This window comes from Carcharhinus amblyrhynchos, chromosome 22 (assembly GCF_965287045.1).
Source record: "Carcharhinus amblyrhynchos chromosome 22, sCarAmb.v2.hapA, whole genome shotgun sequence".
Classification (NCBI taxonomy): domain Eukaryota; kingdom Metazoa; phylum Chordata; class Chondrichthyes; order Carcharhiniformes; family Carcharhinidae; genus Carcharhinus; species Carcharhinus amblyrhynchos.
The window spans coordinates 3,470,626-3,680,669 of record NC_137345.1 but is presented as its reverse complement, the minus strand read 5'-3'; the positions used below and the strand labels follow the sequence as shown (position 1 = coordinate 3,680,669).

The following is a 210,044-nucleotide window of genomic DNA, read 5'->3' as shown; positions in this document are numbered from 1 at the left end:
ATGTATTTATTAGTCACAAGTAAGGCTTACATTAACACTGCAGTGAAGTTACTGCGAAATTCCCCAAGTCAACACAGTCCGCCGCCTGTTTGGGTCAAGGCACCCAACCAGCACGTCTTTCAGATTGTGGGAGGAAACCGGAGCACCCAGAGGAAACCCACGCAGACACGGGGAGAATGTGCAGTCTCCACATAGACAGTGACCCAAGCTGGGAATTGAACCCAGGTCCCTGGCGCTGTGAAGCAGCAGTGCTAACCACTGTGCCACCGCGCCGCCCTAACTCATCAGGATTTTCTTGGAGTTTTTAAGAATTGATGATTAATCCTCAGGATTTTGCTGCAAGCACAAACCCAGGGGGAAACCACAAAAGATTTCAGCATCATTTGAGTGCTTAATATTTATTATCTTGGTTCACTTAGCAAACAGTTTTAGAATTTCTCGTTCAGCATCATCACGGGAGGATATGTGAGGAAGAGCAGTGAAGGTTTGCCAGGCTGATTCCCGGGATGGCAGGTCTGTCATATGAGGAGAGGCTAAACTGGTTAGGATTATATTCACTGGAGTTTAGAAGAGAGGGGATCTCATAGAAACTATACAATTCTGACAGGCTTAGACAGAGGTAGATTCAGAAAGAATGTTCCCGATGGTGGGGGAGTTCACAACTAGGGGTCAGAGTCTGAAGATAAGGGAGAAACCTTTTAGAACTGAGGTGAGGAGAAATTTCTTCACCCAGTGGGTGGTGAATGTGTGGAATTCACTGCCACAGAAAGTAATTGAGGCCAAAACGTAGTGTGATTTCAAGAAGAAATTGGATATAGCTCTTGGGGCTAAAGGGATTGAGGGAGATGCGGGGGGAACGGGGAATCAGGGTATTGAATTTTGATGACCAGCCATGATCAAACTAAATGAGGGAGAAAGCTCGAAGGGCTGAATGGCCTCCTCCTGCTCCTATTTTCTGTGTGTGTTTCTATGTCTAGTGGATTGGATAATCTCCTCTCATTATCAAATACCAGGGATTGAATTGGGATTGAAATCTTCTCACTCTGTCTCACTCTGCCACAAGGATCTCTCCTCCGTGCCGAGAGTTCACCTCAGTCTCAATTAGTGTTAACAAACCTCCGGAATTCGTCCTGGAGCCTCCAGGGGTTATCCTGTAAACAACCATGGAGGAATATCAGGCAGACACTGAAAAAATATTGTGTATCTTTGAAGAAAATGCCGTGAAGAGTTATTGATGAGGTTGGGGCTTGGGGTTGGTGGGGGCGGGGGGGGGGGGGGAGGGGGGGGATGTGGTGGGGACATTGGTGCGGGGGTTGTGTGGAGTGGAAAGATGTTGGACTGCCACTCAAGCTTCATCCAATTGAATAGTCTGGTAGCTCTTCATCTGACGCTGGGATAGGCCTGGTGGGTGACCAATGATGGGGGTGCTGTGTTGGGAGGTCAGTGATCACCTCTACAGCAATGTGCCCAATGGAGCATGCATTCTCCATCCATCAAAACACTGCTCTAAAACTGGCCACAGCACATGGACTCAGAACTCACAATTGATGGGGAATGATTTGATTGAATCTGATTTATTATTGTCACATGGGATACAGTGAAAACTATTGTTTCTTGTGAGCTATTCAGACAAAGCATACCATTCATGGAGTACACAGTGGAGAAGGAAAGGAGAGGGTGCAGAATGTAGTGTTACAGTCATAGCTAGTGTGTAGAGAAAGATCAACTTAATGCAAGGTAGGTCCATTCAAAAATCTGATGGCAGCAGGGAAGGAGCTATTCTTGAGTCGGTCGGTACGTGAGCTCAGACTTTTGTATCTTTTTCCTGATGGAAGAAGGTGGAAGAGAGAATGTCCGGGGTGTTTGGGGTCCTTAATTACGCTGGCTGCTTTTCAGAGTCAGCGGGAAGTGTAGACAGACTCAGTGGATTGGAAATGAAAGCAAAACACTGCAGATGCTGGAATTTGAAGCAAAAACAGAAAATGCTAGAAAATCTCAGCAGGTCTGACAGTGTCTGTGGGGAGAGAAAAGAGTCAACGTTTTGAGTCCAGACGATCCTTCATCAGAGCCATCAATGGATGGGAGGCTATCTGAGTGATGGACTGGGCTATGTTCATGACCCTTTGTAGTTTCTTGCAGTCTTGGACAGAGCAGGAGCCCATACCAAGCTGTGATACAACCAGGAAGGTGGTGCACCTGTAAAAATTGGTGAAAATCGCAGCAGGGAGAAAGATACAAAAGTCTGAGATCACGTACCAACCGATTCAAGAACAGCTTTTTCTCTGCTGCCAATTCTCTATGAACGGTATGCTTTGTCTGAACAGTGCGCAAGAAACAATACTTTTCATTGTATACTAATACATGTGACAATGATCAAACAAATCAAGTCAATGACATGCCAAATTTCCTTAGCCTCCTGAGAAAGTAGAGGTGCTGGTGGGGCTTTCTTAACTATAGCGTCAGCATGGAGAGACCAGGACAGGTTGTTATTGATCCGGACACCTAAAAACCTGAAGCTTTTGACCATTTCTACTTCATCACCCTTTGATATAGACAGGAGCATATCCTCCACCACACTTTCTGAAGTCGATGACAATCTCCTTTTTACTGACATTGAGGGAGAGATTGTTGTCACCGCACCAGTTCACCAGGTTCTCTATCTGTTTCCTGTACTCTGTCTCATCATTATTTGAGATCTGACCCATCAAGGTGGTGTCATTGGCAAACTTGAAAATGAAGTTAGAGGGGAATTTGGCCACACAGTCGTAGGAGTGTAGTAGGGGGCTGAGGACACAGCCTTGTGGGGCACTGGTGTTGAGGATAATCATGGAGGAGCTGTCATTGACTATTCTTACTGATTCCGTGGATTAGGAGATCATGGATTCAGTCACAGAGGGAAGGCCTTAGGAGATGAGTTTTGTAGGAATAATGGTGTTGAAGGCTGAGCTGTAGTCAATAAATAGGAGTCTGACACAGGTGTCTTGGTAATCCAGGTGTACTAGGGTTGAGTGCAAGGCCTGAGAGATGGTGTCTGCTGTGGATCTGTTGTGACGATAGGCGAACTGTAATGGATCCAGCCAGTCTGGGAGATCAGAGTTGATCTGCGCTATGTCTAACCTTTTGAAGCACTTCGTGATGATGGGAATGGGAATGGCTGGAGCTGCAAGAATGGAGTTAGGAACTGTGAGATTATTGACAAAAAATAGCTTGCAGCTGCTTAGCAGATGATCCTATTGCCAGTTGGGGATGGAGAAGAATTCCTTTAGTCGTTGCGTTTCAGTGTGCTGTGTAATCTGGAATAAAGATTATCCCTCTGTAAAAACATACTAAAGGCGCCATCGTATAGCCAGCAGCTTGGGTCTACATTAATTGGAGTCCTGGTGGATGCGACTGAACAAGTGGCCTCTGTAATCTGACGATGGTGGATGGAGCCAACCAGACCAGACGCAGTCCCCAGACGGCCCCCTGGCTTCAGACACCGCCCAGCAGATGCTTCTCCCGTCTGTGCACTTTGCCGCATCGCATCATCGGGAAAGCCAACCAATCCAAACCCTTCTCTGCGCCTTGACCTCGAGGGCGCCGAGGGAGCTGGGGGATGGTGGTGGGGGGGGGGGGGGGGGGGGGGGGGAGGGGTGAAGGGGGGGGGTTGGTTACAGATGGTTGCAAAGCGAAATAATTTTCCATTTCCGCCCCCTTCTTCCCCAACCCCCTCTGTCTCTACCATCACTGACACTCCTCACTCCAATCAGCACAGACAAGACAGCGAGGGGAAAGAAATTCCACTGGGAGATTATTGCAGGGAATGGAACTAAAAATTCCAAAGAAGCAACCATAAAATTCTCAGCAAATATTTATACTGCGCGAAGACATCGCATTCGATCCTTAAAAATCTGGATCAAACGATTGTGTGTGAAAGGACCTCGTTTAGTGCGGCGCACTTAGTGACTCGTGAAATCAAATATAATCTACTGAACCACACTAAGCGCTCAGACAAAGACAGTAACCGCGCAAGAGCAGAAAATCTTCCCTTACAATCAAATTCCTGCAACAAATTGAAACACATCGTAAATTTTCCACTACATATTTCAGATCAATGGGGAGCGAAGCAGCGCAGATAGCAAATGATTCACTGAAATATCTTGCTGCCGGCTTCTGGAATGAGTTACCTTTGGGCTAACTGCAATTAGCCGACCCAATTCTGGAACAGCGACAGGGCAAGGAATGCAGTTTTCAAATAACACAGGAACTGGCAGGTTCCGCCAATCACTGCCTGGTGAGTTTGTGTTGAATATTCGAACAATAGACCCCCACCCCACCCCCCCGTACCTCGTCAACAACAAGACCCAACAACTACTTGCGTTCATATAGCGCCTTAGGTGTCGTTAAAACCACCCCAAGGTGAAACGTGGTACAGGTACAGCCACAGTGCTGTTAAGGAGGGAGTTCCAGCAACATTACCAAACAAATTTAACACCCAATCCACGTAAGGAGGCATTAGGACAGGTGACCAATGGGGTCAGTTTTAAGGAGCATCTTAAAAGAACACAGAGAGAGAGAGAGAGAGAGAGAGGCGGAATGGGTTAGGAAGTGAATTCCAGAGCTTAATGTCCAGACAGACAAATCAAACACCAGGAAATGCTGCAGCTGCTGACTGGCCAAATTTATGGGGATGTGTAAGCTTCGGAGATTTCAGTGTGATGTTTAACACGGCGAGGGGGGAGGTGTCTGCTACAGCACATCGATCAAATAAACAGAATGGCCCTGTTGGGCCCAATGGTCTTTCTCCAGTCCCTAACTATTCTCATGCAAAGTACACTGGCAGGGTCTTCGATAGGAACTGTGCCCCCAGGAGGAGGCTACAGCTTGTTAATTGATGTGGAAACCTCCTCTCCTCGCCCTCCTCATCCCCCACAGCCTCAAGAAAAGCCTCCGTCCACAGCAACAGGACAGTAAATTCAACTTTCGATGAGTCTCGCGGAACAGATAGCGAGAACCTCCCGACAACTTCACATTGCAAAAAAGTTACGTTTGTGACAAACAGCCACTCTTTGGGACTCAGAAGAATCTCATTTATTTTATAAACTAGAAAGCTTTTCAACAACTGAGAAATTTTTACATCAGGAAGTGCCCTTTAATATTTTCACTCATGGGATGGGAGCATCGTTGGCAAGACCAGCATTTATTGCCCATCTCTAATTGCCCCTTGAGAAGGTGGCAGTGAACTGCCTTCTTGAAGCCTCTGCAGTCTCCGTGGTGTAGGGAACAGCCACAGTGCTGTTAAGGCCGGAGTCCCAGGATTTTGACCCAGCGACAGTGAAGGAACAGCGGTATATTTCCAAGTCAGAATGGTGGGTGGCTTAGAGAGGAACTTCCAGGTTGCAGTGTTCCCATTCCCCGCTGCCCTTGTCCTTCTAGGTGAGAGCGGTAGGAGATTTGGAAGGTGGTATCCTCTATTGGTTGTATTCAATGCATTGTCTTTTCGGGATTGTGAGGGGGTGCTGATTTTACAAGGTGTCTATTTCCTGCTTTCTCTCCAGAACCGCTCCCCCCTCCCCCACCTTTTTGATAATAATCCAGGAGGCCTGTTTCAATCCTGTATTTAAAAAATCTCGATTGCTATTGCCTTGTGTGGCAGTATCCATGTGCTAATTTCAAAAAGGGTCCAGCAACTCAGAGAAAAATGTTTTTTAAGAAGTTTTTTTTATCAGTCACAAGTAAGGCTTACATTAACAGTGCAATGAAGTTACTGTGAAATTCTCCTAGTCGCCACACTCCATTGCCTGTTCAGGTCAATGCACCTAACCAGCACATCTTTCAGACTGTCGGAGGAAACCGGAGCACCTGGAGGAAACCCAAGCAGACACGGGGAGAATGTGCAAACTCCACACAGTGACCCAAGCCGGGAATTGAACCCAGGTCTCTGGCGCTGTGCCACCATGCTGCCCTTCTGTGCTACCGTGTTGCCGAAACTGGGCATCCCTGAGGTGCTGTGGGCCATCTGCAACAGTAGGATTGTATTTGACCACAATCTGTACCTCATGGCCAGTTATATCCCTCACTCTGCCATTACTGACAAACCAAGCGACCCACCCTGGTTGAATGGAGGGTGCAGGATTGCAAACCAGGAACAGCACCAGGTCTCCTTAAAGGTGAGGTGTCAACCTGGTGAAGCTACAACGCAGAAAACTGTTTGTGTACCAAAGAGCAGAAACAATAGAACTAAACAATCCCGTCACTACTGAGGTTAGATCCCACCCACAAATGGTGATAGAAAATTAAACTTCTACCCAACGGGAGAAGCAACATGAACATCTCCATGCACAATGATCAGGGAGCCCAGCACATCAGTGCAAAGGACAAGGTTGAAGAATTTGCAACCGTCTTCTTTCAGAAATGCTGAGAGGATAATTTATCTCGGCCTCCTCCTGTGGTCCCCAGCATTTCAGATGCCAGTCTTCAGCCAATTCGATTCACTCCACGTGGTACCAAGAAGGCAGTGGATTGTGTAAAGGAGATGGGCTCTGGTAACATTCCAGCAATTGCACTAAACACCTGTATTCCAGAACTAGCTGTTCCCCTGGCCAAGCTCTTCCAGTACAGTTACAGCACTGGAATGTCCAGCACACAAAAAGCAGGACAAATCTAACCCTGCCAATTACTCCCCAGTCAGTCTACTCTCGATCATCAGTAAAGTGATGGAAGGAGTTATCGACAGTGCGATCCAGCAGCACCTGCTCAGCAATAACCTGCTCAGTGACACCCAGTTTGGGTTTTGCCAGGGTCACTCAGCTCCTGACCTCATTACAGCCTCGGTTCAAACATGGACAAAGGAGCTGAATCCCAGAGGTGAGGTGAGAGTGACAGCCTTCGACATCAAGGCCGCATTCGACCAAGTGTGGCATCAAGGAACCGCAGCAAAACTGGAGTCAGTGGATATCGGGGGGCAAACTCACCGCTGATTGAAGTCTTCTCCAGCAGGAAGAGAGCTGTAGCTGTTGGAGATCAATTATCTCAGTCCCAGGACCCTCTGCAGGAGTTCCTCGGGGTAGGGTCCTCAGCCCAACTATCTTCAACTGCTTCATCACTTCTTCCCTCCATCAGAAGTGGCGATGTTCGCTGAGGATTGCACATGTTTCAATAACAGATACTGAAGCAGTCTTTGTCCATATGCAGCAAGTCCTGGACAACATTCAGCCTTGGCCTGGTAAGTGGCAAGTAATAGTAACACCACACAGATACCAGGCAAAGACCATCTCCAACAAAAGAGAATCTAATCATTGTCCCTTGACATTCAATGGTGTAACCATCCCTGAATTACCTACCATCAACATCTTGGGGGTTACCATTGACCAGAAACTGAACTGGAGTAACATGTTACGAGAGCTGGTCAGAGGTTGGGAATCCTGATGAGAATAACCCATCTCCTGAATCCCACAATCTACAAAACACAAGTCACGGGTGCGCTAGAATACTCCCCACTTCCCTGGATTAGTGCAGCTCCCTCCAGGACAAGGCTGCCTTGCTTTATTAGCAGTCCTTCCACTATTGGTGCACAGTGGCAGTGGAGGGTACCGTACACAAGATTCACTGCAGCAACTCACTAAGGCCCCTTTGTCAATAACTTCTACTGTTCAAGTGAATATAAAGCATACATTGGCATTATTTAAAGATGAGTAGGGGAGTTCTCCCTGGTCAGAAACTTATTTCTAAAGCAATGTCACTAAACAAAACAGATAAGCTGGTCCTGATCACAATACTGTTTGTGGGGATTTGCTATTCACAAACTGACTGCCACATTCCCTACGCTACAACATTGCTTTAAAAATATTCCATCAGCTACAAAGTGTTTGGCATCTGCTGAAGTAGGGAAAGGCACTATGTAAATGCAAGTCTTATTTATTTGTTCCTTGGCTCTGATGCTGATTAAATGCGTTGGGGTCATTCTCCATTAAAAGCTCCATACAAATGCACCCTCCTTTCCATCTAATGAGCTCATTAAAATAAAGGAATGGTATGTGGGATACAAACTTTGAGGTTGGCAAACAGATGTCAGGATGATAGAGGGGGGTGGCATTGTGATATCAAAAATAATTCAGCAGCTTATCTCTCCACACTTGACCTAACCTATTACTGGCAGTGTCAGTACATGGACTCCTGGCATTAACTGAAATAGCTCCTCGTGTTACTATTCTTGTGCTTTTTGAGCTCATCAAATGATTGACTAAGAAGGTCATGTACAATACTTTTCCCACACTGCCCATCCATCTCCCAATAATCCTCTTCCCCTCCCCAGCCCAATGGTCCGTGACATTATTTTTTCATTCATTCACTGTATGTGGGAGCCGCTGGTTGTTGAGTTTTCATGTTTGTTCTTAGTTGGAACAAGGTCACATTAAGAGTCAGGTCATTTGACATCATCAGCTGTTTGTGTGGGCAAACGGGGCGTCTATCCTAACAGCCGGTAGAGTAAACACCTTTCTTATAAAGGCTCTTGTTTATTTGTAACCTTGTGTTCTGCAAGCCAAATTAAAAATACCACAAAGAAAACTGGTGATGAGGTGATTGGAACCACACTGGCAGAGTCCCTGGAGAAAATGTCAAAAAATCCTCAATCCGTAATCCAGACACCTAAAGGATTAAGAAGATAAAAACATCACCAAATTTGGCAATGGTGGCATATAATGGCAGCAGCCAATGAAGGAACCAAAATTTAAATGAAGCTTGCTTTGCTTAATCCACACATTAGTCTGTCTCTATTGATGTCGTTCAAGACATCTCCAAATTCAAAGTGTTCAGCTAATTTCTTTATAGTATCTATGAACTGTGTGATTGATTCACCTTCTTGCTGGTTATACTTATGGAACCTGAGCCTTTTGGTGATGACCAAAGGTTTGAGCTGAGAAGTGACCCTGCAATATCTCCACAATCTCATCATAGGTTTTTGAGCCAGGCTTTTTGTGGCAAAACCAAACTTTACAGGAGGCTGAATGTTTCCCTCCCCACCACCCCACAATGCTCAGGAAAGTTGGGATTACTATGCTGCAATTTTGTTCGCTTGGACCAAGTATTCAAATCTTTCAGTACATGAGTTGCACCACTCAGTATTCTCATTATATGATCCCATGGTGTCAAAAACTCTTGTCATTCGTACTCTGGGAAGAAAATAACATTGAAAAGAAGCTTGCATGTCCTTTGCCTGAAGGGATCTGGAACGGTACAGGGAGAATTGAGAGCAAAAACAATACCCTACGACAATAAATTATTGCTGTGGCACTGAAAAACTTGGAAGGAAACAGGGTTATCTTGTTTGAAAGAAAGAGAAGTGAGGCAGGGCTAAAATCTTTGTGGTACATTGTGTTTACATAAACCCTTCCCAGAGTAGCAATGATGGGAGTTTCTGGTGCTGTCGTACCATGTAATGAGAACACTAAGCGGTGGAGCTCATACGCTGAAAGATTTGAATATTTCATCCAAATGAACAAAATTGCAGAGACATAGTAATCCCAACTTTCCTGAGCGCTGTGGGGCAGTCTATCCTAACAGCCGGTAGAGTAGACACCTTTCTTATAAAGCTCTTGTCTATTTGTAACCTCGTGTTCTGCAAGCCAAACTAAAAATACCACAAAGAAAACTGGTGACAAGGAGATTGGAACCACACTGGCATTCACATTGACATTCAACCTCCTGCAAAGTCTAGTGCAGGGCCACTTCTCAGCTTAAACCTTTGGTCATCACCAAGAGGTTCCATAACCATAATCAACAAGAAGGTAAATCAAACAGTTCACACATACTAAGAAGGATATCTCGGATTGCATCGGGATCTTGATCTACTGGGCCAGTGCGCTGACGAATGGCAGATAGAGTTTAATTTAGATAAATGCGAGGTGATGCATTTTGGTCGATAGAATCAGGGCAGGACTTATTCAGTTAATGATAGAGTGTTGGGGAGAGTTACAGAACAAAGAGATCTAGGGGTATGGGTTCTTTGAAAGTGGAATCACAGGTGGACAGAGTGGTGAAGAAGGCATTCAGCATGCTTGGTTTCATTGGTCAGAACATTGAACACAGGAGTTGGGACGTCTTGTTGAAGTTGTACAAGACATTGGTAAGGCCACACTTGGAATACTGTGTACAGTTCTGGTTGCCCTATTATAGAAGGTATATTGTTAAACTAGAAAGAGTACAGAAAAGATTTACTAGGATGCTACCGGGATTTGATGGTTTGAGTTATAAGGAGAAGCTGGATAGACTGGGACTTTTTTTTTCTGGATTGTAGAAGGCGGAGACGTGATCTTTCAGAGGTCTATAAAATAATGAGGGTTACAGATCAGCTAGATAGTCAATGTCTTTTCCCAAAGGTAAGGGAGTCTACAACTAGAGGGCATAGGTTTAAGGTGAGAGGGGAGAGATACAAAGGGATCCAGAGGGGCATTTTTTTCACACAGAGAGTGTTGAGTGTCAGGAACAAGGTGCAAGAGGCAGTAGTAGAGGCTAGTACAATTTTGTCTTTTGAAAAGCAATTTAGACAGATGGGGAAGGTGGGTATAGAGGGATATGGGCCAAATACGGGCAATTGGGATTAGCTTAGGGGTTAAACAAAAAGGCTGGCATGGGCAAGTTGGGCCAAAGGGCCTATTTCCATGCCGTACACCTCTATGACTCTATAAAGAAATTAGTTGAACACTACAAATTTGGAGATGTCTTGAACGAGACCAATAGAGACAGGTGAGTATGTGGGTTAAGCAAAGCTATCCGGAAAATGCTATTACCAGAAAGCAACTTAAACCTAAAGAAAGCTTCTGAAGTTGCAATCTTGGTGGAATCAGCAGCTCAGGGAGCCCAACAATTAATAATTCGGCTCCCGCAGTAAAATCCGTAAGATATCTGCTGAGGCCCGAACACAGACACAGGTTTGAAATTACCACCCATTTCCATAAACTGGGCAAATCACTGCAAGAGGTAAAGATGTAAAGCACAGAAATTGTGGCAGAAAGAGGCACATGACATGTATTTGTTGGAGAAAGAAACGACAAGTTCCAAATAAGAATTATGAAGAGCTAGAACCTGACCCTTCGTCAGGTGAGTGGAGAGTTCTGATCACAAACAGGGGATGTAAAGACACACACTCCACTCACCTGACGAAGGGTCAGAGGCCCGAAAGCTAGTGGACTTTGTTACCAAATAAACCTGTTGGACTTTAACCTGGTGTTGTGAGACTTCTTACTGTGTTTACCCCAGTCCAACACCGGCATCTCCACATCATAAAATGGACAGAGCAGAGCGGAGTACAGAGCGGTCAGTGCAAGGCGACAGTGCAGGGTGGGCAATACAGAGCGGGCAGTGCAGGCAACAGTGCAGGGTGGGCAGTGCAGGGTGGGCAGTGCAGGGTGGGCAGTGCAGGGTGGGCAGTGCAGGGTGGGCAGTGCAGGTGACAGTGCAGGATGGGCAGTGTGGAGTAGGAGTGTAGGGTGGGTGGGCAGTGCAGGATGGGCAGTGTGGAGTAGGAGTGTAGGGTGGGTGGGCAGTGCAGGATGGGCAGTGTGGAGTAGGAGTGTAGGGTGGGTGGGCAGTGCAGGATGGGCAGTGCAGGGTGGATAGTGCAGGGTGATGTGGATGTGCCGGCGTTGGACTGGGGTAAACACAGTAAAAAGTCTGACAACACCAGGTTTAAGTCCAACCGATTTAATTGATAGTAAACTCACTAGCTTTCGGGTTTGTCCCTTTGTCAGGTGAATGGAGAGTTCTGGCCTCAGACAGAGCATATAAAGCACAGACAGTTTACAGATTACTGATTAGAATGCGAATCTTTACAATCTTTACATTCGCATTCTAATCAGTAATCTGTAAACTGTCTGTGCTTTATATGCTCTGTCTGAGGCCAGAACTCTCCATTCACCTGACAAAGGGACAAACCCGAAAGCTAGTGAGTTTACTATCAATTAAATCGGTTGGACTTAAACCTGGTGTTGTCAGACTTTTTATAGTGCAGGGTGGGCAGTGTGGAGTAGGAGTGTAGGGTGGGTGGGCAGTGCAGGGTGGGCAGTGCAGAGTGGGCAGTGTGGAGTAAGAGTGTAGGGTGGGTGGGCAGTGCAGGGTGGGCAGTGCAGGACAGCAGTGCAGAGTGGGTTCCCAGCGAATTCTCAATTCCATTCGGACAGTGTGCAGAATGAGAGGCCGATCAGTTATCAAGTCTTTCCATCCAAAACTGTGGATTTATTAATGAAAACATGGGATTAATTAACATGACGAATGTAAAAGCTGTTTTCCATTGGCTCTCCAGACTGGAGGGAGGGGGGCGGTTGAGGGGGAACAGGGGTGGGGGCGACAGGGGGGAAACTAAACAAGGAGCCTCGTCTATTTCACCATCAGAGGAAAACAAGCAAAAAGAACCGCTGCAAAATTACAACATCCGAGAACAATTTGGAAAGTTCACAGCGGCAACTCAATTAACAAATCCTGGAATGGTCAGAGAGCAGCTGGAGAGAACAGGCGAGCGGATCACAGAAAGACCCCTCAAGCAAAACAGCAAAGTGGGGAAAAAGCCCCACACATCCCATAAAACACAGGATGCCTGAGGTGTTGGTAATGGGCTTGTTACCTGTCCCTCTCACTCCTTTACTCCATTTGGGGGAAAGGACACATTGCACTCTGGCCTCTCATCACCTCTGAAAACTAATCGATAAATTGTTCCTTTTCCAAACCTACAATCTTCACAAGTTCTCAGGTGTGGAGTGAGCTGCTTTGTGTTTCCAGCCGTCTCAGATGTTCTAATGGTCAATGGCATAAACCTGGACCTTTTTAAGAAGCAAGTCCAGGTAAACATGATCCAATCAATAGTTCATTTTACAATAAATTATTTTAAAAATCCCCAACAGGTCCATCCTGAACTGTTCACATACTTCATGCTGTAAACATATAATCCGTGTGGAATACGGCTGGATCAGAACATCTGGGAAAAACAAGGAATGATAACTTTTTACTTTTGGTAATAACAGCGTCATGTTTCTCCTGTACTGGAGAACAGGCTGGTGGGAGGACAACTGATGTAACTGGATTAAGAGGCAGAGAGACTGCAAGGATCTAAACATCAGTAAGATTGTGCAAAGTAAATGGGTTTGATATGTTAATGAACAGAGGGAGACAAGAGGAACAGGCATTTGCATAAGGCAGTGAAGGAAGTGGTTGGACAGAGAGAGGACATGTCCCTTTTTCTTCACCTCTGCCACTTTTTATTCGGCTCACATCCAACTCTTGTCGCCCCCGGCGATGCTTTGCCTTATATTTTGGCTGGTTGTCTTGTTTTGAAGTGGGTTGTTTTAGTTCAAGGGGAACATATATAAATTGTAGAATTATAAGTAAGCAAGTCGAAGATAGGGTAAGTTTATTTTGTCTAAATCTCAGAGTTATGAAGTAACAAAAAGGGGCTTGATCAGTTCAAACTGGGAAATGGAAGCTTCTGCTGTATGAAATGATAGAGGGTAAAGAAATGTCTTTTCAAAGGGATTAGCTACTCAGATCTCCCAAATAGTGAGATTGTCTGCACTTTACAGCATGCATCTCTTCATTGGATTTGGTTTGATTTAATTTGATTTGATTTATTTTCGTATGTATTAGTGTACGGTATTGTTTCTTGCTATACAGACAAAGCATACCATTCATAGAGAAGGAAAGGAGAGAGTGCAGAATGTAGTGTTACAGTCATAGCTAGGGTGTAGAGAAAGATCAACTTAATGCGAGGCAGGTCCATTCAAAAGTCTGACAGCAGCAGGGAAGAAGCTGCTCTTGAGGTGGTGGGTACGTGACCTCAGACTTTTGTATCTTTTTCCTGATGGAAGAGAGAATGTCCGGGGTGCGTGGGACCCTTAATTATACTGGCTGCTTTGCCAAGGCAGCAGGAAGTGTAGACAGAGTCAATGGATGGGAGGCTGGTTTGCGTGATGGATTGGGCTACATTGACAACCTTCTGTAGTTTCTTGCAGTCTTGGGCAGAGCAGGAGCCCATTCCAAGCTGTAATACAACCAGAAAGAATGCTTTCTATGGGGCATCTGCAGAAGCTGGTGAGAGTTGTAGCGGACATGCCAAATTTCTTTTGTCGTCTGAGAAAGTAGAGGCGTTAGTGGGCTTTCTGAACTATAGTGTTAACATGGGTGGACCAGGACAGATTGTTGGTCATCTGGACACCTAAAAACTTGAAGCTCTCAACTGGTTTCACAAGAGGATCACAGATTGAGATAGCACTGAAAGAGGCCATTTGGGCCATCATAGCTATGCCAGTATTTTGACAGTACTATCCAATATCCCACCCTGTTTCTTCTGTTTGTGGTTTCTTCTGCAATGCCATTAGGTTTCATATATTGTTGCAATTCCATTCAGGTAGCTGTTAAGATGAGTTTAATGAGCTACAATACCCCCATTGGAATCCTCTTCCCAATTTCTGTAGGTTAACCAGGCAACATTGCAACCGATGGAAGCCTTTTTCTTTATTCTTGGAACATGGGCAGGCCAGTATTTATTGCCTATCCATAATTGTCTTTAAGAAGGTGGTGGTGGATGCGACTGGTTTGCTTGGCCATTTCAGAGGGCAGTTGAGAGTCAACCATGTTGCTGTGGCTCTGGAGTCACATGTAGGCCAGACCAGGTCAGGACAGCAGATTTCCTTCCCTAAAGGACATTAGTGAACCAGGCCGGTTTTTCCAACAATCGGCAATGGTTTCATGGTCATCAGTAGATTCTTAATTCCAGTTATTTTTTATTGAATTCAAATTCCACCATCTGCCGTGGTGGGATTCGAACCTGGGTCCCCAGAACATGGCAAAGACCTAATGTTTTGAGTCCAGATGACCCTTTGACCTTTTATCAAAGGGTCATCTGGACTGAAAACATTAGCTCTTTTCTCTCCCTACAGATGCTGCCAGACCTGCTGAGATTTTCCAGCATTTTTTCTTTTGGTTTCAGATTCCAGCATCTGCAGTAATTTGCTTTTATCCACTTGATTTGCTTTTGTCTATTTGATTTGATTTGATTTATTATTGTCATGTGTATTAACATACAGTGAAAAGTATTGTTTCTTGCGCGCTATATAGACAAAGCGTACTGTTCATAGAGAAGGACAGAGTGCAGAATGTGGTGTTACAGTTATAGCTACGGTGTAGAGAAAGATCAACTTAGTGCGAGGCAGGTCCATTCGAAAATCTGACAGCAGCAGGGAAGATGCTGTTCTTGAGTCGGTTGGTACATGACCTCAGACTTTTGTAACTTTTTCCCGATGGAAGAAGGTGGAAGAGAGAATGTCTGGGGTGTGTGGAGTCCTTGGTTATACTGGCTGCTTTGCCGAGGCAGCAGGAAATGTAGACAGAGTCAATGGATGGGAGGCTGGTTTGAGTGATTGAGCTTTGTTCACAACCCTTTGTAGTTCCTTGCGGTCTTGGGCAGAGCAGGAGCCATACCAAGCTGTGATACAACCAGAAAGAATGCTTTCTATGGTGCATCTGTAAAAGTTGGTGTAAGTTGTCACGGACATGCCAAATTTCCTTAGTCTCCTGAAAAAGTGGAGGCTTTGGTGGGCTTTCTTAATTATAGCATCCACATGGAGGGACCACAACAGGTTGTTGGTGATCTGGACACCCTAAAAACTTGAAGGTCACGGCCGTTTCTACTTCGTCCCCATTGATGTAGTCAGGGGCATACCCTCCACTAAGTTTCATGAAGTCGATGACTATCTCCTTCGTTTTGACATTGAGGGAGAGATTATTGTCGCCACACCAGTTCACCAGATTCTCTATCTCATTCCTGTACTCTGTCTCATCATTGTTTGAGATCTGACTCACTGCGGTTGTAGTGTCAACAAACTTGAAAATCGGGCTGGGGGGGAATTTGGCCACACAGTCAGAAGTGTATAAGGAGTATAGTAGGAGGCTGAGGACACAGCCTTGCAGAGCACCGGTGTTGAGGATGATGGCGGCGGGGATGTTGTTGCCTATCCTTACTGATTGTGGTCTGTGGGTTAGGAAGTCTAGGATCCAGTTGTAGATGGAGGAGCTGAGACCCAGGCCATGGAGATGAGTCTCGTAGGAATAATGGTGTTAAAAGCTGAACTGTAGTCTATGAATAGGAGCTTGACAGAGGTGTCTGCTATCTAGGTGTTCCAAGGTTGAGAAATAATAACATCTCTAAACAATAAGTCAAGCAAGCAGGAAAATTGAAGGCATGAAGGTGTAATGATACCTGGAAGGTTACTTGTTGAATGTTTATCACTGTGTCTCAATTTACAATACTTTGGGCTTGTTGACTACTTGACAGGGAGGGGTGGATTGTAGTGGATGGGTGCGTGTGTGTTAACACTAGAAATAGATCAGCAAACTCCCACAAGACACAGAGTCACTCACAGCCATACGTGTGTGCTTTTCATTCATCCAAAGAACTCTGGCAATGGGGTGTCCTGCTGAAAGTGATCCGCTAAGTTGCAGCATCTCTGTCATAGCAGACAAGTGAAGTGTCCTAGCGAACTGGACCATTCGTGGTCGAGGCTTTCCATTAATAACCCTGCAGAACACTCCTGGAACTCACTCACTATACACAAGCATTCAAGCTGCATATTATGGGGCTTTGTGAAAAACTAAATGTGCACAACAGGCCAATTAATCACACCAACACTTTGACAAACAGACATCTGTCAAACCCAACACTGGGAAAAGATATAAAGCAGTCAATGGCTTCTAAGTACAGAGGAGCGCAGTTCCATGAGCTCTCACTGGCCCAAAGGCGCAAGCAAACCTTCAAAACATGATGAACTAGCATCTATATAACCCACATCCTCAATGCATCCCAACGGTTATCCAGCCAATGCATTGCTGGTATACAGTAACGGCTCTTTGCAAATTTGTGTGCAGGAAGCTCTCACAAGCAATGAGCTAAGCGACCAATGGGCCCACTTAAGCCACGCTGGTTATGGTACGAATACTGGCCAGGACACTGGGACATGAACCTTCTCTTCAAATCACGGCACAGGATTGTGTGTGTGCAACAGGGAGATCGGGTTTTAGTTTAACTTTACAGTGTAGGTTCCCTACACCTGTAGGGAATTGGGATGTTTGCCACATCCTAGAGACAGAGCCCCTGACAATGCAGCACTCCCTGTGCGCTACACTGGAGTAACAGCCTAGATTACCTGATCCAGTAACACTCCTGGTTTTCACAATCACTGTTACCGTGTTGACAGGAGGATGCTAACATTAAAACACAGCCCTGCTAGATTAGTGACCAAATCCATTACTTGAGCCATACATAACAGAAACTTGTTCCTGGTTAGCTGATCTTCACCAAACAGCTCCAAAGTGCTTCTTGTTTGGGGAGCAGAAAACCTTAGACCGTACCTGGAATATCGTGTTCAATTCTGATCACCACACTACCAGAAGGATGTGGAGGCTTTGGGGAGGGTGCAGAAAAGATTTACCAGGATGTTGCCTGGCACAGAGGGCATTAGCTATGAGGAGAGGTTGGAGAAGCTTGGTTTGTTCTCACTGGGTCGACGGAGGTTGAGGGAGACCTGATAGAAGATTATGAGAGGCATGGATAGTCAGAAGCTTTTCCCCAAGGTGGAAGAGTCAATTGCTAGGGGGAATAGGCTTAAGGTGCGAGGGGCGAGGCTTAAAGGAGATGTATGAGGCAGGCTCTTTACACAGAGGGTGGTCATGGGTGCCTGGAACACGCTGCCGGGGGAGATAGTGGAAGCAGATACAATACTGACTTTTAAGGGGCATTTTGGCAAATGCATGAATAGGATTGGAATAAAAGGACACGGTCCCTAGAAGGGTAAGGGGTTTTAGTTGAGTCGGGCAGCCTGGTCAGTATAGGTTTGGAGGGCTGAAGGGCCTGTTCCTGTGCTGTAAATTTCTTCGTTCTTTGGCCTAAAATTCGTGTGTGACCTCAGAACAGTTGGTAAAGCTATTGTTTCTGAGTTAGAAGGTTATTGCCGGAATGGTATCAACTCGCCCACCTGAGGCTCGTAAGATTGCACCCAAGGCCAATGCAGGATACATAAGAACATAAGAAATAGGAGCAGGAGTAGGCCATCTAGTCCCTCGAGCCTGCCCCGCCATTCAATAAGATCATGGCTGATCTGATAGTGGTTCAGTTCCACTTACCCACCTGCTCCCCATAACCCTTAATTCCCTTATTGGTCAAAAATCTATCTGTGACTTAAACACATTTAACGAGGTAGCCTCCGTTCTGTTCTGTGAGCCTCGACCGCCCCAATTCTGGGGTAGGCAAGGCGGTAAAATTGCAACCAATGTGTTCATGCTGCAACACAGAGTGAGTGCAGAATTATCAGAGGTGTTCACATTTTTTGAATGCGAGGTCAAATCAAAAACCTCTCTCAGTAATCGGGTGAATATTATAGATCACGGAGTTAGCGGAAAGAAAAGCAGGACTTTCCTTCTGAAACGTGATGAACAGCGAGGAGGATGGTAGCAGACTTCTGGAGAATGTCGACAGGATTGTGAAATATGCAGATACGTAACAGATTAAATTTAAAACAGAGAGAAGTGTGAAGTAAGGAAGAATGAGGAGAGGCAAATGGTACAATTCTAAAGTTGCAGCAGGAACAGAGACACCTGGGGTGTATCTACATAAATCTATGAAGGTGAGAAGTTCTGCTAAAAAACATATGCGATCCTTTGCTTTATTAATAAGGGAATATAATTATGCTAACCCTGTCTAAAGCCCATGTTAAGCCTCAGCTGGTGTATCATGCTCAATTCTCAACATCAGACCATATTAAGGATGTTGAGGTATTAGAAATAGTGCAGATCTGCTCCTAAAGTTTGGGAGCAGCGGTGACCCACAAGCAGGAGGAGGCCATTCAGCCCCTCTCGATCCTGCTCCACCATTTAATAAGATCATGGCTGATGTGACGATCCCTTCAAACCTGCATCCCGCCTGGCCCCAATAATCTATCACCCCCTTTCTTACCTATCTCTGCTTAAAAATATTCAAAGATTCTGCTTCCAGCACCTTTTCAGGAAGAGAATTCCAAAGACTCATAACCCTCTGGGTGAAAAAGCTTGGTCTCATCTCCATTTCAAATCGACAGTCTCATACTTTTAAACAGTGACTCCTGGTTCTATATTCTCCAACAAGAGGAAACATCCTCTCCACTTCCACCCTGTCAATATCCCTCGGGATCTTTTATGTTTCAATGAAGTTGCCTTACTCTTCTAGACTCAAGAGAATAAATGCCCAGCCTGTCTCACCTTTTCTCATAGGACCAACCAGCCATCCCTGGTATTGGTCTGGAAAAAAGCAAATTACTGCGGATGCTGGAATCTGAAACCAAAAGAGAAAATGCTGGAAAATCTCAGCAGGTCTGGCAGCCTCTGTAAGAAGAGAAAAGAGCTGACGTTTCGAGTCCAGAGACCCTTTGTTAAAGCTAAAAGGTATAGAAAGTGGGAGGTATTCATACTGCAGGGTGAGGGAATGAAAGATGAGTCATAGCCTCAATAAGAAGGGGAAAGGCTGCTAATGGTCTTTAATTTTCTTCTTCTCCCACCCTTTCCCCCCTAGTTTATCTCTCTTTCCTTACCTTTTCTCCCCTCTTGCTTCCCCTTCCCCCTTTTTCTCAATTTTACCTCTCTCCCACCCATCTCCCCCCACACCTTTATCTGTCACCGCTCACTCTCTGGTTTCAGCTTCTCTGCCGTTTGGCCATTCACACCTTTTATGCTATCTACGGGTTGCCATTAGCAGCCTTTCCCCTTGGTTTCTGTGGCTATGACTCATCTTTCACTCCCTCACCCTGCTGTATAAATATCTCCCACTTTCTACATCTTTTAGTTTTGACAAAGAGTCAACTGGACTCAAAACATCAGCTCTTTTTTCTCCTGACAGATGCAATGATGTGTCCACTTACCTGATGAAGGAGCAGCACTCTGAAAGCTCATGATTCCAAATAAACCTGTTGGACTTTAACCTGGTGTTGTGAGAATACTTACTGTGCTTACAGATGCTGCCAGACCTGCTGAGATTTTCCAGCATTTTCTCTATTAGTCTGGTAAATCTATAAAGTGTTGTTAACGCATTTACATCTTTCCTTTAGTAAAGTAACCAATACTGTACACAACACTCCACGTGTGCTTTCAGCAATGCCCTGTACAACTCAAGCATTGCCTCCATACTTTTGTATTCAGTTCCTCTGGCACTTAAAGTGTAAAGCTTATGTATTAGTGTCACAAGTAGGCTTACATTAACACTGCAATGAAGTTACTGTGAAAATCCCCTAGTCGCCACACTCCAGCGCCTGTTTGGGTACACGGAGGGGAAAATTAGTACGGCCAATCCACCTAACCAGCACATCTTTCCGACTGCGGGAGGAAACCAGAGCACCCGGAGGAAACCCACGCAGACACAGGGAGAACGTGCATACTCCACACAAACAGTGACCCAAGTCGGAACTGAACTCGGATCCCTGGCGCTATGAGACAGCAGTGCTAACCACAGTGCTACCGTGCTTTAATTTCTTTAATAATACCTTCTAACATTTTCCTTACAACAGATGTTAAGTTTCCTGCTTTCTGTCTCCCTCCTTTTCTGAATAATGGAGTTGCAAGGTGATGTGGAGATGCGTTTGGACTTGGGTAGACATAGTAAGAAGTCTCAGAACACCAGGTTAAAGATCAACAGGTTTATTTGGTAGCACAAGCCTTCAGAGCACTGCTCCTTCATCAGATGATCTGATCCAATGAGACCTTTCCCAAATATAGGGAGTTTCTGAAAATTAAAACCAATGCACCACCTCTTTTAAGAGTCTAGGATGAAGTCCATTAGGACCTGTTGCATCAGTACCAAAAATGAGGGACTTGAGTATCTTGGGTCACAGAAAGATATAGACAAGATGGTCAAATGGGCAAATAATTGGCAGATGGAATTCAACCCTGAAAAGTGTGAGGAGATGCACTTTGGAAGGAGTAATTTGACAAGGAAGTACACTATGAAAGGTTTGACACTGGGAAGTTCCAATGAACAAAGGGATTTTGACATGTTTGTTCATAGATCTCTGAAGGCAGAAAGGCAGGTTAATAGAAGGTGAAAAAAAGCAAATGGCATACTCGCCTTTATCAATCGGGTATAGATTACAAAAGCAGAGAGGTCATGATGGAATTGTATAGAACTTTGGTGAGGCCACAGCTGGAGGACTGTGTGTAGTTGTGGTCACCACATTATTTAAGGATGTGATTGCACTGGAGGGGATGCAGGGGAGATTTACCAGGATGCTGCCTGGGATGGAACAGTTAAGTTATAAAGAGAGGTTGGATAGGATTGGGTTGTTTTGTCTGGAGCAGAGAAGACTGAGGGGCCACCTGATTGAGATGTTCGACTATGAGGGGCATGGACAGGGTCACTTACAAGGTGACACAAGTTAAAAGTGAGGGGTGGGAGGTTTGGAAGGGGATTTGAGGAAAAACGTTTTTTACCCATGTGCTGCCTGGGAGGGTGGTGGAGGCAGAATTCCTCCCATCCTTTAAAAGGCATCTGGATGAGTACTTGGCACGCCATAACATTCAAGGTTATGGGATTAGGTGGGCAGGTCGGTGCCTTTCATGTATCGGTGCAGACTCGATGAGCTGAAGGGTCTCTTCTGCACTGTAGTAATCTGTGACTCTGAGGTAGCTTTGCTGGAGTGTCTTAAAGGCAAACAGCAAGGAAGGGAGATGGGGAGATGTAGGGAGAATGTACCAGACTCCAGGGTCTTGATAACTGAAGACAGGACATTAGCAGCAGAGCAATTGGAGTTGTATGGATGCTTTGGACAGTTGTGAGGTTGGGAGAGATTTCAGACATTGGGAGGGTAAGACCATAGAGAGACTTGAAAACAAGGGTGAGAATTTTAACTTATAAAGAGCCAGAGATGAGATGAAATGTTTTTCAAAAGAGTGTTATTGGGATTGGGAATGCAGTTTGAAACAACAGTGGAAACAGAATCGATAGCAACTGTCAAGGAAGTCTGACGACTACTTGAAAAGGAAAAATTTCCAGAGCTGAGGAAAAAGAACAGTGGGACTAATTTGATAGCTTTTTCAAAGAGCCAGCACTGATTCAATGGATCAAATGGCCACCTCTGTACACATGCTCTATGATGGCTAAAAGAAAACATTGATTTAACCTAATCCCCTGGCTGACGTCCATCCCTTGACTGGATCAATACAGAGTAATGAATCATTTATCTCACTACTGAGGTTAAAACAGTCTCCACATTTGTCTACCTGGAAGCAGTGACTACCTTTCAAATTTAATTCAACATCCGAGAAGCCCTCAGGGTGTCCCACTGACAGGCAGTCTACAAATCAAAACTCTTTCTTTAACTCAAAAGTAAGAAGTCTCACAACACCAGGTTAAAGTCCAACAAATTTATTTGGAATCACGAGCTTTCAAAGCGCTGCCCCTTCGTCAGGTGAGTGGAGAGGCCGGTTTCACAAACATGGCACCACAGTCCAACGCCGGCATCACCACATCTTAACTTGGAAGTGGATTGGCAGGTGGTGGAAAGAAGGATGATACCTCTGCTTTTAACTTAGCAACATTCACAATTCCTTCCACCACATGTGTACAGTGGCAGCAGTGGGCACCACATACAAGATGTGAGGCAGCAAGTCACCAAGGCTCCTTCAACATCTTTTCCCAAACCTGCATCTCCATCTCTTAGAAGGAGAAGGGCAGAAGCCAAATAAGAATTCTGTCATCTTTAAGTTCCTCTTCAAGCCACACACCAGGACTTGGATCTATACCACCATACCTTCACTAATACTGGGTCAAATTTCTAGAACACATTCCCTAAAATAACAGTGTGTGTGTGTACTTTCACCGCTCGGATTGCAGCAGTTCAAGAAGGCAGCTGAACACATCTTTTCAAAGGGCAATTAGGGATGGACAATAAATGCTGGTCTTGTCAGCAAACGCCCACATCCTGAAAATGAATTTTAAAGACCGTAGCAAATCACCCTTGGCCACAGAGTAGATAACCTGGCAAAGAACACGCAATGCAAAAGAAGGTTTCAATTCTCTCCTGCCTCTCTTGAAAGCACTTAATATTTAGTGAACATTTAAATAAATTATTCCACTCCCTGATGTGTAAGCTGAAGGAGAATTTTTTCTTTTTAGCCTGTCGTGCTTTTGAGGTAAGCATGTGGTTTGGAGCAGATTCGATCAGCGGCTGTAACTGAACGTACATTATGAAGACCCAAAGGATATAATTTATCTCCCACAAGTGAACTGACCGGATAACTCATGATCACTGAAGTTGTGAGAGAGTTACAGTTGGAGCCACAAGGAATATAAATCACATCCCAGGGGCCTTCATAATGCATTCTATTTTACCATATTAATTTTTTAACATCTGTTATATAGATGGTTATGTTTACTGGAACTCTCTACTGCTCAGCAAACTGGATCCAGTGCCGTTAGAAGTGGGAACTGACCAGTCTGATTTTCCTGCAGTGACAGTATTGATTGGTTATTGATTCCCTTGTACCGGGAGTATTGATTGGTCTGTGATTCAGTCCCTTGGAGTGGGAGAACAGATCAGTCTGTAACTAGGTAGATAAATGTAAATAGTCCGAAGCAAAATAAACAGCACTATAGCAATTGCACAATGAGGAGCTCGGCAAACTGACGGGTTCAGTATGAATGATCTGCTACTTCACTGAACTGCAAGGTATCCAGCAGGGCGGCACAGTGGTTAGCACTGCTGCCTCACAGCGCCAGGGACCCAGGTTCGATTCCCAGCCTTGGGTCACTGTCTGTATGGAGTTTGCACGTTCGCCTCGTGTCTGGGTGGGTTTCTTCCGGGTGCTCCAGATACCCCACCACAGTCCAAAAATGCGCGGGTTAGGTGGATTGGCCATGCTAAATTGCCCCTTAGTGTCAGTGGGACTTGCTAGGGTAAATGCATGAGTTATGAAGATAGGGGCTGTAGTCAATGCAGACTTGATGGGCTGAAGGGCCTCCTTCTGCACTATAGGATTCTATGATTCTACGAATATATCGACAAGACTTGCAGATAATAATTTCTAGATTACTCCCAGTGCCGAGCACAGGATGAAGGAAATGGAGTGGGACAAAGACGTTGTGAAATGGAAGGTTTCAGTTCTTCAGCCAAGACAGACCAAATAAATCTGATCCACTAGTGAAGGAAGTAAACAAAGCATTTCAGGAAAGGGCAACAGCAGAAATGGTAGGAAGAAAAAATATTAGAGATTAAAAACATACTGAAGCTAGAGATTATGATACAGAAAAGAGGCAACTAACACAGCAAGTAAATTGCCATAGACAAGGATCTGATCACATAAGTTCACATTGCCAAAACAACTACAATGTTAAGCAATGCAGTTGACTCTCAACTGCCCCTGGGTAACTAAGGGTGGACAATAAATGCTGGCTAGCCGGCGATGCCCATGTCCCATGAATGAATAAAAAAGGAAATGGAGTCCTCCAAGCTGTACATTTCAATCTTCAGAATCTTCAGAATAAAATGGAAAATCAAAGAGGCCTCCCCTAGACATATGATGATATAAGCATCGGAAAACCAGCTCAATAACCATTTGGGTAAACTTAGTGTTACAGAAAAACAGATTACATCAAAACTTGATAGAGACAGACAGGGATGAGGACATGATTATGAGAGAGATGGTTCAGGTTTAAATAGACTTTGGATGGGGATAAGACACTTGACAGGAAGGAAGCTGAACATCTGTTATAAGGCATCAGGTCAGGAAAAAGGATTGGACCAAGAACATTAATAGATGCAGATGTTATAGAGGAGTTCAACTTAATAGTAGATTGGACAATCTACACGCCACAATAAGCATAAAAACACGATCCTGGACACACTATTGATTTGTTACATGGAGCAACTGGTCAACAGATTTGGTTAAAATGGCAGATGTTAGATTTCTGAATCTCAATCATCAATGCAAACTAAAAAGGATTAATTGTTGGAGCATCTCACTGTTTTGTATCTTTCACTTAAATTTCTTATCCATTCTTGCCTGAGTGAAACATGTAATGGTTAGGCACAGACACACAAGTTCCCTTTCCAAATGCAAAGAAGAGTAGGTTCAAAGATGAAACAAAAATGCATGCCAGGCGATTTAAGAGAATCCGTCAGCTAACGGGGCTTCAGCCTAGATTAAATTCCAAATAATTTGTACTAGTGACGTTGGTTGAAGGATATATATTAGCCAAGACACTGAAAAGGTCTCCACTATTCCCTTTCAGATCGTACCGCTGAATCTATCTCCTTAAGATAAAGAAAATGGGTTCCATGAGACTGAGTTAAAGCAACGTGGCAGGGGAGGGAAGAAAGGCAAGCAGAGATTGCTAAGACAAGAAATAGCTTTCCAGGTAAGTGAGGTAGAAAAGTATAAAAACAGAACCAAATGTTAAAAGAAAACGTTAAAACACTCACAAACCAAGCTGGATGCATGTTAATTTAATTACAGAAGGAAATGGATTTTCAGCTTAGATCTTGTGCGGTCAAGTCTCTGGAGTAGGGATTTGAACCAACAACCTCTGACTCAGATGCAAGAACACTTCAAACCAAGCCACAGCTGAAAGCACGAGGGTGAGTTTCTGGCAGTCATTATTGCAATACTAACGGGTGCCTTTAGAAAGGAGACAAATGCTGAATGGGAGAGCCTGAATATGTTAATGGTGTGAGCATTAACACCATTGCCAGGCAGAGTTGGAGCCACAGCACAACCTGGGGCATGGCTCACCGTCTATTTTATACAGTACAGCGCAAATTTAAAGAGTCTCTACAAACTGCAACAACTTAGTCTGTTAAAAGCAGGGTTACTGCTCCAGCAAAATTGGAGTTGTATAAGACAAATTGTAAATGCAAAGTTACAGCGTAATTTTGAGTAAATATTACTGAAAAGAGACACCGCTGTTGAAGCTTTCCATTGCACATTCATCAGGACAAATGCAAAAATACCAAATTTCAAACAATCACATCAAATTAAACTGGAGGAAAGGATGCTGATTGGTTGGCAAGTTGAATCTGATTGGCCTAGGCACTGCTATGGAGAAAGCAACAGGGAACTACAGGCTCCCCAAACTCCTGAGAAGTTTAAAAAAGCTAGAACATATCCTCTTTGTTTGCAGAGAATAAGTCGCCGCATATGAATGTGTCACTTCTAGTTAGTGTAAATGGCCCACATTACGAATTCCATGTAAATTGGTTGTTAGTGTTGCAATTAGCACACTCACAGAATTGTTCCTCAAGTGCTGTCCACTCATGGAATTACATCAAGCAATAGGGTGTTTTGTTTTAAATATCTCTAGTAAAACTCTCCTCTATCATCTCAGGCCAACAATCACAGCTTCGCTAGTCGCTTCAGGTAACTAAAGATCCTTATCACTGGTATCATGGTCTGCAACAAACACTTGGGCACCAGGAAGGCAATTTTACTTACCCACCCTCAGGTGAGTCACTGGAATCTGTTGAGGAAAGGGTACATTTCAATTTTTAACTCAAGTTTTATTTTGAATACTTGTAGCTGAAAGTGATGAGATGGATCCATGAGTCAAGTGTCTTTATTACTGTGCGTGTAGGGGAGGATTACCATAAAGTTTGAAGCCCAATAATGTTCAGTCCCTCTCTACCATGTCCCATTCTCCTGATCCCCATGTTGGACTTGGCTGCCGTTTATATACTGGCTGCCTTCCAGACCAGTGGACAGCCAACCATCCAACCTGCAAGTCGACCATGAAATCTGTTAACAACATTTCAAACAAGTCCTTAATTCCACAAAACCTCGATCTTTACCCGAGTTATTTTTCAAGCCCTGGGAATCTTAAAAGATGTGAAGGCATGAGCCTGTTAAACCGATGAAGGTTGGGTCAGTATTAGAAAGAGCAGTCCAGGTTATTGCCAATGTTTTGTGGGAGTGTTTGAGTGCTGCAGCATACAACCCGAAGGATGCCTTTGTTCCAAATCACAGCCAGACAGTAACTGTCACGGGGATCAACGTTCATCATGAACAACTGCATATCAGCAAAAAAAGGGTCAGGCTGATCCTTGTAAAATCTGGAAAGGCTTGGGTTCTGCAGAGGTGGTGTTTGTAAAGTGGTATTATCATAGAATCCAATAGCACAGGACGACATGCGGCCATCTAAATTAGTCTCCCCCCAACCCTCCGTCTCCTGAACACTGGAATTTTTTTCCCTGTCAAGTATTTCTCCAATCGCCCTTTGGAAGTTACAACTGGATGAGTTTCCATTGTCCTTGTTACCGAGGTACGTAATACGGTTAAAGGTGTAGAGAACAGCAAGTAAACAAGGGAAGGGTAACGTTACGACTGAGGTGTCAGGAAATTCTTCTTTACACAATCAACAACTAAAATACAGAATAAGTTTCCAGATAGAGCAGCAAAGGTGACGATATTGAAATCATTTAAGAAACAACGTGAGCACCAGTATCGAGGGGCAGTTGGAATTCTCCAGATAAACGAGTTGAGCGGCCCGTCCACATTCTGTGATCCTCCGGGCGAGTGCAGCACAAGTTAGTGAACAGAAATAAATTGGGGTTCGTTTACACAAAGAATGCACAAAATTTAACTTTATTTTTTTTCCCTTTTGATTTTTTTTCCATCTGTTTCTCCGCTTGGCCAGGAGAAACTGAAGTAAACTCTCCTCTCAGTTCTTTGTTACAAGGTTAAAGCACCCAGATTTGGCAGAAGTGACAGTGTCTCCCACTTGCAGCAGTAGTGTTCTCCTTGGCCCTCCCCTCCCTCGTCTCGATAGTCTGGGCAGTGTTTTGCCGTACACTGACAGATCCAGGAAAGGGATGGTGGGGGGAACGGTGCGGGGAGGGTGGTAGGGAAGGAGAGAGAGTGTTGGGGTCTGTTTTCTGTGAACCATTTGTGTCAGATTCGGGTCAGCAGGTGCCAGAAGCTGGAGGGTAAGACACTCTCAATCTTCTCCATCACAAAGTTGAAGGGTGCAAAGAGTGTACTGAAGAACTGCAAGACAATAAGCAGTAAGGAGATGAGAGTCAGAGACATGTCTTGATTGAGTAACATACAGGATCAGTATTACAAGTCCAAAGGCACACCCACCAAACCTTCAAGGGAAATGCATTGCTGTATTTTAAAAAAACTATTTGACTCCTGTTTTACCAACTGACACTGTCTGTGCTGCACTGGAATTAACTGGAGAAAATTAGAATGCTGTACAAAAAAACTGCAACCTAGAAGCAATTGTTCATGATACCGGTGGCTGAATGTTAACAAAGCATCATTGTTCTGTTTACTTGCATAATAGTAAACCAAAGAATTTAAAATATTACCCTGTTTTATCCCCCAGATTATGAAAATAATGTTGTTCAAGAATTGATAGCCAGTCTGCTCAATATCCCCTCCTTTCTTTGAACAAAGACATCCACAACAGGAGGTTTGAATGACTCCAAGGTTGTTTAAGGCAGTTGGATTCTACGATAGGAGAAGGTGCAACTGTACATTTCTAAATGAATGTATTTATTTTGCGAACTACAGGTGAAATAACGAGGGGCATAGATCAGCTAGATAGTTAATATCTTTTCCCAAAGGTAGGGGAGTCTAAAATTAGAGGGCATTGGTTTAAGGTGAGAGGGGAGAGAAACAAAAGGGTTCAGAGGGACAATTTTTTCACACAGAGGGTGGTGAGCGTCAGGAATGAGCAGCCAGACGTAGTAGTAGAGGCAGGTATAATTTTGTCTTTTAAAAAACATTTGGACAGTTACATGGATAAGATGGGTATAGAGGGATATGGGCCAAATGTGGGCAATTGGGGCTATCTTAGGGGTTTTAAAAAAAGGGTGGTATGGACAAATTGGACCTCTATGACTCTATGAAAATGAAGTCAGCCAGCCTGTCACACAGCTTGCACCTTATAGTAGATGCTGCATGCATGTTGGACTGGGCAGGCGGTCTATTTAGAACACAGCTATTTTGATACAAGGGAATTTTTCTTTGATGTACTTAACATATTGCCTAGTTTACAGAATCATGCAAAAATACCCAACATTAACAGATAATCCAAGGTCAGCTATTGCCCATGGTGCCAGCAGTGGCTCAGTTGGTAGCACTTTCATCTGAGTCATGGATTCTGTTCTTGCCCCAAAGACCTCACATAATCGAGGCTGATGGTCCCTTTGTAGTACTGAGGGAGTGCTAGGAGTACTGAACATTTACCTGGGAAAATAAATGTCCCCAAAAGGAACAGTTCCAACCAGCGGTGGGCACCCGGGGGCGATGCAGGGGCCACGTGGCCCCGTCAGGGCTCTGACATGTTGTTGACGGCTGCCTGTGCGCAGGGTTTCCAGATGCCACTGGTTTCTATCTCCGAGGTTTTGTTCCTACTGGGATTACTAAAATGACACCCACATGAAGCAAGGTGTGTGCTGACTGCTCATAACACTGACTGAGAGAGCTGTGTGCTCCCCATATGTCCAATCTAAGCATAGATATTTCTTTTGTGTTTACCGTTTGAAGTTTATGACAGTTTAATAAATATACGAATGATTGAGCATTTTCTATAACTTATGAAATATGCAGCATGTATTAATCATAGCATCTTACAGTGCAGGAGGAGGCCATTTGGCTCATCAGATCTGTACCAACCACAATCCCACCCAGGCCCTATCCCCATAACCCCATGCATTTATCCCAGCTAACCCCCCTGACACTAAGGGGTAATTTAGCACGGCCAATCTACCTAACCTGCACATCTTCGGATGTGGGAGGAAACCCACGCAGATGCAGGGAGAACGCGCCAACTCCATTCAGACAGGGGGAAAATAGCATGGCCAATCCACCTAACCTGCACATCCTTGGATTTTTATTAAATGTATTTAATGTTATTCATGGGGTCGTGGGTTGATTCCAATATTGCGGCGCACTGTGAGGGAGGAGGGCCCCTCATGTGGTCCACTCACTAGTCTAGATTGCCCATCACTGGTTCAGACTATTCCACTGATCAAGTCCATCAGCTGACACTAACAATAGCCACTCCTCCAGTTTCATATACAGGATTGGTAACTAACCCATGTGTCTCAGTTATTTCTAATTCCCACGTGTTAACAGCTTTGAGTATCAACATTTAATGAGGATTTCTACATTCTTTGTTACTTCAATCTGACACTCATAACCTAGACTTAAAATTCTAGAGCAGGTTGAATGCATGCACTGTCTAGCAGAAAAACAAGCCATTCGACCCAACTCATATGCGGTGGTGTTAATACATTTGTGCAGTTTCCTCCATTCCGTCAGGCTCATTTCAGCCTTTTAGCATAGCTTTCTATTCCCTTTTCTCTCATGTACTCATCTAGTTTCCTGCTGAAAGCATCCAAGCTATTTCCTCCAACCATTTCCTGTGATAGCGTGTTCTACGTTCTAATCATTCTCTGGGTAAAGGTATTTCTCCCCATTTCCCTACTGGATTTATTAGCAAATGGCTTGTATTTATAGAACATATCATTTGTAAATGTTGGCTGCAAATGGACTCCATTGAAAGTGGTCCAGGATCAGAATGTAAAACTAGAGAGTTGAACAAAGTGGTTTCACCAACAAATGCTACAATCATTTTCCAAAGCAGAGCAGACCGCCAATGTACACACTCATTGAAATTCACCAAACCTCAGCTGAAAGACTTGGTAACCTGAAACAGGTTCAAGTAAATAATAGCAGTTTTTCTTAAAAACAAACATATCTGAGCTCAAATGGAGAGGTAACTCCAGACCGGAATATCTAAATGATCTGGACTTTGGCATAGGGAACACAATCTTGAAATTGGTTCTGTTAAACAGCAAGCAGACTGTTAAAAGATTTCAGGAGGGGACATGGCAGATTAGCTGTCTGGGTGGACAGGCGATAGGTACAATTTCATGTAAATACACAAGCAATAGGAGCAGCAGTTGGCTTCTGCTGATCCTACTCCACCATTCAGCCTGATCTTGGCTAATCCTGGGCGCCCAATTTCATTTTACTGACCACTTTCCATATCCTTTCATTCCGAGACCCCAAAAATCTTGTCCACCCCAGCCTTAAATGTACACAATGATGGAGTACGCAGAACCATCTCGGGCAGCGAATTTCAAAGCCTCGTCACTCTGAAGTGATTTCCCCTCACCTCGGTCCTAAATGATCAGACCATTATTCTGAGACTGTGCCTCTGTGTTGTAGATTCCCCGACCAGCAGAAACAACCTCAGTCTCCACTCCACCAAACCCCTTCAAAATTGTGTAGGAGTCAGAGATTGTTATATTGCTCATTCTTTAAAACTCCAGATAATACAAGCCCAATTTACTCAGCTTCTCATCATAGGCCAACCCTCTCATCCTGGGGATCAATTTAGTGAATAAATACGAGGTTGTACATTGTAGGAGGAAACTCACTGAGTGGGAACGCGCTGAAAGGATGGACTGTAGATGATCAAGGGTCTCAAATACATGGTGAAATAAAACAGTAAGCACAATTAGAGGAAGCCAATAAGAATGTGGGCTTTATGAATTAGGCATGGAGTTAGCATAAAGCAGCACTGATGTAACTGACAAAACAGTGGCTAATTAGAAGTCAACGTGCATGGCATAAATTGGGCTGTTAAATGTTGGGAACGCGTTTCACATTGCCAGCACAGAGTAATATCACCGCCTCAATGTCAGGAGGGTTCTTTTTAAACACAGGGAATTTAATGCATGGAATGCTTTGCTATGGGGAGCGGCTGGAGGAAAGGTCAAAGCATCTTCTAAAGAAAACGTGGATAAATAATTCAAGCAGCGAGGGAGCACTGGGGCTGGTGCGGTTAATTCTGGATGACACTATTTTGTTTCTACTAAAATATTTAAGTCGAAACAATGACAATTTCATTCACACAGCTGAAACATGAGTAACAGTTTTATTTGAGGCGGTTTATTTTCTGACCCTGATGCATTGTGAATCACATAGTGATGTGCAAGCGTTAGCTTACGTTAAACTACTTGCCTTGCCCTGGTATTCACTCCTCGCCTGTCCCTGACAACTTTACAGCTGAACATCAACGCCGAATAAATTCTGGTCACACACCCACATAATCGAACTTCAGGCACATCATAAAACAGTGGAAGTGAAAAGGTCACGTCAAAGTTAATAGAATCGTACAGCATAGGAGACCTTTTGGCCCACTGCGTCTGTACTGTTCTTTGAAAGAACTGTCCCAATTAGTCCCTTCTCTTTGCTCTTTCCCCATAGCTTTGTAACTTATTTTTCTCTGTTCTAAGTAACTGTCTAATTCCCTTTTGAAAGTTTTTACTGAATCTGCTTCAGGCAGTCAATTCCACACCATAACATGGTGAGTTATAAATTCTCAGCCTCGCACCCCAGCCCTGGATTTTCTGTAATCATCTTAATTTTGTGCCCCCTTGGTTTCAGACACTATTCCACTATCAAAAATGTCTGAACATATTAAATCTCCCCTTAAGCGCCTCTGTTCCGAGGGGATCGACCCCAGCTTCCCCAGTCTCTTCACATAACTGAAGTTCCTCATCCCTGGCATCATTCTGGCAAATCTCCTCCGCACCCTCTCCATGCCCTTGACATGCTTCCTAAGGTGTGGTCCCCAAAATTAGGCACACTATCCCAACTGGGGGCTGACTGATTTAGAAAAGGTTCAGCATTTCTCCCTTTGCAGTCAGTCATTCATTCAAAAACCACAACCTACATGCAAAATCAACAGAGATATTTAAAATCCTGAAGATTTCGACTGCCGAATGGTGTCTGCTGCTGGAGTTCTAAAAATAGCATTAGGATTTTAATCAGGGTGAAACCTCAGTGCGCTGTGTCTCTGAAATTAAATACTCCGCTTTGTATTATCAAAAACCAGGTATTATAAAAAGATTTAATAAGTGTAGAAAAGATATTTCCATTTGTGACAAGCCCATAACTAGAGGCTACAAGTACAAGATGGTTATCAATAAATCTAAAAGCGAATTCAGGAGAAATGTCTTTACCCAGAGAGTAATCAGATAGTGGATCTTGTTACCACAAAGTGCAGTTCAGGTGCACAGTTTAGATGCATTTAAGGGGAAGCTAAACACAAGGTAGAAACGAATAGATGGATGGGTTGTGAAAACGGAAGGGTGGGAGGAGATTATGTGGGTTGTTGGGTCTGTTCTTATGTAAAAATTCAAAACGTACTCCCACATTCTGCTCCGTTACCAAGAACGCTTTCTTCTACATCTGTAACATTTGCAGCTGACACTCTTATCTCTTCTGCCACCGGCCAACAAAACTCCAGTCGACACTGAGGCTCAATGTCCCCTACACAATTCTAGTCTCAACTAAGTTTAACTTAAGCCATTGGTCAAGTCCTCATCTGCACAAGTCCAGTACTGCCATCTCTGGTCCCCTCGAGCTCCAGCTGTATCACCTATGCCATAGTGAATTCTCAGCTTCACTCTCAGTCCCTCCTTACCTCTGTGGCTTTCTCCTGTTTTGGTCCCAAATTCATTCACTGTTTCTCAGTCCTGCCACTGGTACCTGCTTGTCTACTTCTGACCTCTGAACGTCCCTTCCTACACTCCTCTGCTCCTGCCATTTCTCCCTCTGTCTTCAACCCCTCCCGACTATAAACGTTGAGTGATTTCGATCCTCACCTTAACTTTCGATGTATCATAGAATCCCTACAGTGTACAATGAAGCCATTTGGCCTATCAAGTCTGCACCAACTCTCTGACAGCAATCTTATTTAGGCCCACCCACTACCCTATCCCCATAACCCCACATTTTTATCTCACGAATCCCCCTAACTCACACATCCTGTGACACTAAGGGGCAATTTACCTTGGCCAATCGACTTAAACAGCACATCTTGGGACTGTGGGACGAAACAAGAGCATCCGGAGGAAACCCAGGCAGACACAGGGAGAACATGCAAACACAGCACTGTCACTCACAGCCAGAATCCTCATGCCTGCACCCACTCCGCATTAACGAGAACACCTCTATTATCCAAATTGTCTTTCCAATTGAGGAGGTAAAGCAGCAACGCACTTGTTCATGTTGGTGAATGTTGAAAGAGTGAGATTCTCTGCTCATCACCCTTTGACTACCAATGAACACTTCTGCTCTCGTCCCAACATCAGAATAACTCTGTGCTTTCACAATACTGCGCTGAGCTTTTGTTAGACGTGGTTTCAACCAGCCGTTGCCCAGACACCTGTCCTGAGCTGACTCTTTGAGGGTCCATTGCCACAGTCCACAAGATCAATGATACAGCACAGGGTGAGGCCATTCAGCTCCACTGTGCCTGTGCTAGCTCTCCAAATTGTTCCTTATGGCACTGTCTTCTGAAATTAATACTTCAAACTGAGATTTATAACTCTTGAAGACTAGAAATAAAACTCATGATTGCCAGGTGGAACATTACGCTCTTAAACTAAAAGACAACAAATAGACTTGGGCCTATTATAAGTGGAACAATATTACTACCTATCATTGTAATTTTCCCAAAGGGATGGAATTTATATTTATAAAAAACAGATGGCCTTATTCAAACCAGTTCCCCTTGTTCATCTGCTGACCCGCCAGTCCTGACTATCTTTTGATGCAGAGTATTGTTTCCACTGATTCTCTCATGACTCTCTCATTTTTAGCAAAATCTAATCTCTAATGGTGCAGTACAAAAAAGGCCCCTGTGTTTTCCCATTAATCAGACAAGACCTCAACCCAAACTGTGCAGAGACACAGAAGCAGCAATGCTCTTTTTTTTCCCCCACACAACAGACTGGTGCACAGATCTGGTTCCTGCTCCCAAGGCTGCTCTGGTTAGTTTCACACTGGAGTCAGCACATTCAAGGGAGTTCGATTCCTCCTCCCCCCCCCAACCCGCTTTCCTTGGATTGTGGGACTCGGCCATTAACTACCACTACCCGCCCCAACCAATCCCCCTTGTGAACAGAAGATTTATGACAGAGTTAGCAGCAGCAACACATGCACTATCCCTCTGTTTTATTTCACCATCCGATGGCACATTACAATCATGTGCTGAGCACTGCCAAAAACTGATTGCTATCACCCGCGCTATCAGCAAACTGACTGGTGTCTTTCTGCTGCCTGACGCTCCAAGACGCTTGCTTTCACTTAGGTGTGACAAGATTGGTTTTAATTTACAAAGCAAAACTTCAACTACTATTTCCTTTGCCAATTTCACCACCAACCCCCCCACCCCGCCCAGCACCCTTCTTTCTCGATAATCATCCATTCTCATCTTAACCGAGCCTTCATGACTAAGCTTCAAAAACAGTAGGTCTGAGAGACTGTGCCAAGCAACTGTGCCCAGCATTACAATCCTGACCCACTGCATGGGCATTTATGAAGAGTTATAAGAACATAAGAACATAAGAAATAGGAGCAGGAGTAGGCCATCCAGCCCTTCGAGCCTGCCCCGCCATTCAATAAGATCATGGCTGATCTGTCGTGGCTCAGTTAGTGTGGGTTCCTTGCCTGGGTCTGTCACTGTTACCAAAGGAAATGAAAGGACCAGCCTATCCAATGCTCAGATCCAACAGCAGGAGAGGGGGCTCTGGTGGATCACAGCAGGAACTGGGGCTGAATTTCATTCCTTTCTCTATCCCAGAGAAGGCATCTCCAAGTGCTGCATCTGCAACTTATGCCCATCTTGCTGGAGTACTGTGTGCAGTTTTGGGCGCCGTACTTACGCAAGGATATTTTGGCCTTGGAGGGAGTGCAGAGGAGGTTTACTAGGCTGATACCGGAGTTGAGAGGGTTGAGCTATGAGGAGAGGCTGAATAAACTAGGCTTGTACTCATTAGAGTTTAGAAGAATGAGGGGAGATCTCATTGAGACGTATAAGATGATGAATGGGATGGATAGGATAGAGGTGGAGAGACTCTTCCCGCTCAGAAAGGATAGTAGGACTAGGGGGCACAGCCTCAAGATAAAGGGGGTGCGGTTTAGAACGGAGTTGAGGAGGAACTTCTTCACTCAAAGGGTGGTGAATCTCTGGAATTCTCTGCCCGTTGAAGTGGTGGAGGCTACCTCGCTAAATATTTTTAAGACGCGGGTTGATGGGTTTTTGATAAAAGAGGGGATTAAGGGTTATGGGGAGAGGGCGGGAATGTGGAACTGAGCCACGACAGATCAGCCATGATCTTATTGAATGGCGGGGCAGGCTCGAAGGGCTAGATGGCCTACTCCTGCTCCTATTTCTTATGTTCTTATACCAGCCTCTCAGTGCCAGGGACCCAGGTTCGATTCCTGGTTTGGGTCACTGTCTGTGTGAAGTTTGCACATTCTCCCCGTGTCTGTATGGTTTTCCTCCAGGTGCTCCAGTTTCCTCCCACGTCCAAAGGTGTACGGGTTAAGTAGATTGGCCATGCTAAATTGCCTCTTAGTGTCAGGGGATCAGCTAGAGTAAATGTGTGGGGTTATGGCGGTAGGGCCTGAGTGGGATCGTGGTCAGTGCAAACTCGATGGGCCGAATGGGCTCCTTTTGCACTGTAGGACTCTATGACTCAAGACGATATGCTGCTTTATAGAATCGTTATACTTAGACTCTGGAAGGGTTGGGTTAGATGGGATGAGTGGCCTTTTCTCGTGGATTTTATCACTATCTTCATGGAAAGCTGCATTCCAAGGGAGAATGGGACAAAAGACCTCCCCATTTGTAGGACTCAATTTTCACGCGGAAACACTAGTGACTTCTAAGTGGATGAAATTCCTGTTGTGTTTTGCAGATCACTAGCAGAGTACCATGCAGTATTTCACCAATTCCCTTAATTACTTCTAACAAAACAACAGTAGAATTCCACCCAGAAGAGGTTTTCTCTGTTCCCGGCCACTCTTTTCCTCTTGCAGGGAAACATGGACGAAGTGCAGTGTCCAGGTGCAGCACTTAACTGAGATCAAACACTCAAGAGTGGGGAGGAGAGGAGCATATGAGAGTCATTTTGTCGCTTCTTTGAAAATAACGCCATGTGACCTTTCACATCCACTTTAGAGAGCAAACGGTGCCGGTTTAATCTTAATCCAATATTTTCTTCAACAGTGCAGCGCTTCCTCGGTAACTGCACCGGAACATCCACCTACATCACGTGCTGAAGTCTCTGGAGTGGGACCTTCTGATTCAGGAGTGAGAATGCTACCCAATGAACCACAATGATTATACTTGGGAAGTAAAGGAAACATACCATCAAAGCACTAAATAGAATATATGGCACAGAAACAGGCCATTCAGTATAAGAAGTATAATGGGCATTTCTGCTCCACTTGAGCCTCCTCCCATCATTCTTCAAGGACTGGTTACGCATTCATACAACCTGATGTGTGAAGAAATTATTTTCTCAATTTGCTTTTAATTGCCTTTACTCTAGAACTGAAGGTACAGTTCCCCATGTTCTGGATTTTTCTACTGTAGAACAGTTACTCCATGTCGACTCTCTTTATCTTCGTTATTTTTAGTGTGGGAGCTTGCACCCTCCTAAATTGTAGCACTGTTGCATCATCCTGCTGCATTGTCCCAATGCACTGCTGTTTCATTATTACAAGACGGTCGTTTTACTGATGAATTCGGGTAACACAAGTCCATGTTAGCTGGAGCAGCACGGTGGCACTGCTACTTCACAGCGTCAGGGACCCAGGTTCAATTCCAGCCTCAGGTCACTGTCTGTGTGGAGTTTGCAAGTACTCCCCGTGTCTGTGTGGGTTTCCTCCAGGTGCTTCAGTTTCCTCCTACAGTCCAAAGATGTGCAGGTTAGGTTGACTGGCCACGCTAAATTGACCTTAGTGTACGAGGGTAAATGCGTGGGATTATGGCTTGGGCCTGGGTGGGATTGTGCTCAGTAAAGATTCCAAATGGCCTCCTTTGGGCAGCATGGTAGCACAGTGGTTAGCATTGTTGCTTCACAGCTCTAGAGACCTGGGTTCAATTCCTGGCTTGGGTCGCTGTCTGTGTGGAGTTTGCACATCCTCCCCATGTCTGCATGGGTTTTCTCTAGGCGCTCCGGTTTCCTCCCACAGTCCAATGATGTGCAGGTTAGATTTGATTGGCCAAGCTAAATTGACCCTTAGTGTCCGGGGATGAGCAGGTCAGGGGGATATGCAGGGATACAGGGATAGGACTTGGGTGGGATTGTTGTTGGTGCAGACTCGATGAGCTGAATGACCTCTTTCTGCACTGTAGGGTTTCTATGATTCTATGTTAACCCACAAGGACTACTGGCTTCATGACTGCTAATTGTGTGGGCAATGCTGGTCTTTTTCAAAATTTCTTGAGGGAATTTTATAAACAGTAAACCCTAAAACGCAGACTTTGCAAAATAATTTTGTGCACATAAAGTGCAACGGAGTTCCCCTAGTGTCTCAGCCAATGCTTAACCCTTAAACAACGTGGCTAAAAACCCAAAATGCCGCTTGTGGGATCTTGCTGTGTGCATACCGGCTTCCGTGTTCTTACAGGTAAACTGTAACCAAATTCCAAAGATATTTCATTCACTTTGTGGCTGCTTGGGGTTGTGAAAGTCTCTATATAAGTGCAAGTTCTTCTTCTTTACTGCATCACACCAATAGATAACAACTGAGTTATTACTGCAAATACTATTGTAGCTAAGTGCAGTGTCCTTAATTCAGTCACAAGCCATAAGCAGTTTAAATATATCTAACTGTAATTGGAACTGTGTCCCAGGATTAACTTAACATAAATGCTACAAGGTCCATCAATTGCCTGCCAGCTTGTGAGAGAAGTTGAGCTGACGTCGAATAAACACAGACTGCATGATTTGTGCAATCATGGATATGACAAGAGAGTTATTTTCTATTGTGGCCAACAGTTTTCAAACCCAGGAAGTTACATTCCTGGGGATAGTTATGCAGCTATCACTGTTAGAATTGGTCCAGGAGTTTCCAAGACATACACTTCGGATCAGATTTATATAGCCACCCTAATAGTTAAACATTGAAGAAAAGTTGTGTACATAAACATTATCTATAAAAGGACAGCTTAAACATTTAGAATTTAACCTTTTGTTTCTCTTTCAAGGAGCTATTTAGAAAGGTTTCCACTATAATTATAAATGCCCATCAAATACATGACTGTTCCCGATTCACTTTTGGTTAAAGATTTAAAGGTTTAATATTACGAAGCTCTATCAGGTATACCAACATAAGGAATAAATGCAGGAGTCAGCTATTCAGCCCCTCAAATCACTCTGCCATTTAATAGGTTCATGGCTGATTTTCTCCATCAAGTCCACTTATCCCTTCATTCCCTTAGAATCCCTACAGTGCAGAAGGAGGCCATTTGGTCCATTGAGCCTGCACCAATAACAATCCCATTCAGGCCCTATCCCTGTAACCCCGTATATTTACCCTGCTAGTCCCCCTGACACTAATGGACAATTTATCATGGCCAATCCACCTAACTCACACATCTCTGGACTGTGGAAGAAAACCGGAGCATCCGGAGGAAATCCATGCAAACATGGGGAGAACGTGCAAACTCCACACAGGCAGTGACCCAGGAGAGGCTGAATAAACTAGGCTTGTACTCGTTAGAGTTTAGAAGAATGAGGGGAGATCTCATTGAGACGTATATGATGATGAATGGGATGGATAGGATAGAGGTGGAGAGACTCTTCCCGCTCAAAAAAGACAGTAGGACTAGGGGGCACAGCCTCAAGATAAAGGGGGGGCGTTTTAGAACGGAGTTGAGGAGGAACTTCTTCACTCAAAGGGTGGTGAATCTCTGGAATTCTCTACCCGTTGAAGTGGTGGAGGCTGCCTCGCTAAATATTTTCAAGGAGCGGGTTGATGGGTTTTTGATAAGAGAGGGGATTAAGGGTTATGGGGAGAGGGCCAGAAAGTGGAACTGAGCCACGACAGATCAGCCATGATCTTATTGAATGGCGGGGCAGGCTCGAAGGGCCAGATGGCCTACTCCTGCTCCTGTTTCTTATGTTCTTAAGCCAGGAATTGAACCCAGGTCCCTGGCACTGTGAGGCAGTTAGTTCAGGGAAAAATACCCACTGATCCCAGCCTTAAACTTATTCAATGACTGAGCATTCCCAGCCCTCTAGGTTAGAGCATTCCCAAGATTCAGAATCCTTCAAGTGAAGAAATTTCTCCTCATCGAGTTCTAGATGGCTGACCCCTTATCCTGAAACTATGATTCCCAAGTATTCGAGTCTCCAGCCAGGGAAACAACCTCTCTGCACAAGTCTGAAGCAAAACAGGAACTTGATAGAAGCACAATTCAGATAGAACATAAGAACATAAGAAATAGGAGCAGGAGTAGGCCATCTAGCCCTTCAAGCCTGCCCCGCCATTCAATAAGATCATGGCTGATCTGTTGTGGCTCAGTTCCACTTTCCCGCCCTCTCCCCATAACCCTTAATCCCCTCTCTTATCAAAAACCCATCAACCCGCATCTTAAAAATATTTAGCGAGGCAGCCTCCACCACTTCAACGGGCAGAGAATTCCAGAGATTCACCACCCTTTGAGTGAAGAAGTTCCTCCTCAACTCCGTTCTAAACCGCACCCCCTTTATCTTGAGGCTGTGCCCCCTAGTCCTACTGTCTTTTTTGAGCGGGAAGAGTCTCTCCACCTCTATCCTATCCATCCCATTCATCATCTTATACGTCTCAATGAGATCTCCCCTCATTCTTCTAAACTCTAACGAGTACAAGCCTAGTTTATTCAGCCTCTCCTCATAGCTCAACCCCCTCAACTCAGGTATCAGCCTAGTAAACCTCCTCTGCACTCCCTCCAAGGCCAAAATATCTTTGCACAGGTGCGGCGCCCAAAACTGCACACAGTACACCAGCTGCGGCCTCACCAATGCCCTATACAGCTGCAGCAAGACCTCCCTACTTTTATATTGCTAGATGCTAGAGAAAATGATGGCAATTATTCTTTTTATTATCCTCGGGAGTGTGACTGATATATTGAAACAATCGTGAAGATACACAATAAGATACGGGGAGCTGGAACTACTCCGAGTTGCGGGAGCTGAAAAACCTGCAGCAGTGGTGGGAACAGATTTTAGGTCAGAGATGAATAGATTTTTGCTAGACAAGGCAGATGGATGGAGTTAAGATTCCGATCAGCCATGATCTCATCGAAAGGTGGGAACAGATAAATTTTTGAACAGTAAAGGAATTAAGGGTTATGGTGAGTGGGCGGGTAAGTGGAGCTGAGTCCACGAAAAGATCAGCCATGATCTTATTGAATGGCGGAGCAGGCTCGAAGGGCCAGATGGCCTACTCCTGCTCCTAGTTCTTATGTTCTTATGAATAGGTTCGATGGGTTGAGTGATCATCTCCTGATTCTATACTCCTATGACCCAAAAACCTGAAAGGCTCCAGCTAGAATGTTAACCCCCTCTCTTCCCTTTCAGGTTGGAGCAGTTGTGTGTTTTTTGATGCAGGTTCGCAGCATTCTGAGTTTTAATTGAATTCTTTGCCTTTTAGCAGCTTAAAAGTTCCAAGTTTTACTCACGCTGGTTACAGAACAGAGTGTGTTCACGTGCAAGCTGTAAAACACAAGTGCTTGGAAATTTCACTGACAATACTTACAGCCTTAGCAAAGACGCCCATGAGTTCCGGAAACTGGTGTGTGAGGAGTGCCAGCATTGCGGTGAATGAACATAGTCCAGCTGTGAACAGAATGAAGAACGGGAGCTCCTTCTTAGGATAAACTGAAACTTCATGGAAAGCTAGAAGGGCAAATAACATAGGATAGATCTTCGTGTTAAAAATGCATTAAAACATAATGAATAATAGAGTTCTCCCGCGTTTTTAATTTAAGAAGCATTATTCACCGGGCATGAGCAAAAATAGCATGGATGTGCTAACTGTCAGTTCCCACTTGCACTGGTGAAGCCGGGGGGCGGGGGGCGGGGGTGTGTGTGTGTGTGTGTGTGTGTGACTGAGCTTGTTGGTCCCTCAGGGAATCAAAGCCTGATGGAAATGGGGTGAGAAAATGCAGTTGACGCCCAAGATCAGCCATGGTTATATTGAATGGCAGAGCAGGCTCGATGGGCTTTACAGTCTACTCCTGCTCCATGTTATTATGTTCTTGTGCTGATGTTCAGTAACAACATTAAGGCAAACGCCAGTGTTTGACCTACAGGAACCAGAATAGAAATTGGGCTCCTCAAACCTGTTCCACCACTTTTCAATGAAATCTTGGCTGGTCTGTCTCCTAATTTCCTAACTCCAGAAGCCCCCCTTGGTTGGATATCCGTTTACATTCTTTATCTAGGAAAAATCTCTCAATCTCAGATTTATTATTAACTGAGTTAGCATTTACTGCTTTTTGTAGAACAAGAGGTCTGCATTTTTGCCACCATTTATACAAATGCTTCCCTTCTAACTGCCTGGTTCTGATTTTAAAGTTAAGTCCCATTGTTCTACTGGGAAAAAAAATCCTATTTACCGTATTAGTTTCTTTAAAAATCCCAGAAACCTCAATCAAAATCACTCCTTGATTTCTATATTCCCAGGAATATAACATGCCATCGCTCCACTTGGAATACTGTGTACAGTTCTGGTCACCCTATAGGAAAGATATTATTAAACTAGAAAAGTACAGAAAAGATTTACTAGGATGCTACTGGGACTTGATGGTTTGAGTTATAAGGAGAGGCTGGATAGACTGGGGCTATTTTCTCTGAAACGCACAAGGCTGAGGGTGATCTTATAGAGGTCTATAGAATAATGAGGGGCACAGATCAGCTAGATAGTCAATATCTTTTCCCACGGTACGGGAGTCTAAAAGTAGAGGGCATAGGTTTAAGATGAGAGGAGAGAGATACAAAAGAGTCCAGAGGGGCAATTTTTTCAGAGGGTGATGAGTGTCTGGAACAAGCTGCCAGAGGTAGTAGTAGAGACGGGTATAATTTTGTCTTTTAAAAAGCATTTAAACAGTTACATGGGTAAGATGGGTACAGAGGGATATGGCTCAAATGTGGGCAATTGGAACTAGCTTGGGGGTTTAAAAAAAAGGGCAGCATGGACAAGTTGGGCCGAAGTGCCTGTTTCCATAAACCTCTATTACTCTATATAATCTAACACTTAAGAGCACTGGTGACATTCTTGTGAATTCGCACTATGCTTCAATGCCCAGAACTGTATGCAGCGCTTTAGATGTGAGGGTGGCACGGTAGCACGGTAGCACAGTAGTTAACACTTCTGTTTCACAGCTCTAGAGGCCTGGGTTCAATTCCCGCCTTGGGTCACGGTCTGTGTAGAGTTTGCACATTCTCCTAGTGATTGTGTGGGTTTCCTCCGGGTGCTCCGGTTTCTTCCCACAGTCCAAAGATGTGCAGGTTAGGTTGATTGGCCATGCTAAAATTGACCTTAGTGTCCTGAGATGCGTAGGTTAGAGAGATTAGTGGGTAAATATGAAGGGATACGGGGATAGGGCCTGGGTGGGATAGTGGTCGGTGCAGATTTGATGGGCCTAATGGCCTCTTTCTGTACTACAGGGATTCTATGATTAAATGAGGGCTCTGTAAAGCTGTGGCCAAACCTTCTCCTCTTTATACTCTAGCACCCCAAAAATAAAGGTTAGCAATTCCACTGAGCTTTTTGATTATTTTCTGTAGTGGTTTATTAGTAAGTATACGTGACCTTCCCTGAGCCCTGTGTCTTTTGATCAAGAGTTGGTTAGTTTAATGGCTAACCATTTGCAAAACTCTGTTTAAGCAGGGTACCTGGAGGCACAGTCCCAGCCCAGTGATGTACTCTTACTCACTTTCTGTTTCTTGAAGAGGGGACTGAAGAGGAATCCTATTATAGAAACAAATAAGTACGATCTGATAACCATTACAGAGACATGGCTGCAGGATGACATAGATTGAGATCTGAATACTGATGGATACAAGACATTTAGGAAGGACAGGATGCTAAAAAAAGATGGAAGAGTGCCACTGCTGATTAAAGGTGGTGTTACTGCAGTAGAGAGAGATTAACTTAAATTCAGCAAACCAGTGTGGGCTGACATGATAAAGCCAAGAAGTTACTTGTGGGAATGTTGTACAGGCCCCCTAATTGTAACTACACAGTAGGACAGAGTAGAAAGGAAGAGATCATGGGAGCTTGTCAGAAAGGTACAGCGATAATCATGGGAGATTTTAATCTACAAATAGATTGGGTAAATCAGCTGGGCAAAAGTAGCTTAGATGAGAAGTTCAGAGAATGTTTTCAGAATTTTTTTTTAAGAACATACTGGAACCAACCAGACAGCAGCCTATACTAGACTTGGTATGTTGCAATGAGATAGGATTATTCAATAATCTCATAGCGAAGGTACCTCTAGGTAGCAGCAATCATTGAATTTTACATTCAGTTTGAGGGAGAGAAGGATGGGTCCAAGACTAGTATTTTAAACATAAACAAGAGCAATTACAAGGGCATGAAAGCCAATCTAGCTAAAGTGAACTGCCAAATGAGGTCAAGGGATAGGTTAATAGAGATGAAGCGGCAGATATTTAAAAAGAATATTTCATTATACACAGAATAGATACACTCCAATGAAAAAAAAAAGTCCAAGGGGAGGATCCACCATCTGTGGTTAACTAAAAAAGTTATAGACAGTATCAAACTTAAAAGAAAAAACATATCATTGTACAAACACAGGTAGATGGCAGATCAGAAAATTGATCAGAATATAAACAACAGCAAAAAATGGCTAAAATATTAAAGAAAGGGGGAAATTAGAGGACAAGAAAAAGCAAGCTAGAAATATAAATATAGATAGTAGGAGTTTGTAGAGATAGTAAACAAGAGTTAACAGAGTGCTGGCCCAAAGGAAAAGTGAGTCTAGGGAATTAAAAGTGGAAAATAGCACTGATCTTTATTGGAAAGGACACAAGGAATATCCTAGAAATAGCTGTAAACCAGAAATTGGAAGGGAGAATGGGGCAGAGGAAAGTTACAATCACTACGGGAAAATGGTGCTTAGCAAATTGTTGGTGCTACAGGATGACAAATTCCTGGGTACTGATGGACTTCACCCAAATCATTCAAAAGAAGTGGGCAGTGAGATAGTTGGTGTATTGGTTTTAATTTTCCATGTTCCCTAAGTTCAGGGAAGATTCTATTAGATTGGAAAATAACAAATGTAACTCCTTTATTCAAAAAGGGACTGAGACAGAAAGCAGGAAACCTCGGACCAGTGAGATTAACACCTGCCATTAGGAAAACGTTGAAAGTTATTCATGTTGGAAGTTATTATTAAAATGTTGTGACACTTAGAAAAATTCAAGGTAATAAGGCAGAGTCAACATGGTTTTGTGAAAGGGAAATCATGTTTAACCGATTTATTGGAGTCCTTTGAAGAAGTTACATCTGCTATGGATAAAGGGGAACTGGGTGATGCACTGCACCAGGATTTCCAGTAGGCATTTGATATGGTGCCACATCTAAGGTTATTGCAGAAAATAAAAAGCTCATGGTATAGGGGTCATGAATTGGCTAGCTGACAGAAAACAGAGGGTAAGCGCAGATAGGGCTTTTTCTGGTTGTGCTCCAGGGATCAGTGCTGGTGCATCAACTTTTTACAAGTTATATCAAGGCTTTTGATGAAGGGATTGAAGGTACAGCTGCTACATTTGCTAATGACACAAAGATAGGTAGGAAAGTAACTTGTCAAGAGGACAAAAGAAGGTTATAAGAGGATAAGTTAAGCGAGTGTGCAAATATCTGGCAATGATGTATGATGTGGGAAAATGTGAAACTGGCAATTTTGGCAAAAAGAATTAGAAAATAGCTTATTGTCCAAATGGTGAGAGATTGCAGATCCCTTCTGAGTTGCAGAGGCATCTAGGTCTCCTAGTGCAGGAATCACAGAAGGCTAGTATGCAGGTACAGCAAATAATTAGGAAAGCTAATAGAATGTTATCGTTCAGTGCGAGGGGAATTGAGTATAAAGATAGGGAGGTTATGCTTCAGTTATACAGGGCATTTGTGAGACCACACACGTAATGCTGTGTACGGTATTGGTTCCCTTTTTTAAGGAAGGATGTAAATGCCTTGGAAGCAGTTCAAAGAAGGTTTACTAGACTAACACCAGGAATGGACTCTGCCTTAGGAGGAAATGGACAGCAAGGCTTGTATCTGCTGATGTTTAGAAGAGTAACGGGTGACCAGATTGAAACCTTTAAGTTCTGGATAGGTCTTGATAGAGTGGATGTAAAGGATATTTACTCGTGTGGAAGAATCTAGAACAGAGGTCAATGTTTAAAAATAAGGGGTCACTCATTTAAGACAGACGGAGGAGAAATGTTTTCTCTCAGAGCGTCATAAATATTTTGAGCTTCTCTCCTTAAAAGATGGTGGAAATGGAGACTTTGAATGTTTTTAAGATATACGTGGATGGACTAATGGTAAACAAGGAGGTGAAAGGTTATCAGGGGGTAGGTGAGAGGTTTCAGTCAGATCAACAATGAACTTATTGAATGGCCTAGTAGGTTTGAGGGGCTAAATGGCTCAGACTTGTCCTAACTCATATGGCTCCCAACTGTCCATAACAGCACAAAACAAACGAGTCAAGAATTTGAACCAACATCATTCTGCTTCGTGTTGTTCATTACAAACGTGCACTGGTTGTTACAACACAAGCTGTCCTGATCTAAAGTGCAACAGTCCTTATTCAAAATTGTTGCTATTCTTGTAAAAGCAAAATAGGGAAAAAACAGATCAAGTATACGGAATTCAGGACAAAAAAAAAAATCGCTTCATTTAGGTGATGGTTTATCCAATCTTGCACACACAATGCTGCCCCTATGACCATTTCAGAAGATAGGTCAAACCAAGATGAGGAGGAGTGGATTTCCACTTCAATAGCTGCTGTGGCTCACGAGTAAAATCAGAGTCTAAATCGAGGCTCTGCTTGACTGCAACCATAGCATCAAAATTCCTGGGAGTTAAGTTTTTTTTCCCCAGACACCATAATTGGTCAAAGCAAGTGAATGCAAAATGATTCCTGGTGTGGCTGCAGCTACATTCTGGTCTGGAGTGCTACCATATCACAATTAGAATCTCACTGTAGAGAACACTCAATCAGTAACAAATGTTTTTTATTTCTTTACCTTACTAATAAATGGTTTATACACCTGAAACCTTAACCTGTACATTTTCTTTCAGACACCGACGAACAGATTAATTACTTCCAGCTCTGGCTCTCATTTCTCTTCCCTGCTCACAAATATTTCTCAATAATTTTGCATAAAATTGCAAATTACTCTTAAATTGCTTTTCTTTCCCATTTTTCTTTTCTGACTTAATGGCCCCAATGTTTATAGGGAAACTACAAAACATTGAGTTTAACTGCAGGATCCAGCTTACATTATAGTCACAGAGTTTTACAGCACGGAAAGAGGCCCTTCAGCCCATTGTGTTCATGCCAGCCATCAGGCACCTACCTATTCTAATCCTACTTTACAGCATTTGGCCCATGGCCTTGTACGCTATGGCATTTAAAGCGCTCATCTAAATACTTCTTAAATGTTGTGAGGGTGCCCACCTCTGTCACCCGTTCAGGCAGAGAGTTCCAGATTCCCAAGGTGAAAAAGTGTTATCTCACATCTCCTTCTGCCCCTATTCTCCGACTCCATTAACTGACTGGCTGCAGATCAGTAAGAGACGGATGGATTACCAGTGGTCACAGACCAGAAGAAGTGGTGGTAGTGGTGGTGGGGGGAAGAGGGGAATTAAATGAGAGTACGTAGGTAGCTAAAGAGGTTCTGACAATGGGGATGGTGCTTCGGGTACAAGGGGATATGGGCGGTGTCAGGTGGATGCGGCCTTTGGATCCAGGTATTCTTGCCCCCACCACGACACGACACCTCCCTCCCCCCCGCCTCACCTGACCCTGGAAACCACGTGCAGTCAGTGAATTTAAAACAAAGCTGCAATTTGAGACACATAGCTTCATTAAAATATTTAAATTGGAGTCTGCCCCTGGAAGGCAGGTTAATCACGTGCTGCTAACACCGACAAAAACCAAAGGGTGGGCAAATTTGGGTTCCCGTTTATGAAGTTTTAACCCACCACACCCCTCCTGGGGGTTCACGTCCCACTTCAATTATTTCTCGTTTATTTAGACCATAAGACAAGGGAGTAGAATTAGGCCATTCAGCCCATCAAGTCTGTTCTGCCATTCAATCATGGCTGTTAAGTTTCTCAACCCCATTTCTTTCTCTGCGTCTCATTATTTCTCTTTCCTCCATTTTCCATTCTGTTTAATACATTCCCAACTACAGCACTGAGAATTGCAACAAATTGGCTGTCAAGACTCTAAGCAAAAATAGTTTGACTGTGCGCACTTTCTCAAAGAACCTAGAAACTGTAAGCACCCCCCACCACCTCCCGTCCCTCCCCAAGCTACAGGCTTTCACATACTCTTAAGGATTTCTAGTCAATCTATGCAAAAGTGATCACTTGCCAGGGTTTGTGGTAGATTACATAAATTTACATTAAAAAACTGCTAGCTGTTTCTAATGCGCAAGAAACAATACCGTTCACTGTATACTTACACATGTGACAATAATAAAGAAATCAAATCAAACATTCCAACAGTGACTATGTTTCAAAAGGACTTTGATTGCAAAGCGCTTTGGGGTGTCCTGAGGCAGTAGAAATACAAATTTTATTTTTCTAAGATTTCAAAATCTGCTGTTTGATTTGATTTATTATTGTCACATGTATTAGTATACAGTGAAAAGTATTGTTTCTTGCACACTGCACAAGCAAAGCATACCGTTCATAGAAAAAGGGCAGAGTGCAGAATGTAGTGTTACAGTCATAGCAGGGGTGCAGAGAAAGATCAACTTAGTGCAAAGGTAGGTCCATTCAAAAGTCTGATGGCAGCAGGGAAGAAGCTATTCCTGTGTAATGACAGGTCTCAGAGCTCAATGCTGTACTGAGACACAGAAATGTGGAACCCGCACCCCCCCCCACCCCACCAACACTATTCATTCCGTATCGACACATTTATCAATTTCAAATCGGCACAAGCAGGTTATAAGTTTGGCAAGATAGGTGTTACAGTTTTGGGGGAGGAATAAGAAAAAAAAACATACTGATGGTAAAACTCTGGTGACTGGTGGGGTTGTGATACACAAATTTTTAAAAATGACGTGAGGTGATGAGGCTATTTTTTAAAAAAAACACAAAGCATGCCTGAAATAATGGCAAAATACTGTGGATGCTGTAAATCTCAAATATAAAGCACTGGAAAAAACTCAGCAACTCTAGCAGCATGTGTGGTGAAAGAAACAGAATTTACATTTTATTTGACATTCAAAACTCGAAATTTGACATTAAACTCGAAATGATAACTCGTTTCCCTCCCCGCAGACGCTGCCAGACTTGCTAGGCTTTTCCAACATTTATTTTCATAAAGTAAGCCTGCTTATGAAAGTAAAGATGAAAGAGTTCCAGTATGAGGAAGGACTAGATAGATGGGATAACTATTCATTGCAGCAGGAAAAATTAGAAGGCAATCTTTTACAGGTGTTCAGAAATTGAGGGTTTTGATAAGGTAAATTGGGAACATTTTCACTTGTCTGTTAGTCAGTGCTGCATCACGTAAATTGAGGTGATCAGCAAAAGGTGGTATTTTCAGTTTTATCCCATTAATTTCTCGCTCATGTACTATGAAGCATCCCATTAAATGCATTGATCAGCCTCAATTATTCCGTGTGCCAGTTCTACATTCTCATTATTCTCTGGTTCAAAACATTTCTCCTGGATTCCTTACTGAATTTTATACTATCTTACACTCTAGTTATGATTTCCTCTCAAGTGAAAATGTCTTCTCTCTGCCAACCCTATCAAACACCTTTCCAATTTCAGGTCACCTCCAAGACTTCACTTTTCTCATGAGAGGAGCCTATTCAGTCGTTGGGCTTTTTTCCATTTGGTAAAAATGGAATGGGATTGCAGGGGCAGCCCAATGAGCAGGCCATGGTCTCATGCTGCAATGTAATATTCTATCATACCAAGGAATTTGAGGATTATGCAAAGAAGGGATGGGGGCGGGGGCAGGGGACTATGGAGAGAAGGGATTGGGGGGTCTATGGAGAGAAGGGACTGGGGGTCTATGGAGAGAAGGGACTGGGGGGTCTATGGAGAGAAGGGACTGGGGGGTCTATGGAGAGAAGGGACTGGGGGGTGGACTATGGAGAGAAGGGATTGGGGGGTCTATGGAGAGAAGGGACTGGGGGTCTATGGAGAGAAGGGACTGGGGGTCTATGGAGAGAAGGGACTGGGGGGTCTATGGAGAGAAGGGACTGGGGGGTGGACTATGGAGAGAAGGGATTGGGGGGGCTATGGAGAGAAGAGGTTGGGGAATATGGTGTTCAGATCGATGAAGAATGGATGGAGTGTTTCACCTAATGCCCTTTTCACCTCCATTCTAATGAAGGGTTACACAATTGAAATACTGACTCGTGTTTTCCATTTTAGCTCTGATAAATGCTGTTCTTAAAATGAAAATAATAGACGAAGCGATTAACATTATAATTACAAGTTGCAAACGAGCTTGTGGCTGTGTTTTTCCACTGGTGTTCTGGAATACCAGGGACAGTGGTACAGCTTCCAGGATTGTGTTCTTTTTAAAAGCAGGTGGCTGGCTGCTTTAACCATTGCTGTCATATTTCCGACTTTCTTCACTCAAGAGTAGTCAAGGCATGAAACCCACTACAATATCGAATAGTCAAAGTGAGTCACTTAGATGGGTTCAAGGGGAAGCTGGGCAAATACAGGAGGGAAAAAGGGTGGAACATTATGCTGGCAGGGTGAGATGATGTGGAATTGCTGGCGTTGGATTGGGGTAAACACAATAAGAAGTCTCGCAACACCAGGTTAAAGTCCAACCAGTTTATTTGATGGTAAACCCACAAGCTTTCGGAAACGCTGTTCCTTCGTCAGGTGTGTGACGAAGGAACCTTCACCAGACGAGAGAACAGTGTTTCCAAAAGCTTGTGGATTTACTATCAAATAAACTGGTTGGACTTTAACCTGGTGTTGAGACTTCTTACGGTGAGATGAAGCAGGGTGGGCAAAGACTCCTGTGAAGCATAAACACTGGCACAAACCAGTTGAGCTGACTGGCCTTTTTATGTGCTGTAAATCATATGCAGTTCTACGTAACCTGACAAAGGTGTTCTTAGCGGAATTGACAGAAGTTGAGAAGCACTGTTCCTTTACGGTGCTAATTAAACTATAAAGAGCAGGAACTGTTCTTTTTCCATTTAAATGCAGAAATTAGCCCCTGGGGATATGCCTTCTGAGCAATGAGATCATCTTAATTGAGTGACCATTTGACCCAATGTCTCAGGTAGGAATTTACATCCTCCCAAAGCAGCAGCCACTTGGAAATGAAAAACCACAACTCCATTATCCACTTCTGTAGATGCCCATGAAGGTCACTCTTAGACACTCCAAACTCCTTCGACATAGACACCCTTCCAATCACAACGTACGAACAGCAAGAGCTACAGAACTGCTCGTCTTCTACCAGGATCACAGCACACAACAAATAAAACCAAATAGAAAGCTTGTACACTGAGCTGGAGACTTCCGCAAATTCAGCGCACTGTGAATACCAAGAGAGCCCTGGTTTCTGTTGGAATCTGTATCTGTGCCCTGAAGCAATTCCTTTCCAAATTGAAGCAGAGTACTAAGTTCCTGCACTGATCAGGCAGATTCGAAGCTTCATACTAATATATTAAGCCATTAAAGTAACACAATATTATGAAAGGCACCTGAATCCTACCTTAGTCGTTGAGGGATTAAAATTATCACTTAGCTTAACTGAGTGTAATTTTTAATTTATTTACTCAACGGTAAAACTGTGAACTCTTTTACTCTGCAGTATGCCAGGAATTTTCAACGGGAATTGTCTGCACATTTTTGACCTAATTATAGGAGAAAAGCTCAAAGCTAAACCGGCAAACTGCTGTTCTTAGTATTTTTCGTCATTTTCTTCAGAACTTCATTAACTTAGTAATACTAATTTTAATTAAAATATATTTCACGTTTCTATAATGGTTCGCATGTATGGCATCACAAAGTTGCAGAGTGCGGGGAGGGTGGAGAGAAAGTAGAAAGGTTGGGGTGAAACCCCAAAAGCACAGCAGGAGAAGACTTTTAAAAACAGGGAAGGGGATTGCAAGATGGAGCGTGTTAAGGATAAAATTCCTGACAATAAGGATGTAATAATTATAAGAGGGACTGCCAGAGTTGTGGAAAAGGAGGCCAGGGACTGGTCTACACAGACCAGGGAGAGTTCCTGGAAGAGTCTGGGGTGGAACTCTTGGAGAGAAAGAACCTTCAAATATATAGTACTGTTCACATCTGTAGATGTTCTAATGCGCTTTATAGTCAAGTAATTACTACTGAAGTGCAGTCATCAATGTTAATTAAGCAAATGCAGTAAGGTTGCACAAATAACAATCAGATGAATGACAATCTATGTTTAATTTTTAGTGCTAGTTGAGGTTTAAATGTTGTACAGTTCAATGGGAAACTACACTGCTATTTTTTCAATAGTACACCGGCTCATTTTTCATTCACTTTGAAAGACAGACACTCAGTTGTGTCTCATTCAGAAGTTGGCACCTCTAACAGTGCAGCAATCCCTCTATATCACATTGGGGGTGTCAGCCTGGATTACATGTACGTTCTGCAGGGATGGGCAGTGGGGGAAAAGAGTGGTATTGCATACATGAGAAGAGATGGCAGCATTTGGATGAGTTGCAGCTTGCAGAGAATGGGATGTGGTTGGGAAAGATTTGATAGGTTAACCTTGCGATCATAAAAGCATGGATCAGGTTACAGCAGCACTGAGGTCGAGGTGGGGGCAGGTGGAGCAGGAATATAATGCATTCTACTAATTTATTAAAACATGACAGTTACTTCTTTTAAACTTCATTTAAGGTCTCATTTAATGGTAGAGAAAAGCCACATTTTTTAATCAAGGAATAAAAGGTTGGATCATGGAACGTACATGGCAGTAACTCTCGGTCTGCTGTTTCAGTGCAGCTGGGATATGGATAGAAAAGATGACCTTTCTCCAAGGGATATGGGATCATTCGAAAAGCTGAAAGTAGAACAGTAACACAGATAAGATACACAACATTCACTGTAATAAACCACAGATGTTCCAGCAATGCAGCAGTCTCTAGAGTGAATGATTCTCTCCTTGTGAGATCTGGGTATTAGCAATTATAGCAAAATAAATGGTTCTGGCTTTAAATGACTGACCCTCAGACAAGGTAAGCTTGATATGTGCCACGTGTGTCGAAGAATAGCTAAACTTCAAGAGTCTACATAACCTGGTGAAATATGGAGCTAATCACATCAGCAAAATCAGCTAGTGTGCATGTTAATTCTCTCATCATTTCTCAAATCGTGTTGCACTGTTGTGCAGCTCCTATGTTTTAACTTAACCCAATTTCCTGTGCTCCATATCGAGGGTGCCCAAACCTCTGCCTGCGTTCCTGACTTCCATGTTTTCTAACAGCCCACCAAATAGCTGATTCAAGAGAAACCCCATTAGCAGAAAACATGCATCTGAGAGCACAGAACGAAAGGTAACAAATCAGACAGCATGTGATGCTGGTTCTTGCAGCAAGGGAACAATGGGCCCACGTGCATCTCTCCCTCCTGTCGCAGCCAGCCTCAGGCATTTATGGGACTTCAAGTCCCAGAAGAACAGGAGACAGAGAGAGAGTGAGAGAGGGAGGAGGGAAAACTGGAGAAAAGCAACCAGATTTGAAGAACAGAGAGAGAGTGTTCAAAGCATAGGCATGCAAAGACACAAACATACTTTACAGACGAAAAAACTGAATGAGAAAGAAATGTGATATCCAATTCCCCAATTTCATGATAATTGATCAATCACAGCCCATTCAGGCACGAAGATCTGATTCACTTCTTCAAAACTTTGCATGCAGATCTAAATATCCAAACTCCACCTGCATCTCCACATTGTGAATACTGGGAGAACTCGTAGCTGCAGCCCAACACTGGCTTTTACACCCCAAGCATCACATAGTGGAGGCACCAACACACTTTACACTGTAGCAAGATGAGGGTTCACTTTAGCATTTCCCCCTTAGCCCTGGGAAACTGCTAGACTTCATCCGGAACTTAAATGCACATTCAGATGCAGCAAAGCAAGGAGCATTATGAGTCAGTGCTCATAATTACATACAGGGAGTCAGCTATTTCAGACAGGTCGAGATGGATAAGTAGGCAAGGGGAAGCCAGCGTGATCGCAGTACCTACTACAAATGCTCTTAAAATCACATTTCCATACCTCTCACAAACATTTCAAAGTAATTCACATACAAAGAACTACAATGTCCACATAACAATCACTGTACTTAGAAATCATAGAATCCCTACAAGTGCAGCAGGAGGCCATTTGGCCCATCGAGCCTGCACCGACAACAATCCCACCCAAACCCTATCCCCATCCCCATAACCCGTATTCACTCTGCTAATGTCCCTAACACTAAGGGTCAATTTAATACAGAGAATCCACCTGCACATCTTTGCACTGTGGGAGAAAACCAGGGGACCCGAAGGAATCTCACGCAGACATGAGGAGAACGCACAAACTCCACACAGTCACCCGAGGCCGGAATTGAACCTGGCAGCAGTGAGGCGGCAGTGCTAACCACTGTGCCACCATGCTGCCCTAATGGACTTCACAGTCCATTACTTTTGCACACAGCATGATTTCACAATCTTTTTTTGGGTGGCACTGGCTGAGGAAAGGATTATAGCAAGAACAGGATAACTACTGCTCTCCTTCTTAAATTATGGTCTGGTTTCTTCAACATCCACCTAAATGTACATTCTTTATACCTAAAGAATGAAAGCACCAACCAAACTGAATCCCATCAGGTTGAGTTGTTCTTGCCTGATGATGCTTGAGGCAATATAAATAGGGAAACCATGCCATTCCCTAACACTAATACCCTAATTTACTAAATGAGTTCACCAATTAATGGACATAAACTGTGCAAAATCTACATAAACTTCCCTTCTTCTTGCCTGATGTGTTAACTCTAGTTCTACATCTAGATGCAGCTAACAACAACTTTCAAACCTATCCCTCCATCAACTAGGACAAGGGCAAAAGATGCTTAGGAACACCTCCATTGCAAGACTCCCTCCAGTCTTGGCTGGAACTTTCTTGCTGCACCAAAATCCTGAAACACTCTTCCTAAACCACTCTGGGTAAACCTGTGGATAGAATCTTGAGGCACTAGGATAAAGGGAGCCAGTGTTGTACACAAATCAAAATCAGCCAACATATTTCCTTTCTCTTTCAGCTACTGACTGGCCTGTACTTTCCATGATCAGTCTTTTCACTGTACATTTACCCTTTAGAGTCTGGTTTACAACTGGCATTGACTGGACACAAGAAGCTCAACGTGGGAATCAACTGAAGTATTTCCAGATATACTGTAGTTGTAAGGTAAATGGAGGAGTGGCTTGATTTTCCAAGTCTAGATGCCCCAAGTTAAACCCAGCCAATGCACTGACTGGTACAATACAATGACCGAGACTTATGGAAACATATTTAATCTAAGCGAGTATTTAGTAGTTACTCATGATAAAAGGGAAACTTGGACTTAAAATTGTCCTGTCATAGAGCAGAGCGTAAAATACAACCCTCTAATTTTTCCACTGAGCATAAATATATTTCAATCAATTTGTGCGTATATACTGAAACAGCAGCTAATGCATGTCCAACAGAATGCATCTGTTAGCACATACTAAACAGCTCCTAATAAACCTAATCCATTGCAAAGAAAACCCTCAAGCTTTTACAGCCCCTCATTACCAGTCATTAAGATTGAGAAGAAACGGCAATGAAATTTGCATTCTAAAAAAACTCACTACCCAAGACACAATTACCCACCCTCCCATCACCCTGCCAGCTGAAAATACCTGTAATCAAATTTCTGAGGCCCGTGTTTATAGTGCCCTTGGGCTTTGTGTACAGGAAGGAAACAGAAGGGTGTTTATATGAAGAAGAGTGGTAGAAGAATGTTTAGGTGCTGATGGGACCCAACAGCAACAGGGGTTTGTGATGATTTATTTACCAAAAAAAAGAGGAGGGTTGAGTGATTGGTGAGAGATTGTGAACAGCAGTTTTTGGGTATTTTTATCATCACAGCTCTCCCCCACCCTACAGTGCCATTACATTATTGGTTAAAATAGGATTCATTCAATATTGCATCTAGTAGGACTTTGTTCTAATTGACTCTCTTCCGATGACTGAATAAGTCACGGTCTGAGAAAATGTGCATAATGGGGTCTGCTTTCACCCCAGTATAACCAGTTATTCAAAGTAAAGCTGTGGTGTTCTCTCTGGAGTCTGACCAGTATTTATGCTTCAATTAACATCATTAAACAGCTCATCTCCTCATTACTGTTAGCAGGACCTTGCGATGTGCAAATTAGCAAACACATTTCACCACATTGTCACAGTGCAAAATGACTTAATTTGCTATAAAGCGTGTTGGGACCTCCTCATGGTCATTGAAGACTTTTTATGAAAACAAGTTCTTTCTTTTCAAATTCTGGGTTCTATACATGTATCTGAAAAAGGATCCCATGGCATTATCAATAATAGTCATGATGTGGAGATGCCGGCTTCGGACTGGGGTAAACACAGTAAGAAGTCTCACAACACCAGGTTAAAGTCCAACAGGTTTATTTGGTAGTAAACGCCACGAGCTTTCGGAGCGTTGCTCTTCCGTCAGGTGCGTGGGAAATAATGACTCAATGGGCCTAATGGCCTCCTTCTGCACTTTAAAGGATTCTGTGTCTAAAGTAACAATGTCTTTCATTTAATTAATGAGAAAGCCTTTGGTTAAGTAGAATAGTCTCTCTCGCTGAGGTTATGCAGTCTGGAGAAAACCTGGGGGATCTTCTCCAACTAGTTATTTTTCACTGATTCAGGTCCTTTCCAAGTCTGGCATTTATACATACTGCTCCGAAAGCTAGTGGTGTTTACTACCAAATAAACCTTTTGGACTTTAACCTGGTGTTGTGACACTTCTTACTGTGTTTATCAATAATAGGGCAGAAAGTTATCCCAGTGTCCTGGCCAATATCATTCTCTCAAGCACCAACACCACTTGCTTTCATGCCATTTGTAGGATTTTACTCGCATTAAATAACTGTTAAGTTTACCTACATAATAATGACCAATGGGCTTCAAAGCAATTAATGGTATGTGATACACTTTGAGACATTTGAGAGATGTATTAAGTTACTATATGAATACATATCTTTATGCTACAACAGGTAGGAAGATCGAGAGTGGTACGGTGGCATACTGGTTAACGTTGCTGCCTCTCAGCACCAGGGACCTGCGTTCAATTTCAATCCTGGGTGACTGTCTGTCTGGAATTGGCATGTTCTCCCCACCTCTGCATGGGTTTCCTCCCACAGCCCAAAGATGTCCAGCTTAGGTGGATTGGCCATGCTGAATTGCCCCTCAGTGTCCCAAGACGTGTAGGTTAGAGCATTAATGGGGTAAATGCATGGGGATACTACGATAGGGAGTGGAGGGAGGGGGGGTGGCCTGGGCGGGATGCCCTTTCGAACAGTTGGTGCACACTCGATGGGCCTAACGGCCTCCTTCTGCACCTTAAGGGTTCTGTGTCTAAGGTAACAATTTCCTTCATTTAGTTACTGAGAAAGCCTTTGGTTCAGTAGAATGGTCTCTCTCGCTGAGGTTATGCAGTCTGGAGAAAACCTGGGGGATCTTCTTCAACTAGTTATTTTTCACTGATTCAGGTCCTTTCCAAGTCTGGCATTTATACCTGGTGGCTCTTCTTAAATACTAACGCATTCCAGATGGTTAAGAGTCAACCAGATTGCTGTGGGACTGGAACCATGTATAGTCAAGATTGGGTAACAAAGACAGATTTCTTTTCCTGTATGACATTACTGAAACCAGATGGGTTTTTATAACAATCACTGTCACTTTTCCATATACCATTATTTCCAGATTTTGATAACAGAATTAAAATTCTCTTGAGCACCATGTTGAGATTTGAACTCATGATTTATGGATGGCACGGTGGTTAGCATTGCTGCCTCACAGTGCCAGGGACCCGGGTTTGATTCCCAGCTTGGGTCCCTGTCTGTGTGGAGTTTGCACATTCTCCCCGTGTCTGCATGGGTTTCTTCTGGGTGCTCCGATTTCCTCCCACAGTCTGAAAGGTATGCTGGTTAGGTGCATTGACCCAAACAGGCACTGGAGTGTGAGCGACTAAGGGAATTTCACAGTAACTTCATTGCAGCGTTAATATAAGCCTTACTTGTGACTAATACATAAACTTTAACTTTTGATTATTCGTACAATCACTAATGCAGTAACATAACTACAACCCATACTTTCACCCTCATTACCAATAAGATATATTATCAATAAAGTGTGAGGGGCATTGGATAGGAGGATATTCCTCATTCAGCCATCCTCTCCTTCCCTGCAATGCCAAGCAAAGCCTTATCCGGAAGTTGTGTGTACTTCTCCAGGGGTTCAAATGGCAGGCTGGGATCATCAAGTATCTTATTATATACATGATGTGCAGAGATTGTGAATAGAACATGGAAAGCAGGACTAATGTTGATAAAGTTCGACTTGGAGCTATTACTGGCCTCGGTACAATGGGTTAAACATTCCTGTAATACAGAAACTTTGAAGAGTCTACGTTGGTCGTATCTACATTTTCAGTTCCTAGTTCAAAGATAACATATACAATTCCACAGATAAATTGCAACCTCATAAATATTGTCATTAAAGTGCAAACAATCAACAAGGCTGGCATGAAAAGTAAGTTCGCTTTTTTTAAAACGAAATAAAGGTCTCAAAAGCCTTGATCAAGATCATTCCCCTCAACAAATCTCCCAATAAAGAATCACATGCTGGAAAATAATCACATCAGACAGAAGTTTAGAACTCAGGGAAACCCTTCACATTCCAGTTAATCTTCATTACAAAAACAGCATGAGTCTTGGAGTGTTCAGACCATCCAATTAAATAAGATCACTTGAAAATCGCTTTGAATTAGGTTAGTGAGCTTTGACACGAACAGCAAAAGGATACTTACTGCCTTCCCACGTACAGTGCAATAGGTTAAGGGCCCCCTCTACTCTCTTCCAGTGTTGAAGGTGAAAGAAAGCATATGCTATTGCTTCACTGTCTCCCCGCTTCAGAATGTGCTCTGGAGGCAAAATTAAACTTTTCATTTCTAGTAAATACTGTGAGGAAAAAATGGGAAGAGATAAAAAAAAAGGATTAGTTGTTTAAAAAAAAATCAGAGCAGTAAACACCAAAGTTTATCCATTTTTAAATATATAGGGACAGGAGAGATTTTTGTTTAGAAATGGCTGGTGTTAAGAAGCATAGCTTCAGAACGCAGGGAGCAAAGTTTAGGATTAAAATTTATTTTTGCTCATTTCTCAGACCATATCCCATCCCCACACATATTGTAAAATTATAGTGTAGCTTTGATATGATCTGAACTTTCCTTCAGTAAGAAATTAATGTATTCAGCTATGAAACCTTCCTATCCCCTCTCCCATTTATGAATCTCTCACTCTACCTCATCATCTTCCTCCTCCTCTTCCATTCTTTCCCAGTTTCCTAGTAAGAAGTCTCACAACACCAAGTTAAAGTCTAACAGGTTTATTTGGAATCACGAGCTTTCGGAGCGCTGCTCCTTCATCAGGCCACTCACCTGATGAAGGAGCAGTGCTCCAAAAGCTCATGATTCCAAATAAACCTGTTGGGCTTTAACCTGGTGTTGTGAGACTTCTTACTGTGCCTACTCCAGTCCAACAGGGCAACATGGACCCACTTTTTTGTTCTACTAGCTCACATTTTACCCTCTAGAGAGGCTAGGGTTTGCCAGCAAGAGCCACATTTTGCAGAGGATAATTCCTAACTCCATCCTCATGGGACAACACAACATCAGTGACATGGATAGTTGCACAATTCTGTAAATTTGATACCAAAAGAGAAAACGCTGGAAAATCTCAGCAGGTCTGGCAGCATCTGTAAAGAGAGAAAGGAGCTGATGTTTCGAGTTCAGATGACCCTTTGTCAAAGCTGCTCCGCAGTAATTTGCTTTTATCTGTAAATTTGATTCTTGCTGCACACACACCCAGCAATAAGTTTGATATTCACAGACTCTGTTGGCTGCATTTACAATTGTAAGTTATGGTATTTACATTAGAAAGTTAAACCTAAATTTGACAAATTTTATAACTTTTGGAGACAAGTCAAGAATCCTTTACCAACATATAGACAATGATTCCAGTTCCCATCAGCTAGTTGGACAGATTCATAGAAACAACCCAGGAAATCCAAGAGATTGTAAACGTGCGTCCAATTTCTAAAGCAAAAACTTCAAGGCTCATGAGTTTTACAAATTATGTCTACATAGGAATGTAAAGTTTAAGTCATGCAGGGTGTAACTTACAGTATGCTATGGCACAGTAGCACAGTGGTTAGCACTGTTGCTTCACAGCTCCAGGGACCTCGGTTCGATTCCCAGCTTGGGTCACTGTCTGTGTGGAGTTTGCACATTCTCCTCGTGTCTACGTGGGTTTCTTCTGGGTGCTCCGGTTTCCTCCCAAAGTCCAAAGATGTGCTAGGTTGATTGGCCATGCTGAAATTGCCCCTTAGTGTCCTGAGATGCGTAGGTTAGAGGGATTAGCGGGTAAAATATGTAGGGATATGGGGGTAGGGCCTGGGTGGGATTGTGGTTGGAGCAGACTCGATGGGCTGAATGGCCTCTTTCTGCACAGTTCTATGATTCTACAATGTTTAACAAAATGCTTGTACTTATATAGCACTTCTTCAACCACCAGACACCTCAGTGCTTTCCAGTCAATGGTCCACTTCTAAAGTGTAGCCATTGCTGTATTATTGAAAACACAGCATGCAACTTGCACACAACAAGCTCTCAGAAACAGATTTGTAATAATGGCCAAATAATCTGTTTTTGTGACATTAACTGTGGGATAAATATTGGCCATGTCAGCAGGGAAGGACTCCCCTTCTCTTTGAAATAGTACCATGGGATATTTTTTTTTACATCCAATGGGATCTCAGTTTAAAGTTTTAGCTGAAAGAGAGTGTAGCACTCTCTCAGTTCTCTACAGGTATCAGCCCTGATTTTTATGTGCTGAAGTCTTGAAGTGAGACCTTATGACTCAAGAAGCGAGAGTGCTACCAACTAAGCCACAGCTGACACTATTTGTATACATACAAGATCAGTGCTTTAAGTTACAATAATACACTTCTAATGATTTAATTTTTGGACTTCCATAGAAACCTCACAGTGCAGAAGGCGCCCATTCAGCCCATCGAGTCTGCACTGCCCACAATCCCACCCAGGCCCTGCTAATCCCCTGACACTATGGCCAATTTAGCATGGTCAATCTCTTTGGACAGTGGGAGGAAACCGGAGCACCCAGAGGAAACCCACACAGACATGGGGAGAACGCAGAAGCTCCTCACAGTGACCCAAAGCCGGAGTTGAACCCGGGTCCTTGGCGCTGTGAGGCAGCAGTACCAACCACTGTGCCACCTTGGAGTTAAAAGCTCTGATTTAACCCATGCCTCAACCAAGTTTTCATTTGAACAACAAGCTGCTTTTCTCTCTTGCAATAGGCTGTCTCCAGCATGTCATATGTCAAAGTTCCATATTTCAATAGTGACAGTCTAAAAGGGAACAATAAAACCAAGTGTGCTGCAAACATGCAATGTGAACAGAAAATATTGTCAATCAGCCACCTTCTATAAAGATGAAAGGATAATAACTTGGGTGTAAAAATGTATTTACAGAGTATTATGCACACCTTTGAAATATTCCAAAGCACTAAGGTTGCTAATTAGCCAATTAACAACTTTTCAACTTCAGTATCTGTTGTAATATAGGACACACAAAAGCTAATCTTCTCACAGAAAAGCTTCGCTAAAAGCAATGAAATCAAATAAGAAAATAATTGGCCTCAATTAAGTTGCATAAATGTTGACCAGGACATTGAGAACTCCTCTATGTTGCCTCAAACAGTACTTCTTTTTATTCATTCGTGAGACATAGGCATTGCTGGTTGGCCAGCATTAATTGCCCAACCCTACCTGCCCTTTGGAGGGCAGTTAAGAGTCAACGACATTGTCCTGGCTCTGGAGTCACATGTAGGCCAGACTGGTAAGGACTGCAGATTTCCTTCCTTAAAGAACATCAGTGAACCAGATGGATTTTTCTGATAATCAACAATGGAATAGTTCAGGTTAGAGAGTCATTAGATTGGTTCCACTGGTCGGCGCAACATCGAGGGCCGAAGGGCCTGTACTGCGCTGTAATGTTCTATGTTCTAATGGTTTCATGGTTATCGGTAGATTCTTAATTCCAGATATTTTTTATTGAATTCAAATTCCACCATCTGCCGTGGCAGGATTCAAACCTGGGTGCCCAGAATGTTAGCTGAGTTTCTGGATTCACAAGCTAGCGATAATACCACCAGGCCAATGCCACCCCTTATGGGAAAATCCAAAAGACAGCACCTCTGAGTGTAGCATTCCCTCTTTTCTGCATTGAAAAATCAGTCTGGATCATAACCTCAAATCTCTGTGGCTGGAATCCACAACCTTCTGACAACTGAGTAAAGTTGGACAATATTTTGCTATTATGTTAGGTGCCATTCATTAGAATGTAACAAAGGATGCCTGCCTATAGGAAAGATGACCATCACATCAATTCCACTATAGAGGTTGTTGAAGGCACAAAGATTTAGTGGTATGCTAGAATCACCATGTACAGCAGAGGCTTAATATTATGCTTCAGCAACTATGGTTCATTAAAAGGTGTCCAACTTCTGTGCAGAAGGAAGAGAGACTCAAAGATGCTTTGACACCCTTTATTGGAGGCCAAAACTGAAGTTATAAGACATATGCAGCACTATCTGGTACAATACTGGCTTCAAAACCAGAGGACCAGGGTAGGAGGGCATTATTGGCAGAGATTATTTTGCTGTCTGCATACAATTCATTATTAGATTATAAGTACAGAAAGTACAGCACAGAAACAGGCCCTTCAACCTAACTGGGTTATATTGGTGTTAATGCCCATATGAGCCTCCACCCACTTTGCCCCGTATCCTCCGAAAATGCATCAAGCATCCTCTAAATTGCATCAACATCAAAATTATAGTGGCACAGTGGTTAGTGCTGCTGCCTCACTGTGCCAGGGACCTGGATTCAATTCCCGGCTTGCGTCACTGTGCAAACTCCACATGGACATTTTCCCTGTGTCTGTGTGGATTTCCTTTGAGTGCTTCAGTTCCCTCTCAGACTCCAACGATGTGCGGGTTAGGTTGATTGGCCATTCTAAGTTGCCCCTTAGTGTCAGGGAGTTAGTAGGGTAAATAAGTAGGGTTATGAGACAGTGCCTGGGTTAGATTGTGGTTGGTGCAGACTCAATGGGCTGAATGGCCTCCTTTTGCACTGTAGTGCTTCTATGGATTCTATCTGTTTCAACCACTCCAACTGGCAATGAATCCCATACTCTCACCACTCACCCCTGAATGATTTGATCTATTCTGACTGATCTATTAGCAATTCATTTTTATTTACGCACCCTCCCCTTTTTGCATTCAACCACAGATGAAAACAGTTTCTCCACCCAAACAAGTTCTTGCGTAATTTTCAAGACACCTTTCAAGTCTTCTCTTACATTGTCACTAGGCTCACAACCTCACTACTCTCTCAGTCACCTCTGACCTGCCTTGACTCATGTGGATTTCACAGAGGCGTTACTCTCAGTAATGATGCACAGGTTCAGTCCTCAGTAACTTCACACAAGTCCCACTCAAAAGGGGCACAGGCAAGAGGTCTCAGTGCATATGCTGACCACCCTCTCACTCAGAGCGGAAACTAGCAAAGGAGATTCAACTGAATTCTTCCACCACACAAAGGACCCTTTTATCTTTAAAGAACATCAATTACACACAAGTTTTGACAGAAATGGGCATGTTAGAAACATGAATGAGGGAAACTTCTTCACTACCCACACGTTCCAAATCAATGAGCAGAGGTCAACAACAAGCTTTTTCCCCATTCATTCTCAGGCTGTGTGCAACATTGACAACACTGGCATTTATTACCTATTAAGAAGTCTCACAACACCAAGTTAAAGTCCAGCAGGTTTATTTGGTAGCAAATGCCACTAGCTTTCAGGGCTCTGCTCCTTCGTCAGGTGAGTGGGGAGTACTGATCACAAATAGGGCATATAAAGGCATACGCAGTTTGCAGAATACTGATTAGAATGCAAGTCTTTACAGCTAATCAAGTCTTAAAGGTGCAGACAGCGTGAGTGGAGGTGGCAGTAAGCATAGGTTAAAGAGATGTGTATTGTCTCCAGACAGGACAGCAAGTGAGATGCTGCAAGCCCAGGTAAGTCATAGGGGTTACAGATAATGTGACATGAACCCAAGATCCCGGTTGAGGTTGTCCTCATGTGAGTGGAACTTGGCTATCAGTCTCTGCTCAGTGACTCTGCATTGTCATGTGTTGTGAAGGCCGCCTTGGAGAACACTTACCTGAAGATCAAAGGCCAAATGCCCATGACTGCTGAAGTGTTCGCCAACAGGAAGAGAACAGTCTTGTTTGGTGATTGTCGAGCGGTGTTCATTCATCCGTTGTTGTAGCATCTGCAATGTACCATGCCTCAGGACATCCTTTCCCATAACATTTCAGGTAGACAATGTTGGCCGAGTTGCAAGAGTATGTAACCATGTACCTGGTGGATGGTGTTCTCACGTGAGATGATGGCATCCGTGTCGATGACCCGCATGTCTTGCAGAGGTTGCAGAGGTGGTGTCATGGTCACTGTTCTCCTGAAGCTGGGTAGTTTGCTGCGGACATTGGTCTGTTTGAGGTTGTGTGGTTGTTTGAAGGCAAGAAGTGGGGGTCTGGGGATGGCCTTGGCGAGACGTTCATCTTCATCAATGGCATGTTGAAGATTCCAAAGAAGATGTCGTAGCTTCTCCGCTCCGGGGAAGTACTGGACGACGACGGGTACTCTGTCCACCGTGTCCCTTGTTTGTCTTCTGAGGAGGTTGGTGCAGTTTTTCACTGCGATGCATCGGAACTGTCGATGAGCTGAGCACCATATCCTGTTCTTATGAGGGCATCTTTCAGCGTCTGGAGGTGTCTGTTGCGATCCTCCTCATCTGAGCAATCCTGTGCATACGTAGGGCTTGTCCGTAGGAAATGGCTTCTTTAATGTGTTTAGGGTGGAAGCTAGACAAGTGGAACATCATGAGGTTATCTGTGGGCTTGTGGTACAGAGAGTTGCTGAGGTGACCGTCCTTAATGGAGATGCATGTGTCCAAGAATGCAACCGATTCCGGAAAGGAGTCCATGGTGAGCCTGATGGTGAGATGGAACTTGTTGATATCATCATATAGTTGTTTCAGTGATTGTTCACCACGAATCCAAAGGAAGAAAATGTCATCAATGTATCCAGTGTATAGCATCGGTTGAAGGTCCTGTGTGGTGAAGAAGTCTTGTTTGAGCCTGTGCGTGAAGATGTTGGCGTACTGAGGTGCGAATTTTGTCCCCATGGCTGTTTACCAACGTTGTTCCAAAAAAGTCTTCCCTGGGCCTTTTTTTAATTCATTCATGGGACATGGGCGTTTCTGGCTGGCCAGCATTTATTGCCATCCCTTGTTGCCCGAGGCCACGTTGCTGTGGCTGTGGAGTCACATGTAGGCCAGATCGGGTAAGGACGGCAGATTTCCTTCCCCAAAGGGCACTAGTGAACCAGATGGCTTTTTCCAACAATGGTTTCGTGGAAGATTCTTAATTCCAGATTTTTTTTTATTGAATTCCAATTTCACCATTTGCCGTGGTGGGAATCGAACCCGGGTCCCCAGGACATCAGCCGAGTTTCTGGATTAATAGTCTAGTGACAATACCACCAGGCCATCGCCTCCCATGCTCCTTGAATTATGTCATCTTACGAATCTTCACAGCAGTTTTAATACTGGAGTCAGCTACCATTCAGACGATAGGGTAGGAACGGTAGGTTTCCTTTCTGTTAATGAACCAATTGGGCTTTTGCAGCTATCCAACAGCTCTGAGGCCATTTATGTTGAGCCCAGCTTTTTGCATCTAGATTTATTTGGTTATTTTTCTCAGAACTAGCGTTCTCTGGACTATTGAAGTCATCATTGTTTCATCACGTTTTGATGAAGCTTCATGGGACGTTTATCTAAGTTAAAGCTGCAATTTTAACTCCATTAAAAAGGTCCTATGTAAGGCTTGTCAATGCTAAAGTGGAATTCAATCATGATCTTGAGTGACAATGCAGGGTCAATAGGCTTTTAGCCTACACCTGCTTCTCTTCCATACTTTCTACATTGGAGATATTGGGACAAGTTGTTAAAGAAATAGGTTTTAAAGGAGGAGATGTGAGGGCGGGAATTCAACAGCTCATCATCATAGAATCCCCACAGTGCTGAAGGAGGCCATTCAGCCCATCGTATCGGCACTGACTCTCCGACGGAAGATCTTACCCAGGCCCATCCCCACTGCCCTATCCCCATATTCCCACATATTTAGCCAATTAATCCCCTAACCTACACATCTTGAGACAGCAATTTAGCATGGCCGATCCAACCAAACATGCACATCTTTGGACTGTGGGAGAAAACCGGAGCATCAGGAAAAGAACTCACACAGACATGGCGAGAACATGCAAACTCCACACAGTCACCTGGGTCCCTGGCACTGTGAGGCAACAGCGCTAACCACCATGCTCCCTATCACAGAGGAAACCTCAGTCTATAGCACACATGGCATCCAAGGAACCACAGTGCTTAAGTCATTGTTGCAATCTCCACAAAAGGATAGTAGCCACACAAGATGGCCAAAGAGGGATTTCAAGACCAATTATTCTGAACTATTATAATATACATCTATGTAAAGCTGTTTCAATTTGCAACATTTTTTGACACCAGCTCTGAATATCTAGAAACTGGGTTGAATTAGAGGGATGTCACCTGAACACATTTTTGTCAAATAATCGCTCTGGGGAAAGGAGGAAGGCAGAGGGAACAGACAGAGCAGCTCCGAGCAATATGTCTTGTTTTGGGAAATGTCACAAACGATAGGATTATTTACTAATCCGTTTTTCACACTGAGAAGTTTTCAGATTCATTTTCTGAAGGAATGCACTCAAGGTTTCTTAGACCCCCTTTAGATAAAGTAGATTTACTGCCTCAGTAGGTTCCCTTGGAGCATTAAGACCTACACTCTGGTGGCTAATACTGACGCTAATCCTGGCTAATCCCCCTTCAGTCTGTTTTACAGAGCAAGGATCACTGGCGGACATTAAGTTGTTGTGGGAAAGCTCGCCTGAATGCCTGACCTCTGGTCTGACTCCTCACCTGCTCTCCAGTGCTTGTGGCTTTGACTGTATTATGCCATTTTCTTGAGAACAGAAGCCAAAGAAAACTCATACATTTGGTTAATTAGGTGCAATTGTGCAAAAAGAAAATAAAGCACCCGGGTGAGATGATTCTGGGACTTTTTTTTCAAATATTAGTTCTCGCTCAAGAGTTCTTTCATAGGAAAAAATGTACTTCAATCCCTGAATTATTAACGCTACAAGAATGTCAATTTTACAGTGACTGATTTAATCAGAAGCAAAAACAAATTCGCCGAGATCACATGACAAATGGATTTCCAACTGGAAACACTTAAAAAATGTTGTGCGTTTATATATATGCAAGAACTATTTTCTTCATATAAAAAGTTTAAACTCCTCTCTCATATAAGCTCTTTTAACCCTAAAGGTGAAGGGAGGTGGGACACTCTGTCTGAGCCTGCCTTTGGCTAAAGATGTGCAGTGCTTGATCAATCATGCACACTGTGATTTCGCTCTGCAATTAGCTTCCTCTGCTTACAATGTAATTGAGAGAGACGAGCGCACACAGTACAACACTGGGATAAACACAGACCCCTCAAGGTTACAGTCATTCATATCTACTTAATGAAACAGCTGTATTTGCTAAAGATTAGAGACACTCAAATCCACACTCCAACTCTCAAGGCTGATGCTTCCATTATTTTATACCTTATTACCACAGATGGCTAAAGCCACTAAATGGGGCTCCAGAAGGCCACTTCTCTTGACCTCCTACATACAGTGTTATTTTCACATCCTTGAAAAGTCAGTGATAAACAGACAAATAGTTTAGGAGGGACAAAAAAAAGGAAAAACAACTCTGAGGGAAAACTGGGTGAGATATTCTGTCAACGAGTTAGGTTCTTCCATTGATGTGAGAAGTAGTGTTTCCTATTCCTTGTCCCCTCACTGTACCCCTTTTAATGTGCAATGGATAAAAGATCTGTCATGAAACTGGTATTTAACAGTAGCACGAAACAAACTCTTGCCCTAATCAGTAGCGTCCAATTTTCCTATCCACTGAAATACCGGCTTGGATCAATTTTATCAGTCACAGAGTACAAGCACCCATTACCGCAAACTTGGAAGGATTCACTAGCACAGATTCATTACACGGAATTGTGATAAGGAGTAAGACACCAATAGCCAGCTGAGGCACTCTATTATATAAAGGATGTGCAAGAAGATGGAAACAAAAAAGATTCACAAGGATGACACCAACAATACACCCATAAGGAAACAGTAATCAGGCTGGTGCTCTCTTCTCTGCAAAGAGAAGGTTGAGGGGTGACTTGACAGAGAACTTCAAGATTATCAAAAGTTTTGCTGTAAAGAAATGTTTCCACTTGTGGGAAAGACTAAAACTGGAGTTCATAAACAGATAATAGTCACTAATCAATCCAACGGAGAATTCAATGGTGGAAAGTACTAGCATGACAGATAATAGTGACAAATAGCACAGATGCATCGAAGGGGAAGCTAGCTAAGCACAAGGAAGGAAAGAATGGAGAAATGTACTGATATGGTTTGGGTGAAGAGTGATGGGCTCATGTGAAGCATAAATACAGGCATAGACCAGATAGGCTGAACGGCCAGCTTCTGTGCAGTAGATTCTTTATAATCAAAGGACTAAAGTTTATTTATTAATCACAAGTAAGGCTCACATTAGCACTGTAATGAAGTTACGATGAAAGCCCCCTAGTTGCCACACTTGGGTGCTTGTTCAGATCAATGCACCTAAGCAGCACATCCTTCAGATGTGGGAGGAAACCCATGCAGACACGGGCAAAATGTGCAAATTCCACATAGACAGTGACCCAAGCCAGGAGTCAAACCCAGTTCCCTGGAGCTGTAAGGCAGCAGTGCTAACCACCGTGCCACTCTCGTTGGTGCCCAGAAAATCCCCAACAGGCAAGAAGAGGAAAAGGCTAGAAAAAAAAACATGGGAAAAGAGGGAAAAACAACAGAAGGCTTTGGAACAAAGTTCTAATGGATGTTAATTTTTCAAAAACTGCTATTGTATTGCATCCACATGAATAGAAAGTGCACATTACAGTATAAAAGGAAAGCTTGCATAAGACACTAATAATGGAATGCATTTTCCTCAACTAGTAAATATTTCATAAAGTCAGTGAAGGCCCTGATCATTGCTTTCAAGTTACAGCAGCTCACTTTAGCTACAAGCCTCATGGGGAACAGAAAAAACTCTGTATAGCCTCTTTCTGTGTTTTAATTTCTATAATTCTTCAAGACAAAACAAGGCAGCTTAATAAGGAGAATAATACATTCATGAATTATTTCAGAAGGGAGTACGGATGCAGTAAATCTGAAATAAAAACATGAAATGCTGTAAACCAGCCTCAGATCAGTTGATTAGGGTCCAAAAAAAAGGCAGAACTATTCAAGAGAGTTTGAGTAATACAGACAATCCATCAGCTATTCCCAGCACTCTCCATGTTAATGCTTCTCTCCAAACACTCCTGAATATGTCAAATCCCCTCAGCCAGTAAAACAAACTCTGCAAGGATTATCCTAACAGTACAGACTGATGGGTCCACTGTGAGGGTTTCTTGAACAGTAGATACTGACAGGTACACTCTGCGAGGATCCACTAATGCACAGAGGGTTGCACATTGCAAGTGTCCGTGTAACAACGAGAGTGGTCTTTATCCTCTGCAAAAGGTTCCTTTTCCCTATCAAAAGTCAGCAGAAAATGATCTTGAACCTCAGGAGCTCTGAAGAAACTGTTAAAAGTTCAAGACTCCCCCCCAAAAAAGCAGTGGCTCAGCAGGGAACTGCAGCTTAAGGTGTGTTTCTGAGAGATAAAGAAACAGGTAGGTTTGGAGTTTAATTCGCAGCTAAGCTCAGTCTGAAAAACAATTGGGATGCTGAAAATGACCACTACACCTCTGGGTTTGGGAAACAGGAGGTGAATAACCAGCCAAAACAACCATCCCTTGATTACTACCTCATGACCATCTGGGCGGTCACTGACGACATAGTGTTGTGGTTACGTGACTGGACTAGTAATCCAGAGAAAATGATCCTATCACGGCAGTCTAAGAATTTGTTATTATTAGCTTAAATTGGGCAGCATGGTAGCACAGTGGTGACCACTTCTGCTTCACAGCTCCAGGATCCTGGGTTCAATTCTCGGCTCGGGTCACTGTCTGTGTGGAGTTTGCACATTCTCCTCGTGTCTGTGTGGGTTTCCTCCCACAGTCCAAAGATGTGCGGGTTAGGTTGATTGGCCATGCTAAGAAATTGCCTCTCAGTGTCCAGGGTTGTGTAGGTTAGAGGGATTAGTGGGTATAATACGTAGGGATATGGGGGTAGGACCTGGGTGGGACTGTGTTCAGTGCAGACTTGATGGGCCAAAGGGCCTCTTTTGCAACTGTTTCACTGCCTTCCCTTACCGAAGGAGCTCTACCATCCTTACCCAATCTGACCTATGTACGACTCCAGTCCCACACTTTTAACTCCTCTCTGAACTGACACCAAAGTAATGCCACTAGCATCAGGCAGCCACTGCCCACATTCCAAAAAATGGATAGGAAAATGGTTGGGCTGTACTGGCTTCTCTCTCAGTTGATCAGGGCTCACCCCTGCTTCCATAAGAGATGGTCACTTTCACAGACCCAAGCAGAAACCCAACTGTCCAGATAAAGAAAGGCGTGAGAACACTGGAAAATAAATATCCTTTTTACTTTCTCCCAAAGCTGCAGAAAAATAAAGTAGGAACACTTGAAACTCCTCACATTTAGCACCTCCTACGCGACCTTCTGATTACAATGTATTCAAATTTTATGCAATTGTTGAGGTTTTTGAAAGCCAGATCAAAGATCAAAGCACCCTCAACAATCAACTATAAAGCAATCAATACTTGTGCAATGCCCAGCAGCAAATTGACAGCCTAAAGAGAATTATTTGATCTTTATCCATCTAGTCACTAATAGCTTCCAGCTTTGGTTCGCCACAGAGACAAGGGCCTATGATCCATCAGCTTTGAAGGTCCACTGTACAAAAGTCAGCAAACATATTCTCAATACACAGATCAAAACTACTCCAGTTCGTGCACAATTCTACACTCACACATGTTCTCCCAAAGTGTAAAAAACTGTCTAAAAAATTAATATCCAAAGAAATTGGGCAAGGATTGAGTTTTATAAGTGTGGATTTTGTGCTTTCTACTTGGCTTGATATTCTTACGAAGCCACGGGAGCTTCTGGGAAAAGGGACCCTTTAAATCTCTCCAAGTGAATTAGAATCAGGTGTGGTTTTAATGCAGAAATTACAGCCATGACTCAAAAATTGGACTGTAGTTTGTGCAATCTGTTGGCTTGCTGTTTGAAATCAACGATGGTCAAAATCTGTGTGAACTCTACAATGCAGATTTCGAACCAAATGTTTCTTTTTTTAAAAAGATCAACCCATAACAAGATGTCACAGAATAAGCAGAAAAGTTAGGTTTAACTACTGCAAACTTTCCTTTCCCTCTCCTTGCAATAAGGCAGGCTTCCATTTCTCCCCCACCCCTGGATCCCCCTAGTCGTAAGCTCCAGCTCGTGACACCTTCCTGCAGCCACATTAAAGCCCCCAGCTAGACTGCTCTTAATCCAGCTGCTGACAGAGGAACAATAGTAACCCTGGAGAATTTTTCCCTCCTTGGGCACAGTTAAGCAGCATTCTTGTTTTTCCGTTTTTACTTGTTGCCAGCGTGGACAACACAAACAGAATGCGTCATCCCTCAATCTGTAACCCCCTAAGAATGAGGCTCAAATCACAGAAATTTACAGCTCACTAGGAGTCCATTCTGCCTATCATGTAGGTACTGGTTCACAACAAACTATTCCAGCCCATTCTTTAATATAGCCCTGTAAATTTTCTCCCTTTCAAGTAGTTATCCATTTCTCCTTTAAAAGTTAGTACTGAATTTGTATCCACCACATTTTTGGGCAGTGTGGTCCTGATCAAAAGAACAAAGAAAATTACAGCACAGGAACAGGCCCTTTGGCCCTCCAAGCCTGCACCGACCATGCTGCCTGACTGAACTAAAACCCCCTACCCTTCTAGGTACCATATCCGTCTATTCCCATCCTATTCACACATTTGTCAAGGTGCCCCTCATTGAACCTGGGTTCAATTACCGGCTTGGGTCACTATCCATGCAGAGTTTGCACATTCTCCCCATGTCTGCGTGGGTTTCCTCCGGGTGCTCCGGTTTCCTCCCACAGTCCAAAAAACATACTAGTTAGGTGTATTGGCCAGTGTACCCAGAGTGTGGCGACTAGGGGATTTTCACAGCAACTTCATTGCAGTGTTATCGTAAGCCTGCTTGTGACAATAATGAATAAACTTTATAAGATAAACTGTTGTAGAAAATGTTCGGTTCATATTTTGAGCTGCAAACAATGCTTTAATGGCCTGCAAATAATTCTACTTTGTTTTACTGTGGGACATCTTACTTGCAAAACCAGAGAGTCAAACAGAGATCCAAAGGCTTGTAAAATTAAATCTTTCGTGATGTGTTCAGGCAGTGCCCATGTTTTACCTAATACTTGCACTGCACAAAAGTAACTAAACGGAATATTACACGAGGCAGAATTGTTTAATGAAAATCCTGAAGATTAATCATGCTGGCTTTTTGCGTGGTGTAACTTTAAGGCTGATGGATGGTTAGGAGTTTGCCTGTGTAGCACACACTAAAGCTGGAAGCTATTAACGGCTGGATGGATAAAGATCAAATAATTCTCTTCAGACTATCAATTTGCTGTTGGTCAGTGCACTAGGTGAGGAGGGGCAGAGCCCAGCTTAATCTGAGGCACAGGTGCTGGCAACCCTATTGATGTTGAGCCCTAGCTCCTGCTGTGACCACCACGCAGCGGATTACTCCACCCACTCCAGAAATAAGGCACATCGTGCAGGGGATTTGTGACTCACAACGAATACAAGAAAAAAAACTTGCTGAAATGAATGCTTGCCTCCAAGCAGTATCATGAAAGCAGCACTGCTTTTCCCAAACAGTTTCACAGCTGGATTAACTAAGCACCTTGTAACCACGTGGAGAATAAAATCCTTTTCATCCAAAACAGTTGCAGCAATGGGTATTTTGCTGCTAAGTTACTGAGCAACTCTCTGGAAATGTCGAGCTGCATTCATTCTTTTCTTTTCCACAGAAGTTATTCCCAAAAACTGATTGGCAAGATCGCCAGAGGAACAGTTCGAGTGCACAGCAGTAACTGCAAATTTATCTCACATAAGGAAGCTGCTGAAGAAACTCTCAAAACTAAGGGTTAAATAATTATGCTAATGCTATAAATAATGTTTAATCACAACAGAACTTTACAAGTGATGGAAATTTACATTACAGCACAGTAGGCCATTCAGTCCATTCCACCTGGACTGGCTCTTAAAAGAGAAACCCACTTTGCTCCTGCCTCTTCTCTTCCCACCATTACCATATAAATTTTTCACTCTTAAATATTTGTCCAATTCACTTTCAAAAGCTAATGGGATTTTGTTCTAGTGTCTGTGAGCAGTTTTGGTCTTCATATTTAAGGAATAATATAGTTGTATTGGAGATGGTATACCAAGGTTCATTAAATTGGTCCCCGGCCTGAGGAATTGTCCTATGGTTAGAGGTTGACTAAATTGGGTCTATATTTTCTGAAGTTTGGAAAAACGAGACACAATCTCATTGACACATACAACATTCTGAAGGGACTTCATAGGGTTGACGCTGACTGGCCGTTTTCGCTGGTCGAGAATCTAAAACATTGGGTCACAGTGTCAGGACAAGGGGGTGGTTATTAGAGTTAGAGGTTTACAGCATGGAAACACATCCTTCAGTCCAACATGTCCACGCTGCCCTTTCCTTAATCACTAAGCTAGTCCCAATTGCCCGTGCTTGACCCATATCGCTCTATACCTATCATATCCATGTAACCGTTCAAAATATTTTTTTAAAAGACAAAATTGTACTCACCTCTACTACTGCCTCTGGCAGCTTGTTCCAGACACTCATCACCCTCTGCGTAAAAAAAATTGCCCCTCTGGACACTTTTGTATCTCTCCCCTCTCACCTTAAACCTACGTTTTAGACTCCCCTACCTTTGGGAAAAGATGTTGACTATCTAACTGGTCTATGCCCCTCATTCCTTTACAGACCTCTATAATATCACCCCTAAGCCTCCTACGCTCCAGAGAAAAAAGTCCCAGTCTATCTAGCCTCTCATAACTCAAACCATCAAGTCCCAGTAGCATCCTAGTAAAACTTTACTGCACTCAATAATATCCTTTCTATAATAGGGTGACGAGAATTGTAACAGTAAGAGGATGAAAAATTACTTCACTCAAAGGGTTGTGAATTTTTGTAATTCTCCACCTTGTGGATGCTTCATCGTTGAATACATTTCAGGTTGGGATAGCCAGATTTTTGGTGTCTCAGGGAATAAAGAAATATTGGGAATGGGCATGAGAGTGGAGTTGAAACCCAAGATTAGCCACGATTTTACTGAATAACAGAGTAGACTTGACAGGTCAGGTGGTCTACTTCTGCTCTTGCTTCTTGTGCTGTTGTATATATCCTATTAACTCACAGTAAGTAGATTTTTCTCACCTCTCCCTTTATTTGGTATTTCCCAGAGACCAGTTTTCTCCAATTTGTCTCATCAAAAGCCCTCGTAATTTTAAATATCTCAGAAATAATCTCATCTCAGCTTCCACTGTTCTAATTAAAAGTGAACCAGTTTCCCCGATAACTAAAGTCTCTAACCTTAGTATTACCTCAGTAAACATCTCCTGCAACTATCTCCCCTGCTCTGACATACTGTCCAAAGACAGGTACCCACAATTGGACATATTTTAATTGCTGCCTAGGATTATACATGCTTTTATTTTAAAAAAAACCTCATTAACGTGCCTTGAAACTTTTAAAGATCTGCATGTCTGAGCCCTAAGTATCAACGAATCAGAGTTTTACAGTACAGAAAGAGGCCCTTCAGCCCATTGTGTCCGCACTAGCCATCAAGCATCTATCTATTCTAATCCCATTACCCAGAACAGGGTCCATAGCCTTGTATGGTATGGTGTTTACCAGGTTCCCAGTTTCACTCTTCAAAATTCCCTTGCTAGCTCCTCCTCATCTCATCCTCTGCCTTTAAGACTTTCCTTAAGGCCTAACTTCTCCCTCCTACTGTCTTTTTTGCTTTGACATCTACTTTCCTTACACTTCTATAAAGCATCATGGCACATTTTAACATTAAATGTAACTGATGTAAATGCATGTTACCATTGGTTTTAACCCATGATGGAGGGGAGTTTGTATAGTCAACAGAACATGGGAGACAAAAACAGAAAATGCTGAAAAATCTGAGCAGGTCTGACAGGGTCTGTGGAGAGAGGACAGAACTTATATTTCAAGTCTTTGGGAAAATGGTTATAAGTTGCAAAAGCAACTCACATGTATTCATTACTGCTCAGTGCAAAGTACTTTCTCGCACTACAACACTACATAAAAATACAAACATCAGACAGATCAAATATATTGACAAGTTGGTTTTAACCCTTTGTCAACCCCTTCAATCAGTAAGCCAGCCTTCAAATGGCAAGACCAACATACAAGCAAAAAGAACCCAAGGGATAAGGAGACAAACTTACTTAGACCCAAACCTCAGTCATCTCTGATATCACTGACTCTTAATGCAGTTATTTCAAACATCTCAACCTGACAAAATTACACAAGAGGGAGGGAAATAGAGTGAAGAACTGTTTGCCTGATACTTGCTTCACACAAACACAGTTTGGTCATACAGTACGTCTATATAATGCCGATAGCATAGTCAAGTGTCCCCTTGTGTTTCACAGAAACATTTAAAACAAAATCTGACATGGTCACATGAAGAGATGTCAGGTCAGATAGCCAAAAGCCTGTCAAAGAGGCAGCTTTTGGGTAATATCTTAAAGAAGGGACTAAGAGAGGCACAGAGATTTAGGAAGGGGGATTCCAGAGCTTAGGTCCCAAGCAATGGAAGGCACGGCTATCAAGGGGGGAGTGATTAAAATTGGGGATGATCATGAGGCCAGAGTCAAATGAATGCAAATATCTTGAAGGGTTAGAACAAAGAACAGGCCCTTCAGCCCTCCAAGCCTGTGCTGATCATGTTTATCTATCTAGATCAACTGCTTATGTCCCTCGATTCCCCCAAATGTACATATGCCTATCAAGAAAAGCCTTAAACATGACTAATGTAAGTGCCTCAACCACCTCACTTGGCAGTGCATTTCAGGCCCCCCGCCTCCCTCTGTGTAAAAAACTTCCCCCCCGCACATCTCCACTAAACTTTTCCCCTCATCTTAAACTTGTGCCCCGCTGTGATTGTCACTTCTGCCCTGGGAAAAAGCTTTCAACAATTCACTCTATTCATACCTCTCAATTTCTATCAGGTTGCCCCTCAGCCTCTGTCTTTCCAGGAAGAACAATCCCAGTTTATTCAATGTGAAGCTGAGGAGATTATATGGATAGGAAAAGGCGAGATCTTGCAGGAATCTGAGAACAAGATTGAGAATTTTAAAGCCAAGACATTGTTAGATTGGGAGCCAATGTAGGCCACCAGGCACAGACAGTGGTGAGAGATGAAAGGGATTCGGTGCACCTTAAGATGCATGGAGTATTGAAGGACCTCAAGTTTACAGCGGGTAGAATCTAGGAGACATCCAGGAGTGTATTGGGAATCAAATGTAATATTTCCAAGTTTGCTGACAACACAAAACCTGATGGAAATGTCAGTGATGAGGAGAATGCTAAAAGAGGCTTTGAGGTGATTTAGACAAGTTGAGTAAATGGGCAAATACATGGCAGATGCAGTATAATGCGGATAACTGTAAAGTAGATAACTGTTGGAGAAACGGAACGGCAGAGGATTATTTAAAAGGTGATGGATTGGGAAATGTTGGCGTACAAAGGGACCTGTCACTGAAAGCAAGCATGCAATTAGGAAGGCAAGTGATACGTTGGCCTTCACTGCAAAAGACCTTGTGTACAGGAGCAAGGCTGCCTTGCTGCAGCTGTACAGGGCCTTGGTGAGACCACACCGGGTGTATTGTGTGCAGTTTTGATCTCCTTACCCAAGGAAGGGTATACTCGCCATAGAAGGAGTGTGGTGAAGGTTTACCAGACAGATTCCTGGTATGGCAGGATTGTCATATGAGGAGAAATTGGGTCGACTAGGCCTATATTCACTGGAGTTTAGAAGAGTGAGAAGGAAGCTAATTGAAACATATAAAATTCTGACAGGATTGCACAGACTGGATGCAGGGATGTTGGTTCCTCTGGCTGGGGTTTCTAGAACAAGGGGTCACAGTCTCAGGGTATGGGATAGGCCACTTAGGGCTGAGATTTCCTTCTATCATTCAGGGCTATGAAGCCAAGCGCTGGCTGATGGGATTAGGTGGAAATTCAGGCTTTTTTAATGTGTCGATGCGGACTTGATGGACTGAAGGATCTCTTCTGCACAGTATGATTCTATGAGATGAGCAGACACTTCTTCAGTCAGAGAGTGGTGAACCTGTGGAATTCTCAACCACAGAGCACTGTGGAGGCCAAGTTACTGAGTATATTTAAGGAGGAAATAAATATAAGCCTCGATTTTAAAGGTGTCAAGGGTTATGGGGAGAGCACAGGATTATAGTGCTGAGTTAGATGTGATCTTTCTCTACACCCTAGCTATGACTGTAACACTACATTCTGCACTCTCTCATTTCCTTTTCTTTGAATGGTATGCTTTGTCTGTGTAGCACACAAGAAACAATACTTTTCACTGTCTGTTAATACATGTGACAATAATAAATCAAATCAAATCAACCATGAATGACCGAGCAGGCTCAAAGTGCCAAATGGCCTGGTCCTGCTCCTATTTCAATATTTCTATGAAGAGCAACGTCAAGATGTAACAAAGGCACGAATGAGGTTTTCCAGCAGCAGATACACGGATGCAGAGGGACATGACGGAGATGGAAATAGGCAGTCCTACTGTGGCATGAACAGAAGGTCAGAGGCTCATCTAGGAGTCAAGTCTGACCCCTAGATAACTGTTGCCAGGGCGAGAGATGGAGCCAGTAACTAGGGAATGGGATTCAGCCTTTCCAATATTTAACTGGAGAAATCTCTGTTCATCCAATACTAGATGCCAGATAAGCAGTCTGGTAATTTAGCACAGTGGAGAAGCCAAGAGAAACCCGAATGTGAAGTATTAATCTGAGTTTACATTACCCATCCAGTTTAATATTTTATGCACTATATCAGTGATTGCTAAAATGATTGACCAAACTACCAGTAACCATTGGATCCCTATCATCTGACAGTTACCAGGGCAAGTTTAGAAGGCAAACGAATAAAGATAAGTTGGACAGCATAGTTTGCTTTCTGTCAAATTCTAGGTACGTAAACAGATTTACACGGATTACACATCTTCTGTGTTCACTGTTTCAGCTGTGACCCAGTGGGTAGTATTCACGGCTCAGAGTTAGAATGGACAGGATTAAGACCCATTCTATAGTCCAGAGCAAAAGATCCAGCCCAATCCTTGTGTGGTGGGGGAGTGCAATACTACCAGAGGTGCCATTACTCCAAAGTCGCATCCTGCCCTCTCAGTTGGATGTCACATTATTCCAAAGAGCAGGAGAAGTTTTCCTGATGCACCTAATTTTTATTCCCCCAAACCACATCATTAAACAGCTGATCGTTAGATTGTGGGATTTCACTGTGCACAAACTCTCGCATTTTTTACTTGGTAACTGTGGGTTTAAGCTCCGTAGATTGGGCTCAAAACATTAACTCTGTTTCTCTCTCCACAAATGCTGCCTGTCCTGCTGAATTTTTCCAGCATTTTTCATTTTTATGCCTGTTTGAGCAGCATGGTGCCACAGTGGTTAGCACTGCTGCCTCACCGCGCCAGTTACCCAGGTTCGATTCCCGGCTTGGGTCACTGTCTGCATAGAGTCTGCATGTTCTCCCAGTGTCTGCGTGGGTTTCCTCCCACAATCCAAAGATGTGCAGGTTTGGCGGATTGGCCATGCTAAATTGCCCCTTAGCGTTATGGGCACTAACTAGCGTAAATGCATGGGGTTATGGGGATAGGGCCTGGGTGGGACTGTGGACGGTGCCACACGGCCTCCTTCTGCACTGTAGGATTCTATGCTAACATGCAGGTCTCCTGCCTCTTGGTATGTACGACTGAAAATGATCGTGCAAATGACCAGAACACAAAGCCTTCTGCCTGTGAAATGATGCTGACTTGTAGAACATTCAAACCCCTCATTCATCACCAGGTTAAATTGTCTAAAATTAATATCCAGAACATCCTGTGCAGGGTGGCACAGTGGTTAGCACTGCTGCCGCACAGCTCCAGAGACCCGGGTTCAATTCCAGCCTTGGGGTCACTGTCTGTGCGGAGTTTGCACATTCTCCCCGTGTTTATGTGGGTTCCCCCCCCGGGTTCTCCAGTTTCCTCCCACAGTTCAGACTAGATGGATTGGCCGTGTGAAATTGCTCCGTAGCATGCCAAGTTTAGATGGATTAGCCATGGTAAATGTATGGGATTATGGGGATAGGGTGGCGGAGAGGGCCAGGGTATGTTATTCTATCAGATAGAGTTGGTGCAGACGCGATGAGCTGAAGGGTGCCTTTTCCTCCAATAAGATGTGCACATTGTACATCTGTGACTGCTGGGTAGAGAAAGGTTAAATTGATGGAGAACATCAGACAGCAGAAATAATTTCCAAACATTGAAACCATGGACGTTTTCTGTAGAGAGGAAGGCCATTCAGTTCGATTGGTCCCATGTCAGCACTTGGCTGGAAGCAATTCAAAACCAACCCCTTGCTCATAGGCCAGGAACCTGTATCTTTCTATACTTCAAATACTTAGCAGTGTGTCTCTCAGAGTAGGACAACGTACTGCAGAATCTCCCTCATAATTGGAAAAAACTTCAGTTCCTTAATTACATGAACTTCATAGAATCCCTTCAGTAAACAGGCTATTCAGCCCATCAAGTCTGCATCGACTCTCTGACAGAGTTCCTTATCTAGCCCTTTCCCCCACCCTATCCCCATAACCCCACACATCTTGAAATATTAAGGAGCAATGTTCTATTCCCCTAACCTGCACATCTTTGGACAATAAGGGGCAATATAAATGTTGAATCAACCTAATCTGCACATCTTTGAACAGTAAGGGGCAATTAAATATGTCCAATTCCCCCTAACCTGTACATCTTTGGACACCAAAGGGCAATTTACCATGGTCAATACACCTCAGCTATACATCTTTGGTCTGTGGGAGGAAACTGGAGTACCCTGAGGAAACCCGCACAGACAAAGGGAAAATGTACAAACTCCACACAGACAGTCACCCAAGCTGGGAATTGAGTCTGGGTCCCTGAAGTAATGAGCTAATGCTAACCATTGTGCCACTGTGCCACATTACTTCAGCAATACTGAAAACAAAAAAGCATACAAGCTCTGAAAGCTTCTTGTCTCGCACTCCTCAGGAGAGCTTGCAGAAATTACCAACCATAACGAGGGAACAACAATTTCAATCTAGCTGGCTTTCCACTGGGACGCATGGAATCACACGCAAGATGGAATAGTGACAGTTTCTGAATTATCCGGCTTGGTTGCAGCTAAACGCCTTGTGTGTTTTAAAATAACAGCGGCGTTTCGTCTGAAATCAAACATCAGCAAGGTGTTATATGCGGTCAAGATTCTGGCAAAGTGGTGCATCCGCGCTACAGAGAAAGACAGCCCGCACTACACCAGTATAGCCTTCTACTGCCCAGAACTTCCTTCACTGCAGCCTAAGTGAAGACTGTTTCCTGAACCAGTGCCAACAGTCAGGCTGCGAGGCCATTCCGTGCACTGACAGCTGGCGTCCACTCCAATCAGCCACTGTCGCCAAGAAAAAAGAATGTAAAATTAAAACAACACATAATTAAACAACAAAAGCTGTGACAGTGCAACTTCAGGCCAATAGTCCAGGGGAAGGGATCAAGTGGCCATTGACGACAAGATCGGAATGGCTTGATTAGATTACGCAACAGTAATCGTTCCCATGTACCCCGCTATTGTATACTTAATTTCCCGAAGGAATGCGTATCTTGAGCACTTTATACACAACGCCAATAATACTGCTATGAATAATTATTATTTCTATAAATTCCATTTTAGGAATGGATTCCTAACACGCAGATGCAATTTTATGGAAAACAGGTTGAAGTTGTAATGGGAAGTTCACGGAGAGTTCACATTCCCCTCCCTTTATACATCGAGGATGCCCCAAATTCAGAGTAGGTACAACGGTAAGGGAAAATCCCGACCTACTGATCTGATCCTGAATTCTGAGTTATGAGTCCTGTGTGGGTCTGTGCTCAGACACTCTGCAAATAAGAAATTCCTGCCGGACGTGTCTGCGTTAAGGCATTTTTAATAACTCCCAGTGTGCGCTCTTTCGTATCTCGATTCGCCCTCGAGTGAAGATGCGCAGGTTTCGTGGATTGGCCTCGTTCAGCCAGCTCAAACCTGCCTCGAGAACCTCTCAGTACTGAGGAGCAACTACCCTTCCCGTGTGCCTCCATAGTATGTCCTGTAAAACGCAGCATAACCAGGAAAACATGGAATCTTTACTGAATTTGATAACAATCTTTACATGAAAAAAGATATAGTACAAGCTTGACTCCATGGCCTCTTATTTGCTCCGAAACTGGCCCCTGCAGAGTTCTGTCTAAAGAGACCTTTTTTTTTGCAAAACAATCCCACATTTACCGACAGTTTATACAGATTTTTCTTAAAAAAAAGGAAAAATTTCCAGAATGTGTCACCATGGCTAAAAGCTTTCATAAATCTTGACCTGACTTTCCCCACTGACAATGTAAAGGTGCAAGCAAGTACGACATGAGATGTCAGTCTAGTTAATGACACAGCTTTAGCCCACTTGAATAGCTCAAGACTGACATCTGCTGGATTGCAAACAAACTTTCACCCATGCTGCCAATGAGAGATATTGAGGAGACATTCCAATAGTAACTTCATCGATGCCTCCTAACTGCACACTTATTCAGGCACTGTAAATACCTTTTATTTAGAAAAATGAGATTTTGCGAGCAAGTTAACACCAATAGAACTAAAAAATGAGGACAGGTTGCACAGACTAGGCTTTCACTGCCTTGGTGGGGGGGTGAAGATCAAGGGCTGATCTCATTCCGTTGTCCAAGATGATTAGAGCGCTGGTTAGAGAGAGAGAAATTAATGGTGTAGAGTCAGAGCAAGGGGGCACAACCTTAAAATTAAAGTGAGGCCAACAAGGGTGGCCTCAGGATGTATTTCTTTGAAGGCTGGTGAAAACTGGAATAGTATCGCTTAAAAAAATCTACTGTAGCCGAGTGTCAGAAGTATTCAAAACTGAGATGATGGATTTTTGTTAGGCAAGGGTTACGTAGCCAAGGTAGGTGGATGATGTTGAGATACAGGTCAGCTGTGACCTTAACCAAATAGTGAAACAGGCTCAAAGAAGCTGAATGGCCTGCAGTTCCTAAGCAATGGCGCACACAAGTATCATTTTCCTGTATTTGTTGCAAAAGACAGTGAAACCCACCTAGTTAAAAGAGATGATTAAACTTACATCAGTCTTGCCCATTGGCAGTGCTCATCAGCCTCACTCCCCACAGGATTTCAAAGGATGCACAAGCACAATTTCCCACAAACCCCCCCAAAGTTGACATAAAGAAGAACAAACAGCTTCCAATATGCTGCAGGATCAGCACCCCTGATAACTAAGTCACTAAGGGAGCTACAGGGATCAGAAAGATCCCAGATTCAGTTCTCAAGCTATGCTGAATAAACTGATCTCAGCCAGGTCCATTGTGAGGATACTACAACTGGCATCAAGACCCTTGGGTTAGGAAGAGTGGAGGAACATAAAGAGGCAAAACGGCAAATTCAAAGAAAGGTTTTAAGGGTGGGGTAAATGTAGAAATGGAAGGTTTTTAGAGAGAAAGTTCCTGCCAGCAGGGTTTTAATGGCTGAAAGATCAGCCATCAATGGTATATTGTGGGAACAAGAGGACAGGACAGTAATCCAGAGCTGGAGGAGAAGTAGGTGTGGACTGAATTATACACCTGGAGAAGACAGAGATAGATAGGTTCTTGTTCAATAAGGGGATCAAGGATTATGGGGAGAAGGCAGGACATGGGGATGAGAATCATAACAACCATGATTGAACGGTGGAGCAGACTCGATGGCCTAATTCTGCTCCTATATCTTACGGAGAAGGTGGACATGAATCCATGGAATGATTTGAAAGCAGATCCGTGAACCCTAAATCAATGCAGCAGGGAATAGTTTTTCACTTCACTCACTTTAATATTATATAATAATATGGCCAGCTTGACAAATAAAAAATGTGGTTAAATACTTTATCAAGTTAATTCTCAAATTATGCTTCACTGAAGTTTTGCACTGCGAAAAATCTAATTCCCACAGTGTACCAACATGGATCAGTGCCATAAACCTTGCACCCTCAGGCAATAGTTAGCAATAGTTTCAGGGTTACAAATCAAAACTGTGATGTTCCTCAGTAAGGAACACAGTTTCCTTGGGGTTAAATAAGTCTGACTTTAAACACTGCCCATTTGTTCTGCTGACAGAATTTGATTAAATCCATACTTGAACTAATTTTGCAAACCAAGGTCTTTGAATCGGTCTAGCTTTGAAATGCTGAACAAGTATGCAATGCAACTCCAATCTCCCCAGCTCCACGTGGGATAAACTGGAAAGGTGAAGCTTTCTTTCGCTAACAGCACCGTGGATGTACCTACGTCAGATGATGGTATCAGTTCAAGGCCACAGCTCACCAACGCTTTCTCAATGGCAGTTCACCCCTACTTTCTCAAAGACGTGGTGGGATAACCAACAAACGTTGGCCTTCCTACGATACCCACATTCCTTGAAAGAATAAAAAAAAGCTTCTTCCTGTGAGAACCTTCCATCAGAAATAACAAGGGAATTATAAAATCAAATCAAAGTAAGTCTTAGCCCAGGTACCAACAGATAGCCTCAGTGTCTCTGGGTTGTAGAGGGAAAATCGTCCTGGGACAGCAGCTCATGGCTACCCAGAAAACCTGTAGGAAAGAGCCAATGTGTGGATATCAGAGGGGTAACTCTTGGCAGCATTTACTTAGTTGACTCACACTGACATACAACAAATACAAAGGCCAAATTAACAAATATCAGCTTTCATGTAACATGGGAAAATAACCCAAAATGCCTCACACTCAGGCAAAGCTTAGCACTAGGCCAAAGAAGACAATGGTCGGGAAGGGTGAGAGAAGCTCATATCTGTAAAAATGAGGATGAAGTTGTCAGACTATCGACCAGGTTCCCCAAGAAAGAAACCGTGCTGTCCTGACCTCATCACGGCCCAACTGACTCAGCGCCACGGTTAAGTGATTGAACCTTAATTGTTATTTAAAATGGCCCAGCTTGGCCATCAGATCAGGCTGTTATAATCACACAGGCTGCAGCACTTAATCAGCGCATCGGTACCCAAAAAACTATTAATTCAAATCCTCAATAAGTCACATAGAAACAGAGAATAGGAGCAGGAGGAGGCCATTTGGCCCTTCGAGCCTGCTGTGTCATTCATGGCTGATCGTCCAACTCAACAGCCTAATCCTGCTTTCTCCCATAACCTTTGATACCATTCATCCCGAGTGCTATATCCAGCCACCTCTGAATACATTCAATGTTTTGGCATCAACTACTTCCTGTGATAATGAATTCCACAGGCTCACCACTCTTTGGTGAAGAAATATCCGAAATCCTGAATCCCCAGACTGCGACCCCTGCTTCTGGACTCCCCCACCATCAGGAACAGCCACCCTGCATCTATCCCGTCTACTTCTGTTAGAATTTTATAAGTCTCAATAGATCCCCCCTCATTCGTTGAACGCCAGTGAAAACAATCCTAACCTAGTCAATCTCTCCTCATACATCAGCCCTGCCATCTCCGGAATCAGCCTGGTAAACCTTCACCGCACTCCCTCGGGAGCAAGAGCATCCGTCCTCAGGAAAGGAGACCAAAATTGCACACAATATTCTAGGTGTGGCATCCCCAAGGCCCTGTATAACTGCAACAACACATCCCTGCTCCTGTACTCAAAACCCCTCTCAATGAAGGCCATCATACCATTTGCCTTCTTTACTGCCTGCTGCACCTGCATTCTTACCTTCAGTGACAGGTGCACAAGGATATCCAGGTCCCACTGCACACTCCCCTCTACCAATTTACAGCCATTCCGGTAGTAATCTGCCTCCTTCTTTTTGCTTCCAAAGTGAAGAACTTCACATTTATCCAAATTATACTGCCTCTCCCACTGATTAGCCCATTCACCGAAACTGTCCAGATTGTGCTGAAGGATCTCTGCATCCAACTTCTTATCCTCTGCAAACTTTGCAATGTTACATTTTGTTCCCTCATCCAAATCATTAATATATATATATTATGAATAGTTGGGTTTCCAACACCGATCCCTGTGGCACCCCACTGCCTGCCAATTTGAAAAGGACCCTTTAATTCCTACTCTTTGTTTCCTCTTTGCCAACCAATTTTCTATCTGTCCCATAAACTTCCCCCAATCCCTTCAACTTTGCTCTTGTAAACCATAATGACTGTCAAAGACCAGAGTCTCAAAGTTTGCAAATAAAATATCTACAAATGAAAAAATGGTGTACATACGTAAACAAAGCTACAAACACAAGTATTATTTACTCTTTTACAGGATCTGGGCCAGGCCCAACCCTAATCGCCCTCGAGAAAATGGTGATGAGCCTTCTTGAACGGCTGCAGCCCATGTGGTGTAAGTAAATCCATTGTGCTGTTAGGAAAGGAACAACGAGACCTAGGTAAAGACCATCCATCCAGGTTATCCCACACAAATGTAATACCTTGTGTATCTTGAGAGAAGCAAAAGCATTGTCAGGACTCAACAAGTAAATGCATCATCTGGTGTGATTTTGAGTTTCAGTGTTTGGACTTTACAGTGAGGTCGCACTGTCAAGGTAAAGGGCAAACGCTCCAACCTCCACATTCTGATACCACCACACCCAATTTGCCATCAGCAGCCCACAGAAGAAAGCAGGAGACAAAATGACACCTTGGAGGACAAATCGACTGTATAATCAGTAACACACAAACTTTGCTGCAATAATGAGCTACAGAATCTGATACCTCCAAATACCACAAAGCTCCACTGCAGCCAGATTCCAAGTAAATAATGTTTTGCCTCTGATTATGAAGTCCTACATCAGGAGATGGGCAACCTAGGCTAGTGAGTGTACCGCATGAGTGGCCCTCCTCCATCTCAGTGAAATCGGGCTTGTTCACTATGATTCTGGAGTAACATTGAATACTTCTAACAAATGCTGAACATCTCAAAATAAGTTACTGGAAATAAAAGCAAATTACTGCGGATGCTGGAATCTGAAACCAAAAGAGAAAATGCTGGGAAATCTCAGCAGTTCTGCAGTATCCGTAAGGAAAGAAAAGGTCTGATGTTTCGAGTCCAGACAACGATTTGTCAAAGCTCATCTCCTGACTCTCCAAAGACTGTCCATCATCTACAAGGCACAAATCAGCAGCATTATTTTCCCCCTTCTCTGGATGAGTGTAGCTCCAACACCACTGAAGAAGCTTGACATCAAATAGCAAAACGCTGCCTGCCTGATTGACACCCCTTCCCCAAACATTCATTCCCTCCAGCACCAACAGTGCGCACCATACATCAAGACGAAATACAGCAATTCGCCAAGTTTCCTTCGACAGAACGTGCCAAACTCCCAACCTCTATCATTTAGAAGGACAAGGGCAACAGATACATGGGAACACCACCACCCACATGTTTCCCTCAGTGTTGCTCACCATCCTGGCTGGGGAATATACCGGCCTTTCTTCATTGTCACTGGGTCAACATCCTAGAACGCCTTCTCTAACAGCAGTGTGGGTGTACCTACACCACCGTGATTCAAAAAGACAGCTGACCACCATCTTCTCAAGGGCAACTGGAGTGGGCAATAAATGTTGGCCGAGCAGCGATGCCCACAACCCGTAACTGAATTTTTAAAAGTATCAACCCACAACTGCGAGACACAGTCTCAGATGTTGCCTATCCTCCTCAATAGCAAGTTGAGCAAGCAATTTGCGCCTGATGTTGCCTAAGAATTTCTAACAGTCAGATGAAGACAACCCCAGACTTTTGTAGATGTGGGGAAATAAGAAATTCAAATAAGACACTGCCAATAATGGGACTGGATTGAGGCATTCAAGAGGGCATTAAATGATTACTCGATTAGAAACAACATGCAGAGAGATGGAGAAATGGCAGGGGAATGACACTGAGTCACGGTGAGGTCTTGTGGTGCAATGAGTGAGTGTTCCTGCCTCTGAGCCAGGAGCTCCAGGTTCGAGTCTCACACCAGGACCTGAGGGCCAAGGAAGGTGCATTCAAACAGGATGAAGACAACCTGCAAATCCTTCCAAACATGCCAACAGCTGGCGTTGAGTGAGAGAGACCTCTGGTCAGCTACCACTAATGTGCCCCTCAAGCTATAAGCCCCTGATGAGATGAGTGACCTGTTCCAGAAATTACTAGCTATAGAAATAGACTATTAATTCAAAAGCTCGATTAATGTTCTAGGGACCTGGGTTCGAATCCCGCCACAGCAGATGGTGGAATTTGAATTCAATGAAAAATGAATTAAGAATCTACCGCTGACCATTGTTGACTGTCAGAAAAACCTATCTGATTCACTAATGTCCTTTAGAGAAGGAAATCTGCCGTCCTTACCTGGCCTGGCCTACATGCGACTCGAGAGCCCACAGCACTGTGGTTGGCTCTCAGCTGCGCTTGAGCATCTAGGGATGGGCAATAAATGCCAGCCAGTGATGCCTATGTCCCACGTATGAATAAAAAAATAGAAATATAATACTGATGTATTATATCACTGCAGAACGAGGGCGAGGGAGCTTTTTTTTTGTTCTGGTTAGAACAAATTTTTGAAAGTTTTAAACTTAATAAATGGTTTTATACTTGCATGTTAGAAGTCTGCCTGCTTTCCAGTTTGAACTTATAATCTGTTTGTAATGCTTAGCTCTTTGAAATATAATGTGGAACAAAAGCACATGGATTCCCATGTGACACTATATTTAAACCACAAGTGAACTGGACAACATAACATGCAATCAGCAGGGCTACAAGCCTTTCATGTTCAGTCATACCAAATGGTCTAAATATGCTAGCACACCGGGAAACACATGCTGTCCACAATTATTTATCAAATGTACAAAAACCTTTACGTTTGAAAGATCTAGTGGAAGCCACAGCTTGCAATGATCAGGAAATGGGTTCAGCATTTGAGACACTGGGGATTACTGATTTGGTTGTAGCTTGAATGTAAGAGTCAGTCTTGGTGCATTTCAATCAAATGCATGTTTTAATTTATCTAAGCTTTTCTCAATTGGGTTTAAACCTTTTCCCAATGAGCAAGAGCAGCAGTATGCTGTCTGTCATTCGACTTTGCTCCTTACAGGTGCTGAGAATAGCGTGTGTGCGTGTCATGGAAGAGACGTCAAGAGTGAGAGAGAAGAGAAACGAGGCACTGAAAGAACGAAGGGGGAAGGAGAAGAGAAAGAGCAAAAGATGAGACAGGTGAAAGAAAAGTGGAGAATAGCAAATCCCTACGCTGGTTCTTTAGTAGCGGTATCCAATTGGTCCCATTCTTCCTACTTTTCCCCCAGACCTTTCCTTAGATTGCTACTTTGCTATGGTGGAGGAATTTGAATGTTCCGTTAATCCTGCGGGCGATGCTGTTGGGAGTCTTAAACTCTTGGCAGGGTCAGCCATGATGGCAAGATCACAGGGGAGGAACCAGACAAAGCACAATCCAATACAAGTCCCCAAGGCAGATCAGGCAGAAGATACACACATGGCATCAATGGCTGTGATGGCAGATGAAGGCTGCAGCAGTAGGGAAATCCCCTGTCGTCAAGTTTCCCTTGCTACTGGAACTGGACCTTCTGTTAAGGATCATGTATCTGGTGATGTGCAACAGCATACCCACATTAAAAAGATACCAGGCATCTACTTAGAGGAAACCAATACACTCTCCACAAAGACAAGCCCTGCGGCAATCAGCAAGAAGCGACAGGGATAGGACCGTGAGGTCTGTAAGTCCCTAGCTTCGGACCAGCACACAGGCGGTGGAGTTTCACTCAGTCGCCTTGCTCTTGGAATAGTAACAGGAGCGTGTTTCAGCAGCTTTCCTCATGACTGAACAGCCCTCTTCAGGATCGACCCTGCTCACCCGGCGTAGGGAAGGGGCTAGAAAAGATGGCCTAAAAATAGTCTGTTCCGTTTGCAACCTGGCTGGAAAACTGCATCCAGCAGGCTCATCCACATGCAGTCAGAAAATCAGAGGTAAGCTTCATTTCGGAACCTGGAATGTACAAGCAAGCAAAACAATCAACCGGAACAGAGAACTGCCCTTATTGCCCATTAACTGAGGCATTAAGTTCGCTGCCCTGCAAGAGACCCACTAAGCAGCTGAGGGAAATGGTAGTGATTGCACTTTATTCTGGAGAGGAAAAACCGAGTATCAGCCCAGGACACATGTCCCCATGAACCAGCTCATCAACCAACTCTTGGAGTTCCATGTTGGCATCAAAGCGCACCTCGTGACCCTCTGTCTTCAACTTGTCAAGAACTAGCAGACAATGGTTGTAAGTTCCTATGCTCCAACTCTTGATGCCAATGGTGAATCCAAAGACAGCTCCTACTCTGCCCTGGACACCATACTCTCCAATGTTCATAAGCAAGATAAAATCATTCTCCTTGGGAGTTCAATGTCAGAATTGGAAAGGACTCCCAACTTTGACAAGAAACCACTGGTAAAGAATGAGTTGGAAATTGCAACTCCAACAGAGGTCTCCTGCTCACCAAATGCACAGAACACCAGCTTGTCATCACTAACACGCTGTTCCAACAACAAGATAAAGTTCAAGACTTCCTGGAGACAACCACATTCAAAGCACTGGCACATGATCGAATTCATAAGAAATCATCATTGTTGATCCCGAGACCAAATGCCCGTCCTCATCACCAACACGGTGACCAATGTAGATGTCTGCTGGACAGACCACCAGCTCAACTGCTCCTCTATGTCCATCAAACTCCTCCAAAAGCAGCAGGGAGTGAAGAAACAGCTCAGAAAATAATTAACATCGAGTGGCTTCAAGAGCCAAGCGTGCTCATGTCTCTTCCAAAATCTCCAAAGTGTTTATCCTAATGGAATGCAGGAAAACTGTCACCTCAAGGCCCTGGAGGGGTGCCATCAATGCTATCCAAGGTGGATTCTCCACATCAGCTGGGAGGACAGGTAGACTAACATTAGTGACCTCGAAGGGGCCAAAAATACTGAGGCAATGATCATCCAAAATCAACTCTGCTGGGCTGGCCACGTATTTGGAATGTCAGAGTTGCAGCTGCCGAAGCAAATCTTTGCCCTTCTCAAGAAAGGTTCCTAAGCAAGAGGGCAACAAAGGAAGCCCTTCAAAGATATCCTGAAGGCTTACATCAAAAATTGCAACACAGATGCCAACTCCTGGGAGATCCTTGCTCAGAAGAGACCTACTTGGAGAACCTCCTGATTGAACAGACACAATTCTTCAAGGACAACCAAAGACAAGAGGGGGGCTTGGAAAAGGAGCTTGAGAAAGGAGTACCAGCCACCTAGAGTCCAAGATCCTGCAGGAAACACCTGCCAAGCGTGCTGTTGAAGATGTGGCTCTAGAATTGGGCTCATCAGCAACGCAAGGATTCACTGAACACATGACCCATAGCATGGAGTTTCTTAGGTGGACAATCACACTTGTTAGCAAGTGATCACCAAGAAGACTTTTTACCCAAAATCTTTGTGATTTTTTTTCCATTTAAGTATTTGCCCAAATTCTTTTTGAAAGCTCCTAGTTTCTCCACATAATTGAAGTCTGTCATCCTTGGTGCCACTCCAGTAATTCTTTTCCGCACCATCTCTAACATCATGACATTCTTCCAGAAGTGTATGCAATACTCCAGCTGAGGGATAACCAGTGATTTATAAAAAGTTTCACATGATTTTCTTGCGTTTATATGCAATGCCTCTATTATTCAAGATGTGGAGATGCCGATGTTGGACTGGGGTAAACACAGTAAGAAGTCTCACAACACCAGGTTAAAGTCCAACAGGTTTATTTGGTAACAAACGCCACTAGTTTTCAGAGTGCTGCTCCTTCGTCAGGTGAGTGGGAGTTCTCTTCCTTGTTTGTGAACAGACTTTGTTGGACTTTAATCTGGTGTTAAGAGACTTCTTACTCTATTATTCAAGTCAAGGATCAAATATGTTTTTATTTTAAAATGACCTTCTCAACTTATCATGCCACCTTCAAAGATTTGCATACCTACACACTCAGGCCTCTCTGCACTGTAGCTCTTTAAAGAGAAGCATTTAGTTCATATTGCAACCCATCCCTCTTTGACTTTCATTTTTCACTTCCATGTGTTCATTTTAATTCAGTGGAAAAGTTTCAGTTAGATTTTAGAAAAATGCCTTCTTTCACTTCTGTCTCAACTCAAGAGAGTGTGCAAAAAATCCAGGGATAGAATAAACTGGGGTTTGACTGAAAATTAAAATTTCATTCTCGTTTCTGCTTCAAATTTCACCATCGGTTCCACAAAATCTGGACCCTTGAGTTGTTTTAGTTCAAAAAAAATCTCAGCTTAAACCTGGCCTCCGTAAAACTAAAATGAGAACTGAAATTCTAATTTGAATTTAGCTGATGAAAATTTTGATTAACAACTCAACTACTGTACTCTTCATTTTAAGTCATCCCTCACAGAACGTCCCTCACAGAACGTATTGTTCCCTTCTGAAACGAAAGCCTCTATTAAAATACACTCTGTTCTTTCCCCTAGGCAGTGTGTTTTAAACTATGCAAAGGTGTAATTGAGAAAGCAGTAGGATGTCAGGAACCATTCTCAAGGTGCCAGCTTATCCCGTTTCTCTGGATTCATGTCGCACACTCGAAAGTTATTGCCTCAATGCTTTCACAAATAAAGTTTCTGCGCATGAGTTAGCTTTGTGATTCCAAACAGCAGCAATGTTTGCTATCAACAGGAACCATTAAAGGGATAGAGCACCCTATGGGCTAATGACTTCTTGTCCTGCATTCGGTGGCTTGTCAAGGAGTTGTGAAACTTTAGGTTGTCTATTACTGCATGTGAAAATCCAAATGGAATAGGAAAAACAAAAAAAAGATAAAGCCAAAGTGTCTGCAAAGTATAGACCATGTTCATAAATGTCAGTTTCATTGAAATATATTGGTCAGAGCTTTTACAAAGATGTTGAAAATGTGGAATGAGATATTGCGAACACCCACAAGGTCTTTATGACGGGCATTCATGTTCAGATAAAATAGAGTAATAAAATAAAGTAATAAAGTAAAGCCTGAATACAACAATGAAAAAAAATCAATCTGAGGAAGATATTTCACCTTGTAAAGAATGGCAGGCTTGAACTTCCAAAGCGCCATTAACAACCTCAGGACATCCCAAAATGCTTTACAGCCAATTAAGTGCTTGAAGTACGAGCTCTGTTGTAATATGGGAAGTATGGCAGCCAATTTGCGCAAAGCAAGCTCCCACAAACAGCAATATTGACTAGATTATCTATTTCAGTGACATTGATTGAGGGAAAAATATTGGCCAGCACACCAGGAAGAACTGCTTTTCCCTTGCTCTTCTCAGAAACAGTGACATAGGATCTCTTATGTTCCCCCTGAGAAGGCAGATGGAGCCTTGGTTTAACATCTTGTCCAACAGAGGGCACTCTGACCGTCCAGCATCGTGCTGGAATGTCAGCCCAGATAATGAGCTTAAGAAGGCAAGTCAGTGCACACAGTAGCTCCCAAAGAATGTGATCTCGATCGCCCGCGGTGTCACACATCACACACAAAAACAAAATTTCACACATTTGGAAAAAATTATGACTTAAAGTGGCAATCAGGTGGCGATGTGCACGGAGAGTTATCAGCAAGCATGGTCCTCGGGTGAAGTGGAGCTTTCCAACAGGAATTTTTTAAGCCAACCAAAGCAGGCAGACAGAATCTTGGTTTAATGTCTCATTAGTAGAAATGGCACCTCTGGCAGTCCAGCACTCCCACTGAAGTCTGAACCATGAGCACAAATGTCTGGAACGGAACTGGACCTCAATATTGTGACTTAGAAACAAGAGTGCCACCAATTAAATCATTTGAACCAATGATAAGTGAGACACTTACCTTTGGCACATGTGGATTAAACTCTACTGCCCTGTGTATTGCTTCTACAGCATTCATTTCTGCTGTGCTGAGCCCTCGGCGAGACGCTGCCTCTGGAGAGAACCTACAAACAGGCAAAAACAAAGAACTTTACCATTAAGCCCACTTACTCCAGACCATGACCAAGAATTTAAAATTCAAACTGCATCCCTCATGAGTAAACAGCCTACTCTTGTGAATGCTCTCCTTCGCTACGAAAAGCTGAACAGCTTGGGCACTTTGCTTTAGAGAAGGGAAGATCGAGTCTGACCCAATAGGTGTCTTTGAAGTTAGGCAGAGGTTCGCTAGAATAGATACAGCACTAGGTGTTTGCACTGGAGCTAGGGGCCATAACTATAAGTTAGACATTAATAAATCCAATAAGGAATTCAGGAGAATTTTACCCAGAATCAATAAGAAAGTGTATGGACATTGAGAGGAATAGCACAGACGCTAAGCCTAAAACCCAGGCCTCAAATCACTGAGCTAGGATCTAAAACATAAGAACATAAGAAATAGGAGCAGGAGTAGGCCATCTAGCCCTTCGTGCCTGCCCCGCCATTCAATAAGATCATGGCTGATCTGTCGTGGCTCAGTTCCACATTCCTGCCCTCTCCCCATAACCCTTAATCCCCTCTCTTATCAAAAACCCATCAACCAACATCTCTCATTACGAAGAATTCTGAATTGAAACCAGTTGATGTCATTGAAAAGTAAGGAAGCAGTAAGTAACACTAGGAAATAGAATGGTGATTAACATATCACTGTTCTTGCTGACTTGGAATCACCCATCAATGCAACCGATTCATCTCAATGTTACAAACCACAGCCCTATATTGTGCTGCATAACACTTTCGCTGTCACACACCCTGGTTTTATTGGATTATCTTTGCACTTAAGAAAAATATTTGTGATAGATAATTGTTAATGAATTGATAATGAATTGAAAGACACAATTTTATTTTAATATTCATTCTTAGGGTATTGGTGATATTGGCAGGGCACTAATCATCAACCATCCTTAGTTACTCTGGGGGAAGGGCATGCAGCAAGTCAATTCAGGCTGGGATAGAGTCGGATGGTGCACCTTTGTTGTTGGCCAAGAGACCAGACCAGAAAACACAAGTGCCACATATGAGGTGGTGGCCAGGTGTGGGGTTGATTTGTGGTTTCCTTGGCATTGGTGCCTGTTGCCAAACCACAGCAGCCACAGATTGTTATGGAGGCGCACACTGACACATAGGTTTGGTCTCATTTCTGCCAAGTCCCAATTCACCCTCTCTGGGACCCTCAACCTTTCCATCTCTCTCTTCCTTTAAAACAAATCTCTTCTCACCAATCATAATTTCCTCCCCAACGCTACCACAGCTTTGCATCCAATCTTCTTTCATTCATCTCTTTGGTATGTTTTAAAGTGCAATAGAAACGTAAGTAACTTTGTACAGAATAACAGATGCCCAGGAGTTAATTAAATAATGAAACGTTGATAGCTCAGATGGGTTTATATATTCAGAAGAGTGAAAAGTGAAACTTCAAAACAAATGTGTACGTAATAAATAAGTCCTTAATAAATGGCCCCTTTGTGTAAATTATGAAAATCTGGATTATGGACATGTCACGCGAAGGGTAACAAGTGTCTGACAGCAAGGTAAGGAGTAATAATTTAACTGAGGGCATCATGAACAGCGGAGTCACCACCTAAATAATTGTCAACATTCTGTTACAAAGCATGATATTATCTTTTCAGGTAGCCAGAAGATGGCAATCCCTGACTTCAGCTGTTTTTCCCCTATTCATTTCCTTAAATTGCTCATTTATCGTTAGAACTAGTTTGTCCAAGAATTGGCCTGTTGGAAGATTGAACTGGCTCCAAGCCTCTCCCTCATTTGCTGCTGATAGGCTCACTGAGGGGTGGTAGTTGAGGCACTCTGAGGTTGATAGGTGAATCAGAGGTGGGAGCGGGAGAGGGGCAGGGAGAACAAAGCTGTCAGGGGCCTGGGCATAGATTAGGCCAGATTTAAGGACTGGCAGTGGGATGTCAGAGAGACCTGGGTCAGTACAGGAAGGGGTTGGAGAAAGGGGATGGCATGCGAGTCTGTGTGTTGGAGTGAGTACATGTGTGTGCATGCGAGTGTGTTCTATGAGAGTGTGTGTGTGGGTGGGTGTGTGTGTGTGTCAGAGAGCCAGTGAATGCATCTTGTTTGCGGGTGTGAGTGCGTGCATGAGGGAGGTAAGAGAGTGCATGTCTGAGGCAGTGAGTAAATGAATGTGTGTGGGAGTGAGGGAGTGAGATTACAAGTAAGTTCATGTTTCTGGGATTCAGTATGAGTGTGTCTGGGAATGAGAGACTGCGAGTGTGTGGGTGGAGTGAGAAAGTGTGTGTGTGTGCGTGTGCGTGTGTGCGCGCACGGGTGTGTGTGTGTTGGGGGGAGAGGTGGGAGGGAGTGAGAATGAAAGTATGAGAGAGAGTGTGCGTGTGCGTGTGTGCAGAGGGGTGGGGGGGGGTTGTGAGATAATAAGAGATTAAGTATGTGTACATGTGGCGGTGGTGGTGGCGGGCGGTGATGTGAAGGAGTGAGAGAGAAAGAGAGACAGAGTGCATCTGTCTTATTCCTAGTCTCAGGTTTCTCACTCACCCTCATATACCACACACCAATGAGTACACCACTCACAGAGGCCAAGTGTGAGTGGGTGAGCACCGAGAGACTCGCAGTGCGCACACGACACTTATTCTGGTCGTTTTTATTAATTACTTGTTTTAACTTAGCAATTTATTGCCGTGGCATTGATTTAATTTTGCACCGCAATTGTTTATTTTCTTAAAACCTCAAGTTTTTTGTTTGAAATGGGAGTTTAATTATGTGCCAAACCTCATCTTTCTGAAATTTGTTCATTGGTTCCTTGAGTGAGATAAAAAGGAAATTTCCATCCGCCACCCACTCCCTCCCCCTGCAAAGCAGAAAGGTTGGACAAGTCTGCATTGGAAAGTGACATGTATAGTATACACAGCTGAGGGAGCAGTATGGACTGGAATGGTCACTATATCAAAGGCGTCAGATCAATGCAAGTTATTGTTGCCGCAACTTGACAGTGTGCATCAGTTTCAACAGTGCTACAACAATACAAGAAAATATAGGTGGCTTACAAGACTCTGAAGTATCCTAGGCATTCAGATGAGGTCAGAAACTACGAAAGTGAGCTCCAGTTATTTATAACTAGCATCTAAAGGCCAGGAATGTGTAACGGCCTTGAACTGGCTCCAAGCCATTTACACTGCATAGACAACACAGGCATTCAAAAACTCCGGAATGGTTTCTCTACATTATATTCCTGTGCTAATTCTTCCAGGATCTCCGACAGATGACATACTAAATAGTAATTAGTATGGAACTAGTGGCAGATATTACAATACATGACAGGTAGAGAGAGCTTTTACATGATTGAGACGGTAAACAAGGGTAAAAATACTGGAAAAAAGACCAGTGCTTCACACATCTAATCAGTTAGATCATGGGTTCATCTGGAGGGGGCTGGTGGGGAGTAGGGGGCGGAGATAAGTCAACTCACTTTCCCAAGTCTACATCGTTATTAGCGATCTCCCATGCTGCTTCTTCTGTTGAGTTAGAAGCTATGTTGGTTTGTGCTGGCAAATATCAAAAAAAATACAAAGATCTGAGGTCACGTACCAACTGACTCAAGAACAGCTCCTTCCCTGCTGCTGTCAGGCTTTTGAATGGACCTATCTTATATTAAATTGATCTTTCTCCACATCCTAACTATGACTGTAACACCACATTCTGCACTCCCATTTCCTTCTCTACGAACGGTATGTTTTGTTTGTATAGCACGCAAGAAACAATACTTTTCACTGTATGCTAATACATGTGACAATAATCAATCAAATCAAATCAAAATATACAGTGCAAAACACAATGTTTCATTCCACAGGTTCACAATTAGAGGTGGCAAGCACCTCCAGGAGGTGGGAGCTGCCTGCCTGGCACCAGCAGCAAAAGCAGACGGCAGTCAAGCTGGAGACGTAGCTGTCTTGCCAATTAGAGCTTTCAGCTCCTCACAGGGCCAGATGCGTTGGTGGGATGGGAGGGGCCCATTAAGGTCCAGTACTTGCAGTGGTGCAAGGACACAAGAGACAGAAGCAGTGAATCATACAGCCTGTCAAGTCTACTCTGCCATTCAATAGAATCATGGCTAATCTTGACTTCAACTATGCTTTCCTGCTCACTCCCCATATTCCGAGGTTCACTGAGATGCCAAAGATCTGGCTATCACAGCCTGAAATCTATTCTCAAAGCTCATGATTCCAAATAAATCTGCTGGGCTTTAACCTGGTGTTGTGAGACTTCTTACTATGTCCATCCCAGTCCAACGCGGCATCTCATCATGTAAATTTATGTAAGCATCCACAACTATCTGGGATTCAGAATCCAAAGGTTCACAACCCTTTGAGTGAAGTAATTTTTCCTCATCTCAGTGCTAAATGATCATGCGACCTTATCCGTGACTGTGGACCCCGTGTTTTAGATTCCTCAGCCAGGGGAAACAATCTCTATGTCTAACTGTTAAGCATTTTCAGAATTTTACACATTTCAGTGACAATGTCTCTCATTCTTATGAATTTCAGACAAGACAAGCCCAATTTACTCAGTCCCTTATCAACGGACAACCCCCTTATCCCAGGGGCCAATTTAGTGAACCTTTGCTGTACAGCCCCCTACACAAATAGGCCCTTAAATATGGAGACCAAATCCAGATGTGGTCTCACCAAAGCCCTGTGCAATTGTAGCAAGACTTCTTTATTCTGTATTTCAAATCCCTTGTAATAAAGACCAACATGCTATCTGCCTTCCCAATTGCTTGCTGTATCTGCACTTCGTGTCCCTTATCTGAGCACACTCATGACTCTGAATATCAACACTTACAAGCCTTTATCAACTGTGGCATAGATTATAAGAGCAGAGAAGTGATGTTGGGGCTGCACAAAAATTTGATTAGGGTACAGCCAGAATACCGTGTGAAGTTCTGGTCACCTCACTGTAGGAAGGATGTGATTGCACTGGAGAGGGTGCAGAGGAGATTCACCAGGATGCTGCTTGGAATGGAGCATCTGAGCTATGAAGGGAGGCTGAGGATGGATCTGATTGAGGTGGATAAGATGGTGAGGGGTACGGACAGGGTGGGTAGGAAGCAGCTGTTCCCTTAGTTGAAGAGTCAATAACGAGGGGGCATCATTTTAAGGTGTGGGGCAGGAGGTTTAACGGGGACGTGAGAAAAATCATTTTCAGCCACAGGGCACGGGGAGTCTGGATTACACTGCCTGGGAGGGTAGTAGAGGTGAGAAACCTCACAACCTTTAAAAAGTATGTGGCTAAGCACTTGAAATGTCATAACATTCAAAGTGCTGGCAAGTGGGATTAATGTAGAGTTAGTGTAGTTTTGGCAATAGGCTGAAGGTTCTTTTCTGTACCGTATGACTCTAACGTTGCACACCTTCTAAAAAAATGCTATTTTTCTACTCTTATGACCAAAGTGAATAATTTCGTACTTCCAGATATTATGGTCCATCAGCTGTCTTGTTGCCCACTAATTTGTTTGTCACTTTGCAGCCTGTATCCCTCCCCCCCACCAAATGCTTACCTTTCCACCTAGCAGCTAAGAGTCAACCACACTGCTGTATTACTGGAGTCACATGTGGGCCAGACCAGATAAGGATGGCAGATTTCCTTCCCTAAAGGACATTAGTGAACCAGATGGATTTTTAACAACAGTCAACGATAGTTTCATGGTCATCATTACATATCATAAGCCAAAGACTAGCTTTAATTCATAGGTTTATGAATTTAGTTAAATTTCACCAGCTGCTCTGGTGGGATTTGAATCTATGTCAGATCATTAGTCTGGTCCTCTGGATTATTAGTTCAGTAACATTACCACTGCATCCCTGGATTTCCCAGATCTGATCAGATATTGTTTCTGGGCAGGTATTGAGTTATTTCCCAATTCTCTCACTGTTAATGGGCAGAATTCTCCCATCCCATGTGGCAGATGGGAACGGAGTGAAGTTGGAATGCCCCCCACGGCTTAAAAACAGTTTGTAATTCTCCCAATAAAGTTCTCCGGTTGACAGGTGGCATAAATGCTATTTGCATTCATGAACGTTCATTAGAACAGCTGATGGCCAAATCCTCATCAGGCCTTCCAGTCTTTGGGTCACACCAGCGGTAAATCAGTGTCAAACCTGCTTGAAAAAGGGTGTGCATAAGGCAGGCCGCAGTTCACTCGAACTTGGAGGTGAATGCAATATAGCCTACCTGCTATGGTATTGTGTCACTCCTATTGCACTGAACAGGATTTGTGCCATCCAGTTCCATGCCAAGTTGGTCTTCAGGGATAGCAGTGTGCTGCAGGACTCACAGACCTCCACTCTAGCTGTCCAAAGTCCAACTGGGGGGAGTGGGGTGTGAGGCGAGGGGCAGGGCATTGACACAGACAGGTGGGGAGAGCAATGTGGAAGGGGGGCTGTGGGGAGGACAAAAGGGCATGGTGGCAGCAGAGATGCAAAGAGGTAGATGAGGATAATGAACAATGGAAGGCAAAGGGAAGACCCAGAGGAGGGGGCTAGACCCAGACATAGCAGCTTGAAAAGCTTACAAAACAGGCTGGTTATAAAGATACTAATTAGTTCACTGGAAGGGGATGCACACAAAGACTCCAGATGGGTTGAGAAGTCCACGTGTCAAACGGGCACCCCGCAGATGATGTGTTCAGGGGGAGGGGATCGAGATGCAGATCTCAAGGCTGCTAATCTTTGTTTTCTGGGTTTTGGACATCCTGCATGCTCATGTGGGGACAGATGGGCTGTAGAGTGATAAGGCTGTTCTGGAGTGGCATTTACATACAGCGCTCAGATCTTCGAACCTACTAGCTGCCAACAGCTGGAACAACTGGATTACGGTAGTCATTTGGAGGGGAATTTACCTATGTAATAAGTAAGAAGCTTCCAAGCACAGACTCTGGCGTGAGATCCTGCCACTCTGACCAGTGAAAAAGGTGCTTCTAGAGCATCTTACCATTGCATTCAATCCCGGAAGCCCAGAACATGAGCTGAGTTTCTGGATTAATAATCTAGTGATGATAACACTAGACCATCACCTCCCCTTACTGATGGTAAATGCTGAGCTGTTCTAAATCCCTGAAAAATAACTCAAAATAACTACCCTCAACTGTATTTTTTATATATTTTTGTATAATGTGAGGAAGCAATTGAAATTCAGAGAATGAAGCCCCAGACATTTTAAACAAAATAATGTTTATTGTTATTTTTTATTCCCTAGTAAAGTACACCGAACTAAGACAATGGCTGTACACAGTAACTCCAATTTTAAACAGTTCCAAACAAGCATACCTTCAGAGTCAATTCTAAAGACAACTCAACTACCTTCAGAGTCAACTCTCCTCCATGTTCCACAACACCCAGTGAGTTATATCTCTTTGGGATTGCTTCCAAGATAAAACCAACAGCTTGCTTTTCAAGACAGATTTCCTTCACAGACACTGCTTGCTAGGAGTAAAACAGCTATTCCTACAGTTGGCTGAGGTCTTAAAAACAGTTCCCCTGCAAAGGTTTAAGCAACTCCTTAAATAGAATTTTCCTGTTTGATCTTCTCTAATCTAATCAAACATCTTTTAGAGCACAAGACGTGATTATCTTCATTTCTTGATTTTAGAGTGTAAATGCAAAGTACTTCTTCACACTTCTCATTTCAAACGTTGGCTCTTCCTTTGAGCTTTAACAATATATTCAAATCCAATCATGTCCTACCTCCCATTGTTATTAACTTGCCTTAGGTAACCATCTGCTTGCAGTGTTGCAAAGCTCATCAGCACATCAAAAGCACTAGTTCCCTGTTTTCCAAACTATATAACGTGCAGATGATATTCCAATTGCTTGGATTTATTTGATATTTCTGCTGCGGGAATCATGGCAGATAAGACAGGGCAGCACGGTGGCACAGTGGTTAGCACTGCTGCTTCACAGCTCCAGGGACCCAAGTTCAATTCCCGGCTTGGGTCACTGTCTGTGTGGAGTTTGCACATTCTCTCCATGTCTACGTGGGTTTCCTCCGGGTGCTCCGGTTTCCTCCCACAGTTCAAAGATGTGCAGGTTAGGTTTATTGGCTATGCAAAAAATTGCCCCTTAGAGTCCTGAGATGCGTAATTTAGAGGGATTAGTGGATAAATATGCAGGGATATGGGAGTAGGGTCTGGGTGGGATTGTGGTCTGTGCAGACTCGATTGGCCAAATGGCCTCTTTCTGCACTGTAGGGTTTCTATGATTCTCTGACAGAAAATTCGGCAGGCCATTCAAAGGTCCTTTGAGTTTGGGCAGGAATTTCAAGTCTTGGGGGATGCATGACCAGAGAATCCTGTTCATTGTGCACACATATTGCTGTTTTTAGTATATTCTTAAGGGTTTTCACCTTGGGTGCATCTGCAGAGCAGTTTACTCTGTCTCATCATACCTAGTTAGTTTTTATAGGGTTAAAGAACTATTTCAAATATTATTACGATAAACTACAGAACAGGAATATTTCAGTAAACCTTGCTGGTCGGATCAAGTATCACTTTAAGTTATTAAACAAGTAGCATTCAGCAAACAACGCAAAATCAACACAATATGGAGGTTTATTTCTTCAAGGACAGGATTGAAGAGCAGACAAGTTATGCTAAATTTGGGTGGAAGCTTGGTTACACTAAAATAGGTGGATTAGTAAGTTGTGATAATGAAATAAGAAATGTAGAAACGGATATGAATAGGGGACAGAAATTGTCAGATAGAATGTAATGTGGCTAACTGTGAGGGTATCCATTTTGGCAGGAAAATACAAAGACAAATACAAAATACAAATATTATCTAAATGGAGAGAAACTCCAGATCCTTTGATGCAGAGGGATCTGCGTGTCCATATATCGCAGAAAACTAGTATACAGATACAGCGGGTAATAAGGAAGCCAAATGGAATATTGGCATTTAGGCCTATACTCTCTGGAATTTAGAAGAATGAGAGGAGATCTAATTGAGGTGTACAAGATAATAAGGGGGGTTTGACAAAGTAGATGTGGAGAGGGTGTTTGGTCTTATAGGGCAATCTTGAACAAGAGATCATAAGTTTTAGGATAAGGGACAGCAGATCTAAAACAGAGATGAGGAGAAATTTCTTCTCTCGAAGGGTCATGAGTCTGTGGAGTTTACTACCCCAGAGTGTGGTGGATGCCGGGGCATTTGAGTAAATTTAAGGGAGATCTGGACAGATGTTTAATTAGTAAGGGTTTGAAGAGCTATGGTGAATGGGTAGGAAAGGGGAGTTGGGAGATTGGAGATCAACCATGTTTGTATTAAATGGCAGAGCAGGCTCAAGGAGGTGAATTGCCTACTCCTGCTCTTCATTCATATGATTCTTATAGTACATCACACTTGGGAATGCTATGAACAATCGTTTCCCACAAAATTCTGGCCTTCCCAATACAAGGCAGATGTACAGGCGAAGTGCAAAAGAAGATTTACTGGAATGTACCAGAACTGAGAGGTTATGTCTTTCAAGAAAGACTGGAGCTCTCTTCTCTAGAAAAGAGAAGGTTGAAGGGGTGGCCTGACAAATGTCAAGATTATGAAAGGGTTTGATAGGGTAGATGTAGAGCTGGTGTTTCCAACTGTAGTGAGACCAGAACTGAGGACAATAAATACAAGTTAATCATGAATAAATCAAAGGATTTAAGGAGGAACATCTTTATTCAGAGTGGTGAGAATGTAGAATGCATTACCACAGTGAGTAATTAAGGCAAATAGTTTAAGGGGAAGCTGGACAAACACCAGAGGAGAATGAAAGAACATGAAATGCTGAACTGTGAGATGAAAATGGATAGGAGGAGATACATGTAGAACATAAATACCTGAGTGGACCTACAGGACTGTTTAATGCTGTAACTAATTTCTAACCCTGCAAAATCAGCCAATTAAATAATTCAAAACTAATTTTGAACAGGTTTAAATAGCTTTGTTGGTTTCTGAGCCAGTACATATCTAATAATCAACATTTATTCATCATAAACCAGGCTTGAACTGCTTTTTCACTTAGGAGGCCAACGTGCGACATTTTTCTCATTCAAAGGACAATAAGCAAATTTCAGAAATATAAGATCTGACACACCACAAACAGAATTCAAAAAAGTTGGGGTATTACGGAAAGAAGAACTGCTGATCAAAAGTAAAGCGATGTCGTAACAATAAAGCATTTAAAAAGTAATAACATTGACCAGAGTCTGACAGAGTCAGTGTATGTGGATGAATGAGTGTGAGGAGGTCAGCGAGTGTGAGAGGGTCAGTATACGTGGGTGGGTAGCTGAGCGTGAGAGGGTCAGTGTACATGGGTGGGTCAGTACGTGTGAATGTGATTCAGTGCAGATGTAAGCATTAGTTTGTGGTGGTGAGAGCGAACAAGACTTGGTGTAAGGCAGACTTGTACTCGCTCATCACCCATCCTGCCAGTTCATACAACTGAATCCAAATACCAATAATGTTCCCTCTACAGTGGCCACGTTGTCCCTCATTTCCTTCTGAATTGTCACCCATTAACCCAGCAGCTGAAATTCAGGTACTTCAGCTGTACTCTGTTGCCTGTATTTCTCCTTCGGTTTGGGCATCCATCTTATATACCACTACACGGTGTTACAGTGGTTAGCGCTGCTGCCTCATAGCACCAGGGACCCGGGTTCGATTCCTGGCTTGGGTCACTGTCTGCATGGAGTTTGAATATTCTCCCCATGTCTGCTTGGGTTTCCTCCGGATGCTCCAGTTTCCTCCCACAGTCTAAAAGACGTGCTGGTTAGGTGCACTGAACAAACAGGCATCGGCATGTGGCAACTAGGGGAATTTCACAGTAACTTCATTGCAGTGTTAATGTAAGCCTTATTTATACCTAATAAATAAACTTCAACTTCTCCTCAATGAGCTGTAAGCAAGGTTCGTCACACTGTCTCCCACTCCACTCAACTGGCTTAGTGATAGCACTCCCAGTGCTGCACTGAAAGAGGTGCCGTCTTTTGGAAGAGATGTTAAACCAAGGCTCTGTCTGCCTCAGCAGGACAGCAGGGGCATTCTTTCCAGTATCTGCACCAATACAGATCCCTTTCGCAACATTTAAAACAGATTATCTCTCATTATCATGTTGTTGTTCATGAAAGCTTACTGGGCAAATGTTGGCTGCTGTGTTTCCTATCTGACAATGATGAGCTGGGTTTTACATGGCCTCACCAGCGCACTCAATCACCTTCTCACCCATTCCCGAGCTCACCCTTATAACACAGTAACTGGGCAGGCACCAAGACCAACACACATTACTCATTTAAATACATAATCAAGGGTCGATTGAGACTATTGTCAATTGACCCCGATAATATGCTGCCCATGCCACAACAAGGTTGACATGGGTAGGCACCAATAAGAAGCAGAATATTTTTTCTTACAAGCATGGGAAGGAAGGTGATACTATCTTTTTGGGGGGCGGGGGGGGTGTGGCCTTTGCGCACTGGAGGACAATAATATTCCCCCACTTTCTTTCTACCCACCCACTCACCCTTACCTGTCACCCCACACCCCTCCCTAAGCTGCCGTAACCCTCCCCACTCAATAACCTGCACTGACCTCACTCCAGGATTCATTGGGCTTCCTCTTGGGACCGGTTGCAGTCCTGGAAGAGCCAGTTAATGAGATCTTGGTGCTACCAGCCAATCTGATGAGCCATCAGCTTCCAAGGGCAGGGACTTCCTCCACTGTGAGGGAGAGAGATCCCATTGTCAGGTAAGTTATTCCACCCGCAGTGCGTTATGGCTGCCAGGTAGACTGGCATCAGAGCAAATTGGTCTCGGGCTGTGAGGGAGGCCTTAATATGCAGACCAATGCATCAATTTTAATCTTTTAAACTGCTTTCAACGCCCTGCAATGTACAAAGCATCACTTTCTAATCAAGTCTCACGTCTCTTATTTTATAGATACAAATACAAAACTAACAAAGAGTCCACTTTTCTCACTTATCTCCTTCTCTTATAGTTAATAATGCCAGCTGCGGCTCCGTTAGTAGCAGTCAGACATCAATCAGAGGTGCATTCAAGTTCCAGTCCAGAGATTCAAGCACAGAATCAAGATTGGCACTATAGTGATGCACCGAATGAATGATGCATTGTTGGAGTTGCTGTTTTGGATGAGACATTATATCTGTGGCCCCGGTTGCTCTCGTGAATGGGCGTAAAGTATCCCACAGCACTATAGTGGTGACCTGGATAATACTTACTACCCAACCAACATCACAGGTGATCTGGTCATAGCCTAATTGCTGTTTGTGGGATCTTACTGTGCACAAATTGGCTGAAAAGTTGCCTACAATACAACAGTAACTACACTTTAAAAGTAGTTCATCAGCTGTTAAGTGTTTTGGGGGATCTGGGAGGTCATGAATTGTTCTGTGTCAATTATTAAAATTAAAGCTTGCCAGAAACACTTGTTCTCTCCGATTCTTTCCAGCTTTGGTGTACAGTGGCACAGTGGTTAGCACTGCTTCCTCACAGCGCCAGAGACCTGGGTTCAATTCCTAGCTTGGATCACTATCTATGTGGAGTTTGCATGTTCTCCCTGTGTCTGCGTGGGTTTCCTCCAGGCACTCCAGTTTCCTCCCACAGTCCAAAGACATGCAGATTAGGTGCATTGGCCATGCTAAATTCTCCCTCATTTACCTGAACAGGCTGCAGAGTGTGGCGACTGGGGAATTTTCACAATAACTTCATCGCAGTGTTAATGTAATCCTATTTCTGACTAATAAATAAACTTGTTCTGTTCTGTAAACTTTGGCTCTTCATTTGAGCTTTTCCAAAAACAGATAGAGGTTATTTTATTTTGGAAAGTTCTATGCTTAAACGACAGCAACATTAGAACCATAGGAAAGTAACAACCCAGGAGGCAGCGATTCGGCCCATCTTGTCCATGCTAGCCCAAGGACACCCCAGATACCCTTTCTAATCCCACCTTCCTGCATCCAGCCCATAGCCCTGCAGCTTGCAGCACTTAAGGTGCAGATCCAAATACTTTTAGGGTACTCATACAGCTTTTAGGGTAACAGTACCCCAATGTATTTCACTGTGGAGTTATGAATGCAAATATGAAGAATTATTAGGAGAGCGGACCAGTTGCTCAGGCACAGAGGTATGTTTCAAGCAGCATCTTACAAGATCTTAAATATAAATTCAACACAGGTTTTGGGGAGGCAATTTCAGAACTTAGAAATGAGGCAGCTGAAGGCAAGGCTAGTCGTGGAGAAGTAATGGCAATGGGGGATGCGCAAGAGGCCAGAATTGCAGGAGCGTGAAGATGCCAGTACAATCATGTCGGTTGGAGGTGGTTACAGTGAGATGGAGGAATGAGGTACTTACTTATCTGATACAGCTCGTGCTTTCAGCAGTGCAGCTGTGTAGCATATCGTCGCTGATTTTGGCAAGCTGATATCTGCAATCAAAAGCATGACAGATTAGTGTAAAAGTTAGGGTGACCAGATGTCCCGGTTTCTTATTAAACGGCCCAGAGCCCTAAATTTCCTAAAAATGGTTCAAATGTTCTGGTTTTCACCTTTTCCATTTTTGTCAAATATAAACAGGGCCTTTTCCTGTAATCATCCATCATGTGCAATATTGCAGTGGACCTGGATCACTCCCCCCCACCACTCCTGCACCCCCCTCCCCACTTCCCTCTCACCCAACCCAATACTCCCCATCCTAGGGGATTGTCACAACCTTCCTGGCACCAAAGACTCTATTGCTGATGATGCCTTTTTAACAGTCTCTGGAGCAAGGTTGCCAACTCTGCCTGGATATTCAGATCATCATATGAACTCCCACCTTAACTGCTCCCCCCCTCCTCCCAAACCCCTGCTATTTGCAACCCAATATGTCAATCATCATGGAGCCCCTCTTTCCTACTGCTTATCAAGTTTTCTGGGGGGTTTTTCAGGCTGTTTTTATTGAAAGTTTTAAGTCTACATTTACCACAAGTTGCAACAAAACCTAGTATCGTACGGCATAATCGTTACTCCACATAAACATGCGGAAAAGACCAGCGAGTATTCATACAAATGATTCAAATTATCAACCCTCGCAATAGTTCTAGTCAGTATCTCCTCTCGTACAGACAAAGGGGGATAGCAGAAAGAAAGAGTGGGTGAATCTCAGGACAGCGACATAAAACCATGAACACATGACGCCATGGTACACACCTTCTTCCACAGGGTAACACAGACAGAGCTACAGAATATACAGGATCGATTATAGGTAATATACAACTAAAAGGGGCCTAACAGGACCACCAAGCAGTAGAAGGATAACACAGAAAAGGGGAAATATCAGGATACTACCATCAATACAAGATGCGGCAGTGTACATTCTCGTGTGCAGGAAATAAGCCGAGGATTCATACATCTTGCCTCGCACCTAGGCTTACAACATAACAATCGTTCTTCCTCCCCCACCATATCACAGGCACTCGTCAGGTTCCCCATCATCAAAGAATTTAAACAAAATTCCACCAAGGAAACCAGCTGACAAGAAGAAGTCACCCATCAACAGGGTACTGGGGGGACAGACATGACCCTACTCTTCCTGGCAAGATAGAGGAAACTCTCGAGCACTAACTATAACAAATCAGACCCTACATCAACACCCCAGTTACCCGGATAAGGAAAACAGCTCCAAAAGAGAAAAGAGCCTCAGGATTATCCAGTAGACACCAGACGTGATGTTTCAGCATACACTTTTACAGAAAGGATACCAGGAACATAACAGCACAACCTCACATGAAACAGATACTGCAGAGGAGCCCAGGCTGGACATCTCTACATACGACCACTTGAGGAATCAACCTTCTCCTCCAACCAGTCTAACTGAAAAGTGGCTCCAACACTGAACTGGTGCACTCAGACTCAAATGCCGCAGCCAAAGGACACTATATCCCTAGGGGAATCAAGTCTCAAGAAGGAGAGCAGTCCAGAAGCCTCAAGAAGGGAATGTCTTGGGGGAGGGCACCCATTTCCCCGTCCAACACACCTCCCAGCTGACGCAAACACAACCACTATCGCCCTAACTTGCTCAACGACAGCATCAACAAGCCAAGGAGATTCACATCATTCTTGTACCTTGAACAAAGCAAACTATCCCTTTCTCCAAGTATCCTACAGGCACCGTTTAGGCCCTGCTATCTACGCAATTCGACCCATTTCTCCACATCAGAGAAACCCTAACAGCCGGATAATATGCCCTTCACACATTCCATGAGTCAAGTAATTAAGTAACTATTGCCACCACCTGTGCAACCAAGTCAAATGCCCGGAAGTGCACCAGAACATAACTCCCCCACTCCAAAAACAGAAACACCAACGTCAAAAAAAAAACTTAGCCTTTTCCAGGATACATGATCTGTCTGCACTCTCTCAGGAAACAAGCAAGGATTCCAAATTCCCAGGACAACAACATTACAAAAGAAAAACATGACCTCAATAATTCTAATAGGGGAATCTCCTCACCCACAACAACTTATAAGGTCATACCATTCAGCTCTGTACCAAATCACTCTGCTGTGGCGCCATTCATCTTACACAAAAAGTTAAAGTTAAGGGGACTAAAGATCATACTCCCTCAGCGTAAATACAAGCTCATTGCATGTAAAATAAACAAACCAGGTAAATACAGCACAACCCTCATTTCATACAACCAACTCCGCATGCTCTTCAATGGAAAGAAGGCAAACACAAGCATTTAAACTACTGCCTCACTCATTCCACCATCTGAGCACGAATACCAGATCAAATATGCCTCTCTGCTCACATATGACACCCTTGTCCAAAGATGTGTTGATTAGGAGCTTTGGCTGTGCTAAGTTGCCCTGGGATGAATATGTGGGGTTATGGGGATAAGGCCTAGGTGAGATCATTGTTAGTGCAGACTCGATAGTGCAGAAGGAAGCCATTGAGCCTATGATTATAAAAGACAACATCACAAAAGCAGGATTATAATCTCAAGGGATCAAAGTTCAGAATTAATGAAGAATTGTCGAATAAAATAACAATCCCTGGAGCTTGAAAAGGTCAAACTAATGACTGGATCATCAAGCAACATCCAGGATCCATCCAGAGTTTCCCCGAAACCTCTACACCTCTGCCATGTTGTCATCCTGAAGCCCCGGCTAAGAAAGGCCAAGGTCCTGGCGGACAGCAAGGATCCAACACATCCGGCCGCCTTCAATCCTACTTGGTGAACATCAAGGACAAGGCAACATAAGACTAGCAGTTGGAGTGTTCAACTGATTCCAAGCTTCGAAGGCCGGGTATAATGTGCTTCACTGAACTCAAGACACCCAGCCCTCAAATCGAGGCTGTGAAAGAATGGCAGCCAATTCTCAAATTCAGCTGGGAATTCATCTCCGGCGCCCCTTGGGAAACCGGGAGCACGAGTACTCCTTCTCCAGTGCCATTTCCCGGGTCAGCCAGGGTGGGTTACACACCAGGCAGCTGGACTTCTAAAGACTGAAGGTGAATCCCCACCACAGAAACTGCCTCTCGACTGACAGGTTTCTTCTCTGCTTCACCCTTTCTCTTTAGGATATCTTGCGGTTCATCAACACGAGCACCAAAAATCTGCGCTGGGGAGCCGAGACAGTCGTTCCACAACTTCACTCATAATGGCGGCCATCATCTGGACACCAACAGCATCAATGAGGCAGAGACCCACTCACCAGCGAAACCAACACCTTGAGCTCTCCCACGGCCTTAATCAAACAAGGCTTTTTTTTGACTGAACTCTGCTCCTCTTTGCCAATCAAAATTCAGCTAGGAACTTATATACCACAGGTTATACGCATCAGAATCGGATAATTATGCATTGTGCAACAGGACAAAAAACGGAAAAGATGAGGAGCCCCGGAGCTCGCGAAAACACAGCTGCTCTTGTGCCTACATTACGTGATTCCCAGTTTTCAGGTTTTGATTTCTGAAAATCTGCTCACCCAATAAAAATCCTGACGAATAATCAAACGCAAAAAATTTCAGCTTCATCTCAATCAAACCCTCACCCCCAAACACATTCATGCTGTAACTCACACATAGTATCCATTCCCAAGTAGCACAGTGGTTAGCACTGCTGCCTCACAGCGCCAGGAACCTGGGCTCGATTCCCAGCTTGGGTCACTGTCTGTGTGGAGTTTGCACATTCTCCCCACGTCTGCTTGGGTTCCCTCTGGGTGCTCTGGTTTCCTCCCACAGTCCAAAGATGTGCGGGTTAGGTGGACTGGCCATGCTAAATTGATCTTTAGTGTTGGGGGGATTAGCAAGATAAATATGTTGGATCATGGGAATAGTGCCTGGGCGGGGTTGTGATCGGTGCAGACTCGATGGGCCGAATGGCTTCTTCCTGCACAGTAGGGATTCTATGATTATTCAACATATGTTCCACTGGGACCCTCTCCCAAAGTAGACACCCATCTTGCCAATGCTCAAAGATTGAGTTTCCATATCTCTCTGGGGTAGTAAATTCCAATAATTCACCACACTCAATGAAGAAATTTCTCCACATCTCAGTCTTAAATGGCCTTTCAGATATCCATACTTTTTAATATATGTTTTCTCTGGCACTTTGTAATGTAGTACATTCCACAACTAAAGATTTTTTGTTAAAAAGTGCAGATCTGAAAGGGTTTTTTTTAAAACTGTGCCCCTCTAATTCAAGGACGAGTGATTTTATTTTTACTGCACTATATGGAGTTATTTTCCTCCTAGCAAGAAATATCTTGGAAATGCAGACAAAGGAATTAGCTTCACACAGCGGCGCTCCAAACCGCAAGAAGAAATACCATTCTGTCACCGTCAGCATCTAAAAAACAGACATTAACTGGCAATACACAACAGTGACTACCCGGTGTGAGATTTATCTATCGGGGAGAGGGGCTCAATTGAATCACGCTCTAGAAAAATTACAGAAGACACAATTACAAAAGAAAATAGGAAATACAAACATCGGTCAGCCATTCAGCCTGTTCGATGATCAAATAGATCATCTATCATATATGCCATCCTTTCCACAACCCCTCGTCTCTGGATGTAATTGGTTTCCAGAAATTCATTGATTTCTGTCTTGACCAAGCTCAACGATTGAGTTCCCACAGCCCTCTGGGGTAGAAAATTCCAATGATTTGCCATCCTCTGAATGAAGAAATTCCCCCTCGTCTCTCACCAACTTTTACAGATGCACCATTGAAAGCATTCTTTCTGATTATATCACAGCTTGGTATAATCCTGCTCTGCCCAAGACAGCAAGAAACTATGAATATAGGCCAATCCATCATGCAAACCAGCCTCCCATCCACTGACTCTGTCTACACTTCCCACTGCCTTGGCAAAGAAGCCAGAATAATTAAGGAACCCACGCACCCTGGACATTCTCCCTTCCACCTTCTGTCGGGAAAAAGATACAAAAGTCTGAGGTCATGTATCAACTGACTCGAGAACTGCTTCTTCCCCGCTGCTGACTTTTGAATAGGTTTACCTTGCATTAAGTTGATCTTTCTCTATACCCTAGCTATGACTGTAGCACTACATTCTGCACTCTCTCATTTCCTTCTCTATGAACGGTATGTTTTGTCTGTATAGCACGCAGGAAACAATGCTTTTCACTTTTAATACACGTGACAATAATTAATCAAATCAAATTCTTAAATGGCTTTCCCTTATTCTGAGATGATGTCCCCTGACTATCCTATCCACATCTACTGTCACACCCTGAATATGAGATCACCTCTAAATAATACAGAACCAGTTTCCTCAACCTCACCCCATAAAACAATCCTGTCATCCCAAGCATTAGTGTTGGAAAAAATATCGTATGCAACACAGTGTGTTTCCTGCAATTCTAAGTGTAAATAAATAACATTAATATTAACAAAATTAATACTTTGGAAAAATTGTTAGAAATTATCTGATGGCTGCAACAGCCTTTAGGAATGGAGAGAGGAGACAGAATGAAGATAAAGGGAATGTTGACTAATCGCTACTAGATGGCACAGTGGTTAGCACTGTTGCCTCACATGCCAGGGACCCGAGTTCGATTCCCAGGCTGGATCACTATGTGCAGAGCTTGCATGTACTCCCCATGTCTGTGTGGGTTTCCTCCCACAGTCTGAAAGGTGTGCTGGTTAGGTGCACTGGCCATGCTAACTTCTCCCTCAGTACCCAAACAGGCAATGGAGTGTGGCCACTAGAGAATTTTCACAGTAACTTCATTGCAATATTAAGTCTACTTGTGACACTAATAAACTTTAAACTTTGTGTTTCCCAGTGGTTTGATCCGGAGCTTCAGCTTTACATCGTACATATTAATAACTTGAATAAAGAAATAGAACATTGCATATTCAAACCTGTAAGTGATGCTAAGGTGGGAGGCACAGTAAGTGGTATAAATGGGAGCAAGAGGTTATAAAGAGTCAAGACTACAGCAGTTTTAGTGTGGGAAAGTGATAAAAGCTTGGGCATGGGTCTCCAATGTATCGAGGGATTTGCAGCCACTAGGGAACGATCAGTTACAATTTTGTTCTATCTGTAGGATGGAACTTCCAGAGAAAATTCCTTTAATCCAGCATAAAATAGAATATTACTAAAGTAAAAATCACACCTTAAGGGGTGAACAATGCATTTGGCGGTAACTCAGACACAACCCTTGTGGAAACAGAATGCTGCCATGTACTTATAAGTGTTGCTATTATCCAGGACACTAACCGTCATATTTGGCCAAAACCACCTGGACATCAGCATAAGCTTGTAACTCCAGAAGAGCTTCTAATAAATTTTCATGTATATTCAGCATACTAAGCAGTGGAAACTCTTTCATCAACTGTAAAAGAAAGAAAAAACACTGTTTATCCATTTCATTGCTTATTATTTAACATGAAGTCTCGGAAGTACACAACCAAAAATTATATTGTTTAAGGAAGTGGCAAGGTGGCACAGCCTCACAGCTCCAAGGACCTGGGTTCAATTCCTGGCTTGGGTCACTGTCTGTAAGGAGTTTGCACATTCTCCCCATGTCTGCATGGGTTTCCTCCAGGTGCTCCGGTTTCCTCCCACAGTCCAAAAGACGTGTTAGTTGGGTACATTGGCCACGCTAAATTGCCCTTTAGCATGTCCCGGGATGCATAGGTTAGAGGGATTAGCAGGATAAATATGTGGGATGACAGGGCTAGAGCCTGGATGGATTGCTGCTGATGCAGACTTGACGGGCCAAATGGCCTCCTTCTGCACTGTCGGGATTTCGACGATTATTCCATTTCTACTTTCACATTATTTGCTTCTGAACCGAGCAATGATATTTAGAGTTCTAAAAATCTCAGAACCACTGAGAGGGAATTCTGAGGATCATGTCAGTGAAAAAACACTTCCTCTTTCTCATTCCACATGTAAAGAAGGCAGAATCTGAGCACTCTTAACTGAGCACGCACAAAACTCCATAAACAACCTGCATGAAAAAATAGCCAAGAATTAAGATCATAAATTAACTCTTTTGTTCTCCGATCGCGTGCCATGTTTAAGTGGTGAACTGGAGGACAGGACCTCCTCTGAAGACAGCATTTCCTCAGCCTCCGACAAGTCTTAACCCCATGACCTGCAATTCAGGAATAACAATTCTATCAAGTGAGATAAACTTTTTTTTATTCATTCATGGGACATGGGCGTCACTGGGTGGCCAGCATTTATTGCCCATCCCTAGTTGCCCGAGGGCAGTTGAAAGTCAACCATTTTGCTGTGGCTCTAGAGTCACATGTAGGCCAGACCAGGTAAGGACAGCAAATTTCCTTCGCTGAAGGACATCAGTAAACCAGACGATTTTTTCTGACAATCGACAATGGTTTTGTGATCATCAGTAGATTCTTAATTCCAGATTTTGTTTTAAATTTTTTATTATTGAATTCAAATTCCACCATCTGCTGTGGCAGATTCAAACCTGGGTCCCCAGAAAATAGTTGAGTTTCTGGATTAATAGTCTAACGATAATACCAATGGGCCATCGCCTCCCTTAACCTGACATTATCTAAATAGAATTCAGAGGATGGTTAACGGTTATAGGTGGGAGGAAATAATTAAGCCAAAGTGGAAAGATGAAGCATTTTCCCCCAATTATGAATATTGCCTTTCATATCTAAGGGCATCCCAAAGTGCTAATGAATAACCTTCGAACTGTTACCACTCACTGTTATGATAGAACCTTGGTTGTCAATTTGTACTTTGCAAGCTGCAAAAAAAAAACAATAGCATCACTCGTTTCAGAGTTGGTCACTAAGAATTGGCCCATGGCATCTGGGGAACTCTCCTGTCCTTCTTTGAAACTGTACCTTTGGATCTTTTGCACGCACCTGACAGGGCTGACAGATCTCCATTTTAACATCACACCCAAAGGACAGCACCTCTGAAAGTGCAGTGGGAAAGTCAGCCTAAATTCCTGCTCATGTCTCAGGATGTTAGCACATTCGAAAACCAACTGGTACACAACCAAGTTCCACACGTGGCCAGTTAGATAAATGGCCAATTAATCTGTTTTAATGGGTTGGTTGAGGGATAAATGTCAGTGATGGCATCAGAACAATTCCCACTCTACTTCTAATACTGCCATGGGACTATTTAAGTGGTGAACTGGAGGACAGGATCTCCACTGGAGGAAAACAGCATTTCCTCAGCCAATGGCAAGTCGTAAATCCAGGACCTTCAACTCAGGAACAACAATGCTACCAACTGAAATAATCTGACATTACCTAAATAGAACTGAGAGGATGGCTAATGGTTATGGGTGGGAGGAAATAATTAATTCAAAGTGCGAAGATAAAGAATATTCCCCAGCTCCGTCTGGTGAAGTTCACTTGTTGTCCTGTTACTCACGTCTCTCATCAGCTTTACTGCTTCCCTTATTCTTCCCAGTTTTCTCGCACACATTGCAAGCCTTCGTTTTATATAAACTAATACATTTGTGTCTCGCCCTGCCAAGAGAAAATGGATTCCGTTGAAATTCAAACCATTCTCAACAGAACAGGTGTTAGAAGATTCCTGTCAAGTGCTCACATGAAAAATCAACTTTAGTACTCATGACGTGACAGCTGAACCACATTTCAATTTTTAAATTATCATCCTTTTTTACAAATTCCTCGATGGCCCTGGAGGTTCCCAATCTTGCAACCTCCACCAGTCTGACAACCTTTGAGTTCTCTGTGCTTCCTCCAATGCTGGAATCCAACACAATCCCGATTTCTGCCCTTCCACCAATGACCTCAGTTGCAAGGCCAACATAACCTATTTGGTTGGTCTGTCTGTTTCAGTTGCCTGGGCTCTGGAAGTCTCTCCCCAGCCTTCTTCACTGCTCTTCAAAGTGCTGTCGTAAAAGGGGAGTTACTGTTGCGCTGTTGGCAAACTCAGCAGCCAAACTGCACACAGTAATCTCCCTCAAATAAACTCCCTCATAAATTAACTCTAAATCTGTTTTTGGAGTCTAGATGGGGAATAAACATTCACCAGAACATCTCTGAAACTGTGGAACAGGTTATTTTATATTACAAAAGAGCAAACTTCTGGCTGGGCTTAATATTTTATTCTCGAGACAGTAAAATCAACAGTGCTGCGCTGGGAGTGCAAAGCAGGATTATATACTCAGCAATTGGAGTGGAAACTAATCCCACAATCTTCTGACTCAGAAAAGCATGCTACCAATGATCCAAGACTAAAACTGTTGTATGCAAACAGACAAAGCAATCAAGTCGGCTAATTTGGCCTTGCATTTTGTTTGAGTAAGTTTGGTACCGACCCCATGGTTTATACCTGCCCCAAGTCTTTAATTGATTCAAAGTAAGATTTTATGTTTGTATATCATCTGATATCTTAAAAATTTTTATACGTCGTAGACAATAAGCTTTACCTCACCACTGTGCCACCATGGGCGGCACAGTGGCTAGCATTGCTGCCTCACAGCGCCAGGCACCCGGGTTCGATTCCCGACTTGAGTCACTGTCTCTGGAGTTTGCACATTCTCGCCGTGTGGGTTTCCTCCAGATCCTCCGGTTTCCTCCCACACTCCAAAAATGTGCAGGTTAGGTGGACTAGCCAAGCTAAATTGCTGCTTACTGTCAGGGGGATTAGCTAGGGTAAAAGCATGGGATTATAGGGAAAGGACCGGCTGGGGTTGTGGTCGATGAAGACTCAATGGGCCAAATGACCTCCTGCTGCAATGTAGGGATTCTATGATAATGCTCTCTCTCAGACTTGGCAGCTTGCCCAAGTGATCATTTCACACACGCAAGCCCAGACAATGAGTGGCCACAGACAGTTCAACACTGAACAATCACAACCAAGGTCAACTGCATCCACATAAGCAGGGGTCACTGGATAGCATCCAGCAGCAGAAACTCCTGGCTGACTTCCCCCATCCCCACCCTTCCCCTCCCCAATCCCAAAGGCTGAAGCTCAGTGTAGGCAGCCACATGATATGAGAAGGGCTGGCACATCTAAGCTAAGCTGATTAAGGATCACTGACAAAATTAAAAAGATAAAGATTTCCACTTATATAGCAGCCTTCACAAACTCAGGACATTCCAAAGTGATTTACAGCCAATGAAATTCTTTTGACGTGCAGTCACTGATATGTTACAGGAAGCGTGGCAGCCTATTTGCCCCCGCAAACAGAAAAGTTGGAACAATAACGTGATAATTTATTTTTTTAAATGACTTGGTTGACGAATAACTATTGTCGAAGGCAATTTCCCTGCCCTTTTTCAAATTATGCTGTGGGATCTTTTATTTCCACTCCAGTGGCTGAGGATATAATCCTGCCCTGCACTCCCAGTGCAGCACCATTGAGGTTACTGTCTCAAGAATAAAATATTAAGCCGAGCCCAAGTGTGCCATTTTGTAATATAAAGTAGCCTACTGCACAGTTTCAGAGATGTTCCAGTGAATACTTATTCCCCATCTAGACTCCAAAAACAGATTCAAAGTTAATAAATGAGGGAGTTTAAGTATTATTTCATATTTGAGGGAGTTGACTGTGTGCAGTGTGACTGCCCTGGGCAGACAAGACTCTGATTTAACACCTTGCCTGAAAACCGAGATACCATCTAAAATTATAAGCTCAATTTCCCATTTGCCGGTTTCCCCACCTTTTACCTCTTGTCCAAAAAGATCAAGCATATTCCTTTGATAAACGCTAACTCCTGTAAGCTTGTTACAGACCCCCCACATGCTTGTTATTATGCCCCAAGGGTTGTACAGTTTTCCCTTAATGCTTTCAACACAATGGTACATCAATATTCGAGTCACAGCCAGGCAACTTACTGTGCTGTGCTTCCTGCGGCGTGCTATGGTGCTGAAGCTGTTGGCTCCTTCTGTAGCATACCTCGCCTGCTTTCAGCGCCTGTTTAAACAGCTTCTCAGCTTCGAGAATTGTGGTGGTCTCCTCCTCAGCTAAAAGAACATATGCCGTGGCACACCTAAGATCGCAAAGAAAACCAGATGTTAGGGGTTTACCGTGCATGTGCTCCAGCTGGCAAACTGTGCGGCAGGCATGCTAGAACTCTGCTACTACTTTTTAAACTATTATTTTTACTTTTAAACCGTTGTATTTTTGTAACTGACCTGTGTTGGACTCTGGAGAAATGGGTGACTGCAGACACCATGGTGTCTCCTTATGTTGTTCTGCAGAATATCATTGGAGGGATTTAAAGGTACAATCCAAAAATCAAACACCCAATAATATTCCCTCCATTAGTTTGATCAGCTTTCCAAGTCCCACCTCCTCTCACTTAAGACCACAGTTGTGCCCCTGATGAAAACAAGCCACCTTTCACTGGAATCATAAAAAGATGCAGCACAAAAGGCAACCTTTTTTTTTGTTCATTGATGGGACATGGGCGTTTCTGGCTGGCCAGCATTTATTGTCCACCCCTAGGGTCAGTTGAGAGTCAGCCACATTGCTGTGGCTCTGGAGTCACATGTAGGCCAGACTAGGCAAGGACAGCAGATTTCTTTCCCTAAAGGCCATTAGTGAACCAGATGGGTTTTTCTGACAATCAACAATGGTTTCACGGTCATCAGCAGATTCTTAATTCCTGATTTTTTTTTATATAGAATTCAAATTCCACCTTCAGCCATGGTGGGATTTGAATCCGGGTCCCCAGAACATTAGCTGGAGTTTCTGGATTAATAATCTAGCGATAATACCACTAGGCCATCTGTATCTCGCCAATGCATAATACCCTGAATTAATAAAACAAAATGTGTTTTCAGCTTTGTGAGGTTAGTAGAGAGTGTAAACTGGAGCATGGAGCACCACAATGTCTCCACTGATGCCAAATCATTGTTGCTGATGAATGAAATCACATTTTTCCTGCTCTGCATACCCCGAGGCCATCCCACCAGATCTGTGCTGACTCTTAGAAAGATCTGTACAATTAAATCCACTCCCCTCCCTACTCTTTTCCCGAAACCTTGCCATTTTTTTCCCTTTCTAATTCCCTTAAGTTTAAAGTTCATTTTTTTTTAAGTGTCATAAGTAAGCTTGCATCAACACTGCAATGAAGTTACTGTGAAAATCTCCTCGTCGCCACACTCCGGCGCCTGTTCGGGTACACTGGGGGAGAATTTAGCATGGCCAATCCCTTGACAAAGTTGTTACTGAACCATTAACTCTCCTCATCTGCTAAGAATTGGACCTCTTAAAACAAAATTAACCTATCGTGATAGCCAATGAACAGTTCACCTCCAATACACAGTTTAAGATATCTGAAAGCAAGGAGCACAATTGTAAATTATAAATAGATTTTCTAGTTAGGAAATGCTAGGATAATATGCTAAGCAACAAATGCAGTACTTTAAGAGCAAACTTCAAAAATGAGACAAAAATATTGACATTCCCAAGGGCACTAAGTTTTTATTTTACAAATACATTCACAGCCAGTGAGATCCTTGAGAAGGTGGTGGGAAGCCCTTTGCTTGAACCATGTGGCGAAGGTACTCCCACAGTGCAGTTAGGGACACAGTTGCAGGATTCTAACCCAGTGACAATGAAAGAATGATGAATATATTTCCAAGTCAGGATGGTTGTGACTTTGGAGGAGCACTAAGAGGCAGCAGTGCCCCCACTTTCCTGGTCCTTCTAAATGCTGAAGGGCACAGGTCTGGTGCTTGTGAAGAAGCCCGGGTGATTTGCTGCTGTGCATTAGACAGTATACACTGCAGCCATGTTACACAAGGAATAGAGGAAACATATGGGCAGTACGGTGGCACAGTGGTTAGCACTGCTGCCTCACAGCGCCAGGGACCCGCACTCGATTCCCGACTTGGGTCACTGTCTGTGTGGAGTTTGCACATTCTCCTCATGTCTGTGGAGGTTAACTCCGAGTGGTCCGGTCTCCTCCCACAGTCCAAAGATGTGCGGGGGTTAGGTGGATTGGTAATGCTAAATTGCCCCGTAGTGTCAGGGGGACTAGCTAGGGTAAACACGGAGTTATGGGGATAGGGATTGGGTGAGATTGTGGTCAGTACAGACTCAATGGGCTGAATGGCCTCCTTCTGTACTGTAGAGATTCTATATGTTAAAGTTTACTGAGAGTTCACCTTAAAGTCCCACAAATAGCCACAGATAAGACAATTGGCACTCCTTAGTATGAAACATTCATAGAATTGTAGAATCTACAGTGCAGAAGGCTATTTGCCCATCAAGACTGCACTGACAGCAATCCCACCCAAGTCCTGTCCTAACCCCGTAACCTCACATATTTACCCTCCTAATCCCCCTGACACTATGGGGCAATATATCATGGCCAATCAACCTAACCCTCACATATTTGGACTGTGGGAGGAAACTAGAGCACCCAGAGGAAACCCACACACACACGGGAAGAATGTGCAAACTCTAGACTGTCACCCGATGCTGGAATTGAATCTGGGTCCCCGGCGCTGTGAGGCACAGTGCTAATCACTGTGCCACCGTTCCTTTAATTCAGAGTAGATAGTGATCCCATGTCCCTAAACACAAGAGCATTTTAGATTTTATCACTTTTATCTCAGCATTGCATAAGAAAGCTTTTCCAGCTAAATACTGCTGATTGGTAGTAATTGCAATTTAATTACTAATGTCAATCCTACAGCTGATTCAAACCTGTCCTTTTCAGTTACCCACAATAAAACACATTCATTTCATTCTCTAAGAGACAAGCCCTGGACACCAAATTAAATTTTTCACCAGTCCTAACCTGCAGAAAGCTTGCTCTCTGCACCTGATTGTCAAATTAGACCAAACACTAAATACAATTTCACAAATGAATGAAATTGGATATCATGCTGAAGATTTGCTGCAGTGATAGTCAGATGGGGCAGGAAATTAACAGGCTGGTCAAAAACAGTGCACATGTATATATTATATATAATATTTGTAGAGTGCCTTTAACATCCCAAGGTACATTGTACAAGGTCCTCTAGCCACTATTCCACGAAACACCCAAAGGACAAATACAGCAAGGGGTTAGATACAGAGTAAAGCTCCCTCTACACTGTCCCCATCAAACACTCCCAGGGTATTATGCATTGGTTAGATACAGAATGAAGCACCTTCAAAATTATTTTCCTTTCTACTGCAGAGAAACCTCAACACCAACTGCAGTCAGTTCAAGTGCTTGTTAGTGATAGGCATGGGTCTAGCTGAGTTGTGCATGCAGAGAGGCAGCACAAATATGAGGGGTCAAATGGCCTCTTTCTCTGCTATAACTATTCTTTGATTTGTTTCTAAACTAAATTCATTGAATTCAATGGGTCCAGATATCGCAGTTCTTCAGCCCTCACAGATCATAGAATCATACAGGTTTACAGCATGGAAATTGGCTCAACCTGTCCATGCCGCCCAGTTTTTAACCATTAAGCTAGTCCCAGTTGCCTGCATTTGGTTCCTATCCCTCTACACCCGTCTTGCCCATGCAACTGTCTAAATGCTTTTTACTAGACAAAGTTGTACCCACCTCTACTACTATCTCTGGCAGCTCGTTCTAGACACTCACCACCATTTGTGTGAAAAACGTTGCCCCTCTGGACCCTTTTGTATCTCTCCCCTCTTACCTTAAATCTATGCCCTCTAGTTTTGTACTTCCCTATCTTTATGAAAAGATATTGACTATCTAACTGATCTATGCTCCTCATTATTTTATAGACCTCTATAAGATCAGTCCTCAGCCTCCTACGCTATCAAAGCAGATTTTTTTTTAACCTTCCCCTCGTTTGTCCTAAGTCTCTCCCTTCCTTCCCCAAAGAGATCCTTGGTGAATTACACTGCACGGATATTCCCAAACCTCTCTGCCTCTTCAGCAAAATAACCTCTGACACCTGTCAGCATTGACGGTGAATGCTATCGTTGGTACAGCTGAGTGGGACACTGACCCACTTTCTAGCAGCAGGGACTAAGATAGTGATCAGAAATAAAAAGTTTGACTGATTCCTCCCATATCTATCCCACCAACCCATCCTAAACAAAAGGGAAATAAGACCAACTTTAACATCCCTACGGATGAAGGCCTGTACATGTTAGAACACACGGAGTGTAATTAAATTGCTACTTCAAAAAGGGAAGGATTGAGCAGACATACTCAACAAGCATTACAGAGATATTTGGCGCCCAAGGAGGCTACTTGACCTGTCGAACCTGTGCTGGCTCTCTGAAAGAACTACCAATGTGTCCCATTACCTTCCTCTCTCGCACAGCCCGACAAATCTTTCCTTTCAATTAGCGATCCTTTCAATCATCTTAAAAACATCCAACTTGGATACATTTAATTTATGAAGAGAATCCAGCAAAGCCAGTAATAATGTATGATAACGTAATCAAGAAATCAATACACTTTCATACTTTAATACTAAGAAACTAAATACACTCTGCACTATTTTTAGCACCCTGTTCAAAACATTCACATTAAAACTCTTCTGAATGACAGGTAAATAGAGGCAAAACACTCAAAGACATTGGTCAACCAATGGGCCTGTCAGAAACCTTCAGACTATGTAGTGGGGCAAGTGTGAGATCTGCAATACAGAACATACTCATTATTTAATTCCAAAGCCTGATATGCTGCCTTCATTCTAGCCTGAGCGTTCCTCTCCCGCCAGGCCTTCTGCATCACTGTTAAGAGAACAAAAAGAAATAAAAATATAAGTGACAGCAGGTGTTTATATCTGACATACACCAGTACAGCAGCAGAAATGCTGCTCTGAAAAGTCACGCTATTTAAGCCTACATTTAGCTCGAAGGCCATAAAGAATGGCAGATGTGTTATAACATGCACATGTGCTGTCCAACAGACTCGAGTGTAATGTGAACATTAAACATAGCAATAAAAATCAGTGCTGTTGTGCCAAAACCTTTTGTGTTCCAACAAACAACCTCATGGTGCTAGATCATGGTTTAACTCCACAATTCTGCACGTGGTACTGTGAAAATGCCAGCCTAATGCTTTCATGAACAGAAGCATGGCAGGAGTGGAAACAGAACGTGTGCCAGCTCTTCGATCATCTCCACTGTCTCTTTCATGGTTACTTACCGGTTACTACCAGTGCAGCAACAAGCATTTTAAACCAGGATGTTCCCAACTCCAATTCCGAGTTTGTGCTGAATCTATCAACCTCATTGAGGCAGCAAGACACTTACAATAAGCTGGCTTCAGTGAATCTTGTCAAATTGCTGCTTCTGATTTTGCCCTCTCTATGATGTTACGTGTGGATGCATCCCGATCATGTTCGGTCTTTAGGTGAAGTTGGGTGATAATTTGGCCACATAATTGAGCAATAATTTTAATGCCGAACCTTGATTATTTTATTTGTATTCCTATGGCCACATTGATGATACGGCCGTGTCTAAATAAATTAGCCACACTGTACTTACAATCTGCAAAATGGCCTTGCAAGTGACGCCACCAGCAGGGAGGTACAATTACAGTGTCACACGTCGACACTTTCCATTATAAATTAAGACAGATGAATTTATAATAGAATAAAGTTAACAGGATGTGCAAGCAAATGCAAGCTTTTTAACATATTAAGGATGTAATCAACATATTAATTTTATTTCTGTTTTCATTCTTTAATGACTTTGGTAATTATCCCTCCAACCCTCTCAAAACTCTGCTCTCCTCGATTTCTGTCTTTTTGCACACACTCCAGTTCCTTCACCCCATCGTAAGCAACTGTGTCTTCAGCCTTCCAGCCCGAGAATTCCCCTCTTAAACCTGTCCTTCTTTAAGAAGTTGTTTAAACCCAATCTCTTTCACCAAGCTATAAAGAATGGCAGATGTGTTATAACATACACATGCCGTCCAACAGACTCGAGTGCAATAACCTGTCCCAACGTCCACCTTTTTGGCTTGGTGTCAATTTCTGTCCAATAATGCGCCTTGAAACACATTGTAAAGTGTTATATAAATGTAAGGTCTTGTTGTTGCGTCTCTCCAATCTCTGTTCATAATTCAGACCCATGATAGTTGACCTTTCCTGTGCCCCAGCACCTGAATAAATTTAATTTTTTTGGTGACCCAAAGTGGACGTAGTAATCAAGATGTAATATGCAGCATGGAGTTTGATTGGAATATGCTCTGAATTATATTTCACTGTTTCGTCCATTTGTTCAATGTTCTACGTCTATGTTGATTGCAGCTGTGTTTGGACATGTTTACTGTTACGCTTACCAAGGTTCCTAGGTCTCATTCAGTTTTGTTCTTAGTTATCTTAGCACCATTCATAGAATGAGCATCAACCTATTTCTCCTTCCTACGTGCAGTACATTTGTTGGTATTGAATTTCATCTGTCATTATTTGAACTGATGCTGCGTTGGACTTGGGTGGGCACAGCAAGTAGTCTCACAATACCAGGTTAAAAGTCTGCTATTTGGTAGCATAAGCTTTTAGAAGGGGCAACACTCGAAAGCTCGTGCTACCAAATAAACCTGTTGGACTTTAACCTGGTATTGTGAGACTACATACTAATATTTGTCCCAATGGTACATTTTTTCCAACCCCTAGTGTCTCAAAATGTGTAAATTAGAGAGGTTAGCAGGATAAATAAGTGGGGTTACAGGCATAGGGGCGGGTGCGATTGTGGTCAGTGCAGGCTCAATGGGCCAAATGGCCTCCTCCTGCACTGTAGGGATTCTATGATTCTAATTCGCCCTACTTTCTGAGCTGCCTCTTCTGATTCCAAAGCCGTGTTTAAGATTTCAACCATCTGCAAGTTGGCCACTTTACATTGAGTTTCTGAACACAGGTTGCTTATGTAAATCAGAAACAGGGACTGCACTCAGGTCTTGAGTGCCGAGGAGCCCCCAGCACTCTGGCAGAACTCCTCCAGCAGAGACCCCCATGTTAGCATTTCTTCCTCAAGTCAGATTATGATAGTTTCACGTCTCTGGTCCATATACTTCAGCGCAGTCGCTGGGCTGATACTCCATGTATGAAGGGAATATTGCACTGTTGGAGGTTCCCCTTTTTGATGAGGAATGAAATTAAGATGCTGTCAGCAAGGTACGATCAGGTAAATGTAAAAAAAATCCCATGGCAGTACTCAAAGAAAATTTGGGGAGTTCTGGCCAACACTAATCCCTTAGACAACATGACTAAAATCCTTATTGAGTATCTACCATCATGCTGTTTTTGCTCTGTGCAAATTAGTTCTGCTTCCCGACATTATAACAATAACCCATGTTTCATGAGCTGTAAATTGGTTTGGGAAGTTCAGGGATTATGAAATACGTTATAGGCAGCACGGCGGCACAGTGGTTAGCACTGCTGCCTCACAGCGCCAGGGACCCGGGTTCGATTCCCGGCTTGGGTCACTGTGTGGAGTTTGCATGTTCTCCCCATGTCTGCGTGGGTTTCCTCCGGGTGCTCCAGTTTCCTCCCACATTCTGAAAGACGCGCTGGTTAGCACTGACCTGATCAGGTGCCAGAGTGTGGCGACCAGGGGAATTTCACAGTAACTTCATTGCAGCGTTAATGTAAGCCTTACTTGTGACTAACAATGAAACTTATAACTACTCAAGCAAGTTCTTTCTTTCCTCTTTGCAGATCAAAATCTGCCCAGTTACACAGAATGTCTGAAATCATTAAGACTATTGCACACTGGTCACTTCAACTGCTCTGCTGGGTAGGACAAAACGTTTAAGATACAATACAGCATCCATGTGATAAAAGTACATGGGACCTGAGAATTCAGGTTCATTTAACAATTTCCACATAATGAGGCCTGATCTCAAATGGGACACTATGAGAGACCCACAACAAAGCCGGCTGTGGCAATGCCCTGAGACATTAACATTTTTTTCCAGTCTTTGCAGGTGCAGCCCAATTTGTATTTCCTGTATTTTCTGCTTTTTCATTCTGGTATTCCCTCACAGAGAAATGGGAAATGACAAAATACAGCTGGCATAAAACACGAACAGCATGAAAACAAGCATCACAAAATTCAGATGAGTAATAACCAAGGCAAGCGCATGCGTATCCCAGTCTCAGATATAGCCCGTGTAATATCCAGGTCAGCTCCAGAGGCATGGAAAACTCAAGTTTTGTCTCTTTCGAGTTTTCTCCCCCATTGCTCCTAAACTGACTCACTGCAAATGATGCATTTTGAGACCAGAAATGCCTTCTTCATGTGAGCACTTGGACAATAAGCATCAGCACGCTCGTACAGAAGGAAGGCATCACTGCAAAACTCGATCATGCTCTCTCCACTACTATTCATGCTTTTGAGTTCACCAGTAAGAATTGCTGGAAAGTGGCCAGAACCAGTAACAAATGCTTACTGATTTTCAACTCCCTGACCCAGGGGTCACTGAGGCTTTGTGCAGTATCAAACACTAATGCAAGTGGCATTATCAAACCCCTATAGTGTAGAGAGAGGCCAATTGGCCCATCGAGTCTGCGCCAACTTTCCAACAGAGCATCTTACCCAGGCTCCATCTCTGTAACCCTGCATATAAATCCCAATTTGCAGAGCAAGCAAGAAACAATGCTTTTCACTGTATGATAATACACGTGACAATAATAAATCAAATCAAAAAATTCCCCCTAATTTTGGGACACCAAGGGCAATTTAGCATCATCAATCCACTTAACCAGCATCTCTTTCAGGCTCTGGGAGAAACTGGAGCACCCAGAGGAAACCCACGCAGGCATGGGAAGAATGTACAAACTCGATACAGTCACCCAAGGCTGGAATTGAAACTGGGTCCCTGGCACTGAGGCTGCAATGCTAACCACTATGCCATCTGTAGAAAATAAATAATGTCTTGCATGGATTTTTGCTGCATGAGGCAAGAAGACAATTTTCAGCTGGCAGGTCATTTGATGGTCTAATCCATTATTAATTAAATGCAGTCTTCACTATACACTGGAAAAAGACTCAGTGAGCACAATGCTGGAAGGCAGGCAGGCTGAAGTGCATTGTGCAGAAAATGGTTTAAAAGTTAAAGATATAAACAAAATGAATGTCAAACAAAGTCAAAAAAAGGATATAAATTTCATTCCACCTTGTAAAGTGGGTGAACTAAACTTCATGTTAAACTGGAAAAAGAGCAGCACAAAGCTCACATATTTCCCCCAGGGTGAACAAGTGATCCAGTTTGACACATTATCTCCCAAATAGTGATAACTAACACCATGCTTCTGGTTAGAACGTGGGATGAAAAACAATTCTTATATAATAAAGGAATGGGCCAAACCTCCAAAATTTCATCTGGTAGTTCCAGTAAAACTTAAATACACTTAGTCATAAGGCTCCAGTGAACTGAGTGTAATTGCAATGGGGATGTTAACAAAAGAATGCAATAACAAGTTAATCCAACAGGAACCAAGTCTGGTAATTACATACCTGAAAGCCTTGGTAACCTCCATAAAAGTGCCTGTGCATTGTAATACCCCAAGAGTACTTTTATACTGTAGCTATCTGAGATCAGCAGTCAGAGAATCTGACTCGCAATCAAATTCTCATGTGAAAAGCATGCCTGCACAGGTATGCAGAGCAAGTTTTGCATCAATTAAGCTTTTAGAGCCTTTAAAAATGCCAGGAACTGATGTGAGCACAGGAATAGTCATGTTTCTGCGAGCTCTGGCACTGCTCAATTTTTAATCCTTTTTCTATCCTGATGCACAGCTCACAGTCACTTTATCCTGTTGTGTACAGTCCATGCTATGTCCTTGGAATGTACTGATGACAGAATGCTGAGAAGTGTCAGGAAGATCTTCGATAAAGAGGAGCAGTCAGAGGCACCAGGGGTGGAGTTGGGCTGCAGCATGGTGACTGACCTGGCCCGATGCCCTCGATGGTGTTGCAGGAGATGACTGCAAACATTATCAAAGTTCTAAGTGACACACTCGGTGTTTTGACAGAGAACATTAATGCTCACTCGCATGAACCACAGAGTACCGACAAGTGGGTCAGTGAGGAGGGAGATAGAATCCTCAATGTCGAAAGCACCGCTTCTTCCGAGGGAGCTTTTCTGCAATACTTAGAGAATCAGCTGCAGGATATGTAAATATCCTGATTATCTGGAAATTTGGGGCTGGAGGAAGAATATCTGTGTGATTGGTTTTCCACAGAGAGCTGCAGGCAGGCTCCCAGTTAAATGTTTTGAAAGCTGGCTGCCACATTCCTCATAACCTCAACACAAAGGCAGTTGAATCAAGCTCAAAGGGGCGCATCATGTACTATCCTCGTGACAGCCTATTATCAAAGTTTCCAGAGCTTCAGGGATCACCAGAGAGGCTGCCAGGTAGAACTTAGCTCTATGATGGGACAAAAGTCTCTTTCTTCCAGGACTCCTCAGCAGGAATGCAGCAAAAATACAAAGGCATTGATGTAGGTCAGAAAGTGTTTTCAGGTCTTTGGGATTCAGTGGGCCCTGCAGCATCCTGCTGTTCTGAGGGTCACCCTCAAATGGTCCATTAGGATGTCCAATAATACTGCTGAAGCTTTGGCTTTTTTAGAATCCATGAAAGGCAGTGAAGTGCGATCCACAGCTCCTCGTTAGTTCTGGACTGCACCCCTGTAATTATTTCGTTGTGTTGATCCTGTACTGAGCTTTTTCATATTGTGGAGATGCTGGTGTTGGACTGGGGTGGGCATAGTAAAAAATCTCACAACACCAGGTTAAGAACATAAGAAATAGGAGCAGGAGTAGGCCATCTAGCCCTTCAAGCCTGCCCCGCCATTCAGTAAGATCATGGCTGATCTGAAGTGGCTCAGTTCCACTTTCCCGCTTTCTCCCCATAACCCTTAATCCCCTTGCCTACCAAAAACCTATCTACCCGCGTCTTAAATATATTTAGCGAGGTAGCCTCCACCACTTCAACAGGCAGAGAATCCCAGAGATTCACCACCCTTTGAGTGAAGAAGTTCCTCCTCAACTCTGTTCAAAACTGCACCCCCCCTTATCTTGAGGCTGTGCCCTCTAGTCCCGCTGTCCTTTCTGAGCGGGAAGAACCTCTCCACCTCTACCCTATCCATCCCTTTCATCATCTTAAAAGTCTCAACGGGATCCCCCCCTCATCCTTCTAAACTCTAACAAGTACAAGCCCAGTCTATTCAGCCTCTCCTCATAGCTCAAGGTTAAAGTCCAACAGGTTTATTTGGTAGCACGCGCTATTTGTCTCACCTGAAGGAGCGACACTCCAAAAGCTCGTACTACCAAATAAACCTGCTGGACTTTAGCTTGATGTTGTGAGACTTCTTACTTTTTTCATATTGACAGGAACAATCCTGATAAGGCAAATTTTGTCGAATATCCTGTTTAGTTATATTCCCACAGTTCGTTGTCATTAATCCTCGAATGTATCCCCTGTAATTTTATCTCCTGATTGATCCCATTACATGATTTATTACATTAAAATGAGCAATCAAATGAGTGTATATGATAACAAATTTTCGCTTGGTATCCTGATATTCATTTATCCTTAGTGGAATGCGTCTTACAATAGTACTTTTGTTCTTAAGGAGTGTGTTGTGTAGATTATTTGGCATTAGAGCTGTGAGATTTCTATCCACACTCATCTCATAATCCTAGGAAAAGCAGCAGTGAACCTTTTCACCAGATATCCTTTATTACAGTAATGATTAAAATGAGCGGCGCCATTGCAGGGAGCTGGTAAAGTCGCTTAGTATGATGTTAGTGGGTGAGGCTCAACGAAACCAGCCTCTGACTAGTCATTTATTGGTGGTGATTTTAATTGCCGTCTTAACCTGCTAATTGATAAATTCCGTGAGAAGAAAGCCTCCTATTCAGCAAACTAGGGCTTTCGCCTCTGTAAAGGGGGGGGGGGGCGTTATTTGGATGAATGGAGAATTTTGCATCCCAAGGATAAAGAGTTTACTATTTTTCAACCCCTCATTTGTGTCACACCAGGATTGACTAATTCTTCGTATCAAAGATGATCCTGAAGTCGGTTGCCTCCTGTACCACAGGGAGTACTGTGATCTCTGACCATGCTCCAGTTTACTAAAGAATTCCTTCTGGCCCCAGATCCTGGAGATTTGATGCTTTCTTACTTAAAGATCACAATTTTATCTCATGTCTCAAGACCAAATTTGATGCTTTTTATTCAGTTGATTCCCTTCCTGATGTGAGCCCCTCTATTCTGTACGAGACCTGCAAGGCCTTTGCTGGAGGTTTGGTCATCTTGTTCTCGGCTAGAAAGAGGCGCAGATTAACGCAGCAACTGAATTAGTTGGAGATCCAGCTGGTTGAATTGGAAAGGTAGCATGATAGGAATTCTTGTCATGCGAAGCTGAAGGGAATTGGTGCAATTAGGGCAGATTTGGACCCTTTGTTGATCCAGCGTGCAGAGAAAAAGTTGAGGTTTGCTAAACAGGAGTTGTATGAATTTGACTTTTCTTACTAGGAAGAAATCAGACTCTAGGATGATCACTTCAGTGGCGGACACCAAGGGAAATAGGATTAAGGAGGAATGTATTAAGAAGGCTTTTAAGAGCTTTTATGCCATTTTATATAAATCACAATAAACTAAGGATGCTCCAGTACTGATGAAGCACTTCTCTTCTCGAGCTTCCTTCTGTCTAGGAGGATCTGAGAACAGCTTTGAACATGATGTAGAGATGCCAGTGTTGGACTGGGGTGGGCACAGTAAGAAATCTCACAAAACCAGGTTAAAGTCCAATAGGTTTTTTTGATGTCAGAAGCTTTTGGAGTGCTGCTCCTTTCTTAGGTGAGACTTGCAACAGCTTTGAATGCTCTGAGGAGATAGACTCTGCCATAAAGGAACTTCAGTTTGGAAAGGCACTCAGGCCTGATGATTCTGGCTGTGAGTTCTACAAGGAAACCAAGGGCTTGTTATTAGACCCATTCATCGGTATGTATAAACACTCATTTGGTGTATGTTTGCTGCTGCAGTCACTCCGTGAGGTGAATATTCTCTTAATAAAACGGAGCAAGAATCCTGGGCAGTGTACTTCTTACAGACCCATTTACTGCATGTTAATTTGGAAGTGTTGTCTAATGTTTTGGTGATGCAGCTGAAAGGAATCCTTCCTGTGATTATCCAGGGTGATCAGACTGGCTGTATTAAGGGTCAGAAATCATGCCAGAAAAGAAGAAACCTCATTTAAAAATAGCTAAGCTGCAGTTGCCTGATTCTGAAGTAGGGCTAGGATGCCAAATATTGAGATGTACTTGGGGGGAGTGGAGAGAAGGTTCACCAGGTTGATAGCGGAGATGAGGGGGTTGGCTTATGAGGAGAGATTGAGTAGATTGGGCCTGTACTCATGGGAGTTTAGAAGGCTGTGGGGTAATATTATAGAGACATATAAGATAATGAAGAGGCTAGACAGGGTTGAGGCAGAGAGATTCTTTCACTTAAAAAGGAAACAAGAACTAGAGCACACAGCCTCAAAATAAGGGAGGAACTTCTTCTCTCAGAGGGTAGCGAATTTTTGAATTCTCTGCCCATTGAAGCAGTGGAGGCTACCTCGTTAAATGTGTTTAAGTCACAGGTAGATAGATTTCTGATCAATAAGGGAATTAAGGGTTATGGGGAACAGGCAGGTAAGTGGAACTGATCCACTATCAGATCAGCCATGATCTTATTGAATGGCAGGGCAGGCTCGAGGGGCTAGGTGGCCTACTCCTGCTTCTATTTCTTATGTTCTTATATACCAGTTAGCCTCCCACCTGAGATTAATTTGTGAATAGAGAGGCACCTTCCCCACAAGGCTTGATATTGATGCTGACCAGTCCTTGTACTCCTTGCAGTCACTTTTATCTGAGGGATCCTAAAATGGTCTTGGGTAAAAGTGACAATCCTACTGTTATCAACACACTGGCTTGGAGGATGGTCCGTGAGCTAGAGGGGAGATCTAATTTAGCTTCGCTCCCTTTCTCTAATTTGAGGTAATCCAGATCTTATCGACTATGGTTTTGATATCTGGAAGCATAGAGGTCTCTATAGACTAGGGGAGACCCTGTTACCTTTGAGGACCTGTGTCAATGGTTTGATATTCGGAAATACCCCTTTTTTCCAAAAAAAAATTTGCAATTTAGAGACTTTATCCTTAATCAGACAACTCTTCTTTTTGATGCTAAGATGGAAAAAATCCTGCCATCTGTGAAGCCCAGGTATGTAGTTATTCAATTTTACAGCATTCTATGCTCTAAATCTGGTTGTAATACACTGGACATGCTGTGGTCTTGAGAGACAGATCCCGCAGTAAATACCAATGAGGAGGCACAGGGTAATATTTGGGGATGTGTTAATGAAATTTCAGTTTGCAATAGAACAAAAGACACTCAGCTTAAGATATTACTCTAAGGCTGCGGCACAAGTTTGACCCCGCCATACCCTCGTGCCAGAGCTCAGGGTGATTGTGGGGGGATTACCTGCATTGTTTCTGAATCTGTGTCAAGATTAAAGCCTATTGGTTTAACGTTCTTACAGAGCTTGAGGGGATCTTTGATATGGCCTTAAAGTTCCATTCCTTGCATCTGTGGCTGGGTCTTCCAGGCAATAAGGCTGTACAAACTCCTAACAATTGCAGAACAAAAGAGTATGCTTTGCTCATGGATTAGTGATAAGCCTCCTTCAATTCGTAATTAGCATAAAATTATTCTGGGATGTATACCAGCGAATCCTTGACTTGTTTACTTCAAGCTAAATCGGAAACATTCGGATAAGTTTGGGACACTTAACTTAAATTCTGAGTTCCACATTGTCCAGTTTACTCCCTGCAAGGTTTTCCAGAAGTTCTGTGGCTCTATCATAGTTATTGGCTATGCACTGCTGAGCCAATAATGGCTGTATCCTGTTATCCTGATGGCTGTATCCTGTAATCCTGATGGCTGTAAACTGTTATCCTGACATCCTCCCCATCTGTCAATATATCCTTTTGTTACTTGGATGGTGGGAGGTGATGAATAATCCGAACCAACTGTCTTGGTCATTTTTTTTCTCCTCGCTCTTCCTACTTGTATTTGTTTGAAAATTATCTTATTGTGCTGTTCCAATCTTTTGGAAGGTTGTGACATTTTATGAAAATGAAAAATCTTTAAAAGAATTTTTTTTTACAACTCAGACTGAAAAATGCTGAAATAATTGCCTCTTCAGTGACAAACCCCGGCCAATTGCTTTGTCACAAAAAAAAATACACCCATTCTGTAAAATCACAAAGAACATGTTTCACTATGGCAATATAAACCCATTCAAAATTCCCAATGGAGTTTCCCTACCACTCTGCAAACTCACCAGCATCTGCAGGTCTCGTACTATCTGTGTCACATGTGAAAAATGTTTGATGATCCTGTGCTGACAGGTTCATGTCATAATATGTCAGGGGCTCTCTCCCTGTGACCCATGTGTACCTTCAGAAAAGTGGAAGAAAGAATGAGGTTACTAAACAACATCGGACGTTGATGGGGCTGCAGTCAGAAAAGCTGCGCCCAGGTGTCATTTACGCATCTGACTCAAGCCCAAAGACATTACAGGACTCCTTTTGTTCAAAAGAAACACGAGTATCCAAAATAAAATCTGTTTGGGTAAACACCAAATTTTAATCAAGCAGTTAGTAACAACAGGGGAGGTGATGACGTAGTGGTATCAGCACTGGACTAGTAATCAGAGACCCAGGATAACGCCCTGGGAATTGATAGGCAAGGGGATTAAGGGTTATGGGGAGAGGGCGGGAATGTGGAACTGAGCCACGACAGATCAGCCATGATGTTACTGAATGGAGGGGCAGGCTCAAGGGGCTAGATGGCCTACTCCTGCTCCTATTTCTTATGTTCTTATGAATTTGGGTTCCAGCCCTACCATGGCAGGTGGTGAAATCTGTAATTCCAGATTTTTGAGGAATTTAAGTCTAATGAAATCATGTCAGCTGTTGTAAAACTCTATTTGGTTCTCTAACGTCCTTTAGGAAAGGATATCTGCCGTCCTTACCCAATCTAGCCTGCATGTGACTCAAAACGCACTGCAATGTGATTGATTCCTAAATGCCCACTGTTCAAGGGCAATTAGGGGTGGGCAATAAATGCTGGCTCAACCAGCGATGCCCATTTCCCAGAACTGAATTTAAGAAACACCAAGTAAGCGGTACTTATCAACACACGGCACCAGATTTATCATCGTCTTGAAGTCACCACAAATTCTTATAGAACCATCCAGTTTCATGACAGGCTCTTTGCAAGTTTCTCTAGTGCTATTTCTACTTTTGGATTAATTACATAGAACACTACAGCACAAACAGGCCCTTCGGCCCACAAGTTGTGCCGATCACATTACACGTGGAATGGTTCTTACCTTTAAGGATTTAGGGGTGCTATAAGTTTTGATTTCGAGTCTTGCTTTGACTCCAGTCATAGACCCTAAAGTATTCTCAAACACCTTCCTATACTTCCCAGAAGTTTTTGTAGCTTGTTCTTGGCATCAACCAATTGGTTAACTGCTCCCAGTTAAGCTTGATTTCATTAACCCACGCTATTACAAAGAGTACAGGAAAATTTCCTATTACTATGTGCATTGGCAATTCTGCTGATTGACCATTAACTTCTACTTGAACCATGACATAGCCCTTCAGTGGGAAAACCTCCTCGGTATAAGTTCACGGAATCATAGAATGCCACAATGCAGAAGAGGTCCTTTGGCCCATCCAGTCTACATCGATGCATGAAATGCCCTGACCTGCCCACCTAATCCCATTTGCCAGCACCTGGCCCATAGTTTTAAATGTTATGGCATGCCAAGTCCTCATCCAGATAACTTTTAAAGGGTGTGAGACATCCCACCTCCACCACCCTCCCAGGTAGTGCATTCCAAACCGTCACCACCCTTTGAGTAAAAAGGTTTTTCCTCAAATCCCCCCTAAACCTTCCATCCCTCACTTTTAACTTGTGTCCCCTCGTAACTAACCCTTCAACTAAGGGGAACAGCTGCTCCCTATCCACCTTGCCCAGGCCCCTCATAATCTTGAGCACCTCAATCAAGTCGCCCCCTCGGTCTTCTCTGCTCCAACAAAAACAACCCAAGCCTATCGAACCTCTCTCTATAAATTAAATGTTCCGTCCCAGGCAGCATTCTGGTGAATCTCCTCCGTACTCCCTCCAGGGCGTTCACGTCCTTCCTATAATGTGGCGACCAGAACTGCATACAGTCCTCCAGCTGTGACTTCACCAAACTTCTATACAATTCCATCATGACCTCTCTGCTTTGTAATCTATACTCCAATTGATAAAGGCGAGTGTGCCATATGCCTTATTCATGCCCTATTTACCTGCCTTTCCGCCTTCAGAAATACAGTATCACTCATCCTGTATCTACTTCCATCTTTGCTTCTTTCCCATTTAACTTTAGATAAACGCAGAACCTTTGCTTATCCTTTTGTACGGATAGGACACCTAGCTTAAGTTCTTGGATCTTCTCTAGTACATCTTGGGAGTTTGTGTCTTCATTAGACATTGCCTAGGCCTTTTTTGTGGACGTTGATGTGTTTGCATACCTTCGGGGTCTGTCATGTCCAACACGCCTCTGTTATGTGGCCTTTCTTGGCACGACTTTTATATTTATTTTGTCTGCTCCAACATTCACGTAGAGAGTGCCCCATCTGACACACCTATGCCAAGCTTACATTTTGAGATTTTTTTTCTGTCTGTTCTCATCCAGTGTATTTTGGCTCCAGTTCCAATTTGGGAAGCTTCTTTTGCAGCCAATTCCACAGTCATCACAATCTCATGTAATCATAGAATTTACAGTGCAGAAGGAGGTCATTTGGCCCATTGAGCCTGCACCAGCAACAATTCCCCCCGCCCAGGCCCTATCCCTGTAACACCAAGCATTTATCCTGATAATCCCCCTGACACTAAGGGGCAATGTAGCATGGCCAATCCACTTAAACCTAACATCTTTGGACTGTGGGAGGAAACCAGAGCACCCAGTGGAAACCCAAGCAGACATGGGAGGGAGGAACAAATTCCACACAGGCAGTCATCCGAGGCTGGAATTAAACCCTGAGTCCCTGGAGTTGTGAGGCAGCAGTGCTAACCACTGCGCCACCTTGCTGCTCTCAGTAGCTGGTTTTAGTATTAAAAACTTTCGATGAGCAATTGTCTTTGCATTGTTTCATTTCGAAGTGAGCAAACAACTCCGTCTCACAGACTGTCTTCGAGGGCTGGGTGAAGTCCCAGTTTTTCACTAGTCTTCTTAATGTTGTTATAAATTGTGATATATTTTCACTTTTTTCTTGGCTCCATTGATGGAATTTGAATCACTCGACAATTCTTAGTAGTTTAAACAAAAAGTGATTTTTGAGTACCTTGGTCAGGCCCTCGTAGGTTTTTACAACCAGACTTCTCAAGATGGACAAGACTCCGTAGTAGTGTAAAGGGTTTACAACCTATTGTGCTAAGGAAAGTAACTACTATTGAAATCTCTCTTAGTAAGCATTCTACATTTCATCAAACACTTCCATGGTCCCACCTTTGCAATTACTGCTTCTCAGGTCCTAGTACTTCTTTAACTTTCTCCCCTCTTATTTCTTTTCTCTTCTTCTTCAATATGTTTTCTTTCTTTTGTTGCTTCTTTATATTTGTTGGGTTTCTTTGGAACTGTGGCTTACTTTTAATCAACAATCCTAACCAAAACCAGAAGATTTAAGCATTAATTCTTGCTTGGTTTCATTAGTAAAACTTTATTTCTGGAGTAGTAGTGCTCTCTTTTTGTAAAAAAAAAATGCAGGCTTTCTCTCTCTCTTTCAGAGCAAGGATCCAGGTGCTGCAACCCACCATGTCCAAACACACACAGTTTCTCCACTGTCTCCCAAGTTTAACAGTGCGTAAAAAAAAGTCTACTCACTAATTTAAAAAATAATCTACTCGCTAATTCTAATAATGTCCTTAATTTCTGGAAGGTTTTTTGTTTTGTTGCATCAACTTGTTAACTTTGATTTCTTTTACAATCAATTCACCAGCTCACTTTTTTGGGGTTTCACACCTCTGACTCTCCGTTCTTTCCGGGGTTGCGGTCAAGAGGTAAAAAAAAAGTTAGGATCAGTGCACAGTACTTGCTTTTAACTTTAAAAAGTAATCATTACGTCTAGCTTTTGCTAATACCCGATTCCCACTGCCAGTTTTGCCCCAGTGTAATTGATGGTGGTGTGGCTGCTGGAACCTGTTTCTTGGTGCTCTGTCCAGATCTGAGCTGGGTGGCACAATGGTTAGCACTGCTGCCTCACAGCGCTAGGGACCTAGGTTCGATTCCTGGCTTGGGTCACTGTCTGTGTAGATTTGCACCTTCTCTCTGTGTCTGCGTGGGTTTCCTCTGGGTGCTCTGGTTTCCTCCCACATTCTGAAAGATGTGCTGATTAAGTTGACCCAAACAGGTGCCGGAGTGCGGCGACTAGGGGAATTTCACAGTAACTTTATTACAATGTTAATGTTAGCCTAGCTTGTGACTAATAAATAAACTTTTATTTACTGATTTTATTTTTGACTATTTTGTTAGAAAACGCGTCTCGTCGCCAGTTTTGTCTAAGACTGGTCTTTGTTGACGATCTTTGTTGTATGAATCATAGAACCCCTAGTGCAGAAGGAGGCCATTCGGTCCATCGAGTCTGCACTGGCCACAATCCCACCAAGGCCCTATCCCCATAACTTCATGCATTTATCTTAGCCAGTTCTGCTGACACTAAGGGGCAATTTAGCATGGCCAATCCACCCAATCCACACATCTTTGGAGTGTGGGAGGAAACCGGAGGCCCCCGCGGAAAATCAAACAGACATGGGGAGAATGTGCTAACTCCACACAGACAGCGACCCAAACCGGGAATTGAACCCAGGTCCCTGGCGCTGTGAGGCAACAGTGCTAACCACTGTGCCACCATATGTGGTCAACTCATTTGTGCAGCAAGATAAAAGGATGAAAAAGTTGCCACACCGTAGGTTACTGAACCAGTTAGTCGAGTTTTATTAGATAGGTGTTACTTGCTTGCAGTTCAGGGTGGAGGAGAGGGAAAAAATGGGCATATTATGTCGCTACATGTCATGTGACCAATCAGCAATGCATTGGTTTGCAATACATAATACTGTACACAACATTCCAGATGTGATCTCACCAACGCCCTGTGCAACTGAAACAGAACTTTCCTATCATTGTATTCAACTCCCTTTACAATAAATTATCACATTCCATTAGCTTTGCTCATTATTTTCTGTACCTAGATACTAGCCTTCTGAACTAAGATATCCAAATCCCTTTGAATCTCAGGACTCTGCAATCTCTCACCATTGAGAAGAATCCTCCTTTTGTATTCCTCCTCCCAAATGAACAACATTGCATGTTCTCCACATTATACTCCATTTACCAGATCATTGTCCACTCACTTAACCTATCAACATTCCTTTGTAGCCCTCCTTATGTCCTCCTCACAACTTACTTTGCTACCAATCTGCGTGTCTGTGTGGCAAAATTAGCAACAATACCTTTGGTGCCTTCATCCAAGTCGTTTGTGTCAATTGGAAAGTGTTCAGGCCCCAGCACAGATCACTGTGGCACAGCTCTCGCTACTTGTTGCCATTTATGCCTATCCTTTGTGCAAGTCAAAGCCACACAGCGCAACATACAGAATCTAAAGTAAGAGTAGAATTTAGTATCCCTCCTTGTGACAAGTTTGGTAATGAGTGGGGAATTTAATCAGGTAGGGAATCCAATACCATTCTTCAAATATATATTCGTTCATGGGATGTGGACAGTGCTGACTGGGCCACCATTTACTGCCCATTCCTGAAGGTATTTTAGAGTCAACCACATTGCTGTGGCTTACGTAGGCCAGACCAGGTAAGGGCGGCAGATTTCCTTCCCTGAAGGATATTGGTGAACGAGATGGGTTTTTACTACAATCAACAACAGCTTCATGGTCATCATTAGACTTTTTAATTCCAGATTTTTACTGAATTCAAATTTCACTATCTGCCATGGTGGGATTCGAATCCAGGTCCCCAGAACATTACCCTGGTTCTCTGGATCACTAATCTGATGACAATATTACTACTCCCTATGTCCCCTCTGCCCATTATATATGTGGTGGGAAAGCGCATGTACTGCCTTCCTGTCTCACTGCTAACTGAAGGCCTTAAATGGGCAATAAATGCAGAAAGTCTGAAAAGCAAACCCTGTTGGGGTTGCCTGTAGGCTTCTGGGAAGGTCCCTCTTCCAAAAGAGCTTGGTACCTGTTCGAGAAACCCAGCATCAGGCATGCAGAGGCCCGCAGAGACCCAGCTCACAGCCCTTGCTGCTGACCCACATCTGTGGCCTGGGTGCCTTGGTGATATCCTGGAACTCAGGCAGGTGTTGTATCACAGAAGCCATCACTTCCCCAGTAGCCTTGCCAAGCAATGAGGATCTGCCGGCAGCAGTGGGTGGGACTTCCATCATGTTGCCACGGTGGGATTTGAATCCATGTCCCCAGAACATGAGCCTGGACCTTTGGGTAACTAGTGACATTACCACTACACCACCTTCTCTCCTGAAGGGTTAGACAGCATGAGGCTTTGGCATGGATGAATTGTCTTTTCCCCTACTCTCCCCATAGCACGCCACCCTCCCTCCCACTCCTCCACATCCTCACAGGTTTGATAAACTTTGCCTTAATCACCGCACGGTCAGCAACTCAGACATACCTGCTGTACTCTGCTCCCCTGAAGAGATTCAGTGGGTTCCGCCATACCTTACATTCTGTCAATACAAAGTTAAGGTTGTTAATTGATAGAAGGTAAAATGCTGACTGAGAAATTAGTCCAAGATGCAATTAATTGTAACTCTTAAAGACTCTCCATCAGTGATTGGTCAGAACAATGGATTACTCTTGACCTTTCACCTTTTGAATTTGAGTTAAAATCCAGCTCAGGCGATCAGATGAAATTCTTTTTTTTTCTGTTGATTGTCAAGGTCCAATGTGAATAGAATTTGGTCAATCACAGTCCAATATCTAACAGTCAGATGTGCCTTAATTACAACAACAATTTTGATTCACAAAGCACCACTCACAAAGCAACATGTTCACAACAACATGACAACAGCTGACAACGAATCCATCATGAACCTTCAGCATGCAGAGTTCACTGCATTTTGGTCAGCCTCTTAATCTGCATAACAGGTTTGAGGTTCTTGCTTCCAGTCTGGAAGAGGACGAGGCAGGTGAGGTTGGTGAGCAAACTGCACACGGTACAGTGATGCAGCAGGACATAGGCAAAGAGAAGGGGAAAAGGAACGTAGTAGTGATTGGAGATAGTGGGGTGAAGGGTATTGACACTGTCCTTTGTCACAATGACAAAGTGCACAGAAGGGTGTGTTGTCTGCCTGGTGCTCGGGTACAGGATGTCGCAGCTGGGCTGCAGAGGAATCTGGAGTGGGAGGGTGAGAACCCAGTTGTGGTGGTACATGTGGGTGCCGGCGACGTAGGCAAAGTGCGGACTGAGGATCTGGGGAGGGAGTATGAGAAGCTGGGAATGGAATTAAAAAGTAGAACCGACAAGGTGGTTATCTCCGGACTACTGCCTGAACCGAGTGCAGACGGGCGTAGGGTTGACAGGATAAAGGAAGTGAATGGGTGGCTCAGAGATTGGTGTGGGAGGAATGGGATCGAATTTATGGGGCATTGGCACCAGTATTGGGGTAGGTGGGACTTGTTCGGGCGGGATGGGGTTGGTCTGAATCGTGCTGGGACCAGAGTGCTGGCGAATCGAGTAAAGAGGACTGTAGACAGGGCTTTAAACTAATTAGGGGGGGGGAGGGTGCGAGGGTAGGTGATGTTAGGAGGTCTACAGTTAAGGATAGGGTACAGGTAAGGGAAGAGGCTGAGGATGTCCCACGTGGTGGCGTTACGGCAAATAGGGTCCAGGTGAAGGCTGGGATGAAAGCGCTTTATCTGAATGCACGAAGCATTCGGAATAAAGTGGATGAGCTGGTGGCGCAGATCGACACAAATGGATACGATCTGGTGGCCATTACAGAGACGTGGCTGCAAGGTGACAGGGACTGGGAGATGAATGTACAGGGCTATCAAGTGTTTAGGAAGGATAGGCAGGAGGAAAGAGGGGGTGGCGTAGCTCTGCTGATTAAGGACAGCATCAAGGTGGTAGCAAGGGATGATATCGGAGCCAAAGAGCAGAAAGTGGAATCGTTGTGGGTGGAGATTAGGAACAGCAAAGGGAGGAAGACGCTGGTGGGTGTCGTCTATAGGCCCCCGAATAATGATCTGGAGGTGGGGCGGGCTGTTAACGCGCAAATAAGTGCGGCGTGCAGGAATGGGACGGCAGTAGTTATGGGGGATTTCAATCTGCATATTGATTGGTCGACCCATGTTGGACGAGGTGGGCTCGAGGAGGAGTTCTTGGAATGCTGCCGGGATAGTTTCCTGGAACAGTGTGTGTTGGAGCCGACGAGGGAGCGAGCTATCTTGGATCTGGTGCTATGTAATGAGGCGGGTAGAATTAGGGACCTTGAGGTGAAGGATCCTCTTGGAGAGAGTGATCATTGTATGGTGGAGTTTCTGTTGCAGATGGAGGAGGAGAAAGTGGGTTCCCGGACACGTGTCCTTTGTTTGAATAGAGGGGAGTATGGTAGGATGAGAGAAGAATTGGCGAATGTGGACTGGGGGAGCGCGTTGGAAGGTAGGTCTGCTGAGGAGCAGTGGAGGATCTTTAAGGAGATCTTTCTTGGTGCTCAGCAGAAATTTATTCCGATGGTTAAAAAGGACAGTAGGAAGAGAGGTAATAAGCCGTGGATAACGAAGGAGGTGAAGGAAAGTGTTAAATTAAAAGCGGAGGAATTTAGAGTAGCTAAGAGCAGTGGGCGAGAAGAGGATTGGGAAAGGTTTAAATGTCAACAAAGATTGACAAAAAAGTTGATAAAGGAGGGTAGAAGAAGCTATGAAGCTGGGCTAGCACTTAATATAAAAAAGGATAGCAAGAGTTTTTATAAATATATAAAAAGGAAGAGGCTGGCTAGGGTGAACGTTAGTCCCTTAGCGGATGAGAAAGGGGACCTAGTGGTAGGGGATGGGGATATGGCTAAGGTCTTGAATAACTTTTTTGTTTCTGTCTTCACGGAGGAGGACGTGAATAATTTGCCGGGTGTTAGCGATGGAAAGGTGGTAGGACTGGAGGGTCTTAATGACATTACTGTTACTAGAGAGGTGGTGCGCGACAGACTGGAGGGGCTGATTGTGGACAAGTCCCCAGGACCGGATGGAATGCATCCGAGGGTTCTGAAAGAAATGGCGGAGGTGATAGTGGATGCCTTGGTGGTTATTTTCCAGACGTCGCTGGATTCCGGGGAAGTGCCGGAGGATTGGAAAACGGCTAATGTTACGCCGTTGTTTAAGAAGGGTGCCAGGCAAAAGGCGGGGAATTACAGGCCGGTTAGTTTAACGTCTGTGGTAGGTAAAATGTTAGAATCCGTCATTAAGGAGGAAATTGCGAGGCATCTTGAAGGGAATTGCTTGATAGGGCAGACGCAACACGGTTTCATTAAAGGGAAGTCGTGTCTGACAAATTTACTGGAGTTCTATGAGGATGTGTCTAGGGCGGTGGATAGAGGAGAGCCGGTGGATGTGGTCTTTCTGGATTTTCAGAAGGCGTTTGATAAGGTACCTCACAAGAGGTTACTGCAGAAGGTCAGAGGACATGGAGTTGGGGGTAGGGTGTTAGCGTGGATAGAGGATTGGTTGTCAAATAGGAGGCAGAGAGTGGGGGTCAATGGGTGCTATTCGGATTGGCGGTTGGTGACTAGTGGGGTGCCCCAGGGGTCGGTGCTGGGGCCTCAGCTATTTACCATTTATATAGATGATCTGGAGGAGGGAACCGAGTGTAGGGTGTCGAAATTTGCTGATGACACCAAGATTGGGGGAAAGGCAAATTGTGCGGAGGGTGTGGAGAGTCTGCAGAAGGATCTAGATAGGCTGGGCGAATGGGCCAGGAAATGGCAAATGGAATTTAATGTTGGCAAGTGTGAGGTGGTCCACTTTGGTAGGAAGGACTATTACTTACGTGGCGAAAAACTGCAGCAGGCGACGGTGCAGAGGGACCTCGGGGTCCTTGTGCATGGGTCGCAGGGACCCAGCCTGCAGGTGCAGCAGGTGGTCAGGAAGGCGAATGGGATGCTGGCCTTCATAGCGAGGGGGATTGAATATAAAAGTAGGGAGGTCTTGCTGCAGCTGTATAGGGCATTGGTGAGGCCGCAGCTGGAGTACTGTGTGCAGTTTTGGGCGCCGCACCTGCGCAAGGATATTTTGGCCTTGGAGGGAGTGCAGAGGAGGTTTACTAGGCTGATACCGGAGTTGAGGGGGTTGAGCTATGAGGAGAGGCTGAATAAACTAGGCTTGTACTCGTTAGAGTTTAGAAGAATGAGGGGAGATCTCATTGAGACGTATAAGATGATGAATGGGATGGATAGGATAGAGGTGGAAAGACTCTTCCCGCTCAAAAAAGACAGTAGGACTAGGGGGCACAGCCTCAAGATAAAGGGGGGGCGGTTCAGAACGGAGTTGAGGAGGAACTTCTTCACTCAAAGGGTGGTGAATCTCTGGAATTCTCTGCCCGTTGAAGTGGTGGAGGCTGCCTCGCTAAATATTTTTAAGAAGCGGGTTGATGGGTTTTTGATAAGAGAGGGGATTAAGGGTTATGGGGAGAGGGCGGGAAAGTGGAACTGAGCCACGACAGATCAGCCACGACAGATCAGCCATGATCTTATTGAATGGCGGGGCAGGCTCGAAGGGCCAGATGGCCTACTCCTGCTCCTATTTCTTATGTTCTTATGTTCTTATGTTTGTTAACTGCTCATTTATAAATTATTAAGTGTAAGTACTAGAGATGATCTGAAATGGAGAAACAATCCAACCTCAGCTCTTTTAACTGGGTGTGAGCAATGTTTGGAAAATATTAAGGACTTTTGCTCCAACAACTATTACAAAAGATGCAGCAAACATCCTGAAAAAGACAGCAGCCATAGACTGAGTTTCCACATCAGGGGGCATAGCGGCACAGTGGTTAGCACTACTGCCTCAGAGTGCTAGGGAACCAAGTTCGATTCCTGGCTGTCACTGTCTGTGCGGAGTCTGCACATTCTCCCCATGTCTGCATGGGTTTCTCCGGGTGCTCCGGTTTCCTCCCACAGTCCAAAGATGTGTGGGTTAGGCAGATTGGCCGTGCTAAATTGCCCCTTAGTGTCAGGGGGCGGGGGAGGCGAGCTAGGGAAATGCAAGGGGTTATGGGGATACAGCATGGGTGGGATTGTGGTCAGTGCAGACTCAATGGGCCGAATGGCCTCCTCCTGCACTGTAGGACTCTAGAATTCTATGATCTCAACTCTATCGGTCGAGAACAATTTCTCGCTGCTTCCCTATTTCTTTCAAAGATGGGGAAGTTCAAGACAATGGCATTGACCGAGAGCTGGGAACAGGTTTGCCTGACTGCCTCTCTGCACTTCCATGGACAGGCCTAACAAATGAGCGGGGGGAAAGTGTACAGAAGATCGTAACTGAGGACAGGCAGATTAAGTGAAGAGCTTAAAGGCTACAGCCCAGCCATTCAATCAGGCTGCCAATCTCCAGCCAGCCTTTTTTATGACAGCAGATCCATTAGTGCTTTTCAATCATAACCTCAGGAAGTTTGATACTTTGATTGCTGAGAGTCCTTGTTCAATAAATCTCAACTGAATACTTAAACTAATGCCCGTGGAGGTCACTTCATGGATTGGTGCCAATGACTGAAAAGTAATGTGACACCAGCACAGTGTGTTTCAGGCACAGTATGGGCCCTATTTTACCACCGCGTCGCGCCACGTGGTAAAGTTGGGTGCAAGGCCATTAACGCAATCCGTGTCCACGCAGATGGCCAGTTTACTGAGACCCGGAAATGGCCACGATCCGACTCGCGCCTGAAACGGGCGCAATAGCAATTTAAATATATTTGCATGCATTTCAATTGAATGAATGAACTGCCCACCCAACTTTATCAGCATTTCCCCCCCTTTATCACCGCATTCGCTGATCCGGAATCATGCCGAAACGGACTAGCTGAATAAAAGTCTGAATCGGGCGCCCCAGCTGCTCAAGAGTGCGTTTAGCCCTTCCAACGGCTCCCTGACTCAGATCAGTGGTTGGGGGTAATTGTTGTCTAGTTGGGGGGGGCAATCGTTGTCTGGTTGGGGTTTCTGTGCTGCAGCATCAACCAATAGATGGAAGCAGGTTTGCCCAACTGTATCTCTACACTGATGCAGCAGCTTAACAAATAGTTCATCAAGTCTGCAAAACTGTGTTTCTTCTCAAGTAACTTCAGCCAATCTCTTCCTCCTGCTGGCTCCCCGTACTATTTACCATCCATTTCAAGCAACTTTCAAAAAGAATTTTTGGGAGGCACAGTAGTTAGCACTGCTGCCTCATACTGCCAGGGACCTGGGTTCGAATCCCGCCTTTGGTCACTGACTGTGTGGAGTCTGCACGTTCTCCCCGTGTCTGCGTGAGTTTCTTCCGGGTACTCCAATTTCCTTCCACAGTCCAAAGATGTGCAGCTTAGGTGGATTGGCCATGCTGAATTGTCCCTTAGTGCCAGGGAGGGGGGAGGGTGTGTGTGTGTGTGTGTGTGTGTGTGTGTGTGTGTGTGTGTGTGTGTGTAGCTAGGGTAGATGCATGGGGTGGGATTGTGGTCAGTGCAGACTTGATGAGCCAAATGGCCTCCTTCTGCACTGTAGGGTTTCTATGAACTCTATTTCAATAATGAATTGTGGCAAAAAAAATTCTACATTCAAACTTCCCTCCCATACCCCAACCCACTTTCTAGGTGGAGGGAGTCATGGCTTTGGAAAGAACCTCGAAAGAAGTTTGGCAGATTGCTGCAGTGCGACCTCTAAACAGTGAGCACTGTTATATTAACCTTGGCTGTATGGCACAGGAGCACGTACGTCACTTCACCCAACCTGTCCATTTCAAACAATAAAATGGATTGCTTACAAGGAGAATTCATGGCACGGGAAGTTGAGAAAGTTGATTCAGGTAACTTGCTCGATGTGGTGAGGGTTACCAGCTAAGCGTGAATAAGTGCAAGGTCGGGCAGGCCTGCGTGCCAGGAATATACTTTATGTCAACTCCAGTAATTTATAATATGGAGTTGCATATTATTCAAAGTTAACCCATGCCAACTTTTACTCTAACAGTGGATGGTAGAAAACATTCCTCTCAAAAATCTAAAATGAAGGAAGCAGAAATTATCTAAACTGAGCAATAATGAGTAGAACATGCCCCTTGAAACTCAAGTTGATTTTGTTAAACATAAATAATCAAGAGTATCAATGGAAGTGATTACCTGATACGTTTTGCCTGTTCGATTCAGCCTCTCCATTGCTGGCAGTAAAATGAACCGAAGGCGAGTTATTATCCACCGCGCCTAGCAAAGGCCGCAAGTGGCTCACGGAGACCTGCTCAATGAAAGACGTGCCGTACTTCCGAAAATACCACCACTCAAATATCTGAAATGGGAAAAGAGACATACAGGGACTGAATCATCACCAGACAACACTGATTTATTCTGCCCAATAAATGCTAAGGTACCAGCTGTGGATGAATGAGTAGCTGGAACAACTCTGAGTCAGAAGAACATTGGAGACTTGTGCACCTAATCCAGGTTAACATGCCCGGTGCAGTACTGAGGGGTGTTGCAGTGCTGCAGGTACTGTCTTTCAATTAGACATCAACTGGAGGTATGCTTCTCTTCTCCAGTGAAGGTGAAAGATCCCGCATCATTATATCAAAGAACAGTAGGGGAGTTATCCCTGTCTCCTTGCTAATATCTATCCCTGAAGTAACATTTATTATTACACACACACAATCTGGTCAGTGCAGTTGTAGCCCACGTTCACTAATTTCTGAACAAGAGCTGCCAGTCATGCTTTCAACTGTCTCAGCCCCAAGCTCTGGACTCCCTTTCCTTCGCCTTTCTGCCTCTCCACCTCTCTCTTCTAAAGTTTATTTATTGGTGTCACAAGTAGGCTTTAATTCTGAAATGAAGTTCCTGTGAAAATCCCCTAGCCTGCGCCTGTTCGGGCACACTGAGGGAAAATTTAGCACGGCCAACGCACCTAATCAGCACATCTTTCAGAGGAAACCAGAGCACCTGGAGGAAACCCACACAGACACAGGGAGAAAGTGCAGACTCCACACAGACAGTGATCCAAGGCAGGATTCGAACCCAAGTCCCTGGTGCTGTGAGGCAGCAGTGCAAACCACTGTGCCACCGTGCCGTCAGAAAAACAGGGTAGCTTTATTGGTTACGTGTCACACCTCAATACATAGGAGGCCAAATATCAGCTGAATGTGAGTCACCATCAGGCATTACTCCAAACCTTAAAAAAAGCATCTGGCTGGAAAGAAGAATGGTCAAAGGCCTGAGGCAGATGGCCAGTGGACAAGACGCAACTCTGGGAACAAAGGAACGGAGCCACACATTTTTTTTCTAAAAACACAGCGAGAGGAATCAAAGATTCATAGCAAATTAACATTGAATGTGGCAGCTCCCTATAACTTTAGCTGCCTACATTTTACTGCTCCACATCCTAGCTTACCAGCTCTTTTACTACCCCAAGGACTAGCCACCAACCAGCAGCTCCTACTGCCCCACCAACAGGGCCGCCAACAGCTTTTCCACTGCTACAGGCATCACAAGGGCATCTCTGCTAATGAATTAACCTTGCTTTGTCTCGTTCTGGTGTGATCTATTGCATCTAATTTACTGCAAATGCAACATTGCACGGTGTGACACATTTCCTCACTCTATCATCATCCGAGGAACCCACACGGGAACAAACCCGATGCAGAAGCAACAAAAAGATCTATTTGTCCACGTCAAATATTCATGTCTAACATCTATCCCAGTGCTGGTTTCAACGCAGAGCCCTTCGCAAAGCTCTTCACATTCTTCAGTCTCAGTTGCCATTGCGCTGACTTAAACCTTTAACTTATCCTGGCTTTTCCCATGATTCTGTACATCATCACAGTTGAAATAAAATGCGTCTGGCATGGTTTAACAAAGTTCTTTTTTTTAAGCCAGTTGTAAAAGAATACATCGGTTACAAGCTAACGTGGATGGGAATGAGTAGCGCATGCACGCTATCAAAAGAATTTATGGCGATGATCTGAAAAGATAGCTGTAATGAATCTGACAAGCACTCAGTGTGCTGCTTAGTGGGGAAGGGGGCAGACAGTGACTCTGCCTCACAACCCACAGACAACAGGCGCCTCCTGCTGGTTGGTATAAAATTTGCAAAATTTGCTGTTCCTGTGCAGGAGAATCCTGGATCATGTTTAAACGTTCCTGACAGCAGGTTCTTCAGTATCCAACACGTGCAGTCAGAGAGTTCACCACGTCTGCCTGAATCTAACCTCCTACTGCTAGTACAGGTGCAGAGAACCTCCGATCTTCAAATTAATTTCAACACGCATGGAAAAACAAACTGCTTTTTAGTTTAGTTTATTTATTATAAGTCATAAGTAAAGCTTACATTAACACTGCAATGAAATTACCATGAAATTCCTCTAGTCGCCACAGTCCGACGCCTGTTCGGGTCAATGCAGCTAACCAGCACGTCTTTCAAACTGTGGGAGGAAACCGGATCACCTGGAGCAAACCCATGCAGACATGGGGAGAACGTGCAAACTCCACCTGAGTTGCTGGTGCTGTGAGGCAGTGGTGCTAACCACTATGCCACCGTGCTGCTTGTTCTGGTTTCTACTACATTCCAAGGCAAGACAATCTGATAGTTGAGCAGAATTGTCACCTCACCAGCTCCACACTACTATCTTTGGAGAATCATTAGAAATAAAAGTCATGCTCAATCATTGGAATTAAACACCACCAATCTTTAAAAGTGTCAAAGGCCGGGGTGTAATCAGCCCGGTTAGCATCAGCATTTGCCTTTAATGTGGCAAAATGTCCGTGGTACTTCACAGGAATGTTATCGCAAAATGTGTTCACTGAGTCACACAGAGCTAGGACAGATGACCAAAAACTTGGTCAAAGGGATAGGCTTTCATCAATGGCATCACTCGCTGAAAGGAAGCACGCAGGTACAGCAGGCAGTAAAGAAGGCAAATGGTATTTTGGCCTTCATAGCAAGAGGATTTGAGTATAGGGATAGGGATGTTTTGCTGCAATTGTATATGACATTGGTGATGCCACACCTGGAGTACTGTGTGCAGTTTTGGCATCCTTATCTGAGGAAGGATGACCTTGCTATAGAGGGAGTGCAGCAAAGGGTTACTAGGCTGATTCCTGGGATGGCAGATCTGTCATAAGAAGAGCAATGAAGGCAATTAGGATTATGTTCACTGGAGTTTAGAAGAGTGAGAGGGGATCTCATAGAAACTTATAAAATTCTAACAGGGTTAGACAGGGTAGATTCAAAAAGAACATTCCCAATGGTGGGGAGAATCCAGAACCAGGGGTCATAGTTTGAGGGTGAGGGGTAACCTTTTAGAACTGTGAGGAGAAATTTCTTCACCCAGAGGGTGGTGAACGTGTGGAATTCACTCACACAGAATGTAATTGAGCCCAAAACGTCATCTGATTTCAAAAAGAAACTAGATATAGCTCTTGGGACTAAAGGGGTCAAGGGATTTGGGGTGGGGGGGGGGCAGGAATCGGGATATTCAGTTTGTTGATCAGCCATGATCAAGATGAATGGTGGAGCAGGCTTGAAGGGCCAAAAAGCCTACTCCTGCTTCTAGTTTCTATGGTTTACAGCAGACAGAAAGTAAAGTGGGAATTCAGCAACTGAAGACCATGTTGCCAATGATGGAATGATGAACATCAGAAAGACCTCAATTGGAGGCGTGCTGAGGTCTTGGAAGGCTGTTGGATGGAAGTAAGTTACAGAAATAGGGAGAGGTGAGGCCATGAAGGCATCAAAACACAAGGATAAGAATTAAAAATAAAACCAGGCATTGTCGGAGAAGGAGCTAATAAAGATCAGCTAACACTGTGGGGGGTGACAGATGAACGAGACTTGATACAAGTGTTGTGACTGGAATGGGAGGAGCGTGTTTTCCAGTCCCTCTACTCCACAGGCTGAACTTTAAGTACAAATGTTTCATTCACGCCCTACAATGGCCAATTGTTTCCTTTCGCTATTGTTAGAACCAAAATAAAATAGAGTTGAACCAGACTTCTTTCATTAAATTCAGAATGATTGGTTTATTGTGAAACAAAACTTATTTTTCAAATTTTTGAATTTAACTCCAAATACACAACATATAATACTTAGGGGTGACGCAGTGGTTAGCACTGCTGTCTCACAGCACCAGGGATCTGGGTTCGATACCTGGCTTGGGTCATTGTCTGTGTGGAGTTTACACGTTCTCCCCGTGTCTGCGTGTGTTTCCTCCCACAGTCCAAAGATGTGCAAGTTAGGTTGATTGGCCGTGCTAAATTGCCCTTTAATGTCAGGGGATTAGCAGGGTAAATAGGTGAGGTTATGGAGATAGGGCTTGGGTGGGGTTCTGGTCAGTATAGACTTGATGGACCAAATGGCCTCTTTCTGCACTTTAGGGATTCTGCGACTTCCAAGTTTCTAGCAAGTATTAGATCATTCCAGAAAAATTAATCGCTGCAGGCACACCCTGTCCAGCCTATCCTGAAAAATTCTCATCATTAACATCATAAATAATTGGAGGGAACATAAAGGAGGAGGACAAAGGCTATGAGACACAAGACATGGATGGAAGGAATGGGTGGAGATTGTGGAGAACTATGGAGGCCATGATTTGAACACTTAACAAAAATCTTTTTTGATAGAAAAGGTATATATATGCAAAACATATCTATATATACATATATATATATCTATGTTCTATATACATATTTTAAAATTACATACTATACATGGAATCTAAATGTACATCTATGTGTGGATCTATGATGACATTTACATTAGCTTGGATGATAACACTGATTTCTATTGACATTATATTGTGTAACTCAATCTATTATGATGCCTTATCTCCTTGAATTCATAAAGTCTAATTACTATAAATAAACACTGTAGGAGATCAAAGTTCAATTGATGTTTGGTGAGTGAATATAGCAACTGGAGGTCACTTTAAATTTCTAACTCCATCCACCTATAGTTGGTTAAAATAAAACTTTAAAAAAATACTTTCGACACAAGCGCGTCAAATCAGTCAAAACGAGAGTCTATCAGTTAATGCCCCATTGTTAATTTTGTTCTCGCAATTCCTCTCCAGAAAATGCTGGTTTGTTGGATATGTTTTCATGTTTGCAGTGTACAGTTCCATCTGCAGTTCCTCACGTACAGAAATATTCATTAGGCTAATAAGTGGCAAGTACCAACACGTATTTACCCAGATAATTCCCCTGACACTAAGGGGCAATTTAGCATGACCAATCCACCTAACCCACACTGGACGGCACCGTGGCACACTGGTTAGCACTGCTACCTCACAGCACCAGGGACCCGGGTTCAATTCATGGCTTGGGCCACTGTCTGAGCGGAGTCTCCTGTGTCTGCATGCGTTTCCTCCAGTGTCCCCCCACAGTTGAAAAGACATGCTGGTTAGGTGCACTGACCTGAACATGCACCGGAATGTGGCAACTAGGGGAATTTCACAGCAACTTCATTGCGACGTTAATGTAAGCCTTACTTGTGACTAATAAATAAACTTTACATTCGTGCCCCTCAAGCGACAATTATCTCCAACAAGAGAGAGTGAGAGAGCATAAACACCTCCACTGTAATCTGATGAGACCCACACTGAGAGAACTGTGTACAGTTCAAGCCTCCTTATTTAAAAAGGAATATACTTGCATTGGAGACAGTTCAGAGAAGTTTCACAAGCTTGATTCCTAGGATGAAGAAAAGCTTGTGCAGGTTGGGCCTCTACTCCTGGAACTTAGATGAGAGAGATTAAGTCTGATTCAAATACAAGAGGGTCTTGATCAGGTAGATGCCAAGAGGGTGATTTGGAGGCGTTTTGGACCCCATATCTAAAGGAAGGATGTGCTGGCCTTGGAAAGAGTCCAGAGGAGGTCGACAAGAATGATCCCTGGAATGAAGAGCTTGTCGTATGAGGAATAGTTGAGGACTCTGGGTCTGTATTCGTTGGAGTTTAGAAGATGAGGGGGGATTTTATTGAAACTTACAGAATACCGCGAGACCTGGATAGAGTAGACGTGGAGAGGATGTTTCCACTAGTAGGAAAATCTAGAACCAGAGGGCACAACCTCAGGCTAAAGAGACGATCCTTTAAAACAGAGATGAGGAGGAATTTCTTCAGCCAGAGAGTGGTGAATCTGTGGAACTCTTTACTGCAGAAGGCTGTGGAGGCCAGGTCATTGGGTGTCTTTAAGACAGAGATACATAGGTTCTTGATTAATAAGAGGATTAGAGGTTATGGGAAAAGGCAGGTGAATGGGGATGAGAAAAAAAAAATCAGCCATGATTGAATGGTGGAGTAGACTTGATGGGCCGAGTGGCCTAATTCTGCTCCTCTGTCTTATGGTCTTATAGATACAGGATTATATGAGAGACTCAGAACAGACGCAGGAGAAATTTCACGTTGAATTAACGGTTAAGGTAGAAATTGTCACAGGTGAGGATTAGATTGGAGAGGTGGATGAAGGAAAAGGAAGGGATAAAAGAACACCACAGGCAAACATGATTGGAATCAGAATAAAATTTCTGTTATCTGGCACTTTATCAACCAGGATTCTAATGAGTTAGCAGCATCAGAAAGATCATTTTTCATGCTGACCGTTTTACGTTTTAAAAGAACAAGATTGTTTCAAAGAAACTGAAAGAGGAAATGTTCTTCACTGGAGATCATATCCAATAGATTTTTTTTGATTCATTTATTATTGTCACAGGTAGGCTTACATTAACACTGCAATGAAGTTACTGTGAAAATCCCCTCCACACTCCAGCGCCTGTTCGGGTACACTGGAGGGTAAATTCAGCATGGCCAATCAGTGGCAAAGTTGTTAGCGCAGCTGCCTCACAGCACCAGGAACCCATGTTCAATTTCAGCCTCGGATCACTGTCTGTGTGGAGTTTGTATATTCTCCCCATGTCCGCGTGGGTTTCCTCCAGGTGCTCCGATTTCCTCCCACTCTCCAAAGATGTGTGGTTTAGGTTGATTGGCCATGCTAAATTGCCCCTAGTGTCAGGGGGATTAGTTAGGGTAAATATTTTGCGTTATGGGAATAGGGGGCTTTGGTGGTATTGTGGTCAGTACAGACTCGATGGGCTGAATGGCTTCCTTCTGCACTGTCAGGATTTTATTCTATTCAATTCACCTAACCAGCACGTCTTTCAGACCGTGGGAGGAAACTGTAGCAGCCAGAGGAAACCCACGCAGACACGGGGAGAACATGCAAACTCCACACAGAGAGTGACACAAGCTGGGAACTGAACGCAGGTCCCTGGCACTGTGAGGCAGCAGTATTAACCACTGTGCTGCCTTGGGCTGTGTGGAGAGTAACCAGGTGCCGAGGTCCTGGTCAATTAAATAATAACAGATATAATACTTACTAATATGAGTCCTGATATGAGAGAGGACGTCCCTGTTAATGCCACATAGAACTTCGGAGTCAATGTGTTCAGAAATGCAGTTACTAAAAGGAAGAGAAATTATTCACAGGTAAACAAGGAAAACAAACTGGACAGCAACACAAGCATAAGAGAAAATCAAAGGAAACAGACTTGAAGCATTTTTGGTCATTGCTTTTCAAAAAAACTAGATGAGGTCAAAATCCACTCCAAGCAGATGAAACAAAATAATTTTCTCATTCATTCTACCTGCCAGTTATTAAGCTCATCTCCAATACTCTGTGGCTGGTTATCTGTAGCTGCCATGGCTCAGCGGGTAGCATTCTCACCTTGGAGTCGGGAGTTGTGTGCACACAGCCTGCTCCAAGATTTGAGCACATAGAACATAGAACATAGAACACTACAGCACAAACAGGCCCTTCGGCCCACAAGTTGCGCCGATCACATCATCACCTACCAACCTACAGACCTATCTATAACCCTCATGATGTATGATGACCCTTAGTGCTGTGCCAAGGGACTGCTGCACTGTCAGAGGCGCCAACCCTCTAACGAAATATGAATCTACCTGTTCAGCTTGATGCTGATGGATCCCACAGCACTATCGACAAACCTGTCGGTGATATCTCTATACGCTGGCCAACTTCCGTCCCTCAAGAATTGCAGAAACGGATCAACAGATCAGTTATCATCTGAAGCTTGCTATGCACAAACTGGGTGCTAGATTTAGACATTACAACAATTGGAATAGTTGAGAGCTTTTTCCCAGGGCAGAAATGACAATTATAAGGGGGCACAACTTCAAAATGGGGGGGATGGGGCAGGGGGGGAAATATGCACAGAGGAAATTTTTTTACACAGAGGTTTGTGGGGAGCTGGAATGCACTGTCAAGTGAGGTGATTGAGGCAGTCACATTAACCACATTTATGACTCATCTTGATTTTAGGCACGTGAACAAATGGGGAATAGAGGGATATGAGCGGTTGGTTCAGATAGGTAAACATGATTGCTGCTATCTTGGAAGGCCCCAGGGCCTGTTCCTGTGCTGTACTGGTCTGCGTTCTATGACTGCAATCCAGATGTAATACTCTGGTTGTGAAGCACTTTGGGATGTCCAGTGGACGTCAAAGGCACAAGTTGGTTCTAAATTCTCATTCAAGTCAAAACAAACCCAAGTATGGTCCTCAGAGCGGCTCAACAACAGCGGAGCACCAGGAGGTGGCAGCAGAGGGCCTTCAACTGCTGATTCAAAGTATAAAACTCTGCTCAATAATTCCAGGGGTCTGCAATTCTTTGCAAATATCCATGATTAATAGAAGAACATCAATGTATGAAATACTGTTTCAGTGTACATATGGTTAACTGAGGTTTGGTAAATACTTCAAATAAGTTACTCAACTCAATCCTCACCCCAGTGACACAGGGATTAGCACTGCTGCCTCACAGTGCCAGGGATCCAGGGTTCGATTCCCGGTTTGGGTCACTGTCTGTGTGGAGTCTGCACGTTCTCCCCGTGTCTGCGTGGGTTTCTTCTGCGTGCTCGGTTTCCTCCCACAGTCTGCAAGACGTGGTTAGATGCATTGGCCGTGCTAAAGTCTCTCTGTGTACCTGAACAGTCAACTCAGGGATGTTCACAGTGCAGCGTTAATGTAAGCCTACTTGTGACACTAATAAGTAAATAAATAAAAGCAGGCTCCAGATCTCAAGCATCAGATGATAAGCGATCTGTTGATCTGTTTCTACAATTCTTGAGGGACAGATGTTGGCCAGCGTATAGAGATATCACCGACAGGTTTGTGAATCGTGCTGTGGGATCCAACTGCATCAAGTTGAATAGGATAGAATTTTGAGAGAAAGAAAATTTTGTTTTACTTGACAGCCTTTCGCACCCTCAGGACTTCCCCACTGCTTTGCAGCTAATGGAGGACATTTGAAGTTTTGCGACTGTTGTAAGAAAGACAGCAAGCTCACACAAAGACCCAATGGTCATATAATCTGTTTGTCCTGATGTTGGTTGAGAAATGAATGTTGGGAAGGAAAAGGAGGAGAATTCAACCCTATTCTTGTTCAAAATAGGGTTTTTACATCCTCCTGTATGAGTCAGGTCGGGCTTGATCCAAACAACAATGCTTGTAACAGCGTAGCACTCTCCCAATACCGCACTCAGAGTAAAAACAGAAAATGCTGGAAAAACTCATCAGATCTGGCAGTATCTGTGGAGAGAGAAACAGAGCTAACGTTTTGAATCTGTGTGACTCTTCCTCAGTCATATGTACTCAGGACATTAATCCTATTTCTCTCTCCGGAGATGCTGCCAGACCTGCTGAGTTTTTCCCGCATTTTCTTTTTATAAGAACATAAGAAATAGGAGCAGGAGTATGCCATCTAGCCCCTCGAGCCTGCCCCGCCATTCAATGAGATCATGGCTGATCTGTCATGGCTCAGTTCCACATTCCCACCCTCTCCCCATAACCCTTAGTCCCCTTGCCTATCAAGAACCCATCAACCCGCATCTTAAATATATTTAGAGAAGCAGCCTCCACCACATCAACGGGCAGAGAATTCCAGAGATTCACCACCCATTGAGTGAAGAAGTTCCTCCTCAACTCCGTTCTAAACCACCCCCCCTTTATCTTGAGGCTATGCCCTCTAGTCCTACTGTCCCTTCTGAGCGGGAAGTGCCTCTCCACCTCTATCCTAACCATCCCATTCATCATCTTATATGTCTCAATGAGATCTCCCCTCATTCTTCTAAATTCTAACGAGTACAAGCCTAGTTTATTCAGCCTCTCCTCATAGTTCAACCCCCTCAACTCCGGTATCAGCCTAGTAAACCTCCTCTGCACTCCCTCCAAGGCCAAAATATCCTTGCGTAAGTGCGGCGACCAAAACTGCACACAGTACTGCAGCTGCGGCCTCACCAGTGCCCTATACAGCTGCAGCAAGACCTCCCTACTTTTATATTCAATCCCCCTCGCTATGAAGGCCAGCATCCCATTCGCCTTCCTGACCACTTGCTGCACCTGCAGGCTGGGTTTTTGCGACTCATGCACAAGGACCCCGAGGTCCCTCTGGACCGTCGCATGCTGCAGTTTTTCGCCATGTAAGTAATAATCCTTCCTACCATTATTCCTACCAAAGAGGACAACTTCACATTTGCCAACATTAAATTCCATTTGCCATTTCCTGGCCCATTCGCCCAGCCTATCTAGATCCTTCTGCAGACTCTCCACGCCCTCCACACAATTTGCCGTTCCACCAATCTTGGTGTCATCAGCAAATTTTGACACCATACACTCGGTTCCCTCCTCCAGATCATCTATATAAATGGTAAATAGCTGAGGCCCCAGCACCGACCCCTGGGGCACTCCACTAGTCACCAACCGCCAATCCGAATAGCACCCATTGACCCCCACTCTCTGCCTCCTATTTGACAGCCAATCCCCTATCCACGCTAACACCCTACCCCCAACTCCATGCCCCCTGACCTTCTGTAATAACCTCTTGTGTCTCAGGTTTCCAGCATCTACCTGCACTATTTCACAATCAAAGTCTGAAGTCTACGCCCGCTATCATCACAGGTGGGCGTACAGTGCATTTCAAGATTCATATTGAAATGACTGCACTTTAATGTTGTGCAACAGTATAAATTTGTCCACCCACATTTCTCGCACCATTTCCAGCACCAAAGACAGAGCAGCACCCACTATTCTAAACTCTATGTTATGCTGCGACAGACTTATCCCCACCAGTACTGTACTACAGTGTTATACAGTGACAGACCCATCCATCCCCACCAGTACTGTACCACAGCATTATAGTGACAGACCCATCCCCACCAGGACCGTACCACAGTGTTATACAGCGACAGACCCATCCCCACCTGTACTGTACCACAGCGTTATACAGTGACAGACCCATCCCCACCTGTACTGTACCACAGTGTTATACAGTGACAGACCCATCCCCACCAGTACTGTACCCCAGTGTTATACAGTGACAGACCTGTCCCCACCAGTACTGTACCCCAGTGTTATACAGTGACAGACCCATCCCTACCAGTACTGTACCCCAGTGTTACACAGTGGCAGACCCGTACTGTACTCTCCTGTTTTATATTGACAGCACTGTACCCCAAGACATCCAAAAACCTGGACAGGCAACAAAATTTGACCAAGACTTTAGGGAGAACTTCCCTGCCTGTCTACAAGTAGGGGCCATGGAATTTATATATTATCTCAAAAGGAGGGACAGGACCCGGCTTAATTACTCATCCAAACAACACCCAGCACCCACAGGGCAGCACTCTCTCAGTACTGGAGTACCAGCCTAGATAATACATAATTCTCTGGATTCCAGTTCAAACACGTGACTTTCCAGCTCAGAGGCAATAGTGTTACTCACTGAGTCATCATTATATGGTGTGTACTGATCTGTCACTGTGCTGGGAGTGTTGGGATTAAGCTGGAGGTGAACTAAAGAGTAATAGAGTAGAACTGGTTAATAGAAAGTTGAAACATATTGAAGTAATATTTTTCCTTTTACAGCAGTGATACAAACATCAATAAGGTGAGTGGAATTCCCATACAGTAATAGTCTAACACAGATCAAATATAATGTCACGTCCTTATGAATTAAATATATTAGAAATCTCTCATTCTGTGTTTCTTTATCTATTTCTCAGTGTACGCTTATCACAGGAGTTGCCTATGTAAACATGTCACACCGCAGTTACACCCTTCTACCAGTAATAACACTATAGTATCAGACTTGCATCTCCCAACTCAGAGGAGCTCCTATACTTCAACCAAATTTAGCTTTCAACATTCTGATCACTGTCTGACCACTCAACAAAAAATATTTTAAAAACTCAAATAATACATTAAAATAAGTGCTGATTGTATTAGCTTCAAACCTGTCAATGCACCCTAGAAAAACAACCTCTAAGACAGCTTCACCTGGAGCATATAGTTGGTGTCAAACCCATGAATGTAGCACCACAGAAGGAAGTTTGAAGTATGGGAAGACAGATCACAATACTGAATTCAGGGTGGAACTATAAACAAGAAATGCTGATCAGGAACTGCAAATAACCGGATTTCGCAGTGTCTGGTTTTCTCTAAACAACATTCCCCTATCCAAGTGCCGATCACTCCCTTCGGGTCGCTGGCCGATCGTCAAACAGTCTGGAGTATGTTAAGAGTGTCAACACTCCATTAATACAAATGAGTTTATTCCCTTCAAATTATGTATTGTGGAAACGTTGATGAAATCCAGGGCAGCAAACGTCTTTGAGAGGCCGTTTATTTATGTGCTTAAGGTTTTATTTTGCGGCAAAGTAGAAACTGGCGGAGCAGAAAAGGCAGAGACAAAAAAAAAGGCCATTGGTTTTCTACAACCATCAACAATGGACACACTGGACAACCAACTGTTTTACAGTTTTGGAAAGGTTTTACACCAGCTGGACGCTCATGTTTTGATCCCCATCTTAAGAATGACCCAATCACAGAGAACGTGAGAACATTAGAAATAGGAGCAGGAGAAGGCCATTTGGCCCCTCGAGCCTGGACAGCCATTCAACAAGATGAAGGCTGGTCCTCTACCTCAATTTCACTTTGAAACCCAATCCCCTTGATTCTCTTAGAATCCAAAGATTTAGCAACTTCAGCCATTAATATATCCAATGATAAAGTATCTATAGTCTTCTGAGATGAATAATTCCAACTGAAAGGTTTCAGCCCAGACCACCAGGTATAAAGGTACAAATTACTTCAATTAAGGAATGAGAAAGGGAGTGAAAGCGTTAACTGGTTACCCACCATCAACTACTTGGGCGGGTTCCTTTTTCTATCAAACTGCAGTCCAATGGCCACCTTCTCCATACATCTACTTTTGGAAGGATTCTGAACAAACAGCCCAATAATACTGTGTGAAAGGTAAACTGTTTATTTAGAAAGTGGGTGTGAAATGGATATGGTTAGCAATGAACAAGCAAGAACACTAAGAACGGCCCTTGAACCCGCTCCAATCAAAAACAGAGTTGAACATCGATATTAACTCCACTTTGCCGCCCAATTCCCATATAATTTAATTTTCTAGTGCCCAAAAATGTATCGATCTCAGTGGATGAGTATATTCAAGACAGTATTCACAATCATCTAAAGTAGAGAACTGGAATAACCCAGAAGAAGTTTCACAACACCTGGTTAAAGTCCAACAGGTGTGTTTGGTAGCATGAGCTTTTGGAGTGCTGCTCCTTCATCAAGTGAGTGGAATGACTCAAGTAACATTCGTGCCACGTGCGCCTGGTCTTGCCCATCAGCAACAAGAGACAATCTAACCATTCCCCCCTGACATTCAATGGCATTACCATTGCTGACTCCCCCACAATCAACGTTCTGGGGGTTATCACTGACCTGAACCAGCCACGTAAATACTGTGGCCACATACATGAGCCAGAGGGTGGGAATTCTGTGGCAAGAAACTCATTTCCTGACTCCCCAAAACCTGATCACCACCTACAACACACAATTCAGGAATGTGATGGAATACTCTCCATCTCCCTGGATGACTGCAGCTCCACCAACATGTAAGAAGCTCAATATTATCCAGGACAAAGCAACCCACTTGATTGGCAGCCCATCCACTACCTTCAGTATTCACTCCCTCCACCGACGTACAGCACGAAGTGTAACCCATTTACAATATGCAGCACACCAACTTACTAAGGTTTCTTCAACAGCCCCTTCCAAAAACGCAACCTCTACCACCTAGAACACCAAGGGCAACAGACAGAGAGGAGTGCTACAATCTGCAGGTTCCCCTCCAAGCCACTCGCCATCCTGACTGGATCAAAATCTTGGAACTCCCTTCCTAACAGCACTGTGGGTGTACCTATACCACATGGACTGCAACAATTCAAGAAGGAAGTTCGCCACCACCTTCTCAAAGGCAATTAGGTATGGGCAATAAACGCTGGCCTAGTCAGCAATGCCCACATTCCGTGAAAGAATCTTAAAAACGTCTCACAGCCCTCAGTGAAAAAATGTCTCCTCAACTCGGTCCTCAGTAGCTGACCCTGATCCTGAGATGATGCCTTAGTTTTAGACACCCCAGCCAAGAGAAACATCTTCGCACCATCTATCCACCCTGTTAAGCCCTGCAAGTATTTAACACATTTCAACACAATCACCTCTCATTCTTCTCAACTTGGGAGAATATAAGATCAATCTCTTGTTGCAAGACAACCTCACTACAGAGAGCAAACGAGTAAACCCCTCCAAGTCTATCCTAACTTTGTTGAGAAAACTAAAACTGCACGCAGTACAAGATATCATCTCAATACACAAATGCATGCTGTATATCTACAGCTATGAGTTTTACCACATATGCCTTCAATTCCATGGATTTGTCAGCTTTTAACTCCTTTAGATTTTTGGTGTACAATTTCTTTACAATATTAATTACATTTAAATCCCTCACTCACATTCAATCTTTAATTTTCTACTATTTCCTGATGTTCATGAACACTTCTTCTGTGAAGACAAATACAAAAGATTTAGAGTGCCTACCATTTCTTTATTCCCTATTGCAAGTGTTCTCGTCTCTGCCACCAAGGACCCTTCTGTTTACTTTCGCAAATTACTTCAATTTCACATGGTGACACAGCATGCCAGAGAACCAGGTTCGATTCCAGCCTCGGGTCACTGTGAGGCGTTTGCACATTCTCCTTTTTTTGAGTGGGTTTCCTCTGGGTGCTACTGTTTCCTCCCACAGTCCAAAGATGTGCTGGTAAGATGGATTGGCCATGGCAAATTGCCTCTTAGTGTCCAAAGATGGGTAGGTTAGGGGGATTAGTGGATCAGTGAGGTAAATACGTGGGGCTACGGGGATAGGGCCCAGGTAAGATGCTCCTTTGGAGAACCGGTGCAGACGTGATGGACCAAATGGCTTTCTTCTGCACTGAGGGGATTCTACGGCATTCTTTAAAAAAACTGTGCAAACACAGTAAAAACTGTGTAAACACAGTAAGAAGTCTCACAACACCAGGTTAAAGTCCAACAGGTTTATTTGGTAGCACAAGCCACTTGCTTTCGGATCGCTGCCCCTTTGTCAGGTGAGTGGAAGTTCTACTCACAAACAGGGCATATAAAGATACAAACTCAATCTACAAAATAATGACTGGAATGCGAGTCTTTACAGGAAATCAAGTCTTAAAGGTACATACAATGTGAGTGGAGAGAGCATTAAGCACAGGTTAAAGAGATGTGTATTGTCTCCAGGCAGGACAGTTAATGAAATTTTGCAAGTCCAGGCAAGTCGTGGGGGTTACAGATAGTGTGACATGAACCCAAGATCCTGGTTGAGGCCATCCTCATGTGTGCGGAACTTGGCTATCAGTCTCTGCTCAGCGACTCTGCGCTGTCGTGCGTCGTGAAGGTTAATTCGTATCTTTGTAGTTCTACATTGCAATCACTCTTCCTTAAAGGATCTTCAATTCTGAAGATACAAATTAACCCGGCCTTGGAGAACATCTACCCAAAGATCAGAGGCCAAACGCTCGTGGCCGTGAAATGTTCCCCAACAGGAAGAGAACACTCTTGCCTGGTGATCGTCGAGCGGTGTTCATTCACCCATTGTCGTATATTTAAGACCACACAACGTAGGAGCAGTAGGAGGAGGCCATTAGCCCATCGAGTTTGCTCTACCATTCAATGAGATCATGACTGATCTGGAATAAACCTCAATTCCATTTTCTGTCTTATCCCCATATTCCTTGCTAATTTACTCTCATTCTATTTTCTTGCTCTGTTTCTGTCACCTTTTGTTGTTATTAAATATTCACAATCTTCAGGCTTACCATTCATTTTAGCACTATAAGCCTTTTTTTAAATATATTACAATATTAGCTAGTCATGTTTGCACCACCTTTCCAGTAATGATTTCATAACTCAAGGAACACATGTGCTTTGAAACTTTTGGGGCCTGAACTTTCTCAGAGTGGAAATTACTGTTGGATTGCCACTCCAATCCCCATCTGTTACCTGAAATTCTGACTCACCTGAATTTCCAATAAAGGCCAGATCAGAATAGGGCAGCATGCTTCTGAGGCCTAGTGTTGAAGGGCAGCTCTGTCGAAAGGATGCCACATGCACTTTTTATACTGGACTAGTTGGATGGGTGGAGGGTTCAGGCCTGGCAAGGGGAGTGAGAGTCCTGCAGTGAGTTGGTGTGAACCTGTGCCAACAGTAGTCATGATGTGGAGATGCCGGCGTTGGACTGGGGTAAACACAGTAAAAAGTCTCACAACACCAGGTTAAAGTCCAACAGGTTTATTTGGTAGTAAATGCCACCAGCTTTCAAGGTTTGCCCCTTTGTCAGGTGAGTGGGAGTTCTGATCATAGATGGAGCATAGAAGGTGCCTTTTTATGCTCTTGTTTGTGATCAGAACTCCCGCTCACCTGACAAAGGGCAAACCCCGAAAGCTAGTGGTGTTTACTACCAAATAAACCTGTTAGACTTTAACCTGGTGTTGAGAGACTTCCTAGGGTTTGAACCTGTGCAACAGGGGAAGTTTGTACTTCTGGGCGGTTGCTGTGCAAACCTTACCTGGGAACTTTCGAAGGAGATTTCCTCAGCGCATCTTTGGGGTAAACTCCCCAGTATAAGCTCAGACATTCCCATCCATCATTTATTTGATAGTTCCACTGTTATATCTAATCTATCTTAGGAAAGTTGGCCTTCTTACTTCCATAAAAGAAATTACTACAGGAATCTGAAACAAAAACAGAAAATGCTGCAAAATCTCAGCAGGTCTGACAGTTTCTGTGAAGAGAGAACAAGAGCTATCATTTTGAGTCAGGGTGACTGTTCGTCAAGTGTCATACTTCCATGATTGGTTTTGTTAAATGACTTGACTTAACTGCATCACTCTCAAACTAATCATAAATGCTATATTACAATCACTCTTCCTTAAAGGATCTTCAACTATGAAGATGTGAATTAACCAGGTCTCATTACACAACACTAGATCTAAAATAGCTTGTTCTTTAGTTCGTTCTCAACATTTCATTCTAGAAAACTGTTTCAGCTGCATTCCACAAACACATCCTCTAAAGCTACTTTGGTTTGCTCAGCCTAATTTAGCGACACTGTGAACATTGCATCATCCTTGCTACGTGTTCCCATAACTTCCTAATTTATGTGCTATCATATTGTTTATTATCACAGTACCTACAAGCTGCTCCCATTGTTTCCAATATTTTGTTATTTCTTAGTTCCATCTGTACTGATTCTACATCCAGATTAAGTTCCTTTCTCACTATTGCCTTAATCACATCCTTTACCAGCCCCTACTCAATTTACCTACTATTTTGAAAAGTCAATTATCCTGGAATATTTATTTCTACACCTTGTATTAACATCTCAGTAATGGTTAAAAGATCAAATCAACTTATCTCTACTGTATTATATCTTGCTCTGAAAGTTTATATTTAATATGTTGGCTGATCGGCCTTAATTTAGCAGCTGTATTTGTCGTGCAAGTCTCTTGGCAAAGGTTGCACTTCCAATGATTCACCCACTGCAGAACTTGCCAAACCAACTAAAGGAGACCTCAGGTTCATTCACTACTTTATTGAGATTATTCCAAGTCTGATGTCAGCATCCCTCATTAAGAGGGGGGAGGCCAGGTACAGCGCCTGATCTGAATAAGTATTTGGGTGTTTGCTCACTAGATGGTAACTCACCACCCTCCAAGTCAGAAGATTGCTAGTTCAAGTTACAATCCAGGGACTTGAGCACAAAAATCAAGGCAGTCATTCCAAGTACTGCTGAAGGAGTTCTTCACTGTCTTTCTGATGAGATTTTTAGCTAATGTCCTGTCTCCTCAGTTGGGCATTATTTTGAGGACTTCAGTGCCATTATCCTGGCCAATATTTACCCTTCAGCCAGCCAGCACTACAAAACAGCTCATCTGGTTATTATCAAATTGCTGTTTTGTGATCCCGTCATGCACAAATCTGTGAGGTTTGTTACATTACAACAATGAATACACTTTAAAAATACATAACACGCTTTGAGAAGTCCTGAGGCCTCAGTAAAACTGTCCTATGTCCTTGCTAAAGTAAGCCAGTCAATTCTGGGCAGAATATTCAACTTGTGACCTGAACAATGATTTATATCAGTTTATTACAGATTTGGTTTTGTCCCCTGTGCTCCGTCTTAATAAATTTAAGATCCCATTAGCTTCATCAACGTGGCATCCCAATTCTAAAGACTGACGTGAACGTTTTTTTTAAGTGAGCGTAGTATATTGTATTCTGTTTGAAGTTCGCCTTTTAGTTCAGTCCACTTTTGGCACGCATGTACCTACAAATTCAAATGTCATCCTAACCCAGTCAGGACTGGATTCAATTTATTCTATCGCCAAGACACTCCAGGTCTTGTGATACACCTTTGCATAATTGTGCTCCATTTTAACATATCTCCACTGCTGATTCAATTTCCAATGGAGTTTCTTTATGACTTAACTATGATATCTGGAAACATACTAGTGGCCTGCTGAATTACCCAGGCAGTGTTCATTTCAGTCTGCAGTTATTGCTATGGTATAAATCTACATGGTACCGGCTATAAAAGAATTCAGTACTGCAAGGTACTGCTATATGTACAATACTTTGTAATAGTATTATTACAGCCTACAGCAGGGCAGAAAGAAAATAACTTAGCGCCACCAACAATCTTGGAAAGTCCCAAAGCATCACAGAACCTCAGAGGTCCTTTTCAACTGTTTTCATTAATAATATTGCAAGAGAAGTTCATACCTTCCTGACTAAGCCTGGAAATTATTGCAAAATCTTGCATAGAATTAATTAACATTTTACAACACGGAATTCAACAGGTCTATGCCGATGACTCACATGAGCTAACCAATTCTATCTTTAAAAGTGACCACCAGCCTCCAGTGTTATCTACACAAACACACTTACTGCACAACAACCTGCTCCAACAGAAAAGGAACTGCTAATTCACTTGGGAGATCACCCTGATTTGTATTACTGCAGTGGCCTTTAAATTTCTGTTTGGGGAATTCCCCACAAATACTGAGACATTCCCAGGGATCCTGTGCCCTGGTCTGCAGAAGGCAGTATTAAGCCTGCCAAAGAAAAACGGTGTTTACACATTACATTTTGACCGTATGTCCTTTTCAGAGTTGAAAAGTGCCATACTTCCAAGGACCAAACTCCAGTGGCAGACCCAGGTAGTTTGGTGTAAGACTAAATGACGATTGTGAGGGGCAAGTTATCGTGTCGTGACAGGCTTCTCAGCTAAGCACCATCCTGTTTTATCCCAGGGTGGAACAGTCAATTACTAGGGGACATAGCTTTAAGATGCAAGGAGCAAGTTTAAAGGAGATGTACGGAGCAAGTTTTTTTTTAACACTGAGGGTGGTGGTTGCCTGGAACTCGCTATCGGGGGAGGTAGCAGAAGCGGCTACGATCGTGAATTTTGAGGGGCGTCTGGATAAACACATGAATGGGATGGGAATAAAGGGATTCGGTCCCCGGAAGGGTAGGGGGTTTTAGTTCACTCGGGTAGCATGATCGGTGCAGGCTTAGAGGGTCGAATGGCCTTTTCCTGTGCTGTAATTTTCTTTGTTCTTTATATACATAAGCTTGGCACCAATACTGGCAGATTTACACCCTTCGTAAATTAAAGGCCTGGCACACCATATTGCTAAGATATTTAACTAAAGTTAAAGTTCATCTGTTGGTGTTACAAATAGGCTTACATTAATACAACAATGAAGTTACTGTGAAAATCCCCTGGTTGCCATACTCTGGTGGATATAGAGACAGAATTTAGCATGGCCAATGCATCTAACCAGCATGCCCGTAACTTCCGCTGCCACAATATGTTAGAGGACTCCCAATTGGAGAAAATCACACATGCAAAGTCCATTGCATGTACAACACATCTTGTTAGTTAAATCTTAAAAAAAAACATTCTTTTTCTCTTGCTCCTAGCCCAATCTTTCTTTCCCTTTATAGGCTTCTCATTCAGCCCCTCTGACTCACCCTCTTTTTCCATCATTCCTCTTGTTTCTTTATCAACCCTTAAATCCTATCAGGAGATAGAATTATGGAGCCCCCTTCCCAGATGCCCTATTCCCCACTCAGACTTCCAGCAAGCTACCACACAAATTACAATCAAGTTGCAGGAAATTCTCCACCAAATTCTACTCCATTTTAGTTGAAACTAAATTGTGGGAGTAGCTTAAGAGAGCTTTAAACTCATGAACTGACATTAGGGAGTTGTTCTTCACCCCAGAAGAGTCAATATTTGGGATGAATTGCCTGGTACAGTAATGGAGGGAAGAACAGTGAAACATTTAAAAACACAATTGACATACAATTGAATTTCTGGGTGGTTGAATTGATGGGCCAGAGTATGTTCCTCATCTCTAAATGCCCTGTGGCTTAAACACCACAGAAATTTCAGACTGGTTTGACTTTTACCATCTTTTGATTGCATGATATGGGATAATGGAGTTGTTGACGATTAAGAAAAATCTATTACATTATGCTGATAATAGGATTGTATGATGCAAAATAATTTATTCAATTAACCAATGCTATTTTCCTATGTGACAAACACTCCTTTAATCCTCAGATATGAATACCAATCAGTCCCTTTGCCAACCTTCTTGAATGATAGCTCCCATTGTCAGCCTCTAACAGCCCTCTTTCCCTAATCACAAACCTGCTCTCATTTTACATATTGAACTGTGATCAATTCTCTTGTGAACCTTTTCCTCATATAATCTTACAGTGCAGGTGGTGGCCACTTGGCCCATTATAACTGTGCCATCTCTTTGAAAGCTGTCCACTACTCCTTTCCAGAGCCCTGTGTATGTTTCCCATTCAAGTATTCACCCAATCTCCCCTTTTGTAAATTAGTGTTCAATCAGGTAAAGCATTTCAGATCATAACAATCATCTCAGAAAAGTTATCTTCATTCCTTGTTCCTCATGAAATTCACTGTCCAATCATTCTGTATGACAGCTATGGCTCATTTATTAACATCCACGCTTCAGAGTTAGATGGTTCTGGTTCAAGTCCCACTCCAGAACTTGAGCACAAAACAAATCAAGGTTGACACTCTACTGCAATCCTATGGAAGTGCAGCACTATCAAAGACTGCCTTCTTTCAAATGAGAAGACAGACCAAGATCCTTCTTTCTCAGGTGAGCCCACGGCCCTATTTTGAAGAAGAGCAAGGGAGTTGTCCAGTCTTGGCCAATATTCATCCCTCAATCAACATTGCCAAAAAAGATTATCCTGTTGTTATCAAATTGCTGTTTGTGGGAGCTTGCTGTATGCAGATTTGCTGCCAGTTTCCTACATTACAGAAGTGACTACACTTTCACATAATTATTTGGCTGCAAAATGCTGAGATGTCTGGAGATCATGAAAGGTGCTTCTATGAATGCAAGTCTTTCTTTATCAGTCCCTATACTGTTCCAATTCCACTACACAAATTTTGTGTTGAAGACAAGACCATTGCACTGACTCTCCCAAAACCCAGCAGACTATATGATTCAACCCTGCAGTTTGTTGAATATTGCTGACAAAGAATGGCTACAGCTTCTGTCTACCCAACAGTCACCACAATCAAAAACATCCTTGTGTAGAATTCTGAGGCATTTTGATTACGCTATTAAAAATGTGCTTTTGTTAGAAAGAAAGACTCACATTTATATTACTCCTTTGATATCAAGACATCCCAATGCAGTCTATGAAGTACTTTTGAAATGTAAGCGCTGTTTTATAATGCAGGAAAGGCACTCGTCAATTTGCAGACAGTAAGCTATCAAAAACTTCAATATGTTGACGACCAAATAATCTGTCAACATAATGTTAATTGAAGGATAATGGTAGACAATGCCATGAGGAGAACTCCACTGCATTTGTGTGAATCCATCTGAGACCGTTTCGGTTCACTGGACTGTGCAGTGCTCTCTCAGTTGCTGAGTGTCAGCCTAGATTTGGCGCTCAAGTCTTTGGAGTGGGGCTTGAACCCCACTCAAGACAAGAGTGCTGCCCAGTGAGCGATGGCTGATGCAAACTCATCCTTTCTTGCCATTTATAAACTATTATTTTCCCAGTAATCATTACAGATCATCGCTCAATAAATTTGGAAAGATTCTTACCTCCATGTTCTTGAACTTACATACACACACCATGGAGTTAGTCAAGCAATTTAATTTGTTTTAAAACATCAGTGACTCACAAAGCCATTGTGTGTGGTGACAGTGACAATATAAATGTATACATAAATAATTGCTTACGCAAGAATAAGCAGCAGCAGTAAACTAATCTTGGAGTGCAGATGGCTGTTATCAATGCTCAAGATTTCCTGGCGCAGAATGTGTTGTTGTCTCTTCTCTACAATGAGATTTTGATTCAATAACTGTTACTGAGTATCTCTCTATTACGGCGAGTATAAAATTCTAGCTTGAAGTCAAACTCACCATTCAATCAAACACTATTAAAACACATGAGGTGTGGAGATCACTGGTGCTCAGGAACTTGTTTTACTTTAGTGCAAAGTGCAGTAGATCGGCAACACAGGATTGCTGAACACAGAAAACAAAGGTCCTGATCATCTTTTTCATTTTCCCTGCGCTTGGTGAAATTTTACAAGCAGAAACGCAAGTGAGAGCAAGCCAGGGTGAGCGGTAGTGGAGTGGGGGATGTGGGCGAGTGCCTCATTCACCCATGACAAGAAAAATCCTAACCTGTAGGCATTCATGTCATTGGATATTTATCCTCTGCAATGGAATCTCTTCATGTGAAACACCAATCAGTGCCACCTGATTAACATGAATGCAATGCTACTGATGTCCATCATAAGCTTTCCATTTCCTGATGAAAAAGTGTGCCGATTCAGAAATTAAAACTTTAACCTAGTCCTGACAAATGGTTAGGGTCATTTTTCTGATCAACACTGTGGGAAATGGGCTCACGTACTCACACTGGAAAACATGACAAAAGGAAAGCCTAGCAGTCAGTCCCCTCTACCCAATTATTACAAGCAGACACTGAAAAGGCAGCTTTGTGACACAAGAGAGTTATTGTGACATTGCAGCAGTTACCGCAACATATGCACAAAATCAAGAATATGCCAAGGGCTGCTATAAAGCCTCAAAACTTCATAAACCAAAACGGGTGGACATGTTCAAGAGTGCTAAGAGTGCAAGTGACTTGTGATCTGCTGGCAGCAGAGATGTCTGACAGTGTCCACAAAAATGACAGTTTTGATCTTTGTTTAAACTGCCATTTGCAGGCAGATTTTCTGTGCACTGTTTTGATAGAATCATAAAATATTACACTGCAGAAAGGCAATATCTGACTCATAACACTTCTGAAAAACTATCCAATTAGTCCCAAACTACTGGCCTTTCCCTATATCTGTAAAATTTCCCCCTTGACAATTTACCCAACTCCCCAAAATTCCACAATTGAATCAGCTTCCACCAGACTCTCAAGTGGTGTGTAACAGATCAAAACTCACTATCTGTTTCATCATGTTTCCTCTGGTTCCATGGCCATACCTTAAATTTGTAACCTCTGGTTACTGTTTTGGCGCCAGACACCCTTCCTTATTAAATCTCACCTCAACTTCCTTTGCTCCATGGAAAACCTCAGATTCGCCACAAAACTGAAGGCTTACATTTCAGGCACAACAGTCCAAGGACAGCAAGCACACAGCTGCATCCACAAATATAAATAGCTTTTTCCAGTGGTAACTGAATCCCACTTTTCCATGCCTACCAAGACAAAGCTTTCCCAGGACACACATCTTACCTTCAAATTCCTGTCCCCCTCTAGTTTCTGCCCCAATTCTCTTACCAACTTTCTGCTTTCTCAACAGCGTTCCTACTGATTTTGATTTGATTTATTATTGGCATATGTATTAACATACAGTGAAAAGTATTGTTTCTCAGGCGCTATACAGACATAACACACCGTTCATAGAGAAGGAAACAAGACTGCAGAATGTAGTGTTACAGTCATAGCTAGGGCATAGAGAAAGATCAACTTAATGCAAGGTAGGTCCATTCAAAAGTCTGACAGCAGCAAGGAAGAAGCTATTCTTGAGTCAGTTGGTACATGACCTCAGATTTTTGTATCTTTTCCCCAACGGAAGAAGGTGGAAGAGAGAATGTCCGGGATGTATGAGGTCCTCAATTAGGCTGGAATACTCGAACATTCCTTCTTGGCACCCATAATAGCTGACATTGTAAATGGTTCCCACTCTGTGGGTACCAACCTTCTCTTATTGGAAACCACCATCCTTGTCACCCTCCTCAAAAACCTACCCTTGGGTCTCTCTGTCCTTCCGAAGTACCAACCCTGCTAAAATTTCCAAAGGCTTTCAATGTGTCCTCACCTCCCAGATGTGTGCTTTAGCAGCCCGTTAACTCCCAATTTGGGCTTCTCGGGTTTCCTGTTAAAGGCACTACACATGCATGCTGCTTTTAAAGTCAACAAGCATTCAAAAAAGAAAACTAGCTTATGAATTCAAGCCCGGGTGAAGGACATTCCCCCAAACATTGTTTTCTTCCCCCTTTCAGGTAGTGATATATTGACACCTGTGCACAACCAGCACTTTATAATTTTTATTCTTTCATCTGTTATTTCGATGAGAATTTCTAAATCAGTAGCAGATCTCAAAACCATGAAAACCCTCACACAGCTTAACTGAACGTCAATAGTCTGAAATGTGTCTACTGTGAAACCAAAAGCCAAAAATACAGGTCTGAGAAATCTACAACATTGTACAGGCACTAGTACAGTTTCCCCAGCAAACAATTTATTGTGCGCATGTCCCTGCTGTCTCAAGCTGCACCCTTTTACTACCTTCTCCTAATATACTGAATAGAAAAACTATGAGGCAGAATGGGAAAGTTTAAAATTCTACACTTGTGGAAATGCAGCAAGATAAACCAAGCTATGCAAACCTGCACCCTGAGCTACAGTTAAAACTGGTCATGGTGCAGGGTAAACCTCCATCCTCCCCAGTATAGCTCACCTTCCAAGCTCAAAACAGCAGCATTGACTCCACCACTGTAATATTTCCAAATTCTTATGAAAGAGTGCCAAGACAGTACAAGATGGAGGTAATTTTGCTCTAGGATACATCCTATGAAGTTAAGCTTACCTTAATGTTGACAGTGGAGGTCGGAAACCTCAACAACCAATGGGCCAAGGAGCTTATGCACGTGCGCAGACCCATTTACTTCCCACGTAAACATGTCACACTAACCACACGCTCTCCAGCCCTGGAAGAGGTGCTACAATGCCACTACTTGTATACAGATGTACAAGTAGTGGGATTGCACCTATAACAACAATAAGTTTACATAGATCGTTCCCACAAATGGAGACCCAAGAACTTATTATAGAAATATAAGGACCAGCCTCCCACTGACTCTGTCTACACTACCTGCTGCCTCGGCAAAGCAACCAGCATAATTAAGGACCCCACATACCCTAGACATTCTCTCTTCCGTCGGGAAAAACATACCAAACGATTCAAGAACAGCTTCTTCTCTGCTACTGTCAGACTTTTGAATGGACCTCCTTGCATTAAGCTGATCTTTCTCTACATCATAGCTATGACTGTAACACTATGTTCTGCACTCTCACATTTCCTTCTCTATGAATGGTATGCATTGTCTGTACAGCATGTGAGAAACAATATTTTTTACTGTATGTTAATGTATGTGACATTAATAAATCAAATCAAATCAGACAGAATCTACAACTTTAAAATAGGAACATTTGTGCGTAGGTCTGATTATTCCCATCTTTTAACCCTGTTTCACCTAAATCTCCTGATCTTAAAGTAGAGTTTATTTATTTATCACAAGTAGCCTTACATTAACACTGCAATGAAGTTACTGCGAAAATCCCCCCGTCGCCACACGCCAGCATTTGTTCAGGTACACGGAGAGAGAATTCAGCATGACCAATGTATCTAACCTGCACATTTTTTGGACTGTGGGAGGAAACCGGAGCACCCAGAGGAAGCCCGCGCAGACTCAGGGGGAGGACATGCAGACTTCGCACAGTCAGTGATCCAAGCCGGAAATCAAATCCGGGTCCCTGGCACTGTGAAGCAGCAGTACTAACCACAACGCCACCCTTCATCTTCATCTTCGATCACAGGGGATTTATCACATAAAACAAGAGATGAGCTTGCAGAAATCAAGAGTTTGTCTGATGAGGGAGTCTTCTCTTCCAGAGATATAATTCATCAAAAACTGTTTGGCCGGTTTGCACCTTCACCCACACTTCAAATCTCCCCATCTCTCTCACATCCTTTAACGCGCTTCTCAAATCCACATATACTGTCTAAAATTTTGGTCACTTGCCCAAAATTGTACCAACAATGTTCCTGTGAAGGGCTTTGGGTTGTTTTACTGCATTAAAAGGGCTTTATAACTGCCAGTTGCTGTAGCAGCAGACATAGTAAGGTGCTGTATGCTATCTGCGGATCCAATGCTTTTGACCTCTTCATTAATTTGGAACAATTCCTCTCAACCTCAGTGTGTGTGTCACAATTAGCAAATTAAGAAGTTTTGGACTTCAATCAAATTCAACCCAAATCCTGCCCCAGTTTTAGCAATACTTTTTTTTAAAATCATGCCACATTTCAAACTCAATGTAGAAGGTTTCTTCCAGCATCTATTATAAAATCACAAAATTCTGCTGCTCAAATTCAATGAAATGGTTCATATTCTAAGTAATTTGCAAAATCTGTCAATATTGTCCAAACACTAAAACATGCTGATGATAGGAGTTGGCCCTCCACTGTTCTGTGACCACGCTCACTCTATTGTAGCCAGTCAGTGACAGAACTAAATTCTGACAAGCATCTGGCAAACAAGCTCACAGAGAAGGAGCAGCCTGATGACATCCAGTAAATGCCGCTCGAGGCTGTGGAGTGGAGGGGTTCAGCCATCATTCTACTAGAAAAGCATGAAATACCTGAGCCAGAGGCTGATGTGTTGGCGAATCGTGGGAGTGATAGCCATTCGCATCAGGTTTATAGCCCACCATACATTCATTATATTTCTTTCGTTACTGTGGACAAGGGGCAGCACACACACACACACTTTCTGTGCATGGTACCAGCTGTCCTAAGAATGGGGAGGGAATATCTTTCACAATAGAACTATCTGATAACAAATAGTGAAAACGCTACTCCTCACAATGCACTACAAGTCCCAATTTCAGCAAGCACCTTGCGAAACAAAACCATCTTGCAACTGCTATTATCAACTGCATTGAATCATCAGTAACATCTCACTTCTTCTTTCTTAGTATAGACCAAATACAATTTTGTAGTCATCTGTTAAATTGGTCATGTTAAATTCCCCCTTAGTGTCCAAAGATCACAGAATCATAGAATCCCTACAAGTACAGAAGGAGGCCATTCGGCCCATTGAGGCTGCACGACAACAACGCCACCAAGGCATTATCCACCTAACCCCACATATTTACCCTGCTAATCCCTCTAATCTACGCATCCCAGGACACTAAGGGTCAATTTAGCATGGCCAATGCACCTAACCCGCACATCTGTGGACTGCGGGAGGAAACCAGAGCACCTAGAGGAAACTCACGCAGACACGAGGAGAAGGTACAAACTCCACGCAGTGACCCAAGCCGGGAATACAGGTCTAAATGCAAATTACTGCAGATGCAGGAATCTGAAAATGAAAGAGAAAATGTTGGGAAATCTCAGCAGGTCCAGCAGCATCTGTAAGGAGAGAAAAGAGCTGACGTTTCAAGTTCAGATGACTCTTCATCAAAGGAACAAAGATCGCTAATTACTGTAGATGATCACAGAACCAGGGAACTGCCAGATCTGACTGGGAATAAATCAAGCATTAATGATTTGCTGTCAAAATGGAAGCACTTCAGCTTTGACAAGGGGTCATCTGGACTCGAAACATCACTTCTCTTCTCACAAATGCTGCCAGGTTGCCCAATATTCTTTCTTTTGGTATTGAACCCAGGTCGCTGGAGCTGAGAGGCAGCAGTGCTAACCACTGTGCCACCGTGCTGCTTAGGTGGATTGGCCATGCTAATTTGCCCCTTGGTGTCCCAAGATGTGAAGGTTAGGGGGATTAGTGGGGTCAAACATTTCCAAGCCACCTTCAAAAGAATTAACCACCTGATGGAAACCTGGTCGACGTGGACAAGTTGAGCCGAAGGGTCTGTTTCCGTGCTGTATATCTCTATGACTCTATGATAGATTATTGCAAACATCAGCAACAATTTAACGGCCAACCGCTGAGATTTGGGGTTAATCTGCTGATTTATTCTGCCCTCCCAACATTCTAGGCCTGTCCTTCTGGTACCAACTCAATCGCTGGGGTACAGTTCCCATTAGTGCTGACCTGTACGCAGCCTCTGGCCCAAGAGGTCGCATGAAGACAAGAAATATCAGAAAGTTAATCAAATCAAAGTCCACATAAAACACCGGTAGAGCACATACAGATATGGGAAACCATCTATTACAAATCCTTGTAGGCAGCAGCTCACAGTATCACATCAAGAGGTGCTAATTAAACAGTAGCAACATTTGTCACAGCAAACTTGTTAAAGTTTTTGTGTATAATTACTCACAAATTAACTGAAAGGTCTTGTCATAAAATCTAATGGAATGGTGAGCAGGGCAGCAGTAAATAAAGAGAGCATAGTGTTTTGTGATCCAATATCAAGAGCCAGATGAGGCTGACTAGGAATTCAGAAAGTTGTACATTTGATAAGTAAAATTAGAGAATTGGACTGTTCTTGGGTTACGTAATCTGTGATCATTGTGAGTTATTTGTTTACTGAAAGGTGGTAAATATCTGTGTAGTAACCTGATGTACAATTATCTGTCTGTATTGTACACATGTAAGTACATGGTTTCTACTAAAAATTAGTGTTTGTGGCTAAAACTGTGTTGCCCCCAGCTACATCTTTGGATGGTCAGCCAGTTCTCCTGGACAACCTTTGCCTTTAACATTCCAAAGGTGCTTCACAGAAGTATAAAAACCATTTGGGGATGGAAAGCTGATTTGATTGCGACATTAGGGGTGGCACAGGGACCCAGGTTTGACTCTGATCTCAGGTCACTATCTGTGTGGAGTTTGCACTTTTCTTCTCTTGTCTGCGTGGGTTTCCTTCCAGTGCTCTGGTTTCCTCCCACAGTCCAAAGATGTGCAGATTAGGTGGATTGGCCATGCTAAAATTGACCCTAGGGTCAGGAGGATTAGCAGGGTAAATGTGTGGGGTTATGGAGATAGGGCCTGGTTGGTATAGTGGTTGGTATGGACTCAATGGGCCGAATGGTCTCCTTCTGTACTGGTGGGATTCTATGGTGTTTTTGTGGTACGCAATAGCATTAGAACTTCCACTTATATGGTGCCTTTCACAACCTCAGGGTGTCACAAAGCACTTTACAGCTAATTAAGTACTTTTGAAATACAGTCACTGATGTAATGGAAGAGCAATATTGGGATAGCAAACAGCAATAAAATCAAATACAATAACACACAGCAGTAAAATTAAGGCAGCCTCGTGTCTAGTATGTTAACCCAGTTATAGACATTTGCCCAAAACTGATTTTCCTTTTCTCTCCCTGAGAAGTGAATGTAAATCTCTTGAGATACATCATTTATTAATATAAATCTTTCTTACCCAGCCCCCCCCCCCAACATAAAACAGCTCCCTTTTCCCTGCACTATTCCCGCAGTCATTTCTGCTTTCTGAAGGAGGCGTGTGGGGGGAACAAAGATCGGCTACTTAGTATAGACCAGCGCAAGAACCTGGGAACTGCCAGATCTGATCGGGAATTAATCAGGCAATAATGGTTTGCCACAAAATGGAAGCGTTTCAGCCAGGGACGGGCAAGATCCTAAATAATCCAGGAGTCCCAGGCTGGGAGCTGTGTAAGAGATAAGCACATGGCTTGCACATTTCCCCGGCTCTACCACTGCAGAAGTCTCAGTGAAACCATTTTGAACAGACACGCCATTCTTTACAAATCAAGACTGCGTTACAAAAATGCAGTCCTTCCAATCGATGGTTATTTATACATGCATATATATCTACAATGGATATATAGGAAAGGCTCCGTTTACCACGGGGGCAATACCTACAGGAAGAGTCGGCGTTGAACATGTCTGGCGCAGTTGCAAGAAACAAGTCGGAAGATCCAGGCACAAAAAAGGGGAAGACAGATCTTAAAAGACGCCTTCTTGCTCAGCCCCAGTAACTTCCAGGTCTCTGGCACAGACAGAACTGGACAGTCTCTCTTCTGAATGGTGATGAAAGTGAAACTGGGCGAGATTGTGGCGTGGGGAAAGGAGAAGGGGCGTTGTTACTTCTCTCCCCCACTTCACAGCAGAGACAGAGCCACAAACACACAAGGATCGAGAGAGTCCGTCTGGCTGGAGGAAGAGGAGTGTCTGGTACTGCACACCGAGCAATGACACGTACAGAGAGCCAAATATCTGGAACTGATAGGAAACACAAACAGTGTGTGTAGAGCATGACGCAAAACGCACAAGTGTGAGGAAGGGAGGCTGGAGCCACGTTTGCTGACTGCTCGTTGACAAATTATTCTTCCAACATGCTATCCCATCAGAAAAACGAACCCTAATTAAAAAGTCTGTCTCTTTGGTGCTAGTCCTATAACCCAACCGGGCGGCACGGTAGCACAGTGGTTAGCACTGCTGCTTCACGGCTCCGGGGACCTGGGTTCGACTCCCGACTTGGGTCACTGTCTGTGTGGAGTTTGTACGTCCCCCCCGTCTCTGTGTGGGTTTCCTCCCACAGTCCAAAGGTGGGTGGGTTAGGTTAGGTTGGGTTGATTGGCCATGCTAAACTGCCCCTTAATATCCCAAGATGTGTATGCTAGAGGGATTAGTGGGTAAATATATAAGGATATGGGGATAGGATCTGTGTGGGATTGTGGTCGGCGCAGACTCAATGGGCCAAAGGGCCCCTTTCTGCACTGCAGGAATTCTATAATCCCTTACAGTACAGAAGGAGGTCATTTGGCCCATCGAGTCTACACCAACTGTTCAACAGAGCATCTTATTCATGTCCTATCCCTAGAACCCTACATATTAGGTGCATTGCCCATGCTAAGTTCTTCCTTAGTGTATCCGTACAGGCGCTGAAGTGTGGCGACAAGGGGATTTTCACAGTAATGTCATTTCAGTGTTAATGCGAGCCTTCTTGTGACTAATAAATAAACCTTTTAACTTTAGATCCCCCTAACCTGCATATCTCGGGACAATTTAGTACAGCCATTCCAACTAACCGGCACACCTTTGGAACAACTGGGAGAAGCCTGGACAAACGTGGGGAGAGTGTTCAAACTTCACACAGAGCCGCAGCAATGTGGTTGACTCCCAACTGCATTCTGAAATGCTTTCAAGGGCAACTAGGGATGGATAATAAAAACTGGCCAGCCAATGATACTCTTGTCCCACAAATGAAAAAAAAAGTCACCAAAGGTTGGAACTGAACTCAGGTCGCTGGTGCTGTGAGGTAGCAGTGCTAACCACTATGCCACTGTACTGCCCAATCCCAAAGATCCGTGGACCTACACACAGCAAGGCCTTATGGTTATTTGCTCCACAGTTGGCTGGCCAATAGTTTGTACGCCAAGAGTACTCTTCAGAATCTGATATTTCAGATCTAGGTGGGAATGTAGGGAGTATGTCAGTAAGTTTGCAGATGACACAAAAATTGGTGGTGTGGTAAATAGCAAGGAGGAAGGCCTTTGAGTACAGAATGATATAGAGGGGCTGGTCAGATGAGCAGAACTGTGGTGAATGGAATTTAACCCTGAAAAATATGAGGTGATCCATTTTGAGAGGACTAACAAGGCAAGGGAAAACACAATTAACAGTAGGATGCTAAGAAATACAGAGGACCAGGGGGAGGCATATCCAAACAGGTAGATAATGTGGTTATAAGGCATATGGGATACTTGCCTTTATTAACTGAGACACTGAATATAAGAGCAGGGAGGTTATGATGGAGCTGTATAAAGTGCTTGTTAGGCCACAGTTAGAGTACTGTGTGCAGTCACACTATAGGAAGGATATGATTGCACTATAGAAGGTGCAGAGGAGATTCATCAGGACGTAGCTTTGAAAGGAGCCTGGTTAGGCTGGGGTTGTTCTCCTTAGAGCAGAGAAGGCTGAGGGAGCTACCTGATTGAGGTATACAAAATTATGAAGGACATAAATAGGGCAGTAGGAAGAAACTTATCCCCTCAGTAGAAGGGTCAATAACCAGTGGGCATAGATTTAAGGTAATGGGCAGGAAACTTAGAGAGGGTTTCAGGAAAAACTTTTTCACCCAGAGGTTGGTGGGAATCTAGAACTTACTGACTGAAAGGGTGGTGGTTGTGGGTATCCTCACAACATTTAAGCATTTAGATGAGTTTACAAGGCCGCAAAGTGGGATTCGAATAGATGTTTGATGGCCGGCACAAACACAATGGGCCAAAGGGTCTCATTATTTACCATTTATATAGATGATCTGGAGGAGGGAACCGAGTGTATGGTGTCGAAATTTGCTGATGACACCAAGATTGGTGGAACAGCAAATTGCACGGAGGGTGTGGAGAGTCTGCAGAAGGATCTAGATAGGCTGGGCAAATGGGCCAGGAACTGGCAAATGGAATTTAACGTTGGCAAGTGCGAGGTGGTCCACTTTGGTAGGAATAATGGTAGGAAGGACTATTACTTACGTGGCGAAAAACTGCAGCAGGCGACGGTGCAGAGGGGCCTCGGGGTCCTTGTGCATGAGTCGCAAAAACCCAGCCTGCAGGTGCAGCAGGTGGTCAGGAAGGCGAATGGGATGCTGGCCTTCATAGCGAGGGGGATTGAATATAAAAGTAGGGAGGTCTTGCTGCAGCTGTACAGGGCACTGGTGAGGCCGCAGCTGGAGTACTGTGTGCAGTTTTGGGCGCCGCACTTACGCAAGGATATTTTGGCCTTGGAGGGAGTGCAGAGGAGGTTTACTAGGCTGATACCGGAGTTGAGAGGGTTGAGCTATGAGGAGAGGCTGAATAAACTAGGCTTGTACTCGTTAGAGTTTAGAAGAATGAGGGGAGATCTCATTGAGACATATAAGATGATGAATGGGATGGATAGGATAGAGGTGGAGAGACTCTTCCCGCTCAGAAAGGACAGTAGGACTAGGGGGCACAGCCTCAAGATAAAGGGGGGGCGGTTTAGAACGGAGTTGAGGAGGAACTTCTTCACTCAAAGGGTGGTGAATCTGGAATTCTCTGCCCGTCGAAGTGGTGGAGGCTGCCTCGCTAAATATTTTTAAGACGCGGGTTGATGGGTTTTTGATAAGCGAAGGGATTAAGGGTTATGGGGAGAGGGTGGGAATGTGGAACTGAGCCACGACAGATCAGCCATGATCTTATAGAATGGCGGGGCAGGCTCGAAGGGCTGGATGGCCTACTCCTGCTCCTATTTCTTATGTTCTAATGTTTATGTTCTTATAAAGTTCTATAAGCAGAGGTCAGGTGGCCCATTGTATGTGTGCTGGTTCTTTAAAATAACTATCCAATTAGAACCTCTCTTCCTGCTGCCCTATTCTCATGACCTGCATTTTTTTCCCCTTTTACACACAGTATTTATTCAATTCCCTTTGAAGGTTACTATTGAATATGCTTCCATCACTTTTTGGGCAGTGTATCTTAGATTGTAACAACCAGTTGTATTGGAAAAAAAATTCTCTACTCCCCTCTGGCTTTTTATCAACGTGTTTCAATTTGTGTCCTCTGGTTACTGACCCTTCATAGAGCTCTGATGAATCGATAGAATCCTACAGTGCAGAAGGAGGCCATTTGGCCAATCAGGTCCGCACCATCCACAATCCCACCCAGGTCCTATTCCCATCACCCCACATATTTACCCTGTTAATACCCCTAACACTAGGGTCAATTTAGCATAGCCAATCTACCTAACCTGCACATCTTTGGACTGCGGGAGGAAAACAGAGCACCCAGAGGAAACCCACGCAAACACGGGGAGTATGTGCAAACTCCACCCAGACAGCGACCTGAGGCCGGAATTGAACCTGGGTCCTCGACGCTGTGAGGCAGCAGTGCTAACCACTGTACCACCGTGCCGCCCTTCTTTCAGTAATAGTAGTTTCTCCTTATTTACACTATCAAACCCTCTTATAATTTTGAAAATGTCTGTTAAATCTCTCCTTAATCTCCCCTGCCCTAAGTGAAATAATCCCAGCTTCTCCACTCTCTCTACAAAACTGAAGTGTCTCATCCAGACTGACAAATGGACTCTGCATCCTCTCCAAAGTTATTGTTTGATGGTCTTAACGGGTTTGTGGTTGTTTAGCTGGCAGCGAGGCCAGGAAATGAAAATTATCAGCCAAGATTTCCAAGCCAATTAGTGGTAATGTGACCCCCATGGGAATTGCATGTGCGAATTTTGGGTGATCCCAGCTATGTTGTGAAGATGACTCTGAAGAAATGCCAGCCAATATGCCCTGACGACGCTCATGGAATGAGCGCTTGGACGGACAACATCTGTAGCACCATTAGCCAACAACACTCTTATCTTCAGGAAGGGGGAAAGTTGCAGAGGGAAATTCATCAACCTGACATCTTGTTGGAATGATGTATTTGCTGTAAAGGTGGTAGGACAAGTTACATTTTCCATTAAAATGTTTTTGCTGCTAAATGGTTACATGGCAGACATTTGCCAGTTAGGAGCATGCCATCTGGTTAATGCATGACTGGACATAATGATAGACTAGCAGTTGTGACATAGATGCTGATTATCAATAGATAATGTGTACTGAGAATCGACAATCAGTAGATCTTAGTTAAACCACAGATTGTGACATGGATAAGAACTGCAATTTACACAAGTTTTGCAATTCATGACATCACTCTGCCATTACAATGTTGTTTTTATAAAGCAAAGTAAATTCGATTTAGAATTAATGATAATTTGCTAGTTTTACTAGTACTGACAATCATAAGAATTAATAATGTTTACAGCTTTACTAATTCTATGATTGTCAATACTGGTTAAACTAATGTGCTTGTGCCAACTCTACTTGAGCAAGTCAATGCTAACGTCTACTACCTTCTCTTGCTCTACTCCATAACACTGTAGCTTCCGCTGCTGCAAATATTTATCCAGTTTTCCTTAAATGGTCTCTGAATTAATCATTCCCTGTGGCAAAGCATTCCATTCCTCAGCCATCCATCTTTCTCCATTCAATCTACCAAAAACTTTTCTTAAAAATGAGAAAGAGCCAATGTCAAAAATGAAATGCAGTGTGAATACAACATGGTATTGTGAATAATTGACACCAGGATTGATTTAAGATGTAGTTGTTCAAAGCAGAGGAAAGTTCAGAGCCTTAAAGGAACAGGGCCAGTTTTTGTAAAGAGCTAGCACAAACACAATTGGCTGAAAAGTCTCCTTCTGGCCTATAACTTTTATGGAGACATTGAAGAGATTTTCAAATCCACACAAATCTAATGAGGTGTTCTGAAGTTATTAGAATCAGAGATTGTGGACAGAAACTACCACACAAACAGCCTGAAAAAGAATAAATGCTGCGTGAATTTCAGAAGAGAAACATTAGGATAACAACAGTGGAATGTGCAGGATAAAATACTTCCAAAGTCAGATGTTCATTGCTGAGATGTGGCAGTATTTTAACACACAATTCTCTGCAGGAGCACCACTACTTAATAACATTAAGCATTTTAAATGTCCCGTACTTGTCAAATGTGCTATATAAATACAGATTTATTTTCTCTGCTCTAGCTCTAACAGAACCTAATGTTGAACAGACTTACTATGTCAAGTCACTATAAGGGTTCATAAGAACATAAGAACATAAGAAATAGGAGCAGGAGTAGGCCATCTAGCCCTTCGAGCCTGCCCCGCCATTCAGTAAGATCTTGGCTGATCTGTCGTGGCTCAGTTCCACATTCCCACCCTCTCCCCATAACCCTTAATCCCCTTGCTTATCAAAAACCCATCAACCCGCATCTTAAAAATATTTAGCGAGGCAGCCTCCACCACTTCAACGGGCAGAGAATTCCAGAGATTCACCACCCTTTGAATGAAGAAGTTCCTCCTCAACTCCGTTCTAAACCGCCCCCGCTTTATCTTGAGGACCCCTAGTCCTACTATCCTTTCTGAGCGGGAAGAGTCTCTCCACCTCTATCCTATCCATCCCATTCAACATCTTATATGTCTCAATGAGATCTCCCCTCATTCTTCTAAACTCTAACGAGTACAAGCCTAGTTTATTCAGCCTCTCCTCATAGCTCAACCCCCTTAACTCCGGTATCAGCCTAGTAAACCTCCTCTGCACTCCCTCCAAGGCCAAAATATCCTTGCGTAAGTATGGCGACCAAAACTGCACACAGTACTCCAGCTGCGGCCTCACCAATGCCCTATACAGCCGCAGCAAGACCTCCCTACTTTTATATTCAATCCCCCTCACTATGAAGGCCAGCATCCCATTCGCCTTCCTGACCGGTTCAGATCAACATGTCCCTAAAACAAGATCTAGTCAATGGAACCACGCTTGTCGCTTTGCTCCCTCAGGTGAAGGGCATCAAACCTGAGCCAATTCCAAGCTCTGGCCTCCTCCCATCACATCCCTTCTCCTCCCTTCATCTAACCCTGTCAGCATATTGGTTCCTGGGATGAGAGGCTGAGTAAATTAGGCCTATACTCGAAGGAATTCAGAAGAGTGAGAGTTGATCTCAAATATACTGAAGGTTAATTCCCCCGGCTGAGGAATATTCTGTTACTGACCTGAAATGTTTAGCAGTTTTTCACTTCACAGAAGCTAACTAACTTGTTGAGTATTTCCAGCAGTGTCTGTTCTTCTTATCGTAGCCTTCTAATCCTTTCAGCACAATATCTACTTTAAATGCATCTGCTATATAACTCAACCTCTTCATGTGGCAGCAAATTCCACGTTCTCACCGCTTCCTAAGTAAAGCAGCTTCCCTTTAACATTGATGACTGCCTCTATTACCTCTAATTTTGGATTTTCTCACAAGTAGAAGAAATCTCTTCTTTACACTTACCTTATAAAACCCCTTCATAATTTTAAATATCTTTATTAGGTCAGCTGTCAGCAATCCAAATCATAGACTCTTATAGTGCAGAAGGAGGTCATTCGGCCCATCAAATCTGCACCAACCACAATCCCACCCCAGGCCGTATCCCCATAATACCATGCATTTATCCTGCTAGTCCCCTTGACACTAAGGGACCATTTATCATGGCCAATTCACTTTACCTGCACATCTTTGGACTGTGGGAGGAAACCAGAGCACTTGGAGGAAACTCACATAGACACATGGAGAATGTGTAAACTCCACACAGTGACCCAAGCCAGAAATCGAACCCAAATCCCTGGAGCTGTGAGGCAGCAGTGCTAACCACTGTGCCACCATGCCACCTTGCTGCCTCTAGTTTTCTGGTATGATAAAATCTACCATGCAGAAAGAGGCCATTGACTCCATCGAGCCTGCACTGACAACAATCCTACCCAGGCCCTATCCGAATATCCCACCTATTTACCCTGCTAATCTCCCTGACATTAAGGGACAATAGAGTATGGTCAATGCACCTAAACCTCACATCTTTGGACCGCAGGAGAAAAGCAGAGCATGCAGAGAAAACTCACGCAGCCACAGGGAGAACATGCAAACTCCATGTATCATCTCAGTAATTTTTGTTTGCATCTTTTAAAGTACACCTGCATCCTTTTTGTAATATGGAGACCAAACTATTCACAGTCACAAGCCACAATATGTGGTCAAACGAATGTTCTATATGCATTTGAGATAACTTCTCTGGTTTTCAATTCCATTCCTCTAGAAATAAACCCGAGTGCTTTCTTTCATCAGTTCTGATTAGGGGTCTGTGCTTCCACAGATGTTCTTATCAGCTATGTTGAGGACTTGAAACATTTTCTTGTGTTTTTAGTGCCTTGTTAGCTTTTCATTTGATAATTTGTGAATTTGTTCCCTATTCATCTGCTCCTCAACCCCGTGTAGATCTTTATTTTCCAAGAAGAAGGCTATTTATTCATGTCAAAATGCACCCTCCGCCTCATGAAATTCTCTGCTAACCAGTGTGTGATTTTCTGGTTCATTAAAACGAATGGGAGAGTGCAGGAAACAGTGGGCCAAGCAAAATGTGCCAACCTTGGCAAGTGGAAACTAGCAAGAGAGCTAAGGATAGAACATTCCTCCCATGGGAGGAATGGGGAAAACAAAAATACTGTGCCTACAGTTACACTTCCTAGAAATGGGAAGTATCTGAGAACATTTGATGTTATTATTTAAAAGCCCTTTGTCAGACCTGATTTGATATGAGTGTTTAGTTTCGGGTATCTGTCACAGGGAGGGTACATTGGCCTTGAAACAAGTTCAGCAACAATTCAGCAACTGGTATTCGGGATGAAGATATTTAGCTATGGTGAAAATACGAACAAACAAGGGAAATGTTCATCACAGATGAGTAAATTGAGGTGCAACTGGTTTAAAATAATGAAGTGAATTGAGGGAGATGATTCTGTGGTGGGCAATCAAGGACAATAAGGCAGAATCACTGAATTTTGGCTGAGTCAGTTCAAAGGGAATCCAAGAAAAGTCTTTTTCACACAGGGAACACATCACCACAGAAGCCTGTAAATGTGGTGACAATGACAGTGTTTAAAAGGAGATACACACTTAAAGGAGAAGGGATGTGAAGAAAGGACAAGGGACTGGCATTGAAAAGTTGGAATTTCCATGAATAAAAGGCTCGATGGTCCAGTTGATCAACCACTGTTCATGTATTTTTCTCATCAAGTGGTGAAACTGTATTTCTGAATTGAGACCTGAGCATGAGTCAGTATCCTGTGAGGGAGATGAGAATTTGAAACTGACAAATAAAAAAACTCCTTAATACATCTTACACCCTTTTCAACAAGACCAATCTCCTTCATTTTTCAGTTTTCCTAGCCAACGGTTTCAGAATAAAATATCTAATATCATGCAACTAAGTACAAGAATTGGCAAAAACATATCATGCACACAGCATAAAGCTAGGGGAAAATGAAAGCATAGTTACTAATGACCACTGCACTGTACTCAGTGTTGATCGAGAAGCTTTCCTGGTTAACCTTTCACAAATATGGATTTGTGAGTTTAAGTAGCTGATGAAAGTTGGTCTGTTTGTAAAATCCTGGACACATCATTTATTTCAAAATCAGAGACAGCTGTATTTATATAGTATCTTTCCTTTCCTAATGTCCTGAAAGTGTTTCACAACCAACTAATTAGTCTTGAATTACAATCACTGTTGTTGTATCGGCAAACACATAACAATAAGATGAGCTAACAGCTAATCCATTTCAATGGCCAGGACACTGGCAGAACTTCACTGCTTTTCCTCAAAATTTTTAATGTCCACTCGAACAGGAACTTGGTTTTATGCTTCATCCAAAGGGCAGCACTTCCAACAATGTAGCACTTCCTCATTACTGCATTGAAATGTTAGTCTAGATTATGTGCTTATGTACTGGAGCACAAATTGTCTTATTCAAAGATAGAAACCTTTGTGAATGCAGAAGTTACTGGTGCAATACAACCCCACATTGTATTCATTCTCCAACAATGATGAATTTATCATTATGGTACTGCAATTCCATGACAGCAAGCTTGTTCATGTCCTGGATAGTGGAGACTCTCTTGACTTTTTCCTGGTCACAGAGTGAAACATGGCTATCCTCTTCAGCAAGATGTTCTCTGCCATGCTTTGTGAAGCAATCTGTGTTAGCAAAAGTGGCATCTACATTAGATACCGCAGAGATGGGCAGAGTCTTCAATTTGAGGAGACTGCAAGCCAAGACCAAAGTTCACGAAACTGTGTTTCATTACTTTCTTTTCACTGGTGACAATGCACTAAATTGTCTGTTCAGAACAGGAAATGCAACGTAGCATGACTACTTCTCATCTGCATGTGATAACATCGGTCTCATCATCAACATCAAAAAGACTGAAGTCATGAATCAACAAACCTCACAAAAGCAATATGTAAAGCCAACTGTGGCTGCTAATGGTCAAAGCTTCAAGCACTTCATATGTTTACCTTGCTTGGCAGCACACTCTCCACAGCAGTTCAGGTTGACATCAATGCCAGAATAACTAAAGGCAGGTTTGCCTTTGGCAAGCTATGGAAAGCAGTCTGGGAGGGGATGAATTAATCTTTCAACAAAAATGAAGACATACAGTGCAGTTTTCCTTCCCACACTCTTGTGTGCTTGTGACATATGGGCCCAGAACTGCAGGATCGCCGCTCTGGTTCCTTTTACTAACACTGGAATGAATCTGCATGTCTTTCTCCATGTTCAATCTGATCTTACTGAGAAGAATGCGGTGTAGCTGCTCTTGTGCTCCCTTCGGTGTTGTGCAACAGTCTCAGAGAAAATGAAGTTGTGCCCCTTTTTAAGACATTAGCTGCCATGAGACAGGTAGGTTTAAAGATCCAAGGCACTTTGACAGGAAATAAGTGTGTAGGATAGGTGGGTGAGGGGTAGGAGGGATTCAACAAGGGAGGCACGTGGTCAGGATAGTCCCGGATGCTCGGGGGAGGATTGGCTGGTTGGGCTGTTAGGTGGTCAGGGTGGATATTCAGGGGTGAGGTGGCAGTTATGAGGCTGTAGTCAGGGGATGAGGAAGAAGTGAGATCACAGCAGTCAGGTATTGGGTGGTCAGGAGGGTACTCGGGAGTTGGGGACTGCAACAGATCCAATGGGAGGCTGGGAAGGGGTGGGCGGGGCATCCTTACATGGGGGCTTCCAAGGGAGTTCCCTCAGCGCATCTTCTGGGGTACCTCCGGGGTACAACCTTCTGGAGAACAGATGTCCTAGACCATAGTCAGTTTACTCCAGACATTCAAATAAGCTGCACCACTTTCACACGCTGCAGAGGCTGCTCAATATCAGGTAGCAAGACAAAGTCCTAATATTGAGATACTCTCCTATATCAATATGCTTAGCATCCAAATCTCTGTTGAAGAGAGCTCAGGTAAGATGGGCAGGAAAGGTTGCCAGAATTCCTGATGAATACTTGCCAAAAATGCTCTCCAGTCTGGAGCTAATTGAAGGAAGAATTCACATAGAGACCGGAATAAAGACTATCTAAAGGTGTCATTGAGGACTTTCAACATTGCTGCTGAGACATCAGCGAATTCTGCACAGGATTGGTTAATATGGTGCAGTCACATCACCAAGGGCTCCACCTCCTGTGAACAGAACAGAGTGGCAACAGCAACAAGAACCATGCAACTTGCAAGTCCAAAGTCCCAAGCATCTCTTCTGCACCAACAATACACTCCCTCTCTCCCTCTGCAACTGGATCCTAAACTTCCTAACCCACAGACCGAGTCAGTAAGGATAAGCAACAACATCTCCTCCACCATCATCCTCAACACCGGTGCCCCACAAGGCTGTGCTCTTAGCCCCCTACTATGCTCCCTATACACCGTGGTCAAATTCCCCTCCAACTCAATTTTCATGTTAGTTGATGACACCACCGTAATGGGTCGGATCTCAAGCAAAGGACAAGACACATTACAAGAAAGAGAGAGAATCTGGTGAACTGGTGTGATGACAATAAACTCCCCTTCAATGTCAATTAAATGAAGGAGATAGTCATCGACTTCAGGAAGAGTAGTGGAAGGCATGCCCTTGTCTACATCAATGGGGACAAGGTAGAAATGGTCAAGAGCTTCAGGTTTTTAGGTGTCCAGGTCACCAACAACCTGCCCTTCATGTCAATGCTATAGTTAAGAAAGCCCACCAATGCCTCTATCTTCTCAGGAGATGAAGGAAATTTGGCATGTCAGCTACAACTCTCACCAACATTTACAGATGCCCTATAGAAAGTATGTTCCTCAAGTGTATTACAGCTTGATATGGCTCCTGCTCTGTCCAAAACTGCAATAAATTACAAAGGGTTGCAAATGAAGCTCAGTCCAGCACTCAAACCAGCCTCCCACCCATTGACACTGTCTACACTTCCCGCTGCTTCTGAAAAGCAGCCAGCATAATTAAGGACCCCACAGACCCCACACAGACTCTTTTAGAACATAAGAAATAGGAGCAGGAGTAGGCCATCTAGCCCTTCGAGCCTGCCCCGCCATTCAATAAGATCATGGCTGATCTGTTGTGGCTCAGTTCCACTTTCCCGCCCTCTCCCCATAACCCTTAATCCCCTCTCTTATCAAGAACCCATCAACCCGCTTCTTAAAAATATTTAGCGAGGCAGCCTCCACCACTTCAACAGGCAGAGAATTCCAGAGATTCACCACCCTTTGAGTGAAGAAGTTCCTCCTCAACTCCGTTCTAAACCGCCTCCCCTTTATCTTGAGGCTGTGCCCCCTAGTCCTACTGTCTTTTTTGAGCGGGAAGAGTCTCTCCACCTCGATCCTATCCATCCCATTCATCATCTTATACGTCTCAATGAGATCTCCCCTCATTCTTCTAAACTCTAGCGAGTACAAGCCTAGTTTATTCAGCCTCTCCTCATAGCTCAATCCCCTCAACTCCGGTATCAGCCTAGTAAACCTCCTCTGCACTCCCTCCAGGGCCAAAATATCCTTGCGCAGGTGCGGCGACCAAAACTGCACACAGTACTCCAGCTGCGGCCTCACCAATGCCCTATACAGCTGCAGCAAGACCTCCCTACTTTTATATTCAATCCCCCTCGCTATGAAGGCCAGCATCCCATTCGCCTTCCTGACCACCTGCTGCACCTGCAAGCTGGTTTTCCAGCTTCTTCCATCAGGAAAAAGATACAAAACTCTGAGGACACATACACAGACTCAAAAACAGCTTCTTCCTTGCTGCCATCAGACTTTTGAATAGACCTACCGCGCACTAAATTGATTCTTTCTCTACCCCCTATCTGTGACTGTAACACTACATTCTGCACTCCCTCCTTTCCTTCCCAATGTGTGGTATGCTTTGTCTGTTTAGTGTGCAAGAAACAATATTTTTCCCTGTACGCTAATACATGTGACAATAATAAATTAAATATTTTAAATCGAGTGGTCAAAAGTGAATTACTGCGGATACTGGAATCTGAAACCAAAAGAGAAAATGCTGGAAAATCTCAGCAGATGTGACAGCATCTGTAAGGAGAGAAAAGAGCTAATGTTTTGAGTCCAGACGACCCTTTGATAAAGGGTCAAAGGGTCATCTGGACTCAGCCTTTGACAAAGGATCATCTGGACTCGAAACGTCAGCACTTTTCTCGCCTTACAGATGCTGTCAGACCTGCTGAGATTTTGCAGCATTTTCTCATTTGATTTCAAATCAAGTTCCCTCTCCTCCTTCCCTGTTTCAATGTTCTCATTTTTGATAAAATTAGTTTCTACTAATCTTTCCCTATATCTCTGCTAGCCTTAATGACTTTTATAGTGGAAGTTCCAGAACTTTACACAGTAGTACAGATGTGGCCTAATAGTACAGGCATCATGGTCTCTTTGCTTTGTGCCTTCAATTCCTCTCAATGCAAATCCACTTGCTTCCTTTCAGAAGAATGAGGGGAGATTTTATAGAAACATATAAGGTTATGAAGAGAATAGATAAGAAAGAAGCAGAGTTGTTTCCACTGGCGAGCGAAACTAGAACAAGGGTGCGTGGCCACAAAATAAGGGGGAGCAGATTTAGGACTGAATTGAGGAGGAACTTCTTCATCCAAAAGGTTGTGATTCTGTGGAATTCCCTGCTCAGCGAAGCAGTTGAAGCCATCTCACTGAATGTTTTAAGGCAAGGATAGATAAATTTTTGAACAGTAAAGGAATTAAGGGTTATGCGAGCGGGTGGGTAAGTGGAGCTGAATCCACAAATAGATCAGCCATGATCTTTTTGAATGGCAGAGCAGGTTTGAGGGGCCAGACGGCCCACTCCTTCAAAAGTTTTCTCCCCATTCATTTTTAAGGATTCCAGGGTCTATGCTTCTATTTCAGTGTTGCTCCTGCACTGAAGTGGGAAATGTACCATTGAAACAGAAATAGAACAAGCAAAGGACAAAGAAAAGTACCACACAGGAACAGGCTCTTTGGCCCTCCAAACCTGTATCAATCTTAATGCCCTAAGCTAAGAAGACCTCCTGCCCTTACTCAGACCGTATCCTGCTATTCTCTCCCTATTCATGTACTCATCCAAATGCCTCCTAAATGTTACTAATGTGTCTGCTTCCACAATCTCCTCTGGCAGTACGTTTCAAGTAGCTACCACTCTCTGCATGAAAAACTTACCCCACACATCACCCTTAAACTCTCCCCCTCTCACCTCAAACATGTGCCCATCATGCAATATATTTCCTCATGCTCAAATTGGACTAATTGGTCATCCTCAAAGACATGGCAGCTGATATTTAATGAAATTCAATATCTTGGTCCAGGTCCATTTCCTTAAGACTTTGGGTGCTCACAATAATAATAATTCAGGTTCCTCAACAGGAGAGATTATCACTTGCCTCCAATTGCATTCTGTTCTTATATCACCTGAAAACTACTTACTGCAGTTGATGGGGGGATTAAATATTAAACAGCAATTTTTCCACAGTGCCAGAGAGAAAACAAGTGTACAGCACTGCACTACATAGAATGGAATGAGCCATGCATTTATCTGATGAATATTTTAAAAAGTGCCAAGAGGTGTAAAATGATCTGATCCCTTCGGTCCAAAGCGTACAAAGAAATATCCAACACAAAGACAGGCAAAGAAATGAGAAAACCAAGGCATCAATGCATACTTTGAATGCCAACCTCCCAAATTATCCTTACTTCATGCACATCTTTGGTCACAGGTATTGCAGAAGATCACAAGTAAAGTCACCTATTAAACTCAGTATTCTAAACCACATACAATTTTCAACATTAGCTCAGCACTGCTGCCTCAACCAACATTCAGTATCATTGATCACAGTATTTTTGTTCCAGTGACTAGCTCACAGTGACCATGTTCTAATATCTGAATGACTGTATGTATATCCTCGTGTTTATATCCCAGACACTTTGTAGACAAGTGGCTGTGTCTCAGTGAGAGCATGCTAGTGCCCGTGTCAATATTCCAATGATTAGATCTAATCATTGTGCATGTATACTGGGACTATGAGATTGCCGGTGTGTGTGAGACACTGATGGTATCCAAGTATCTGTATCCCAAAGCTGCTATCTTCCCTTGCCTATATCCCAGTGCTAGTGTTGCTATACTGGTAACTGAACTGCGATGCCTACCTGAGCCTGACTACATCCTCGTGCCTGCGTCTGTGATGCTGACTGGCAGGGACTATCAGTAATGAGATTTCCCCTGCGCATGTTTCCTTGGGTTGTCTCCAACTGACAGTCTTCCACAGGGTGTTTCTCAGTGCAGTGTTGCTGCCTGATAGAGGCAATGGCCCTATCTCCCACTAACTATGCCCCAGTGCATGTGTGTGAGAAACATCATCTCAGTTCATGTACAGCATCCCACTCTGTCTCCCAGGCCACATTCTCCCAGTGCATGTCTTACAATGTCTGAATGACAGACAGTGATTTCATCCTAGTCTTTGTGCCCCAGTGATCAGTTAGCAGTGAATGTGGGTGAGAGACAGTGATTTTATCCCAGTCCTCTATCTTAGTGACTCTGTGTGAGTAACAGGCAGTGATTATATCCCAGTGAATGTGTGTATGAGACAGTGATTAGATTCCAGTTCTTGTTTCTTAGTGACTGAGTGTGTGAGATACTGTGATTAGGTTCCAGTGACTGAGAAAGAGAGATATCCCAGTGACTGTGTGTGTGTGTGTGTGTGTGTGTGTGTGTGAGTGAGAGAGAGAGAGAGACAGGAATTAGATCCCAGTCCTTGTATTTCAGTGACTGCGTGAGGGGCAGTGATTAGATTCCAGTGACTGAGACTGAGATTTATATCCCAATGACTGTGTGAGAAAGACTGGGTGAAGAGACATCCCAGTTACTGTATGTGCTTGAGAGACAGGGATTAGATTCCAGAGACTGAGACAGTGATTTATGTCCCAGTGACTGTGTGAGAGAGACCGTGATTTTATCTCAAAGGACTGATGGAGCGAGAAATTCCAGTGGCTGTATGTGTGTGTATAAAACAGGGATTAAATCCCAATCCTTGTGTCTCAGTGACTGTGTGAGGGGCAGTGATTAGATTCCAGTGACTGAGACAGTGATATATATCCCAGTGTCTGTGTGAGAGAGACTGGGTGAGAGAGATATCTTAGTGACTGTGTGAGGGATAGTGATTATGTTTTTGTGGGGGCAGGGATTAGATTCCAGTCCTTATATCTCAGTGACTGTGTGAGGGGCAGTGATTAGATATTAATGGAGACAGTGATTATATTTTAGTTGGGGGAGGGGCAGTTATTAGATCTCAGTCCTTGTCTCTCAGTACCTCTGTAAGGGACAGTGATTAGATATTAATGGAGACAGTGATTATATTCCAGTGACAGTGTGTGTGTGAGACAGTGATTAGATCCCAGTCATTGTATCCCAGTGTGAGGGACAGTGATTAGATTGTCTCTCAGTGCCTCTGTGAGGGACAGTGATTATATTTTAATGGAGACAGTGATTATATCCCAGTGACTATGTGTGAGAGACAGTGATTAGATCCCAGTGACTGTGTGTGAGAGACAGTGATTAGATCCCAGTCCTTGTATCTTAGTGACTGTGAGAATGGCAGGCAGTGATTATATCCCAGTGACTGTATGTGTGTGAAACAGTGATTAGATCCCAGTCCTTGTCTCTCAGTGCCTCTGCGAGGGACAGTGATTAGATATCAATGGAGACAGTGATTATATCCCAGTGACTGTGTGCGAGACAGTGATTAGATCCTAGTCCTTGTATCCCAGTGTGAGGGACCTGGTGAAACACGCCATCAATAGGTCCAGGCAGCAGGCGATCAGAGGGGGGCCATCCGCCCCGACTGTCTGCCCCTCAACCACGGCTACGTTCGCGGCCGGGTGGCCCTGGAGAGACAGCATGCGGTGTCCGTGGGCACAGTCGACGCCTTCTGCGCCCGTTGGGCACCGCAGAGTCTGAGGTGCGTTATAGACCCCGACAATCACATTTTGATTTGACGTGTCTTAGGTTTCCTTTGTACTTTTTGTTTTAGTTCGGGCCATTCCCCTTTCCTTTTGGGGAGCCGCCCCTTTTTCTTTGTCCTAACGTAATTTGAGTTTGTTTACTTGGTTTGACCCGAAACAGACCACCACCTCCCCCCTCCCCCGCCCCAGTGTGAGGGGCAGTGATTAGATATCAATGGAGACAGTGATTATATCCCAGTGACTGTGTGTGAGAGATTATATCCAGTGTGAGGGATAGTGATTAGATATTAATGGAGACAGTGATTATATCCCAGTGACTGTGTGTGAGAGTGATTATATCCCAGTGTGAGGGATAGTGATTAGATATTAATGGAGACAGTGATTATATCCCAGTGACTGTGTGTGAGTCAGTGATTAGATCCCAGTCCTTGTATCCCAGTGTGAGGGATAGTGATTAGATATTAATGGAGACAGTGATTATATCCCAGTGACTGTGTGTGAGTCAGTGATTAGATCCCAGTCCTCAGTGCCTCTGTGAGGGGTAGTGATTATATATTAATGGAGACAGTGATTATATTTTGGTGGGGGGAAGGGCAGGGATTTCAGTCCTTGTCTCTCACTGGTGGAAGAGTCCTGCTGACGTCACTAGGCTGGTGAAGATGGCGGCCGGGCGGGTTTCCCGCCCGCTCGGCTGGCTGTTAAATCCGGCGTCTCCCCCGCCGGCCGGGCTCAGGGAGCCTGGAGAGCGGCAGAGGCAGCAGCCGGAGCGGGGGGTGCTGAGAGTGTGTGGGTGGGAGGGAGAGACAGCGAGTCCGCCGGGCTGTGAGGAGGCGACGGGGTACCGGCAGCCGGGCCGGAGGAGGGGGGGGAGGGAGCCTCTCCCGGCCGCTTACCTGCGCTGAGGTTCTCGTGGAGCTTGAGCGGCGCCCGCAGGATGTAGAGGAGGCCGAGCACCAGCAGGAACCAGAGCGCCCACAGGTAGGTCCACGACCAGCTGACATACCGCCTCAGCCGCTCCACTAATCCCGCCGAGCCCCCGTCCGCCATCTTCACCCGGCCGGCCGGCCTGCGGGATTGTGGGATACAGGAGGAGTCTTCCAGCAGGCACCGGGACAAAGCTCCATGTACAGAGGGAGAGCTCCCCTTCCCAGAGAGAGAGAGAGAGAGGGGGGAATGGGGGACAGAGGGAGAGCTCCCCTTCCCAGAGAGAGAGGGAGAGGGGGGGAATGGGGGACAGAGGGAGAGCTCCCCTTCCCAGAGAGAGGGGGGGGAATGGGGGACAGAGGGAGAGCTCCCCTTCCCAGAGAGAGAGAGAGAGGGGGGGAATGGGGGACAGAGGGAGAGCTCCCCATCCCAGAGAGAGAGTGGGGGGGGGGAAATGGGGGACAGAGGGAGAGCTCCCCTTCCCAGAGAGAGAGAGAGGGGGGGAATGGGGGACAGAGGGAGAGCTCCCCTTCCCAGAGAGAGAGAGAGGGGGGAATGGGGGACAGAGGGAGAGCTCCCCTTCCCAGAGAGAGAGAGGGGGGGAATGGGGGACAGAGGGAGAGCTCCCCTTCCCAGAGAGAGAGAGAGGGGGGAATGGGGGACAGAGGGAGAGCTCCCCTTCCCAGAGAGAGGGGGGGGAATGGGGGACAGAGGGAGAGCTCCCCTTCCCAGAGAGAGAGAGGGGGGGAATGGGGGACAGAGGGAGAGCTCCCCTTCCCAGAGAGAGAGAGAGGGGGGAATGGGGGACAGAGGGAGAGCTCCCCTTCCCAGAGAGAGGGGGGGGAATGGGGGACAGAGGGAGAGCTCCCCTTCCCAGAGAGAGAGAGAGAGGGGGGGAATGGGGGACAGAGGGAGAGCTCCCCTTCCCAGAGAGAGAGAGAGAGAGGGGGGGAATGGGGGACAGAGGGAGAGCTCCCCTTCCCAGAGAGAGAGAGAGGGGGGGAATGGGGGACAGAGGGAGAGCTCCCCATCCCAGAGAGAGAGGGGGAAATGGGGGACAGAGGGAGAGCTCCCCTTCCCAGAGAGAGAGTGGGGGGGGGGAAATGGGGGACAGAGGGAGAGCTCCCCTTCCCAGAGAGAGAGAGAGAGGGGGGGAATGGGGGACAGAGGGAGAGCTCCCCTTCCCAGAGAGAGAGAGAGAGGGGGGGAATGGGGGACAGAGGGAGAGCTCCCCATCCCAGAGAGAGAGAGAGAGAGGGGGGGAATGGGGGACAGAGGGAGAGCTCCCCTTCCCAGAGAGAGAGAGGGGGGGAATGGGGGACAGAGGGAGAGCTCCCCTTCCCAGAGAGAGAGAGAGGGGGGAATGGGGGACAGAGGGAGAGCTCCCCTTCCCAGAGAGAGAGAGAGGGGGGGAATGGGGGACAGAGGCAGAGCTCCCCATCCCAGAGAGAGAGGGGGGGGGGGAATGGGGGACAGAGGGAGAGCTCCCCTTCCCAGAGAGAGGGGGGGGGAAATGGGGGACAGAGGGAGAGCTCCCCTTCCCAGAGAGGGGGGGGATAAAATGGGGGACAGAGGGAGAGCTCCCCTTCCCGGGGGGGGGGGGGGGTAAAATGGGGGACAGAGGGAGAGCTCCCCTTCCCAGAGAGAGAGAGGGGGGAAATGGGGGACAGAGGGAGAGCTCCCCTTCCCAGAGAGAGGGGGGGAAAATGGGGGACAGAGGGAGAGCTCTCCATCCCAGAGAGAGTGAAGGGTTTGGGGAACAGAGAGGGAGTGCTCCCCCTCCCAGAGAGGGGGGGGGAAAATGGGGGACAGAGGGAGAGCTCCCCATCCCAGAGAGAGTGAAGGGTTTGGGGAATAGAGAGGGAGTGCTCCCCCTCCCAGAGAAAGTGGGGGGGGGAGACAGGGAGGGAGAGCTCCCCCTCCCAGAAAGGGGGTGGGGGACAGTGTGAGGCAGGGATACCCCCACCCCCACCCCCAAGTAAGGGGGCAAGCAGTGTGAGGCAGAGCTCCCCCTCCCAGAGGGGGGAAACAGTGTGAGAGGAGGGAGAGCCCAGTCCATCACTGAAACCAGCCTCCCATCCATTGACTCTGTCTACACTTCCCGCTGCCTCGGCAAAGCAGCCAGCATAGTCAAAGACCCCACACGCTCTGGACGTTCTCTCTTCCACCACCTTCCATAGAGAAAAAGATATAGAAGCCTGCGGTCACGTACCAATCAACTCAAGAACAGCTTCTTTCCTGCTGCTGTCAGGCTTTTAAATGGACTTAATTTGCATTCAGTTAATCTTTCTCTACACCCTAGCTATGACTGTAACAGTACATTCTGCACTCTCATTTCTTTCCCTATGAATGGTATGCTTTGTATAGTGCACAAGAAACAATACTTTTCACTGTAAATACATGTGACAATAAATCAAATCAAAAATCAGTGTGAGGCTAACTGCTCTCTCCCCCCAGAGAACCAAAGTATAGTATACCAAATACTACCAAAATAAATTTTCTTGAGAAATTCGTGTTTAAAAAGCTGCATTTACCTGTGGGAGTTCAGTCAGCCTCTGAGGCAAAAGATATGCTATAAAAACACTTACTTTATTTAGCAAGAGCAAAGATATGATGCTGGAAATCTGAAATGAAACCAGAAAATTTATTCCCAAATGTATCTTATTAATGTCTTTCAAATACATTGCAGTTCAAGTTTTTGACTATGTAAAGTGCAATTTAACATGTGTTTGAAAAGCATGGAGCTTCATGGAATCCCTGCACCTGCAGAAGGCCATTCAGCCATCGAGTCTGCACTAACAACAATCCCACCCAGACCCTATCCTGGTAACCCCTGACATGTTAAATTGACCAATCAATGTAACCCACACATTTTTGAATTGTGGGAGGAAACTGGAGCACCTGGAAGAAACCCATGCAGACATGGGGAGAACATGCAGACTCCGCACAGACAGTCACCCAAAGCTGGAATTGAACCTGGGTCCCTGGCACTGAAGTAGCAGTGCTAATCACCGTGCTGCCTCTGGAGCATTATATTAAAAAAATGATCTTTGGGAATTGAATTTAGCTTCTGCCAATTCAGATTGAAAGACAAAGCTTAGGGCTGGCTTGAGGCTAGCCCTTGGACTCATGAATTCAATGGAGTGTTTATAGTTTGTGTCTCCTCCTCCAAGACCTGACCCAAAGAACCCCTACAGTGCAGAAGGAGGCCATTTGGCATGCACCAACTCTCTGACAGAGCACCTTACCTGCCACCCCATTCCCTTAACTCCATCATTTACCCACTAATCCCCCTAATTTACTCATCTTGGGACACTCCAATCCACCTACCCTGCACATCTTTGGACTGTAGATGGAAATTGAAACCCCCAGAGGAAACCTGTGCAGACAGAAGGAGAAAGCCACAGACAGCCGCTCAAGGCTGAATTGAACCTGGGTCCCTGGCAGTGTGAGGCAGTAAAAAGTCTGACAACACCAGGTTTTAGTCCAACCTATTTATTTGATAATATTCTCACTAGCTTTCGAGGGGACAGCCTCTTCGTCAGGTGAATGGAGAGTTCTGGCCTCAGACAGAGCATATAAAGCACAGACAGTTTAGAGATTACTGATTAAAATGCGAATCCTTACACCTAACCTGCTGTTCAAGACCTGAAGTGGCTGATAATGTGAGTGGTAGGAGCACTGATCACAGTTTAAAGAGATGTGTATTGTCTCCAGACAGTACAGTAAGTGAGGTTTTGCAAACCCAGGCAAGTCACGGGGGTTACAGATAGTGCGACATGAACCCAAGATCCCTGTTGAGGCAGACCATTGTGCTGCCCTCTGCAGCTGCTTTTTCACTCAGAATGGCAAAGTGATGTAGCAACCCTGCATGTTGTTTTACTTCCTTAAAGTTACAAAGCCAATGCTCAGAGTGGACCAGCCAAACCCAAATCCATTCCCTGCTTACCCCAAATTCAAGTCACAAGAGAGACAAACCAGATCCAAGTTGACGAGGTAAGACATTGCACCCCGTCTTGGGATTTTTTTAATTCATGAGACATGAGTATAACTGGCTGAGCCAGCATTTATTGCCCATCCCTAGTTATCCTTGAAACTGAGTGGCTTGCAAAGGGCTGTTGAGGGTCAATCATGTTGCTGTTGCTCTGAAATCACATGTAGGCCAGACCAGGTAAGGATGGCAGATTTCCTTTCCTAAAGGACGTTACTGAACCAACAATCGTTTCGTTGTCATCAGTTGATCCTTAATTCCAGATCTTTCAAAATTATTTAATTCAAATTCCATCTGCTGTGATGGGATTCGAACCCAGGTCCCCAGAGCCTTAGCTGAGTTTCTAGATTAATAATCTAGTGATAGTACCAGTGGGCCATCGCTCCCCCTAACGTGATCTGATGCTTGAGCTTAGGCAAAAGGCTGAGAAGTTCCTGTCCAGTATTCTAAATGTGAGGGCTCTTCTCCGCTCTTGTTCTATGTTATTGTCTAGAAGTTCCATGAACTGGGTGTCATCCACTATTAATTATCCTTTGAGTCAATTTCAGTTTTTGGTAATCAGCCAGGAGGTCATGGTGACCTGACCAGTGTAGGGAGTGCAGGCTGTGTTTATGGTTCCTTCTTTCCTAATTTGTTTGGAGAGAGCACCTCTGTCACCTTAAGAGAATACAAGGTATCTCCTGATCTGTGTAAAGCAACCATTAACTTAAAGCAGCCTATGTGCAGAGCAGGATTACAGAACTAAACACCAGGAACTTTCAATCTGGCTCCAGTTACAAGTCAGGTTGGATACTTCAAGGTGTTCTATGAAGCTTGCCTGGTCTGTAATTTTTATATTGAATTTGGATGAGAATGAAGAGTTTTACTCCAGGTATTATTCAACTGACCCTCGCGGAGCTTTTATCAGAAACAAAGTTTAATTAAGAATATTTTTGACATCTATTGTAAGACAATTAGCAAGAACTTATTAACAATTACAAATGAGAAACACAACAACCACAATAATGTATAATTCTGAAGGAAATCTATGTTCCAACCAAAGCCAACATCCAATACACAAAACTTTCCAAAAAAAAACACAGTACAGCATAGGTTAATGCCCAGTTGTTACAGGAATCCCACCTCCTGGCTTGAATGCTGAAAATCCCTTGTGCAGAAACCCAGAAGAGGTTGTAGTCAAATCTGTTTGCCAAAACATAGCATCTTTAAGGCAAGGTGGCAATAAGTCTGGTTTCTGGTGACTAGCCAAGAGGTTGTGGTGATCTGACCAGTGTAGGGAGTGCGGGCTGTGTTCTCTCCCACTTTATCAGTTTGGAGACAGCAGCTCTCTCACTTTAAGAGAAGTAAGAAATCTCTCAACACCAGATTGTACTTACCCCTGCCCAACGCCAGTATTTCCATACCATAACAGCGTACTATTATCAGGTATGCCCTATTAACAGATAATTGTTTCAGAACCGAACAGGGAGAGAGAGAGACTGCTTCCTAGCTTGCTGCTAAACGCCTTTCAACAACGCTCCTTGAAATGAAACTGAAAGCCCCGAGGAGAAAAGTCCTATCCCCTCACTGCCACAGCTTAATTCCACCTGCAATTATATGGCTGATGATGTAGGCTGCATGATTTTTAAGGAGAAAACCTTTTTTTTAAAGGTACACTCACATGACACTCCATTGCTACTTCCCATTGACATGGGTAATCAGATATGTTGATTTCTGACCAACATTGAGTATATTTAAATGTGTGAGGTTTACGAAGAGCTGTTCACAGCTCATGCTGCACTGGTGTAATATGTGCTACACACACAGCACCTGAAAGGAAACACGTGCTACACACACAGCACCTGAAAGGATGCAAGTTTTATTTACTGCTGAACTTGAAGCGCTGTGTGTCCATGTTTCAACCTCCCCAAAAATGTTGGTTTCCACTTCTCTCAGTTTTAGTTTCGTGGAAGCTGGGAGATTGGTTCCCTTTACAATTTCTGTTTTCAGTTATGGTCTGTCTCAAAAAAATTTCAAACCATGGATTCCATCACAAAGCAGAGTAATCAGGCGTTGATTGGACGCAAGTCCCAGGCGCCACATCTCTGCACTTGCTTTTAGTGGTTTGTGTACTTAGTTAGGCGCATTGACCCAATCAGGTGTCAAAGTGTGGTGACAAGGGGAATTTCACAATAACTTCATTGTGGTGTTAATGTAAGCCTATTTGTGACACTAATAAACCTTACTTAACTTGAATTCCCAAATCTGGTACCAAATCAGAAAGAACTTACAAATAGGAACTCCAAAAGATACTGAAAGCCACAAACCTCGTTGTATTTTGAGTGACCAAATGGAATTATTATATTTTTTGATTAATGAATGGCTATTACGTTTATTTGAACAGCATTCCATTAAAATCTTACTTTATCTGGCATGTCACTTATTTAATTAAAGTTCCCAAAAACCTCCCAAGGTTCCTAATTTCTGACCATTTTGAAAATGTTCTGGTTCATCCTTCATCGATCTAAAGTTCCTGAACTCTCACTCCCCCACGTTGAGCTCTTGTCTGCCAGAGTTGCTAAGATATGTAATCTATCCATGTCCCTTTGTAACTTATTGCTGCTTCTTGCATGGTTTGCTCTGCTGAATAACTTTGAGGTTAGAGTGCTATCAGATCATTTGAAACAACAAGACAGTCGCTGGCCAGCGTGCAATGCACTGACTTGCATTCTTCCACCTATTGCGAAGTTGAGTTTGTGGAGTTGGAATTTGACGTTGGTAAAGATGTAAAAAGTAAATTGTAATAAACTCTAGAGAGAAAATAAACATTGCGGTGTCCCTTTAAGAGCTTTTTTTTTGTTTTGGAGCTTGGCAGTTTAAAATGCAAAGTACATCGAATCCAAGCTGAAGCATTTGTATCAAAATGTCGGGCACCGTTTGACAAGACAACCTGTGTTTTGAATTTTGCCCAATCAAAATGAAGCAGGCACTCGGCTACCAAGAACATATAAAATTTGAATTTGATGGTGTTGACAACAGCAGACTAATCCTAGGAAAATTGATAGACACATATCACAGTGGTTAGCACTGCTGCTTCACAGCACCAGGGACCCGGGTTTGACTCCCGGCTTCTCCCACTGTCTGTGTGGAGTTTACATGTTCTCCCTGTGTCTGTGTGGGTTTCCTGCAGATGTTCGCGTTTCCACCAACAGTCCAAAGATGTGTGAGTTAAGTGGATTGGCTATGCTAAATTGCCCGAGTGTCAGGGAAACTAGCTAGGGTAAATGTCTGAGGTCACAGGTAAAAGGCCTGGGTGGGATTGTGGTCAGTGTAGACTCTAGGCCAAATGGCTTCCTTTTGCATTGTAGGATTCTATGATTCTATCATCGCAGGTATAAAAGAACCGCTACCCCTTGAGCCTTGAGGGAGAGAACAGCTCCCAGCTCTGCCAGCTTCAAATATCTCTCAAGAGAACGCACTATCTAACTGGCGAAAGGTACCAAATCAGAAAGAGCTTACAGACAGAGGAATCAACAGAGGAACTCAAAATATTCCAAAAGCCACAAACCTGGTTGTATTTTTGAGTGACTGAATTCTTTTTTTTGTTAATGAATGGATATTGTATTTATTTGAATAGCATTCCAATAGAATCTTATTTTACTCGGTATGTGACTTATTCAGTTAAAGCTCCTGGTTAGTTAAATAAATAAATTGTGTTCATTTTAAAGTGATTGTCGAGTATTTCTGTTAGTTATTCACTAATCATTACTGAAGGACAGGTCACAGCTTCCTACACACTTTCAACAGATTACAGGGTGAGGTATTCCTCTTTGTGGGATTTGGTGTTACTTCTCAAAAGGGGGTCAACTTCTACATTGTAACACAGCAAGCTCATGCACAACTCCTGAAATGTATGACATGGGCCATGGCAGGTGCAGATATCTGTTGCACTAATGGAAAATGTGAACTCTTTCAGTGGTGGACCGTAGTTGCCCAGAACAGAATATGGAACAGGCAATAACTCAATGTTCACGTCACAGATATGATGGTGGTATCACAGCGTTGCATTGGCTGAAGGACCTGAGTGTAAATCTATACCTGTTGCTCTGCTTCTACACTGGCAATGAGAAAGATCTTTCTCTTACTGGGCCTTTTTTAAGCTATAACTCAGAGTCAGAACTAGAACCTGCTCACAGGCTCTGACCTGGATGAGAATTGTGCTAATGGGATGCAACCTCTAATATTTTTGTTTCATTGTGCAGAATGGAAAGCTATTGACACACCTTCAGTGTACAGTGCATCACCCAACCACCAGAGGTCACACTGTACACACGCAATTCTGCATTTCTACACTTTTACTTTCTTATATTGAAAAATATTTAAAATATGAATCCATGACAGCCCTGGTTGAAGAGCTATTGCTGGCTAAGTGACTTTCTGTGCAGTATTTTTTCTGATAAAGGTATGCAGAACCAGCATAACTTTGGTGTTTGAGTTGATTTGTTGTGTTTATAGAACTTGTAGAATCCTTACAATGCAGGAACAGGCCACTCAGCTCATCAAGTCTGTGCTGACTCTCTGAAAAGAGCATCTGACCCAGGCGGTGCCCCCCCCCCCCCCCCCCCAAACCCCATGAATTTACCATGACTAATCTACCCAACCTGCACATCTTTGGACTGAGAGAGAAAACTGGATCACCCAGAGGAAATGTGCGCAGACACAGGAAGAACATGCGGACTCTACAGACAGTAACCCAAGGCAGGAATTGAAACCAGATCCCTGGCACTGTGAAGCAGCAGTGCTAACCAGTGTACCACCCCTAATTTCCTTTATTCCTGAGGTTGATGGGAGAGATGGAAAAAAAATGTGCATTGGTGTTCTTCTGTGTTTAACGTCTCTGGTGCATTTTACTCAATTTCTCTTTATTTGGGTTTAATTGTGAAAGATGAGGCGGGTTTGGGGATATGATGGATCAGCAGGAGCAAAACAAAAGCATTCCATCATAAGTTACCGAAAGGAACTGTGCACTTATCAGCCACCGTGCAACATTTCACTACCTTGTACCCTAAAACACAACACTGCACCACTGAGGGCACCACTGCACCATCCAGTAATCGGAGGGAGCACTGTGCCATCCAGCCACTCTGAGAGAGGATTATGTCATCTAGCCACTAGGGGCAGTGAGAGCACTAGATCATCCAGCCACTGGAGGAGGATTATGCCATCCAGCCACTGGGGGCAGAAGGGAGCACTGTGCCATCCAGCCACTGGCGGAGGATTATGTCATCCAGCCACTGGGGGCAGTGGGAACACTACACCATCCAGCCACTGGGAGCGCACTGAATCACAACCTTTCTCTCACGATACCCTTCAAATCATGTTTCTGGTCTTAGCTTGCTAGGAAATCCATATACTCTTTCTTGGCTGTGTAGTGAGATTTAACTACCCGTTCTCAGCTTTCAGTGGCCTGCAATTTGTTACATAGTCCTTGGATCACAGAATTGTTATAACACTGAATGAGGCCATTTGGCCCATCATCTCTAGACCAGCTCGCCAAATGGGCACCAGAAGACCAACAAAAATAGGAACAGGGGTAGGCCATTCTACCGTCCAGCCTGGCCCACCATTCAATAGGATCATGGCTGATCTGGTATTTCTAATGCCCACTTTCCAACTCTTTCCCCATAAAGCTTGATTCCCTTACTGATAAAAGATCTATCTATCTTAGCATTAAATGTACACAAAGATTCTGCCCATAAACACTTAGTGCCATTCCTCTGCCTTTTCCCAATACCCCTGTACGTTGTTTCTATTCAAGTAATCATCTAATATTGAACCTGCCTCCAACATTCTTCCAGGCAGCAAGTTCCAGATGTCAGCTTTGCTAATTATCTTTAACGTGATAGAACTGTTGTGAGGTCTGAACAGTGAATGATGTTCTCCATTCAGGGACACACTCTGGCACAAATATTTTCCATATCGCATGGATATGTATTGAGAAAGGTCTCCGACTGGCTGGCTGATATCATCTGTATGAAGCATTAACATCACAAGCTTCTGCCATCGATCCACAACCTACCTGCATCCCAATCTTTGCATGGTCAAGAGTGAACGGCACAGTGTTTAGCACTGCTGCCTCACAGAGCCAGGGACCTGGGTTCAATTCTGGCCTCGGGTCACTGTCTGTGTGGAGTTTACACATTCTCCTCGTGTCTGCATGGGTTTCCTCCAGGTGCTCTGGTTTCTCCCACACTCCAAAGATGTGTGGGTTAGGTGGATTGGCCATGCTTAATTGACCTTAGTGTCAGGGGATTAGCAGGGTAAATATGTGGAGTTACAGGATTAGGGCCTGGGCAGAATTGTGGTTGGTGCAGTCTTGATGGGTTGAATGGCCTCCTTCTGCACTGTAGGATTTTTATCATGTTGCTAGAATCACAGATCCTTAGAAACGTACATGCAGAAGGGGGCCATTCAGCCTCTGGTGTGCATCTGCTGGCTCTTTGCAAGATCAGTGTTGCTTAACCCCATGTTGCCCGCTTTTGTTCATAATCTGATCTTCAAGTATTGTCCAATTCCTTAATGGAATTGGCTTCCACCTTTCCAAATTGAGTGTTCCAGATCTCAACAACTGTCTTGAAACATGTTCCTGTCTACATCAACAGGGATGAAGTAGAAAGGGTCAAGAGCTTCAAGTTTTTAGGTGTCCAGATCACCAACAACCTGTTCTAGTACCCCCCCTTCTCACACTATCGTTAAGAAAGTCACTAACACCTCTACTTTCTCAGAAGACGAAGAAAATTTGGCATCTCAGCTACGACTCTCACCAACATTTACACATGGACCAAAGAAAGCATTCTTTCTGGTTGTAGCACAGCTTGGTATGGGTCCTGCTCTGCCCAAGACTGCAAGGAACTATAAAAGGTCATGAATGTAGCCCAATCCATTATGCAAACCAGCCTCCCACCCATTGACTCTGTCTACACTTCCCACTGCCTCGGCAAAGCAGCCAACAATAATTAAGGACCCCATGCACCTCGGACATTCTCTCTTCCACCTTTTTCCATCGGGAAAAAGATACAAAAGTCTGAGGTCATGTATCAACCGACTCAAGAACAGTTTCTTCCCTGCTGCTGCCAGACTTTTGAATGGATTTACCTCACTTTAAGTTGATCTTTCTCTACACCCTAGCTATGACTGTAACACTACATTCTGCACTCTCTTGTTTCCTTCCCTATGAATGGTATGCTTTTTCTATAACGCGCAAGAAACAATACTTTCACTGTACACTAATACATGTGACAAAAAAATCAAATCAATCGGCAGTTCAGTGAAGAAATGGGATTAATAATGTCAAAATCAGTAGAAAATATCCAGATGTGTTCCCCGTTCCATGGTCTTCAATAAATCTTTTATTTCCCTAATTATTTCTTCCTCTTTTACACCACTATTACTTCCACCATTTAATTGTTTTTGCTCCTTCCATTTAATCACAGGTGATTCCGTTACCACTCTCCACCCTGGCTCTGTTCCTCTTATAAGCTGTTTGTCCACAACTTCTCTTTGTCCTTGTAAGAAGTCTCGCAACACTAGGTTAAAGTCCAGCAGGTTTATTTGGAATCCCGAGGTTTCGGAGCGCTGCTCCTTCATCAGGTGAGTAACCTGATCCTCTCACCTGATGAAGGAGTTGCGCTGCAAAAGCTCGTGATTCCAAATAAGCCTGTTGGATTTTAATTTAGCATTGTGAGACTTCTTCCTGTGTCTACCCCTAGTCCAATACCAGCATCTCCACATTTTGATTTGATTTAGTATTGTCACATGTAGTAACATGCAGTGAAAAGTATTGTTTCTTGTACGCTATACAGACAAAGCATACCATTCATAGAGAAGGAAAGGAGAGAGTGCAAAATTTAGTGTTACAGTCCTGGCTGGGATGTAGAGAAAGATCAGCTTAATGCAAGGTAAGTCCGTTTGATAAGGTTCACCATGGTAGGCTTCTGCAGAAAATGCAGATGTATGGGATTGGGGGTGATCTAGGTAATTGGATCAGGAATTGGCTAGCAGATAGGAGACAGAGGGTGGTGGTTGATGGTAAATATTCGTCATGGAGTTCGGTTACGAGTGGTGTGCCTCAGGGATCTGTTTTGGGGCCACTACTGTTTGTAATTTTTATTAATGATCTGGATGAGGGTATAGTTGGGTGGATTAGTAAGTTTGCTGATGACACCAAAGTCGGAGGTGTGGTAGATTGTGAGGAAGGGTGTCATAGTTTGCAGGGTGACTTAGAAAGGTTGCAGAGCTGGGCCGCGAGGTGGCGGATGGAGTTTAATGTGGAGAAGTGTGAGGTAATTCATTTCGGTAGGAATAACAGATGTGTTGAGTATAGGGCTAACGGGAGGACTTTGAATAGTGTGGAGGAGCAGAGGGATCTAGGTGTATGTGTACATAGATCCCTGAAAGTTGGGAATCAAGTAGATAAGGTTGTTAAGAAGGCATACGGTGTCTTGGCGTTTATTGGTAGGGGGATTGAATTTAGGAGTCGCAGCGTCATGATGCAACTGTACACAACTCTGGTGCGGCCGCACTTGGAGTATTGTGTGCAGTTCTGGTCCCCACATTACAGGAAGGATGTAGAGGCTTTGGAGAGGGTGCAGAGGAGGTTTACCAGGATGTTGCCTGGTATGGAGGGGAGATCCTATGAGGAGAGACTGAGAGATTTGGGGTTGTTTTCGCTGGAAAGAAGGCGGCTAAGAGGGGACCTTATTGAAACATATAAGATGATTAGAGGTTTAGACAGGATGGATAGTGATAGCCTTTTTCCTAGGATGGAGAAAGCTAGCACAAGGGGGCACGGCTTTAAATTAAGGGGGGGTAGTTATAGGACTGATGTCAGGGGTAGGTTCTTTACCCAGAGGGTGGTGAGGGACTGGAATGCCCTGCCAGCTGCAGTTGTAAATGCGCCTAGTTTGGGGGCGTTTAAGAGATCTGTGGATAGGTTTATGGACGAAATGGGATTGGTTTAGATTAGTGGGTTAGTGTTTTTTTAAAAGCTGGTCGGCGCAACATTGTGGGCCGAAGGGCCTGTTCTGCGCTGTGATGTTCTATGTTCTATGTTCAAAAGTCTGACAGCAGCAGAGAAGAAGCTGTTTTTGAGTCGGTTGGTACATGACCTCAGACTTTTGTATCTTTTTCCCAAAGGAAGAAGGCGGAAGAGAGAATGTCCGGGGTGTGTGGGGTCCTTAATTATGCTGACTGCTTTGCCGAGGCAGCTGGAAGTGTAGACAGAGTCAATGGATGGGAGGCTGACTTGTGTAATGGATTGGACTACATTCACGACCCTTTGTAGCTCCTTGCGGTCTTGGGCAGAGCAGGAGCCCATACCAAGCAGTGATACAACCAGAAAGCATGCTTTCTGTGGTGCATCTGTAAAAGTTGGTGAGAGTCGTAGCAGGCATGCAAAATTTCCTTAGTCTTCTGAGAAAGTAGAGGCATTGGTGGGTTTTCTTAACTACAGCGCAGCATGGGGAGGAACTAGGACAGGTTGTTGGTGATCTGGACACCTAGAAACTTGAAGCTCTCAACATCATCTCTTTGTCCTGACAAATGACCGTCAGTCTGAAGTGGTTAACTCTTCCTCCCTCTCTCGACAGACACTCCCTCACCATGCTGAGTATTTTCTGTTTTCAATGGAGCTGCAGTAGTAGCTGTAATGGGCTGTATTCCCCAGCAGAGGACCCTGAATTGGGGTCCCCCACATCACACGCCACCCCCCCCACCCCCAGCATCTTCTAAAGGAAAGCGCTGTTACCATTCAGTAAAATGCATCTTGGAAATTGTGTACTCAAGATGTAGAACATCCAGGGTGCTTCTCAAGAATGTATTCTGACAGCAAGCTTAAAAAGAAGGAGCTAAAGGCAAAATACGGCGGGTGCTGGAATCTGAAACAAAAACAGTACATTCTTTGATGAAGGGTCATCCAGACTCGAAACGTTGGCTCTATTCTCTCTCCAGAGATGCTGTCAGACTTGCTGAGGTTTTCCAGCATTTTCTGTTTTTGTGTTAAATTATTAGCACAGCGAGACTAAAAGCTTAGTCAAAGAAACATAGAAGATAGGAGCAGGAGGAGGCCATTCAGCCCTTCGAGCCTGCTCCACCATTCATTACAATCATGGCTGATCATCCAATTCAGTAGCCTAATCCTGCTTGTTCCCCATAACCTTTGATCCCATTCGCTCCCAAGTGCTATATCTAGCTGCCTCTTGAATACATCCAATGTTTTGGGTTTTAAGGACAGTTTTAAAAGAGGGAGAGAATGTTAGGGATGAAATTCCAGAGTTTAAAGTTCTCTTCCATTGATAACCTTTGAGACAGTTTCAAAATCCACCACCTTGACACTGCATCTGGTCACCTCTCTGAATTCTAACAACTCTGACTTGGCAGCCATTTTTCTTTGAGTTTTTTTTAGTTCACCCTTGGGATGTGTGCATCACTGGCTAGGCCAGCATGTATGATGGTGAGCTGCCACTTCATCTGCTGCAGTCCCTGAGGTGTACGTACACTCACAGTGCTGTTAGGAATAAAGTGCTAGGATTTTGACCTAGCGACAGTGAAAAGATGGCAGGATATTCCCAAGTCAGGGTGGTGAGTGAAGTGGAGGGGAATTTGCAGGTGGTG

At 43.8% G+C, this 210,044-nt stretch overlaps 1 protein-coding gene across 3 annotated transcripts; it reads right to left on the bottom strand.

Moving 5' to 3' along the window:
• Positions 1 to 27,597: 27,597 nt before the first annotated feature.
• Positions 27,598 to 195,575, bottom strand: LOC145356811 (suppressor of tumorigenicity 7 protein homolog). 3 transcript variants are annotated; one of them, XM_080209704.1, is made up of 15 exons: positions 195,373 to 195,573; positions 154,233 to 154,315; positions 146,999 to 147,161; positions 140,318 to 140,372; positions 133,896 to 134,011; positions 123,204 to 123,282; positions 118,455 to 118,609; positions 116,016 to 116,113; positions 113,865 to 113,979; positions 107,488 to 107,560; positions 93,973 to 94,075; positions 59,181 to 59,331; positions 53,042 to 53,134; positions 41,599 to 41,738; positions 27,598 to 28,017 (listed from the first exon to the last, which is right to left on the bottom strand). In XM_080209704.1, the coding sequence occupies exons 1-15, from the start codon at positions 195,524 to 195,526 to the stop codon at positions 27,922 to 27,924; spliced, it is 1,674 nt and encodes a 557-aa protein (XP_080065830.1). In that variant the 5' UTR covers positions 195,527 to 195,573; the 3' UTR covers positions 27,598 to 27,921. The 3 variants fall into 3 exon arrangements, with proteins under 3 accessions (XP_080065830.1, XP_080065832.1, XP_080065831.1); XM_080209706.1 differs by lacking the exon at positions 195,373 to 195,573 and adding an exon at positions 177,479 to 177,857; XM_080209705.1 differs by lacking the exon at positions 53,042 to 53,134 and having other exon boundaries at positions 195,373 to 195,575.
• Positions 195,576 to 210,044: the final 14,469 nt, after the last annotated feature.

Excerpts from the sequence above, each read along its gene's own strand:
- LOC145356811 (XM_080209704.1), bottom strand. The coding sequence starts at position 195,526 with ATGGCGGACGGGGGCTCGGCGGGATTAGTGGAGCGGCTGAGGCGGTAT. Across the intron at positions 154,316-195,372 it reads CCACGAGAACCTCAGCGCAG|TAACTGCATTTCTGAACACA; the intron begins GTAAGCGGCCGG and ends TCTTCCTTTTAG. Across the intron at positions 107,561-113,864 it reads GGTTTTGGCCAAATATGACG|ATATCAGCTTGCCAAAATCA; the intron begins GTTAGTGTCCTG and ends TTTTGATTGCAG.